General features: G+C 41.9%; 1 protein-coding gene across 1 annotated transcript; it reads left to right on the top strand.

The window, feature by feature from the left end:
• Positions 1-105,967: 105,967 nt before the first annotated feature.
• On the top strand, positions 105,968-218,083 carry LOC125461541 (zinc finger protein 335). The gene is made up of 43 exons (XM_059652649.1): positions 105,968-106,097; positions 106,795-106,981; positions 108,993-109,222; positions 109,430-109,578; positions 110,233-110,373; positions 110,658-110,831; positions 111,882-112,055; positions 113,040-113,213; positions 114,014-114,169; positions 114,286-114,469; positions 115,399-115,535; positions 116,085-116,241; positions 116,745-116,842; positions 118,624-118,704; positions 122,356-122,543; positions 145,716-145,811; positions 152,917-153,138; positions 154,422-154,695; positions 155,143-155,220; positions 155,637-155,888; positions 158,083-158,229; positions 161,449-161,601; positions 164,428-164,692; positions 165,739-165,919; positions 168,796-168,908; positions 171,473-171,491; positions 180,279-180,395; positions 180,957-181,033; positions 184,533-184,698; positions 185,962-186,186; positions 194,287-194,368; positions 195,326-195,420; positions 196,503-196,780; positions 198,478-198,601; positions 201,343-201,540; positions 202,070-202,212; positions 204,724-204,839; positions 208,003-208,100; positions 208,403-208,477; positions 210,747-210,830; positions 214,017-214,091; positions 215,738-215,840; positions 217,692-218,083. The coding sequence occupies exons 2-43, from the start codon at positions 106,856-106,858 to the stop codon at positions 217,829-217,831; spliced, it is 6,165 nt and encodes a 2,054-aa protein (XP_059508632.1). The 5' UTR covers positions 105,968-106,097; positions 106,795-106,855; the 3' UTR covers positions 217,832-218,083.
• Positions 218,084-288,358: the final 70,275 nt, after the last annotated feature.

Raw genomic sequence — 288,358 nt, 5'->3', positions numbered from 1 at the left:
ATTGGAGAGGGTGCAGCAGTGGTTTACCAGGATGGTGCCTGGATTAGATGGTATGAGCTATAAAGAAGATGAGAAAAACTTGGGTTGTTTTCTTTGGAGCAGTGAAGGCAGAGGGGAGATTTGATGGAAGCTTATGAAATTGTGAGATGCAAAGATAGGGTTGGCAGTCAGAATCTTTTTCCTAGAGATGAAAGGTCTAACACTCGGGGGCATGCATTTAAGGTGAGGGGGGAAAAGTTCCAAGGAGATGTGAGGAGCAAGTTTTAATTCACAAAGTGTGGTAGGAGCCTGGAACATGCTGCCAGGGCTGTTTGTGGAGGCAGATACAATAGAGGTGTTAAAGAGACTTCTAGATAAGCACATGAACATGCAAAGAATGAAGAGATATGGACCAATGGCAGGCAGAAGAACGTAAGAACATATGAACTAGGAGCAGGAATAGGCCATCTGGCCCCTCAAGTCTTCCCCGCCATTTAATAAGATCATGGCTCAGCTCCACTTACCCACCCACTCACCAAAACCCTTCATTCCTTTACTGTTTAAAAATGTATCTAGCCTCGCCTTAAAAACATTCAGTGAGGTAGCTTCAACCGCTTCATTGGGCAGGAAATTCCACAGATTCACGACCCTTTGGGTGAAGAAGTTCCTCCTGACCTCAGTCCTACATCTGCTTCCCTTTATTTTGAGGCAATGCCCTCTAGTCCTAGTTTCACCTGCTAGTGGAAACAACTTCCCTGCCTCCATCTTATCTATTCCCTTCATAATCTTATATGTTTCTGTCAGATCTCCCCTCATTCTTCTGAATTCCAATGAGCATAATCCCAATCTATTCAGTCTCTCCTCATAATCCAACACTCTCAACTCTGGAATCAACTGAGCAAATCTCCTCTGCACCTCCTCCAGTACAAGTATATCTTCTCAAGTAAGGAGACCAAAACTGCACACGGTACTCCAGGTGTGGCCTCACCAGGACCCTATACAGCTGCAGCATAGCCTCCCTGTTTCTAAACTCCATCCCTCTAGCAATGGCAGACTAAATTCCATTTGCCTTTTTAATTACCTGCTGCACCTGCAATCCTGCTTTCAGCAATTCATGCACAAGGACACCCAAGTCCCTCTGTATAACAATTTTTACCATTTAAAACATAGTCCACTTTGCAGTTATTCCTGCCAAAGTGAATGAACTCACACTTATCAACATTGTACTCCATCTGCCAGACCTTTGCCCACTCACTTAGACTATCTATATCCTCCTGCAGACTTTCATTGTCTTCTGTACACTTTGCTCTCCCACTCACCTTAGTGTCATCTGCAAATTTTGACACACGACACACAACTCCAAATCACTTATGTAAATTGCAAACAACTGTGGTCCCAACACTGATCCCTGAGGCACACCACTGACTGCCAATCAGAAAAACACCCATTGACCCCTACTCTTTGCTTTCTACCGGTCAACCAATCCGCTATCCATGCCAATACATTACCTGTAATACCATGCAAATTTATCTTATGTAGCAGCCTTTCGTGTGACACCTTGTCGAATGTCTTCTGGAAATCCAGATACACCACATCCACAGGTTCCCCACTGTCCACCACATAAGTAATGTCCTCAAAGAATTCTACCAAATTAGTTAAACATGACCTACCCTTCATGAACCCATGCTGGTTGTTCCCAATGGGACAATTTATATCCAGATGTCTTTGCTATTTCTTCCTTATTGATAGATTCAAGCATTTTCCCCACTACCAAAGTTAAGCTAACAGGCCTATAATAACCTGCTTTTTGTCTACTTCCTTTCTTTAACAATGGTGCCACAATGGTGGTTTTCCAATCTGCAGGAAACAATCCCTGTGAGAAGGGATTAGTTTAATTGACATCATGTTCGGCACAACATCATGGGCTGAAGATCCCATTCCTGTGTTATATAATTCTATGTACTATGTCTATAAAAGTAAGAGGGTAGCTGGAGAAACGGTAGATCCACTCAAAGACAAAGGAAGAAATTTATGCATGGAGCCAGAGGAAATGGATGAGGTCCTTAACAGATGCTTTGCATCGGTATTCAAAAAGGAGAAGGACATGGCAGATGGTGAATCTAGGGAGGGGTATGTTGATAGTGTCAAGCATATCAATATAAAAAAGGAGGAGGTGTTGAGTATTTTGAAAATTTTCAAGGTCCATAAATCCTCAGGACCTGATGGGATCTATCCCCAAATACTGAGTCAGGCAAGGGAGGAAATTGCTGGGCCTTGTATGAAATATTTGTATCTTCTTTAGTCACAGGAGAAGTCCCACATGACTGGAGAATGGCAAATGTTGTTCCTTTATTTAAGAAGGGCAACAGTGATAGTCCGGGAAATTATAGGCTGATGAACCCTACATCAAAGGTAGGGAAATTATTAGATAAGGTTCTCAGGGACCGGATTTATTCACATTTCAAAAATATGGACTTTTTAACAATAAGCAGCAAAGCTTTGTGTGGGGTAAGTTGTGGCTCACAAACTTGATTGAGTGTTTTCAGGAAGTGGCAAAGTTGATTGATGAGTGCAGGGCAGTGGATGTGGCCTGAACTTTAGCAAGGCCTTTGACCAGGTCCTCATGGCAAGCTGATACAGAAGATAAAATCTCATGGCACCCATGGTGAACTGGTAAAATGGATATGTAGAAGATAAAGAGTAGCAGTGGAAGGGTGTTTTTCTGACTGGAGATCTGTGACCAGTGGTCAGGGATCAATGTGGAGACACCTGTTGTTTGTAATATATATATATTTATATATATAAATGATCTGAGGAGAATGGAGGTGGTCTAATTAGTAAGTTTGTAGATGACTCAAGGATTGGGGGAGCTGCGGACAGTGAGGAGGATTGCCAGAGGATATAGACAGGCTGAAGACTTGGTCAGAGAAATGCCAGTTGGAATTTAACCTGGATGAATGTGAGGTGATGCATTTTAGAATGTTCAAAGCAAGAACGAAGAATAGACTAAATGGCTGAACCCTTCGAAGTATTAACATGGAGAGGGATGTAGGTGTACAGGTCCACAGTTCCCTGAAAGTGGCAACACATGGAGTAAGGTGGTCAAGAAGGTATATGGCATGCATGCATAACAGTAATCAAAATTGGGCAAGTCATGTTGCCAATGTACAGAACTTTAGATAGGCCACATTGCATAAAGTTCACATTGCCAAACAACCAGAAAAATGTAGAAGTTTTAGAGAGAGGACAGAAAAGCTTTACCAGGATGTTGACTGACTTGTAAGGTATTAGCTTTGAGGAGCGATTGAAAAACTTGGCTTGTTTTCACTTGAATGTCAGAGGAAAAGGGTGACCTGACAGAGGTTTACAAAATTATGAGAGGCATGGATAGAATGGATAGTTTCCCAGGGTAGAAATGTTGATTATTGGGAACATAAGTTTAAGGTGAAAATGGTTTAAGGAGATGTGCGAAGCATGTTTTTTACAAAGAGGTGAGTAAGTGTTTGGAATGCACTGCCAGTGGTGGGAGTGCAGGCAGATACAATAGCAACATTTAAGAGACATCTTAACAGATACATGAATAGGCAGAGAATAGAGGGATATGAACCACAAAGAAGTATGAGCTTTTTAGTTTAGGAAGGCATCATGCCAAAGGACCTATGCCTGTGCTAAGATAGCAAGGTGTAGAGCTGGATGAATACAGCTGGCCAAGCAGCATCAGAGGAGCCGGAAAGCTGACGTTTCAGATTTGGACCCTTCTGGTGCTGTAGTTTCTTTATTCTTTGAGCTGACACCACCCTAAGCAAAACTTCAGGCTCCATTTGTAGCTGACGTACATCCCAACTTACATTCAAAAACTGGATATATCACAGCAGAGTGCACGCTCATATATATTGTGTATGATTATACTTATAATTGAGACTTTTTCCATAAATCGTACATTGTTCCTACATACTCCATTATCCCTGCAATTTTTCAAAATTGTCTTTGTTCTCCCATTTAGTGAGCCAATCCCAAACATGAGGAGAGAACACAAACATTTAACCAGCAGTTTGGCTTGACAAGGTACTGAAAGGCTTGAATATGCTCTCATGTGTTCGAATCTATTGCGCCATTTAACATTGTTCAGTCAGCGATAAATCACAGCCTTCAAAATATAATCAGACAAGCATAGGCACTGACTCATGCAGAGACTCATTGAATCCTACATGTTGTTTTGTGCTCATTTGATAGAAGGCATTGTCCTAATCCCTCTGGGAGATTGTGCCAATGCTGCTTTAGGGTCTGAAAGCAAGTCTCAAGTAGAATTCCATTATTATTTATAGACACACCTGTGCTTCTTAATCTCAGTTCAACCTGTGATAAATGGCAGGAGTGTGAGTATGCGTTTGTGAGGGGAAACAGAAACAGCTGATGGGAGGAGGCAGAATGACTCACTACACATTTCTCCCTCTCCTTTTTGGCAATTCTTATTAGTGGAATTATAGTGGCAAATTGGAAAAAAACATATAATGTTGTGTATTTCCAGTATTTATGCTCTACATTTCAGATTCCTAGCGCTGGATTGTTATTTCCGACTGAGGTTGGGTGCAGATGCAGGTTGAGCAATGAAAATACCGACACTTGCAGATCTGCCAAGTTTCCTATCGCTGTTCCCAGCATCAGCGAGTTAAACTGGGGGTGGGGGTCAGGTGTAGGGGTGCAAGGGAGAGCCATGTACAGATTTTGACAGGAGCAGGGCTGCATGCCAGTTCTGGGGAAGATCAGGTACATGCCCCCCCGCCCTTAAAAGGGAGAAAGTGTCAGAATCAACCCATGAGGTGTTCAGCTGCTAATAGGTCAGAGGCAGTTACAGGGAGAGAGAGCTTGAGCAGCATAGGAGGGGTTTACGAGTTGGCATTATAGTGGCATCATCAAGATTTAGGAGGAAGGACAAAGGTTTCTCAATAAAATTAGGAACTACTTGAGAAAAAGGAAGATGACAGTTGGCAGTGGGGTTCGAGCTTATAATTCTCAAGTTCCAGTGGCTTTGAGTAGTGGCACCCTCTTCAGGAAGGACGGTGTCCCAGACATCATAAGAGCAGTAGAGTGGGCAAGCGATGGGAAAGACGTGGAAGACATACTCACAGCATAGGACAAAGACGACGCCACCTGGAGGTCACTGAGTAGCTTGTTATCGTGATTGGAACCAGGTCGATCTCATTGACTATGCGATCCTTGAATAGGGATGTTAACCTGGGCCAATCAGGAAAGCCTGGCTGAGCAGTGTAAACAAGGGATTGAGAATCTTCAGGTCAGGAATTGACTCCAAGCTAGCTGGCCACAGCCAATGTACTGTACACATGTGAATAAACACAGACTTGGTGATGAGATACCAGCTTCAGTGCAATTATTTCTCCTGTGTTCGGGTCACTACACTCCTGCAGGCAGAGAGTCACAGATCGAGAGTTATAGAGTTTTTACAGCATGGAAAGAGGCCATTGAACCTTTTATGTCTGCACTGATCATCAAACACCCATCCAATCAAATTCCATTTACCAGCTTTTGATCTGTAGCCTTGTATGCTATGGAAATTCTCATCCAAATAGTTTTTAAATGTCTTGAAGGTTCCTGCCTCTTTCACCTTTAAGGCAGAGAGTACACACACCTTCTGGGGGAAACGTCTTTTCCTCACATCCTCTCTAACCCTCCGGTCCCTTCCCTTAAAATTATGCCTTGTGGTATTGACCTCTCTGGAAAGGGAAAAATTTTCTCTTTCTCTACCCTATCTAAGCCCCTCAGAACTTTGTAAACCTCAGTCAAATCACCATTTAGCCTTCTCTGCTCTAAAGAAAATTACCCCAGCCTATCTAATCTTTCTACTCAGCCTATCTTGGGGCGGCATGGTGGCTCAGTGGTTAGCACTGCAGCCTCACAGCACCAGGGACCCGGATTCACTTCCAGCCTCAGGGAGCTGTCTGTGCAAGGTTGCACATTCTCCCCATGTCTGTGTGGGTTTCCTCCCACATTCCAAAGATGTGCAGGCTAGGTGGATTGGCCGTACTAAATTGCCCGTAGTGTTCAGGGGTGTGTGGGTCTGGGTGGGATGCTGCAAGGGGCGGTGTGGACTTGTTGGGCCAAAGGGCCTGTTTCCAAACTGTAGAGAATCTAATTTAATCTTTCTTCATTGCTAGAACACTTCAGACCAGGCAACATCCTGGTGAATGTGCTCTAGTGCAATCACATCCTTCCTAAGGTGTTGTGACCAGAACTGCACACATACTGCAGCTATGGTCTGATCAATGACAAATACAGCTCCATCATTACCTCCCTGTTCTTGAATTCAAAAGCAAGTATCCTTTATGCCTTCTTAACCACCTTATATACCTGTGCTACTGCCTTTCAGGATGTTTGGACAAGCACACCAAGGTCCCACTCCATGACCTTTTCACAGAAAACCCCACACCTTGCAGTATTGGCCATCATGCCCTGTAAACAGCTGCGATCACTGCTTCTCACATAGCACTGATGCCTCATTCACAAGAGCTGGATCTTATACAGTAGATCTCAAGGGCTCTTACCTTCTTAGCCAGCGTCCATGCAGCACCTTATCAGAAGCCTTACTAAGGTCTAAGTAGAGTACATCAACTGCATTACCCTCATCCACACATCTAGTCTCAATGAATAATACTTAATTATTAATAATGAAATAATAATTATTATTCTTCTGGGTTTTTGCACAATATAACCCTACTTCCCCACAAGTAAAGTTAGCCATTTAAGGGCTTCATTGAGTAGTAAAATAATGATCATGGTAACAAGTACCAGTTTATAATAAAAATATAAATAACATCACTATTGCAGTAAGACTGTAATTTACCAAGATCTTTATCTCCTCACCAACCAAAACAGCATGAATGGAATATATGGCAAGTTCTGACCCAGTAGAAAACCTTCAGCAAGCCCTCTTCAGTACATTTAAACTAGTTCTATTGCCATGTGTAGGAGCGCCATTTCTGAAAGGTGTTAGACGAAGAAGATTAATTAATCTGTTGATTTTGGCAACTGCTCTTAATACATATCATAATTTTATTAAATTATGCCATTGCAACACTGTAGTTTTTCAATACATTATCTATAATGATATGCACTCTGTGGGTTGCTTTCAAAGGTATCATTTTATTTAGACAATAGATTTATATGTCTTTACAAGCAGTGAGAATAGCCAGTATTCATTATTCACATTACTGAGCTATTCACACATTTAATGTAAGAGAGATTGTACCACTAGTTGGGAGGTACAGAAGAAGTTTCATCATCTGTGCATGATCAATATGATCTCCTGGACTGTTTTCGGTCACCTAAGGGAGTAAAAGAGGAACTTTACAGATGATTCTTTATTTACGTGGTGAAGAGGAAGTAGGTGGGTGGATATGAAAAGTGCTAAGTCATGCACCACAAAGATCAAGTCTGAGGCACATTTGAGAGTTCAACTGGTCTTTTCAGATATATGTGTGTTTGGATTTGGACAGGATCTTTGAAGATTTACAAGTATTTGAAAATTTCCCAGAGATAAATGTGAATGCACTGCACAAATATATATAAAGAGATTGACAAGAGTTCCTCAGAAAAAAGCACAGATATCCTGAGTTCCTCAGAGAAAAGCACAGATATCATATCTCTGCTGGCTCTTTGAAGAACCATTCAATGAGTTCCACTCCCAGCCTCATCTCCTTCACTCTGTCTCCCCCTAGTCACACACTTTTCTGCCTGGGTTAAAATCTCTGCTTAGTTATTCTTTCAATTTTTTTCATGATTTGCAACCCTGTTAATTGTTCTCTGAATCTTCACTGCTCTAGGAATAATAACATCACCTTCTTTGGTTTTTCTTCAGGTTTGACGTTCCTTAAATCTAGTGCCATTGCAGTAAATTGTCAGAAGCATGTCCAAGGCCTTGCCATTCTTCAGAAAGCACGTTCCCTACAACTAGCCACAATTCTCCAGCTGAAGCTAGCCAGACTTTTATTAACCTCCTTGATTTTGCACTCTGTTTGTCTAGTTATGAAACCAAGAATTGCATACATCCTTCTCCACTTACCCTGCAATCTTCAGGGAATTATGTATATACAACCCAAAGGTCTCTGTCCCTGCATCCCCTTTAAAATTGTTAAAGGTTTTATGGTCACTTAGAATACCTACTCTTTTCTTCAATTTTAGAAATAACAACATAATACAGTAAAGAACAGCACTCTCTCCAAATCCAACTGACCATGTTTGCAATTAATGTGAAAAGTAGCTCACAACAAAGTTCTTTGTGTTGTCATTGTCATCGCTGTTTCATTTGACAAGTGTTTCCCACTAGAGTTTGCCTTTTGTCAATGCTGGAGGATTGAAAGGACTACAGTCTTATTATGAGTGTTATAAAACTGTCATAGAAACTTCACACCAATGTTTCGGGAGGGATTCCTCACAAGATCTCACTAGATATGTGCACCTGTATCTTTTTTTCCCATGATTATTTGAGTGTATATGTAATTAATTCATCTACTGGCTTTAATGCCTAAAGTAGGGAATTTTACAGGTTATTACTCTAATAGGTGTGGTTTGGCCAATACAGCAAGGTCAGATCCAGACAAAGAATCAGCCAGAAATGTAGACCTGACGTTGCCAAAATAATAACAGGCATTTTCCACGAAAATTTTGTTGTTAAAACAATCATTGCATCTGAACAACGTTTCCAGGCTGTGACCCAAAGTGCTACATTTCTTGCTTTGTACTGCTAAGTGTTTTATAATGAAAATCAAAATGCTTTCACACTGCTTGTGAAATCAGATGCAAAGGAAGGGCAAAAACATATAACCATAATAATAAACATTTAAAACGTGCCCAGAAAATTTTAGAATCAGTCCAATTGTACTTTACAGGAGCATTGTCAGAGAAACCCAGGGTGAGATATTGGGCTGGATTTTGTGGGGTACTGCAGTCTAAGGACTCTCACTAAAAATCAGTCAGTGAGGGGAGGGTAGGTTTGCCCTCCCATGATTGTACTGACTACCTGACATCAAAGTCAACACCAGGAGCAAATATAACTGTTTTCAGATGCGTCTTTGGCGAGATTTCAGGAACAGGTCATTCCTTTGAAAGCTGCGAGCCAATCGTGACTGGCTGGCCTTTAGTGGCAGTAGCACCAGCCAGAAGTGGTGTCCACTGGTCGGACTACACACAGTCTCATTATGCTGAGGAGCCAGATGGACAATGAGGATATTTCACTGGGACTGGTGGTGGAGTTTGATGAGGGTAAGATGGATGTGGCTTTTGGGGTAAGCCTTCATGTGGCCACAGGAAAGGCTAAAGGAAGAATAGCCTTGAGGAAGGGATATTTCCAATGGGCCCCAGGGAACTACAAAGGATGTTCCTCCTGAAATTCCTTGTCCAAATCAAGCTGACACATGTAAGCATGGCATTGCTGCGCCTCCCTCCAGATAAGATCCACTACTTAAGAACTTCATCATTCAGGCTGCAAGGTGCCTTGCCTCCCCTTAAACTTTCAGATAGGTCTTCAGTGAAATGGCAGGTGCTAGGAAGGTCACCCTCTGAATTATACATGCTGGGAGGAAAGCCAGGAAGCATGATGCAAACTTCTGGACCAAGAATGATAAATCATCAAATGTACTGCTTATATTCATTGCATTAGTTCCAAACTGTGACAGCGCCAACAGTCAATAAACCATCCTCCAATCTATAGATTTAAAATGCAAGCAGATCAATTAATCATCGTTTCATATATCTCCTTTCCTGCTCTTTATACTCTCACTGGTTTCCTGGATGACAGCTTCAATTGGCTTTTTTCAACTCATCATTAAATGGACCATAATCAATCACAGCATTCCAAATTCCCAATCTTACCACCTTGTCAGAAGTGTCTAGCTTTAAACAGCAGCTTGTGGGGTAAAATCTGGATTCTATCCGCTATGGTAACACAGGCCAGCTCATAACATCAAAATAACGGTAAATGACACGGGCTGCCACATAACAAAATTAAACATCTGAAGGAAAATAGTTTAATATTTGGAGTTGCTGCACAATTTCATAGAGTCACTACATTGTGGAAACAGGCCCTTCAGCCCAACAAGTCCACACTGGCCCTCTTAGCATCCCACCTAGACCCCATCCCCCTACGACCCACCTAATCCCTGAACACTACAGGTGACTTAGCATGGCCAATCCACCCAGCCTGCGGGATGAAATCAGAGCACCTGGACAAAACCTGTGCAGACACGGGGAGAATATGCAAACTCCACGCAGACAGTCACCTGAGGGTGGAATTGAACCTGGGTCCCTGGTGCTGTGAGGCAGCAGTGCTAACCACTGAGCCACCGTGCTGCCCTCAATTTGCCCCCTCATCCTTCCTGTCAAATGCCTCATTGCCCACAAAAACAGAACAAGTATAAATCTAGCTCAGCGATGAAATGGAGATTAGGTCAATGCTTGTTTTCGATTTGATGAACAGTGAACCATATAACTGTGAGTGAAGGAGATACTGTGCATGTTAAGCTGCACAGTCTGACTCAGTCAGTGGAAGAATGCAATTGAAATCTTTTTATACAAGACAATGAAATAAGGCCACTGATAGAGGCCTGACTCACTCAGCACATAACAGTCAAGCCAGTAATCAGACCAAGTATAGCAGAGCAGGGATGGCTGCCCCCTGACTACACCAGAGCTCAGGGCTGTAGTATAAGAGTAAACAGTGGTAGTGTCCTTACCTCTAAGCCAGGGGGCCTGGGTTCATGTCCCACCTGCTCTTGAGGTGTGTGTTAACATCTCTGAACAGGTTGATCAGAAGCTATTGAAGGTCAACTCTTAACATATTATAAACTAGGCCATTTGGCTGAAATGAATGGGAATGCATAAGAACGACAGCAGCCCCACATTGGAAGGGGCGTAAGGTAAGAACCCATCCCACCAATTCCTGGAGCTCAAAAGCAGTCCTGGTACTATTTGAAGAAGACCTTTAATGCAATATACTGTCCCGCAACAATATATAGAATAAATGTTCATTCCTCAACCAGATGTACACTTGAGGCTTAATACCATGTCATGCACTGTTTTCCAAATTCAACTTTAATTTCCCTTCATACTGAAAAGACCTGGAACCTAGAGAATAATGATCACTGATCATAAAGTTTGGGCTATCCTTACGTTTAAATCTCCCATTACATTTCCAACATGTCACTATATGTTTCTGTTGGAAAATTTGTATTTTTTCCCCTGTTCCTTTCCTTTTTATTTGCCCTTCTATTATAATGACAAACTGGATGATCGTACTAAGTGTCCTGGTGTCATTCATATCAATGCCACTATGGTTAATGGAAACATGAGCTATGGCACCAGATTGACCAACTGATCTGGGCATTAATCCTTAGGGATGGATTTGATATGTTGACAACTCTGAAGTTTAAGGCCAGCTCACTCTAAAGCTTAGAATGGCTGAGGAACTCCATTTTGCATTTAATGTAGTAAATCTTTAAACCAAAACCCATCATGCATCCTGACAAAGGCAGTTTGAGCCTCTAAAATAACCAAAGGAAGAGGAGGGTAGACCAATCTAAGGGAGTTAAGCTTTAGCCTGGCTGGTGTAGACATGAATTCTGGTCTCAGAGTGGTGACTCTATTGGTACATGATGTTTCATAACAAGTCTTTTTTCCTCCTTGCTCTAAAACAAATGCAGATTCTTCATCTGATTTGACCAGTATGCCTTCAGCAAAACACAAGTGTGAGGTGGTATGTAATGGAAGAGACAGAGGTCTCACCCATCAGCTGCAGATTCAGTAAAAGACTCATCTCACCTCTGCTCAGGAAGGCTGATCACATTAATAGTTACCGAGGCTCAGTGGACCGCGAAGGGCCTTGCCAGAGATCCAAGACCCCAGAGGCAGAGATCTTGGCTACTGAGAACTACTGGCCAGTCAGAAGCTGCTAGCTCTATTGAATGGGGAAAAGTGGTGGTTGCTGCTAGAATAACAGCTACCCAAAGCCTGGGATTATACTTGGATTTCAAGCCAGAGGTGAGTGATGGCAAGAAGGGATTGTGATGGATATAGGGAGAGGGGTTTGGTTGCAGGACCCTTAAGGATCCAGGATCTAGTGGTGTAGTGGAAATGAACAATAATCCTGGGCTCCATGCTAACATTCAGGAGACATGATTTTTAGGGCATAGCCTCAAAATAAGAAGGAGCAAATTTAGGACTCAATTGAGGATGAACTTCTTCACCCAAAGGATTGTGAATCTGTGGAATTTCCTGCCCAGTGATGTAATTGAGGCTACTTTGTTGAATGCTTTTAAGGCAAAAGTAGGCAGATTTTTGAACAGTAAGGGAATTAAGCGTTATGGTAAGCAGGTGGGTAAGTGAAGCTGAGTCCACAAGAAGACCAGCCATGATCTTATTGAATGGCAGAGCAGACTCAATGGGCCAGATGGGCTACTCCTGCTCCTAGTTCTTATGTTCTCAAAATCCCACATAGCAGCTAGTAAAATTTAATTTATTTCTTTAAAATCTGGAATTCAACAGCTTGCCTAATGGTGACTAGGAAACCATTGTCATAAAACCCATCTAGTCACTCATGTGTTTTCGGGAAAGAAATCTGCAATCCTTAGCTGATCTGGTCTGCATGTGATCCAGACCTACAGCAATGTGATTGACTCTGAGCTGTCCTTTGGGTAATTAGGGGATGGGCAATCAATACTGGCCTAGCCAGTGTCACCTACATCCCAATATTTTTCTTGAAAAATGTGCCCCCGTTCCTGAGTTGTGGGTGTCTTGATCAGTTTCTCCTGAGTTCTCCACAAAGAATATTCCATCACATCCCTAATGGGGGACTTGACAGGCAATTCCACACAGGCTTATTGATAGCATGTACTATTATTGGCCAGCCTAGCACTTACTGCCCATCCTAGTTGTACTTGAGAAGGTGGTGGTGAGATGCCTTCTTGAACCACTGCAGTCCGTTTGGTGGAAGTACACTGATAATGTCATTAGGAAGAGAATTCCAAGATTTTAACTCAATGGCATAAAAGAAATGACAAGCAGCTTGGCGGGAAGCTTAGACATGTTCCCACATGTTTTCTGCATTTGTCCCTTTAGGTGGATTTGGTTGGAGGTTTGGCAGGTGCTGTCTCAGGAGCCGTGGTCAATTTCTGCAGAGCATTTTGTAGATGGTATTGCTGCTAAGCGTCGTTAGTGGATGGAGGGAATTTTTGGGTATGTGGTGCCTATCAAGTGGGTTTTTTCTCCTGGATGACATTGAGCTTCTTATGTATTGAAATTACACTCAATCAGGCACAAGATGAGCACCTCACTTCTGCCTTGTACTTTGTGGACTAAACATGGGGAGCTTCAGGACTTCTAGTATCTGACCTGGTCTTCTTATAGAGTCAAAGATTCACACAGTGCAGTAAAGGCACTTCAGTACAGCTGAACTTCACTGGAAATTCCGACAAATAACTGTGATCCTGGAATGCTGGAAATTGGAAAATCTCAAGAGGCATGTTATTCCATTATAAATATTGGATTAAACTATGGTTGGATTAATTTGTTGGATTTGTAAAAACCCAAAACTATGGACACGCTACGTAGACGACACCTTTGTCATCATTAAACGGACCAAATTAGAACAGACACACAAGCTCATTAACAACACCCTCACCGGCATAAAATTCACCAGAGAGAAGAACAAACAGCTCCCATTCCCGGACATCATGATAGAGCACAAGACAAATGGCGAACTGCAAACAAAAGTACACAGAAAAGCCAAGCACATAGACCAGGTATTGAACTTCAACAGTAACCATCCTAACACACACAAATGAAGCTGTGTACGAACACTATTTAAAAGGGCAACAACACACTACAGCAACATGGAACTACGCCACAAAGAAGAAGAATACCGCTTCCAGGTTTTTAAGGAAAATGGACATCAAAGAATTGGGTCAGAAGATGCCTACACAAACAGCATCAGAAAGAGAGTACACGCCCCAATACACTCATCACACTACCATATATCAGGAACATGTCGGAACTCACCACAAGACTCCTACAACCGCAGGGCATCAGAGTGGCACAGAAGCCCACGTCAACCCTACGACAACTGCTCACCCGAACTGAGGACCCACTCTCTGCCATGGACAGGACCAATGTCATCGACAAGATCCCTTGCAGAGACTGCGAGAAACACCACAGTGGACAAAGAGGAAGAAAACTAACAACAAGAGTACATGAACACCAACTGGCTACAAAAAGACACGACCAAGATTCACTCATCTCAATCCACATGGACAAGGAGAACCACCAGTTCAACTGGGACAACACCAAGATCCTAGGACAGGCTAGACAGAGACAGACACGGGAATTCCTAGAAGCATGGCACTCCACGAAGCATGCTATTAATAAACACACTGAACTTGACCATATACATTCCAGTGCAAAGGAAAACCGGAAGTGAGGCAATTCACTTCAATGGACCCCAGAGTTTAAAAACCAGGCCGGAAATCACACCGATGCTTCATTGGAGGCTGCACTGAGGATGTTACCCAGCATGGTAAGGAAACGTCTGCGAAACAAGAAACCAGCTCAGCGAGGCAACCAACCTCAATAACCTCAACAGAATGAAGGTAATGGGTGCCAGATGCAATCCATAATTTGCCTCCCATCATGTCCTGGCCCATAATTATACCATTGCCTGCATCAGTTATAGATTTCCTGGTCACTTCCGCGTTACTTGAACATGTGTGAGCTTGCTTTGTGTGGCTGCTGAATTTCTTACACTAAAACAATGGCTGCAATTTAGAAGTACTGGGTTGGCTGTAAAATGTTTTTGGACATCCTGAATTTGTGAAAAGTGCTTTATAAATCATTGTTCTTTCTTTTTGCTGGGACCCAGGAGTGTTACTGAGTCACAGAATTGTAATGATGCTGGAAAAGATCATTCAGCCCTGTCAGATCAGCAGCAGCTTTCTGAATGAGCGTTATGATTCACTGCCATCCTTCGAGGATGCCACAACATCGAGGGCCGAAGGGCCTGTACTGTGCTGTAATGTTCTATGTTCTACCTTTACCCTGTAACTCTGAGTATTGTCTCCCGACAAGAGTCATGATTGTCTAATTTCGGCAGAACTGGCCAAATCCATCCTCTTCACTAATAATTTGATTTGGTCATAATAAAAATTGCACCTTCAAAAAATTTAAGGCTGTTTAAGCCACAGCTTGGTGAATGCCGCTTCTTCAGTTGATCCCCTTGATATGTTATTTCACTGCAACTATCACGTGGGACAGCAGTTTAAACATATACACATAATGTGACTATAATATAACTGTCCCAGGAGCCCATCAATCCTTGACCTGAAGCATAAAATATCTGGGATACCAAAGCCAACTTGACAAGGAAAAAGTATTGTGCATGCACTGGAAACAAAACCAGTTGCTAAAACATCCTTATCTTTCTGAGCTTGTGGGAGATTATTGTATTAACCACTAATTAAGGGATGGGCAATAAATGCTGACCTAGTTAGAGATGCTCATATCCCATAAATAAATTGTTCTAAACAAAAAGCACAACGTAGTAGCAATGTGTTCTTCAGTGGTAAAATAGTAGGACAATATCTGCAGAGATAGTAGGAATTGCAGATGCTGGAGAATCTGAGATAATAAGGTGTAGAGCTGGATGAACACAGAAGGCCAAGCAGCATCAGAGGAGCAGGAAGGCTGACGTTTCGGGCCTAGACCCTTCTTCAGAAATCGGGGAGGGGAAGGAGATTCTGAAATAAAAAGGGATAGGGGGAGGAGGATAAAAGATGGATAGAGGAGAAGATAGGTGGAGAGGAGACAGACGGGTCAAACAGGAGGGGATGGAGCCCAGTAAAGGTGAGTGTTACAGGGGAGGTAGGGAGGATATAGGTCAGTCCAAGGAGGACAGACAGGTCAAGGGGACAGGATGAAGTTAGTAGGTAGGAGAAGGGGGTGGAGCTTGAGGTGGGATGAGGGGATAGTTGGGAGGAAGGACAGGTTAGGGAGGCGGGGACGAGCTGGGCTGGTTTTGGGATGCAGTAGGGGAGGGGAGACTTTGAAGCTTGTGAAGTCCACATTGATACCATTGGGGTGCAGTGTTCCCAAGCAGAATATGAGTTGCTATTCCTGCAACCTTCGGGTGGCGTCGTCATGACATTGCAGGAAGCCCTGGATGGACATGTCATCTGAGGAATGGGAGGCGATGTTGAAATGGTTCGCGACTGGGAGGTGCAGTTGTTTAATGCAACCGCGCGTAGGTGTTCTGCAAAGCAATCCCCAAGCATCCGGTTGGTTTACCCAATGTAGAGAAGGCTTTGCAGAACACCTACGCTCGATTTGCAGTAAACAACTGCACCTCCCAGTCATGAACCATTTCAACAGTCCCTCCCATTCCTCAGATGACATGTCCAAGCTGAGCCTCCTGCAGTGCCATGATGATGCCACCCGAAGGTTGCAGGAACAGTACCTCATATTCTGCTTGGGAACACTGCAGCCCAATGGTATCAATGTGGACTTTTTTTCTCACAAGCTTCAAAATCGACCCTCCCCCTACTGCATCCCAAAACCAGCCCAGCTCGTCCCCGCCTCCCTAACCTGGCCTTCCTTCCACCTATCCCCTCATCCCGCCTCAAGCCCCAACCCCATCTCCTACCTACTAACCTCATCCCGCCCCCTTGATCTGTCCATCCTCCCTGGACTGACCTATCTCCTCTCTAACTCCCCACCTACACTCCCCTTTACTGGGTCCATCCCCACTTCTTTGACCTGTCAGTCTCCTGTCCACCTATCTTCTCCTCTATCCATCTTTTATCCACCTCCCCATCTCTCCCTATTTATTTCAGAATCCCCTTCCCTTCCCCCATTTCTTAAGAAGGCTCTAGGCCCAAAACGTCAGCATTCCTGCTCATCTGATGCTGCTTGGCCTGCTCTAGTCTTCCAGCTCTACACCTTGTTATCTCGGACAATATCTCCAACTGTCCATGGGTGGCTGCAAATGAATGGTAAACCAAAGCAGCCCTATAATTTCCAAACTACGTGTCCCGATGACCATTGCTCACCATGGTAGGACCTGACCAGGTAAATAGTTTTTATTGCAGTTGACATCCTTTGAACAATTGTTGAAGAAAATATCTTGTTCATCCTTGGATGCTTCTTCCCTATCTAGTCTGCAATTGCTCGGTTATTTCTGAAGTGTTGTCTGCCTACCAGACAATTAAAGTATAATATTCTTTCAATGTTCCTTGAGGTATTTTTAAGCAACAACCTTCAAGTGATGGTTACTAATAATGCAGCAATAAAAGAAAATATGATGAAGATGCCAGGAATTCAAACAGTGGGTGACATTTTGAGAGGTCACATTCGAACATCACAATATTCGTAAACCACAAATCTATTCGGGGAGCTAGCTCATGAAATTACTAACTGACATTGGCTAAGTATTTTCATTTACTTTAAGGTGGACAAACACAGCATCAGAGGAGCAAGGAAAGTCAACATTTTCAGCTGAAACCCTTTGACAGGACTGGGGAGGGGGAGTGCAGCCCTGATGGGAGGCATAGATACTATGGATAGTCAGAGATTTTATCCCAGGGCGAAAATGACTATTATGAGGGGGCATAATTTTAAGGTGATTGGAGGAAGGTATGGGGAGTTGTCAGAGGTAGGTTCTTTACACAGAGAGAGGTGGACGTGTGGAATGTGCTGCCGGCTGTGATAGTGGAGTCAGATACTTTAGAGACTTCTAAGCGACTCTTGGATAGGCACGTGGAGGATAGTAAAATGTAGGCTATGTGGGGTACTTTGATCTTAATCGGAAAATAGGTCAGCACAACATCTTGGGCTGAAGGGCCTGTACCGTGCTGTTACTTTTCTAAATTCTATGTTCAATGTTCTAGAAATAAATAGAGGGAAGGGGGCAAGGCTGAGGAAAGGTGGGTGGGATGGTGATAGGTGGATGCAGATAAGGGGTTATAGTGATTGGTTAGTGGGAAGGGTGGAACAGGTAGATGAGTAGGAAGATGGACCGGTTAGGACAGGCCAGGGAGGCCGCCTTATTTATTTCTGGGCTTCCCCCCCCCCACCATCCCCTGACCTCCCCAGCCCTGACAAAAGGTTTTGGCCTGAAACGTTGACTTTCCTGCTCATCTAACACGGTCTGACCTGCTGTGTTTGTCCAGTTCCGTGTTTATTGACTCTGGTTTCCAGCATCTGCAGTCCTTCCTGTGTCCTAGTTTATGAATTTGCTTGTTAAGGGGCGAAATATTCCCATTCCTAGATTGGCTGGCTATAGGTAGATAATTGGCAAAATACAGTGGGAATTAAAAATCTTATTATTTGCCCACCTCACATTTGCCCACTTCAAATGTATGCTGTTTTCACTTCTCCTTCCCCAAGAAACTCGATATTGCAAATTCCCAGCATGGAAGTAAGAACAGGTATCTGGAGGCTGCAGCTTGCCACTTGCTTGTCCTGGATAATGTCTAATTCTGTCTTCACCACAGTGTAACTGCATACTCCATGGCCATCATTTTTCTCCACGCTTTGCCCACACAAGTATGTGCAAACCGCCAGCTTCAGCACATCATCATGTCTGTTTTCAGTACACTCACCACTCCAGCATTTCAACACTTGACCTTGGAGCTCAGGGAACTCATGCTCCTTCCAGATTGTTTTGCTTGCAGGGATGCACATGCATCTTACACATCCCACAGGAAACATATAATGGCTCTTAGATTCATTGGTGAGCACTTTGTGCTCACTTCCAGTCTGCCAGCCTTTGTGGCTTTCATAGCTTTTTGATGCAGAGTGAAAGGCAGGCACTTTGAAGGTGGTGAAACTTACCGTTTCAGAGGCCAGAAGATAACTTTCTTCCTGCACCACTGGGCATTCCTTTCAACTCAAGACACAGCACCAACTGAGGCTGCTATTTGAGTCCAGACTGACCATGTCTGGCAGCCTGGTCTTCTTTTGATAGTCAATGGGTAAAAGGACTGACTATCCCATCCACCACTATCTCCCTAGATGCATGTCCATGAAGCATGGTGTAAGCTTTGCTTTCAGGGCCATGTATTCAGTGATAATGTCCCAGTATCACACTGTGAAGGGTAATTCTTGGCTTGCAGTGTCAAAAATAGTGTGCAGTTAGACCTAAATGTGGCACCGACATAGTGAACATTGGAAGGTGTTATGAGCACTTCCTTCTCTCTTACTGCAAGAGTCCATTGCTGAGGAGCTTAATTATTGAAGTGAGGTGCAGAAGATTGTGACAAAAAGTCAGTCCAAGCCAAGGTGGACCAGGCACCTTGAATCCCATTTGACAAATCAAAAACATCCAATTCTTGGTTAAGCTATAGATCAATTAAACGGAGCTTTTGTCGAGCCTATCTGTATTTTACAAGTATCTGTATATTAAGTGGGTTCAATATAGGTTCTTAACATGTTGATGCATGTTCATTAATTTTCGTCAAACTTTTGAGCTTTCCTTTGCTATTGCTAAGGTACACTTATCATAAATGACCAAAATCAACAGAAACAAGGGCCATATATCACCACAAACCATAAGTCCCATTGTTATTAGGGTTGATTGCAGTCACATTGAACTGAATGACAAGTTAGCATGAGAATTGACACCTATAACCAAAATCAATCACACTGACTGTGGGTAGGATAATGTGCAGGAGAATGGAGAAAAACTGGGTGATTTGCAAGGAAGGAATGAAGGTGATACTGAAATGGATGAGCTGTTTTCCCTTGGCTGAGGGAGTAAGTACAATTTTAAATTGGGCTGAAGGGGGAGAATAGTGTCACTTTACTTGGGGTAGATATTTGGGAATTAGGAAAATGGTCGCCGTGAATAGAAAATCTGAGTGAAAGTTATCATGCGCTACTGGGTTGTGAAAAGGTAGTGCTCCTGTAGCCAGGTTGAGGAAGGTGTAAATAACTGTGACTCAAGAAAGTTTGGAATGTTATATCAACTTTTTTGCAATCTCAGTCAAGGAAATCTATCAATTATAAAGTGTAAACAAAGTATTAACTGGAATATATTATAGTATGTAGTAATAACATTTCACAATGTTCAAGACGAAATGTGCAAATTCCAAACAGCAACTTCAAAATAACTACCTATAATAGGTTAATGTTTTGACTTCAACCATTCATGTGGTTGTTTTGTTAGAGACAAAAACATAAGTTATTTAATACGCAGTGAATATCATCACATTTCCTTCATTTTTACGTCTTACATTATTTATAGAAGTTCACAAAGAACAGTAAACACACAGCTGTATGTTTATCTTTACGTCCAAATTTTGTCTATAAAATCACTATGCTTTACTGCTTCTTGAGCTGTTCGAACTTCTTGGACTAATAGCAGACTTATTACTCACTAAACCTTAAAGTATTGTCTATTTTCAAGTAGTTGGGGTATATGATGGTTTCTATATTTTTTGTTGTGAAAGCACAATGAAAGCATGTTGTAGCTTGGTGATATCCAGTTGTTAATTGGGTTGGCATGACTGTGGTCATTGTGGATTGCATACATGGGTTGGTATTAAACTTTCCCATACACCACTACCCCGTTGATATCCAACAAAAATGCTGACAGTGAACCATCATAGATTCATGATAACAAAGTGCGGAGCTGGATGAACACAGCAGGCCCAGCAGCATCTTAGGAGCACAAAAGCTGATGTTTCGGGCCTAGACTCTTCATCAGATGAAGGGTCTAGGCCCGAAACATCAGCTTTTGTGCTCCTAAGATGCTGCTGGGCCTGCCGTGTTCATCCAGCTTCACACTTTGTTATCTTGGATTCTCCAGCATCTGCAGTTCCCATTATCTCTGATCATGGATTCATATTGTATTTCTAGCCCATATTTCAGATTCTGCCTGGAGACACAGCTGAACGAGAACAGGAACAGAATCCACACCTGACTGCTTTATCAGTCTCCATTATACCAAATGGGAAAATTATATAACATGCACTTTTAAAAAATAAGTTTTTCTGATAGGATGCAAGTATTGCCAGTATTTGTTACTCATCTTTAATTGCCCTCGAGAACACAGTGGTGAACTGCCTTCTTGAACCACTTCAGTCCATTTGGTTTAGATGCACCCACAGTGTTGTTTGGAAGGGAATCAAGAAACATAGAATTTACAATTCCATTTTTAAGGGGCTGTGTTGAGGCATAATTCAGATTCTTGACTTTTTTCAAAATGTATTGTAGAGGCTTATTTGGTCATTGCCAGAATATTAGTCGGGCTGGTGATAGTAGGTTGGAGGCCTGATAAGCAACATTAATTTTCATCAGAAAGGTGAAGTACTGAAACTGTGTACAATACTGAAATACCCTCAACAGGTAGACACACAAGAAGTGAACACAATATTTTTGAACATATCCTTGTAATGTTGTATCAGCTGAAGTTGTGCTCCACTTACTGTGCAACAGAAATTAAGGGGAGAGATTAGCATGGATGGTGATGAATTTGTATTGATTATGTAACCTAAAATTTCAGAATGAGCCTCCAATTTATTTTGAAGTGGGTCAGTAACAAGCTACATGTTGAAACCTTGGATTTTGTACATCATATTTTGTACATTGTATTCCAGTGTTGGTTAAACATTTAAAAAAACAGGGATGTGCAAGACAAGATGCTTGCTGCAATCTCTGGTGCAACTACATAGGAAGCAAAGAACAGATGGTAATCAGTCGATACAGAAAAATGGAGAAGGAAGCTGATAAATTGTCTACCCTGGTATAAGTGCCAGATAAAACTGCTTTGATATCAGATATCTGAAACAGCAACTTTGCAGTAACAGTGACTTTAATCTAAGTTTGCAATCTCACTCCGTTTATCTTTCATGGGGTTAAAAAAACTATAATGCAATGAATGTTGGTCCTTAGGTTTAAAAATATTGTCTCTCTGATATCCTATTCGGGTAAACCACAGAATGTGCTGGAGTATTAGAATGGTGAGCTAACTGCACACAGTTGATTTTCTTCAATCCTCCATACATGTATAACTCTAAAGCACGCTAACCCAACCTGGACTTGTATGTTTAGATCATCTCCAGGCTAAATGATGACATAAGAAAGGCTTTTTGATACAGCACCTTTCATGACCTCAATGTCCTTTAGAGCCAAGGAGGTTCTACCAAAGTGTGGACACTTTCAGCAGTATCGAAACAGGAGTATGCCTTTCAGCACCTTTACCCTTTTGCACCATTCAGTGATTGAACTATATGTATCTGCCTTAACTCCATGTCCTTTGATGCCATTGCAAATTAAATCAGTCCTGAACTGTGATACAGAAAGGAGCCTAACTCATGATGCGGCATCCACTCAGCGGGAGAAGAAAAGGTCTGCTGGAGCAGTCTGAAGGAACAATTATAGCTGGTCTTCAGGTCCTTCTTGTTGATTAAAAACAGAGCTACAAAAACTCCAGTGGGCCCGGAAAAAAATATTCTTCTGTTTCAAAATTCCGCCAGTTTGTAACTTACCCCTTTGGCTCTTTCATACGCCACATTAAACCAAACATTCTCAGGTAGATTTAAAAGATTCCATGGCACTATTTCAAAGATGTAAAGGGGAAGCATCCTTAATGTCTTTGCCTGTATTTATCTTTTATCAACATTGTTAAAGCAAACAATCTGGTCATTAAACAATTGATTTTTGTGGAAGCTTTCTGCAAGTAAATTTGTTAACATCTTTCCTGGATTACAATAATAATGCCATTTTGGCTATAAAATGCTTTGAGATGTCTTGGGGTTGTGAAAATCAATATATAAATGCAGGGATGGTCAAATAAATTTTCTCGTGACACTGGGCATGTACTGCTAAGGAAAGTAAATTACAAGCACCATAAGATTTGCCATTTGCTCACCTGGGAAGATGAAGTATGAGGCAGGGTGAAGGTGCATGCTATTTTAACATTCTTACCTATGTTTTAACTTGGCAAACTGAAGCAAAATGAGACGTTCTATGGAATGATCCCTCTGTACATATCACTCATTCCAGGGTAAGGAAGTGAGAGCTCAATATGTGGCCACAAACATTCAAGTTAGCCAGATAAATATTCCGATTTCCAATACCATTATTGTGTGATTACTACGGAGGCCATGGCTTAGTGGTATTATCATGAGACATTAATTCGGAGAACCAGGTAACGTTCTGGGAACCCAGGCTTGAATCTTGCCATAGCAGATGGTGGAACATAAATTCAATAAAAATCTGGAATCAAGAATCTAATAGTGTCCATGAAACCATTGTTGATATTAGAAAAACCTTTTCTGGTTCATTAACATCCTTTAGGGAAGGAAACTGCCAACCTTACCTCATCTGGCCTACATGTGACTCTAGGCAGTGATGCCTTCACCCTGTAAATGACTGAAAAAAGAATGTATGCAGAGTTGAAACTTGCAATGGTTAATTATATTTACTTGCCAAACTGTTCAGCTACTGCTGCGGTTTTCAGTTTTGTAAACACTGCCATCTGCTCTTCATTTTCCTCTTCAGATCCATTGCAATTAACCATCATGTAGTCATTTAGGGGAACACAATCATTTGAAGCTTTCCAGTCTTGATGTTGACTTCACATTTCCAAACTCACCAGGACAAAGGATATAACATTTCCAGAAATTTGGTGATACGTCGCTTAAATAGTCAGAAGTCTCCAGTCTCAAGCAAAATGTGGCTTGCATTGAAGAAAAGTATTTAGTCAGCAAAAGTGGCAGTATACTCATTGTCTATGCTTTGCATTACATGACTCCATTTACTGCACAAACTTCAAAAGCCACTTAGGGACATATTTATTCAATTGAAAGAAAAGTGACTGGTCCCTGAAAATAATCAATAGATTCAATCAGATAGATTTTTCAGAAATTTTGCATTACAATGGTATGAGTTCCTGGAGATAGCACAACAGAGATTCATGTTTCAGTTTTTAATATGAATTTAATATGTGCATGCATCGATAGCAGATATGTGGTTATCTCAAATGCTTTAACTTAGTTTTGTGGTCATGCTCGGGGATCGGGGTGCACAATTGTGAAGATGATTGGCCAGACCAGGGAGGGCGCTATGCTAGTTGGCCAGATGGGCAGCTGTTGTAAGATAACAAAGTGTGAAGCTGGATGAACACAGCAGGCCAAGCAGCATCTCAGGAGTGCTCCTGTGTTCATCCAGCTTCACACTTTGTTATCTTGGATTCTCCATTATCTCTGAGCAGCCATTGTGACTGATTTTTGGCTTGTAATTGGCCAGGAAGTTTAATGCAAATATTCCAAATCTTCATTATGTATCTACAATTTTTTTCCATTTCTTTTCATTTTAGTCCTTTGCTGTGCAGTGAGTTAAGAAGGAAATTCTGAATGATGACTTATTCAGCTGATGACATCCTTGGAAATCATTGATTTTTATTTGTTCCTGGCATGTGGGCATTGCTGGCTGGGCCAGTATTTATTGCCCAACCCTAGGAGGCCTTGAAAAGGTGGTGAGACCCCTTCTTGAAGTGCTGCATTCCATTTGGTAAATGTGTTTGCCATACGTCAATCATTTTGCCAGGGAGGGAGTTGAGATATCTTGATTCAGTAACATGGAAGGAATAGTGATATGCTTCCAAGTCAGGATTGTGAGTGTAATTTGCAAGTGTTGGTGTTCCCATGTATCTACTGCCCTTGTCATTGTAGATGGTCATGGCTGTAGATTTGGAAGGTGCTATTTCAGGGCTCTTTGTGAATGTTTATGGGTGCACGGCCAATCAAGCAAGCTGCGTTGTCCTGGATGATTTCAATCTTCTGTGTGTTGTTGGAGGTGCCCTCATCCAGGAAAGTTAGGGACATAGTGGAGAGAAGGCAGAGTTACTCACTGCAAGATTCCTAATCTCTGACCTATTCTGTACCCATAGTACTTATAAGAATGGTCCAGTTCAATTTCTGGTCAATGGTAATTCCCAGGATGTGGATAGTGTGAGATTCCATTATTGTGATACCACTGAATGCCAAAGGGCTATGGTTAGATTCTCTTTTGTTGGAGACAGTCATTGACTAACACTTGTGTAGAATGAATGTTATTTGCCACTTGTCAGCCCAAACCTCAGCATTGAATAGGTTAGTGGAATGTGCATAGATAATCCAGGTTCTTTCAATGCAGTACTAAAATTGTACAAGTTGCGAGAGCTGCTGTTGTTTGCATGAGATTTGAAAGCTAGGTCACGTCAACTGAGGTGAGGTAGAGATTAAAAGGCGCAACAAGCAGACAGTCAGAGTGAAACACTGAAAGGATGTGATCGTTTGGATGATCAGTGACCTCTCACTGCAAATTCCTGTAGAGGAAGAAGAACTCAAAGGGGCCCACAAACTGCAACATGACACAAAGTGTTTATTTCATTACATTGGGCAGAATACAGGTCTGAGTGACACGGACTATGGTGAGATACATGGCACAATCAGTTGAGATGTTCAGCAAGGGCCTTCTCAACATCAAGATCATCTCAAGTGGCATGCTGAGACTCACGTTAGCAGTGGTGAATTCTCAACTGATACTCTACATCACTTGTTAACTGCTTTGTTACCAACCCACCTCATCCTGAGTAGCTGTCTTACCAGCTCTCCATGCAAACTAGCCATCGAGAAAAACCGACATGGAAACAGAGTGGGTTCTTGGTTGGTTCAACTTGCTGCTTGCTCCAAAAGACTCACTGTGGGTAGGGGCACCAACTCACTCTTCATGGGCACCACGAGGCACTCTTCATGGGCACGACAAACACGCACCGCATATCTGCAGATATTGGTACCTGAAATACGCAATACTCTAACAACGGTCAGGCACATCACTAATCTATTAACAGATGGACTAAGTGAACCTACTTCTGTCCTAACTTTCGGTGGTCTTGCAAAAGTGTAGCAGATGGTACCCTGCAGCTCTCCACACCAGCTAGGTCCATGATAAGTAGCGTTGGGGGTGGCCTTCTCGCCCAGCCATTTGTGGCCCTGACATGGGAATTTAGCAGGCGCCGATTGGGAGACTCGGTATCAGAAAGCGTGGGCAAAGGCACATTTAGGGCCAGTTCCCACACTTCCTGCCAACTCCATTCACTTCAGCCGCCACCCTGTGTGATCCTCTCCTGTCATCATACACCTGAGTTCTGGGATTCAGTGACAACACATAACCTTGGGTGGGGGTTGAGGGGTTGCAGAAATTACCACCTCTGCAATTACAATGCCATTCAGAAGTAATATTAGCATCAGGCTGGTTAGTCACTCTTGGCAGAAACGGCCTGCTCCCCAGGGCTGAGTGTCACGGTCTCTGTACAAGGCAGGACTAAAGTCCAGGACTGTTCATCTGTAAATAAAGGTGACATGGGGTATCACCCTCTATGGAGTTATTTTATTGGCATAGGTTCCTACTCCCATCTCCACCACGATTAGCTACACTAAATTCAGCTTCACTCCTTCAGCATTTCAAAATATATTTGCTGTGTTTTGACTTCATTCAAGCAAGAGATTCAGAAGGGAAGAATAAAATATTTTTCTTCCTTTACCACCAAGTACATGTCTCCTTAGGCAGCACGGTGGCACAGTGGTTAGCACTGCTCCCTCACAGTGTCAGGGACCCAGGTTTAATTCCACACTTGGGTGACTGTGTGGAGTTCGCTCATTCTCCCTGTGTCTGTGTGGGTTTCCTCCAGCTGCTCTGGTTTCCTCCCACAGTCCAAAGATGCGCAGGTTAGATGGATTGGCTGTGCTAAATTGCTCATACTATCCAGGTATGTGCAGGCTAGGTGGATTAGTGATGGGAAATGCAGGCTGACAGGGATAGGGTTGGTGGGTAGGTCTCATTGGGATGCTCTTCAGAGGGTTGATATGGACTTGATGGGCCGAATGGTCTGCTTCCACACTGTAGGGATTCTACGATTCTATGAAAAATCTGGTAAAGCTCTCCGGCACTTCTTCCAGCAGCATAACCATACCCTGCTTCAGAGGAATATGGGCCAAATGGTGTCAAATGGGAACAGAATAATTTAGGACATCTGATCAGCATGGACAACTTGGATCGAAGGGTCTGTTTCCATGCTGCACATCCTATGATTCTATTGTGAATGATACCTTTCCCATATTAGTGAGCCACTACATCTCAGTACCCTGGGAGTTTCCATGAGATTTTGACCAGTTTATTTTATCAATTTATTTCCAAAAGTAGCTGTCAAGAGTATGTCAACATCAACATTCTGTTTGGTCTAAATCCTGTTATTTCAGTCCAGGCTTAAAGCTCAGTATTTGACTCAACTGCATAGATCACCATTCTAAATTATGTGTAATGAACCAACAAAAACTTGCATTTATATGGTGACTGTAACATTGTAAACATATCAATATCATCTTGAATAATTCAACTGCCTACATATAACCTCACCAGTAATTTTTAAAGAGTAAAAAGGGAATTTGCCAAACATTGAGCTAAATTACCTAAAAATGGAACTATTGACTTGATTGTAACAAACAATGCCAACAAATCACTGAACCCAGGATAAGAGATAATGGGAACTGCAGATGCTGGAGAATTCCAAGATAATAAAATGTGAGGCTGGATGAACACAGCAGGCCGAGCAGCATCTCAGGAGCACAAAAGCTGACGTTTCGGGCCTAGACCCTTCATCAGAGAGGGGGATGGGGAGAGGCAACTGGAATAAATAGGGAGAGAGGGGGAGGCGGACCGAAGATGGAGAGTAAAGAAGATAGGTGGAGATAGTATAGGTGGGGAGGTAGGGAGGGGATAGGTCAGTCCAGGGAAGACGGACAGGTCAAGGAGGTGGGATGAGGTTAGTAGGTAGATGGGGGTGCGGCTTGGGGTGGGAGGAAGGGATGGGTGAGAGGAAGAACCGGTTCGGGAGGCAGAGACAGGTTGGACTGGTTTTGGGATGCAGTAGGGGAAGGGGAGATTTTGAAACTGGTGAAGTCCACATTGATACCATATGGCTGCAGGGTTCCCAGGTGGAATATGAGTTGCTGTTCCTGCAACCTTCGGGTGGCATCATTGTGGCAGTGCAGGAGCCACTGCACCACACAAAAGACATGTCCATCATGGGCCTCCTGCACTGCCACAATGATGCCACCCGAAGGTTGCAGGAACAGCAACTCATATTCCATCTGGGAACCCTGCAGCCATATGGTATCAATGTGGACTTCACCAGTTTCAAAATCTCCCCTTCCCCTACTGCATCCCTAAACCAGCCCAGTTCGTCCCCTCCCCCCACTGCACCACACAACCAGCCCAGCTCTTCCCCCCCACCCACTGCATCCCAAAACCAGTCCAACCTGTCTCTGCCTCCCTAACCGGTTCTTCCTCTCACCCATCCCTTCCTCACACCCCAAGCCGCACCCCCATCTACCTACTAACCTCATCCCACCTCCTTGACCTGTCCGTCTTCCCTGGACTGACCTATCCCCTCCCTACCTCCCCACCTATACTCTCTCCACCTATCTTCTTTACTCTCCATCTTCGGTCCGCCTCCCCCTCTCTCCCTATTTATTCCAGTTCCCTCTCCCTATCCCCCTCTCTGATGAAGGGTCTAGGCCCGAAACGTCAGCTTTTGTGCTCCTGAGATGCTGCTTGGCCTGCTGTGTTCATCCAGCCTCACATTTTATTATCTTGGAACCCAGGATAAGAATTTTTCTGGTCATTATCTGTGGTTATGTACTAAACAAGCTTAAGTATCTCCATTTATTCTGTCCGGTGAAATTCTAAGCCTATTCTAAAGCAACATGTTTACAATTTTACAAGAAATAGAGAAATCTTCGTGAAGGAATAAACCACGTTGCTATAAGGAGCAATTTAAAAAATTCTAACCCCACCGCATTCAACAGTTTGCCTGCAGCCAAGATGACAAATCCGGAAAGTTCCCAGACTACACTTAAAGCACAACAGGGATGAACAAGACCTATTGAATTTGAGCTTAAAATCTGTGCATCAAACCACCATTGAGTCCAAATTAACAATCATTCCGTTCGCGAATCCAATAGTTTTACTCCACTACATTACAGAGGACAACTTGATGCTACCAAAATCAAAAAGGGTGTCATAGGCCTGCATTTTAAACAGGTCCAGAATTGTAGTATTTGCCATGTACTGTAAATCATAATACTTTGAGCCTGATGCCACTCAGGTCTTAGGGGTGGCACAGCGGCTCAGTGGTTAGCACTGGTGCCTCACAGTACCAGGGACCTGGGTTCAATTCCAGCCTCAGGCAACTGTCTATGTGGAGTTTGCACATTCTCCCCGCGTGTGTGGGTTTCCTCCCACAGTCCAAGGATGTGCATGCTAAGTGGATTGGCCATGCTAAATTGCCCACAGTATTCAGGGAGGTGTCGATTAGGGGGATGGGTCTCAGTGGGTGGTCTGAGGTTTGGGTGTGGCCTTGTTGGGCCAAAGGGCCTGTTTCCACAGTGTAGGGATTCTATGATTCTTGTTTGCAAATCAGAACACAGTACAGGACAATGTAAAGCAGCTGTCCTGTAAATACAGGATATGTTTGAATGTCAGCTCTTTATAACTACAGCCCTGTATGGGATCACATTCGTAAGGTCAACTTTCATAAATTGGGAACTGTCTGTGTGACCATGATTATCAAACATTGGTCAAAACTCTGGCTTCCAGTTGAACTCATTTACCCCTTAACAACCCCATTCAGAGAAATCAGGTTCATCTAAGGTTGTATTTTGGACAGTGTTTGTTTATTTTGAACTTACTCTTGTCAGGATTCTATTACATTCAGAATTGTCTTCAGTATTTCCTGAGAAAGGATGTGCCATCTGCCTGGGAGACAATGAATTTGGGTGTGACAGTCTGCCATTCCTTTGTGTATTTAACAGTCCCTCATCATCAACTTCAGACAGTTCAGCCTGACCACTCAGGCTTGTGGCATTTTAATAAACTCATCAAAAAAGGTCAGGCTATTACTTATCTTAATGACCAAACAATCAAAAAACTGTTTTTTCAGAAACCAGTCACTGCGACTGCATCAGTAATTCTTGCTAACAGCAAATCTGTGTACACATATTGAGATCAAACTGTGTGTGTGTGTGTGTGTGTGTGTGTGTGTGTGTGTGCGCTCGCGTGTGTTTTGGAGGGACTTCCAGCTAGTGCTATTACCAAGCATCTGGTGCCTTTATTCTTTTAGGCAGCAGATTTTGCATTATTGGAACATGCTATCAAAGAAGGCTTGGTGAGTTTCTACAAAGCATCTTGTACATTATTCACATTACTGGATCAATTCCCATAGTCTGGGAGCTACCTGTCAGTGAGGGCAGATGTCAATCGTGAAATGTAACCCTGCTCCCAGTGTACAAACACAGTCTTTGGCTATCTGAGGAATAGAATGATTGATGGCAAAGACATGAAGCCCAACACCAAACTCATGATCTACAGGCCAACAGGGCTACCTGCCCTGTCCGCTTGGCAACATGGGTTAGACCTAGGGTTAAGCAAATATTTCAAATCCCGACAGTAACATAACTAGAGATACTTCTGCAAATTCCCGCAAATGCAGTGGCAGGATAAGTGCTTCAATATCAGTGCCCAGTCCCAGGCCAAAATTCTTAGCCCTCATTGTTTTCACTCTGCAGTCTTGTGGGACTGGAGTGGTCACATGGTCTACTTTTTTAGCACAGGGTTTCTGAAACAAGCTGTCAACTTCCAACTCCGTCACATCAATCAATCACCACGTGGGAAGAGAAAACATATCAAGGCTGTCCTTAGAGCTTGGCTGAAAAACTGCAACATTCCTAACAACTCCAAGAGATCCCTTGATTAAGACAGACCAAACTGCAGAAGAAGGATTCACAGAGATGCCAACCATCTCAAGATGTTTTTTCTCAATCTTCAACAGGTCAGGTCAAGGCCAATAGCAAAAATAGCAGAAAGAATGTATGGCAACCAGTGCATCTCACTGAACCTTCTCTTCAAACAACATCTACCCCAACTGTGATAATGGGAACTGCAGATGCTGGAGAATCCAAGATAATAAAATGTGAGGCTGGATGAACACAGCAGGCCCAGCAGCATCTCAGGAGCACAAAAGCTGATGTTTCGGGCCTAGACCCTTCATCAGAGCTCTCTGATGAAGGGTCTAGGCCCGAAACGTCAGCTTTTGTGCTGCTGAGATGCTGCTGGGCCTGCTGCGTTCATCCAGCCTCACATTTTATTATCTACCCGAACTGTGGTAGGATTTGCAGATCTGGGATATTGGACTGTTCAATGTCAAGACGGGGTGTGGAGCTGGAAGAACACAGCAGATCAGGCAGCATCAGAGGAAAAGTTAACATTTCAGGTCAGGACCCTTCGTCAGAACTGAGAAGAGTTAAGGGAGCTAGGAAATAAAGAGAGGGAGGAGGGGTGAAGCTGGGGTAAGGTAGGTGGGACGGTGATAGGTGGATACAGGTAGGGGGTGGTGGGGATTGGTTAGTGGGAAGGGTGGGGTAGATAGGTGGGGAAGAAGATGAACAGGTTGTGTCAGGTCAAGGAGGTGGGGATAAGAGTGAGGATTGGATGTGGGATGAGGCCAGGGGTGGGGAGATTTTAAAACTGGTGAATTCTATGTTCAGGCCATTGGGCTTTAGGTTCCCGAGTCAAAATATGAGGTGTTGCTCCTCCAGTTTGCAGCTGGTGTCATTGTGGCTCTGGAGGAGACCCAGGATGGACATATCATCAAGGGAGTGGGTGGGGGAGTTAAAATGGTGAGCGACCAGAAGGTGTGGTTGATGATCGCGTGCAGTGCGCAGATATTCCATGAAACTTTCCCCAAGTTTGCGCTTGGTCTCACCAATGTAAAGAAGGCCATATCGGGAGCAACTTATTTCAGCAGACCTGATCGGAAGATGTACAGGTGAACCCCTGTCGGATATGAGAAGTTTGCTTTAGGATTTGAATGGAGGTAAGGGAGGGAGGTATCGGGGCAGGCGTTTCCTGCGGTTTTGCAGGGAAAGGACTGTTCAGTCATCTCAGAATCTACAATTCTAAAGTGAAAGAAGCTCAGCCCTATTCTCAGGGGACTGCCTGAGGAACAAAAAGACAATTGGTAATGAATGATTCAGTAACATTTAATCACAAATGCATTTGGCTTTAATTTCGCAATCGTACATTATGATACATCCAGCTTCGAAAGAAAGTGCAAGCAGTAAAGTTATGCGTTCCTCTACTAAATGTAAAAAGTCAAAATAGGGAAAGTAAACTCACTGTTTGTCAACTGAGAAAATGACCCATTCTCATATCATAAGGAAGACTAAGTGACTCCTTTAGTCCATTTGACTATTCAGTTAGATCCTTTTGGCCCAATTTGCTTCAATTCCCTTCAACAGCATCAAAAACCTACCAGTGTCAGTTTTGGCATTTTCAACTGACTTAGTCTCAGTGGTTCCTTGGGGCTAACGTTTCTAGGTTTTTAAGGTGATGTTGATCCTCTGCAGTAAAGTTCCTATTAATTTGCTTTCCTAGATATGGACACTTTGAGCAATTTGAAGCTGATTTCTCATCATTTGCAGTGAGACCATTGATCCGCAAGCTGGATTGATCACATGGACTAGCGTCGAAAAAAATGAGTCATTCTGAAATCTCTCCTCATTTTGACTTTGGGCAAGAGCCCCACCCTCTGAAAATGTATTACCTAACAGTTTCACAATAAGCAGTGTGGGAGTACCTACACCACATGGACTGCAGTGGCTCTTCTCGAACTTCTCAAGGTGATTAAAGATCAACACCACCAATTTCACATACACCCCCGATACACACTCCTGCATTTTATTTTGTGGTTCAAGTCACAACTTTAACAACAATGTTAATGTAACACAGACAATGTAATTAAATTTTCCAAGGCACTTCATGTGCATTTTAAAACAAAGTATGGTATTGTACTGGAGCATGGAATATTTGGGTGAATGATCAAAGACTTGATCAATGTGATTCTAAAGAGCACCTTAAAAAAGAACAGAGCACAAGAGATGGAGAAGTCTGGGGGTGGGTTTTCCAGAACTTTGGGCCCAGACCATTGAAGGCATGCTAACTAATAAAACAGCAATGAGAAATGAAAAATGCTTAAGAGGTCAAAATTCAAAGAATTCCAATATCTCAGAGGGACTGGAGAAGATTCTAGAAGTAGGTAGGTTGGAGGGACACTAACAAAGAGATTTGAAATCAAAAATGGAGTATTCAACAATTAAGATATCACTTAATTAGGAGCCGGTGTATATCAGCAAATGAAATGAAGTGAATCCCACTCCACTGGACAAGATTGATAGGCCTTGGAACAGATTGGTGTGATCAATGAAATGAAAAGCTGTGGCCAGGAGGAAAGAAATGAGGAGACCTTGATACAGTCACATAAGATGTCATTTGTGATTTTGATAGGAGCCATCTCCATGGAGGGATTCAAAAACAAAGGTTTTGGGAAAAATTAAATGAATTTGGGAGGCAGCCACACAATCACAGACTTTGGAGATGGAATTGGAGTTGGAAATGGGTTGGAAATCAGTTAGATAATGTCAAAGAGTTCACTGTAACAGAATGCAAAAAGATTGTTCATCTAAACCACCCAGCTCTGCATTCCAGGATAACAAAGTGTGGGGCTGGGTGAACACAGCAGGCCAAGCAGCATCTCAGGAGCACAAAAGCTGACGTTTCGGGCTTAGACCCTTCATCAGAAAAGGGGAATGGTGAGAGGATTCTGAAATAAATAGGGAGAGGGGGGAGGCGGACTGAAGATGGATAGAGGAGAAGATAGGTGGAGAGGAGAGTAAGGGTGGGGAGGTAGGGAGGGGATAGGTCTGTCCGGGGAGGTCCTCGCTCTTCAAGGGCCGCAACATCCCCCCCCACAGTAGTCAAGAATGCCCTCGACCGTGTCTCCTGCATTTCCCACACCTCATCCCTCACACCCTGCCCTCACAATAACCATCAAAAGAGAATCCCCCTAGTCCTCACATACTACCCCACCAACCTCCAGATACGACACATCATCCTCCGACACTTTCGCCATCTATAATCTGACCCCACCACTAAAGACATTTTTCCAACCCCACCCTTGTCTGCCTTCTGGAGAGACCACTCTTTCCACGACTCCCTTGTCCGCTCTACATTCCCCTCCAACGCCACCACACCCGTAACTTTCCCCTGCAACTGCAGGAAGTGCTACACTTGCCCCCACACCTCCTCCCTCACCCCGATTCCAGCAACTCATATTCCGCTTGGGAACCCTGCAGCCCAATGGTATCAATGTGGATTTCACCAGCTTCAAAATCTCCCCTCCCCCCACCGCATCCCAAAACCAGCCCAGCTCGTCCCCGCCTCCCTAACCTGTTCTTCCTCTCACCTCTCCCCTCCTCCCACTTCAAGCCGCACCTCCATTTCCTATTTACTAACCTTATCCCACCCCCTTGACCTGTCCGTCCTCCCTGGACTGATCTATCCCCTCCCTACCTCCCCACTCATATTCTCCTCTCCACCCATCTGCTCCTCGATCCATCTTCAGTCTGCCTCCCCCTTTCTCCCTATTTATTTCAGAACCGTCTCCCCATCCCCCTTTTCTGATGAAGGGTCTCGACCCAAAACGTCAGCTTTTGTGCTCCTAAGATGCTGCTTGGCCTGCTGTGTTCATCCAGCCCCACACTTTGTTATCTTGGATTCTCCAGCATCTGCCGTTCCCATTATCTCAAAGCTCTGCATTCCAGACTGACTTCAGGTGGTTCCAAGTGGGTTTGAATTGTTCACCATGCCGGTAACTGCCAGCTTCCTGCTTTTTGTGTTGTAAGCTACAAAAGGAGTCAGACCTTCTTCTGGTTCTGTTTCAATCAACCTTAAGTGGAGGATGTGGTTCACAATAGAAGACATGGAGGCATTTTCATTCCAGCAGAAGCATAGATTAGGCATTGGCTCCCTACCAGAAAGGCTGGGTCAGAAGGGCAAAGAACAGAATCAAATTACAGCAAAAATGCACAAAAACCAAGTGAAACATATGGGTATATGAAGCAATAGGGCCACAAAAGCAAACATATACAATGGTGGTAACATGATAATGTATAATTAATGCAGTATAAAATAATGGTTATTAAGCGTTAATGTAGGAGCTAAGCTGAAGCTCATCCCACTTTCAGTGAAGCACTGGACAGTTCAAACAATGTTGGAGGCACTCTTCTACATTTTTCTACAACCAAGACAGGAAGCTGTAGATTTTGGTTTGGTTCTCTTGACTTCCTTACCCTGCAGTGTCCTTGGTCTTTTTGTTGCATCAGGGCACAATCCTACTGCACTCTTCATTTTCTATCCAATAAGGTTTAAAGATGGCCTGTTTTATTTTCCCAGCACAAAATTAGTCATGGACAAATTAGTCATTCTTTTCAGACAGCTGGTTCCAACCTGCGGTTGTCATTGGATATGAGGGGAATTTAAATGAGGCATGGCAAGATTGGAAACACTGGTCAGAATTTCAAAAGACGAATTGATATTCAGTAACACATATCATAAAAGGTTTGTTTTTCTGGGAAAAGGCAGGACATTAAGTTTTGTTTACTGGAGATGGCACAGTTTGGCTTTCTTGTTAATTCCACTGTGACAATGATGTTCATTATCCTTAACAAGTAATTCCTGCCAAAAGTAGCTAAGCTTATTAGTTGCTAAGTATGCAAGGATGCATTGTGACACGAGGACGAGGACGAGGACGAGGACGAGGACGAGGACGAGGACGAGGACGAGGACGAGGACGAGGACGAGGACGAGGACGAGGACGAGGACCAACCAGAAAAGAAAAACACATCAGGCTACCCCACCCTGCCACCTTCGCCAGCCCCAGCAGCACCTCTGGGCCAAAAATGTGTGGAGGGATGTCCATCAATGAAAAAAAAGAGGCAGAGCAGCCGGGGGGAGAAACAGTGGAGCAACCCCCAACTCAGCAATACCAGACCCCACTGTGGAGCCCAGTGAAGCCCAATCCCTACAGGTGAGTGCCAGGGCATTGCAACACTCTGACAGTGCCACTTCACCTGATGAAGGAGCAGCACTCCAAATGTTTTCAATTTCAAATAAACCTGTTGGACTATAACCTGGTGTTGTGTGACTTCTGACATTGTCCACCCCAGTCCAACACCGGCACCTCCACATTGTACTTTACACAGTGATTAATTAATTGCATGCCAGCTTCACTTCAAACGATGGAACAAAATCTTGTACATGATTCAAAGCAATCAATATTGATAGTATCAGGTGGTAACAAGAATTTGAAATGAAAGGTTATGGTAAAAGCGCAATTGCATACAATAGCTCCAATGTATTTTCTTCATATCTTCAAGAGTCTTCAGTTACCAACATCATCTCGACATCAGTTTCTTTCAGGTCCAGCTCTACACCATCCCTTAGCCTTGACTTCATACAGCTGGATGCTCTTGTTTAGCCAGTCACTTGTACACATGGCACATGTGACGACCTGGCCAAGGACCCATGACCATGTATCACCATGTGAGAAAGTTTTGGCTGGGATTCCTTTTGTGTTCCAAGATGATTGATACTCATGGTGTACAGAACATTGGCCAGTATTTTCTTTTAACTTTAAATCATTGATATGGTTGTGGGCATCTCTGGCTAGATCAGCATTTATTGCCAATCTGTAATTGCCCAGAGAGCAGTTAAGAGTCAACCATATTGCTGTGGGTCTGGAGTCATATGTAAGCCAGACCAGATAAGGATGGTTGTTTCCTTCCCGCAAAGGACATTAGTGAACCAGATGGGATTTTCCTGATAATGAACAGTGGCCTCATCGTCATCATTCGACTCTGAATTTCAGCTTTTGTCAATGAGGTTAAACTCCACCTTCTGGCATGGCAAGATTCAAAACCAGGATCCCCAGAAAATTAATAAAATGTTAGGCTGGATGAACACAGCAGGCCAAGCAGCATCTCAAGAGCACAAAAGCTGACGTTTCAGGCCTAGACCCTTCATCAGAGAGGGGGATGGGGTGAGGGTTCTGGAATAAATAGGGAGAGAGGGGGAGGCGGACCGAAGATGGAGAGAAAAGAAGATAGGTGGAGAGAGTATAGGTAGGGAGGGGATAGGTCAGTCCAGGGAAGACGGACAGGTCAAGGAGGTGGGATGAGGTTAGTAGGTGGGAGATGGAGGTGCGGCTTGGGGTGGGAGGAAGGGAAGAACAGGCTAGGGAGGCAGAGACAGGTTGGACTGGTTTTGGGATGCAGTGGGTGGAGGGGAAGAGCTGGGCTGGTTGTGTGGTGCAGTGGGGGGAGGGGACGAACTGGGCTGGTTTAGGGATGCGGTGGGGGAAGGGGAGATTTTGAAACTGGTGAAGTCCACATTGATACCATTAGGCTGCAGGGTTCCCAGGCCGAATATGAGTTACTGTTCCTGCAACCTTCGGGTGGCATCATTGTGGCAGTGCAGGAGGCCCATGATGGACATGTCATCTAGGGAATGGGAGGGGGAATGGAAATGGTTTGCGACTGGGGGGTGCAGTTGTTTGTTGCGAACTGAGTGGAGGTGTTCTGCAAAGCGGTCCCCAAGCCTCCGCTTGGTTTCCCCAATGTAGAGGAAGCCGCACCGGGTACAGTGGATGCAGTATACCACATTGGCAGATGTGCAGGTGAACCTCTGCTTAATGTGGAATGTCATCTTGGGTCCTGGGATGGGGGTGAGGGAGGAGGTGTGGGGGCAAGTGTAGCATTTCCTGCAGTTGCAGGGGAAGGTGCCGGGTGTGGTGGGGTTGGAGGGCAGTGTGGAGCAAACAAGGGAGTCACGGAGAGAGTGGTCTCTCCGGAAAGCAGACAGGGGAGGGGATGGAAAAATGTCTTGGGTGGTGGGGTCGGATTGTAGATGGCGGAAGTGCTACTCTTGCAAATGCTACACTTGCCCCCACACCTCCTCCCTCACCCCTATCCCAGGCCCCAAGATGACATTCCACATTAAGCAGAGGTTCACCTGCACATCTGCCAATGTGGTATACTGCATCCACTGTACCCGGTGTGGCTTCCTCTACATTGGGGAAACCAAGCGGAGGCTTGGGGACCGCTTTGCAGAACACCTCCGCTCAGTTCGCAACAAACAACTGCACCTCCCAGTCGCAAACCATTTCCACTCCCCCTCCCATTCTCTAGATGACATGTCCATCATGGGCCTCCTGCAGTGCCACAATGATGCCACCCGAAGGTTGCAGGAACAGCAACTCATATTCCGCCTGGGAACCCTGCAGCCTAATGGTATCAATGTGGACTTCACCAGTTTCAAAATCTCCCCTTCCCCCACCGCATCTCTAAACCAGCCCAGTTCGTCCCCTCCCCCCACTGCACCACACAGCCAGCCCGGCTCTTCCCCTCCACCCACTGCATCCCAAAACCAGCCCAGCCTGTCTCTGCCTCCCTAACCTGTTCTTCCTCTCACCCATCCCTTCCTCCCACCCCAAGCCGCACCTCCATCTCCTACCTACTAACCTCATCCCATCTCCTTGACCTGTCTGTCTTCCCTGGACTGACCTATCCCCTCCCTACCTCCCCACCTATACTCTCTCCACCTATCTTCTTTTCTCTCCATCTTCGGTCCGCCTCCCCCTCTCTCCCTATTTATTCCAGAACCCTCACCCTATCACCCTCTCTGATGAAGGGTCTAGGCCCGAAGCGTCAGCTTTTGTGCTCCTGAGATGCTGCTTGGCCTGCTGTGTTCATCCAGCCTCACACTTTATTATCTTGGATTCTCCAGCATCTGCAGTTCCCATTATCCCCAGAAAATTACCTGGGTCTCTGGATGAACAGTCCAGTGATATTATTGCTTAGGTAATTCCCACATGTAAGTACTCCATAACCAGCATAGAATAGTGATGATGTCTTTTCAATCGCAAGAGGAATGAAAGCTCCTTTGTGTTAGTACCATGGAATCCTATAGAGCTCTGAACATGGGCTTTAGTGAAATATGTGGCAGAATTGGGTGACAAGTGCATTCAGGAGTAACATGTGCCATCTTTCATGTTTTTCACGTGTGGTGTGGCAGGATTCTCATTAAGTGGCCATGTGAATGTGATTATTGTTTCTTAAACACCTTGTGATCAGCCTCATTAACATTCAGCATCCCATCTTGCCAAACTCACCAAACAAGTTTAATGTTGGGAAATCTCTTGAAGGAAACTGGAGCACATAGAGATTCTGCTTGCTCTGAATGACCTTGATTTTGGAAACCAGACACCAATATCTCAGGACATGGGTCCATGAGCACCGGCCACATTCACAGACATTGCAACTGAAATTAGCATCTCTGATTCACTTTGGGGACGCTTCTGCACTTCAATGCTACACCTTGGGCTGCACCAGCAATTATTACTGAAATAAGGCAGCAGCTCAGGGACACACACCCAGCTGATGCACTGAACGAGGGCTGCTTCTCCAGGATCTACACTTGCTCTCATAACATGTACTCACTCTGAGTCTATGTGGATGCTGACAGTGTTGCTGCCTTGCCTTGCCTTTTTGTACATATCCCCCTCAGGCAGAGATACCAAGGACATATTGCTGCAGTCGTCAGTCAAGGGGAATAGTCCTGCTCAGGGTTCCAGCACAGTGGGTCAAGGCATCCTCCAATACCAGTCTAGATCCAGCTCGGGGTGGTCAGAGTCAGGATACCCTCCACAAAAGGAGTGAGGAACAACATAACAGGAAGTTGCCATACCACCCAGCTTGACTCTTTCTGCCACGGAATGAGAGGCATACAGCTATTAAGGGAGATATAAGAGAACGGCACTAGCTGTTAGTTGTTGTGCAGTTGGGGAGGTGTTCTGAGTTCATGAACAGGCAGCATAGAGGGTATGGAGGGTTTGTGGTACCAGAGTTGGGGGTGGGATGAAAGCAAATGAGGAGGTGTTGCGGACGATATTGAGAGTCTTGGAGCGAGAAGACATCTACTTTCTTGTTACACACAGGGCATTCCACTATTGTACAAGATGGCTTTTGCCCAGATGACAACCTCAGACCATGCTGGCATGGTCTGGTGCCATGGCGTACATTGTTGGTCCTGGGAAAAGAGGAATTCCTGTGTTGGCAGCACCCTGTCCAACAGGAATTCCAGGACCCTACCCTCAAAGTGAGGTGTCAATTTCCCATAAATGCCACATTCAGGGCAAATGTAGGAACCGTGTAGAGCAGTTGCAGACTGACAGAGCATGTCACAGGGTGTACAAGGTACTTTTAAAGATGATGCAGGTGCAAGGACTTCTAGGATCTTCACTGCCATTCCAATTATTCTGGGAACAGTGCGCAGTTAGACACAGTGGAAATCAGACTGGAGAGACACCACAAGGACATGGTAGGTGATTAATGAAATGGTACAGACTCAATGACAGAACTCAATGGGCCTTGCAGTGAAAAGCCCTCCAAAAACTTGTATGCAGCCAAAAAAATATAAGATTCACTGCATTTCTGAAGAAGGGTCCAGACCCAAAACATCAGCTTTCCTGCTCCTCTGATGCTGCCTGTGTTCATCCAGCTCTACACTTTGTTATCACAGACTCCAGCATCGGCAGTTCCTACTATCTCTAAGATTCAGTCCATTGTAATTGTCATTTTGTTATTTGGTCAGCAGATGCTGTTTTCAATGTGGCAGAAAAAAAAATCAACATAAGAAACATTAATTCCAACAATATTTTGTAGAATTTAGCTGCAAAATCTATACATGTAGATATCTTGACAGGGAAAGACCAGCTGGTCCAATACCATGCTGGAGCATTTACACCTAATCCCAATCTCAATTTGCCTCTCCCTTAGGCAAATGCTGTCCTGGGAAAAATCCAAGGGCCACTCAGAGCAAAATACTTCTCTCCAAATCCCTCAGGCAAACAAAGCTAGTTCAGGAGATGATCGCTGGCTATAGTTTGGGTTGGCATCTATACACTCATAGAGATTGACAATTAGCACATCAAATCTTTGCCTTGATGCATCATCATCACTGAATGTGCAATGGAAAATTATACTGTTTTACCTAAAAAGAAACCTATAATCTGCAATGCTAATCTGCATTCCTCACTAATGAAGGATGTTGGCCAGGGAGGGGAGGGATGGCTGAAGTTGTAATTATGAAATTTTCATCTGTTTGCAGTTATAAACCAAGTGTTTCATTGATTTATGTATATGGCAGACAGCCAGTGTGAATAAGCAGGAAATTTTCTCTAGATTACAGCCATATGCTCATCGTTAACTCTTCTGATCTCTATCTTTAGTGGATGCACTGGTGAAGATTTCCTTGCAGTTTTATTTATCGGAATTTTACACACATTCCAAAAAAGAATGCAATCACAGCAAACACAGGAAATTTTCACTGACGTATTTACAGTGTGTATGATTACGGTGATTTTTGCTGTGTGACTCTGTTGCATTAAGCGCCACGGGGTAAATAAATTAACCTGCAGTAAGGAAGTCATCAATGTTCTGAGATGAAACCCCATCAGCATTTACCATGTTGTATGGATTTCCTGGTAGAAGCGCCGTCACCATCATTTTTTCTAGTGGTGATCTATAGGGCCTGCTTAGTCTAAGGTGGTAGAGGAAATCTCTTCGTAAGCTAGTGATAAGAGAACCTCACCTTAACTACGATAGTATATGATAGCAAGTATGTCCAGGTGACCTTGATGTGATAGGCTCTGAGATAGAGACTAGGAAGAAGACCTATATAATAGGTCTTGCTGCGTTAGGATCTGAAGACTTCTCTCTCACACCCTCAAATCCATATGGCATCATCATAGTGGGTGGTGCTCAAGGTGCTCATCAAAATTAGCCCTATCAAACCTTACACCGTTATGAAACCATCAACAGATATCTCAATAACTTTCATCATTGACAGAGCTCTAAGGCAACAGAAAGACATTCTCTTCTTCCATTTTTAAGTGACTCCCACAGTTTACTGGGGAGGGTGGATTTCTAAGGGATTTTTTTAGCACAAGTGAAAGTATTCAGATGATAAGCGACAATCTCACTGTAGCCCAGTATCCCAGGAGTGGTGAAGGCTGAGTGGTGACCTTATCGAGATTCATAAAATCATGAGGGACATGGATAGGGTGAACATTCAGTGTAGGGAGTTCAAAACCAGAGGGCATAGGTTTAAGGTGAGAGGGGAAATATATAAAAGAGGCCTAAGGGGCAATGTTTTCAGAGGGGATTCTACGTGCATGGAATGAGTTGTCAGAGGAAGTGGTGGAGGCTGGTATAATTACAACATTTTTAAAGACATCTGGATGAGTATATGAATAGGAATTAGAGGGATATGAGCCAAATGCTGACAAATGATATCAGATTAATTTAGGGTATCTGGTCAGCATGAACAAGTTGAACTGAAGAGTTTGTTTCTATGCTATACAATTCTTTGACTCTGTGACTGTAACTGTGCCACTTTGCTTTAGCAATGCAGACCACATTGGAGACTGTTAAGTCAAAGTCTAGATTTAACTAAGAATCTGACAATAGATGCTAACTTGCTGCAACAGACTAAGGAGTCTGTTTACTGAATGTTGGAGCGGTGAGGCAGTGGCAGAGTTAACCTGACCCTGAACTTGGAGGTGAGGATTGGGACAGCCATGCCAGCTTGCTGCCTGGCACATTTCCCCTCTCCCACCAAAGTTCCTCAGAGAGGCACAGAGATGCAGTTAGGATTCCAGGAAACAGCCAAGCCACCCATTTCCAGCCCCACCTGACTTGGAGAGACCACAACCGTTATTACACTGGCCCACCAGCAGCAGGTTTGGAGTGGGCAGTGGGAAGGTCATTGGAGCTGAGGTCCACCAGCAGCAAAAATTCAGAAGGCTTTATTCACCCATTACTCAGAAGGCCCTGTTGGGTCACTCATTTAGCCCTTGAACCTGCTTCACCATTTAATAATGATCATGGCTGATCAAACACTTCAATGCCTTTTACCCACAATGTCTGCACCACATTGAAAAAAAGAATTATGAACCTCCATTGTAAATATGCTGAAAGATTTTGTTTCTACAGCCCTTAATTCATTAGGTCTCTTAAATTTCTATCCCTCAAAAACTTGCCTTAAAAGAATGCTCTCAAAGCCTAAAGTAATCATCAATGCCATCTGGCATGCAATGTAATGTTGAAATGAATCAGGAGGAACGTAGTGCTAAAGTTGAATCTACTTATTAATGATATGAAGATTATGTTTAGTTCTATATTTGCCAATTGCTAATCTCAGCATTAATATAACAAAGATTCAGTTTTATCGCATCATCTCTTGAAAATTTCAGTACTTGGAAAGAGAAGAGTTAGGAAGGAATTGGATAGTTTATTTTAAAGAGCTAGTGAAGGCTCTAATGGACCAAATGGTCTTATGCTGTGCTGTCTATTCTCATTACTTTTTGAATCGAAACGCTGCCCAAGTGTGAGAATAGCAGGGTAGTCTCTATCCTTTGCCTCGAATGGATAGGTTGTTTTCTTACTCCCTTAACCAATAGAACAATATTTGCACTGCCAAGAGAATTCACACATTACATGGGTGGAAAACCCCGTGGAGGCATGTTATTTTCAACCGGCTCAAATTGAGCATGCTGAAAGAAATTCTTGACCAAGTTCAAAATGAAATGTACAATAATGGAAAATTGCTTTCAGTCAGTAATATAAACATCAGGTTCCACGAATGGCTCAGCTGGTAGTAACTTTAAATATTTTGACTCACATTTGTGATCCCATGTTTGAACATAAACCATTTGTAAGCTTCTTGATGTCTTTTTTAATGTTGGTGTAGATATAGTTCAGAAGGAATACAGTTTATGCCTTGAAATTAGTCTTAATCATTATCGGCATCACCATGAAGATAAAATCCATTTATTAATATATTCTCCATTTGCTAAACTCAGCACTAACATAGCAGAACTTCAGTATATATCATATTGATTTTAAAATTTCAGTGCTAAGAAACAATGGCTCTTAACAACAAGAATATTGTACACCCCTAAATACTTCACTGTAACTTATTCTATGTGTCACTGGTCGAGGACACTATCTCCTCATTATTTAAAGCCACAAAAACACCAGTGCTAAGTGGCAGCATAATGTTCAAATTCCCTATCCAGATAGCCAATGTTCCACACTAGATGAAAAGAAGCACGACCATCTAAGTTTTACAAGGTCATCCAATTTTCCTTCTGCATCATGCCTGTTATGTCTCTTTGCCATATACGAAGAATATTTGTTTCTCCCAGACATCTGTAAGTCATTGCAATCAGCCATAAAGTAGAACCACTTCATCTGTAATACTCCCACAGACTATTTTGTTTGGCATCATTCAAATACACTGCACCTCTTGTACAGGTTACTGCTCCATTTGATTCATCCTACTTTTCAAATGGTCATAAACTTTCACCACATCAACTTTCATCCCATGTGTGATGAATAGCACGTAATTTCTAAAAGAAAACTGAGAATACTAGACAGCACTCAGCAGGTCAGTCAACACAGTGAGAGGCTGAGTCGGGCAGTTATATTGCAGTGATAGTAGGAACTGCCGATGCTGGAGAATCTTAGTTTTCTGAAGAAGGGTCTAGACCCAAAACGTCAGCTTTCCTCTCCTCTGATGCTGCTTGGCCTGCTGTGTTCATCCAGCTCTACACCTTGTTATATCAATGATAATACAGTGATTTTTTTTCCCATTGCTCAGAGGCCTGGAGGTAACACGATACAAAGAGATGTGGAAAAACCCATTGAGGGCAGTGCTCAATATGGTCCTGCCTTCAGTCATAGGTTCCTCAGTGTGAGAGGCCAGTGCAATGAAAAACCCCTCTCTGTATGTGGGCAGACATTCAAGATGATTAAGATTTCAATTAATGGCCATTTACAGAGAGGGTGGCAAGTTTGCTAGCATGGGTGCCCATCACCCCGGTGGGTTGAGCCTGGCATGCTTTGTAGGTGACTGCACTAGGTAAACTTGGAACAAAACCATAGGCTGAAGCCCATATCGATGATCACAAAGCATGGAAGCAGCACATCCAAAGCCAAAGCATTGTTGTAGAATAAAAACAAAATCAGAAAACACTGGAGGAAAAGATGGTAAATGTTTCAGATTATGATCAATCATCACAGCAACATTCTTTTGGAGGCTTAAACCACTAGCGGCTCCAACGGTTCTTGCCTTTCTTTCTGAAAATGCAACCTGCATCCTTTCATTAGCACCTCCATTTTTTAGTGGCCCTTGAGTCTCCCTTTACCCAAATAATGGTCCAGTTGGGCTGCAGGTTGTTAGGATTATTCACATCCATGTCCTGTCACTTCCCTGTTCTTAATCGCTTGGCAAATGCAGAGGTGGGCAATGAGCTGACAGCCTCCTGTAAACTTGCAACAACAGATGCACAGCCAAGAAGTGCAAACATAGGAACCACTAATAGTCTAGCTGCCCAAAAGCTTTACATCCAGTTTATATCTAACTAATATTTCATGTTAGTGACTCTGTCATCAGAACTGGAAGGTGATAAACAGCTGAAGTGCAAATACAAAGCCAGAGAAAAAGGGGAATAGAGATTAAATCATAAACAGAGTCTTTGGTAAGTTTTAGGGCAGTAGTGATTAAACAAAATAAGGGTCAGTGTAAGGCCATATGATCGGTGACCGTTAGTTTACACAAATCCATTAGTCTTCGCTAACATCACAATTGTGATCTTGTGAAATTGTTGTGGTATTCTTATGTATCATTTAAAAGTATTCAAACACATCAACCAATTCCTCAGCCATTGCCTATTTTCTCTTGCCTGGTGCCATAAAGTTGCTGCCATATTGCTTCTGTTCTAACTATCTGAATGAAACTATGACAGCTCCTGCATGGCCTTGCGTTGTCAAACTCACACCATCATCTCCAGTCTCCTCTTCTTCAACTGCATATGTTTCTCAGTAACCTTTATCACAGGTCAAGTCAGTTTTCATATGTATGTTCATAATATCCACCCTACTGCTTCAATGCTTCTCTTTACCCCACAAACCTGTAGAATCCGAGAAATATATAGCACAGAGGGAGGCCACTTGGCCCAATGGCTTAGAAAGAGATTCCCAGCCCCATAAAGAAAGTGACTAATTTAATGAAACAAAAGGAGCTAAATAAGTTGATATGAATTCATGCAAAATAAATGGTATTGAATGGGCCAAGAAACTAGAGAGAAAAACTGTAGAAAAGTCCAGGACTTTTAGGCACCTTGGAAGGTAGCCAAACAAATGTGGCAGAGACCAGATGGGAGGATGTGTTGAATAATCAGAATTCACTCTGGAAAATGTATAAGCGAAGAAACAAGACTTTGTTTTATGTGGACATCCAATGAATGAAGAAAGCTGGTCTCTCTTTGCCACAGGGACAAAATGTAAGTTCGAAAAGGCAATGCATGTATTCACAAACAGACAGACAGCAACCATTTTAAGGTACAAAGGGGTTGAATTTACCATTAAATCCCCTTTAAAACATTGAGACAAAGCAGACATTGTACTGAATTATAAAGTATATCTCTACTTACACAGTGAAGGACTCACATTTGCAAAAACCAAGAATTGCAATTCAATAGCCATGCAGTGTTGATATGCTCATTTGGCATTGCTGGCTTATTCATTAATGTATCACTCAAAAAAGCCACAATTAGCTGAACTGTAGTGTTATACCATTGTTACCACCACCATTGTGTGATGTTGTCAAATGACCACAGTGCCAAAATTGGACATTCTAAATTGACTCAAAGCTGGAGAAATTGGGCCTGACAGAAAATTTGCCAAACTAAGTTAAACAGCAGCTACCAGCTACCAGCTACAGAGAAAATAGTGGACAAGGTCAAAGAGATCACATATGTTCAAGGGGAACCAGTTACAGCCAGTCTGAGGGTTGTGTATTAGAGAAGTATCAATCAAACTTTCTGGCATCTTGACTTCCAGCCAGTGCCTGACACCATGTACTTTTCACTACCCTGAAAGCAACAGAATATTCATGAAAGTTCAGGGTGAAGGGGGAATATAAACATATACCTGGAAGCCAACACCTCAGTCCATCCTCCCTGGACTGACCTATCTCCTCCCTACGTCCCCACCTACACTCACCTTTACTGGCTCCATCCCTGCCTCTTTGACCGGTCTGTCTCCTCTCCACCTATCTTCTCCTCTGTCCATCTTCTATCTGCCTCCCCCTCTGTCCCTATTTATTTGAGAACCCCCTTCCCCTCCTCCATTTCTGAAGAAGGGTCTAGGCCCGAAACATCAGCTTTCCTGCTCCTATTATGCTGCTTGGCCTGTTGTGTTCATCCAGCTCTACACCTTGGTGTAGTACCTCAGTGAAGTGTCAGAGCAAGGATCGTGGTGAAAGATCATGGGGAAACCCAAGAAAAGCCATCAGAAGATTTACCTTCATGTGCAAGACTACTTTTGTGAAAGCCCGACATCAGAGAGAAAAGAGATTCCAATAGCCCAGCCAAACTCATTGATCATTGCGAGTAATCTCATTTCACAGATGTACAGAGCTAGGCAGATTGTAAACATTGTGGGAATTTGTGAAACGCTTATGTGGAGCTTTTAATAAGGGATATTTTGATAACAAAACCAAATTGAATTACAAACCAAGATAATAAAATGTGAGGCTGGATGAACACAGCAGGCCAAGCAGTATCACAGGAGCATTACAAACCAAATTCTGTTTTCCTTTGGCTGCCTCACCAACAAGAGTTCTTGCGTGAAGTGTTTTTAATACATAAACCAGTCAAAGTGTCCAAAGCACAAACAACAATGAATTTATGTTCATTGAATTTATGAACTCAACTCGACCAGTTCAGTAACAAATTACCAGGTTTGGCCAAATAAATTGGCTTGCCCGGAGATCCAGGATGGCTTATCTCTCCCAAACATCTTTGTTGGATTCCATGAGAAATGGATCTTCAACAGAAAGACAGCAACTTCTTACCCCTTGCAGCCAATATGTTGATGATACAAATGATACATTTGCTATATTTGAATTAGCTTGGCATGGTGGCTCAGTGGTTAGTACTGCAGCCTCACAGCTTTCGAGGCCTGGGTTCAATTCCAGCCTCAGGCAACTCTCTGCGTGAAGTTTGCATAGGTTTCCTCCAGGTGCTCTGGTTTTCTCCCACAATCCAAAGATATGCTGGTTAGTTGGACTGGCCATAGGTTCCAGGGATGTGCAGGCTAGGTAGATTAGCCATAGGAAATGCTGGGTGGAGTCCCCTTTGGATGGCTAGTGGAGACTCAATGTGCCAAATGGCCTGCTTCCACACCATAGGAATGTTACAAATCTGTAGCTGCATATAAGAAATTCATCTGTCTTAATGGGCTCCACCCTGAGATCAACCTCATATTTGAAATGGCAAAGTCAAATGAAGCCCCTTTCCTTGATGTTCTAGTTGGGGGTTCCCTTCAACTATTTGATGCAAATGTACTTTTACTTCTCAGTATACACAAGGGATTCTTATAGATCTACACAGTACAATATTGGTCTGATTAGCAAACTTGCAAAACAGGCATTGTTCATACAAGTTTGATCCTGAGATATGAAGCATTTGCTGAAATAGGATGTATAAAAATGATCCTGTTAGCTCATGGCATATTATGATATCCAGAAATTTATCATCAGCTGTGGTCCAAATGGTACTTAAAGAGAAAATTCTGAGAGCACCCAACAAGACTGGCAGTTTTGCTGACAGAAATAGAGTTAATGAGCTAGATTTTAGTGGGCTAGAGGGGGCAGTGCCACCCTCCCATATTCAGATACCCAAGGAGTGAACTGTGCCCCTGTGATCATTTGATAATTGTCTGGAGGTAGAGTGTCCGCCCAGCAGGAACAATAAGACTTGCCTCAGAGAACCATCAGTTAATCAGCCCACAGCCCTCGATGTGATGGTAACACAGCTGGGAGAGCGGTGTCCACGACAGGTTTCACACGCAGGCATCAAAGCAGCAAGTTGCATTGGATAAGACATTGGTCAATGTTTTGGGAGTTGTCAGGGGATGTTACTGAGAGGGGTGAGGATTTGAGAGGCTGTGGGGGAGGACAACCTGCGAGGGGTTACAGCCTGTAGCCTCCAATGGGCTAGTGCCAGTTAAGGAGGAACCCTTGCGCATTGTGTTCAGCAACATCAGACATGAACTCTTTCTTCCGTTTTCTTTCCCATGACTCCCACTACATTAGCAGTAACAGTCCATGCACCAACCCAGTATCTTGTTGGATAACAAATTGTGGAGCTGGATGAACACAGCAGGCCAAGCAGCATCTCAGGAGCACAAAAGCTGACTTTTCGGGCCTAGGCCCTTCATCAGAAAAGGGGGATGGGGAGAGGGAACTGGAATAAATAGGACAAGAGGGGGAGGCGGACCGAAGATGGAGAGAAAAGAAGACAGGTGGAGAGGAGAGTATAGGTGGGGAGGTAGGGAGGGGATAGGTCAGTCCAGGGAAGACGGACAGGTCAAGGAGGTGGGGTGAGGTTAGTAGGTAGGAAATGGAGGTGCGGCTTGAGGTGGGAGGAAGGGATGGGTGAGAGGAAGAACAGGTTAGGGAGGCAGAGACAGGCTGGGCTGGTTTTGGGATGCAGTGGGGGGAGGGGAAGAGCTGGGCTGGTTGTGTGGTGCAGTGGGGGGAGGGGACGAACTGGGCTGGTTTTGGGATGCGGTGGGGGAAGGGGAGATTTTGAAGTTGGTGAGGTCCACATTGATACCATTGGGCTGCAGGGTTCCCAAGCGGAATATGAGTTGCTGTTCCAGCAACCTTCGGGTGGCATCATTGTGGCACTGCAGGAGGCCCATGATGGACATGTCGCCTAAAGAATGGAAGGGGGAGTTGAAATGGTTCGCAACTGTGAGGTGCAGTTGTTTATTGCGAACCGAGCGGAGGTGTTCTGCAAAGCGGTCCCCAAGCCTCCGCTTGGTTTCCCCAATGTGGAGGTAGCCACACCGGGTGCAATGGATACAATATACAACATTGAAAGATGTGCAGGTGAACATCTGTTTGATATGGAAGGTCATCCTGGGGCCTGGGATGACCTTCCATATCAAACAGATGTTCACCTGCACATCTTCCAATGTGGTATATTGTATCCATTGCACCCGGTGTGGCTTCCTCTACATTGGGGTAACCAAGCGGAGGCTTGGGGACCACTTTGCAGAACACCTCCTCTTGGTTCGCAACAAACAACTGCACCTCCCAGTCGCGAACCATTTCAACTCCCCCTCCCAATCCTCAGACGACATGTCCATCATGGGCCTCCTGCAGTGCCACAATGATGCCACCCGAAGGTTGCAGGAACAGCAACTCATATCCTGCTTGAGAACCCTGTAGCCCAATGGTATCAAAGTGGACTTCACAAGCTTCAAAATCTCCCCTTCTCCTACTGCATCCCAAAGCCAGCCCAGTTCGTCCCCTCCCCCCACTGCATCCAAAACCAGCCCAGCCTGTCTCTGCTTCCCTAACCTGTTCTTCCTCTCACCCATCCCTTCCTCCCACCTCAAGCCGCACCTCCATTTCCTACCTACCACCTCATCCCACCTCCTTGACCTGTCCATCTTCCCTGGACTGACCTATCCCCTCCCTACCTCCTCACCTATACTCTCCTCTCTACCTATCTTGTTTTCTCTCCATCTTCGGTCCGCCTCCCCCTCTCTATTTATTCCAGTTCCCTCTCCCCATCCCCTTCTCTGATGAAGGGTCTAGATAGTTTGCCTTATCCCTGTCGTGTATTTATTAAACTTATGGTCAAATATTCAGCCTCAACAGATAGCGTACGTTTTCAAATCTCTGTTCGACCCTGTTCATCGTAGGGTTCTTTAAATTTTAGCATTTATAAAACATCTTTCTTTGCAAGTTCTCTTTTCAGAGGCAAAATCAAAAAGGATATTGGGAAGACATTTCCTAGCCTCCTCCAAGTTTTCTGCACTTTTGAATCCTTGTTATGTAAGTCTCCCTTCATTTCCTTTTTTTACCCTCCAGGTTCTTTGATATACAAAGGTCCCACCCTTTGACTTTGTGAGGTCATAATTCTCCTGACATCTCCATATCTCCTCTTCAAATACTACCCAGTACAATAACATGAGTGATTCTGCAGTATAAAAACAGAAAATGCTGTAGAAACTCAGCAGGTCTGACAACATCTGTGCGGAGAATAACATTTTCAAGTCAGTATAACTCTGCTTGAAGAGATAACAAGGTGTAAAGCTGGATAAACCCAAAAGGCCAAGCAGCATCAGAGGAGCAGGAAGGCTGATGTTTTAGGCCTAAACCCGAAACGTCAGCCTTCCTGCTGTTCTGATGTTGCTTGTCCGGCTGTGTTCATCCAGCTCTACACCTTGTTATCTCAGATTCTCCAGCATCTGCAGTTCCTACTATCTCTCTCCACAACTCTGCTTCAGTTCTGTTTCAAATTGATGGATGTAGCAATTTGGAATTTCTAAATTCTGGAATGATTCCAGCAGATTGGAATTTCACAAATGTAAGTCCATGATTCAAGAAAGGAGGGATGAGAGAAGAAACAAAGAATTAAAGGCCAACGAACCAGAAGCAGTTGTTTGAAAAATGCTGCAGTGCATTAGTCAGGAGGTACAAACAATGTACTTAGCAACGCACAGGATGATCAGAGAATTAACACAATTTTTACAAAAGGGAAATCATGTTTGACGGATTTACTGGAGATGACAACTAAATAAAGGCTAATCAGTAAATCTTGTTTCCTTGGATTTCCAAAAGGCATTCAATATGATGCCACACTGAAGATTAATTCACAAGACTACTCACATCACAGAAAGATAATTTTAGAAAAACCTAAAAGATTTATTCATAGTACTTAACCAGGACGTACAAAGTAGTGGTCAAGCATGAACTAATGCCATATACAAATTTACCCTTGTTCATCTGGAAATAATGACATTACTTAATGAAATTACTTTCTTAAACCACATACAGGTTTGCAATGAATTCAAAAAGAAATTTACAAATTAAATTTATCACTTTTACTGGGAGTTCTGTTTTCGCTATCAAACAGTGACAAATTGTAGAGCTTGACGATTGTTTAACTTTTGTCACATATTTGAATTTTTGTGCAGAAGACCGGATTTATTTTACCCCTTCCTCCTGTCCTGTTAACAAAACCTATATCTTTTGCCTTCATTGGATAAGATGCGCTATCCAAAACACAAAGAACAAAAGGAAGTTATTTATTTTCCTGAAAAAGAATATGATCACTCAATTGTAAAGTATGTGCTTCTAAAATATACAAACTCAAGTTGAAAACCCATTTCAAAGCAGACCTGAAAGCATTTGTCATAGCCTTCAAACTCATTACAAATGTGGTTGTACGAAGATCATGTAATAAATTACTTCATAACAACAAATATTCTGGAGAGTAGTGCCTTGGGCAGGTGTTACAGGAACGACTTGTACAGGACAGTATTAAATCCTCACTCTGCAAGTGTACATTTATATAACCACAATCTTTACAAAGTGAACCTGACCACACCATCATGATATAAAGATTCAAACAAAGGAAAGTTGAAGTTTTTCCTTTTTCTGATTAACGGATTTCTTTTTCCAAGTTCACCCTGCTCCACAGCTCGGCTGCATGTCCACCTGAATCTTCTTCCTCCTCAGCACCCTGTTCCTCTTCACTGTGCTCCTCTTTACCTTCAGCCTCAGCATCTTCCTTTAACTCATCGACTTCCTCTGTCTTCTCATCTGTATGCTCATTCCATTCTCTTCCTCTGTTCCATATTGTGGTGCATCTCCACTGCCATTATCTTTCTACTCAGTCTCCTACACAGCCTTTTCTTTTGGGTTCTTGGGATTTATCTCTTCACAGGCGTCCACTCTAGTATCAGCCATTCGACGTAAGTTTAGAGTCTATAAATAGTTATATATTTTAAAAATAGATTTAAGGTAGGTGATGGCTGATTAATCACATAGGGAACGATAGATTATTCCCTCTGAATATCTTGTTTTTACTCTCACAATTTACTAGTTGAACTCCAACTATTGCAAAGGAGACAATTATAGGTACCGAACATAGAAAAGTACAGCACAGTACACGTCCTTCGGCCCACGGTGTTGTGCCGTGGAATAATCCTAATCCAAAATTAAAATAACCTAACCTACATTCCCCTCAATTCACTGCTGTCCATGTGCATGTCCAGCAGTCGCTTAAATGTCACTAATGACTCCGCTTCCACGACTACCACTGGCAAAGTATTCCATGCACTCACAACTCTCTGGGTGAAGAACCTCCCTCTGACGTCTCCTCTATACCTTCTTCCTAACACCTTAAAATTATGACCCCTCGTGGCAGTCAATCCTACCCTGGGGAAAAGTCTCTGGCTATCCTAAGATTTTGAGTAATTTTTAAACATCAGTCAACAAAATAGTAAGATAAGTGAGACAATTTAATAATGAGTGTTTCAATTAATGTTTGAGACATATTTTGCCTGAGGGGGTTTTGAATCTTTGGAATTTACCTATCCCAGGGGTCTGTGGAAGCTCACTCTTTAAATAACTTTAAAATCGGGACTGATGGATTTCTGATTGTCAATGGCATACATTATTTTGGGGTTGGGGTGGGTAAAAAACATTAAGGTAGACAAACAAAAGACTAGAAGGACATAGCAGGCCAGGCAGCATCTGGAGCAAACGAACAATCAATGTTTCAGGTTTTACCCTTCCTATGGATGTAATACATGGATGTGGGGGTCGGGGGAGCTACAGATAAAGGGTGAAGGAAGGGTGAAGGTAGAATGGCGGCGGTAGTTGGACACAGGTGATAGGTAAGACCTGGTTGGTTGATGGAAGGGATGAATCCAGTTGGTGGCAGGAAGGGAAGGTCAGAAGGTGGAAATAGAAGGGAGGAGGTTGGGCTGGGAGGGAAGATGGGGGATGGGTGGGAACGTTATTTGAAATTGGAGAACACAACATTGAGTCCTCCAGGCTGTAGGGTGTCCAAGCAGAAGATAAGGTTTTGTTCTACAAATTTGCATTCCGATTCTCTGCAACACTGGAGGAGGCTGAGGACAGACATGTTGGAGGTAATTGGGTGGGGTGTTGAAATGGGTGGTGACCAGGAGGTTAGATTGGCCATTACAGACCAGGTGCAGATGCTTGGTGAAATGGTCACCTCGTCTATGTTTGGTCTCACCAACACAGTGAAGTCCACATCAGGAGCACCAGGTACGATAGACTAGGTTGGAGGAGATGCAGGTGAAGCTCTGTCTCAACTGAAAGGGCTGGTGAGGGCTCTGGTTGGAGGTGAGGAAGGTGGTATGTGAGCAGGTGTTGCATCTTTTACAGTTACGGGGGAAGGTACCGGGCAAGTTGAAGTGGTTGGTGGGGAGTATGGTACAAACTAAGGAATGGTGAAGGGAATGGTCCTTGTAGGAGGCAGAGAGGGGCGGAGAGTGGAAGGTGTTCAGGGTGGTAGGGTCTAATCAGAGTTGGCGGAAGTGTTTCAGAGTGATAAGTTGGATGAAGAGGCTGGTGAGGTTGGAAGTGAGAACAAGGGGGGACCTTGTCTTTATTATGTTTGGAGGGGCGGGGTGGTTAAGAGCTGTGGAGCAGGGAATGGAGGATGTGCGTGGAGGGCTGTCTGGTTGACAGAGAGGGGAAAAGAGCTTTGTTTGAAAAAGGTGAACATTCAGGATTCTTGGGATTGGAATGTCTCCTTGTCAGACCAGATGCGATGAAGACGGAGGAATTGGGAAAACAGGATGGAGTTTTTACTGAGTGCAGGGTGGGAGGAGGTGTAGCCTAGGTAGTTATGGGAGTCTGTCAGCCTGTAAAGTGTCACCAGAAATGGAAAAGGAGAGGTCAACAAAGGGGAGGGAGGTACCTGAGATAGACCATATGAATTTGAGGATGAGGTAGAAGCTGTTAGCGAATTCACTGAACTGCTCCAGTTCAGCATGGGTGCAGGATACAGCAATGATGCAGTCATCGATGTAACATCGAGTTGGGGAACAGTACCGGTGTACCTAAGTGAGCCTGTTCAACATAACTAACAAACAGGCAGACATAATGAGTGACCATGGCAACCCACTAGATTTGGAGAAAGTGAGAAGAATTGAAGGAAAAGTTATTGAGGGTGAGGACTACTTTGGTGAGGCGGAGGAGGGTATTGATGGGGGGAGGGAACTGGGTGGGTCTGTTGGAGACAAGAAAACAGACGGCCTGTAGGCCATCATTGTGGAGAACGGATGTGTATAGGGATTCAATGTCCATAGTAAAGATGAAGCGCTGGGGGATAGGGAAATTGAAGTTGCCAAAGAGATAGAGGACGTGGTTTGCGTCCCGGATATAGGTGGGGTATGCCTGGACCAAGGGGGAGAGAATGGAGTTGAGATAGGACGAGATGAGTTGGGTGAGGCAGGAGCATGTGGAGACGATTGGTCAGCTGGGGTAGTTGGGCTGTGGATCTTGGGGAGCAGGTAAAATTGGGCAGTGCGGGGCCAGAGGGCTATAAGGCTGGAGGTAGTGGAGGGGAGGTCATCGGAAATGATGAGGTCACGCAAGTGTCAGAGAAAATGGCTTGATGGGCCATGGTGGGTCATGGTCAAGGGGGAGGAAGGACGCGGTGTCAGAGTGTTGGCATTCGACCACTGTGATATCGAGGTCCATCCTCCAGACTACCACTGCCTCTTCTTTGTCGGCGCATTTAATAGTGAAACAGGGATTGACGTGGAGAGATTGAGTGCTGCACGTTCGGAGGGGGGGGAGGTTGGAGTGGGTGGGGTGGGGGTTTGGAGAAATCGAGGCAGTCAATGTCAATCACAATGATGAGGTCCAGGGTGGGTAAGAGGCCAGCAGGGGTTGTCCAAGAGGAGGAGGAAGGTTGGAGGCAGAAGAAGGGGTCTCCAGCAGATGGTTGGGGGTCTTTATTGCAGGCAAGTGTGAGGTGATGCACTTTGGTAGGAGTAACCGGAAGGCAAAGTACTGGGCTAATGGTAAGATTCTTGGTAGTGTAGATGAGCAGAGAGATCTCAGTGTCCATGTACACAGATCCTTGAAAGTTGCCACCCAGGTTGACAGGGCTGTTAAGAAGGCATACAGTGTTTTAGCTTTTATTAATAGAGGGATCGAGTTCCGGAACCAAGAGGTTATGGTGAAGCTGTACAAAACTCTGGTGCGGCCGCACTTGGAGTATTGCGTACAGTTCTGGTGACCGCATAATAAGAAGGATGTGGAAGCTTTGGAAAGGGTGCAGAGGTGATTTACGAGGATGTTGCCTGGTATGGAAGGAAGGTCTTACAAGGAAAGGCTGAGGGACTTGAGGCTGTTTTCATTAGAGAGAATAAGGTTGAGAGGTGACTTAATTGAGACATATAAAATAATCAGAGGGTTAGATAGGGTGGATAGGGAGAGCCTTTTTGCCAGGATGATGACGGCGAGCTCAAGGGGGCATAGCTTTAAATTGAGGGGTGAAAGATATAGGACAGATGTCAGAGGTGGTTTCTTTACTCAGAGAGTAGTAAGGGAATGGAATGCTTTGCCTGCAACGGTAGTAGATTCGCCAACTTTAGGTACATTTAAGTCGTCATTGGATAAGCATATGGATGTACATGGAATAGTGTAGGTTAGATGGGCTTCAGATTGGTATGACAGGTCGGCACAACATCGAGGGCTGAAGGGCCTGTACTGTGCTGTTATGTTCTATGTTCTATGTTCTAAGAAGGCATGAAGGCAAAGCGGCGGTAGAATAGCTCCACGTTATGGCAAGCAAGGAACTCATTGAGGTAGAGGCGTAGGGGCATGAACATGAGCCCTTTACTGAGGACAGATCATTCAGCCTCAGAGAGTTTGATGTCTGGGGAATGGTGAATATGCAGCAAGGTTCATGGGTGGGGTATTGGGGCTGTATCAGGAAGGCTGAAGGAGGGATGGGGGAAAGGGTGAAAGCAGGTGATGGGTGAGGGTTGGACGCGGTGTGATGAGGGGAGTAATTGTGGGAGGAGAAAGAGTTTGGAAGGATATTGGGCTGTGGAGTAGGATGGAAGATTGGATGGGTGAGGGGTGTGGGAGAGATGAGGTAGGGAGGATAGAGGAGAAGTCGAGGGGTAGAGTGCCTTGTGAGGGTGGACAAATGAGGAGAGAGAGGTGTGCTGGCAAGCTGCAGGTGGGAAGTGGGGTCCAGGAGTGACCCTGGGGAGTCCATGTGTGAGTGGGTGAAGTCCGGAGCAGAGGTGGAATTGCAGGGAAATCAAGGCAGTTCCCAGCCCTTCCAGTGGTGGAATCCAGGGCAGTGTGCCTGGAGTCATCCGGAGCAGCTGGATAACCCACTCAGCTTTCACAATCCACGCCCTGTTTCCAGCCCCCTCCAGGCCCCCCATGCTGCTCCTGCCATTACACACATTCAGACCTCATCCTGCACTGGGCCTCTCTAGTCTGACATCACTCCTAGTTCAGGCACCACTTCTGATTCTGGTCCGGCATCTGAGCATCTGCAAGCATTGACCAGGACTCACAGGAACTTACCTTCAACCTCTGTCTCTGCTCCTATATTTGCCATTTTGCCACAAATGGATTTTTAGTTATGTGTTTCTTTTACAAGCATATACAAATTCCAAATATAACAGGTCATGATGTTGGCTATGTTCCTGACCATTTAATCATTTTGTAATTAATACATTTAATTTTTCACCAACTATCTACTTTTTCAGTTCAGACGATGGAAAGTTCAATGATTCAAGGATCTCACTTAAATTTACAAGATACAACAACATCTACTCCCTGTACCAAGTTACATCTGAAGAGAAGGACAAATTTTATTGCACTTTGCTCTACTTTGCTTGTAGTGAATAGTTGCTGCTTTACATAGGTATTATCTACTTACTGTTGTCTAAATTGAGATCAAATGAGAGAAATTCAAGAGTACTAATAACCATTTATAAAGCATTAAAGTGATTGGATTTGGTCAGTCAAACCTTACCTGTTCATACATTATTAACTGCCCAGTGCTCTTCACATTGCATATTGCCAAATGGGTTCACATGCAGGCTTCTAAGCTATGAAACAAAAGGAATTGTGGAATTTCCCTAGCCCCTGAACAATATTGGCAATGGTGAAACCCAACAGAAATAGCTGGAGAAACTCAGCAAGGTCTGTCCATAGTCAGGGAGTCCTACCACAGTCAATCAAGGACAGTGTTCAATCTCAGTCGAGAGTCTTGGGCACAGTCAGTTAGCTGCTTGGGCAGGTTAGGGTGAGAGGTTGTGTGTCATTACAGTCTGGGGCATGGGCTACAGTCAATCCTGCAGATCAAGTTCACCCAGTCCAGGGATTAGCGGTAAACCGCACAGGCTTAAGTCAAGGGTCTAGTCATTCATCAGTTATGGCTATCCTTACAAATCATTTAGTGGGGTGGGCGGTAATGGGATGTGGGGTCCTGTTCGCTGAAAGTTAAGGTGTGCTATAAGGGGCCGTCACTATGGCACAGACTTTAGGGAGGTCAGTTGTGAGGATTGGATGCAACATGTTGGGACACTGAAGGGACAATAATTGTGATACAAGGCAACTCAACGTATAAGGATGGGAGACGATAGTGCACTGGAGGACATGGAATACGCAGCAGGTTGTCACAAACAGTCACCACACTGGCAGCATAATGGCTGGCATGGCCAGGCTGTACGTCCAGGGCTCAAGGAATACTGCTGGGAGGTGAACAGGGTGGGTGGGAATATTGAATGCTCAGAACTGACAGGGTCAACAGGAGGTGCAAGTTTTTGTGGGTTCACTTAGATTAACAGGCTGAGCCTGTGGTTCACTCTGCAAAGACAGACATGTGTTGCCTTCTGTTCTTAGCCAAATCACAGATGTGCAATGGAAATTGAAAATGTCTGTTATCGTGCTCAGAGTGGAGTAGTATTTTTTATGCTGGCGCTGCTTGTGAGTGATACGAGACCCTTCAAGAGCAAATTGCACTGAACAAACTTGACCATGTCATTTATCATTACCAATTGATGGTAGTCCTCTCTTTGAAGTAGAAATAATCAGAGGTAACTTTGAAATTCACAAAGACAACCCAAGGCCTAGTGGGGCTGCACAAGGGTGCAGGGCTGATTTCATCTGACGTGGGCAATTCTGCCTTTAGTGGGTGATTTGGAAGTGAGGTGAGGGGTAATGGGAGGGAGGACGAGGTTTCAGTAATCTGCCAAACTTGTAATCTCTGACTGAATTTGGGTGACATGGTGTGTGCTGCACACGTCAGGATAAGATCCATTGTATCAAAGAGGTATCCTGTGGCCATCCTTGTCAGAGTCTTCCGTGTCCAACCATATTGAGGATAATATTAACATGTCATTTGTGTGTGATATGAATGCTGACTGCTCATATTCCCCCCAGAGTAAAGTGTTGCATTGTGGCCACAAACTGAGAACATCCAGATACAGGACCTACGATGGGGTATGTGGCTACCCTATCCCAGTGGTACTACATTTTTCTGTAACTGGCAGCTGTCAAGAATAATCTGGGGACCTGTGTGAGATCTCATCATCCTCAACCGACGAATGTATCAAAGTTATCACCAATGCAATTTTATACCGCTCACATTGTTTCGTCTCATTTCCCTACGACAAGATCAGTACTGTAGCCTGGATAGTAGTCTTCACCAACAGCACCCAGGGTGTGTGCTGTATGATAGACACACACATGTCATCTTGACTTTGCGAGATGGTAACATGGCTGACTACAGTTCCACTCCATCAATGTACAAGTAACACGTAATCAATGGTATCACATTTTTGAAGACTGCATCAGGAATCTTGCGACCTGCCAAAGCTTACAGTACAGTCCAGACAGTGCAAGATAGCACAAGCACTGTCACAGAGGAGTGGTGCATATATATTCAGGTGAGCAGCAGAGAATTGCTGAGATAACTCACTACAGCTCACAGAGAGAAACTCATCCAATTTCCAGAAAACAAATCAGCTCAGAAACTTAATCAGTTGCCCCCTTTTGTACCTGATGAATACAAATTCCAAAAGAATGATCTTGAACATAGAAGGCTATGTCAAGGATTTTCCTTGATAAATGGTTCATCGTGTGGATTTGACTTTCTAACCTGGACTAAATGGTGCAAAAGATGCTCTATTTGACTCTGATATCATTCATAGCAAGGGAATTACAATCAGCGTTGCAAACAGGTTTCTGAACATGAAGGTAAACACACTAAGAGGATCAATTGCTCTTTTAGTATTCTAAAGATGGCCAGAAATGAAAAATAATGAAATATGGAATATAAGTATGAGGCATCGTGACATGTTTTGGCTTGTTATTGATTGTCTAAGCACTCCTGACTAGCACAGAATATAGTTGGATTATTATTACAGCTTTATCTGTTATGATTCATTCCCATTGTATCATATAACACAGGGAAACCCTCATTTTAAACTAAAGACAGCAGCAAACATACCGTCTTTAGGCTACAACTTAATAAGCTCTGACGCATTGGATCTACAAATTGTCACTTGCTTTCCCTCTTCGCTGACTGCCCTGACTAACTGGATTCAGTCTGATTTCCAATCTCAGCTCCACCCTGTAGACCTGTAAAGAACTGAAGGGAAAATTTCTGCTAGAGATAAACTTCCTTACTCACAGCTCTGACAACGAAAATGTATTGCATATTACGAAGGTATGGAAAATGACTCAAATTTTTAATGTTTCATCTATGTGAAGCCTCTGGGGTTCATCATCACTAAACATTCGAACAGTGTCCACCGTTTATTAGCCAGATCTACATAAAGTGCAGAATCTTATAGGGACTTGAACATGGCCTGTGGTGATATGCATGGTGGAATCGGGTGATAATTTCATTGAGACCCATCTCAATGTCAAGATCATTTCACTCCACCTTTGATGATATCACAAACAAGATTCTTGCTAGGTAGCGGCAAGTTGCCAGTTGAAGGTGATTATTACCCTGTTAATGGCCCAACTCACCTCACGAATATTCAACCCACTATTTTACCAAACTCACCAAACAAATGGGATATCAATCCAGAGCAAGCACAGGCGCATTCAGCTCACTGCTTGCTCCGAGTGACCTCCACCTTGGAAGCTGGGCACTAACACACACACCATTGTCCACACACAAACCCCACGTCCACACACCTTTGAATTTAACATGAGCCAACATCCACCATCCTCATGGCACATCTCCAATCCAGTTCCAGGATGCTTCTGCAATTTAATACTGTACTTTGAGCTATGTCAGAAGCTATCATTATAATAAGGCTGCAGCAAGGAGACTGTGCGTGCTGGGGCTTACACTTAGCCCATACAGTGAACAAGGCTGCATCTCTGGAATCCACTTGGTCTCATAGTACTCACTCACTCTGTGTCTGTCTGGATGCTGACGCATCTCTGCTTTGCCTTTCTGCACTTCTCCCCCGCCTCAGCCCAAGGTACCAGGTCACCGTGCTGCAATTACACTGTGCTATTTGGTGCAGGCACAAAGCCTGGAAGCTTGTAACAGTTGTCAGTAGACTCAGTCAAGAGGGATAGGCTTCGTTTGGAAGTCCCAGGCACAGTAAGTTAAGGATAGCCTCTGAAACCAATCCTGGCCTGCAATGGGGCAGAGTCAGAGGTTAGGGGGCAGAATAACATGCAGCACCCCACCTGTCTTTACCCTTTCTGCCGGATTGTGGGCTGTTTTCATTGTGGAATGAGAGAGAGGCAGGTACTAAAGGAGATGAAAGTGAGTGACAAAGCTATTACTGGTGGTGCAGGTGGGGAGTTGTCCTTAGCGAGTGAATAGACAGCACAGGGAGCATGCAGAGTTAGCACTGGCTGAGGTTGGAGTGAGTGAGAGTTAGCAGGGAAGATGTAATAAAACGGTGACAGTGTAGAGGACGAGCGTTGGTAAGAGATAGATAGTCGGAGAGATCGACTGAGTGTGAGTTATCTAGGAGAACAACAGCTCTTCACTCTCAGTGCTTGCCCGAAAACACAACTGACTTTTAAAGATGGCAAAGTGTGGAGCTGGTGAACACAGCAGGCCAAGCAGCATCTCAGGAGCACAAAAGCTGATGTTTTGGGCTGAGACCCTTCATCAGAGGACTTTTAAAGATGACTTGGGCGCAAAGGATATTGCTGATTTTTGGGATATCCACTGAGTTCTGAGTCGTTCCAAGAACGCCACCTGGTAAGATGGAGCAGAAATCAGATATGATCGGCGTATCGCAGGTAATTGATGAAGAGAGTTTGGTAAGATCCAGTGAAGAAGTCACTAGGCTTAATGGGGATAAATGCTCCAAATAACTGTAACTCATCTCAGGCAAAGAACAGATTCAACCCAATGCAATTTTCAGTCAAAAGATGGAATAATTTTCCATTGCTTGAAAGTTTCAAAAATTAGTTTACTTAGGCTGCAACAGAGTAGCTCCAATTTAAAAATCAAATGTAGATACCATTTTTTAAACATTCAGACTGTTTTAAAAAGCGTATGAAATATTTTGTGTGCACAAGTTGAATCCAATGATTTTGTACTGTATTTCATTCGTACTGCAATAGGAGCGCATGGAGGTGTTACATAACAGCAGGGGCATTTGACTATCAATTACAAAGAGCCCAAGTCTGATCCCAAATTTTAAACATGTCGTGATTAATGTCTGAACTCCAAAATTGGATGAATACAAATCCATAGCAATCAGCCGGAAGACCTACAACTTCAAAGCTTTAAGCTCATTTCTACACCAAATATCAATCATACAATGAGTTGGCTTTCATCACTGAATTAATATATATTATTATTAGTTCATAACTAATATGAATAATCATTAATACAATGATTATCACAATGAACAGTCATTAACTTTTTTGTCATCATTAAAACTTGATGTGATCAGGAAACAAAGCATCACTCACATCATGAATCAAAATGAAATAAGTCAAGCACATTTGCTGTCAGGAATCTATAAGCCGATCTAGAAATGTCAAACGCAGAGCTTTCAACATAGTAACTTATGTGCAACTATTATCAATATTCTTCTAATAATTCTAAAACTTCCCAAAGCTTTGCAAAGCATTCAACAATGTTAATGTTAGCCTCGAAGGGAACCAAAAATTCTTTAAACTCAGTGAGCCAGTGCCAATCTTATGCTCGTCACCTGCACGAGCTTGCTAAAGCAAAGAGAGTAAATAACCTTCCCCTGGAGAATTCTCTGAGAATGATCAGAAACAATACTTGCTGGTGGTTTTTTTTGTGATCTTTATTCCAGGCATTTCCTGAAGGAAAGATTGATCCAATTAATTTAACTTTTAAATCTAATTATCAACAACTAATTTTAACAGGAGTTTAAGATGACTTTGGGTTGATTACATTCCAGTAATAAATGGTGGTGTCCAACATACATAATGCCCAGTTTAGATACAATAAACTGAACAGCAAGAATTGAAATGTTTATTCACACAGCATCTTGAAAATAATTAACAGTCACATTTAAGTTATAAACCACATTTACAAACTTTTGAGGTAACGAAGTGTGGAGCTGGATGAACACAGCAGGCCAAGCAACATCTTAGAAGCAGAAAAGCTGACGTTTCGGGCCTAGAACCTTCATCAGTTTACAAACTTTTGGTTTGAACGACAAACAAAGATAATTGTCCCAATTTTAGTCTAAGCCATTTAATAGTAAAATTAGTGTACAGTAAAATTTGTCAGAGTATAATGTTGGTATCAGATATGTACCTGCCTAGTTCTATCAGACAGCTTACGGTGAAACATGAACAAAGTATATTTCATAAAGAAATCCCAGTGTAATATGACTATAGGTCATTGAAAGTCGTATACAATCTTGTAAGACATAAAAGAGATTTTACTCGTAAATAATACTTCTCTGCTAATGTGTAAAGTTTTTACCTTCTCCACTGTAACATCTTCTATAACAGTCACAGATAAGGAAGTACATCCAGAGAGAGATCTTAACGCCTGCATAAAGCTCCAACACAAAAGGATTTGGGAGTCAGCATATATAAATCACAAAAAGCTAGAATCCAATTTCAAAAGGAAATAGGGAAGGCAGTTGGAACATTTCATTTCAAAGGGAGTGGAGTTCAAAAATAGAGAATTTGCGTTAAACCTATACAAGGCATCAATCATGGAGTCAATTAGTATGGAAACAGAACCTTTGGACCAACTTGTCCATGCTGATTGGGCATCCCAATCTGACCTAGTCCCATTTGCTCGCACTTGGCCTATATCCCTTTAAACCATTCCTATTCATTTACCCATCCAAGTGTCTCTTAAATGTTGCAATGGTACCAGCCTTCACCATTTCAACTGGCAGCTCGTCCCATACACACACCACCTTCTGCGTAAGGTCAGGTCTTTTTTTAATTTTTCCCCTCTCACCTTAAACATAAGCCCTCTGGTTTTGGATTCCTGCATTCTCGGAAAAAGAATTCAGCGATTCAGCCTATCCAGGCCCCTCATGATTTTATAAACGTCTATAAGATCACACCTCAGCCTCCAATGCTCCAGGGGAAAAAAGTTCCAGTCTGTTCAGCCTCTCCCTATAACTCAAATCCTCTAATCCCAGCCACATTCTTGTAAATCTTTTCAGCACCTTCTCAAGTTTACAACATCCTCCCTATTGAAGGGCAAACAGAATTGTACACAGTATTCTAAAAGTGGCCTCACCAATGTCCTGTACCGCCGCAACATGATTCCCATACTCAATGTTCTGACCAATAAAGGCAATCATGCCCAACACCTTCTTCATCATCCTGTCTATCTGCCACTCCACTTTCAAGGAACTATGCACCTGCATCCGTGGGTCTCAGACTACAGCTGAAATATAGTGAATGGTTTTGGTTCCCTTATCTCAGGAAACATATGATGGCATTAGGGGTAGTCTAGAAAAGGTTCCTCGTTTGATCCAAGACATGGAGGAACTATCATGTGGAGAGTTGAGCTTGTACTCACTGGAGTTTAAAAGAGTTGGCGGTAACCATAATCGAAGCATATAAGATTCTCTGGGGACTTGACAGAGTAGGTACAGAGAGATTGTTGGCTGGCACTGGAGAGCAAATTCTCAGAGTGGTGGGGTGCCAAGTTAAGATAGAGAGAAGGAGGGATTTCTCCTGTCAGAGGTTCATAGATTTTTGGAATTCTTTACTGCAAAGGGCTATAGAGGTTGGTTCATTCAAGTATATTCAAGGCTGACATAGATTTTTAGTATTGAGGAAATCAAAAGTTGTGGGGAAAAAGCAGGAAGTATATCTTAGTATTGACTGATCAACTTTGGTAGAGCACATTGAATGGATTGAACGGCCTACTTCCATTCCCAGCTTATCAACTTACTTTTCCTGGCTCGCGCCTTAAAATAATACATCCACATGACTGTACAAGACTGTTAGTAGCAGTCTTTACTTCACTTTAAAAATACGAATTAATTTGATTGTTTATTGAGAACAGACTGTCTGAAAGCCAATTCTGCCAGCTTTCCCGCAGGGGACTCATTAAGTCAACTAAATTAGGTCTTTTGAGTTCTTGATACCAATTCCTTTAAAAACTACAATGGTGAATATTTGGAACAGACTTACAATGAAAGATCTTTGCAAATAATGTATACCTTTTAAAGAAAAGGATTGAGTAAACACCTGTTGTAGGACAGGACTGGAGAGCACGAAGAGATGTGCAGGTAAACAGTGTGATAAAGAATAACATAGTCCCTGAATTATTAGGCTGATAGCAATATTATACCCAGAAAACAAAACAAATGTGTGTCCCAGGATTAGACAGTCACTGCCTAGTTTAATTACCTTGGAAACAACCAGAGAAAACCTCTGCAAACTTTCTTTCAGGTTACATCAGGCACATGATTAGGCAAGTTGCATATTGTCTGTAGCCTGGGAACTTGGTCTCACACCATACTCTTACCTACATATACATGTTGAGAAGTTTGTGAAAATTGTCACTGGTGTTAGTTATTATCAGTAAAGCAGAAAGGAAATGATCAGTGTTCTGCACTGCAAACCCATACAATAAGTCTTTTAGCAATCAACAATTCAGAATAAAAAGAAAGACCCACATGGCCAATTTGCTGTCCTTTCTTTTGCATTCCTGAATATGTCTGGTTGATTTTTGTTGCACTGTATGACATAAACCACAGAAAGTTGGAATGTCATGATCTCTCAGTAGATAATCAAATTGTCCTCCATCATCTGTAATTATCTTGTGGTGTTGTGATATCAAGTCATGAAATTTGAAAAGAAATACAGATGGATGACAAACCACTGAATTTAAGTTGTTTATCAGTTTCTCCACTGCATAATTTCTGCAAAGACAGGAATTCAATGAAAGTTTTATGGAAAAAAAGCCCATATTTGTTACAGCTGTTTTCTGGGTGTGGTCATGTCAGTACAGAATGTTCCACTGCCCACACATTAAACGATTTCCATTGCAGGTTTCCAAGCTGTCATGATAGATGTTGATAATAAAATGTGAGGCTGGATGAACACAGCAGGCCAAGCAGCATCTCAGGAGCACAAAAGCTGATGTTTCGGGCCTAGACCCTTCATCAGAGAGGCAGATGGGGAGAGGGAACTGGAATAAATAGGGAGAGAGGGGGAGGCAGACCGAAGATGGAGAGTAAAGAAGATAGGTGGAGAGAGTATAGGTGGGGAGGTAGGGAGGGGATAGGTCAGTCCAGGGAAGACGGACAGGTCAAGGAGGTGGGATGAGGTTAGTAGGTAGCTGGGGGTGCGGCTTGGGGTGGGAGGAAGGGATGGGTGAGAGGAAGAACCGGTTAGGGAGGCAGAGACAGGTTGGACTGGTTTTGGGATGCAGTGGGTGGAGGGGAAGAGCTGGGCTGGTTGTGTGGTGCAGTGGGGGGAGGGGACGAACTAGGCTGGTTGAGAGATGCAGTAGGGGAAGGGGAGATTTTGAAACTGGTGAAGTCCACATTGATACCATATGGCTGCAGGGTTCCCAGGTGGAATATGAGTTGCTGTTCCTGCAACCTTCGGTTGGCATCATTGTGGCAGTGCAGGAGGCCCATGATGGACATGTCATCTAGAGAATGGGAGGGGGAATGGAAATGGTTTGCGACTGGGAGGTGCAGTTGTTTGTTGCGAACTGAGCGGAGGTGTTCTGCAAAGCGGTCCCCAAGCCTCCGCTTTGCAGAACACCTCCACTCAGTTTGCAACAAACAACTGCACCTCCCAGTCGCAAACCATTTCCACTCCCCCTCCCATTCTCTAGATGACATGTCCATCATGGGCCTCCTGCACTGCCACAATGATGCCACCCGAAGGTTGCAGGAACAGCAACTCATATTCCGCCTGGGAACCCTGCAGCCATATGGTATCAATGTGGACTTCACCAGTTTCAAAATCTCCCCTTCCCCCACTGCATCCCTAAACCAGCCTAGTTCGTCCCCTCCCCCCACTGCACCACACAACCAGCCCAGCTCTTCCCCCCCACGCACTGCATCCCAAAACCAGTCCAACCTGTCTCTGCCTCCCTAACCAGCTCTTCCTCTCACCCATCCCTTCCTCCCACCCCAAGCCGCACCCCCAGCTACCTACTAACCTCATCCCACCTCCTTGACCTGCCCGTCTTCCCTGGACTGACCTATCCCCTCCCTACCTCCCCACCTATACTCTCTCCACCTATCTTCTTTACTCTCCATCTTCGGTCCGCCTCCCCCTCTCTCCCTATTTATTCCAGTTCCCTCTCCCCATCCCCCTCTCTGATGAAGGGTCTAGGCCCGAAACGTCAGCTTTTGTGCTCCTGAGATACTGCTTGGCCTGCTGTGTTCATCCAGCCTCACATTTTATTATCTTGGAATTCTCCAGCATCTGCAGTTCCCATCATCTATGATAGATGTTGACATGACATTTTGGAATATATAGCTTGAGTCACAGCAATAAAGTTTTTTTTCTAAAAACCAACACTGAATCTATGATGTCACAAGGTAATTAATTACAAACGAGGAAGACCATGGTGTGAGAAACATGGTCACGTCTCCAGGCAATTCAGACAGCCTTGTCTAGTCAGTTGCACCTCTTTGAGATTGGTGATTTGTTTTGAGTCTTATGAATATCTGCCAAGACAAAGCCAACACTCTTGATTCTTACAATTGCCTCGGTGGCATCAGACCAATTTTACTCCACCTCCTTCTTTTAGAAACGTAGGTTCATAATTTCATCCATAAATTATTTTTAGCAAATTGACCAAATACGTTACAACTACAAGGTTCATTAAAACTAACACATGGAGATTTTGTCATAGAACCATAAATTTCTTACAACACAAGAAGGCGGCCATCCAGCCCATTTTGCCTACCTAATCAGGTTTCATTCCTTCACTCAATCTGGGGAGCTATGGAAGTCAATTTCTCAGAAGTTGCTATTCTATTTCAATATTCAGTTTTAGAACATAGAACATAGAACATAGAACATAGAACATTACAGCACAGTACAGGCCATTTGGCCCTCGATGTTGTGCCGACCTGTCATACTGATCTCAAGCCCATCTAACCTACACCATTCCATGTCCATATGCTTATCCAATGACGACTTAAATGTACTTAAAGTTGGCGAATCTACTACCGTTGCAGGCAAACGTTCCATTCCCTGACTTCTCTCTGAGTAAAGAAACTACCTCTGACATCTGTCCTATATCTTTCACCCCTCAATTTAAAGCTATGCCCCCTCGTGCTCGCCGTCACCATCCTAGGAAAAAGGCTTTCCCTATCCACCCTATCTAACCCCCTAATTATTTTATATGTCTCTATTAAGTCACCTCTCAACCTTCTTCTCTCTAACGAAAACAGCCTCAAGTCCCTCAGCTCTTCCTCGTAAGACCTTCCCTCCATACCAGGCAACATCCTAGTAAATCTCCTCTGCACCCTTTCCAAAGCTTCCACATCCTTCTTATAATGCGGTGACCAGAACTGTACGCAATACTCCAAGTGCGGCCAAATGGCCGTACCAGAGTTTTGTACAGCTGCAGCATAACCTCTTGTTTCTGGAACTCGATCCCTCTATTAATAAAAGCTAAAACACTGTATGCCTTCTTAACAGCCCTGTCAAAAGTTTTGATACATATTTTACTGCTTTATTGCCGATTAACATGCTGCTGAATATATAAATAGTATGCATCATCAGGTTAATGCCTGGTATGTTATTTGGAGCAGTGCTGATCAGCAGATAATATGTGGTATAAAATTATTCTTCTGGAATCCTGTTATTATTCAACTAAGAACCCTGCATTTAGTTTATCAATGGCCATTACAGTATTGGTTTGTTTATTTAAGGAACCAATACACAATTATCTCAGCTTGTGCAATCCTCAGGTGAAATGAATTCTAACTGAAATATCTCCAAGTTCCAGTTTCTTTATTTTTCTCTAATTATTGTTTCTAAAAACCTATCCACTTCTGGTATTTAACTGACTGCCACAGCTTTTTGGAAATAAGGTTGTCATATTTGCCAGTCTCCAGGGCTTTGGCACCTCCTTTGTATCTTGGGAAAGATTATTACTAGAACTTCTATTAGCTCCATGTTCATTTCCTTGAACAAGCTGGGATACACACCATTTGGACTCGGTAATTTAACCACTCTAAAACAAAACAGAAATTGTTGGCAAAACTCAACAGGTCTGGTGGCATTTGTGGGGACAAAGCAGAGTTAATGTTTCAGAACAGTTTTGATAAAATGTTACCAAGTTTTGCCAGCAATTTATGTTATTGTTTGAAATCTCCAGCATCCACAGTTCTTTGTTTTGTTTTACTATCCACTCTAAACATAGCCAAACTTTTCAGTATATCCTATGATCAATTTTCACCAGTTTCATTGCCTCTACCATGTCCATTCTGGCAGCATTTTGTTGGTGTGCTTTTCTTCAGTAAATTGCAATATAAAGTACTCTTCAAGCATTCCAGACTGCTCACTTTTTATGTGTAAATGATTTTCAGGTTCCTTTTTATGTTAATTCCATTCAATTATCATATTCCCTCTTTGCCTATCTTATCATCCTTTTTACTTTCCCTCTCAATTACTATATTAGGCCAGACTTTTGTTTAAAGAATTCACCTGAATGCATTATACACTCTCTTTTATCATATGCCATATCTCCCTTTACATCCAAGAAGCCCTGCCTATTTTTTTACCATCTTTGTTGAAATATAGCTAACCTGCATCTGAAACTGATCCTAGCTAAAGACCACCCACTATTCTGTTGCAGGTTGGTTAATTAGTCTTTGATCCCATTTTATCTTGGTGTGAACTTTCTCATCTCAGTGATGTTTGTCTCCTTTCAATTTTGAGGTTCTGCTGTAGACGGCCCCTTGATCACCTCTGTTAATTATCTCAACCGAATGATAAAATGATCACTCTTCAGGCAATTATTCTCCCTAAAGACACTTGGGAAAACAGAATCTATTCATATTGGTCTCCTTTACAAAGTCCGTTTCCTAACTAGTGTTTTAGGAATTAATCCTCAGATGGCTGTGCTGATCCAAATGGTCACTAAATAAATTTTGCTGGTAATTTCGAGAAATAACATCTTAAACCACAGCATATTGTCCTGCATCAGACACGCAATCTGCCCACCACATCCTAGTTTATCAAGATAATAGATGCTGAATCAATAGCCATGCACAGTATTCTTTGCTTCTAGTTCTAAATCTTGTTCATTCAGACCTCAAAAATTCCTGGAATCCTGCAGATAACAGCATCATGCACAAAGACTTCAGTGGGGCTTTTATCTCTACCTACAATTTCAAATGTCAGGAATAGTACATAACATTTAAGCAATGCATTCCAAGCAAACGATTAAGTTGTTTATTGCTATTCTCTTACCCCAGTGGCATCCAACCATTCTTTCTGTGGGTCTAATTTGATATTACTTAACTGGAAATGAAACAAAAGCAAATTAAATTTCCAGTGAAAGGAACATTTATTTAGGTGTCACCAAAGCAGTAGGAAATTTCCCTCCCTCATTAAAATGAAAAATCAAAGTTGCTTGTAATACTGGCTGCTGATAGAATGACTTTATAAGGCTATGTGTATGCTAAAGCTTCCACCCCACAGAGTTGCTAATGTTGCAGTACTAAATCAGTCAGAACATACCTTGATTCCAGAAAACAACTGGATGAGGTGCTAAAGTGAGTTTTTCCTGAAACCACATTTGGAATTCACACCAGATGGGATGTGATTTAAAATGTGTGTCTAACTGAGTTTGAAAGGTGCTGAAAGGCTCCAACCTGTGCTCTCTGCAAATCAGACAAATCTTTCAAGCACAGTTTTCAAAATGAGGCAAACTTCATTTCAAAGCTCAGCATGAGCACATTCAGCCACAAGGAGGTACTGAAAGTAATGCAGATAGTGCAGCCTGTGTGACAACTACAGAGATTGTTCTCTGTCCTGGATCATCCTTGCATCAGTTGTACCTCAGAATCTGCAGTAAATCCAGGAAGAATAAACATCAAATATGTCTGAGACTGCGTGTTAGGTTGCCAACATAATAAAAGAAAGAAGTTGCTTTTAACATGATCACAACTTCCCAAACCACTTTACAACCAAATGGATGTCCTTTGAAGGACAGACACTGATGTGACATAGACAAGTACAACAACAATAAATAATAGTGAGGTAAATTATGAGTTACTGTGTCTTTAGACTTTAAGATCATAAGATATAAAGGAGCAGAATTAAGCCATTGTGGCCATCAAGTTTGCCCAACCATTGAATAATGACTGATATGTTTCTCAACCTCATTCTCCTGCCTTCTCCCCATAACTCTTTGATGATGTTAATGAAGTGAACATTGACCAGAATGCTTCCCTGTTCTTCCGCATTTCTTTGTCAACAAATCTTTGACATCCACTGGACTGAACAGGTAAGGCTGTGGTTTCGACATAATGGCCACGAAATTGGTCTTCTTATCACTATGAGTTTCAGTGCAACAGATACCACCCAGTCAGTGAAGGAGAGGTAGAAGGCTGGGTGCCTTAAGCACCCAAAATCTTGGCTAAAAACTTCTCTCACCACACATGCCAACCTCCGTGGGCCCCCCATTCCGCAGCCCCACCACCACTCCCAAACCAGGAGCAGCTTTGTGTGTCAGCTCAGTTTGTGAAGAAGGTAGTCACAGAGATTCCCCACACTTTGAAAACTTATCTGGAGCTTTCGGGCACTGCAAACCAGTCTTGACGTGAACTGTGGAGATGAGCATGGCCAGGAATTTCTTTACCTGGGATCTTTCTAGACTCATATATGGCCAGGAATTTCTTTACCTGGGATCTTTCCAGGCTCATATATGTGATATATTTAACCCTTTATGTAATTACCTCTTACATAGTACTGATTCCTGCACAAAGAGGAGGCACAGGCCCCTTACAGAAGGAGAGAGGAGTTCATTGACCAGAGAGAAACAGGCTGAATGCACTTTTTATCAGAAGACTGGACATCCTCGTTGTGCAAGGTATTCACAATTACATGGCTTTGAGGTTGTTACAGCTAAATGTTCAGATGTGTTGCAGTTGTAAAGGTTATTGCTCTCTGAATATGCAAGTGGATGGCTACCACATTCAGTGCATCATGCTGGTAACTGCTCGCTAGCCTGACAGCAGTCATGGTGCTTTCATTCTGTGTCAGTACATTACTCCAGCAATTCTTCAGCCAACCCATCATCTGCAAATTAACAATAATTCCCTCAGTTCCTTAATCCAGATCATTATGTAATATGAATAGTTGTGGTCCCAACTCTGACCCCTGTGAAACTCCACTAGTCACTGGCTGCCATCCTGAAAAAGAAACCTGTAGTCTTACTCTCTACCTTCTGCCAGTCAACCAATGACCCATCTATGCCAGCATCTTACCTTTAACATCATGGGCTCCTAGCTAATTTAGCAGCCTCCTGTGCGGCACCTTGTCAATGCTTTCTGAAAATCCAAATCCATTGGCTCTTCTTTGTCCAACTTGCTTGTTACCTTGTTAAAGAATTCTAACAGATTTGTCAGGCATGACCTCCCTTTGACGAAGCTATACTGATTCAGCCCTATTTTACCATGCACTTCCAAGTATTCTGCAATCTCATCCTGAATAATGGACTCTAAAATCTTACCAATGACCAAGGTCAGACTAACCATTCTATAATATCCCATTTTCCTCTCCCTCCCTTTTTTAATAGGGGTGTTACATTCTGAAGAAGGGTCCCGAACTGAAAAGTCAACTTTCCTGCTTCTCTGATGCTGCCTGGCCTGCAGTGTTCCTCCAGCTCCACACTGTGTTATCTCTGACTCCAGCATCTGCGGTCCTTACTATCTCGGGGTGTTACATTAGTCATTTTCCAGTCCTCTAGGACCTTTTTGACTCCAGTGATCCCTGAGAGATCATGACCAATGCCTTTACAATCTCCTCAGCTATCTCCTTCAGAAACCTGGGTGCAGCCCATTCAGTGATAATGGGAACTGCAGATGCTGGAGAATCCAAGATAATGAAATGTGAGGCTGGATGAACACAGCAGGTCCAGCAGCATCTCAGGAGCACAAAAGCTGACTTTTCGGGCCTAGACCCTTCATCAGAGAGGGGGATGGGGTGAGGGTTCTGGAATAAATAGGGAGAGAGGGGGAGGCGGACCGAAGATGGAGAGAAAAGAAGATAGGTGGAGAGGAGAGTATAGTGGGGAGGTAGGGAGGGGATAGGTCAGTCCAGGGAAGACGGACAGGTCAAGGAGGTGGGATGAGTTTAGTAGGTAGGAGATGGAGGTGCGGCTTGGGGTGGGAGGAAGGGATGGGTGAGAGGAAGAACAGGTTAGGGAGGCAGAGACAGGTTGGAATGGTTTTGGGATGCAGTGGGTGGAGGGGAAGAGCTGGGCTGGTTGTGTGGTGCAGTGGGGGGAGGGGGCGAACTGGAGGGGGTTTTGGGATGCGGTGGGGGAAGGGGAGATTTTGAAGCTGGTGAAATCCACATTAATACCATTGGGCTGCAGGGTTCCCAGGCGGAATATGAGTTGCTGTTCCTGCAACCTTCGGATGACATCATTGTGGCACTGCAGGAGGCTCATGATGGACATGTCATCTAAAGAATGGGAGGGGGAGTGGAAATGGTTTGCGACTGGGAGGTGCAGTTGTTTATTGCGAACCGAGCGGAGGTGTTCTGCAAAGCGGTCCCCAAGCCTCCACTTGGTTTCCCCAATGTAGAGGAAGCCACACCGGGTGCAGTGGATGCAGTATACCACATTGGCAGTTGTGCAGGTGAACCTCTGCTTAATGTGGAAAGTCATCTTGGGGCCTGGGATAGAGGTGAGGGAGGAGGTGTGGGGGCAAGTGTAGCATTTCCTGCGGTTGCAGGGGAAGGTGCGGGTGTGGTGGGGTTGGAGGGCAGTGTGGAGCGAACAAGGGAGTCACGGAGAGAGTGGTCTCTCCGGAAAGCAGACAAGGGTGGGGCACCCGCCCACGCCACAACCGCCCAAAGAGGACCCCCTCGTTCTTAGACACCACCCCACCAACCTCCGGATACAACGCATCATCCTCCGACACTTCCGCCATCTACAATCCGACCCCACCACCCAAGACATTTTTCCATCCCCACCCTTGTCTGAAGGGTCTAGGCCCGAAAAGTCAGCTTTTGTGCTCCTGAGATGATGCTGGGCCTGCTGTGTTCGTCCAGCCTCACATTTCATTATCTTGCAGTCCATTCAGTCCAGGTAATTTATCCAACTTCAGACCTTTCAGCTTCCACAGCACCTTCTCTTTAATGATGGCCACTATACTCACCTCTGTCCCCTTTCTCTCTGGATGTTCTGGTACGCTGCTGGAATCTTCCACTGTGAAAACCAATGCAAAGCTCCTAGTCAGTTCCTTTGCCATTTCCTTGTTCCCAATTATGACTTTTTCAGCCTCAGTTTCCAGTGATCCAATGTCCACTCTTGCCTCTCCTGTACCTTGCATTTAGGTAAAATAGTTTTACAATTTTCTTTTATATTACATACTAGTTTATTGTCATATTTTATTTTCTTCCTGCTCATTGTATTTTTAATTACCCATATACCCATCCAGATGCCTTTTAAATGCTGTAATTGTACCCACCTCTGTTGGGCTATGCAGCACCGTAGGCAGCTACTGAAACTAAAAACCAAGGTGATGACAAAAAAACTTGGCTGACCAAAAATGGGATAACCACAAACATGTAGGAAAGTTAACTCAATCAGTACAGCATTACAAGTTTTAATCAGAGGTCATGGTACCAATCAAAGCTTTAAAGAACATTTTAAGTTTTCCTCCATCAGTGGAACTAGCTACTTCTCTTATTGTCATGAAGAAAGAATAGATGGACAAACAATTAAAATCTGGATGGGTATATGAGTAATAAGGATTCAGAGGGAAATGGGTCAAATGCTGCTAAATGGGACTAGTCAGATGTCTGGTTGGTGTGGACAAAATAGATTGAAGAGTCTGTTTCCATGCTGTTTGGCTCTATGATTCTAACAGAAAATGCTATCCGATCTTCTTCACTTCTTGTCTGTTCTTACTTATAGATGTGCTGAATAGTTGCTTACAAACCCATGCTTCCAAATGTCCCTGAATGCTGTACAAATAAGCTCAACATTCTTGTATTCATCAGGGATCAAATCGTTGTAAGGTTCCAGATGCACTGCCTCACTATTTACTATGCACAACTGCATGTTGAAAGTGCAGAATTCCTGTGTCACCAGCCTTTCTTTTCCTTTTGTCCATCTTTTCTAACCAGTTAGAGGAGGTTTATAGCAAATCCATAATTGATCCAGTTTGCCACCAGTGTTATTTACTAATTTCTGCTTAACAACTATTGCTGATAAAAGAGGGCATTAATGCAATAGTGAGGAAGGATATTAGCTCCAGTGAAACAGAATCTGAAGGGTAGATCTTAGAAACACTAAAAGGCAGAAAATGACAGTCAGTGTTATATATCGACCCCAAAACTCCAGAGGTAATATTGGGGAAGGCATTAAAAAGAAAATTAGAGCTACAATCAATAAAAGTACAGCTGTAATTATGGATGATTATAATATACATATTGATTGGATAAATCAAATCTGTAATAATATCACACAAGAGGAATTCCTGGAGTGTAACGAGTTGGTTTTCTGGATTAATATAATGAGGAACCAATTACAAGGACCAGGCCATCCTTGACTGGGTATTGTGTAATGAGAAAGGAAGAATTGGCAATCTAGTTGAGCATGATGCCTTGAGAAAGAGTGCCCATAATGTAATAGAATTCTTCATTAGGGAGGAAAATTACATAATTGATTCTGAGACTGGGATCATGTATCTACATAGAGGAAACTAAGATGTTTTGAGGTGCAAGCTAATGATGATGAATTGGGCAACATTACTTAAAGAGATGGTCGTGGATAAACAACAACAAATATTTAAAGAGTCACATGAAGAAACAACAACAATTGTTCATCCCTATCTGACACAAAACTAAAACAGGCAAGGTGGCCCAATGACAGCTAAAAATGGAAATTTTATTATAGTATTAGATCTAAGGAAAGGTCATACAAATCGGCCAAAAAGAACAGCACACCTGAAGATTGAGAGTGTTTACATTTTGCACAAACCAGGGCAAATGGATTGCTTAAAGGGGAAATATAGAGTACAAGAGTAAGCTTGTGGGGAACATGAAAACTAATTGTAAAAGTTTATTTAAGTATGTGCAGAGAAAAAAATTAGTGAAGACAAATGTAGTTTTCTTACGGTCAGAAACAGGGGAAATTATATTGGAGAACAAAGAGGTTGATGATCAATTGAATGCATATTTTGGTTCTGTCTTCAACAAGGAAGACATAACAAGTCCCAAGCTGTCTACTGTGAACACATTGTCTAGTGAGAGAGAGGAACCAAAAGAAATCAGTATTGGAAGGAAAACATACTGGGGTTAAAGGCTGATAAATCCCTGGCCCGATAATCAACATTCCAGAACACTTAAGGAAGTGGCCTAGAAAAATGGTGGAGGCTATTTTTCAAAGAATTCTATGGACTCTGGAAGTGCTTATGGTTTGGAGCTAATGTAATCCACTATTTATTTTGCCTTTCATTGCTAAAGGGATTGAGATTAAAAGCAGCGAGGTTATGTTGCAGCTATGCACGGTGCTGGTGAGGCCACACCTGGAGTGCTGTGTGCAGTTTTGGTCTCTTTACTTGAGGAAGGATGTACTGGCACTGAAGGGGGTGCAGAGGAGGTTTACTAGGTTGATTCTGGAATTGAGGAGGTTGGCTTATGAGGACAGATTGAGTAGATCGGGATTATATTCATTGGAATTCAGAAGATTGAGGGGGGATCTTATAGAAACATATAAAATTATGAAGGGAATAGATAAGATAGAAGTAGAGAGGATGTTGCCACTGGCAGGTGAAGCTAGGACAAGAGGGCATAGCCTCAAGATTAGAAGGAACAGATCTGGGACTGAATTGAGAAGGAACTTCTTCACTCAGAGAGTTGTTAATCTATGAATTCCTTGCCCAGTGAAGTAGTTGACGCTACTTCAGTCAACATTTTTAAAGCTAAGGTAGATGTGTTTTTGAACAATAAAGGAATTAAGGGATACGGTGAGAATGCGGGTAAGTGGATCTGAGTCCACAAAAAGATTAGCCATAATCTTACTGAATGGTGGAACAGGCTCGAAGGGTCGAAGGGCCTACTCCTGCTCTTAGTTCTTATGTTCTTAACAAAGGAACTAAATGGAAAACACAGAATTGTAGACGAATTAGGCCAACAGCAGTAGTAGGGACAATACTAGAGTCTGTTATTAAAACTTAGTAGCAGAGCACTTGGAAAACAGTGACAAAATTGAACAAGATTTATGAAAAGGAAATCTTGCTTCCTATTGCAATTTTTTGAAGAATTAACTAGTAGAATTGACAAGGAGGAACCAACGCATGTTGTTTACTTAGACTTTCAGAAGGCTTTCAATAAGGTCCCACATTAAAGCACATGGGTTTTGGGGTAGTGTACTGACATGGATAAAGAATTGGATGGCAGACCGGAAACAGTCAAATAAATGGGTGATTTTCTGAATGGCAGCCGGTGACCACTGAGGGAGTACAGGGATAAGTGCTTGGACCCCAATTATTCAAAACATTTATTATTGATTTAGATGAGGAAACTAGATGTAACATCTCCAAGCTTGCAGATGACACAAAGCTAGGTGGGAGGGCAAACGGTGAGGAGGATGCAGAGCTGTTTCACTGTGATTTGGATAGGTTGAGTGATCGAGCAAATGCATGGCAGATGAAGTTCAATGTGGCTAAGAATGAGGTTATACACTTTGGTAGCAAAAACAGGAAAGCACATTATTTTCTGAATAGTGATTGATTGGGAAAGTAGGAAATGCAATGAGTATTTTTGTAAATTCACCACAAGTAAATATATAAGTGCATTTGCCTTTTCCACTACCTGCTGCACCTACATATTTACTTGTGACTATTGCATTTGTTCAGGGCCCGATTGAGGCCACTTCTGGAGTATTCTGTGCAGTTTTGGTCTCTTTATCTGAAGAAGGATGTTCTGGCTATGGATGGAGGGCAGCAAAGGTTTTCCAGATAGGTTCTTGGGATGGCAGTACTATGTTTAAAGAGGGACTGGATCAGTTACAACTATATTCATTGCAGAAGAATGAGGGTGGTATCTCATTGAAAATTTTAAAATCTTAAGAGGTCTGGACAGGCTAAATACAGGAAGGATGTTCCTGATAATGGAAAATCCAGAAACAGTGAGTCACATTCTAAAGATATCGGGATGGCTGTTTGGCACTGACATGAGGAGAAATTTCTTTGCCAGGATGAGCCTACAGAATTCTCTGCCACAGAAAGCAGCTGAAGCTAAAACAATGAATGTTTTCAAGAAGGAGGTTGATATATTTCATAGGGCTAAAGGGATCAAGGAACTTGGAGTAAAAGCTGGAAGAGGTATCAATTTAGATGATCGAGTGTAATGACATTGAATGACAGAGCAACCTGAATCTCTGAATGACCTACTTCTGTTCCTACATTTCTTTGTTTCTAGACTGACGAATTCTGGAATGTGGTCCAGGAGAATGACAAATGTCATGCTGCAGCCACTATCCTTACAATTGCAAATAATCTATTGAAGGAACAGGAGTGAGTTACAAAATCAGGGCAAGACGACATTTTACTTTGGTTAAATTGCCATCTCATTACCAAAGCTGAATACTGGGAGCCAGTCAAAGTGCAAACATTCAGTTCTCTCAACAAAACTCAGTCCATGTGGCAGCTTGGGTCCTGCGTGGAACAACTGTCACTTCTATCCTATGCAGTGAACAATGTGCTATACTGCCGTAACAGTAGACTTACACAGAAACTGCTCCCTCACTGCACGCAGCTAAGCAAAATATGATATCACCAGCTACACAGAATGAGCATCACAGCCAGAGATGCACTGCTCACCAACAAGGACATTGGATAAGCAACAACTTTTACCATGGCAACTGCACTCATCACATGAACAACAACCATGAGAGGTGAAATATCACCCCAGGAATGGTCAGACATCAGATAGGCGGCTAATGGCAATGCACAATGGAAGACCTGCATGAAGTAATGCTTATATAGGCTATGCATGAGCAGAGACTGATGAAAGTGAAACTGACCAGAATCTAATCTAAACGTCAGCTTTCAAGCTCCTGAGATGCTGCTTGGCCTGCTGTGTTCATCCAGCCTCACATTTTATTATCTTGGAATTCTCCAGCATCTGCAGTTCCCATTATCTCTGACCAGAATCTACCAAGTTGTATTCATGAATGGTAATTTGTCTTGTTACCTACAAACATTGGGTAATTTAGGTATGTTATAGCTGCAAAAGTAGTGCATGCATTTTTTAAGGATACATAGAACAAATTGAATAGTTGTTTTAAAGATTTGACACAATGTGCCAAATGTCTTCCTTGTAAATTACAAAGTGTCCATGAACAATAGGATACTGTCAGTATACAGGGAATGTCTCTATAGATGTCTAAGTATCAGGTACGCTATACCTATGCTAACAAATATTGAGTCCCTTGTTTCTAATAAATAGCTGGCTAATCAATTGGGAAGCAATAAATGATTATAGATAATAGAACATAGAAGATTACAGTGCAGTACAGGCCCTTCAGCCCTCGATGTTGTGCCAAACTGTGAAACCAAACTAAAGCCCATGTAACCTGTACTATTCCATTATTGTCCATATGTTTATCAAACGACCATTTAAATGCCCTTAAAGTTATCGAGTCTACTACCGTTGCAGGCAGGGCAATCTATGCCCTTACTACTCTCTGAGTAAAGAATCTACCTCTGACATCTGTCTTATATCTATCACCCCTCAATTTAAACCTATGTCCCCTCGTGCCATCATCACCATCCAAGGAAAAAAGGCTCCACCCTACCTAATCCTCTGATCATCTTGTATGTCTCTAATAAGTCACCTCTTAACCTTCTTCTCTCTAACAAAAACAACGTCAAGTCCCTCAGCCTTTCCTCATAAGACCTTCCCTCCATACTCTCAACCTCCTGTACACTGGAGCTACAATTCAGGTTCCCATCCCCCTGCTGAATTAGTTTGGTAAATCTCCTCTGCACCCTTTCTAAAGCTTCCACATCCTTCCTATAATGCGGCAACCAAAACTGTACGCAATACTCCAAGTGCGGCCGCACCAGAGTTTTGTACAGCTGCAACATGTCCTCATGGGTCCAAAATGCAATCCCTCCTCCAATAAAACCTAACACACCGTACGCCTTCTTAAACAACCCTATCAACTTGGGTGGCAACTTTCAGGGATCTATGCACGTGGACACCAAGATCCCTCTGCTCATCCACGCCACCAAGAATCTTACCATTAGCCCAGTACTCTGTATTCCTGTTACTCCTTCCAAAGTGAATCACCTCACACTTTTCCACATTAAACTCCATTTGCCATCTCTCAGCCCAGCTCTGCAGCTTATCTATGTCCCTCTGTAACCTGCAACATTCTTCCGCACTATCTACAACTCCACCGACTTTAATGTCATCCATAAATTTACTAATCCATCCTTCTATGCCCTCATCCAGGTCATTTATAAAAATGACTAACAGCAGTGGCCCCAAAACAGATCCTTGCAGTATACCACTAGTAACTGAACTCCAGGATGAACATTTCCCATCAACCACCATTCTCTGTCTTCTTCCAACTAGCCAACTTCTGATCCAAACCGCTAAACCACCCTCAATCTCATGTCTCCGAATTTTCTGCAATCACCTACCATGGGGAGCCTTATCAAATGCTTTACTGAAATCCATATACACCACATCAACCGCTTTACCCTCATCCACCTGTTTAGTCACCTTCTCAAAGAACTCAATAAGGCTTGTGAGGCACGACCTACCCTTCACAAAACCTTGTTGACTATCTCTAATCAAATTATTCTTTTCGAGATCATTATAAATCCCATCTCTTATAATCCTTTCCAACACTCTACCCACAGCTGAAGTAAGGCTCACTGGTCTATAATTACTAGGGTTGTCTCTACTCCCCTTCTTGAACAAGGAGACAACGTTCACTATCCTCCAGTCTTCTGGCACTATTCTTGTAGACAATGACGACATAAAGATCAAAGCCAAAGGCTCTGCAATCTCCTCCCTAGCTTCCCAGAGAATCCTAGGATAAATCCTGTTTGGCCCAGGGGACTTATCTATTTTCACATTTTCCAAAATTGCTAACACCTCCTCCTTGTGAACCTCAATCCCATCCAGTGTAATAGCCTGTATCTCAGTATTGTCCTCGACTGCACTGTCTTTTTCCTTTGTGAATACTGACGAAAAATATTCATTTAGCACTTCTCCTATCTCTTCGGACTCCACACACAATTTCCCACTACTGTCTTTGACTGCCCCTAATCTTACTCTAGTCATTCTTTTATTCCTGACATATCTATAGAAAGCTTTAGGGTTTTCCGTGATCCTACCTGCCAAAGACTTCTCATGCCCCCTCCTGGCCTCTTCTCAGCTCTCTCTTTAGGTCCTTCCTGATTAACTTGTAACTCTCAAGCACCCTAACTGAGCCTTCATGCCTCATCTTTACATCAGCCTCCTTCTTCCTCTTGACAAGAGGTTCAACTTCTCTAGTAAACCATGGTTCCCTCACTTGACCACTTCCTCCCTGCCTGACAGGTACATACTTATCAAGGACACGCAGTAGCTGTTCCTTGAAGAACCTCCACATTTCAATTGTGCCCAGCCCCTGCAGTTTCCTTCCCCATCCTATACATCCTAAGTCTTGCCTAATCGCCTCATAATTGTCTTTCCCCCAGCTATAACTCTTGCCCTGTGCTATATACCTATCCCTTTCCATCGCTAAAGTAAACGTAACCAAATTTTGGTCACTATCACCAAAGTGCTCACCTACCTCCAAATCTTAACACCTGGGCTGGTTCATTACCCAGTTCCAAATCCAATGAGGTCTCGCCTCTTTTTGGCCTATGCACATACTGTGTCAGGAAACCCTCCTGCATACATTGGACAAAAACTGACCCATCTAAAGTACTCAAACTATAGCGTTTTCAGTCAATATTTGGAAAATTAAAGTCCCCCATAACAACTACCCTGTTACTTTTGCTCCTATCCAGAATCCTCTTTGCTCTACATCTCTGGGACTTTTTGGAGGCCTATAGAAAACTCCCAACAGGTGACCTCTCCTTTCCTGTTTCTAACCTCAACCCATACAACCTCAGTAAACGAGTTCTCTTCAAACATCCTTTCTACCACCGTAATACTGTCCTTGACTAACAATGCCACACCTTCCCCCTCTTTTACCACCTTCCCTGATCTTACTGAAACATCTAAACCCCGGAACCTGCAACAACCATTCCTGTCTTTGCTCTATCCATGTCTCCGAAATGGCCACAGCATCGAAGTCCCGGGTATCAACCCATCCTACAAGTTCACCCACCTTATTCCGGAAGCTGCTGGCGTTGAAGTAGACAGACTTCAAACCACCTTCCTGCCTGCCGGTATACTCCTGTGACCTTGAAACCTTATTCATGACCTCACTACTCTCAACCTCCTGTACACTGGAGCTACAATTCAGTTTCCCATCCCCCTGCTGAATTAGTTTAAACCCTCCCGAAGAACTTTAGCAAACTTTCCCCCCAGGATATTGGTACCACCTTGGTTTAGGTGTAGAGCATCCTGTTTGTAGAGGTCCCACCTACCCCAGAATGAGCCCCAATTATCCAGATATCTGAATCCCTCCCTCCTGTGCCATCCCTGTAGCCACGTGTTCAACTGCTCTCTCTCGCTATTCCTCGCCTCGCTAGCATGTGGCATGGGTAACAAACCAGAGATAACAACTCTGTTTGTTCTAGCTCTCGGCTTCCAATCTAGCTCCTTGAATTTCTGCCTTACATCACCATCCTTTTTCCTACCTATGTCGTTGGTGCCTGTGTGGACCATGACTTGGGGCTGCTCCACCTCCCCCTCAAGGATCCCAAAAACACGATCCAAGACATCATGGACCCTAGCAGCTGGGAGGCGGCACACCAACTGTGAGTCTCTTTCATTCCCACAGAATCTCCTATCTGTCCCCCTAACTATGGAGTCCCCAATGACTAATGCTCTCCTCCTCCCCCCGCTTCCCTTCTGAGCAACAGGGACAGACTCTGTGCCAGAGACCTGTAACTCATGGCTTACCCCGGGTAAGTTGCCCCCTCAACAGTATCCAAAACGGTATACTTGTTATTGAGGGGAACGACCACAGGGGATCCCTGCACTGTCTGCCTGTTCCCTTTCTGTCTCCTGACTGAAACCCATCTACCTTTATCCTGTACTTGACGTGTGACTACCTTCCTGTAACTCCTCTCAATCGCCCCCTCAGCCTCCCAAATGATCCAAAGTTCATCCAGCTCCAGCTCCAGTATTGCAGGTATACTGCCATTGCAATTTCCCTCCATATTGCATTGTTTTTCTGAAATTACATTTCATATTACAAAGTATTGTATTTCTAATGTTGTACAACTTACTCATGAATTCTGAAGTAAAACAGATATAATTTCCACTATTTTGCTACAAAAACACCAACGCTCAAAATCGGAATGCCCTGGGTTAATATGTGCAGGGTAGGTATGTTAATCAAATGGTTGCACTAGTGATTTGTTTTATACTTGTGTTTGCAGTATTTACTTTTGTGGAAGTATTGGAAGCAGTGCAAAGAGCTTGCACATACTTGCATGTGTATTCATGCAGGTGTGTGCCCGCAAGCAATGGATTATATTTGTTTATGTGGCTAGGAGTGGGCACTGGGCAGGAAGTGAATGAGCGTGGGCTGCTTAGTGTTTAAGCTGAGTCCTTTAGATGTACAAGAACTAATTTGGGAAGAAAAATACCCAAAACCCAGCAAGACCATAACTCTTGATATGTTTGTTGTGTCAGCTGCCTATGTCCTGTTTGCTTAACTGGGAGTCATTGAAAGATATTGTAAATCTCTGGCAGATTTATACAAGATAACCTACAAGACATTCCAATTCAACTTTGCACAGTAGCAATTAAGATAATGAGGCACAAGTTAAATGAATGTTTCTCAGTTTAAAAATCAATATTACTGCTGTGGGCTTGGAGTCACATGGAGACCAGACCAGATTTCCAAACAGATGTCCTTTCCTGAAGGAGATTAATGATTTTCTTTTCAAACAACAGTCAATGATAGTTTCATGGTCTTCATTACTGAATCCAGCTCTCAGTTGCAAACTTTATGAATTGAATTTAAATTCTGTGGCAGGATTGATGCCAGTGGCCAAGAGAATTCGCCTATACTATTAGATTTTGCCCTCGCTGGTTCCTCAAAATCAAGCATTTGTTTGTCATTTTTATAAATGACCTGGATGAGGGCATAGAAGGATGGGTTAGTAAATTTGCAGACAACACTAAGGTCGGTGGAGTTGTGGATAGTGACGAAGGATGCTGTAGGTTGCACAGAGACATTCATAAGCTGCAGAGCTGGGCTGAGAGGTGGCAAATGGAGTTTAATGCAGACAAGTGTGAGGTGATGCACTTTGGTAGGAGTAACCGGACGGCAAAGTACAGGGCTAATGGTAAAATTCTTCGCAGTGTAGATAGAACATAGAACATAGAACAGTACAGCACAGAACAGGCCCTTCAGCCCACGATGTTGTGCCGACCATTGATCCTCATGTATGCACCCTCAAATTTCTGTGACCATATGCATGTCCAGCAGTCTCTTAAATGACCCCAATGACCTAGCTTCCACAACTGCTGCTGGCAACGCATTCCATGCTCTCACAACTCTGTGTAAAGAACCCGCCTCTGACATCCCCTCTATACTTTCCTCCAACCAGCTTAAAACTGTGACCCCTCATGCTAGCCATTTCTGCCCCTATCTTGTGCAGCTGCAAGAAAACATCCCAACTCCCATACTCAGTTGAAAGCAAGCATGTCACAAGCCTTGTTCAAAACCCTGTTTTCCTGTGACTCCACTTACAAAAGGAGCAGTGAACCCATACCCATCGATCTCTGTTCTATAACACTTCCCAGGGCCCTACCATTGACCATGTAAGGTGCTGCTCAGGTTTGATCTCACGCTGTTCCCAGATAACCTTCTTCACTGTCAGCTATACCAGTAATCTTGGCATCATCCATAAACTTATTACCCATAACTCCTAAATTCTCATCCAAACCGTTTATATAAGTGACGAATACCAATAGACCCAGCACTGACCCCTGGGGCACACTGCTGGTCACAGGCCTCCAGTTTGAAAAATTACCCTCTACCACCATCCTGTCTTCTACCTTCAAGCTAATTTCATAGCCAATTGGAAAGCTCTCCCTGGAACCTGCGGGATTGAACCTTATTCAACTACGCACCCTGTGGTACTTTGTTAAAAGGCAAGATTTTTTTTCAAAACATACATTTCTAATCAACCTATTCAGAGATAATACTACATACCTCTGGAGCGGGTAAGGACACAAACCAGGGCCTCCTGGCTCAGAGGTAGGGACTCTACCACTCCACTACAAGTGCCCTTACATGCCATAAATGAACAGAAAAGACACACCCTTTGAGCAGAAATCTCTGATTGGTAAATTAAGAGCTGGGATTTCTCTTCTCCCAAGTGACTAACCACCGGAATCCTAAAATAACTCCATTACAAGATCAAGCACTCCAGGGTATCCCTGATTTAAGAAAGTCCGATTAAAGAACACTCGTACTTACGATTGCGATCCCACTTGGTTATAATTTTGAAGATATGACATATGAATATTTCCCGTACTTTCAAACCGCTGTTTTTCATCCTCCTGTATCATTCTGACTTGCAGAACGGACTTCTTACATCCCAGGAACTGCCTCTATTGAATCACAGATAACAAAGTGTGTAGCTGGATGAACACAGCAGACCCATCCAGCTACATACTTTGTTATCTTGGATTCTCCAGCATCTGCAGTTCCCATTATCTCTATTGAATCACAGGTTTCTTACTCCATCATACCGACAGAGACACAGTTTCCATGTGGAGTAACTCAATTTTTAAAAAAAAACTTAATAATGAATATATATCAGTAAAATAAATAGAAGTATACACAAAAGTGAATTATAATTTCATTGGCTATGTGCAATCCGTGTAATGATGTTCACAGTTGAAATGATCATGGCTAATTGTCACTCGATATAAGCCCTGTGTTTGTGTGTGTATGTGTGTGTATATATATATATATATATATATCTTACATACATAAACCACATGCATGGTAACTTTTGCTGAATTATCAACTGATTGATCAGACAATGTTCTAAACATTTTCAGAATTATCTAAAATCCTAGTTATTTTCACTCTATTTTGTATCCACACTATTCTGAAAGTGTGCTTGCTGCCAGAGTAATTGTTACAAATCGGGGGTTAACCCCCCTTGGACAGCTGTGGTGTAATCTGCCTTTCAGCAACTTCTAGTGGTTAAATACAATAAATCCCTGACACTCATAGAACATAGAACATAGAACAGTACAGCCACAGAACAGGCCCTTCAGCCCACAATGTTGTGCCGACCATTGATCCTCATGTATGCACCCTCAAATTTCTGTGACCATATGCATGTCCAGCAGTCTCTTAAATGACCCCAATGACCTTGCTTCCACAACTGCTGCTGGCAACGCATTCCATGAGCAGAGAGATCTCGGTGTCCATGTACACAGATCCTTGAAAGCTGCCACCCAGGTTGACAGGGCTGTTAAGAAGGCATACAGTGTTTTAGCTTTTATTAATAGAGGGATCGAGTTCCAGAACCAAGAGGTTATGGTGAAGCTGTACAAAACTCTGGTGCGGCCGCACTTGGAGTATTGCGTACAGTTCTGGTGACCGCATAATAAGAAGGATGTGGAAGCTTTGGAAAGGGTGCAGAGGAGATTTACTAGGATGTTGCCTGGTATGGAGGGAAGGTCTTACGAGGATAGGCTGAGGGACTTGAGGCTGTTTTCATTAGTGAGAAGAAGGTTGAGAGGTGACTTAATTGAAACATATAAAATAGTCAGAGGGTTAGATAGGGTGGATAGGGAGAGCCTTTCTCCTAGGATGGTGACAGCGAGCACAAGGGGGCATAGCTTTAAATTGAGGGGTGAAAGATATAGGACAGATGTCAGAGGTGGTTTCTTTACTCAGAGAGTAGTAAGGGAATGGAATGCTTTGCCTGCAACGGTAGTAGATTCGCCAACTTTAGGTACATTTAAGTCGTCATTGGGAAAGCATATGGACGTACATGGAATAGTGTAGGTTAGATGGGCTTGAGATCGGTATGACAGGTCAGCACAACATCGAGGGCCGAAGGGCCTGTACTGTGCTGTAATGTTCGATGTTCTATGTTTATTTTTGTCAAGATGCTGCCACGAGTTGAAGGGAATAATAAATTGCAAGCAATGTAAAACAGGGCATTGATTCATTATAGCCCATTTTGTGCTACTGTACAACATCAAAATTATTCAATTTCACGTAACATTCCAACTATTTAACATGAAAAGGTGTGAATGATTTCAATCCTCACCAACTAATGGAGACCAGGCACTGGGAGAGGACAGTTTCTGATTTTAACCTGCTTGATTTGAGAAGATAGAACTCTTGGCCAAAGATGTCAGAATCCTTATGCATATACGCACATCAGATACTAGTGATATTGTCAGCGAATAACTGTAATTTTACCTCAATGACTTGCACAAGAATCAAGAATAAGTTTCCTGCCAGGCCCCAGAAGAGGCCCAGATTTCAGCAAGAATCCTTAAAGGAGAAAATAGAGTAACTTGACCTGTGCAGTCTGCAAAAAATCCACTGCGGTCAGAATCATCCACTAGTGCATCCAAGCCAAAACAAATCAATTTCGGTCCAGTTGAATATGATAGATCCCACAGTCAGTCTAAAGGGAGACCCAGTCTTCAAAAACCACACTGAATGGAGGGAGATTAAAGCAGTTAGCCTCAGAAACATCAAGTAGAGCTAATTTAAACTCACAAAATATGCTTAATGTTTTCCCCACATATTCCCCCAACTCCTTGTCTGCCAAATGTTTGAGAAGAGTCTTGTTGCAATGCTGTTAGACACTTCCTGGTTCTGCTCCAAATCTAACATTCCGAGCAGCAATTCATGGTGAGACCGCAAACTAGATTCTCTCAGACTTGTTGCCTGCCCGTCAGACTTGTTCCAAAAGCTCCAGTGAGATGCACTAACCATCCAACTCTCACCACTAATCACAAACAGTTGCATTCTCTTCCATTGAAAAACTCCATCCGAAATCTTTTCTGAAATATAAGCAAGGATCAGAGCTAAATGAACTGAAGGCTAAATGGAACATGTACTGGACCAGTTAGAGAGGAATTTCAATACAATAAAACCTTCCCTTGGGCCAATGACAAATACATTTCTGAAGAGAGAATGCACAAAGAGAAGACAGAGGAGCACCACAATATGCATAGTGTAGCCCAACCATATCCACAGAACAAATTTCCTAATCCCCTAACACTTGTGGCTGACAACATCCCAAAGTTCTCTGTAAAACCAATCGCATTTTAAAGAACGTAAAACTACCTCAGAGGCGTGTTAGCATTGATTGATTCACTGCAAACAATTTTCCAAATTGTAAGTACCAATTCATGGCAGTCTGTAATACACATCAAACAAAAATAGGAGGGCAATCTTTAATATCAGACTTTCTCCATGTTTTGATGTACATTTAAGGGGCCAGATAAAAAAAAGAAACATTTTACAGAATGTATTACTGTCCAATTTTCACTTTATGTGGCTACAGTGCTTTAAAGCTAGCAGCATGACGAACAGCTCTGCTCATACTTTGAGAGAGTACAAATTTGAAAAATAATCATATATTTTCCCACCAAAGTTTTAAAAAATATTTTCCCGTGGAAACACACAAAAGTTCACCAGGGTAACACACCCTGCACAGACGTAATACGGATAGAGAATTAATTGTAGTAATGAACCCTTACAAATAGTTGTGCAGGAATCATAAATATCACATCAGTGTCAATTGTATCTCTTTAATTTATCAATGGGATTGAATCTTATCTAACCTTGAATGAAATCCAAGCATTTCGGTTACACTTGACTGGGGAGATCCAGAAGCAAGAGTATGGTCAAAATAAGGAGGAGACCATGTTAGATGAGGAGGAATTTCTTCACTCCGACAGTGGTGAATCTTAGGAATTCTATAATCCAGAGAGCTGTAGAGACTCAGTCATTGAAAGTGTATAAGTTAGGGATTGATTGATTTCTAATTATTAAATATGTCAAGGGGTATGAAGAAAATGGCATTGAGGTAGAAGATCAGCCATAACATGTTTGAAAGGAAGAGCATATTCGATAGACTGAATGGCCTACTCTTGTTCCCATTTCTTATATTCCTATTATGTTCCTGTGCCATTATGTGAATCTTCTCACTGTTCCTTGTGCCAGCTTTACATGTTGTTATAAAAAGACCAGGAACATTAATACAAAGAAGGTGGCTGCTGAAACGTTGTCTGCTAATTCTTAATGGAATAGCTGACCTATCTTCAGCTAATTCACCAATGTCCTTCCCTCCATCATTAGTCAGAAATGGATGCTTGCTAATAATTCCACAATGTTCAGCACTTTTGGTCCTTTATTCCTTTATTCATTCGCAGGATGAGGGTGTCACTGGCTATGCAGCATTTATTGCCCACACCTAATTGCCCAGACAGCAGTTTGGAGGCAACTATATAGCTGTGGGTCTGGAGTCACATGCAGACCAGACCAGGTGAGAATGGCAGTTTCCTTCCCTGAAGGACATGAGTGAACCAGATGGGCTTTTCCCAACAATCAACAATGGTATCACAGTCTTCATTAGATCCCTAATTCCAGATATCTATTGAATTCAAATTCCACCATCTGCCATGGCAGAATTCAACTTGGGTCCCCAGAACATTATCTGGATCTCTGGAATAACAGTTTGGCAGTAATACCACTAGGCCATCACTTCCCCATGACTCTTCAAATAATGAAACAGTCTGTGCCTGCATGCAACAAGACCTGAACAATAATCAGATTTGAGCTAATAAGTGGCAAGAGCAGTTGCACCACATCAATGTCAGACAACAACCATCTTCAACTAGACAGAAACTAACTAGCTTCCCTTGGCATTCAATGGTATAGTCATTGAATCAACCATTTTCAATATCCGGGGATCAGTAAGTGAATTGATCCTACAATGTAAATGCTGCAGCTGCTGGAGAATGTGAGAAACTGGGTGTTCCTAGGTAAACGTGTCATCCACTGACTCCCTAAAGACTCTCCACATTCCTGGATATTAAATGCAAAAAACATTTTAAAAGCTCAATATCACCCAAGACAATGGACCATGCTTGACAAACAACCTTTTCACCAGCTTAAACATACACACACTCCACCACTGATGCATTGTGTTGTCAAGGCTTCTTCAGGAGCATTTTGAAAACCCAGGATGTCTACTATTTAAAAGGACAATAGTAAAAGGCATATGGCCATCCTTCCATGCCCACTTCAAAGTGACGCAATGTCCTGTGTTGGGCATATATTCCATTCCTTCATTGTTGCTGCAACAAAATCTCGAAGCTCATGACCTAAGAACACAATGTAGCACCTTTCCTGTAATGGTTCAAAATAAAGGTTAATTACCACTTTCTCTAACCAATTCGAGATGGGTAATAGGAGCTGCGGTGGTGAATGGTGCCTATTTCCTGTAAAATATTCTAGAAAATGAATTCTGTTACATTTTCCTGGACAGCAAATTAAAGCAAGACAAACCGTGGGTAATTAGCATTAATCAAAATGTGCAAAATTGTAGTCGTGAGTGGAAAGTATACAATGAAAGTGATCTAGTGAATACATTGCAGCCTGTATCCAGGACAAATTCACCCAAAGTTAGGAATGTGCAAAGGCTCGCTTCCATTTTGCTCTTTATAATTATAAATGTCTACATCACTATCAGACCTCAATGATATTTAAATGAATTATCCCTGATTCCAGCAGTTGTTCAAAAAGCATCAATACTTCTCTATAATCCTTGCACAGCTGTGCTAATGTTGACTCTTAACTAGCCCTACCTTATTGGATTGCCACATTGACTTACAGTAACTTACAGGGGTCTGCCAATGACTGCTATATTGCAATTTAGTTTTTGGCTATAACCGAAACTACAAATTCTGCAATCTGACAATGCAGTCGTTATCACTCTCAAATAAGCTGTGGCTTCTCAACATTAAATAATGTCAAACACAGATGGAAGAGGATTAGTCGCTTCAATGCAACAATATTCTCTTCACATGGACATGAATATTTGCCAAGATTGGAATATTTCTAGTAGTGTCATGGAGGTTTAGTAAGGGGGTGAAATGGGGACTAGGTGTGGGGAAGGAACTCTGCTGTCCTTGCTGGTGGAAACGTGGAGATGTTCACTAATAATTGCACATTGTTCAGCATCATTGATGATTCCCCAGACGATGAAACAGACTGTGCCTGCATGCTACATAATCAGGTTTGAAACTGATAAATGGCAACAGCACTTGCATCACCTCAGTGTCAGGCAATGACCAACTTCAACACAAGAGAGAGAGTACTGAGTTTCCCATGAGGTTCAATGACACTTTTATCATTGAATCCTCCATCCTCAATATAGGCTAGCCACTCCATATTTCCTCTCAGTTTCGGAGGGGAGTTGGCTGAATTTGGATTCTCCATTTCACTAGTCTACTCCATAGAAAAAGAAGGCATTGCCAATGCAGCCATATGGCTGCATATTAATTCTGACCCTTTGACCCTTAGATGGATAATGTCAGAGTCTTGACAAGCCTAGGTGGGAACTGAACTTAGGTCAAGAGAAAAGATAAAAATAAGAGTATTGAACATATCAAGGACAATAACCTAGGGACAGCCATAACAGAAGAAGGATCCTGAGCCTGGAATTCAGACAAGGACAGACCCAGCTGAGTGACTGAAGCCTGGCCTGCTTTTCCCCTCATGAGTGCAGATAATACCTCAGTTTCGACAGTGAGTCTGAGGCAGCTTTGTGTCGCAACCTGCTGAATTTTTATGCTGACTAAGTGACAAATAAAGAAGTAGATTGCAGTAACAAAGTGGGCTGCAATAATTGTATTCATTGGTACTGGCCCAGAGAGGGCAATGGACAACACCATTCTGACAGGCAATTATCTCAGCCACAGTTTGAGAAACATAGTCACAAGCTCACAAACCTCATCATTCTATAAAATGTCTGAACATTCAAATCCAGAAGGCTCAGAATTTGCCCCTTGACAATAGATTTGTGTAGAGTGTTATGATCCCAGCCGATGTTACTCTTGGACAAGTCAGACCCTGGTGTGAAATCAAGTTTGATAAATCTTTTTTTGGTATTTAGCATGGTGATCATTCATTGAAACATTGGCACATAAGGCTGTGGATTTTCCTTAACAAAATAGAAGGTATTAGACAAAAGGAAACAAAAAGCCAAGATATTAAAATAAAGAATACAATTTGAAAGATCTTAAAACACACAACTAAACAAAATCTCATCTTTTTCTGAATACCATCACTTTACAGTGAGTCAAATTCACAGAAATCATCCTTTTACATCAAATCTTTAGCTTCAGCATAATAGCTTCTCAACTGTTTTATCCTGTGAACAATGAATCATTCATGCATGAATTCTCATGAAATTGAAATTCTGACTTTCTCAGTCTTTTAATAATCAGCAGGTGTTTAACCTAAACAGTCCTAGTTTATAAGTTTCACAAGTTAAATATTTATCCCAAGGTAACTGTGCTTTCCCTATACTCTTCTCTTCAAGATAAATTATATTTGCTCCTGACCCCAATCAGATGTTGTGCAAAATTGCCCTGAAAGCTTTCAATTACTGTGATTTAAAGGTAAAATCAGTCCTTGATTATTCCCAATCAAATTTAAGCTAATACCTTTCATGTCTACTCCCACTGTTATAAACCCCACAGTATCAATAATCATCCATTAATTATTCTAAGGGGGTTACAGTCACCTTCTCCTGACCTCAATATGTGAGTGAATTTCTAAATCGTTTGCAAAGCAACCAACATCCATATGTGATTCATTTGAAATCTAAAGTGTCAAAATGATAGTTCGTCCTCTATATATAAAGCAAACACATTTCATCGCATCAGCTTTGATACAATGATAATATGTATTGCTGTATGTGATGACACAAAATAATATCCTTCATACTCAACAGAATAAATTTTCAAAATTGGCTTGCCTTTTGATGTGCTCATTGAATAGTTTGTTATGAGCAAACATCTGATTTTACATGGTCAGCTGGATTTTCTGGTGAAGTTGAAATCTATAAGAGACTCCAAGTTTCACCATAGGGAGGTAGGAAATTGCACAAAGGAGGCTTCTGTATGTAAGCAATTATTAGAAAACTGCTTACTAATTACGATGATAAATTGATCAGCTTGCAGCCACACAAAAGCAATTGTCTGGTAAACTGAGTGCAAATATCAATAGCTTTTACGAAGTCAGCAAAACTTTTTCTGCCTTTGGTTATCGACACCTCAGTCTGCACCAACCACATCCCTTACTGTTATAACCAACATAGTGTAGTGGTAGGGCCCTTCTCTCTTCACCAGCAGGCCTGGGTTCAAGTTCTACCTGCTCCAGAGATGTAAATCACGGCCTTGAACAGGGTGATTAAAAAATAAAAAAAACTGTGGTTTCAATTCCCACACCTGCTGTGATTACTGTGAAGGATTCTACTTCTCAAACTCTCCCTTCACCTGAGGCATGGTGACCCTCAGGTTAAATCACCACCAGTCAACTCTCCCTAATGAGACAGCAGCCCAAAGGTGTGGTAGGACAATGGCAACTTTACCTTTACCTTTAGCCTCAGCTTTAATTCAAAGAAAGTAAATCAACACGTGAGTGAATTTACTCCAGGAGAAGTTTCTCTGTTTCAGAATTTATTGATTAATAACGAAGAAGTAAAATATTAATTAAAGCCATGTGTACAACACAGCAAGTTTAAGAAATGTTAACATACATTGATAATACCAAACGTGTTGGCATAAAAATGAATGAGTTGTTAGCATTAATGTACAAAATTACACCACTGTGCTAATAAACAGAAGAAAAATCCAACTGTTGCAGCACAACAAAAAAAACTGACACTTATGTATCAATAATACCAAGATGGGCTTTTCACAGCAATTTATATCATCTGTGAAGCTGGTCTTTCAAGACATTACTTACTGAAACAGTGCAATAAAGGAAGTGGAATAGATGGTTAAGTTACTTAAGTTAGTGGGCAGACCACTGTATGGGGAATAACACTGATTGTTTTTCCAATTCTTGTATGGCACTTGGGTGTCACTGACGAGGCCAGCAGTTATGGCCCTTGAAATGAGTGGCTTCCTAAGCCATTTCAGAGATCAGTTTAGAGTCAAACACTTCACTTTAAGTTTGGAGTCACATTTTGGCCAGACTAGGTAAGCGCAGTGGATATTGTGCCTTCAAGACAGATACATCCCAAACTTCAGTGTGTCATAATTAGCCACAGACTGCTAACCAATGATGGCGTTTTGTTTGGCATGATTTCATTTAGAAGCTCTTTTGCAAATGCATTTCCTACGAACTACATTGGTGCTGGAATGTGAAGAACCCAAATGTTGTAATAATGTAAAATAGAGTGATGAACACAAATTTACAAAACAGAAATTCCACAAATACTTGAAGAGGAAAACAATTACAAGACAAGTATAAAAAGTGGTGGAGGGGCAGTGGTGGAATCAATGGGACATCTTTCAAAAAGAATAACATTGCTAATGGGTCAAATGGCTACCTTCTGTGTTACATGATTCTGATTAAGGTTTACATTTGAAGAATTTGATATAAGAACATTCAACATATGTGCACTACTCAGTGTGTTTCAGGCTCAGGCATGTTAAATGACTTCCTGCAACAAAAAGGCATTTGGATTTGTTTTAAGCTGTCTGAAACATTGTTGTTGAACTCAATCCATGTTTGCATGATTGAGGGTAAAGAAAAATTATAAGCAGAGACACGACACCATTGGTGTTGATACTGTGGTTGCTTAAACTGGTAATTGTGAGATATTCAGAAGGAAATTACAGCTTTCTATGGTCATTTACTGGAATTAGTTGCTGTTTCTTGTATGATAAATGGAAATGACAGATTCATTACCACTGAAATGGTAAATACTAACTACAAGCGAGAATAATTTCTGCAATGATTTGCACTTAAATCACTGAATATCAAATCACAACTGGTAAAGAGTAGAGCTTCATTTACTTTCTGTACCTATTCTTAAGCCTGAAACCAGCTCCAAAGAATGCTTCCAATGTGAATGTTTCCTTTGTCATTTAATTCATGGTAATTCTCAGTGAAACTAACCTATTTCACATCTCAGATGTCTTCGTTTTTCAATGACTGCAATTTCCCCACCTCAGTGGTCGAGAGCACCGTTGACCATGTCTCCCGCATTTCCTGCAGCTCATCCCTCTACTCCCTCCCCATAATAACAACCAAAACAGAATCCCCCTCATCCTCACGTACCACCCCACCAACGTCCGGATCCGATGCATCATCCTCCGACACTTCCGCCATCTGCAATCTGATCCCACCAAAGACATTTTCTCTCCCGACCTTCATCTGCTTTCCAGAGGGACTACTCTCTCTGTGACTCCCTTGTATATTCCACACTCCCCTCCAGTCCCACCACACCCAGCACTTTTCCCTGCAAACGTAGGAAGTGCTACACCTGCCCCTACGCCTCCCCCCTCACCCCCATCCCAGGCCCCAAGAAGACTTTCCACATCACGCAGATATTCACTGTGGTATACTGCATCCGCTGTTCCCGTTGTGGCTTCCTCTACATTGGGGAAACTGAGCAGAGGTTTGGGGACTGCTTAGCAGAACACCTACGTTCGGTTCGCACTAAACAACTGCACCTCCCAGTCGCGAACCATCTGCACAAGCTTCAAAATCTCCCCTCCCTCCACTGCATCCCAAAACCAGCCCAAATCATCCCTGCCTCCCCAACCTGTCCTTTCTCCCACCTATCCCCTTCTCCCACCTCATGCTCAACCCCCATCTCCTACCTACTAACCTCATCCCACCCCCTTGACCTGTCTGTCCTCCCTGGACTGACCTATCTCCTCTCTACCTCCACACTTACACTCACCATTACTGGCTCAATCCCCCCATCTTTGACCTGTCTCATTTCCTCTCCGCCTATCTTCTTCTCTATCCATCTTCTATCTGCCTCTCTCCCTATTTATTTCAGAAATCCCTCCCCCTCCCCCATTTCTGAAGAAGTGTCTAGGCCCAAAATGTCAGCCTTCCTGCTCATCTGATGCTGCTTGGCCTGCTGTGTTCATCCAGCTCTACACCTTGTTATCTCAGATTCTCCAGCATCTGCAGTTCCTGCTGTCTCTGAAACTGTTTCTGAATCAACCTTTTCAGAGATGTCGTTGCACACCTCTGGAACAGGTGGTACTTGAATTTCGGCCACCTGGCTCAAAACTAGGGTTACTACCATTACACCACAAAAGCCCTCTTAATGAAACTTCATTTTATTTAACCTATTTTTCTAATCAACCTACAAAAACAGAAGTTGCTGGAAAAGCTCAGCAGATCTGACAGCATCTGTGAAGAGAAATCACAGTTAACTTTTTGAGTCCAGTGACCTTCCTTAGAACTGATGTTAGTGAGGAAAATGTGGGATTTTATGCTGAAGATAATGTGGTTTCGAGCGGTAAGGAGCTGATGATGGGTGGGAATAGAGCCCAAAGAGAGTGAACAGTTCGACAGACAAAGGCATGGATAACAATCTGGCTAGGAGGGTGAATAGCTGCTAATGGAGACTGTTAGTGGCTAACAATAGGTAGTGTGTAGTTGCAGGCTATGTGGTAACAAAGCCTAGTGTGTGGGGTAGGGGCTGGAACATGAGAGAGTTCAGGCCCTAAAATTATTGAACTTTATTGACTCTGCACGGCTGCACAGTCCCCAAGTGGAAAATGAGGTGTTGTTCTTCCAGCTTGATTTGAGCTTCGCTGGAGCACTGCAACAAGCCTGGGACAGAGATGTTGGCCAGGGATGAGAGTGGCATGTTAATGTGGCAGGCAACAGGAAATCAGGGTCTTTTCTGCCAGCAGACCATAGATGCTCTGCACCTCACTTCCCCATTGTAGAGGAGACCACATTGTGAGCAACAAATGCAGTCGACTAGATTGTGGGGAGTGCAGGTAAAGTGCTGCTTCATTTGGAAGATACGTTTGGGCCCTTGGATACTGGGGAGGGAGGAAGCAAATGGGCAGGTGTTACATCTTCGGTGGTTGTAGGGGAAGGTGCTGTGGAGCTATGGGCGGGTGGCATTGGGAGTGAAGGAAGAGAGAACCAGGGTGTCCTAGGGGGAATGGTCCCTGTGGAAGGCATATAAGGGAAGGGAAGTGAATATGTGTCTGGTGGTGGTATTTAATGGAGGTGGTGGAAAAGATGGCTGATGATCTTCTGGATGTGGATGCTGGTGGGATGGTAGGTAAGGAAAGGGGAACCCTATCGCTGTTGCAGAAGGGAAGAGATAGGGTGAGGGTGAATATGTGGGAGATGAGTCAAACCTCATTGAGGACCTTGTGAACAACAGTGCTGGGGAATCCTCGGTTGAGAAAGAAGATGGATATTTCTGAGGCTCCCTGGTCGAAGTTGGTCCCATTGGAACATATGGAATGGAGATGGAGGAACTGAGAGAATGTAGTGGAGTCTCTACAGGAAGCAGGGTGCAGCAATGTATAGTCCAGGTAGCTATGGGAGTTGGTGGGTTTATAGCAGATGTTAGTGGCCAGTTTATCCCTGGAAGTGGAAACCAAGATGTCGAGGAAGGGAAGGTTGGAGTCAGCGATAGATTAGCTCCTGCAGTTTTTTTCTGATCAATCTATTCAGAAATGCTATTACACACCTCTGGAGCAGGTGGGACTTGAACACAGGCCTCCTAGTTCAGGGTTAGGAGTCAACTTCTGTACCAGAAGAGGTCCCTTCAATGAAACTAATAATTGAGTACTAAATTTGACGCAGCTTTGCCTTGTTAGTTGTGTTCAGCCATTTAATTATAAGAACATAATTAATTGACCGCTATGATAACTGCAACATTACAGAAAAACTGACAGACTAACTTTCGCAATGATGCCACTGAATTTTTTTGTTATTTATTCATAGGATGTGGGTATCTCTGACTGGACAAGCATGTATTGCCCTTCCCTATTTGCCCAGAGGGCAGTTAAGAGTTAACCACTGAACTATGAGTCATATTTAGGCCGGACCAGGTAAGGATGGCAGCTTCCTTCCCTAAAGGATATTGGTGAACCAGATGGGTTTTTCCTGAAAATCAACAATGGATTCATGGCCATCATTAGACTCTTAGTTCCAGATCTTTATGGAATTCAAATTCCACCATCTGCAGTAGCAGAATGCAAACCTTGGTTCCCATAACATTACCTGGGTCTCCAGATTAATAGCCCCGTGATAATATGGCTGGGCCACTGCCTCCCCTAATGTGTAAAGCATTTGTAGAGAACATAGAACATAGAACAGTATGGCACTGTACAGGCCCTTTGGTCCACAATGTTGTGCCAAACTTTTACCTGAAACCTAAGGTCTATCTAACCTCCACCCCTACCTTATACTATCATCCATATGCCTATCTAATGGCCGCTTAAGTGCCACTAATGAGGCCAACTCCACTACCCTCTCTGGCAGTGTGTCTGTGATGTTACTGAAAGTTTAGAAGTTCAAATCATTCTTGAATCACTTGATGGTTCCTGTGACTCAGTCATAGTGTCCCCACCTCTAGATTAGAAGGTCTGGTTTCAAGACCTAGTTGCTCTGGCAATGTGTTACACATGTCTGAACAGGATGATTTTAAGTTAAGTTGGTGATTGTAGTAGATATGGGTGAAGTCTTATTGGGCATGAATGCTGAGGGTTAGAGTGTGAAATGTAGCAGAATCACACAAGAGGTCCAGCAAGGCCTATCTCAATGTCAGAAGAAATTTACTGAATCTTTTAACCAAGATCTATATGTTGGTTTGAGGGAGCATTGAGTCCCCTATGAAGGGGAATTATTTCTTGTTAACAACTTCATTAACACCAAATCTCACCTCACTGGTGTGCAAATTCATATCCTACCACCAGCCGTGAGCAAACCTGACGTGAGAATTTTCAACATGGAAGTCAGAGCGAGTATGTGGCAACTTCAGCTCACTTTATGCTCCAAAAGACCATCTTGTTGGATGCCAGACACCAACATCTTAGGAGATGCTCCATAGTTGCACCCTATGTCTACCGACATTAGCATTCACCACGTGCCAGCCTCTGAGAACCCCCATCTCATACTTCCAATCCACTTACAGTACGCTTTTGCATGTCAATGCTTCACTTCAAGGCACACCAGTAACTATCACTGTAATTCTGCAATGAGGACACTGTGTGATCAGGGACACTGACCCAGCTCATGGGTTTGATCAGGCTGTATCTCCAGGGTTTTGCTTACTGTCATATTGCTGTCTCACTCTGAGCCTAACTGGGTGCTTACAGCATCCCCACTTGGCTTTGCCTTTTTGTGCCTTGTTGCTCAGCTAGAAATACTAGGCTCATAGTTCTGCTGTATCCCATTGCCATTTAGCACAGGCACAAGGCCAAGAAGCTTATTATAGCTGTGAGAGGTCACGCCATGGGAGATGGCTTTCAGTCAGGAGGTCCCTGAACAGTTACTCAAAGGCAGCCTCTAATACCAGTAAAGTAAACGCGTAGGCTGTACAGAGAATGTAGAGGGATAGTGATGTCAGAGATTGGGCAGCAGCAAGTTGTTCCAGGAACAGCATATGGTCTAGAATTGATTGCGATGGACATTATAGGGGCTGGATAGGTAATTAATGAGGGGCTTTGGTAAGTCATGGTGTGAGAGCTCACTAGATGCCATGGTCAGAAACCCACTAAGAAATTCAATAGAACTGACACTTAACCAAAGAATTGCAAGCTTCAGTCCTACTTTTGTAGTTGTGTTGGTTAAGTTATACTTAAATTTCTGGAATAATTAATTTACATGGCCAACAATTGGCTCATAGAACAAAATAGCACACAACTGTTTCTTTCATTTCCACTCGAAATATTCCTTGGCAAATATATTTGTGATGATGTGCAATTCTGTCTATCCATCTAAAACTCTGTTTATCACCAAAAGCAAGCAATTTTAGCAAGTGTCCACTCCTTCAACTTCAGCGTAATTCAATTTAGAATCACTAAAAATTGCCAAATACAACAATACTGAAGAACTCACTGAATCAGTGGAGTTCATATAAATCTGATTTTTTAGTAAATTAAGCACTTATTTGAAAGAAATATTTGAAAATATGCCTACTCATGCCTGCTTACTAAAAATGAACGCAGTCCTGAAGTAGTGCAATTAGTAGATTCCTGTCAATTTTATTCTAAGTTGAGTGTATGTCCAGTTTTAATGGCAAGGACTTATCCAGATAAATTGAATATTGACCAGTGGCAAAAGTATGGGGAAAACCTTTTGGGTGTAACTCACCTACAGTTTTAATTCTCCAATATTGCATGTTGATTTGACTAATTCTGCCTGGTTTATGCTGATTTACTTAATGAAAAAAAGCAGAAGCCTGACCCCAGCATCTTAATCCATTATCAAGGAAGGAAAAATCCAACTAACTTCCCCATGACTTTTAAAAAAGGATTGAAGGTTCATCTAGCATTCAAGATGGCCAATCATCATCCATGTAGAATCATGGAATCATAGAGCTCTACAGCACAGAAACAGACCTTTTGGACCGTGCTGGCCAGATATCCTTAATTAATCTAATCCCATTCACCAGCATTTGGCCCACATCCCTCCAAACCCTTCCTATTCAAGTGCCCATCCATATGCCTTTTAAATGTTGTGATTGTACCAGCCTTCGCTACTCCATCGGGCAAGTCACATACACACATCACCATCTGTGTGAAAAAGTTAGGTCCCCTTAGGTCCCTCTTAACTTTTTCCCTTCTAACCTTAAATCTACGCCCTCTATTTTTGGACTCCCCCATCCCAAAAAAAGACCTTGTCTATTCACCCTATCTGTGCACCTCATGATTTTATAAACATCTATAAGGTCTCCCCACAGCCTCCAATACTCTGGGGAAAATAGCCTCAGCCTGTTCAGCCTCTCTCTATTGGTCAAACACTCCAACCCTGGCAACATTCTTGTAAATCTTTTCGGAACCCTTTCAAGTTTCACAACATCCTTCCTGGAGCTGGAAGACCAGAATTGCAAGCAGTATTCCAAAAGTGGCCTAACCAATGTCCTGTACCGTTGCAACATGACCTCCCAACTCCTATATTCAATGCGCTGACCAATAAAGGTAAGCATACCAAATGCCTTCTTCATTGTCCTATATACGTGCGAATCCACTTTCAAGGAACTATGAAGCTGCACTCCAACGTCTCTTTGTTCAGCAACAATCCCCAGGGCCTTACCATTAAGTATACAAGTCCTGCCTTGTTTTGCCTCTCCAAAATGCAGCAACTCTACATTATCTACATTAAACTCAACCTGTCTCTCCTCGGCCCATTGGCCCATCTGATCAAAATCCTGTTATACACTGAGGTAACCTTCTTCGGTGTCCACTACACATCCAATTTTGGTGTCATCTGCAAACTTACTAACCATATCTCCTATGATCAAATTCAAGTCGTTTATATAAATGATGAAAAGCAATGTTTCCAGCACTGATCTTTGTGGTGCACCACTGGTCACAGGCTTCCAGTCTGCAAAGACCTCCAGGCCTCCACCACCACCCTCTGTCTTCTACCTTCAAGGCAGTTCTGTATCCAAATAGTTAGTTATCCCTGCATATGATCTAACTTTGTTAACCAGTCTACCATGAGGAACCTTGTCGAATGCCTTACTGAAGGCCATACAGATCATAGCCACTCCTCTGCCCTTGTCAATCCTCTTCACTAATTCTTCAAAAAAATACTCAAACAAGTTAGTGGGACATGATTTCCCACACACAAAGCCATGTGGACTACCCCTAATCAGTTCTTGCCTTTCCAAATACATGTAAATTCTATCCATCAGGATTCTCTCCAACAACTTGCCCGCCACCAAGGTTAGACTCACCCGTCTATTGCTCTCTGGCTTTTCCTTACTATGTTTGTTAAATAGTGGCATCACATTAGCCAACCTCTAGTCTTCTGTCACCCCATCTGTGGGTATAGATGATACAGATATCTCAGCAAGGGACCCAGCAATCACTTCCCTAACTACCCCCAGAGTTCTAGGGTGCACCTAATCAGGTCCCTGGATTTATCCACCTTTATGTGTCTTAAGACACTGTAAACAAACTAGAATCTGGCTATTTGGCCCATCCAGTCCACATTGATCCTCCAAAGAGCAGCCCACCAACCTAGCCTATCCCTGTATTTCCTATGTCTAATCCAGCTGGCCTGCACATGGACACTTTGGGCCATTTAGCATGGCCAATCCAACTAACGTGCACATTTTTAGCCTGCGGAAAGAAAAGGAGCACCAGAAGGCAATCCAAATAGACAGTAGGAGCATGTGCAAACTCCACACAGTCAACCAAAGGTGGAAGTGAACCTGGGTCTCTGGCTGAAATAAATATACAGATGAATCTTCAGAACAATGCAATTAAGGACAGATCAGAAAAACTACCAATAGCCCAAAGATTACCTCTAGTGGCCTTCCAAAATCAACTGCCCTTCCAAATACTGCCCTCATCTGGGCCTGGCGTGCAATTTCAGAATCAGTCAAATGTGCAAATGTCCTTTTGCAGTCTGAAATGGAGATAAAGTAAACAGCAGAGGACGTTCATGTCTCCCACTAAGTGAATTTAAACTCTCCATTTAAGAAAATGAGTCCCCAGATTCACGCAGAAGCGTTTGACTTGTTTTGTTTGGTAGCACATTTGTCTAGTCTATAAGACAGCCGAACAGAATTATCGGAGATAACAAGGTGTAGAGCTGGATGAACATAGCAGGCCAGGCAGCAGGAAAGCTGACGTTTCGGGTCTAAACCTTCAGAAATTTCTGAAGAAGGGTCTAGACCCGAGACGTCAGCTTTCGTGTTCCCCTGATGCTTCTTAGCCAGCTTCGTTCACCCAGCTCTACACTTTATCTCAGATTCTCCAGCCTCTGCAGCTCCTACTATCTCTCCAACAGAATTGTCTCTACCTTAATGATTGCTATATCTCCGATGCGTTGGATGCCACAGTGACACGCATCTACAAACAATTCTAAAGAATAGTGAAACTTCCACAGACCTTAGCACTGTGACAATTTGATAAAGACATCACGTCTCAGCGAGAAATGAAGCGTTTATAATCAGGAGATTGTTTTGAAGTGCCCTCACTGTTGTCAAGTATATATACATTAAGGTGTTGTAGACAACAAATGAATGCTCGCCCAGTTCAATTTTTTTATATAGTGTCGTGGGAGGGAGGAATGTTGTCCGAAACAGGATACTGAAATCTTGCCTTTGTTTCTCCAGGTCGTGATATGGAATCTACTAGGACCAGTTGAACAAGCAGACGTGGCCATTCGTGCTTTAAGATATGTTGTTGCTGCTGTTTTATTAGCCTTCCTTCAGAGCTAGATTGAACTGTCCGAAGACGGGTTCAAATCCTGAACTTCCGACTCAAAGATAAAATGTTACCTACAGAACCGAGTACCTGTGAAATCTTTGATTCGATTTGCGCCACTTCCAGCCAGCCGCTTAATGCGGGCACGGTCACAACGAGATGGGAGTTTTAGATAATGTCGCCCTAAATTAGCCTTAATTTTAACAGCAACCCCATCTCAATCGCTCTCAGTTGTGCGCTGCAATCGGTTATATTTCGGCATGAAAGGCATCATACCAATGCAATGCCTGCTTTATATTTTGAACACAAAGCAATGCTAGAAGTTAAAAACTTTAAATGGCTTTCTGTGCTGAAGGCGCTATATGAATGAAGAAGGGTCACCGGACCCGAAACGTTAAATCTGATGTTTTTTCTTCACAGACGCTGCCAGACCTGCTGAGCTTTTCCAGCAACTTCTGTTTCTGTTCCTGATTTACAGCATCTGCAGTTCTTTCGGTTCTAATGTGAATGCACTTGATTGGAACTAGTTCAACAATGCAGTTTGGTTTTGTAAATTTCTTCGAGGAGTTATACAGTTTTGCTGTATTATTGGTAACAGTTTTAGTTTTCTGTTGACCAACACACATGTCCACTGGATTGTCATAGGAGTTTTCTTTCTACTGTATCTGCTTCAGTGTGCCAGCCTTACCAACATCCGTATTCCGCTAACATCTATGAAGCGGTTAGCTCCAGCTGATGCAGGCGGGACCGACTGATCTGATAGTTGCAAAGCACACATGATCTAGGGATGAGTCTGTGAAGATCTCGAGATTTCTTATCTAACCCCGCGTTATTAAAATTGACTGTAACTATAGCTTCACACAGTAGAATAGAAATCCAACGCGAGATCTTCAATTGAGCAACTCATGAGCACTACTTTTAAACATTAACTCATTGTGGGAGCACAGTAAGACACTTAAAATATTATTCAGGGATCTCAGCCATATCAAAGATACAGGAAGCCACTTGACTCCTTTCTCACTCGACTCGCCATACCTTCATGCACTTGCATCGACAGGGCAGTGTAAAGGAGTCAGAAAATAGTTTGCGATGAACTTTCACTGGCGCTGTATCCAGATAGAGCTCTCATCTGGGTTTAAATGAATTGCCGGAATCAACAACAGTGGTGTGTTGAGCGGAATTGATTATTGGATGCAGCTACAACGAGCAAAAGCCTCAGACAAGAGCACAGCCTTGCGGTTATTGGAAATCTGAAACAAAAACTGTGCTGGAGAAACTCAGCAGGTCTGACAACCTCTGTGGAGAAAGAAAAAAGAGTCAACGTTCTGAGGAAGGGTCACTCGACCCGATATGTTAACTCTGATCTCTCTGCATGGATGCTGCCAGACCTCTCTGCATGGATGCTGCCAGACCTGCAGAGCTTTTCCAGCAATTTTTGTTTTCGTAAACGTTTCGAGGTCGGTTTGAGTCTACTTCAGAACTGAAGAACAGCGACAGTTCAAGAATAGTTCAGAAGGGTCACTGGACTCAAAGCTGTGTTTCTCTGTCCCCGGGTGCTGCCAGACCCCCTCAGTTTCAACTATTCCCCGGTGTGGCAATAATCCAAGTAAAACTCTAAAGATCAAATCAAAAGATGTTGAGCAAATGTGTCGTTGTAATTGTAATTAACAGCATATCAGACTCTTGAAAATAAATTGGCAAATGTTTCTTGTTTTCGATAGAACATTAAGATGATAGATTTTAAAATTATTTTATCACATTGTGTTCATAAACAAGCACGATCTCGGGAAGACTGAGCTGCAGATCTCATCTATTCCCCTCTATTCAAAGCAATGTTCCCTTCTGTTTCAATCACCGAGCAGCTCCAGTGGGCGTGCGGACGTATTGTTTGGGAGTGTAGTCAGCGCTGGCAGGTAGGTAGATGAAACACTATCTGAATAAACAGACTGTGCTTTTGGGGGTCAGAACATCTGGTGAGGCATCCTGGCCTCTTACAGTACCGTCCTCAATTCAGAATCGAAAACAGAAACTCAGCGCGTCCGGCAGCATTTGTGGAGAGAAAAACAGGAGTTAATGTTTGCGGTGCAGATTCCCATCCTGGCTGCGGCTATGCGATACAACAGGACCTCATTAAAAATAAAATTCAAACACCTAACTAGGACATGAATTTTCACTTACTAGGATTATTGATTACTAAGTCCATGTTGTTAAATCTAAACTCATTTGGAAAAACGTGTGTATTTTTCATACGGTCTTCTCTGGAATGGTATTAAAGAAGTTGTCTTTGTATTACCCATGAAATGAATGAAACACTTAAGTTGCTGTAGCCGAACATTTTACAACCTCTGCTAATGCAAATGGAAAATGTCACCTTTAGATGCGGCAAGAGATGGTTCATTTCAATCGTGAAGGAGGAGGGGGTGGGGTGGGATAACGAATTAATTCAAATGTTGCAAGAACGGTGCTAACTAAAAAAAATGTTTTGAACATTCATTCGTTTGGCCCAGAGCCCGCTTTCCTTATGAATCATTCTGTTTTGATTTGAACTGAGTCATGGCTGTGATGTCAAGAAGCGGTGTGTTTGTGTATAAATAATCCGTTCTCCTACAGCGAACAACAGAAGCAACCCCAGGAGCCAGAAGCCTCCGATAGCGCCCGCTGTGCTCCCAACATGATGCTGATCAGCGTTGTGTTCAGTGTTGCTTTGCTGGCACACAGCTCCTTCAGTGCGCCGATGGCTCCTCCATTGGTGACATTCCCAGGGGAGCAGAACATGACCGAAACCGAAATGGCAATGGTAAGATTCTGGCTTGATGCAAACTTTAGTTAACACACTTCGGAGTTGTGGGTTTGTCGGAGTGAAAAAAAAGTCCAGGACTTCTATATGTAAAAGGTAGGAGAAGCTGGATGTCTGCAGGAGAGTAGGCAAGAAAAGATGCCCTGTGGCAACTTCACCAGAGAAGTGAGTTCACCCTCTGCCAAACTGACCCAAATAACCGAAGAGGGACAAGTAACGGTTCACAGAGGCATGCTACAGGGATTGGTTACCCATGAGAGGTTACTAAAATGTTAGGAAGGTTATACAAAATCCATGGTCCCAAACACATCAAAAAACCAGGATAATTAAAAGAGACTCAAATAATGCTCCAAAATGGAAGGGGAACCGAAGCAATTTGAAGCAAGTGTGTTCGTGTCTGGATTTTTTTTGGCATTTCTGCATCACCAAAATAGCTGTACTCCTGATTTCAATGGAACTTGAAACAATTTAGTTCTCTGGCAATCAGAAACTTTTAAAGTAAATTTTGTAGAATTAGACTGATTGCAAAGTACAGCATATGTCCATTCCATAGTTGGGTCTATGAGTGTTTATATTCCCCATGAGCCTGTTCATGTGATCCTGTCAATAATGCTCTCTCAAGGATTATCTGAATGATAATGAGTACGCACTTTGTGAAGACAGCTCTGCAGTCAAGTTATGAGAACATAGAGTTGTTATGGCAGTCTTGAGCCATTCAAGCAAATTAAAATTCGGATTTGGCCCTGATCGTTACTAAATTGGTTCGTCTCATCTGAGTAGCAGTTGAGTGTACAATTGGCCTCAGCAGCCTTAACCAAGACTATCTAGATTGCCGCTTGCTTGTTGTAAAAGCCATGTACAGGGGTTCTGATTTGGATGTGATTTGAGTTATTGATGTGTCTCCCCTCCTACAGACCTAAATATCAATAAGAGCACTGTGTTTATTTAAAATTGCAGCTAAAATAGCACCTTGAGAGGAACAGCAAAACAAGTGTTCTGGACCCTGATGGGTGGGTTATACTCAGCTGTCTGTTTGTATCAATTTGTTAAAGCTGAAAATTCCAGCAGTTATCTAATGTAGAAAAGCAGAGGATTGCACAAAATGCTTCGGAGGTCCAGGAATTATGCTATGTGACAGACTGTAACATAGCTACTCATTCCAGCTGTTCAGCAATTTCAACATTGTTACATAATTTGTTAATTGAATGTTTAGTTCCAAACAGGAATTTTCTTCCCCAGCTAAATGAATAATTTGATCAGTAATTCTGAGAATCAATTGCCTTTTTTTAAAAACTTACTTTGCAAATAGTTTTTAGATTTATTTGGACCATAATAAAATGGCAAAAGCTGTGCATTTCAGGAGTCTTGTTCAGAATTTCAACTTAGATGTCCTGTGAGGAAGATATAAAATTGTTTATTTTACATTATAAGACTTGTCTGGGCACAATTAGGTTCTTCCACATGAGTCCTGCACTGTCGACTATAACCTGAAGTGTAACCTGCTTAGCTTTGTGTAGCCCAGTCACCAGAAAGACATTATGCCTGGACCCAATGGCACTGGTACAGATTTTCAATGGGATAAAAACAATGTAATTTCTATCACACTTCCCCTGTAGTTTGAGCTGATATGTGGACTGTCAGGTGTTGTGCTGACATATGCTGATTGAGAAAGTTTAAGTCAGATGAGCAGGAGGAAGAGCTATAGTTGGACTCAATAACCTTAAACTCAAGAAGGGAGACAATCAACAAATATTCCCATTCTTGGTTATTATGTTGCAAATTTTGCTGGAAAGTATACATACGTGTGCATGCCTAAGAACATTTGTGTGTCGCTCTATATGCTGTTCCTTCAAGAAAAGAGACGATCAAGAATACTAGTGATTAAAAAAAAAGAATGTGACTCCAGTATTTGATGCTCAATAGAGTTAGTAGCGTTCCATATTAATCCTTACTCCAACAGCATTGCCAGTATCTAAATCACTTTAACCTTTTTGGCCTGATTGGTTCACAGGACTACTTGAAGAGGTTTGGGTACCTGAATTTGGAAAACACAGGCAATGCATTGATCAGTCTCCAATCAGCCATCTTAAAAATGCAGAAAACCTTGGGCTTGCCTGAAACAGGAAAACTGGATAAGAGTACAATCACTGCCATGAAGCAGCCTCGATGTGGTGTTCCTGATGTTCTGAACTACAAAACATTTGATGATGAGAAATGGGACCACACTGATTTAACTTACAGGTAAGCACAGAATAAAGAGTTGCTTGAATTGAAGAAGCTGGACTGAAACATGTTAACTAAGAGCAGGAATGGGCCATTTGGTCTGAAAAGCTTGCTCCACCATTCAATATGAACATGACTGACCTTCTATCTTAATGCAATATTCCCACTTTGCCCCCATGCCCTTTTGATGCCTTATGTTGCTTTGTTGCTATTTTCCCCAAACAGAGTTACAGGCTACACCCCTGACTTGGACCCAGCTGTTGTTGATGATGCATTTGCTCGTGCCTTTAAATTGTGGAGTGACATTACTCCACTGACATTCACTCAAATCTACAGCGGCGAAGCAGACATCATGATTCGATTTGGCAGAGAATGTAAGTAGGCAAACACAAGAGCATCTCAAGTGTTAACATTTCAATATTCCACCAGTTCTGCTCAGTCTGATTTTATGCTTTCATTCATGGAATGTGCACAGCACTGAAAAGGTCAGAATTCAATACCCATCTCTCAATCTAACCTTCCTAGGCCATTTAAGAGGCAGTCATCAGTCAGCCACTTTGCTGTGGATCTTGGAGTTATACTTGGCCCTGGTAAAGGCAACAGATTTTCTTCTCCTCCCCAAAAAATTAATTAACCAGATGGATGCATAAAATAATCTGGAATTGTCATCCTTGTTAATAACTTTTAATTGCATTTGGATTCCTTTGCTGTCCTAGACAGATTTGAACTCATGTTCATGTCTCCAGCTCATTAAGCCAGCTGTGAGAATTTTTGTCTGGTAGCACAACCATTATGCCATGATGCCCCTATCATATGATGTTGATGTAGGCAAGTTAGCTAAAATACTTGTTTTCTTCCTCAGTCCAAGCGAAGTGAGCTAAATAATTTTTAAATTGGTTGTATATTTGAATGCCAACTGAAATATCACTAGGCTGTTTTCCAGCTGTCTCACTCAATGCTTGTTGTCGGCACTTATGGATTTCTAGATCTCTACTCACAATTAGATTGTTTATGTGTTTCAATTGAAGGGCATGGAGATTCATATCCATTTGATGGGTACAACGGTCTCTTGGCACATGCCTACCCACCTGGCAAAAATGTCTACGGCAACCTGCATGGTGATGCGCATTTTGATGATGATGAGTTCTGGACCTTGGGAAAAGGAGCAGGTAACAAATATTAATGACATCAAGGGGCATGGGGATAGCATAGAAAAATGGTGTTGAGGTAGATGATTATCCATGATCTAGAATGGCAGAGCAGACTCAAAGGGCTGAATGGCCTTCTTTCATTCTGACAAAAGCAATGACTCCGCAAATAACGTTTCACTTATTTTTCCTCCTATCCTGTGTGCTCACACTGTAGCGATCAGGAATGTTCACTTACTGAGGGGGCGTTGGGTACTCTTCCTCCTCTATTTCTGATCCTAATGTTTTAAACTTTCTCCTGGTAGCTGTTAAAACCCATTTCGGCAATGCTGATGGAGCTTTCTGCCACTTTCCATTTACATACAACGGGAAGACATACAAAGCCTGTACTTCAGATGGGAGAGACGATGGGTATTTTTGGTGTGCAACAACTGCAGACTATGACAAAGACCAGAAATACGGCTTCTGCCCACATGGACGTGAGTACTTTTGACCTTGTAGGCTCCTTGCTAATGTATGGTCTCAGTTTTCAATTCAACCTTCTGTTCCAATTGCTATCAAGCTGATCTGTTGTAAGGCAGTTTCACCTGGAATGAGGTCAAACTTATGGCTGCTGAAATATTAAGAACATTTCAACAGTGTTGAAAATCTGAAGTCATTTTCAGCTCCAGGATTTTAAATTCACCGTGAGTAGTTTTATATGGGCTGTCATGCAACTACAAGACCTTTTGGTTTTGTGCAGTAAAGGATAATCACTATTGGCCTAACTTGAAGAAGCTCTTGTACTGAACAAGAAGAAGTTTATTGCATACAAGCATTTAATTATACGCTAAATTAGACAGTGCTACAGAGGCTACATGGTGGACTTGGATGTTTTGCTTTACTTGTCCAAGATCCTAAGGTATATGACATCATTTTGGTAAGTGGTGTTTAAGGTGCCCCTCTGTATTAACACCTTCCGACCCGTACATCCTTACACAACAAGCAGAAATAAATCACTGACTATTGTAAGATGTGGTTGAATATTTTAACCAGCCAAATAAAATCAATTGAGCTGTTGTAGAGAATGTAAATGCCCAGGGCTTTCAGGTATCCGTAAATCTCCGATATCCCAGGGCCTCAAGTTCATTGCTGAAAATCTGATCATACCCAAGGGACAGCAGAGAAACTACACAATAATTTGAGTCAAGGGAGGAATAACAATAACTGAAGAACCATTTCTGATCACTGCACTGAGCCATTGCAATGGAGTCCATGCATGTGGTTGAACACACAGAGATCATTGATACCAGTAGAAGTGCCTTCAAAAGAAAACCTGGATGGAGAAGTGAATTTTGAACTCCCAGACCAATACAAAATTTGTGTCATTATTTGACCAAAATGACTACTGCCGCCATTACAAATGGGATAATTCCAGAACTACTATTCTTATTCATTGCAGAGCTCCATAAAGGTTTAATAGTATCAGAGTTACAGTTTGTTCACTGGCATATTATTTAAATTTCTATTTTCTCTTCACTTTTGTACAGGGCTATACACCTTTGGTGGTAACAGCGACAATTCACCTTGCGTGTTCCCCTTTATATTTGACGGGAAGAGTTATGACCAGTGTACAACTGAGGGACGTACTGATCGCTACAAATGGTGTGCCACCACCAGCAACTTTGACGTGGATAAAAAATATGGCTACTGCCCCAGTCCAGGTACTTATTCATAGTTAGAAAACTTTGTCAATAATCAATAGTCTGTTTTGCCAGATAGAATGGTATATGCAGCTTGGGGCTTTTATTAGACTGAAAGAAACAAAGTAGCAGATTTTCTTTGGAAATGAGCTTTTCCAAGAGACTGGGTGAGTTAGTAGTTTGTGATGCTGCAATGGTCAAATAACCAGTGACATTCATTGTCCAGTATTATACATAAGAAATATGACTTGACTTAGGCACTAGAAAGTGCTGATTCCTTTGGAATGTCTCTTCAGTGCGTTTCAGCACCGACCAAGAGATGGAGAGAAAACTGGAAAGAACTTTAACAAATGGAATGTGATAAAACTATTGATTGGTTTTAGCACAGAAGGAAACCACTCGGCTGGTTATGTCTGTGCCAGCTCTCCACAAGCACAACTCAGCTGATGCCACTCCTCCACCCTTTCCTGGGAGCCTGCAATTATGCTTTTCCCTTCAGTTGCCTATCCAATTCCCTTTTGGAAACCATGAATGAAATTGCTTCCATCACAAACTCAGTCAGTGCAAACCAGATCCCAACCACTCACTAGCTAAAAGAGTCATTTTGCATTTCCCCTTAAACTGGTGCACTCTGGTTCTGAAATGATTCCAGATATTGGTTTTATTTCTCTTGCAATGAAATCACCGAGGAGCAAGAGCATTAGAAATAAAGGTTGGGGCTAGGAAGTTGTTATCCAGCTCATTAATGCTGCCCCTCCACTGTTCCATCTTGCCCAACTGAATCTTTTTTCTCCAAACATTTTGGCTCCATTATCTGTCTGGCAGAATATTCTAAATATGCATTTGCCCCAAGCAAAAAAATGTGTTTGCTGCAATCTGATTGAAATCACTTTTCACTCATTTACGTTTTTGTCCTACTGGCCTCGTGGATTTTGTGGTTTCATTATGGATTGGTACTGACTTTTCTCTGATTTTATCTCATGGTGCGAAATGTTTTTCTTGTAGCTGATGCTGCGATTGCTGGAAATTCTGATGGAGACTTGTGTTCATTCCCTTTCACATTCCTTGGCAAAACATACGATGCTTGCACCACTGATGGCAGATCAGATGGGCAGCTCTGGTGTGCAACCACCAGTGACTTCGACAAAGACAAAAAATGGGGTTTCTGTCCAAATGCTGGTAACTATGTCAACTTTTCCATCTTTTGTCAATTCTATTCCATCACTGATCTGTGGTACTCAAAGCAAAAATGTTATTTCCGTAGTCAAGTAGTTGGACTGTTGATTCCCAGCTGTACTTGTATTAAACAGAAATTGCTGGTAAACTCAGCGGGTCTGGCAGCATTTGTGGGAAGAAAGCAGAGTTAAGGTTTTGAATCTGGTAACTCTTCATCTTTGAGTTAAGCTGAGTTCAAAGGGTTCAGCCTCCAGTAATATTCCAGTACTTTTTGCTGAAATATGGCTGTATTAGGATTTTAGTTGAGAAGATTCTATACAATTAAACATTTAAAAGGCATCTGAATGAGTATATGAATAGGAAAAGTTTAGAGGGTTATGAGCCAAGTGTTGGTAAATGAGACTTGATAAATTTGGGATATCTGATTGCATGGATGAGTTGGACTGAAAGGTCTGTTTCTGTGCTGTACATCTGTATGGCTCTATGATTCGAAGTGAATTGGTTTTAGTTGTGTTTGTCTTACCCACATTTGAAAGGTCTTAAAGCAATCACTGGTAAGGGTCACCTACTGCAAAGTGTCTACTCAGATAAAGTGATCAAGCAATTGCATCATCCTTGGAACTATAAAGCCAACATGAGTTAGACTGGAACTAGTCAGGCCGATTGCAGTGGTCAGTTTTGCCCATGAATTTCTTCATGTTTATATTTTCATGTTTTTGCGAGTTGAATTTTTTTTCAGGATGAGAGTCACATGACAAAGTAACATTTAAATGAATAACCAATTTATGCATGTTCTTATGCAGGGTACAGCATCTTTTTGGTGGCAGCTCATGAATTTGGGCATTCCCTGGGGTTAGATCATTCCACTCTCAAAGATGCTCTGATGTACCCGATGTACAGCTATAAAGAAAACTTCCACCTATCAAGGGATGATATTGAGGGAATCCAGCATCTCTACGGTATGACTGGTTTATTGCTTCATGCTCAAAGACAGTTGCTCTAGACCTTTAAGTGAAATACAAAGATATTGCTAGTACGAAATAGACATGCTCATATGACCTTGTTCTGAACACAGGACGGAAATCTGGCCCAACATCATCCATCCCTACATCAATGGCACCAATTTCAACATCTGTGCCTACTACTACCATTGCCACAACCACTACCACCACAATCGAGCCAGATGCAGACATCTGCAAAGTGGATATTTATGATGCAATTGCAAGCATAAAGAAAACGCTTCATTTTTTCAAAAATGGGTAAGTAATGACAACTTCAATCCACAACATTCAAATCTGCAGAAGCAGAAAGAATGCGCATTTTTAAGTGGCATTGATCTCAGAGAGAAGCCATTGGATCATATGAACAAAAGTAGGCCTTTCAGTTTCTTCTTCCCTTCAATGAGAATATGGCCATGTCATCGGTCATGTAACTTCATTGACCCACCTGGACTCCACATACCTTAGTGTTTTGCATACAAAAATCTGTCATTGCCGATATCATGAACTGAGCACGTGTTTGCTTTCTATCGGTGAGTTTCAAACTTCACGAAGAGGTGCTTTGTAAATTTGCTCCTAAATGAGCAGGCTTTAACTTTTACATTATAATTCCAGGACTCTCTACCAGCTGTCTCCTACTTTCCTGTTAACTTTTTTCAAAATTCTAAAAGTCTCAATTAGTCTTCTCGATTCAAGGGAATATTTTATAATCTCCATATACCAACCCTTGGAACTCTGGCAACATTTTAGTGAAGTGGCAATGCATTCCTCCCAAGGCCAATATATCATCCCCCAAGGTACAGTGTCGGAATACCTGAGTACACGCAATTATTAGATTAGATTCCCTACAGTGTGGAAACAGGCCCTTCAGCCCAACAAGTCCACACTGCCCCTTGAAGCATCCCACCCAGACCCATCCCCCTGTAACCCACACACCCCTGAACACTATGGGCAGTTTAGCATGGCCAATCCACCTAGCCTGCACATCTTTGGGCTGTGGGAGGAAACCGGAGCACCCGGAGGAAACCCACGCAGACACAGGGAGAATGTGCAAACTCCACACAGACAGTCACCTGCGGCTGGAATCGAACCCGGGTCGCTGGTGCTGTGAGGCTGCAGTGCAACCACTAAACCACCATGTCGCGCATGTTGGGTATTATTCCATCTGAACTTATTTTCACATTTTCTAGAAATGTCTGGAAGTTTGCATCAGCAAAGAAAGTCATCAAGGGACCAATTCCAATTGCAAAGATGTGGCCAAAAGCTCCTTCCAAAATTGATGCTGCCTTTGAAGATATAAGTACAAATAGAGTCTACATTTTCTCAGGTTTGTCTGAATTAATAACAAAGGATAATTCTCGGTCCAATATTTTGGCTACACAATTAACAAATTCTGAGGCAAGCTTTATATAAAGGATCAAGCGTGCCGATAAACCATTCTTTTCTATAGTTTAAGAAAATTGCTGCAAGATAAGAGCTCAGATTTCCATAAATAATTGTGAATAGATTTTACATTGTATTTGACAGAAAAACAGAACCTTTGGTAACCATTGGTCAGCGAATAACCCAAAACAAATTTGCTTGCAAGAGAACTCATTTTTTCAGTTTTCATCATATTTGTTCAGTTTTTTCATATTTGTCTAAAATGTTCTGTTTGCAATGTTAATGCCTCTGTTTACACTTCTAATTTAGACATTAATTTGTTTATTTTAAATAGTTTGATACCACACTTAACAAGCAGATAGATGAATGTTATGCAGATGTTGTTTTCGTTCATTCATTGCTGATGGTTATTTCTAAGCTAAATAACTTTAAACTCTTCCTAACCAATGTAATCAACAGAAACTAAACTGTTCTTTTTTATTTCTCGCCATAGGGAGATCATACTGGGTATTTTCTGGCACTAGTCTTGAGCCAGGCTATCCCAAGGACATCGGCAAACTGGGCATTGATACCAATGTTGAAAAGATAGTTGGTGCAGTTATGAAAGGTCCAAACAAAGTGCAACTATTTGGTGGACAGAAGATTTGGAGGTGAGCAAAATGTGATTAGAATTAAGAATTTAGGCCACGCTCAATCAAGTATGATTATTTTTCTTTATTAAAGGTACTTTATAATTGCAAGACTTTTTAATAATAATATTGTACAATTATAAACTTTATATCAACCTCTTTACTACTTCCTTACTCTTTACCTTTTATTATTCACTCATGGGACATGGTCCTTACCCCTTTGTTCAATGCAAGAAAAGGCAAACATTGTAAACAATGGAATGTTTATAATTAACATAGATGTAAAGATATTTGCAACTTGGAACTAACATAAGAAATTTGCAAGAGCAGCAGAGAAGCTTCACCATTATAGTGGACAATTGTGAATTCATGGTGTCAAAGTGGAGGACGCTAATCTAATGTATTATTTCTGAACATTTTTGTTTAGAGTAAATTGCAAATTGTACTTAATGTTTATGGCACTTCTAAATGGACCAGTTACACTTGCAATGAACCTAATGGAGTGTTTTTAATTTGCCATTCAGGCTCGATATGGCAACAAAGAAAGTCGATAGGATCAGTCCAATTTATGATAGGTACCACCACGTTCCTGTTGATGCTAATATTGTCTTCATGCACAAAAGTAAGTTCATCAGATATGTTACCGTTTTGAATGCCAAATAGAGTTGCACAGTCCAAACCTTTTGTTTGGCTGAATTTGTCAATCACAAAAGAGGCCACATGTAATAGATACACGATGTACAATTTAACGTGTCATATTGTACTCCATCATTGTTAGACTTCGGTAACAGGATTGTACCCACTGCACGTGTTCTCCCAAGATATGTTACAGCATCTGTCATAGGAGTTTTTGAAATTTCTATAGATCTTCTTGATCTTAGTTCCGGGTGTCTTCTGTTTTAACAGTAAATAAATAACTATCATACATCGTGAATATCCAGAGCAGTTTCCTACTTTAAAAAAATTAATCCTGTTGTGCCCAAGTTAATCTGTGAACCATATAGACACTTGCAATTCAGCCCATGAATCTTAAGATAACTCAGTTTCAGTTACATTGATAATTCATATTGGCCTGTATTGCCTGGGTGCAAGTGATCTGGTGGATTAGTAAAGACTACCTTATTGCTCATCCCTCATTGATGGATAAATCCCAGCTCCAAACACCTAGATCAGCAGTTTGGTGTTTCTGTAAATATGGGAAAATTCATTTTAACTGTCTATGCTGCCCAGCTGACTACATGGTAGAAAGGCAAAAAGCTCCTATGCTCCTTCAGCAAATGTTTGCTCGAATGTACAATTTAAGTGAGAAGAAAAGCTCTGACTTAATGAAAAGTAATCATATTTGCTTTTGATTGACAGTATTTTCAAATCTTTCAGTGCATAAGGAGATAATTTTGTCCATTATGCGTGTGTTATCTCTTTAAATGATATATCCAATTAGACCCATTCCCAAAATCTTTTGCACAACTCTGTACTTTCTACCTTGTCTGTTGAGGCATATATCCTATTCCTTTTCAAACTTACTATAAAATCTGTTCCAAATGGCCTTTCCAGCAGTGCATTTCAAATCAAAAATTGCTACATAATAAATTGTGTCCTAATCTCCCATACCCCTTTGCAGTTATCTTAATTCTGTATTGTCTCGTTACTGATCATTCCCCAAGGACACTAGGTTCTCCTTATTTACTTTATTGAAAGCCTGCCCAAATTTAAGCACTTCAGGAAGTGAAGTCTCTCAGTGCTATGTACTTCTGGTAAACCTTCTCTCCATATCTAAACCTTTGCTGTCCTTTCTCAAGCAATTCTAAGGCTACTCGCTTCTAATTGTGTGAACCACATAACACTACACACGAATGTACCTCTGTCCATTGTTGCTGTACAGCACAGGCTATTACCTATATAGAAATAAAACTTATAATATTATGAATAATTGTGCATTGACATAGTACATCATGAAAGATATGCATATGTGAACTACTATTTGAACACAAGAGATGACAAAACAAAGATCAATAAACACTGCACACTGAAACTACTGGGCTTATGCTTAACAACATCCTTTATATTCAATGGCAAGACGTACAGCTCACAGATGCAGAAAAAATTGTGTATATAGTAGGGCTCTATTGTCCCTAGGCTTGAGTCTAGTCAAAGTAGACAGCTTGTCAAGGAATTACCACTAGAGGCCCTGCCAAATTTCTGAACATGGAATCCGTTCCATGAAAAATGTTTTTGCAACTGATCGCCTGATAATGACGCCATGTTGGATGCAATACGTCATTGTATACCAAGGACGTGAGACTGTGGAGACAGTAAACAGCAAACAGCAAATCATAGACACACACAATGTAATCTTTGCTTTTGTGATATGATTTATCAACTTTCCAATTCATTCTCTTTCAGTGAACACCTACTTCCTGCGAGATAAGTACTTTTGGAAAATGGATATGTATAATCGAGTCACTTTTGTCGGATTCATCAAGAGTAATATTCTGAATTGTAAAGAATAAAACTTTCAACCTCAGGAGCAGCATTATCGCGAGGACGAACTGTTGTTTAATTTATTATGTTTACATTATTCTGCCACATTTTGGGATCGCAGTGTAATCCTTCAGTTTACATTTGCTTTCCAAGTTACTGGGTTTGTTCTTGAAGGATAAGAAATCAGTGCAAAATATTTTGTAAAGGAGAAAGGGTGAAATTACAAAACCCAGTTACCTTGAATCTGCAAGTGAATTAAGGGATTAGACTGCAACCAACGGTATTTTTTTAAAAATTCATCAAGTATAGGAGATAAATATATTAACACTTTTGATTGCGTGAATTTTTACTCAGGCTGGGTCAAAATGCCTGCTGGACAATCTAAATCTAGAACTTCATTTGTTATGTTCATTTTACTTGTAACTAATGTTAAGACGCAACATTGTGACATTCTGTTCAAGGCATAAATGTGAAGCAGATGCAAATCCATATGAGACAAAAAGAAGGATGTGCTTCAGTTGTCACTGGAACATATTTGCTTATTTCACTATCAGCTGTAATAGGATTGACCACAACAGAATGAACAAGACTCAAATGTGTCTTTTTTTAAAGATAGTGGGAAAGAGAGTATCCTAATGACGACTGTTATTTGGATTGTTTACGCAAGTACAGATAATGTTTATATCTTATACAAGATTAACTATTTATTCTAATTTCAATGTTTATTTTTTCTACTTGGGAACAATTTTTGGATAGATTTTCCGAGGATGTTTGGCAATGTAGAGTCCAGCCGTTGATCGGTATCATGGACAGTTGCATTGTAATGTCGATCATGCTGTTTGCATATCTTACTGGTGTTGCTCTGCATTGGTGTGTTTACAGCTGTTGTCAGTCCTGCCAATAATGCCACCAAAAAGCAGGCAAACATATTATCATAACAGCTATCAAAATAGCTTGATGATCAGTGTTTTGCCATGTTTGCAATGAACTTGAGAAGAGGCCTTTGTACAACTTGCATTGACTGTTAGATTGGAAAATGTGAACACTTCGATATCGGTCTCTCATCACTGATCATCATCTCATCACACAATGGTCAGGACAGTACAAAACAAGACTTTTGATTTATTGTTTCTGGAGTTACTAATGTAGCTTTGCTTTACCACAATAGTGTTATTAAAATGGACATAAGTCCATCGTGATGATTTAATTGTTATATTAAAATATCTTATGTATGGTTGTTTTGGGGTTTCTCTTGCTATACTGAGTATAACATCACTTGGTATGGAAAAGAATTTCCACGTAACATTTCTAATGCAATTTAAAATGAATTAATTTAAAGTTTAAACATTGTAATTGAAATAAATTATTGTAAGTTTGAATGCTTCTAATAAATTGCTTGTTGCATTTCATAATGTGGTTTTCTTGATCATTGTGTGCATGTGAATTGTGATGCATATTGGTCACATCTGTGCTATCCTGCAAAGCTGGCCCTCCATTCAGTGTGTGGTGATGAAATGGAACTTGTTGTCTATAGGGATGGTGCAAGCAGGGTTAATCAATAATTTCAAAAAGAAATTAGGTGGAAACATGGGGAAATAAAGTTACGGAAATAGAACAGGGAAATGGGAGTGATCCAGTTCCTAGGTTGGAAGCTCATTTGATCTTCTTCCTATTAACTTCCAATTTTTCCGATTACATCATATTGTATACGTACTATCAATTTTTTAATGCATCAACATTTTCTGTAAGCAGGCCTGTTTAACTTGAGTTTTATGAAGTGAATACAAGCGTACATTTTGACTGCTGCTCCAAACCCAAACCCATCATTTGATTTTCACTTTTGCTCTTTTTCTCCTCTTTACCTCTCTGATCTCACCTCTTCCATCGTCAATCCTCCTTTCACTTCATTAATACCAGGTACCCTGCCCTCCCAGTTTATAACCTAACCTTCTATGACTTCGCAACTGTCCCTGTTGTTCTTCCATTTTCCAGGCTACAACTTCCTTCTGTGCCTGCCTTGGTATTATCCAAAAGCCTCATGAAAGCTTTGCTTGATTATGATCAGCAATTCCAAATGCCTCTTCCAACGTACATGTCAAATTTCTCTTCGTGTGAACACTGTGGGGATTAATCTCACCATTCATCTTGTCATCCAACTCCTTCATCTCACTGCTGAACCGAAAGACTGATTTCTCACCGTCCCTCAGACAGAATATTTGTTCAATTGTGAACTTTGTTATATCATTAGGCTAAAATTCCAGGTGTGCTTTAGGGATAGCAGGTCACATGTTGTAATGGTGGATTTTAAATTGAATTATTATAATCTGGAAATTAAACAGCCAATCGCAAAATTGATGATCATGAAACTAACATTGATTGATACTTAAAAATCCATATGGTTCATTAATCCCATTTAGAGAAGGAAATCTGCCATCCTAGCCCTCTGGCCAATATTTCCAGATCCACAACAATATGTTTGAATCTTAACTGCCCTCTGGAATGTCAAGCAAATAATTCAGTAAAAAAGACAATTTGTGATGGTCAACAAATGCTGTCCTTGCCATGGGCATCTATATCTCACAAATGAACAACTTCTTGCTTTAACAAATGAAGTTATTGCGGTTGATTGTATTCTCATTATGCTCTCAACTAAAGTCTGACCGGGGAGTAATGACAGGTTTGACCTTATTCAAACTTGTCTTCCTGGTTATAACTTCCAGGATCTGTATCATCAAAACTGTAGTATGACATTGTGCCATAGATTCTGTATGCTGTTGATCAACACAGAGGGTCCTTGCAACAACAGCAAGCTAAAGTCATGTTCACAGAATCTTACAGCATGGAGACAGTCGCTTTGGTCCAACTAGTCCTTGCCAACCAAAGTAAACTAGTCCCACCTGCCTGCACTTGGCCCATACCCCTCCAAACCTTTTCTATTCACGAACTTATCCAAATGTTTTTTAAATGTTGTATCTGTACCTGCATCCACCACCTCCTCTGGCAGTTCATTCCACACATGAACCATTCTGTGCAAAAAAAGTTGCCCCTCATGTCCTTTTTAAGTCCTCCTCTCACCATAAAAATATGCCCCCTAGTTTTGAACTCCCCCACCCGAGGGAAAGGCCCTTATCATTCACCTTACCTATACCCATCATGATTTTATAAACCTCAGTAAGGTCACCACTCAAACTCCTACTAACCAGTCAAAAAAAATTCCCATTTGTGATGGTCAACATGCTGCTCCATTTTTATAACTCAAACTCTCCATTCCTGTCAACATTCTGGTAAATCTATTCTGAACCCTCTCCAGGTTAACCACATCCCTCCTAAAACAGGGTGACAAAACTACACACAGTGGTCCAGAAGTCAGCAGCTGATCACTCTGAATTCCATGTCAGGAATTCTCAGTGTCAAACTTGTTCAGTGTGTTTGAAAGACAGGATGGTGAATATTAATTAATAATTATGTTTAACAAGTTATAATTCCCCTTAATTGGAAACTTGCCATTGCATAGTGAGAAACTCTCCAAGCCTCCTGAGATTGACATAGATGTTGTTGGCCTGCATGATAAATTCTGCCACACTCTCGCCATAATCCATATCAGTCAGGTCCCTCTAAGCTTCCACCCAAATTTTTTTGTTCTTCTTCAAATAGTGTTGCAGAATCTCTACTCTGGAAATATAGCATACCGCAGGATGGACTGTGTAGTGGGATGGTGGTGGACTGCTAATATCACTGGTCCGGTAATCCAGAAGTTCAGGTCTATATCCTGGGGTATGAGTTCAAATGCCATCAGAGGAATGAGTGTGATCGAAATTCAATTAATAAATCTGGAATTGAAGGTAATGGTGACTTGAAATTGTCACTGAAGTAAGGGAAAAACTCCTCTGCTTTACTAATACTGTTCAAGGGAATTAATTCTATAGGCTGGCCTACACATGGCTCCAGGTCCACGGCCCTCAGAACTAGCTAAGCAAGCCACTCAGTTCAAGAGCAATTTGGAACAGGCAACAAATGTTGACCTTACCGGCAATTTTTTAAAAATTATATACGCTCAGATCACTGCAGAGGAAGTTGAAATCTTATTCTTTTGATCCTATCTCGTGATGATGGATCAGAACTCCAAAGTATTTGTAGGCATTTGTTACTTCTTATTCCAAAATACATTATTTTTCCAAAAGGAAACTGCTACAGGGAATAAAAAACTTCAGTTGTATGTTCAATGACTGTCTGGCAAAGTCCTGTGTGAAGATCCTACCTGCAAAGTACTTCAAACAGGGACAGACTCAACAAGTAGAGCTTCAACTATCTCCCTCTCTCAGCAGAAAGCCACCTCTCACAGATAATACCTGCTTTATCCTTCACGAAAGTACAAGAGAAATGGATTAGAAAGTTACTGCAACTAACCGGCGTGTGTTATTGGTTGGACATCCTAGTACATGTGGTAGGGTGTTATGAGGGCTTCGAAAACAACCAGCGAGACAACAAGCTTTGCCTTCTCACTGACTGCTGGAATTTAGTCACTGGTAAAAGGAATCAGAATAACAGAATTTCCACCGAAACCAGATGATGATAATAAACATTTATTCAGAAATTTTGGTAAAGCAGTCAGTTCTCAGTCAGAATGGGACACAGACGGTAGCACAGTAAATCACTCCATTCGGATCTCCATCAGCTTATCAGATCCCTCTCCTTTTCCTTTCCTTTGTTGTCTTCTTCTCGTTTCTCTCTGCAGTATTTCCACCTCCACCAACCCCACCCTACTAACTTCCTCCCTAAGGAGTCGGGAAGGAGTCTGGTCATGACAGGGCGCCGCGTGGCAAGAGCTGAACATATGGGCAATGTCCTGTACCAACGGTGGATCGAGCATGGGCTGGAGAAACAGCGGCAGATCAAGAGTGGGCCGGTGGGAAAGTGACATCAGGCCAATGAAGGGGCAGTGAGAGTGGGCTGGTAAGGCTGAAGCAGTCAGCAGCAACAGCATGCTGGTGAGATGCCAAAGGTGGTAAAAGTGGGGCCGGTGAGGGGCGGTGGACGGTGAGGGTGGAGCCAGTGAGGTGCTAATGGTGGTGAGAGTGGGACCGGTGAGGGGGCAGTGGCAGTGAGAGTGGGCCCGGTGAGGGGGCAGTGGCAGTGAGAGCGGGGTCGGTGAGGGGGCAGTGGGCAGTGAGAGTGGGGCCGGTGAGGGGGCAGTGGCAGTGAGAGCGGGGTCGGTGAGGGGGCAGTGGGCAGTGAGAGTGGGGCCAGTGAGGGGGCAGTGGGCGGTGAGGGCGGAGCCGGTGAGGTGCTAATGGTGGTGAGAGTGGGACCGGTGAGGGGGCAGTGGCGGTGAGAATAGTCCGGTGAGGGGGCAGTGGGCGGTGAGAATGGCCCGGTGAGGGGGCAGTGGGCGGTGAGAATGGCCCGGTGAGAGTGTAGAGGGCGGTGAGAGTGGGGCTGGTGAGGGGGCAGTGGCAGTGAGAGTGGGGCTGGTGAGGGGGCAGTGGGCGGTGAGAATGGCCCGGTGAGGGTGTAGAGGGCGGTGAGAGTGGGGCCAGTGAGGGGGCAGTGGCAGTGAGAGCAGGGCCAGTGAGGGGGCAGTGGGCGGTGAGAGTGGGACCGGTGAGGGGGCAGTGGGCGGTGAGAGTGGGACCGGTGAGGGGGCAGTGGGCAGTGAGAGTGGGACCGGTGAGGGGGCAGTGGTGGTGAGAATGGCCCGGTGAGGGGGCAGTGGGCGGTGAGAATGGCCCAGTGAGGGTGTAGAGGGCGGTGAGAGTGGGGTCGGTGAGAGGGCAGTGGACGGTGAGAGTGAGGCTGGTGAGGAGGCTGTGGCAGTGAGAGCAGGGCCGGTGAGAGTGGGGCCGGTGAGTGGGCAGTGGGCAGTGAGAGTGGGGCCGGTGAGGTGCTAATGTTGGTGAGAGTGGGACCGGTGAGGGGGCAGTGGCGGTGAGAATAGCCCGGTGAGGGTGTAGAGGGCAGTGAAAGTGGGGCTGGTAAGAGGGCAGTGGACGGTGAGACTGGGGCCAGTGAGGGGGCAGTGGACGGTGAGAGTGGGGCCAGTGAGGGGGCAGTGGCAGTGAGAGTGGGGCCGGTGAGGTACTAATGGTGGTGAGAGTGGGACTGGTGAGGGGGCAGTGGCGGTGAGAATGGCCCGGTGACAGGGCAGTGGGCGGTGAGAATGGCCCAGTGAGGGTGTAGATGGCGATGAGAGTGGGGCCGGTGAGGGGGCAGTGGGCGGTGAGAGTGGGGCCGGTGAGGGGGCAGTGGGCAGTGAGAGTGGGGCTGATGAAGGGGCAGTGGACGGAGAGTGGACCCAGTGAGGGGGCAGTGGACTGTGAGAGTGGGGCCAGTGAGGGGGCAGTAGCAGTGAGAGCGGGGTCGGTGAGGGGGCAGTGGGTGGTGAGAGTGGGGTCGGTGAGGGGGCAGTAGCAGTGAGAGCGGGGTCGGTGAGGGGGCAGTGGGTGGTGAGAGTGGGGTCGGTGAGGGGGCAGTGGTGGTGAGAATGGCCTGGTGAGGGGGCAGTGGTGGTGACAGCGGGTCACTGGGGGGGCAGTGGCGGTGATAGTGGGTTGGTGAGGGCACAATGGCCTCCTGCATGTCCTAGCAATTGGAATGGCACCTGCAACGTTGGGGATGGGCCTTGAGACTCTGAGATTTGGGTGTCTTCTCTTGCTTACCTTTTGGCTGAGTTAAATATTTTAATTCGGATTCTTGTAGCCAAGTCGGCACCATTGAATGGCGACTTTGTGCTCTTTTTGTTGTACTTATGTATTCCTATACTTAGTACATGTGACAAAAAAAATCTAAATCTAAATCTAAACAAGAAGACACAGAATGAAGAGATCCTACTGAGCAAAACAAAAACATGGCCAGAATCCACGAACCAACAGAGAAGTGGGGTTAGTCATTTACCATAACAAAATGTGACACTGTATGAACACAGCAGGCCAAGCAGCATCTCAGGAGCACAAAAGCTGACGTTGCGGGTCTAGACCCTTTGTGCACCTGAGATGCTGCTTGGCCTGCTGTGTTCATCCAGCTTCACACTTTGTTATCTTGGATTCTCCAGCATCTGCAGTTCCCATTATCTCTTTAGTCATTTATTAATTGACTTGAAGAACAAACCCTCAAATATTCACTGCAGGGGTGGAACTGCCCCTCAACTGGATCAAAGCTGAAATCGCGCAATTACAAGGAGTAAACCCTTACACGGTTGTCACCAAAAACCTTCAAAACTGTTTTCAGTTAACCCCAAAGAAATTCAGCCCTGCAGTTGTTCTTTTAAGGTAATGGTACTGAAGGACTTAATGTTAACATTATATTGAGTCTCATGTAATTGGATGATATCAAACAGTTCTCTGGATGGAGATAACTGAATTCTACATGATTAACTGAAGACAGCAAATGTATTCTGACCATCAACTGAAAGCTCTTAGTAATTCAGCCTGACTAGTAAATGAAAATGGAGCTATTGCTATTGTATAATAAACTGCCTTCTCATTTAAGACAAGTGCACCTTTCCTTTAGACTTGCGAGTGGTCTATCCTCTTCCACTGTTGTTTGGACAAGGCCTACACTCAGCATGGAGATACAAGGATTGATGCTTGTAAACTACCCAAACCAGAATACTACAAGTTGGCAGTGTCAGTATCTGAAAATATAACATGATGAACAGCAGTGAATAAACAGAACCCATTTGACTGAGAGGAAAAAAGAAATATCTTTTGAGGGGGAGAAATGTAGATGTGCTACTTTAAGAGCATATTGCTTAAGAAGCAGAGTCAGTCAACTGCTCGAACATGAAAGCAGTCACGGGAGCAGCAATAGGTCAAGTTCAGGGCTCTAAGGAGAAACTTTTAGCAAGAAGTTGGTAAGTCACACTAGGAGAACAATATGGGCTCGGGAATGAGAAAAGTCCACCTATACTGAGAAAAAGGCAAAGGACGCTCCACAGGAAGGCTTCAGAAATAAAGGTGGATATCTCTAAGAGAGAGAAGGAAGAACTTTACAAAAACTGTGCAAAGACCACAAAAAAAGGCAAGGAAAATAAAAAAGAAAATACTCACTTCTTAAAATGAGCATTATTGCCTTTGATAGCAGCCTCCAGGAGACACAAAGCAAGAGCTGGTGAAAGGCTAGCATTGGGAAGACCTCAGAATTTAAGATGCAAAAGAGTCTAGAAGGAGATGAATAGTTAGTAGAAATTTCAATGAACTAAATATGAGTAATTAAATTATTATTTTAGTGGATAAATTAACAAAAGTCACGGTAGAGAAACTTATTTTAAAAATTGTGTGTAAGAAGGCACATTTTGTTTTGAGCTGTGAAGAAATAGGAAAACTCTGACTTGGTTGTAGAAAGTGGAAATGCTCTTTTAAGAAAAGATGGGCAGCCACCGTGTTATTTAGTAAAAAAGGGAGGAAACTAAACAGAGTTTTTCAGCAATACTGTAAGAGAATTTAGAAACTTGAAAGCAGTAACTCACTACAGAATTGCATTTAACAGAATTTTAAAAGCTTTATTTAAGAATTTAGACTTGATTACTGTAACAGTTTAAAAAGACCAGCAGACAAAGAAATTACTGAAGGATTCTGCCATTGTGTCTAGCTAATTTCACAGCACAGGAATTGAAATAGCATTGATGAATACAAGAGAAAGAACTAAAACAATGGCTGATTACAAGGAAAATTAAAATGTTATGGATTTAAATCAACTTTATATTAAGAAATGATAAACAAATTGAGAAGAAATGGAAGGAGAAATAATACTTCCACAAAGATTCGAGGTCAGAGATGGACCTTGTAGAACATGATTTTGGACATCTTGAAGAAAGCAGTTCTTAAGATACAGAATTACTACAAAATTCAACACTATATCTGAAGGGGACCAAGTCAATACGCTATTGTATTCAGGAGATAAAATGGCAGATGTTGAGATACAGTATCAATGCTATGGAATATCAAAGCCTCAAAGGCACAGTCACAGACAATTCCCAGCCATAATAAAAGAGTGCTATACATGTATTATATCTGTTAGACTGTATATTACATCCAGAAGATGTGCAGAATTAGGACACTTATAGTGTTACAAATATGCCATGCAAAGAGCTCAATATGATAGAGCAATCACTCATTAGAACAGATAACTAAGACAATTCATTGTAAAATTAGTGACTTCAGTGATTTCAGATTTGTATGACTTGTTTATATCAATGGACATTTTTCAACTTTCGAATTGGGGGTATATGAAAATTGTTGCCTAAAAAGGTGGTAAAGGCAGCAACCCTCAGCCCATTTAAGAATAATTTAGATGGGCTCTTGAAACATCATAGTATAAAAGACTACAGGCCATGTGCTGGTAAATGGGATTAGACCTGCACGACATCAAGCATGCATCTATTCTAGCCCCATTTCCCAGCATACTCTTCACTTTTGTGCGTGTATTGGCCACAACTAATTAGGAAGACTTGAAGGAATTTGAGTACCTTTGAAGGAAACTCTAGTCCAGGAACAGTAATTCAAACACTGATCCAGAACAAACTACCTTCAACAAACCAGTCAACCTGTAGAAGATTCTTTGGGCTTCCGTGATGGAACCCCAGAAGGAGGAAATGGTTGAGATGACTTGACATGTTACAAAAGAAATGTTCCAGAGGGCCAAGTAAAAAAGCTGTGGCCACCAAGTCAAGACAGGCTCAAACAAATTTGATAAGAACCAAAGAGAGACCATGAATGAACTAATATTACGTTGAAGGGTGGCTGTAGTGATTGTAAAGAGGTTAGTCAGATAGACATCATAGACAATGGGTTCCCTCATTGAAGCTGTCAATCTGGTCCAATCAGAGAGCCCTGGCTGACATAAATGGGTAAATTTCAGGAGTATTGATTTGCTGAATGTCTGACTCAGTGATGCTGATGCAATGCCAGCCTCTGAAGAGTTATTTCAGTGGCCAAATGAAAAGTCCAACTGGTTGAGTAAAGACATATACTTCAAGTACCAACAGCACTTCACAATCATGGATGGCAGTGTATGATGAAGGCTAGTTACTCCAGCTTCCTTTATGACGATGTATTACAAAGTAAACATCAGTGCACCGACGCATGATCAGGTGAAAAACCAAAGCTCAATTTGTGGTGTGGTGACTAAAGTTCTCGAAAGAGATTGAAGATGTCATTAACCCTTATGAAATCATGTCAGATTGTCTGGTCTGGAAAAAAAATCCTGTCATCAATGAACACTGATTGGGGATAAAACTCATCAAAGTTTATCAGAAGAAGTAAGCGCTGAGAACAAGAGAAGTGGTGAAGAGGAGATAAGGAATTTACAGATGGTTGAGTCAATGGACAAAAAGATGGCAATGAAGTATAATATGGGAAAAAGTAAAGACGTTCATTTTGGCAAGAAGAATGGCAAAGCAGGGTATTATTTAAATAAGGAATGACTGAGGAATTTGAGGTGCTGAGTGATCAAGGTGTTCTGTGCTTGAGTCACAAAAGATTAGGAAGTAGGAGAAAGAAGTGGTGGACAGGAGAGAATTGTGGCTATTAAGAGCTGCTCTTCTTTGAGGTTCCTTCAGTGCTGGAGCTGATTTCATCAATTTATTGGAGCAGTAAGTACTGTGTTAAGTTTTTGCTTTGTTTTTGGAGCTTTCTTAAAAAAAGTCTCAAGAAATCTAATACTTTAAATGGGAGGAAAGAGAGAGGTTGGTACATGAATAGGAAGGGTTTAGAGGGGTCTAGACCAAATGCTGGCAAATGGAACTAGATTCATATTGAATATCTGGTTGGCAAGGATGTGTATGGCCGAAGACTCTGTTCCTGCGCTTGTACAACTCTATGACTTTAAGTACAACACATAATCAAGAAGGCTAATGGGATCCTTCATTATGGGATAATTTGAACACTAAATATAGGGATGCTATGCTTCAATTATGCAGGTCTGTAGTGAGACCACATCTCAAACTGTGTGCAGTTTGACTTCCTTACTTAAGGAAGGATGTGAACGCATTGAGGCAGTTCAGACAAGATACTAGACTGATACCTGAAATGAATGGATTTTCTTATGAAAACAGGCGGGGCTTGTTTCCAGTGTAGCTTAGAAACATGGAAGTGGCTTGATTGAAGTGTATAAAATTCCGAATAGTCTTGACAAGGTGGATGTGGAGAGGGTGATTCTTCTGAGATAATAAAATGTGAGGCTGGATGAACACAGCAGGCCAAGCTGCATCTCAGGAGCACAAAAGCTGACGTTTCAGGCCTAGACCCTTCATCAGAGGGTGATTCTTCTTGAAGTGAGGTTAGAACTAGGAGCACACTTTTAGGACTGCGATGAAGAGTTTTTTGTTTGTCTCTCCAGAGGACTTTAGAACTCTCTCCCTCAGAAGCCATGGAAGTGGGGTCACTGACTTGTTATTAAAGGCAGAAGAAAATATATTCTGGTAAGACAGGGAATCAGAGATTATCAAGGGAAAGATAGGAATGTGGAATTCAGAACATAAACAGATCAGCGATGATCCTAATGAATGGCAGACAAGATTTGAGAGGTCCTAATATTTACTTACGCTTCGATTTTGTATGTTCATATATAATACCTTGTTCATGGGATGAACATCCAAAATCATTTCACTGGATCGATACAAGATGAATTATGATAAGGAGATAACAGGTCAGGTGACCAAAGTAATTGATTTAAAGAAGGAATGCGGAGCAGGGTGATGGAGAGATGTAGGGAAGGGATTCCACAGCTTGTCACCCAGGCGAATGAAGGTGTGGCCACCAACTACAGAAATTATTACTGGGAATGCACAAGAAGTCAGGATAAAGAGATCATATCAGAACGTTGTTGGGTTACAAGAGATGACAGAGATAAGGAAGAGGAAGACTCTGGAGGTTTTCAAACAAGTGCAATGATTTTAAAATGAAGATGTTTCTTGACCATCAGCAAACAAAGGTCATTAAACACAGGGGTGATGGTGGGGCAGGACTTGTCATGGATTATGATATGGGAAGTACAGTATTAGATGATCTTAAATTTACAGTATAGAATGTGGAAGACCAGCCAGTAATTCCGCAGAGCAGTTGAGACTAGATGTGACAATTAGGGATGAGGGTTTCTATAACAGTTGAGTTGAGAAGTTGTGTGATGTCACAGAGGTGGGAGTGTCTTAGCCATGGTCCGAATATGATTTTGAAAGCTCATCTTGGGATCAAGTATGACACTAAGCTTGTGAACAGATTGGCTTAATCTCAGACTATTGATGAAAGTTTAAGTTGCTATTGCATAGTATTCTGAAAGGTTGGAGAGAAGTAATACAAACACAGATGGCAACTGAAGACATCCAGCCTAATCAATAAGTTGAAGAGCTATTATGCTTCAATGTGAATATATCAGTAAATTTAAAGTAAAGATTTGTGTGAACAAAGTGAAAATGAGTTGCATATGACTCCATGGGAGACAGAACAATGTGCACAGATTAAGGACAGAGTCAAGAAGAAAATATTACTTGGTTTAAGAATCCAGAATACTTCAAGGAAGAGAGTACCTGTTCCAATCAGAAAAATATTGTCAGGTCCGGAAATATAGAAATGTAAAAAAAAAGCATTTATTTCAATAGATCTGAGGTCTTACAGATGTACACTCGTGAGGCAAAAGGTCCAATAAATGAAGTAATGGGGCAACTGTGCGAGCTAGCAAGAAGATAAGTTCTACAAAAAGAATTCTGGAGATTAAAGGTCCTCTTGATAAGTTAGTGAACCAATGACTAAGTACAAAGAATAATTTCCTCAATGGATGATTTTGAAGCAGTAAAAGACCCAGCAGTGGAGACATGAACCACAGATCAGAATCAAGCTCAACAGTCTTCCAGCTTCCAACAGCCTACCATTCCTCTGTGTCCAAAGATATTGCATTCTAGAAAAAACATGTAGAACAACCACATATCTGTGAAGTCAAACACTCGGGGAGAGATGAAGCAGAAGTAAATGTAGTGTATTTTATGTATTATTATAATGGTTAACAATGGAGGTAAAAGCTAAGGAAAGATATATCAAGAAATGGTTCTGAATGAGTTAATGTTTGTGTTACATTAAGTTCACTCAATCTGATAACCTCTCACACTCTTTATGCAGTCATTTGAGAGCTGCATGATTACCCAAAGGAAGCAGATATATACTGTACTGCTCCCAAAAGTCCTTAGCAATTATTTCTCATTCGTAAACTGTACCGGTTGCTAACATACAATAACCTACCATGTCTAGCTAAATGCCTCTTTTACATGTTTCTATTGTATCTGCTTCAACCACCTCCCCAGAAGTACATTTCAGGCAACTACCAGCCTCTGTGTGGAAAAACTTGCCTCACTCATCTCCCTTAAAGATTAGATTAGATTCCCTACAGTGTGGAAACAGGCCCTTCAGCCCAACAAGTCCACACTGCCTCTTGCAGCATCCCACCCAGACTCATTCCCCTATAACCCACACACCCCTGAACACTATGGGCACTTTGGCACGGCCAATCCACCTCACCTGCACATCTCTGGCCTGTGGGAGGAAACCGGAGCACCCGGAGGAACCCCACGCAGACACAGGGAGAATGTGCAGACTCCACACGGACAGTCACCCAAGGCTGGAATCGAACCCAGGTCCCTGGTGCTGTGAGGGTGCAGTGCTAACCACTGAGCTGCCGTGCCACCCACATGACCCACTTTCAACCACAGATACACCACAAACACGTCTGGTAGTGGTGGGATTCGAACCCACGACTCAATAGTGACTGGAGCTTATATCCAGCGCCTTAGGCCACTCGGACACACTACCACATTAAATTTTGCCTGTCTCACCTCAAACCTATACCCTCCTGTATTTGACCTTTCCACTCTGGGAAAAAAACATCTCCGGCTATCAACTCTATCCATGACTCTCGGAATTTTATATACTTATGTCAGGTTGTCCCTCAGCCTCCACTGCTCAAGTGAAAACCATCCATGTTTGTCTAACCTCTCCTTGTAGCTAACACACTCCAACATCCAGGTAAAATTCTTTTGTACCCTCTCCAAAGCCTTCACATCTTTCCTACAGTGTGGTGGCTAGAACTGCACACAATACTCCAAATGTGGCCTGACTAAACATTTATGTAGCTGCAACATGGCTCGCCAACTTTTGTGTTCAATTCCCAAACCGATGAATGTATGCATGCTGTATGACTCTTATACCATCTTATCCACATGCGTTGCCATTTTCAGGGAGCTACGGATTTACGCCCCTAGTGGCTCTATTCATCAGTGTTCTTGAAGAGTCCTGCTATTTAATTCTACATTTGCATCATGTATCAAAGAGCATTATTGTTGAAACATACAATATTTCTGAGAAAGCTTAACAACATAATTAATCATTTAAAGAGAACTACAAAGAACTGTGATATCTGAAAACAGACTTGTGTTAGTATTTGTTTCTATAGCTTCAATGGCTGTTTTCTGAAACAAGTTACAGTCTCAGGAAGAATGTGCAACCATTTATGTAAGACAGGTTTAGACACACCAGTGGTCTATTCTCCACCACTGATAATTAGGCTTGTCCTAGACTCAGCAAAGAGAAAAGAGGATTGGTAGGAGTCAACCATCCAGACCAGAACACCACATGCTGGCAACAGCGATAGCTAAAAGATAGGGCAGTTTCCAGCTTGCTAAATATACCTCTTTTGCAATAATTTTCCTTCTTTTGTTTGTGCATCTTGCACAAGCATGTGAGTGGGTGGTTTTTTAAACACATTCTGGGTTTTGAAAATTAACTATTTATTCATTTTGTTGAAAAAAACCTTATGAAAAACCTTGTATTGTGTCTGTTTTTGAGCTTCACAGCACTCAGCAGTACTTCTTGGAACTCATCATGTTGCAATAGTAGAAAGTTAGAGAAATGGACAAGAGTCCTCGGATCTTCACTGTCTGCCACATCGCACATCAGCCTGACTGTTGTTCGCTGCATGCATGTTTGGAATGCTTCAGTATTTGAGGAGATCTGAATGGTACTGAAATCTGACTTAAAACTGATCAGTTCTATCAGTTTTAACCAATCAGGCCAAGCTATCACTTACGATGTGCACAATGAAGAGTGGAGGCACCATATTATTGACACCAGATTAAAAGACCAGAAGATAGAGTTGTAGAGTTAAGCCATTCAGCACATCAATTCTGGACCACCATTTGTCAATGACTGATATGTTTCTCAACATCATTCTCCCGCCTTCTCCCTGTATCTTTTGCTCCTTTACTAATTAAGAATATATCTGTCACTCACTTAGCACCTTCTGTTTAGTGATGATTATTACACTCACCTCCGCAACCTGACTCTCCTGGAAGTTCTAGTATGCTACTGGGGCCTTCCATTATGAAGACTGATGGAAAGCATTCATTCAGTTCCTCTGCCACTTCTTTGTTTCCCATTTCTACTTCCCCAACCTCATTTCCAGCACTCCAGTATCTACTTGTTTTTTTCTTACCTTTTATATATCTAAAAATACTTTTGCAATCTTCATTTATATTACTAGCTAGTTTTCATCTTCTTTCCCCTTTTTAAGCTTTTTTTAGTTATCTTTTGCTGGTTTTAAAGGCTTCCCAATCCTTTGGCTTTTCGCTGATCTTTATCACATTGTATGCTTTTTCTTTTGCTTTAATGATGTCCCTGACTTCCCTTGTCGGCCATGGTTGCTTCATCCTTCCCTCAGTGCGTTTCTTCTTCCTTGGGATGAATTTCTGCTGTGTCTCAAAAATTGCACCAGAAACTCCTGCCAGCTTCCCTGCTAGGCTCCCCTTCCAATCAACGCTGACCAACTTCTCCCTCACACCTTTGGAGTTACCTTTCCTCAACTGCAATACTGTTACATCTGACTCCAGCTTCTTCCTCTCAAACTGCAAGGTGAATTCTATCATATTATTGTCACTGCCATCTAGGGGTTCCTTCACCTTTAGCTCCCAAATCATGTCTGCCTCATACACATCACCAAATCCAGAGCTGCCGAGTTCCTATTTGGGCTCTACCAATAGCTGCTCCAAAAAATCCCATCTCATTAACATTTCACAAATTCCTTTTCTTAGGATTTGATACAACCTGATTTTCCTTGTACACCTGCATTTGAAGTTCCTCATGGCTATTGTATCAGTAGCTTTCTTACATGCCTTTTTTAGCTTCTGATTTATTTTCTTCCACTCATCCTGACTGCTGCTAGGACGCCTGTATGTAACTACCATCAGGGTCTTTTTGTCTTCTGGTTCCTCAACACAACACATGTAGATTCTTTATGTCTTCTGACTCTCATTCATTGGCAGTCCGTCACAAATGAGGATGGCTCTCTTGCACACTCAGGATGAGTTCATAGGTGGCTGTGCAGACCGAAGCAGCTACTGCAGGCTCCCTTACACTTGGGGCAGAAAATTGTGTTGGTAATGTGGCAGTGCATTCCTTTCTCTCTTTTTACCTCGCTTCCACTTTTTCCTATCAGCAAGTCTCGAGGTGCTCAATGCCTTCTGAGATGCTCCTCCTCCACTTTGGGCAGTCTTGGGCCAGTGACTCCCAGATGTCTGTGGGAATGCTGCACTTCACCAGTGGCCTTGAGGGTATTCCTGAAGCAGTTTCTCTGTTCACCTTGGGCTCACTGGCTGTTTCGAAGCTGAGAGATGGCGTTGTATCACGTCTTGCTTTTGATTTAGTTTTGTTCCTTACTGAAAAGGCAGCCTTTCCCCCTTTGCTGATTTGTCTGTCCTTCCAAAAGGGCGTGTATCCTTGAATATTTAGATTCCAGCCCTGATCTTCTAATAGTTACGTGTCTGTGATGCCTACAACATTATACCCACTAATTTCAATCTGCTCATCCAAGCTTATTTACCTTGTTTTGTAGACTGTGTGCATGTAGGCACAATACCCTTAGTCCTGCATTGTCCTTTTACCTTCTTATCTTCCAGTCAAGATGGCAACAGAATAGGACACTCCAACAGAGCTCCTCCGCTGCTTTTTTTGGTTTCCTGTTCCTTCCTTTTTTAACCATTTTTGATGCTTTCCCCTCGTGTAGAGAAGGCTGGAGGCTAGAGACATGGAGCAGAGAGGGCTGGAGGCCCAAGCGAAGTGGGTCAACCAGCAGGCTGGAGATGTGGACTGGAACGTGATGGTTTTTGGACTGGGGACCAGTTTGGACGGTGAGCGACTTGTGAGCCCACTCTGGCCACGTGTGGATGCCCCCTGCGCTGACCTACGGCAAGCCCCCAAAAAAAGTCAGCAATGCTTATCTTTTTAGCTTTACTTTTTCATTTTTCTACCTTATACTGTGAATAACTGTTAAGTATTGTAAGTTTATTCCTTTTTTTCCCTTTATTTCTCCATTTTGTATCTAAGATCTGTAGCTAGGTACTTTGTGGCTAAGATAACGCCACATGAGGCAGCACTGTAAACTTTTCAGTGCACTCCTGTACTTGAGTGCACGTGACAATAAAGGATATTCTATTCTGTTCTAATGTCCACCTGAAGTTAGATTTCTGAGTCTTTCCATACCCTCTGTCCTATTACTTGTTCCAGAAAGTTTAATAACCAGTGCTGATCCCTTCCTCCCCCACACCCCCCTTTAATTCTTTCCACGCAACTGAGCCCATTCCTCTACCAACTATTTAGTTTAAAGTCCCATCCACAGCCCCAATCATGCAATTCGCCAGGACCCACGTCACAGCGTGAATCAAGTGGAAACCATCTCATTGGAAAAGCTAGTATCAGAGATAATGGGAACTGCAGATGCTGGAGAATTCCAAGATAATAAAATGTGAGGCTGGATGAACACAGCAGGCCAAGCAGCATCTCAGGAGCACAAAAGCTATCAGAGATAATGGGAACTGCAGATGCTGGAGAATTCCAGGATAATAAAATGTGAGGCTGGATGAACACAGCAGGCCAAGCAGCATCTCAGGAACACAAAAGCTTCAGAGATAATGGGAACTGCAGATGCTGGAGAATTCCAAGATAATAAAATGGAGGCTGGATGAACACAGCAGGCCAAGCAGCATCTCAGGAGCACAAAAGCTTCAGAGATAATGGGAACTGTAGATGCTGGAGAATTCCAAGATAATAAAATGTGAGGCTGGATGAACACAGCAGGCCAAGCAGCATCTCAGGAGCACAAAAGCTACTGAGATGCTGCTTGGCCTGCTGTGTTCATCCAGCCTCACATTTTATTATCATTGGAAAAGCTCCCTCCTTCCCCAGCACTGATGCCAATGTCATATGAACTCAAACCCATTTCTCCCACACCAATCTTTCAGCCCGCAAGTTGCCCTTTAATCTTGTTGGCCTTGTGCCAATTAACTTGTGACTCAGGCAGTAATTCAGAGATCATTCACTTTTTTGTTTCTGCCTTATAATATAGCCCTTAGCTGCTCATATTCCCTCAGCAGAACCTCTTTCCTGTTTCTGCCTAAATCATTGTTACCTACATGGACCATGACAACTGAATCTTTCCACTCCCCCTCCAAGTTTTTTCTGCAGGACAGAGAAAATTTCCTGAACCTGGGCACCAGACAGGCAACACAGCCTCTGGGATTCTCAATCCTGGCCACAAAGTAGTGTCTACAACTCCCTGTACCGTGGTGTGATGGTCAGTTAGCTCACCCTCCCCTGTAGCTCTCACTCTCATCCACACAGGGAGCAAGAATTTCAAATCTATTAGACAAGCTCACAGGCTGAGGTTCCTTCAGCACTACCTCCTACATCCCTCTATCTGCCTCATTTGTAGTCACACTCTCCTGTCCTTGATCATTGACAAAATTCAAGGTAGTTGACCTAAGGGCTGTAACTGCCTCCTGAAGCAGAGTGTCCAGGTTACTCTCCCCTCCCTGATGTGTTGCAATGTTCATAACTTAGTGTCACTTTGAGCTGGAGTTCTTCAAGCAACCAAAGCTTGCTGCATATGTGGTCTCTATGAACCATAATAGCGTTCAACAGCTCCCACAACATGCAGTTATAACAATCGCTTTGTCCAGCATCATTTTTGTTTAGTCCTTAATTTGACTTTGAAGGGATTTCTACTGGTCTTCTAGCTTGTAACCTGTAAGTATTCCCCACTTTACCTTCAATCTGAAAGTGACCTGTAATAGATGATCAAATTAGAAGCTATTACCAACTAATGACTACAGCTTTCCTGTGATGTCACTCGTTCCTCTGTGCTGGGTCCTTGTACCCGGATTTCAATTTATTCACTAAAACAACCTTACAAGCAATGAACCGAGAAAGCAAAAACCACCTCTTCCCCCTGCACTGAATTCCTACACTGTCTCCAAACTCCCCAAACTACGTCCTCACTTGGACCATGTTTCACTCCAGATGTGATCTCTTTCATGACCATGCACAGATTATTACCGATCCCATACCATGTGATCAATTTAAGGATCTGTCGTCATGCCACATCCAATCCTGAATTCTGGTGAACAATGAAACAACAAATCACAGGAAAATTCTGCACAAAAATGTTACTCTTCAAGTAGCAGGTGGCAGTTAAGAGTTGCCCATTTTGATGTGCGGCTAAGGTCATGTGAAAGCCTGGGAAGGAGGACGGAGAAGATGTTAGTGAACGAGATGGGATTTTAACCACATTCTGGTCTTCTCATAATCAACATCACTGAAACAAACGTTTTTCCAGATTAATTATATGATAAAGTTTACCAGTTGTTGCAGTAGCTGAATTGCTGTTCCAGCTGCTGAGTAACTCACACCTTTGCAACATTAATCTAGATGGCGGTATTAATGCTCCACAATCACCATTAGTCAGATGGGTAGATCAGTGGCAGATGAAATTGAACATCATTTAGACTCATTGGGGATAGTCAGCATAGATTTATTGGCGGGGGGGGGGTGGTGTCTTGTCTCACAAATTTGATTGAGTTTTCTGAAGAAGTGACGAAAATGATTGATGAGGGTAGACAAGTGGCTATTGACGACATGGACCTTACTAAAGCAGTTGACATGGCAGGCTGGTCTAAGTGTGGGGTCCATGGTGAGTAGGTAAATTGGATACAAAATTGGTTAGGTCATAGTACACAGAAGGTAGTTGTGGAGGGGTATTTCTCTGACTAGAGATCCCTGACCTCTGGTATTCCACAAGGATAAGCGCTGCGACATCTGTTGTATCAGATTATGAGGGGCATGAACAAGGCGGATAGAAAACAGCTAAGATAATAAAACGTGAGGCTGGATGAACACAGCAGGCCAAGCAGCATCTCAGGAGCACAAAAGCTGACGTTTCGGGCCTAGGCCCTTCATCAGAGAGGGGGATGGGGTGAGGGTTCTGGAATAAATAGGGAGAGAGGGGGAGGCGGACCGAAGATGGAGAGAAAAGAAGATAGGTGGAGAGAGTATAGCTGGGGAGGTAGGGAGGGGATAGGTCAGTCCAGGGGAGACGGACAGGTCAAGGAGGTGGGATGAGGTTAGTAGGTAGATGGGGGTGCGGCTTGGGGTGGGAGGAAGGGATGGGTGAGAGGAAGAACAGGTTAGGGAGGCAGAGACAGGTTGGACTGGTTGTGGGATGCAGTGGGTGGAGGGGAAGAGCTGGGCTGGTTATGTGGTGCAGTGGGGGGAGGGGACGAACTGGGCTGGTTTAGGGATGAGGTGGGGGAAGGGGAGATTTTGAAACTGGTGAAGTCCACATTGATACCATGAGGCTGCAGGGTTCCCAGGCGGAATATGAGTTGCTGTTCCTGCAACCTTCGGGTGGCATCATTGTGGCAGTGCAGGAGGCCCATGATGGACATGTCATCTAAAGAATGGGAGGGGGAGTGGAAATGGTTTGCGACTGGGAGGTGCAGTTGTTTATTGCGAACTGAGCGGAGGTGTTCTGCAAAGCGGTCCCCAAGCCTCCGCTTGGTTTCCCCAATGTAGAGGGAGCCATACCGGGTACAGTGGATGCAGTATACCATATTGGCAGATGTGCAGGTGAACCTCTACTTAATGTGGAATGTCATCTTGGGGCCTGGGATAGGGGTGAGGGAGGAGGTGTGGGGGCAAGTGTAGCATTTCCTGCGGTTGCAGGGGAAGGTGCCGGGTGTGGTGGGGTTGGACGGCAGTGTGGAGCGAACAAGGGAGTCACGGAGAGAGTGGTCTCTCCGGAAAGCAGACAGGGGTGGGGATGGAAAAATGTCTTGGGTGGTGGGGTCAGATTGTAGATGGCGGTAGTGTCGGAGGATGATGCGTTGTATCCGGAGGTTGGTGGGGTGGTGTGTGAGAACGAGGGGGATCCTCTTTGGGCGGTTGTGGCGGGGGCGGGGTGTGAGGGATGTGTTGCGGGAAATACGGGAGACGTGGTCAAGGGCGTTCTCGATCACTGTGGGAGGAAAGTTGCGGTCCTTGAAGAACTTGGACATCTGGGATGTGCGGGAGTGGAATGTCTTATCGTGGGAGCAGATGCGGCGGAGGCGGAGGAATTGGGAATAGGGGATGGAATTTTTGCAGGAGGGTGGGTGGGAGGAGGTGTATTCTAGGTAGCTGTGGGAGTCGGTGGGCTTGAAATGGACATCAGTTACAAGCTGGTTGCCTGAGATGGAGACTGAGAGGTCCAGGAAGGTGAGGGATGTGCTGGAGATGGCCCAGGTGAACTGAAGTTTGGGGTGGAAGGTGTTGGTGAAGTGGATGAACTGTTCAAGCTCCTCTGGGGAGCAAGAGGCGGCGCCGATACAGTCATCAATGTACCGGAGGAAGAGGTGGGGTTTGGGGCCTATGTAGGTACGGAAGAGGGACTGTTCCACGTAACCTACAAAGAGGCAGGCATAGCTGGGGCCCATGCGGGTGCCCATGGCTACCCCCTTAGTCTGTAGGAAGTGGGAGGAGTCAATCTATAGGAAGTGGGAGGAGTCCTCCCACTTCCTACAGACTAAGGGGGTGGCCATGGGCCCCAGCTATGCCTGCCTCTTTGTAGGTTATGTGGAACAGTACCTCTTCCGCACCTACACAGGCCCCAAACCCCGCCTCTTCCTCCGGTACATTGATGACTCTATCGGCGCCGCCTCTTGCTCCCCAGAGGAGCTCGAACAGTACATCCACTTCACCAACACCTTCCACCCCAAACTTCAGTTCACCTGGTCCATCTCCAGCACATCCCTCACCTTCCTGGACCTCTCAGTTTCCATCTCAGGCAACCAGCTTGTAACTGATGTCCATTTCAAGCCCACCGACTCCCACAGCTACCTAGAATACACCTCCTCCCACCCACCCTCCTGCAAAATTCCATCTCCTATTCCCAATTCCTCCGCCTCCGCCGCATCTGCTCCCACAATAAGACATTCCACTCCCGCACATCTCAGATGTCCAAGTTCTTCAAGGACCGCAACTTTCCTCCCACAGTGATCGAGAACGCCCTTGACTGCGTCTCCCGTATTTCCCGCAACACATCCCTCACACCCCGCCCCCGCCACAACCACCCAAAGAGGATCCCCCTCGTTCTCACACACCACCCCACCAAACTCCGGATACAACGCATCATCCTCCGACACTTCCGCCATCTACAATCTGACCCCACCACCCAAGACATTTTTCCATCCCCACCCCTGTCTGCTTTCCGGACAGACCACTCTCTCCGTGACTCCCTTGTTCGCTCCACACTGCCCTCCAACCCCACCACACCCGGCACCTTCCCCTGCAACAGCAGGAAATGCTGCACTTGCCCCCACACCTCCTCCCTCACCCCTATCCCAGGCCCCAAGATGACATTCCACATTAAGCAGAGGTTCACCTGCACATCTGCCAATATGGTATACTGCATCCACTGTACCCGGTGTGGCTTCCTCTACATTGGGGAAACCAAGCGGAGGCTTGGGGACCGCTTTGCAGAACACCTCCGCTCGGTTCGCAACAAACAACTGCACGTCCCAGTCACAGACCATTTCCACTCCGCCTCCCATTCTTTAGATGACATGTCCATCATGGGCCTCCTGCAGTGCCTCAATGATGCCACCCGAAGGTTGCAGGAACAGCAACTCATATTCCACCTGGGAACCCTGCAGCCTCATGGTATCACTGTGGACTTCACCAGTTTCAAAATCTCCCCTTCCCCCACCTCATCCCTAAACCAGCCCAGTTCGTCCCCTCCCCCCACTGCACCACATAACCAGCCCAGCTGTTCCCCTCCACCCACTGCATCCCAAAACCAGTCCAACCTGTCTCTGCCTCCCTAACCTGTTCTTCCTCTCACCCATCCCTTCCTCCCACCCCAAGCCGCACCCCCATCTACCTACTAACCTCATCCCACCTACTTGACCTGTCCGTCTTCCCTGTACTGACCTATCCCCTCCCTACCTCCCCACCTATACTCTCTCCACCTATCTTCTTTTCTCTCCATCTTCGGTCCGCCTCCCCCTCTCTCCCTATTTATTCCAGAACCCTCACCCCATCCCCCTCTCTGATGAAGGGTCTAGGCCCGAAACGTCAGCATTTGTGCTCCTGAGATGCTGCTGGGCCTGCTGTGTTCATCCAGCCTCACATTTTATTATCTTGGATTCTCCAGCATCTGCAGTTCCCATTATCTCGGATAGAAAACAGCTGTTCACTTTAGGTGAAAGGCCAGTATTAAGTGGACATAATTTTAAAGTGAAAGGCACAACATTCAGAGGGGATTTGAGGAAATACATTGTCACCAGAGGGTGGTCAGTATCTGGAACGCTCTGCCTGGGGAGGTAGTTGAGGTTGGCAATCTCAGCACCTTTTAAAAGTGCTTGGATGAACACTTGAAGCGTCATTATATTTAAGTGCTGGAAAGTAGGACTCGTGTAAATTTAATGTATTTTTCGTGGTACAGACTCAGGGTTGAACAGCCTATTCCTAGCAGTACGATTCTATGATTCTATAAGTCTAGCACCCCAACTAAATTCATCTTATTTCCTACTTTGTTATTGCTTCACTGAATTATTCATACAACTAATTAGTTAGGTAATGAAACCATTGTTCCTGGCATTCACTGAGCTACTAAATGCCCATGACATTACCATTATTATAATTAGGTGGCACTTCTAACAATTTGCTTTTACCAAGGTTTATTGAAGGATCAGGGAGAAAAAAAGTTAGAAAATGGTTATGGATTGTGACTTATCATGGCACATATCTCAAAACCTTCAGACACCTGTACCACATCATGTTTAGTTTATGAGTCCCATACCCCTCTCTATATATTCAGTCTGTCAGAAACCAGACAGGCAAACAGTCGACTGTGTACATAAAGTAACTGTAATCTAATTAAGCAGAAGCCCCTGACTGTAATTCTAAGTTTGAGATGTCATATTAGTGTACAAAGCTGATTGCATCAGAGTTTATTAACAATGTAATCTTGACACTTTGTGGGTATATATCAAAGTCTGGAGCTGGATGAACACAGCAGGCCAAGCAGCATCTTAGGAGTCTGAGTTTGCTGAATTTGCAATTAACAACCAAAACTGAAGTCTACTCCAAAGAGGAAGAAACAGTTTGTGAGTATATTCTCTCTCTTTCAAAGAAGCCATAGCTGACCTGATAATTTTTTTTAAAAATATAGGAGTTTTTGAAAAGTTCTGAGACAATTCTAACCTAAAAATTGTTCCTAGATTGAAACATAGTAAAACACAGGTACAATACACTGAAAAATAAAACAATAATAACAAAAAAGGCCTTGCATAGTCCAGATGTCAGTTGATTCCACCACCTCATCTCTCTGAAATGGTGCAAATTTACAGCATGTAACATCACGACTCACTCTTTTGGGGCAAGATCCATCTCAAGTACAGGGCTGCCACCTTTGAAGGTGCATGTAGAGACAGTAACAGAAGAGAGAAAGCACAGATTTCTAGGGCAGCAGCGAGGATAGAAAGAAAAAAGAGAAGCCAACACAAAATAAAAGAAGCATTATCCTTCAAAGATTTTTTTCTGACTTTTTTTAAAGACCATAAGCAAGCTTGACATTGGTTCAAGTGCACAGATCATCATTTTTCCATACTAGGTGATATATATTTGGAAAATAGTCACACATGGTTATATATATAACTATTTGGCAAGAATTTTATTTTTCACACTCAATACTAATCATTAGAAAAGCAGCGTGGAAAACCTATCAAACATGCACCACCATAATTACAACATCAGCTTGTGAAAATCTAAGCGTACAATTTTGAGAAATATTACAAATGTATCTCTGCTCCTAACAGACGTCTAAATCCTGCTAAGAACAAATATAGCCCCCTAAACTTACAAGTGGATATTATCCAATTTGAGTTTGATGACGGTCAGTACATCGATCTTATTCATTTTGGTGTATAGCCAAGCAGGCTAAACTTGCAAGCTTTTATGACCAGGAGCAACAGCTCAAAAGGATCATCATTAGCAGATGGTTTGAGCACAATCAACTGGTCACTGACCAAACACCTTCTTTCTGAACACACAGAGATAAACTAAGGCTTTCTACAGCTGTAATTTTCAGTCGCAAAGAAGTGATTATTCTACATTGGGGTTCAAATTTAAACAAGGTTTTCTGTAAATCACATGTCTGATGACACCTGCTTGCTTTGTTGTAGACCTGCTGGGATTGTTTACTTCTCTGATTTTGATCATTTCTTGCTGCATTCAGGGTGAAACATACTTGTGCTTTTGAAAGATTGATTAAAAGAACATCTGAAGAAAAATCAAAAGAACTGTGGGTGCTGTAAATCAGAAACAAAAACAGAAATTGCTCGGAAAATTCAGCAGGTCTGGCAGCATCTGTGAAGAGATACCACAGTTAATGTTTCTGGTCAAGTGACCCTTCCTGAGGACGTTGAAAGATCATTTCCTGAGCAAGCTACAATGGCAAAACATCAGGAACAACCTTGATTTGTGACTTGACGACACATGCCAGAACGTCAGAGGAACAGACCCTGAAATACTTCACTAACCTTCCTGTACAGTGGGTGTTTCTGTGTTTTGTAGCTACTTAGAGAGAGAAGCATTTACACTTCTACAATATTGGCTGTGTATATTAATCAATTAACACATCTTTATCAAGCAAACTTTGTTTGATAACAAACTGCCACTGCTGTTGATTTAGAAATGCGGTTGCTCGATCTTCTTCAAATCCTGGCACTGATAAATATTTAATTGGTCATCTTGATTACCAAGGGAAAAAAAATAGTTGTGACCTGTGAAGTGTCTTAAGGCATTCTCTGTGAGTCTCAGTTACAATATGCTATAATGGCTAAGTCACTACATAAGGGCGTGTTTGCTGTAATAAGTGTATGCCTACCTCTGAGCCAGGAGCATGGGTTCAAGTCCTACCTGCTCCAGAAGTGTGTAATAGCATCTCTGAACAGGCTGATGTGGAAAACATCTAAACCGAGTCTGTTAGTCCTGCAGGGGTGATGCAATTGTACTGTCCCTACCTCAAGGCCAGGAGATGTAAGCTCAAATCCAATTTGTTAGGAATGCGTAATTTAACATGTGTTAGAGGGTCTTGTGGTGATGTAATGGTGTTCCTCCTCTAAACCAGATGGCCTGGCTACAATTTTCAACTGTCCCAGGCATGCATCTTAACATCTGAACTTATTATTTATAAATAATCATTAACTAACTGCATACTTAACTCTTATAAGTTATATTATTATACATGGGTAGTTGTTGATAAACTTGCAGATATTGGACCTAAAATGAACCTGACATTTTGTAGCACGTATTACCTAGGTTGACGTACAGAAAACTACAAACACATCAGGACCTTATCATCACAAAGGTGAGTATTTGAAGACATTAAGACCCTCCCATCAGAGCAGTGTCAACTTCTAAATCAGAGAACCTTGGGCAATCCCTATGACGTCAAGCGTGCATGACGCGCATGACGCCACACGCACCGAACGTCGGTGTTTTTTCACTCCGCGACCACTTCACTAACAAAATCCGTCCACATCCGCACACGACGAGAATGAGTGCGCCCAATTCACTTTCGGATTCCACTGTTTACCATTCAAATTCCGCGCACGAACCGAACTGGTCGGGCGCATCATTGACTTTAAGATTTTTTTGCGTTACTAGCCCTCGTCTTCGACCTTCCCCCGGCTCCAGCGGCCAGCGCAGGTCCTTGCGCTCATGAATACAAAAGAAGGCCCAAGGGGTGTAGCGGCCGGGGAGGTGAGATGGCGTCTTTCTAGATTGCCGTCTTTATTTGTGTAGATTTGTGAGTGGCTGGTGGCCATCGGCGTTGCGCCGGCACTCTGTAATTATACGCTGTCTGCAGCGCCGGAGTGAAGGTAAGGAACGGGCGGCCGCTCGGAAGGCAGGTTTTGGGCGAGGCATGGGAGGCGAGGCCAAGGCGGCCTGACCGAGCGGGGCCTGAGGGCCCGGGATCACCTCCCCCCTCCCCCCACCATTCCCCTCAATAGGAGCTCGGCTCAGTGCCTGATGGAAATGAAAAGGAGAGGGAGCTGGCAGTGAGGGGGGCAGCACAAGGACTGGGGCGAGGACCCGGGCTGGGGAGATAGATGGGGAGTGTGTAGCCCTTGGGCGTTGGGGGTGAATTAGTGGTAGTGGTGGTCGATGCGGAAAGGAAGGATCTAGGTAGGGCATATGGGGGGTGGGGGAGAGTGCAAGTGTGGGATCTGGAGGGGAGTCTGGGGTTTGGAGCTGTCCAAGGCAGTAGGGGTTGTATGGTGTCAAGGGGATGCTGAGGAGGATATGGAGGCAGTGGTTGGGGGGGGCAGGGGCAGGAGCAGGAGGAGGAGGGGTGGTAGGGGAACTTGACTGACTGGGGGTGATCCTGGATGAGGCGTTTGGTGGGTTAATAGTACTTTTGATGGGAGAGTGAAGGGAGGTGACTGAGAGGGTATAACTGATGCACAGTTAGGAGTTATGCTGCTGGGGATGGGGGACTGACAGTGCAGTGCAATGTGATGGCCCTGACCCAAGTCATTTGAATGCTGCTGTTCTGATCAGTTTTCAGCACTAACAGCCATCGCTCTATTGCTGTTTACTGACATGTGCTTTGTGGCATTGGCAAGCAGTTGTCAATAAATAGTTTCTGTGGGTAGTTGTTGAAAGCAGCAGACAGGCCATTGACTTTTCAGTAAATGTTCTTTAGTGACTGAATATGCCCTTGTTATCAGGTGGGTAGTACTTAACAGAATGTATTTGGGGGCTGGTGGATGGAAGATTTCTTGAATATGATTTATTAGAAATCCACTAGTTTTTGCCAAATACCACCTACAGTTGGATTGAGTTTGTGCAGTCTGATCTGATTGTTCATGTTCTGTGAGAACAGCTAGAAAGTTAACTTATTCCAACTAGGTGTGTTGTGATGGTACGATTGCATTTTCTGAAAATTAACAGAAATGGACAGTGCTCCTGATCAGGTCTGTAGTGCTGTGCCAAGGCCAAAATGAAAATCAAAAGTTCCTGCCTATTCCATTGCTTTTACCACAATATTGCAGAACAGCTGCTATGAATGTCACCATTTGGGTAAAACTTCCAGAAGCTCCTTTTGTGGCAGCTGATCACTGAGAGAGCTTTGTATGTTAAGTGGAACTTATTACCTCCTGCAATTGCACTGTCTTGCCAAGGTGGTGTAGGTACAGTATGTGAGGTCTAGCATCATTTCAGTTGTATTTTTCTTAAATTTAATGACTGGGTTACATTGTAGAAACCTTTGGAAACCTGTTCAAACATGAATGGGAACTACTCCCCATAGTCATGTTAATTACTATTTACTAAGTTTACAGTTTGGATTATGGTGGCTGTTTAGAAGTTAAAGCTTAGGTTTGTTGTTGAATGGGAATGATAGCAAAAGCAATAACTTTGAGTGCAATAGTGTATATTCCTCTGTTACAAACAATATTAATGCTACTAGCACAAAAGGGTTGAGAATGTTTTGTGTTTTTACGAAAAGAGCAATAGCAACAAAAGTGAGGCTAATTGCCTATTAGCTTTTACTAAAATCCAAAAGAACTGCGGATGCTGTAAATCAGGAACAAAAACAAAGTTGCTGGAAAAGCCTAGCAGGTCTGGCAGCATCAGTGAAGGAAAAAAGAGTTAATGTTTTGGGTCCGGTGACCCTTCCTCAGAACTTAACTTTTACTACTTGTTTTCAGTTGACTTGTATGTGTCAGATCTGAATTTATGTTAGTGATTAAATATTTAGATGTCACTTATGATCACTTCATTTATGGCCAAATCAGTAAATTCTTTCAAAAGAGAATTGGTTAAATCCAGAAAGACTAAATATGAAAAGCTGGAAACAAGATCAGGGGAATGGGACTGATTGAAACTGGCGCAAATATAACAGGGCTGATTGGGCTTCCAGAGACAAATAAAAGTTATTTTGTATCATTGTGTTTTTTTGGTCTGCTTTCTGAGTGCTTGCTCATGAACAACAAATCTACTTTGGAGACAAAATGCTCCAAGATGTGCAAAGCTTTAATTCCTGTTATTTTTATCAACTTAGCAGAATTGTGTAATCACCCCTACAGCAACTGTAGAAAGAAGCACGTTTGATACCATAAGCAGCAGAATATATTGAGCCGCAAAGTACTTAAACACAAATACATGTAAGTTTACTTTGCATACTATCGTATTGATAATTAAATCTGAAGATTTCACATTTACTCAACAACTGAGTTTGTGTGGGATGGGATGTGAATGCTTTAGTTAGATGTCGGTGGTCATTTGGTTCATGCTGTACAAACTTGTGCATGCAAAAACTGCTGTATGGTTTACTGAGATTTAAGTTTCCAAAATAAGAAACCAGTCACTCCTCAAATATTTGTTTTCCTTTTAAGCATTTAGACTTTTCAATGGGGATATGTTTCCTTCCCTCCCACCTCCCCCTGTCCAGTTTAGCATTTGCACCTGTAGAGTTGTAGGCAGAACCTGGATTTGGTGTGCCAGTGCCTCCTATCACTGACCAGCAGGTAATAACATTACTTTCCCTTCTCTGCTCTGCAGATATTTACATTAAATTAGATGATCTTGATACTCGTTTTGATAATTCAGCTGCTTGTAATTATGTGGTGCCAATAGGTGTAAAAGATGTACAATGCCAGCTGTCAAAGGCATGGGAGTTCAATGAGTAACAAGCCAGGGGAGGAGGAAATCAGGAAGTGTGAAATGAAAGTGTCAATCACAACATTGGATTTGGGTTGACCTTGAAAGTAGCGGTGGTGGAGGGTGGGGGGGGGGGGGGGGGGCGGTGGTGATGATTTGTCAGCAGTAAATTCCATCCTGAAGACCCAATGGTCAAATTGTGAATCAACTGATATTTAATGAAGGATGCCATTAAGTAAAAAAAATCAAACTTGCATGTGGCTTTCAAACAACCCTTAACTCTTTACAGTTCATATGTGGATTGTTTTCTTTGCCGCTTGGCATTATTATAAAATTTTAACAGCTGAAGCTGGGAAAAGTAGTCATCACGTCGGTATTTGCTTGGAAACTTATCTTGGGGATTCCTGTTATTTGTTTGCTGAAAGCATTGCCATGTTTTCACTGCCTACACAACAGAAAACTGCGGGTTCAGTCACTGCTCTGTGTTGAATCAGCTACAGCAGGGAAGAAGAACTTTTCACAATCCAGAGACTAAAGGAAAAGATTATCCAGGGTTCCGACTCCTGGTTGTTACTTGGGTATCAATCCTCCAGTTCTGCCTGTATTCTTAATTATGTGAGCTCTACATGCTGCCTAAGGCCCAATATCTATTTCCAAAGGAGTTTCGATTCCAGAGTTTGGGGAGAGCAAAGTTCTGACATGACTGCAGCTTATGAAGAACTGGCTGCAAATGTTACATTTTATCATTATCCCAGCAGAAATATGATGTCTACACTCTCTTGGGAGAGTCCAGCAATAGGCTTAATTGAACAAAATTATTTGTAAGGCATGCAAAGAGAGGAGAGTCTCTGGAATCATTTCAAAGTGACCTGATGTAAATATGATAAGGTGTGAAGCTGGATGAACACAGCAGGCCAAGCAGCATCTCAGGAGCACAAAAGCTGATGTTTCAGGCCTAGACCCTTCATCAGAGTGAAGGATCTCGGCCCGAAACATCAGCTTTTGTGCTCCTAAGATGCTGTTTGGCCTGCTGTGTTCATCCTGCTTCACACTTTTTGTAATCTTGGATTCTCCAGCATCTGCAGTTCCCATTATCACTGATGTAAATATGATACAGCTTTTTTGCACATGCCCAGCAACTATTACTGGAGTAAAGGTATAATTAATCCTTTGTGAGACCAACTGATTCTTTTACAGTAATTAATCAACATCTAAGCATAAACTACTGCAACATCTTCATTCTGCTTCTCCTCTTTCTTCTCTTCTCCCCCCTGCCCCTCCCAACCCAAAAAAAGGCTTTGCAATAGTCTCAACAGCATTTTCCCCTCTTGGATCTTTACAATATCTACACAAGTGTCACAGTGGGGTGGCAGTTTGTTATCAGTTAAATCCATTTCCAAAACTTAATATGAGGTGCACCATTGAGGGAATAGACTTGTGAGTTGGGATCATAGAATCCCTACAGTGTGGAAACGGGCCATTCAGCCCAACAAGTTCACACCCACTGAAGAGCAACCCACCCTGACCCGATCCCTTAACCCAACATTTTCCCATATTTAACACACCTCACCTAAAGATCCCTGGACACTACGGCTAATTTAGCATGGCCAATCCACCTAGCCTGCACACCTTTTAGACTATGGGACGAAACCAGAACACCCGGAGGAAACCCACACAGACGTGGGGAGAATGTGCAAACTCCACACAGACAAAGTTGGAGTTAAACTCTGATCCCTGGCACTGAGAGACAGCAGTGCTAGTGACCGTTCCACAGGATGTAGAAGAGATTCTGATGTTGCAATTATTTGCCAGCTGTGTAGCAAATTGGACTCCTTCACTATGTATTTCTAAGCCTTTTAGATCATCTCTGGAGGAAACACTTAATAATTTGGCAATTTCTATTAAGGGCTAGACTTTTTCTTTACAGGACTGAATATATAATGGCCCTGTAACCTCGATTCGGGTCAGCATGGGACACTCTAGTCAACTGTGTAGTGGGCAGCCCCTTATACTGAGATATACCGTTTGTTCCTAGAAGTTCTCTCAAGAGAAACAAACGATCCCAATCTAGCCTGTTGAGGCCCCTAAGAATCTATGTTTCAATAAGGTCACTTCTATATTCCAAGGAGGACAGGCCAATTGACTCAACATCTCCTCATAAGACAGTCCCTCCATTCACGGTTTGAGCCTGATGAAGCTTCTCTGGACTGTCTCCAATGCTAGTACATCATTCCTTAAGTAAGGGGCCTAAAACCCCTCAATATTCCAGCCATTGTCTGACTGGTGCCTTGTATGATTTTTAGCAAATCTCACTATTTTTGCACTCCATCCTTTTTTGAAATAAAGGCCAACTTTCCTTTGCCCTCCCTATTAAATGCTGAGCTTGAATACTAGCTTTTCATGATTCACTGACAAGGATTATGAAAGCCCCCTTCCATTTTCTGCAGAGATAGTAACAACTGCTGATGCTGGAGTCAGAGATGCCACAATGTGGAGCTGGAGGAACGCAGGCCAGGCAGCATCAGAGGAGCAGGAAAGCTGGCGTTTCGGGTAAGGACCCAAACAGCTTTCCTGCATCTCTGCTGCTTGGCCTGCTGTGTTCCTCCAGCTCCACATTGTGTTATCCATTTCTGCAGTCTTACCATTTTAAATAATATTCAGCTTGTCCGCTTGCCAATGAGCATAACCTCACTTTTCCCATTTATATTCTGTCTTTTGAGTTTTTTTTGTCCTTTCACTTAACCTGTTTATATTCCTCTTAGTGTCTTTGTGTCATCTTACTACTTGCCTTCTCACCTATTTTTGTGTCACTCGCAAACTTGGCTATAGTGCATTCAATTTTCTCATCCAAGTAATTAATGTATGTTGTAAAACTTGTGGTCCCAGCTTTGATCACCGTGGCACACCGCAAGTTAAAAGTTGCCATCCTGAAAATAGTATCAGAGATAATGGGAACTGCAGATGCTGGAGAATTCCAAGATAATAAAATGTGAGGCTGGATGAACACAGCAGGCCAAGCAGCATCTCAGGAGCATAAAAGCTGACGTTTCGGGCCTAGACCCTTCATCCTGAAAATACCCTCCTTGTCCCAACTCTCTTCTGTTAGCTGGTTAATCAACCACCCATGCTAATAGCCTCCCTTTATACTATAACTCAAAAAGACGACATCCCTGCCATGCCAAATGTATTTTTTTTGAGATGCTACCAAAATGTGCTATGCTTCCAGAATATTCTACTATTGCTTTAGTTCCAGCACACTCTCCTCTTTTTTTGGGTTCTTATTGTACAAATGGTAGATCTGTTTTCCCTGACTCCCCCATAATCTGGACTGTCCTTCCCAGTACCAGGAGAGTGCTGCAATGTCAGAGGTGGCATCTTTCAAACAAACAGAGACCTTTATATGTTCTTGAGGAACAATATAAAAGGTGCAATTGCAGTACTTTTAAAGAAGAGGAGAATTCACTTTTGGCCTCAAGTATTTAATCCTGGACCAACATTGCTAACAGATTTGCAAGTGACTGCTTTTTTTTTTTCAGGGCCTGGCTGTATACTACTTTTTTTAAAACCTTTTCCAACTTATAACAGTGCAGGTCAAAAATGAAATTTATTTAATTGTCTCTTTTATCCCTTGCGATGGCCTGAGGTCATGAAAATGTTTGAGCATTTGTTTGGCTGAAGAAGAAAATAGTCTGTCAAGCTTGTGCATGGCTTATAATTTGAAAGTTGCTTCCATCAGTCATTTTGGAGCAATAGGGAAAGCTTTAAACGTTATGCTTTGAAAAGTTTTATATTTGGAATGACATAAAATGTTGAGAAAGAGAGGGGGTATAACAGTACAAATCAGAATAAAATTTTTGATACTTCTGACTAAAATGTATTCAAAAGGCCCAGCTTTGTTCGTCCAGGTTTAATATTTAAATCATTTACATATTCTTTATGTAATTTGTTCTGTTGTGATTTTAGCCTTATGCCACTGAGTTGAAAACATCCAAATCCAGGGGGACTGGAAGTTTTCTCAAACCTGCCAGCAGTTTAAGATTTGAGCATAAAGAAATATTATGCCTTTTGGTGTAATTTTATTTGTATTGAAAATTCTCAATTCTGTGGACACTACCAGTGTCACATTTCCTAATAAACAGCCCTCTGACTGTCCCTGTCATTACTGCTCTTTTATTGCAGATTTTTTTTTCTTTTTATACAGACTGCTGACATGATGGAGCTGGAGGAGAATGCAGTACAGAGCAGCAGTGATGCTGCTCCCTCGGGGCAGGAAGAACCCTCTGAGAGTGGCATAGCAGCAGAGACATCTGAGGCGGTATCTGCAGACAGCAGTGACACAGTAACCACTCTTGGCGTAGCAGTTGAGGCTGACAATGGCTCAGGGGTTGATTCTGGTGTAGGTCAGAGCTCTGAAGAATCAATGGTATGGCACCCTAAGTGGAACTTGATCTTTGAGACAATATGATAGATATTCAAGACATGATTTTGTATGTCATTAGACTAACTTGAAATCATCTCATAAGCCTGGCATAAATGCATGAGTTGGGCATCCATCAAAGGCAACTGTAAATTCCAAGTGTGGAGCTCAGCATGTTTGTTTAGTGTTAGTTCTTGCCGTTCAACATGACTGGTTTACTGTTGTCTAATGGGTCCATGATAAGGTTATTCACAACTCCATGGTAATTCATTTGGACTGTTTTAATTTTTAGCCCCTTATTTTAAAATGGAAATTTGAAGACCAAACCACTTGCTGAACTTGCAGGAATATCCAGTGCTAATTTGTTTTAATCACGTGAACATGGTATGGGTGGCATAGATACATTGAGTAATCCAGAATTCAGTTAGTGATGTTGGCGCATGAGTTTAAATCCTACACCAGATGGTGAAATTTCAGTTTAATGTAACTGCTGTTGGTTGTTCTAAAAATGCATCTAGTTCATCAAATTTCTTTACCTATCAAAAGAGATTTATTGTTCATACCTGGACTGACCTACATCTGCTTCCAGATTCTCACCCAGAGCAAAGTTGTTAATTTTCTTGAGGCAGTCAGGGGAGGACAGTAAATGCTGGCTAGTGACACCAACATCAGTGAATTTTTTTTAAAAGCCTGTTATTTCAGTGAATCTCACAACAATATGATAACAAGTAAAAATTTGGGTTAAACCATGATTTTTCACTTTAATAACAATGACTGCATTCACTGGAGTTAAGACGAATGAGAACGGATCTCATTGACAGGTATGAAATTGTGACTGAGCTATACAGGCTGGAAGAGCCTGGAAGAGGAGGTAGGTCATGGTCTAAGGAATAGGGACTGAGATGAAATATAAAATCTACACTCGGGTTGGTGACCCTGTAGAATTTTCTACCACTAAAGATGATAGAGGCCAAGTCATTGAATATTTTTCTGAAATAGATAGATATTTTTTTGCCACTAAAGGTGTAGAGAAATATGAAGAGAGAGCAAGGGTGTATTGTGTTAAGATAGTGGATCAGCATGGTAGTATAGAATATTGGAGCAGGCTCAGTGGACCAGATATCCTATGCTTATTCTAGTTTCTTTGTTTCATTGTGTAGATAACCAGGGGAAATATTGCTCAATCAATGATCCCATGTGCTTTTTTGAATTATCTTAGGCTACAATGAACTGGAAATGTGCTCAAAACCCTATTAACAAGTATTTTTACTTTTGTTTTGGTATTCCAGGAAGTAGCTCCAGAAACTAGTTCCAGCACAGATGTCAGAACCATCCCACACCTTCCAGATTCCTCTTCGGTTGCTCAGTCCACCATTGTGTCCAGTGTCTCTACAGTTACACAGTCTATCATGGTGTCTGAATCTGCCCAAGTACTGGTCCATTCCAGTGTGGCACCAGATGGTACCATGATAGTGTCCGACTCAACTGCTTCTACATCCTCAGATCTTGGATCAGCTATAGATAAAATTATAGAATCTACGATTGGACCAGACATTATGCAGAGTGAGTGCCTTTGCAGCGCTCCCAATGGAGGTCATTCCTGGTGATTATTTATCTCACAAATATAGATAGCACTTATTAGGCATTTCCGTGTAAATTGATTATTGACCCATAAAAGGGGCCTTGATACAGTTGAAGCCTGTTAAGTAGGAATGCTTGGTTAAAGATGAGTGAATGTGTTGATTGGTTCATTCTCACTTTATTTCCTCATTAAAAGAAAATAAAATGTTTTATTAAAACCAGGAAAAGACACCATAATGTTCTGGTTATTGGATAATGTCTTGGTTGTCATCAAATTTGCAAGATTATACTGAAAGTGCTAATTTATTTAAGGTATTTAAACATCTTTAAGATGTTTTCTGCATTTTCTCATGTTTCTTTATTGAATATCTCACATTTTAAATGTATAAGCTGCATTGTGTTATTAACTGTGATTTGTACTTTGCCCAGGTTGTATCGCAGTAACAAGTGCAGGAGATGAAGGTGCTGAAGTCACACAGTACCTTGTGTTGCCATACCCTGATGACGGTGAGAATTTTACTCTGCTGGAATATACTTTTATTAAATTTAAAAGCGTGCATCAGTTTTCCACAAATCTAATTGGTATTTTTCATTTGTGTTAGATAGTAATTTCAAATTTTCATCAGATCATTGTACACTTGGCTTCACTGTTTTTATAATATGTGTTAATTGGACTAATGTTCAAATTTCTCTAGGTTTGCAAATCGTTAAGTGACAGTTCAATTTGTTACCATCTGCTAGAGCTTTTTTGTCATAGTCTACAGCATTGTATTGAATATTGATGTTCCTTCTCAGTTCATTGTTTGCTATATCTCTGGGTCTAGAAATAAAATATAGTTAGATCACTTGTTGCTGTGATTTTATTTCTACAGTTTTTTTAGTACGAGCTACCCCGACTCTGACCGTCTAATACATATTTTTAGGTGGTCCTATTGATTCCCAAATGTCCAACTCTCAGATGTCCAGCTCTAGGCTTTCTAATCTGTCAGGTGATGGGTTGGGAGAAGGCCCAACATCTACCTGTACTGACCACCTTGAGCAGCACGACTTGTCTAATCTGGAGGATATGATGGAGGTGGTGGTAGTGCAACAGTTCAAATGCAAGATGTGTCCGTATAAAAGCATCTCAAAGGACAATCTGATCAATCATATGAAGGATCGACATCTCAACATTGGTAATTATCAATCCAATATCATTATCTTCATTTGTTGTTCAGTATTAACTTACTCTGTAAATTTAAGAAATGTTGGTATTTCCACCAGTTTTTTACCTATAAAAACAGTATTTTAAAACTTCTTTTCCCTTCCCATCCTGTGGTGTTCGCTAACATCTGTTTATGCCAGATATCGTACTATTTAATCATAGAACAGTCAATGAGCATCTGTGTTAGATATTAAAGATGAAACAGCTGTCAGGTCACACAACCCTATGTCAGCAAACTAGTATGAAAAATGCTGGAGAAGCTCTGCAGGGCTGGCTGCCTCTGGAGAGAGAAACTGAGTCTGAAGATGAGTCCTACTGGACTTGATGTTAACTCTGCTTCGCTGTATCCAGAGATACTGCTAGACTGGCTGAGTTTCTCCAGCATTCTGTGTTTGTTTCAGATTTTTAGTGTTTTGCAATCATGTTAACATCAGTTTGCTGAAGGCAAATTTATATCCTTGCTGCTTCTGGGTGTCAAGCCAAGCTTTCAAACAGCAGTCTGTTTCTAATCGATTGTTCAAATCTATAAATCTGCTGTGAAGTCTTTGTTTACCTGGCTACCCTTAACTTTGGCCCCTGCATGATCCTGCTATGCCAAGTGTGTACCAGATTGTGGAAAGTCACTGAAGTTGGGAATCCATGTTGCTCTACGTTAGTGAGTGATGGGACAATCCCATAATCTCCTGAAGAGCAACTTTAATTTTATATAGTGCCTTTAGTATAGTAAGAACATCAAGGAAGCATTATCAGCATTCATCTTGCTGTATGAAAAGGACTATTGAGGTAAACAAAAGATATTTGGCAATGAAGAGTCTTAGAAATATTACCATGAAAAGCTATTCTAGAGAGGTGTGTTTTTTTTTTAAGTAATGATGTAAGACCATCAGAAAAATCAAGGGAGGGAACAATGAAAATTAGGATGCACAATAAAAAGTTGAAGGAGTACTGAGATATTGGATTGAATGAGGGAAGTTTGTGGAGCGATTTGCAAAGATGAGAATTGTAAAATGCCAGACTTGCAGACAACGTAGGTCATGGGTGCTCGGTGAATGGGATTTGGTGCGAATCTGGATATGGGCAGGAAGAGGTTTGAGAAGCTAATTTTTTGTGGGAGAGCAGTGGCTGTAATGATGGTAGAGAAGAGGGTTTCAGCATCAGATGAATTGAAGCAAAGGTAGAGATTGGTGATATTACGGAAGCGAAAGGAAGTGGTTTTGGTAATGTAGAATATGATGGTAAATCTCCCCTTTTTGGAGTAATCTGAAAGCAAGCTCAGCTTTGGGCAGGAGATGTGCTAGTGTCAGTGACTAGGGAGTGAAGTTTGATTACTTTTGGTCCTTCTAATTAAAGAAAATTCCTGCTCATCCAAACTGAATATCTGTTCAACAGAGCGGCAAAAAGAGGCTCCCTCCAGACTATGATGTAGAGGTGCTGGTGTTGGATTGGAATGGATGATGTCAGAAGTCACATGACATCAGGTCATCGTCCAACAGGTTTATTTGAAATTACAAGCTTTCACACCGCTGTTCCTTCATCAGCTGGCACTCAAGTTGAGGAACGAGCAGCACTTTGAAAGCTTGTGATTTCCAATGAACATGTTGGACTTTTGCATGTGCTGTGTGACTTCTGCCCTTGTCACTCAAATCTGTTTACCAAAGCTATATGTAGTTGTTTTTCTCCTGCATCCCCTTTCTATATTGCATTCCCTATCCTCCAATCAGTAGTTTCTGAATATAATGCATCTGGAATTGAGTGCTCAACTTGTAAGTGTGGACCTGGATAGCACTGTTGTATGGGTTTTGTTGGAGCATTATGGATAAATAGCTTGACTTTTTAAAAAGAGCCTAGAACTCTTCAGTAAGCAAACCCTGTGTCATCCAGTGTTGTTTCAACAAGTAAATCAAAGACTTAAGAGAAATACAAATACATTTTTAAATTAAAATGTGTATTCCTTTTGTTTTGGATTTTGTTTACCTCAACAGTCCTTTTCATACAGCTACAAGATAGGCAAATCTGATTTTATCTAGACGAATGCAAAAGTCCATTTTAAAATCTCTTGTAGAGAAAATATATTTCTGTAATTTGTTACAGATATAGTTGAATAGAGCTTGTTGCATGGGGAGTTAAAACTAAAATTCTATTTGCACTTCCATGCCATCTCTTAGGTGGCTTTCTGTCTAAAAAGAGAGGCAGGGGCCGGCCAAGGAAGCAGAGTACGTCACCAAGACCGGAGGAAAATAAGACTCGGGAGCAAGAGCAAGATGAAGAAGATGATGACATTGTGGATGCTGGAGCGATTGATGACAGAGAAGGTAATGAATCCTGAAGTTTGGGAGCAGACACTTGCTTAAGTGTAATGCTTCAGGAAGGAGATGGTGCAACAGTCAGCAATTGAAAGAAGGAAGCCATAGCACAGCAAAAGGAGTTGACATCTGGTTATATCTCAATTTGCTGGAATCCTCCCTGTTTGAAGCCCAAAAAAAAAAGCTAATCTCCCTGCAGGTTTGAATGTAGTGTAACTCCTTTGCTATATTACAGGCTTGTGATTTTAGTCCCTCTAGATAAAGAATCCATTTGAATTCCTTTAATTTTTGCAATAAGTTCTTTAGTCTATTGAGTTTTGGGTCCGGTTCCATGCTCACTGGATAATTTGAAAGTAATGTGTCCTCTCTTGGTACTGTTTCACTTTTCGTTTTTGCACTTATTTGCACAGTAATAATCCATTGTGTTGAGGTTAAAACGCAATTTCCTTTTGCTTTTGCCAATTGTCTTAGTTCAAAAGGGTTACTGTTTAAAAAGTTAGCAGACTGGAGGAATAATATCTCCTCTTCATACTTGGCACTTTACAATCTTCTGGACCTAATATTAAACTCAATTTTTCAGTTTGTGAACTCACTCATTTCTTCCCTTTCTTTTAGCTTTACTTGTTGCATCCTCTGTCACCATGTCCTCTTTTCTCTCTCCTCACTCCAGTGGGACCATCTGTTCTTTCCAGTTTGGCAGTTGGACATACCATTGTTCTGTTATAACAAAGTGTAGAGCTGGATGCAACATCAGAGGAGTAGGAAAGCTGACGTTTCGGGCCTAGTCCCTAGACCCTTTAGAAATGATTACACCTTGTTATCTCATTCTCCAGCATCTGCAGTTCCTACTGTCTCTGAAACAACATGATTCTGTCAGTCGCTTAATCTGCCACTGTCACCACCTTCTCCCCTACACCTCCTGCCCCCACACGTTGCACAAATATTGTCCCCTCCACACTTCACAGCTGTTCTGATTAAGCATCATCTAGACTGGAAACGTTAGCTTGCTTTCTCTCCATGGTTGTTGCATGACTTGCTGTGATTTCCAGCACTTTTTCTCTCAAGTACAGATTCCAGCATCTGCAGTAATTTGCTTCTTGTTTTTTTTTAAAAAAATCACATCTGTCACTCCATCATACTGAGACAAGCAGTAGTAAATGAGGCCCATAACAATCAGTGTAGGTGAACTATTCAGGATTGTAAAATTGTTGCAGTTATGTTCAATGTTGCAATTAGAGAAGTTCCACACTGATGTTTTGGATCTTGTGAACTCCTTAGAAACAACTGACAAGCAGTGTGTGGTTAGGAGTCGGCATGGTACTATAGTGGGAGGGAGTGATTTTGCAAATTGCTGGTTTGTTCAAATTGGTTCCTCTCTGAAGTTAGTACATGCATTGATCTGAATTTGTGTGCTGAGATATTTGGGTTCCACATGACAGACTAGGTGGACAAGTTTTGAAAGTTGATTAAATTTTTTTGCAGGTTACACTTCCCCAATGTGACATTGATGAAGCATGGAGTCTTGTAGTATGTACAAAAGTAAAATACTGCAGATACTGGAAATCTGAAATAAAAACGTGTTGTAAATTTCAGGTCTGTCAACATCTGTGAATAGAGAAATAGAATAACATTCTAGATCCTTTAATTCTAACTTTTTCCTGTTTTGATAAAAGGTCATAGTCTTGAAATGTTAACTGTCTTTCTCTCTAATGATGTTGCTGGACCTGTTGAGCATTTTCTCTCCTGCAAAATAAATTTTCAGTGCATAGCAAAAACTTTATTTTTGTGATCCACTGATTGAAAGCAAAAGCATCACTTAATCAGTTTTAAGAACGTTTTGCTGCTTTGCACCTTCAATCTGATAAGTTGACTGGTCTGTTCTAGAAAATAATTTCTTTGAACAGAGTACTGAGAGTTTGGCGGATGTGTTCTTAATCCCTTCCTAAAAAAAGTTTAATTTTGTTTATACTTAGTATTTAATGTTCAATTGTAACTTACTGATTAAAGTCTAAATTTTATCAATGTTTAAGCAGGGATAGACAGTGTCTCTCTGCTTGAAAGCAGGTGAAGTTGTTTTAAATAATCCAGCTTAAACTATCTTTCTATACCTGGGACTGAGTACATTTCTGTTTCTGAACATATGAATAGAGGAACCAGAGTGTGACTTTGCACTCTGTTTGAAGTTGCAGACAGTACTGAGAGTTGGTTGAGGAGAGGAAGGAAATGCTCTTTTTACTTTGCACTTCCTATATTTTCACCCTCTTGGAATTAGTTTTTTCTCTACTACAGGAAAAGTTAACTAGTTATCATATACTCACCCAATAGCTAAGATTCAAAATAGGACAGGAGCTGATGTTAAAGTTAACAAAATATGTAGAAAAGGAGAAGAAACAATTGACAGAATAAAGTAATTAGAACTCCTTAAGGAAGACAGAATAGTGATATACCATAGCTGCAAGTGTGATCCAGAGCAGATACATTCGATTAGCTTCCGTTCAGAGTTTGAGTTGAAGACTTAATTGCAGGCACTGACAGGAGAAGATGAATGTCGCCCGGAGACTTTATTCCAGAATGTGGTCACATACCTGAGGATAATGTCTTCTGACTACAAAACTACAGGCCAGTTAGCTTAACATTTTATCGTAGTTATTTCCTATCATTAAAGACGTTCTTAGCAATGAATGTGGGGGAGAAATTCACAGCCATTGAGCACAGTCAGTATGGTTATAAGAAAGGGAAATCATATTTAAAACCTTTTTTGAAGAAGTAATATTGTAGATAAAAGAAAACCAATGAATACTTTGTGCTCAGATTTCTAGAAGACACTTGGTAAGGAGCCATATCAAAGTCACTGAAAGCTCATGTAAGGTGTAACATGTTGGCACAAATAAAAAATGGACCAGCTAAAAGTGATCACAGGACCTCATTAGATTGGCAGGCTGTAACAAGTGTGCCATTGGGATCAGTGTCAGGGCCTCAACATTTTACAGCATATACAAATTACATGGATGAATGAACTAATCGTATGGTTGTTAAAATTTGCTGATGACACAAAGGTAAGAAAGTCAAATCATGAACACTATAAGGAAGCTGCAAAGGATATGGAAAGGTTCACTTAGTTGGCAAAGGTATGGCAATTGTATTTCAATGTGAGGAATATGAAATTCTCAATTTTGTCAGGAAGAACCATGAAAGGATGTCAGTTAAATGTTCATGTGTTCCTTTTAGCTGATAGTGATTATAACCCAGCAGAAGATGAGACTCGAGGAAGGCAGCCAAACTACAATCGCAACGTCACTACTTCGACCAGTGATCGGCCTCGGAGAAGACCTGGGAGACCTCGCAAAGTTTTACGGACAGAGGCAGTGCCTGGGATTGATGGTAAAATTTGTTTTTTTTTTGAACTAATTCATGGGATGTTGACATCACTCGCCAGTCTAGCACTTATTTCTCACGTTCAATTGCTTAGAGGGCAGTTAGGAGTCAACTACGTTGTGGGTCTGGAGTTGTGTAGGCCAGACCAGGTAAGGATAACTGAAGGTTGGGGCCTGTGTCCGTGTTCTGAAGATATAAGTGGCAGAATGAGTTCAAATTAATGGAGGGTGCAAAATGGAAAGTGAATTATGACTGTGTGAAAGCGAACTGGTTGAGGGAGTAGCAGGGATAAGTGGTTATTACAAAGTACAGAGTCTTTATTGCTGGATGCTCAGATCAGGATCAGATGTGTTACTCAGGTTATCGTCAGCTCTCTGATTTTGTTATGGACCAGACCAAAGCCCCTCAAAATGTGTTAATGGCAGGTCAAACCCTAACATGTTCTTATTTTTAATGGTAGATGTGAAGTGCATGTTCCAGATGTGATATGACTGATTCAACGACTCGATGTTAAGCAAAACACTATCTATATTTAAATACCAGTGTTAAAATAGAAACAAAAAGCAATTGAGAATAGCTTAACTATTGGAAAACTTAACTAAATAATAGATACAGTACCTGTTACTAATTAATTGTTCCAATTTAGTAATACCCCATAAACACACCACTTGACAAATAGACAAATTCAAACAGATTCTTACTCCAGGAAGAAACAATATCCGGAGAGATTTCAGAGAAAGCAGCAGGTGGGATTAATTTTCTGAAGCTTCCGACTCTTCTGAGAACCCAAACAACAGAGCTTCTGACTGTGACAGCTTTTCTTTTTTTAAAAAAAAGAGAGAACCTGATCTGAGAGCTGGCCACTCCCAGTCAAGCTACTTCCATTGTTCAACTCTTTGTTTGAGAAAACTTTAAGGCATTTTAACTTGTTTGCGTAAGCTGTCTTCAGTAGCCAGTTTGGTAGCTCTGCTTTTATAACCTCTCTTCAAAAAAACTTTTAAAATAACCTTTTTAAAATGATAGCATTGTCACATATTACTGATTGGCAGTGTAGACGATTATGGCGTTGAGAGAAATGATGTTGGAGTAGAATTTTGGGTCTTCAGCAATCAAATGGAACTGTGAGATTTTTAAAGGGCAGTACATAAATGAGAAATAAATGTGTGGTTAAGGACAGACCTCAGATGTAGTAGATTTTGGAAATTGGAAGGGAAGATTCTCTCTAAGTGGACTGGGTAAGTATGAAGGAGGTGAACAGAATCCCAATTATGGACAATGGAGCAGAGGAGTTGGGGGTGATGGCCCACGATGTCAGAAGCTGTGATCAGTTGATTGAAGAGTGATTGTTCACTGTTAACAACTTCAAGGAAGATTACAAGGTAATTGTAATTTTCCATTAGGGCCATTTCAAAGGTCTGTCAGGATTGAACCTGTTGGAGACCTTCAAGCATGAAGTTAGAAAAGAGTAACGTGAGCTTAAGAAGTGGTAACATCAATTACTTTGAAGAGGATTAAGGCTAAACTGGAGTGCTACGGTTGTAAAGGCACCAAATCATGCGCAATCCAAACATTTCACCAACTTACAGCATCAACTGCAGAATCATCCTGATCAGTTTCTGCTGTTTAAAGGCTTCACATTTTAGTCTTGTACACCACACCTTATACCATTCCCCATTGCACTTTCTCATTGGTAACCCAGTGATGTGCAGCCTTAGTTTTGTGTTTGATTCTTGCTGTGATTCAAGCTCTACACCTAATCCATTTATAGATACTATCTATATTTGACCCAGTGTTGCCTTTGAAACATACTAGAGCCAAACAAAGCCATAAATGTAAAACTAGATTAGATTAAATGTGCATTTATCTAAGCATCTTTATGACATCTCAAGTGCTTCACAGACAATGAAATGTTGCTGATCAGTTGCACTGTTAATAGCATGTTGATTTTAATGCAAAATATTGGCCAGGACTCAGTAGAACTTGTGTGCTATCTCTTTGCACAGTTCTAGTACATTCATTAAAGGGAAGAATCAATTTCGCGATCACTGATTAATGAGATCTGTACTGCATAGTATACAATCCTGCCTGCAGTATTCTCCACATAAGTTTGAATTACAAAGAGTGTCAGCTTAAGTCTTTGAAGTGAGGTTTGAACCCATCGTCTTCCCTCTGACAGGTGCTAGTATTGAACCTTGGCTAGCACATCCATTCAGTGCTCTTCATGTAGTCTTCTGATTTCCCTCTACAATTCTCACTCTGTTGCTGTGTCAAGTTTTATACTTGCTTGTTCTCCCCCCAGTTGTGTTTTACAAAGCTTGAATGGCTGGTAGTACGATGATTATAAAATGCTTGTCCCTTTTTTAATCACCCTTGTATAAACCCATGTAGTATTATTTCCCAGGCTGTCTAACTCTGGTTCATGCATCAGTTTTCTTTACTCAGCTGCTTTGTTGATAATACAGCCTTCAGCTATTGTACCTTATGTCTTGCCAATCTCTTCTGAAGCTTTCCTTTCTTGTGACATCTGTTCCTACCTTTAAAGGGCCTCCTCAAAATAACCAAAAGTAAATTATTGCTGGTGCTGGAAACGAGGTGCTGAAATATAAACAAAATATTGGAAATACTCTTGGGGAGAATGCAAGTGTTTCAAATGTCAGGTCTAAACTTTGAAAGGCCACAGATTTGAAGCATTAACGTTTTGGTCTTCTGTTTTTCTCTCTATAGATGCTAAATATTTTAAGTTTTCCTGCCCAAAATCTACCACTTTAATTTTTTTTTAGTTTTAAGCACAGATTTATTAATATCTCAACCCGTTGTCTCGTCATGAAACAGGAGCAGAGGTCGAAGCATTTGTCACGTCCCAGTCGAACCCAATGGACCTCCAGAGCTCTGAAGCAGCTAGTTCAACTGCACAAGAGAATGGGGATGTCTCAGCAGGCAATGAGATAGTAGCTGAGTCAGGGATTAGCCAATCAGACTCTGAGAACAAAGACCCATCATCAAATACCAATGAGATATCTTACAAGCATTCGAGGCGACGTGGTCGCCCACCCAAGAGGTTTGGCAGGAGGAAGTACAGAGGCTATTTGGGGCGCAGGTAACCTAGTTGATTGCTCAAGTTGTTAAGCTGATGTTTAAACTTGTTTTTTTTAAAATATGCCTCCATAACAGCATCTTACCCAGACAAATGGAATTTGTTGATGCTACTTGGTATCAATACCTGCACTTTTATATCAGTATCTGTCATGCTATGAATTTGAATGAGGCTCAGTAATACCAGATAAGTGATCATCTTTCCGCAAGTACTGTATGCGGCATGTCTGAGTTCGATGACAATAGACCCTGGCAAGCCACCCTCCCTTAAAAAAACATTCTAGTGTTTTTAAAACCTGCTAAATCAACAAAGGCAACAGTTGAAATGTAATGCATCGGAGAGGTGTAACATGTCTGTTTCATACTGGGGAGGGAAGTTCTGCTACCAAACAATTGTCCCAACGACAATGACAACAACACAGTTAACATTTCAGGTCCGGTTATGACCCTTCCTCCGAAACATTACCTCTCTTTCTTTTTCCCCCTTCATAGATGCTGCCAAACCTGCTGAGCTCTTCCAGCAACTTTTTGTTCCTGATTTACAGCATCTGCAGTTCTTTCGCTTTTAATTGTCCCAGCAATGTCCCTTTCCTTCAGACTGGCGAAGAACTTTGTAAAAGCCATGACAGGAGATTCCTTCCATCTCGGTACTCCTTTATGACATTTTATGGCGGCTTCCCCCTTGTTCACGTTTAACGTGAGCACACTTCTACAAACTAGTATGGGTGAAGCTACTCTTCTCTCCATTACCCAAAGATTCCTCAACACTGTTAATTTAATGATCTTATTGGTAAAGGCTGGCATTTTTGACTGACAGATTTCCTTAATTTGCTTCCCTTCTCCACTACATTCTAGTCTCACTATTTAATTTCCAGTTTTGGAGTTTTCAGTGTTGCAGTTTCTATAGTCATGTTGAAATGTGCAAAATGCAGCATTGAATGTAAAATTTTCTTATCTATTTTTGCAGATTGGTGCCAAATGAATAATTATGCTTAATAAATAAGTTTAGAAAATTCTTTAAAATCTGACTCAACTGGTATGTGTCCAAAGGTACAATTACTATAGATCCAGCAAGCCCCTGATGAGGCCTCACCACTGTCGAATCTGTGGCTCCCGTTTCTTGACGCAAGAAGATTTAAGATTTCATATTGACTCGCATGAGGGGAATGATCCGGAACGTTTCAAGTGCATGCAGTGCAGCTATCGGTGCAAGCGCTGGTCATCTCTGAAGGTCAGTGATACCTCTTTCTTAAACTGTGGTATCTTCACTTCTGTTAGGGTTAAGAAAATAAGTCAAGAGTCAAGCAAACCAAAATTTGACTATTACTTGTCTTTTCTCCCCAAATTTTTTTCCAGTTAAATCCTTTGGTTCATTTGTTCTTCAATACATCTTTCTGTGACATGTTTTTAACTCTTCTATCAATTTGGTAGCCAAGACTATAAAACAAAATATTAAAACATTGTCTAACATGTCATGTGCTGGCTCTGTAACCTTGCTGTACTTCTCCGGTTTAACCTTTAAAGAATAACTGGACAATATAGTGAGTGGATCAGCAAGCATGGTGAAAAATGTTTATATTGCTCACACATTCTTCTTATTCTCAGTTTTACTTTGTGTTAATATCAGTAGATTACACATGTTTTGACATTTTTGGTCTGTTAATGTTCAAAACATGGATATATCTATGATTCTACAAAGACAGTGAAGAACTTGCATTGAAAATAAATTTGCGGTGTGCCCAGTAACACCCTTGGAAGTGGCAGTAGAATGGTGTGGTTGTAACTGCTGTTTTAAAGTTGGCAGTAACTTCTTCACTGAGTTATGTCCAACTTGCAAGGACAAATGATGTTGTGGTCATCACTATTGATAAGTATTTGGGGTCCAAAAACTTAGTATACTGCTTGCAGTTTACATCTGCAATGATAGGATTGCAAGTAGAATGTAGCAGTATTCTACAAATAAATGATGCGTTTGATTTTGATGGCCTTCCCTCCAGCAGAGATGAAGCTTTGTTCTTTTGCATGTCAAACCGACACTGACTCTGCCCATCCAGGATGCTGTCTTGGGCATTTCATATTGCCATTTGCTAGAAGCAACAGCAAGTCATGGCAGGGAATGCAGCTTGCAGTGGACACGTTCGGCACCGAATGCTGCCTGGTCATCAGCCACCCATCCCCAGAACATCCATATACACCTTTACCTTGGTCTGCCTAGATAGCTTCTTCCAGCAATTTTGTCCCCATGTAGGAAGGATGTGGAAGCTTTGGAAAGTGTGCAGAGGAGATTTACCAGGATGTTGTCTGGTATGGAGGGAAGGTCTTATGAGGAAAGGCTGAGGGACTTGAGGCTGTTTTCATTAGAGAGAAGAAGGTTAAGAGGTGACTTAAGAGAGACATACAAGATGATTAGATAGGCTGGACAGTGAGAGCCTTTTTCCTCTGATGGAGATGGCTAGCACGAGGGGATATAGCTTTAAATTGAGGGGTGATAGATATAGGACCGATGTCAGAGGTAGGTTCTTTACTATGAGTAGTAAGGACGTGGCATGCCCTCCCTGCAACAGTAGTAAACTCGCCAACTTTAAAGGCATTCAAATGGCCATTGAATAAACATATAGATGATAATGTAAGAGTGTAGGTTAGATGGGCTTCAGACTGGTTTCACAGGTCGGCGCAACATCGAGAGCTGAAGGACCTGTACTGCGCTGTAATGTTCTATGTAGGCACCTACCGTGAATTCTGCCCCATACGTCACTCCTTACCACCTGAATGCCCAATGTAGCCCTGTATGTTCTTCCTGTGAAGGCCAAGGTGGTTGTCTCTGAGAATGCCAGCCATCCCACAGCCTTCCATGCCCTTCTTGATTTCTGTACTGCTTTACGCCCTAAACCTTGACCTTCTACACCCAGTACTACCTCCCCACCTCTATCGCCTAACTTAGTCACAACTCAAATTGTTCTCTGGCTTCACTGCATTCTCTCCACCACCACCACCACAGCGCCCCACACCCCACAAAACTCCTACCACACTAATGTATCCACTGTTCTCCACCCCATCCTCCCATTAAACCACCTCACAAATGTATAGACCTCCAAGATTGACTGCTGTCTTGCCCTCTGATTAATTATGACTGACCAGACCCCTGACCACTGTCCTTGCAGCTGCCTGGATGATGCTAAACAATTCCTCTGACTGCAGTTGTCCTGTAGGATTGACCCTGGTCCGCTCCCAGATTGCAGTCTGATGTATCCATGAACAGTAATGCCCTCATGGATGACTAACCGTGGCCGAGCTCATGGAATGTGTCCTTGATGGGCCACCACGTCACAGTTACTGACATGGCCATTTGTAGCGCAGGAACCTTTCCTCTCAAAGATGAGCCCTTGACCAAGACTCGAGGGTTCCTTGCTACAACTGAGGACTTAATCTTAGCTTCTGAAGGTCAGATGGCAGGATAAAAGCTGAGATATCGAGACGGTAAACTGAACTGACGTTCCCAGCACCCTAACTGTTGACAATTGCAACCGAGTTGAACTAGTCAGGTAGCCAGAATGACTGACACTTGCTTATCATAGTACTACTTGCAGTAGGAAACTTGAGTCTAGGATGTGCTGTCATGGCTGACAGAGAGAGAATACCATCTCTAGGATAGTATTAGACTTGGACACTTTGCTATCCACCCTGAATCCTGGGAGGCATTTTGCCCAAGATCACTTGAGCTGATGCAACAAAATACTAGAGGGTGCACCTTCCTTTAAAAATAAATGCATCTCAAAGATAATAATGCAAGGAGAGCAAATCTGATCCAGCAGCTCCATTGTCAGCTGCATCTTGCTGTTTGTAGCAGACCTGGGATGCAGCTCAGCTACATATCCACTAGAACATGATTGCACACCCTAGGCAATAGATGTGGGTATCTTCAACTTAAAGGATCAACATTCATTTTTTTTTTCCTGATCCTTTTGGGATAAAGGACACAATTTAAAAACGTGAATTCACAGTTAGACTGCATGTTAGTGAGTCAATTGGGAGGGAATATAAGATGCAATTATTTTTTCCTCATGTGCATTTATTTAATTGTGATAACCTCACCCTTTTGTGCAACAGGAGCACATGTTTAATCACGTGGGAACAAAACCATACAAATGTGAGGAATGTGATTATACAAGTGTGTACAAGAAAGATGTTCTCAGGCATTCCTCTATTCACACTAAGGAAAGGTAAGCAAAACCAGAAATCAGTGCCTCACTTAGTCCTAGTAGCAGAGTGTTTTGAGCGTTTCTTTTCCAACTGTGATCTTCAAATTTAAAATTGTAGGAAAAGGAATGAGTGAAGGATATTTATTAGGAGGTGCTACCATGAAATACAAATTGAATCTATTTTAATTCTGACTGTTCGCCAGCTCAGTTTGAATAGAGTACAGTTTGTAGGGAAAAGAAATCATGCCACTTGCAGGTCACAACACTGAATAAAACAAATTTACCACTGAAACAAATCATTGTAATAAAATAAACGATATGCAAAAGGATGGTGCCAAAAGGGATTTGAAAGTCAAACAAATTGCTTTTTTTTTAAAAAAACTTATTATTTGTATCTCATCTTCTCTACTGATGTTTCTTTCAAAGCAGAATTTTCTGTTGACTGAAGCAGGAGGAGACTTAGACAGGATGGGCAGCATACCCAAACCCTTCCCCTTCTCACCACCTCCAGAGTTAACTTCAGAAGGGGTAGGCCATGATTGATCTCATGTATTTCCACCAATTAGTCCCTCAGTCAGAGGTAATCAGTACATGATCAAGGGACTGAACTTCAGGTGAAGGGATGTCCACGGGGAGCCAGTTGCCTGCTTTCCTGTCCCTGAGACTTCCCCCTTCCTGAGGCATCAGAATGGGGGCTGGTGGTGTCAGTACCTGCAACAGCCACTGTGAGTTCAGGAGTTGCAGGCCTCTGTTTGCCTGGCAACTGTTGCTTAGTGAGAGTTCCACCCACAGGATCTTAATTCTTTTGGAGGAGGCTCTTTCATGGCCTTACTCGTCCCTTGCTTGATTCCTGAGGTCACTTCATTCATACGAAGTGGGCATTTCTGTCTGGGCCAGCATCTGTACCTCAATCCCTAATACCAAGAGAATGCTGTACTGTTAGAAAGGGAATTCCAAGATTTCAACATCATGACTCTTAAGAAAAGGCAGTATCGTTACAATTGGATGGTGTGGGGCTTGCAGGGAAACTTGCAGGTTGTAGTTTCCCAAGCATTTGTTGCCCTCCTCCTTCCACGTGGTTAAAGTCACATACTAGCGAAGGAATCTTGGCGAGTTATTGCAGTGCATCTTGTAGATGGAACATTTGGCTACCATTGCGTATCAGCAGTAGAGGAAGTGAGTTTTGAAGGCACTGGATTGAGTGCCAGTCAAGCAAGTCGTTTTGTTCTGGGTAGCGTTAAGCTCCTTGTTGTTAGAACTGTACTGTTCCAGGCAAGTGGGGAGTGTTCCATCATTGTCTTGAATTGTGTCATTGTGCCTTGTGTACGATGGGCAGGATTTAGGGAAGTGAGGTGAATCGCTCATACAGAATTTGTAGTCGCAGTCCTCCCCTTGTTGCCATGGTAGTTAGTTTAGTTTCTGGTCTGTTTACACCCCCCACCCCCCCCATATGATTGTGAGGATTCAGCAGTGATAATGTCATTGGATGTCAACAGGTGATGGATAGATTCTGTCTTGCCCTTGTGTTTGCATGAATGTCACGTGCCACTTGTCAGCCCAAGCCTGTATGTTGTCCACATCTTGTTACAGATGAACATGGACTGCTCCATTATTTGAGGAGTTCTGAATAATGCTGCTCGTTATGCAATCAGCAAGCAATTTTTCTGGTGAATAGAAAGTCATTGAAGCAGTTGGTAACATGACTGGGTCTAGGACTTTGAGGAATTCCTGCTAAGATGATTGACTTTTGTTTGAAGTTCATTTAAGGAACTATTCCTTTGATGAATAAGCTTTTTGTTTTTTTTGGGGGGGCCTCCTCACCCAACATCTTGACAGTCAGAGAAACATGAAGGAAAAAGAATTTTTCTCACTCTTCTAATAAAGTTCATCACGTTTTTCAATAAACCTGTCATTAAACGTCTGCTACTGACTGCTTTTAAGATAATGGACTGCTTGTATTTGAGTGCAGGGATGATAGTCATATGTCAACCTTACAAAGTGTGGTACAGAGGAAACAAACCTATGTAATCTATGATAGAGATAACAAGGTTTAGAGCTGGATAAACACAGCAGGCCGAGCAGGAAAGCTGACGTTTCAGGCCTAGACCCGAAGAAGGGTCCAGACCTGAAAAGTCAGCTTTTCTGCTCCACTGATGCTGTTTGGCATGCTGTGTTCATCCAGCTCTACACCTTGTTATCTCAGATTCCCCAGCACATGCAGTTCCTCCCACCTATGTAATCTATTCCAGTTTGTCTGCTGGTATGCTCTGTATCAAGTGTTTTGAAGCTAACCTCTAATAAAACAACATGAATATTTAAAAAAATGTTTAACAACAACAAAATCAAAGTTGCTGGCAAAGCTCAGCAGGTCTGGCAGCATCTGTGGACGAGAAGACAGAGTTAACGTTTTGGGTCTGGTGACCCTTCCTCAGAACTCCTCACCTACAGAGCTTTTCCAGCAACTTTGTTTTTGTTCCTGATTTACAGCATCCGCAGTTCTTTTGGTTTTTTTTAATGTTTAAACCTGCCCTTTTTGGAATATTTTAATTCAATGGGTCTTTTCTTCTATTTTTCCACCCCTCCAGAAAGAAGAAAGCGGACCTGGTGAGTTTTCATGAAGTACTAACCAGACTTGCATTGAACTATTAATAGTTCAGTAATTAGATGCTTGGAAAGAAACACGTGAATGAATATATTAATTTGGGGTTTTTGCCTCTTCTATTATTACCAGTTATTGCGGTGTTGCTACTTATCAAATCCGAATGGGCAAAGCAGAGCATTTGATTGTGGCTTTAGTCTTTGTTTGCTTTGCTGGTCTTGCATTGAATTGTAAATGCAGCCATTGAAATCTAAACAATTTAAATAAATAGATCTCTGGTTTGCATTTCCAAAACCTAGAATGCACAGCAGAATTACAGGCCATTCAGCTCTAAAGGATTCACGCCAGTGTTCTATGCTACAAACAAACCTCCTCTCACTCCAGTTTATCTAACACTGTCGGCATATTCTTCTGTTCTTTTCTAGCATTTGTATTGGCCTAGTTATCCCTGAGATGTGTCCGTGCTGTTTTATTTTAATTACTGAGGCCTTGTGATGGCAGCTTCCATATTCTCTGAATAAAGTGGTTTCTCCTGATATACCCTGACTTCCCTGACAAACTCCTGTCACAGATAATAAAATGTGAGGCTGGATGAACACAGCAGGCCAAGCAGCATCTCAGGAGCACAAAAGCTGACGTTTCGGGCCTAGACCCTTCATCAGAGAGGGGGATGGGGGGAGGGAACTGGAATAAATAGGGAGAGAGGGGGAGGCGGACCGAAGATGGAGAGTAAAGAAGATAGGTGTAGGTGGGGAGGTAGGGAGGGGATAGGTCAGTCCAGGGAAGACGGACAGGTCAAGGAGGTGGAATGAAGTTAGTAGGTAGCTGGGGGTGCGGCTTGGGGTGGGAGGAAGGGATGGGTGAGAGGAAGAACCGGTTAGGGAGGCAGAGACAGGTTGGACTGGTTTTGGGATGCTTTGGGTGGGGGGGGGAAGAGCTGGGCTGGTTGTGTGGTGCAGTGGGGGGAGGAGATGAACTGGGCTGATTGAGGGATGCAGTAGGGGAAGGGGAGATTTTGAAACTGGTGAAGTCCACATTGATCCCCAGAGGAGCTCGAACAGTTCATCCACTTCACCAACACCTTCCACCCCAACCTTCACCTGGGCCATCTCCAGCACATCCCTCACCTTCCTGGACCTCTCAGTCTCCATCTCAGGCAACCAGCTTGTAACTGATGTCCATTTCAAGCCCACCGACTCCCACAGCTACCTAGAATACACCTCCTCCCACCCACCCTCCTGCAAAAATTCCATCCCCTATTCCCAATTCCTCCACCTCCGCCGCATCTGCTCCCACGATAAGACATTCCACTCCCGCACATCCCAGATGTCCAAGTTCTTTAAGGACCGCAACTTTCCCCCCACGGTGATCGAGAACGCCCTTGACCGCGTCTCCCGCATTTCCCGCGACACATCCCTCACACCCCGCCCCCGCCACAACCGCCCCAAGAGGATCCCCTTCGTTCTCACACACCACCCTACCAACCTCCGGATACAACACATTATCCTCCGACACTTCCGCCATTTACAATCCGACCCCACCACCCAAGACATTTTTCCATCCCCACCCCTGTCTGCTTTCCGGAGAGACCACTCTCTCCGTGACTCCCTTGTTCGCTCCACACTGCGCTCCAACCCCACCACACCCGGCACCTTCCCCTGCAACCGCAGGAAATGCTACACTTGTCCCCACACCTCCTCCCTCACCCCCATCCCAGGCCCCAAGATGACATTCCACATTAAGCAGAGGTTCACCTGCACATCTGCCAATGTGGTATACTGCATCCACTGTACCCGGTGCGGCTTTCTCTACATTGGGGAAACCAAGCGGAGGCTTGGGGACCGTTTTGCAGAACACCTCCGCTCAGTTTGCAACAAACAACTGCACCTCCCAGTCGCAAACCATTCCCACTCCCCCTCCCATTCTCTTGATGACATGTCCATCATGGGCCTCCTGCACTGCCACAATGATGCCACCCGAAGGTTGCAGGAACAGCAACTCATATTCCGCCTGGGAACCCTGCAGCCATATGGTATCAATGTGGACTTCACCAGTTTCAAAATCTCCCCTTCCCCTACTGCATCCCTAAATCAGCCCAGTTCATCCCCTCCCCCCACTGCACCACACAACCAGCCCAGCTCTCCCCCCCCCCCCCCCCCCCCCCCCACCCACTGCATCCCAAAACCAGTCCAACCTGTCTCTGCCTCCCTAACCGGTTCTTCCTCTCACCCATCCCTTCCTCCCACCCCAAGCCGCACCCCCAGCTACCTACTAACCTCATCCCACCTCCTTGACCTGTCCGTCTTCCCTGGACTGACCTATCCCCTCCCTACCTCCCCACCTACACTCTCTCCACCGTCTTCTTTACTCTCCATCTTCGGTCCGCCTCCCCCTCTCTCCCTATTTATTCCAGTTCCCTCCCCCCATCCCCCTCTCTGATGAAGGGTCTAGGCCCGAAACGTCAGCTTTTGTGCTCCTGAGATGCTGCTTGGCCTGCTGTGTTCATCCAGCCTCACATTTTATTATCTTTAAATCTGCAGTTCCCATTATCTCTGATACCATTTTAAACTCCTGTCACACTTCAGTCAACAGTTCCCCTAATAATTGGCTGGTCTTGCTCAAAATTAGAATGACATCTCCAGGCAAATGTATTAAGAATGTGAAACTTATGGATTGTTGATTTTGTGTTGGCGTAATACAGTGTGGTTCTATTACCTGACTAGTAACCCAAAGGCTTGAATGGAGGCTGCTTGTTAAGATCCTGAAATGGGAGACTAAAATTTGAAACAGAATTCAAATTCTTAAAATATTTAAATTGGAAATTAAAAGCTGGTGCCAATAAAATGTAGCACGAAAGTCTTCAGATGAAATAAAATTGCCATTTTCCCTCCCCAGTCTAATCTGTATGTGACTCCAGTCCTACACGTACACCAACACAGTTAATTCTTAACTGTACCCTGGTGTTGCTTTGCCAGCCCCCTAATCTTATCAAATCATTATAAAGAATGATAAACAGATTGCAGTAGCTCAAGATGATGATCAAGCTGCCAAACTTAAACCCTGCAAAGATGAACAATCAAACTGGAAATTTTTTTTGTCCTAAACATGATATAACTTGAGGAAATTTGATTGTATAACACTAGGGTGAAATCATACAGTTTTGCCCAATGTGTGGGTGTTTGTATGCAGAGCAGTTTCAGACGATGAGTTAAAAGTATTGTACAGGTGTGTACCTTGATATCTTGGCTTCTTTTCTTATCTAATATGGGAGTAAGTGTAATATTTCGGGTGTACTTCTGAAAGCTAAGGAAGATAAAGAAGAAACTTTATTCTGACTGATACCAATCAAGATTTGACAAAATGTGGTTTAGTTGTGAATTCTGAGCTGCATTCTAATCATCAGTGGTTTACAATTTTGAATATCACATTTTGATTTTTCAGATTTCATTTTAACTATTGTCGTAAACAAAATGTGACATGCGACTGATTTCCTGGACTTTTCTGTACTTAAATAGGACAGCTGCAAACTAGATGTAAAACAAAAAAGACACTACTTAATTTTTTTTAAACAGTTGTTGCATTTTAAAAAGTTAATAACATTTTACTTCCTAAATTTGAGCTGTAGGATCCCTGCTAGACGCAAAACAATTGCCCTGCTATCTGGATAATTGTAGATTACTATAGAACGACATAGCTCACATAGAAGCCATGTCTCCTATCATGCCTGTTGAAAGGCTGTCATCTTGATAGTCAAATGACTGCATAGTAATTAGGCTTTGGGAGTAAATAATCCAGTGCACAACTAAAACAGTGTGTTCTTTGTATATCAAGATAAAAGAATATTTATTTCCTGAAAGAACTTAACCAAAATGTCATTAATTGGCATCTTTATTTGCTTATCCTTAGAATCCAACTATCCAAATACTTTCTGCACTCATTGAACAACCTTTGGCTTTGACTTTCAGACTTTATTTAAATCTGTCTCCACACTTATTTATAAAGAATTACCACCTTTTGCCAAAGCTGCTCAAAAGATTGGTTTAGTACATAGAACCAAAGAAATGGGAGCAACAGTATACCATTAGAATGCTCCTCCATTAAATAATAATCTCTCTGAATGTCACTGCCTACAGTCTTCCCACTTGCTTTCATTAGAAGAATCTTTTAACAAATAAAGATCTTACTAATCTTATCTTTGAACATATTAAAGAATTGAGCATTAGCATTTTTCTGGGCTGGAAAATTTCAAGGATTCACAGGTGTCTGAAGGTTCCCCATTGCCTTATCCTAAAAAGCTAACATCAAACTGATTTTGTGGTGCGAGCTCCAGACTCTTCAGCTGGGAGAAACATCCTTTCAGTAATTATATGTTAAGCCTGTGGAATGTTCTGTATTTTAACGTGAGAGCCCTTGCTTTCTCTAAACTCAGTAGTAAACAGGCCCATTCCGAATCTCAGGAATCAACCTAGTCTGCCTCAACCTCTTCCAAAGTACAGTGTATCCACCACCTTCAAGTTAACTCACCAAGTCTGTTTGCAGGTCTGGTCTTATCAAAGCTCTGCATGTTACCTGTATAACATCTTATCCTTGCTTTTGCAATCCCTTTTGTAATAAAGGCTAATCTACCGTTTGCCTTTCTAATTACTCATTCTACCCTGTATGCTAACATCATATCTCTCGTTCAAGGGTACCCAAATCTGTCTGAACGTTGTTTTACTAGGTCTGTCATCTTTTTTGAAAGTCAGAAGTCGCATGACACCAGATTAGAGCCCATCAGGTTTATTTGAAATTGCCAGTTTTCAGAGCATTGCTCTTTCTTCAGGTATTTGGAGCACCTGCCAAAGGAACAGCGTTCTGAAAGCTCACGATTTCAAATAAATCTCTTGGACTATAACCTGGTGTCGTATGACTTCTAACTTTGTCCACCCCAGTCCAACACCAGCACCTCCAACTTTTTACGAAAAAATTCTTACTCTTCTATTGTTCCAACCAAGCTAGATAATTTTACACATGCTCCAACTGCTAACTTGTTGCTCATTCATTTTCCCAATCCATGTGCTGCTTCATTTTCCTCACAGCTCTATCCCTCATAGCTTTGGATCATCAACAAAATTGAAAGTGTCTAAAATTTGAGTTATTGATTGTAAATAGTACACTTTCTGCATATGTAACCAGCCTAATCAAAGGTTGACTACATCTGTGGCTGAAGTTCTCATTAGTGAAAATAGCAGCTATATCAAAGAGCTTGCAGCTTCATCCATTCTTTTACCTGTTTGCTTCCTTGATTTGAAAAAAAAATGCTTGGTGATCCCAGGAAATCTGATTCTGTAATGGGAAATACTTTGCCTCAACGTTAAATACAAGGGAAAATAGCGTCAGGTATGCATCGACTGGCAGTAGCAACCTTGAGAGTTGAGCAAATTGTGACCAGTTGCCCCAAAGAAATGACAGTAGTGATTCCTGTGTACTATGCTGTCCAATTGCCCATTTAGTCACATGTTCTAATCTGTCCTCGTGGATCAGTGCCAAATTCCTGAGAGATGATTTGGAGGATCTCAGAAATGTAAGATATGATGTATGCCTAGCCACTGTTGTTTTGTTTGTAGTTTGAAGATTTTTTTTAACACATCGCAAGCTTACTGCTAAAACGGTTAATTGTTGAAAGTGCTTATGTATTTTTGAGAACTCTGGACTTGTGCTGTGATTCAGCACATGGGTGTATCCACTTTCTGAACCTTGCGGTTTTGAGAAATGCACTTTGCACTGCTGCTTCTTGATTTTTACCACCCAGTCACCCTGCTCTGAAAGAATACATGAGGAAACCATTTTTTCTTTCCCCTCTAGCTTTTTTAAAAAAAGGAGTACTTCAGTGTAGAAACAGGCCATTCAAACCATCAAATCTGCATTTTCTTTCTCCAAGTACATCATCACCTTTATCTGATTCTCCTGTCTTGCTTACTGTACTATTTAATATTTCTTATTTAGTATACTTTTTGGGGAGAGTTAACATTTAAAGAATGTAGAATTACCTTGTATTCTTCTTATAAACATCTTTTAAACTGTGTCCTTGTTAGCATGTTACCAGTCAGTGACGACAGTCTTTCAGAATTCATGTTATCTCAAGCTTAAATGCCTTTGAGAAGCTCGAGGTGAGACTCGGTTACAGCTGAGGGTGGGAAATAACTTCTAGCTTTTTCCGTAAGTGTAACCACTCTTTCTTCCCCCCCCCCCCCCCCCCCCCCGCCCCCACAAAGCCATAACAACCTATTGAATTTGTATTGTTCTATATCCTTCCTAAAACAGGAAGGTTACAAAAGCTACACATATATGTTTCCAATTGTGATCTAATGCTTCCAGATTCAAAAATTGCATTCAACATCTCCTCTCTCTTTTTTTGTTGTCTGACCTACAGTGGATTAGACTTTTACTATTTAAGATGTGCTATCCTTCCAAAATGTATGATGTCATACTTTTGCTTCAATTTCTATTTCCTGCCCATTTTTTTGCTTCTTTTAAAAAAAAATGATTTCTTTGTCCTTGTCACAATTTACCATGCTCTCAATTTAGTACTAAGACTAAATTCGTATATTGGGTCATACTTGTACCTTCTGCGAGTTAATTCACAGAGACATTGGTAAAGGCTGAAATATCTGTTGTTCACATGATCTAAGAGTAAAGATACACTGGGTTCAGTGTCATTGAGGATTTAAATGCCTTCAGCTCTGGCTGCAGATCAAATCTAATTGGGCTGCTAATTTAGGTGGTCTTGATCTCCTCGAGTGAATGCAAGTCCACAACACAATCTACCTCATGTCTGCACAAATGAACACTCTGATTCTAATCATAGCCAGATTGGGAAATGGGTGTTAATTATATGGTGCGGTGTGTTTTAATGAACCAGCATTGGCTGAGAATAGAACAAACTTACAAATTCCCAGAAATAAGCATGCCTTATTTCAATAAAGAATTTCATCTCAAATAAACTTAAACCCTTATCTTGTTATAGGAATTACCAAAGTGAAAATGCCGCTAATTCTGAAACTGTTCGCACATGCACTGTGTGACGGAGCGAAGCCCTCGGGTTATTGGCTGCAACCTTGTTATAGGCCGTAATACAGCAAGATAGTCCTCAGAGTTGCTCTGATTTCTGTTTGTTATATTAGCAAGAGTTAAATGGAATATTTTTGACCATTCTTATCAGTAATCTTATTGGAAAGTTAAGAAAGAATGTTTGTTTTCCAATGGAAAAAAAGCAATAGACTTGAAACAAATTGTAGCGGCTGGTTCAACATTGTGCTACCAGAACACTGGCTGATTAGTCCACTGCATTCATTCTTTTCTCCTCCTTTAGTTAAGCTGGGGGATGATGATGTTGTGGTGAAATCATTGGACTAGAAATCTAGAGGCCCGGACTAATACCTTGATGACATAGATCAGATCCCACCATGGTAGTTGCGAGAATTTAAACTCCAATAAAACGGGCCTTGTGTTGCAGTGGTAGTGCAAACGAGCAGGTCTGGGTTTGAGTTCCACCTGCCGAAGGGGTATTTCGTAACCTGTCTGAGCTGGTTGATTTAAAATAACAGCAATAAATTTCTGAAGGGATGATTGCACAAGATAGCACGCAAGGAAATAGTTCTTGAATTGGACAAAAGGAAAAAGTTCAAATTTAAATAAACAAGTGAGTTTTTTACACAATAATTAAAACATGGAATGGGTTACTGAATAAAGTGTAAATCCTGAGAGCACTGTTTTTAACTGTAGGATTCAGTAGGTGTTATTACAGTGGAGGCAATCAGATCTCTCTTTTTGGGCAGCTAAACTAAAAATAGACTGGAAAGGCTGGGACTTCTTTCACTAGAGCATAGGTTGAGGATTGACCTGAAAGAGGTTTATAAAATCATGAGGCACAGATGAGGTGAATGACAAAGGCCTTTTCCCTAAGGGGGAGTTCAATAGTAGGGGACATATTTTTATTTTAATAAGGACATGAGGGGCAACATTTGATACACAGTGGTTTGTGTGTGGGATGAACTGACAGTGGTGGATGCAGATACAGTTAGAACATTTAAAAAGATGTTTGGATAAGTTCACAAACAGGAAAGGTTTAGAATTAGGGCCAAGTGCAGGCAGGTGGGATTAGTTTAGTTTAGGAGCAGGGTCAGTGTGGACTAGTTGGACCGAAGGGTTCCATACTGTATGACTGACTAAAATGGCTGAGTGCCTTTCTCGTGCATATAACAGCTATTTATTTTGCATTTTTGCTTTTATTTCATAAAGCGCTTTTGTTCCTGCTGTCTACAGATCAAATCTGGAGACTGCAATATGATCCATCTAGAAAATGCTGTTAGATTCTGTTATTTTCATAGGTTTTACTGAGTAATTAACTAACATTTTGGGTTTTTAAGCCCTAAATTCCTATAGAATAATAATCAATCACCAATATTGTACGTGTATATCCATTTGTGGTAACACAAGCAGCTTTACCTGCCTTTTTAAGAAATTAACAAAATCAGAGCATTGCTGGCAGTAAGGACCGGCTCCATTAGCATTTCTAAAGAAAGAAGATTTGTTCATCTTTGTCTGTACAAGTTGTGCCTTAAAACAAGCTAACCTCTTTAATAAATTTACAGATACTGACTGATTCAACGCATTCGTCCAGCACTTCCATGATGGATTTGCAGGCATTTTAATTTTTTTTATGATAGGGATAGTAAAATCAATTGTTAACAAACTCTCATGGTCTTTCTCATTATATTAGCTTGAATGCCTGTCTTGATTATTCCCCGCAGGTGCCCAAGGTGAACTCCTACCCCTGTCCTGTGTGCTATCGAGTCTATCCCATGCAGAAAAGGCTAACTCAGCACTTAAAGACACACAGTGCTGAAAAGCCTCACATGTGTGATAAGGTTAGAATATTTCTTACTCTTATGGGTTACTGCACGTGCAGAACTTTAACTTCTCAAAAGATAAAATTTTTGATATATTCTTAAACTTTCTTCCACGTACAATATCTAGAATCGTTATACCACCTAATGTACAAAGGGCAGTACTGATATATCTTGTACCTTTGACATGGTAACCTGATTTTTGGTTGACAATTCATTTAAAGCTTTGCATTTTATTATTGGGAAGGAGTAGGCTATTCAATCTATTTACCTATTCCACCATTCAGTGACAATGCAATTGATCTATATCTTGTTTTCCATCTAGTTCTCTAACTCTGGTTTCTGTTGATTAAAAATATTCAATCTGTTTTAATTACCTGTCTATTGAGATGCGGAGAGCATTCCTTCTCTTTGAATTATGGCTTTCTAACGTCACTTGTGTTCAGGCCATATTGAGAGTAGCACATCCTTGTTCTGCATCCCCATCCACCAGGGGAAATGCAACTTTTCTGTATCAAGGGAATGTAAATATATTTCATGCAACCAGTTTTCACAATTTACCCTCTCTCTTTCTTTTTCTAGTGTGGGAAGTCATTTAAGAAGAGGTACACATTCAAAATGCATCTACTAACCCACATTCAGGCTCTTGGAAACAGCAGGTAGGCCTGATTTCTACAGTTGCATTGTAACAGGTACTTCATGGTGCATTTGAGGAAATGGCTTATGTTCAGGAGCAGATTCTGACATGGCTTGAGCTGTTGTGTTGTGATGTAATGTTTTAATCTCCAACCATATTTTGTGTAGTTCTCAATTATATTTGCATGTCTAGGTTGAGAGTTTTCATGTGATACAAAGCCACTGGTGTGTAGTACAGCAGAGAATCATCCAGGACTTGCCTGATATACAAAAATGAGATTTACATGTTTGTTGGATTAGAGATGGGAGCTATGCATGTTTGTTTTTTTTCTGCCCTGCCCTAGGGTGGTAAAACTAGTTGGAGCATAGTCTCCATGCTGTATCAGTGGTCCTAGTCTGATCCTTTTCTGCTCTGTGAGTGGCCTTTGAATTTGGTCAGTTCCTCCTGCAGCCCACAAGCAACCAATGCTGCCTTGAAGTTTCCTCTCCACTTGAAGAAATTGAGAGGCAAGCACTGGTTGTGCAAAAAAAAAACACAAGAATATATGAGGGAAAGCAAACTAAATGAGCAAAGGGAGATGGTAAAAGTAGAGAAGAGCATAAGGAATTATAGCAGTACGTAGCATGGAAGTTTAGAGAGTTGTTGGAATGTTGACTTTGCCACTAAAGTCTAGAAGCTTGAGAAAGTGAGTGCAAATGTGAAAAGCATTGGGTGCTAAACATTAAAGCCAGAATTGTAAAGAAATTCCTGAGTTAAAAAATAAATAGGATATATCATTAGTGAGCAGGAGGTGGCAGAAGAAATGAGGTTAAAGAAATTTTGAACGTCTTGAGAAGATAATGCCAGTGTGAGTTAGTTAGTATTTCTGCCAGTAGATGGAGTTACTGCACTGCCTAAATTTTGTTCACCAGGCTCCTGTGTCATTGTTTTTGCTCCTTGAATATATACTTCATATGTTGGAAATCACTGTGGTTTACTGTTTACAAAGTTATTGTTTAAGCAAATGTGTAGTCTTTGCTTAAACTTCGTTTGGATGCTCAACTCGCTGAGCTGAAATCTTATCCCTCCTTTGTTCATTTTTTTTCTTGTTGAGCAAGAGGTGTTGTGAGGTGGGAATGAACTGTAGAACCTAGCAGGGCCTGGGTTTGGAAATCCTCCAAAACATCACAGCAGGATCATGCTTTTGTTTTATTTCGTGTTTTCTGGCCTGCTGGTCAAATTAGCTGCCTGGCCAATGAGAAGGAAAAGATACCATGGAATGAGTTGGAGAAATGTTACATTTACAGGTGGAGGCTCTTCAGCCCGTCGTACTTGCAGTTGGAAGTCACACCTGAGTGCACTTGGGAATGGCCCCGGCAGTTGTGAAGCGGATGCGGAAGGTAGAAATAGCCATAGAACAGGGAAAGAGAAGATGATGAGATTCCAGGGAAAGCAATCTCGTAGGGGTGAGGGAGATTTGAAGCCTTCTTGCGTGGCCAGTGGGGAGCAGCCCTGTTTGTGATCTGCAAAAAGTGATGGAAAAAATGCTTCCCTTATGATTTGACCAGCTTTCTCCTTTCTTTCACTTCCTGTACTAGTGCAGAAACAGTAAAGGTGGTGACTAGACCTGAGTGAAAATTGGGAAAGACGTAGGGTAGTGCTCCTGCCGCTGCCCTAATAGTGTATCTCACTCCAACCACCAAAGAGATCCACTAGACCTTCCTCCTGCATCAGAGAGGCATTATTTTCTTTTTGCCTCACTGGTGCCCATGTAGTGCTGAATTGGAGACAGTTTTTTGCTCTGTGAACTCACCCGCTAAAAGTTCGATTGAGGCTTCCCCCTGTTGGTTCCTTACAGATTGAAGCGTTGATGCTGTTTCTTGGCACCATTGTCTGAGACTGTTGTTGAAATTCGTCTGTTGGAAAGCACGGCAATGTTTAATTTAAGTACTCAATAACCTCCAGCACTTTGTTATTTTGCAGAAGAATTAAGTTTATGGGAGTCAGAAACTGCACATTGAAATAGTGGAAATTTATAGCATGTGTGGAGGGCCTTCAGTGCATTGTGTCCTTTCCAACTTTAAAAAAAACTATTGAACCTGTTCCCACTCTTGGCTCTCTGTCTATTGCTCTATAGGTTAGAACACTTCCAAGTGTATGATTAAATATGTTTTAAATGCAGTGATAGTTTCTACCCCTGCCACGCCTTTTCAGATAGACTGAAGAGCTGTAGACTCTTAGAACTTAACTGATTATTTCTCCCCATCTCTTTCTCCCCCCCCCCCCCTTCTATAAATGTGTTCTTCCACTTCCCTCTAATCCTGCAATCATTTGTTTTAAACCTGTGACTCTTGATTTTACACCTTTCTGCATGGGAAATAGGCCCTTCCTAGGTATTTCTCTTTTTGTTTTATTTTGTAATTTTATACATCAATTAAATCTTCCCTCAATAAACAATCCTATGATATTAAATATTACATTGCAATTGAGATCTTCAATTTATGGAAATCTCGTGCTTCCTTTAAATATGCTGACCAAAACTGTACGAGTTACTCTATTGCAGTCTTGTACTTGATTACAGTTTTCGAATAACTACTCTAGTATTCAATGCATCAGGTAATGAAGCACAGTATCCTTTATGCTGCCTGAAGCACATTTTTCACTGAGCTGATTTTTCTGGATTTGCCAGCAGCCCAGTCCTTCATTTTGTTTGTACCATTTATTGCACATTTTCTTGCCTAGTTTGAGCTTCTCAAGTCCATTATCTTGTACTTCTCCAGTTTGGATTCCAGTTACCATTTTCCTGGCTACCTGACTAGTCCACGAATGTCATCTTGCATTCCAGACTAGAGCTTTCTCCCTCCTTATCAACCACATAAACATTTACTCTATCTTTTACACACTTCCAAATCATGCCCCCTGCATTTCAAGTCTGAATCATTGAAACATATTCAACAGAGTTTGCCTTTCAGAAGTTTTTCTTTTCCCCCAACTACCTGGAACGATGCAGCTCGTGTAATACTTAAGATACTTGATATCATCCAGGACAAAGCAGCCTAATTGATTGATACCTGGCGTTCCATTGCATTGCCTTCATCATCTAAGAACATTGACAGTGGTGTATACCATCCTAATTAACTGAATTCACTTGCCAAAATCCCTTGACAGCACCATCCAAGTTCAGACCTGTACCACCTAGAATGACAAAGGCAGCAGATGCATGGGAACATCAAAATATGCAAGTTTGCATGCCAGGGAAACTATTTGCCATTCCTTCACTATCACTGGGTCTGAATTATGGAGCTTCTTTCCAAAGAACATTGTGGGCATCCTTACACTTCAGTACACTTTGCAGTTCAATATGTCAACTCACCACTGCCTTCTCCAGGTAATTCATGACAGGCAATAAATGTTGACCCTGCTAGCAGTTCCTGCGCTTTGAAAGTAATCTTTAAAAAAAAATTCAGCCCAGTAGGTGTACTCTGGTTAGACAATGACCAGTGCTTTCCTGGATCTAACCTTTGCTTTGCTTTGCTTTTCAGATTTAAATGTGAATTCTGTGACTATGTCTGTGAAAACAAGAAGCTTCTCCTTAACCACCAGCTGTCGCATACCACAGATAAACCATTTAAATGTGATTTTTGCAAGTACTCCACTATCAAAGAAGACTTTCTCGTTTCTCACGTTGCTATTAAACACACAGGTGAGGTGAGAGAGGATTTCTTGGTTGGCTTTTAAATATTTGTTGCATTCAATCACAGAATCCCATTGAAGGGCTTTAAATGTTTGGTGTAATTATAAATATTGCCATAGGTTGATTAAATACCATCTCCCTTTTATCATGCAGGGATAGTACATTGCTCTACAAGAGTTGTGTATATTTAATTTCGTCATCCTCAGGCTTCTGCAGAATAAAATATAACATCTCTCATTGCAACACACCAGAAAATGTAAACCATTCTGTGCTTTGAAGGGAACTATTTCTGCACAGACTAAGTACTTTATGTGAAAATGTATATATCTGATAAGACAAGTCTCTATGTATTTTATATAATTCATACAGGAAAGAGCTAATTGCCTGAACAATATCCTATTTGGTGGTATCTGAATGATGATATTGTAATACTGTGCCCCACTGCTTAGTTTGTTTTTGCTTTGGTAAATTTATCAAATTTTATGTTCTTTGCCCAAACTATTAATAAGACAAATTGCCACTGAATTGAAAAAAGCTTTCATAGTTTAAGTCTGTGGTTTAATAAGGTATTTTCCACTTAGGGATGACTGAGTCTACAAGGTTATTGCAACTGAGAGCTGTATGTATTTGCTAACTTTTTTAAAGTGGTTAATCTTGAATAGTGTACAATCTAACTTGAAAATTTAAATATATAGAGTTGTTGCACCTTAACTGCTTGTGAATGGCTGTTTTTGGGAAAATTTGAGTGTTTGCTGTGGTTATGAAAAATAGTTTTACATTATTTAATTGTAAAAGATTTACCTGGATATTTTTGACTGTAATGAGAAATGGTTAAAAATCACCCTAGTTACTGAGTAAATATTTAAAAAAAAAAATTGAAAGGAGCATTTTGATGTGGTACAGCAGTAATGGAGGCCAGATTGAATTGGAGAAGGTGATGTGAAGTTGTCTGATTTGTATATGGATTAGTCAAAAAGGGTGGTTGGTAAAGGATTAACAGTAAATTATGCACTCAAATGTAAGTCTTTTTAAATTGAAAAGACTATTCTGTAATAATCCTTTTATGTTCTGTGCAGTTACTGCTGTGTGTACATTAATGGGATTTGCAGTTTATTATTATTATTAATGAAATTATAGTCTTATCAACAAATCACATTCCTGAACATTATTTTTGATTGGTATATTTTCCACCATTTTGAATAGAGTTGGTCTAACAGTCTGAATAATTTTCTTTTTTGGGAAGGAATTAGTATTAAATGTATGTTCTTATAGGTGAGAAGCCATTCTCATGTGACCTCTGCCACTTTAACACCAAACACAAGAAGAACTTGCGGCTGCATGTTCAGTGTCGCCATCAGGAGTATTATGAAGACTGGGCAAAGATCCATCCTGAAGAGCCGCCACGCAGACGTCGTCCGTTCTTCACTCTGCAGCAAATTGAAGAGTTGAAACAACAGCATGAGCAGATGCAGTCTACACAGGAAAGCATACGAGATACCATTGTGAGTGCATTGGTGTGGGATTGTTTCCAATAATCTCTTTGTGGAACTTTCCAGATCTCTTTCTGTTCTTTGCCAACATTTCTCTACTGTAATTTTGAACGATGTAAATATAACTGGCTCCAGACATCTAACTTAAAACCTTATGACCAAATAAATTTTGCCTGAAGCCCCATTCTACTTGAAAACTTGTGTTGATTCATATTGTCAATTCTTGCTGAAAAATAACATTATTCACATAAAGATGAAAAACCATGTCTCCTCCCATCCCAATTCAAAATTATGTATCATCATGGCTGTAACAATTATTCCTTTTCAATGGATACTGCTGAAGATACTAAATGTTTGTTTGGTTATGTTCATCCTCCCCGGCCCCATAGGCAACAAATTAGACAAAATATCTTCTTCAGTGTTTCTGTGAATGCAGTTTACAAGAGAGCGTGCAGCTTTTTTTAAAGAGAATAATATTGCAAAGACACCTATGTTTTCCTCTTGAATTTGGGGGTAGTATTTGCTATTTGCTTCCAAATGTTTCTTTTCACTGTCTGTACATTTCACCAGTGTCTGAAGTAATCAAATTTAAAGTTCCTATTTACTGTAATACATTGTGTCTGTAGCCCCAGTTAGAATACTGTGCATAGTTTACTGAGTGATAATGGGAACTGCAGATGCTGGAGAATCCAAGATAATAAAATGTGAGGCTGGATGAACACAGCAGGCCAAGCAGCATCTCGGGAGCACAAAAGCTGACGTTTCGGGCCTAGACCCTTCATCAGAGAGGGGGATGGGGTGAGGGTTCTGGAATAAAAGGGAGAGGGGTGGAGGCGGACCGAAGATGGAGAGAAAAGAAGATAGGTAGGGAGGGGATAGGTCAGTCCAGGGAAGACGGACAGGTCAAGGAGGTGGGATGAGGTTAGTAGGTAGGAGATGGGGGTGCGGCTTGGGGTGGGAGGAAGGGATGGGTGGGAGGAAGAACAGGTTAGGGAGGCAGAGACAGGTTGAACTGGTTTTGGGATGCAGTGGGTGGAGGGGAAGAGCTGGGCTGGTTGTGTGGTGCAGTAGGGGGAGGGGACGAACTGGGCTGGTTGTGGCCTCCTGCAGTGCGACAACGATGCCACCCGAAGGTTGCAGGAACAGCAACTCATATTCCGCCTGGGAACCCTGCAGCCTAATGGTATCAATGTGGACTTCTTGAGCTTCAAAATCTCCCCTTCCCCACTGCATCACAAAACCAGCCCAGTTCGTCCCCTCCCCCCCACTGCACCACACAACCAGCCCAGCTCTTCCCCTCCACCCACTGCATCCCAAAACCAGTCCAACCTGTCTCTGCCTCCCTAACCTGTTCTTCCTCCCACCCCAAGCCGCACCCCCATCTCCTACCTACTAACCTCATCCCACCTCCTTGACCTGTCCGTCTTCCCTGTACTGACCTATCCCCTCCCTACCTCCCCACCTATACTCTCTCCACCTATCTTCTTTTCTCTCCATCTTCGGTCCGCCTCCCCCTCTCTCCCTATTTATTCCAGAACCGTCACCCCATCCCCCTCTCTGATGAAGGGTCTAGGCCCGAAACGTCAGCTTTTGTGCTCCTGAGATGCTGCTTGGCCTGCTGTGTTCATCCAGCCTCACATTTTATTATCATAGTTTACTGAGTTTGGTTTATATCAAATTTAGAATTTTGTTCAATAAGATATTCCTTCTTTTCTCAATTGTTTTTAAAACTACATCATTCTGGAGTTCACATAACCAATTACCAATTGCCATTCTTCATAACCCTTTCAAATGTAAAGTAGTTACAGATTGGGTATGCAAAAACTTTGACAATCTACAATCCACTTGTATATAAGAGAAGGAATTGCAAGAACCCTTCCAGAAAGATTTGCATTATTTGTAGCTATGTGTGAAGTGCCTGATGACTAGAGGGTGGCTAATGTTGTACCTTCATTTAAGAAAGGTTATAAGGAGAAACCGAGGAGCTGTAGACCTGGGAGTCCTACTTCGGTTGTGGGTAAATTTATTGGAGGTGATTACAAAAGATAGTATTTATGGACGTTCAGAGTGGCAAAAATTGATTAGCATGGTTTTGTGCGAGGGGGGGGAAAAAGTGTTTCTCCCAAACTTGATTAGGACTTTTGAGGAAGTTATCAAAAATATTAAGAGCAGAGCAGTAGACTTAGTTTATTTGGACTTCAGCGAAGTCTTTGACAAGATTCTGCATGGTAGACTAATTCTCAAAGTTAGGTCACGTGGGATTTGCCATTGCATACATATTTGGCATAACAGCAGGACACAGACTGGTGGTGGAGAGTGCTTTCCAGCCTGAAGGCCTGTCATCAGCAGTGTTACATAGGGAATAGTTCCAGGTCTTAAATTGTTTGTCTTTTATATAAATGATTTGGATGTGGATGTGAATATGGAAAGCATGGTTAGTAAGTTTGCAAGCAACACCAAAGTTGTGGCCTATTCGACAGTGCAGAAGGTTTTCTAAGATGACAGAAGGATCTTGATCAAATGGGTCAATGGGCTGAAAAATGGCAGATGGAATTCAATCTGGATAAATGTAAGATATTGCATTTTGGTACAACAAACGAGGGTAAGGTTTTCTACAGTTAAGGGTAGGGCCTTGGGTAGTGTTGTAGAACAGATGGACCAAGAGGTTCAAATGCATAATTCTTTTCAAATTTACATTACGTTTGGATAGGGTGATTAAAAGGGTATTTGACATGTTTGCCTTCATTGCTCAGTTCTTTTGAGTATAGAAGTTGTGACATCTTGCTGAGGATGAACAGGACACTGGTGAAATCTTTTCCAGAATATTGTGTCCAGTTCTGGTCGCCCAGTTATAGGAAGGATATTATTAATCTGGAGGGGGCTTAGAAAATATTTACCAGGATTCTGCTGGGTATGGTAGGTCTGAGTGATAAAGAAAAGCTAGATAGGCTGGGACTTTTTTTCACTAGAGTATGGAGGTTGAGTGGTCCCCTTGGAAGTTTATAAAATGAGAGGTATAGATAGAGTTAATAGCCCCTAAGATGGGGATTTCAAAATTAGGGGACACATTTTTAAGGTGAGTGGTGGGAGATTTTAAAAGGATGTGAGAGGCTTTTTTTTAATGCAGTGGGTGGTTTGCATGTGTAATGAACTTCGTGAGGAAGTTGCAATTGGCGCATTTTGGGACTAGTTCAGTTTGGGATAATGTTTGGCATGGACTGTTAGACTGAACAGTCTGCTTCCATGCCCCATGATTCTATGTTGAATCAGAATACCTACAGTGCAGATAGAGGCCATTTGACCCATCAAGTTTGCACTGACCCTCCAAAGAGCATCCCACCCAGACTCAGCCCCCTAACCTGTTCCTGTACCCTGCATTTCCTATGGATAATCCACCTAGCCTGTGCATCCTTGGACGCTATGGACAATTTAGCACGGCCAGTCCACCTAACCTGCACATCTTTGGACTGAGGGAGGAAACCAGAGCACCCGGAGTGAAACCCACACAGATACTGGGAGAATGAGTAAACTCGACATAGGCCAATTCCAGCTTTGATTGTCTGGTGCTGTGGGGTAGAAGTGCTGATCACTAAACCACTGTGTTTAATGTTGTCCCATTGCTTAACATTGCGCGTTAAAAGATTTGCTAACTTTATTTACTGCTGTTGTACAGTGCAACTATCCACTAGTACCTGAAATCCCTTTTTTTTTTGGCTTTTACCCCTTGAGACATTGCCTCCTATTTAACCACATTAAATTACGTCAGTTCTGCCCATTTTCCCATTTCACCTATGCATTTTTTTTGCCTATGATGATCAATCTGATTTTTATGAACTCTAAAATCACCCTCTGACCAGAATGATCATTTTACAGTATTTACATTTTATAAATTTACATTCACCATTTTCTCATTTTGACAAACCACTGCTGTTCATTAAGATACAAAAATATATACTAAATTTTCTTACCCTTGTCCTTCCATTTAAGCGATACCTCCATTTTTGTTTCAGCAGGCTGAGACTTCCAGGTGGGACACTGCAAGGCTTGAGTGGGTGATACAGCAGTATATAGTACAATATATATCAATGATTTAGAGTTGGGGACCAAATGTAATATTTCTGGTCATTTTTGACATGGAGCTAGATGGCACTATCTGTTTTGATGATCATGATTTGGATAGCCTCCATGTTTAAGCAGGAACATGACAGATTGAATATAAGTAAGACAGTCAGATGTGTGGAGTATTTCTTGAATGGTAAGAGATTAGAAACGTACAAGGGGACCTGGGTCTTCAATCAATCAGCCATGCAGGATTGACTTGTAGGTACAGCAGGCAACTAGGAAGATTAATGATATGCTGGTCTTTGTTTAAGAGAATTTGAGTACAGGAACAGTGAAGTCTTCTATTGTATGGAACCTTGGTCAGACAGCACCTTGAGTACTTGCAGTTTTGCTGCCCCTTTTATCTTTGAAAGGATACTGTTGACATAGAGGGACAAAAGTTCACCAGACGTGTTCCTACAATCCCAGCAAGGCCCTGTAAAGAAATATTGGGCAAACTGGACTTGTATTCTTTTGAGTTTTGAATAAAGGGATACGATTGTTGAAACCTACAAAACGCATAAAGTAACAGTTAACGATATATACACGTAAGATATTTTCTATGGCTAAGAAGTCTGGAAGAAGGAGACACATTTCAAAACCGCAGGCAGGCCACTTGGGTCCAAAATGTACATTAATTCCATGTTGTGAATCATTGGAATTCCCTACTTCTGCGTACTCTGGAAACTCAGTCTTTAAGTATGTTCAGAGTCGAAATTGACAGCTGTCTACACAACAACGACTTAAGGGATGTGGGGTAGAACACATTTGAGGTTTTTGACTAGCCATAGTTGTGTTTTGGTTGAAAGAGTAGGCCCAATGGGCTGAATGGCCTCCGTCTGTTTGTATTCCTTAGCTTTTCTGGAGTTTTCACTTGTTATTAATGCTTTAAGTTTCTCATTTGTTTTAAATTCCCCTCCATTTCATTTACTTTTATCTATCTTGGCTCATAACTAGCTTGTTGTTTCCTTTAACCTATAAAGCTCTGAGCTATCCATAGATTTATATGTGAATGATGTTACAAATTCTTCATCTCTTCAACAAACTTGTTACTCATATCTGTTTTTTATTTGAAGTCCTTTTTTTGCCAGAGAGCAGTGGTAACATTACATTCTTGATTAATTCTTAAATTTTCCACTTAAATCCTAATTCCCCTTTTAATTTTTTTTAAAAAACTGGCTCCACTTCATGATTTTAATCCTGTGAACCTCATCCATCTGTCAATGACAAGAAAAGCTGTCATATTCTAATGCTGTAATTCAGTAGATTGCAGTTTATGAAAGTTAACAAGAGGATGATAATGAATTTAATGCAGGAATTCATTGAGTGTTAATTGTTTAGAATCTAACCTTCATTTTTGACTTGCTGTATTGTGTGCACAATACAGCAATTGTGTGAAAAGCAACATGATCCAGCAGGTGACTTGGGGGGTGGGGTGCGGGGAAGAAGTGATGTGGCGCACACAGCATTATTCTTGAGATTCAGTGTTATCTCTTGTCAACAGACTGTCAGAGAGAAATGTATAATCCTCAGCATATATTTACATTGTAATGTCAAACTTTCCCTAGCAATCTCTCGGAAAAAAGCCTTTCTTTACTCTCCATCTTCGGTCCGCCTCCCCCTCTCTCCCTATTTATTCCGGTTCCCTCCCCCCATCCCCCTCTCTGATGAAGGGTCTAGGCCCGAAACGTCAGCTTTTGTGCTCCTGAGATGCTGCTTGGCCTGCTGTGTTCATCCAGCCTCACATTTTATTATCTTGGAATCTCCAGCATCTGCAGTCCCCATTATCTCTGATACTATTTTAACCTCACTGCGAAGCCTCTTCCAGGGATGCCTAACCTGAAGAAGTTACCCTCCTCCCTCCGGACCAACCTCAGGGAATCTCTCTCCCATTGCAACTCCACCTATCTTCTTTACTCTCCATCTTCGGTCCGCCTCCCCCTCTCTCCCTATTTATTCCAGTTCCCTCCCCCCATCCCCCTCTCTGATGAAGGGTCTAGGCCCGAAACGTCAGCTTTTGTGCTCCTGAGATGCTGCTTGGCCTGCTGTGTTCATCCAGCCTCACATTTTATTATTTACTTTCTAATTCAGTTGGTCGTTTTTGAGGATTGACCTTGCAAGCTTGCATCTACTTTCTAAAGTCAATGTGTTCTGAAATGGTATTTCTCCAATTTTATTTCTTGTTGCTTTAATATCGGGAATAGCGTTGGATAACGAAACTAATTATTGTTCGTGATAGTAGGAACTGCAGATTCTGGAGAATCAGATAACAAGGTGTAGAGCTGGACGAACACAGCTTCATAGGAAGGCTGACATTTTGGACCTAGACCCTTCATCAGATGCCCCTTCTGATTAAAGGGTTTAGGCCCAAAATATCAGCCTTCCCGCACCTATGATGCTGCTTAGCCTGCTGTGTTCGTCCAGCTCTACACCTTGTTAACACTAATTATTCTTAGTCTTCATTTATAAAACTCATTTATTATACAAAATTTCCTTTCCCCTTTTCATCTCCTGTCTTTTCCATCCCATCTTCAAACAGCATTATCTTGTCATGTTTTTATTGATATGCAGCGATGTTTCCTAATCGTGTTCACTGCTTATTGCCAAGTTCACTTCTTTCTTTTCAGTTACCATTTGTGGTATCTTGCTGTGTACTAATTTGGTTTGTTTATCCATAAACATAACAATGCATGGAAATAAATCTATTGATCTCTGAAACATACACAATAGGAGCAGAAATAGACCATTTAGCCCCTCTAGCCTGTTCAACTATTCAATAGGTCATATTTTATGCTTTGAATTGTAAGTTACTGTTTACCACTGATAATCGTAGATTCCTTTGCCAAGCAAGAATCTATCTACCTCTAATCATATTAAATGCCCTTCGCCCACTGCCTTCTGTAAAATGGGAATTTGGGAACTTCCCAAGTACCTGTTATACACGTTAAATTTTTCCTACTCTTCCTGTATGTGTCAGTGGTAGCATCTATTCTAAAATAAGTGGTTTTATATAAAAGTTGGTCTGTTTTCTCCATCAACATCCGTACAGTATCCCCAAATAGTGAAGTTTTAATCTGGCAATTTACTGAGAGCTTTAGGGTCACAATAAATCAATGTTACAGTCAAGTCATATGCAAAATAGCAAGTGTTTGAATATCATATGTGAGCCAACTCCATCTTCTAAATCTCCAGACTCTCTCTCTCTCTCATCCCAAGAAACCTAAACCATTTGTGACTAGAGATAATAGGAACTGCAGATGCTGGAGAATCCGAGATAACAACGTGTCGAGCTGGATGAACACAGCAGACCAAGCAGCATCGTAGGAGCAGGAAAGCTGACGTTTCTGGCCTAGATCCTTCAACAGAAATGGGGGCGCAGAAGAGGGTTCTGAAATAAATAGGGAGAGACGGGGAGGCGGATCGAAGATGGGTGGAGAGGAGACTGACAATTTAAAGAGGCGGGGATGGAGCCAGTAAAGGTGAGCGTAGGGAGGGGATAGGTCAGTCAGGGAGGACGGGCAGGTCAAGGAGGTGGGATGAGGTTAGTGGGTAGGAAGTTGAGGTGTGGCTTGAGGTGGGAGGAGGGCTTAGGCCACATCCCATTCCCTGCCTACACTAATGCCATCCCGCCCCCTCGACCTGTCTGTCCTCCCTGGACTGACCTATCCCCTGTTAACCTCCCCATCTACACTCACCTCCTCTTTTATTGGCTCCATCCCTGATTCTCTTTTAACCTGTCTGTCTCCTCTCCACCTATCCTCTCCTCTATCCATCTTCAATCCGCCTCCCCCCTCTCCCTATTTATTTCAGAACCCTTTTTCCCCCCTCCTCCATTTCTGATGAAGGGTCTAGGCCCCGAAACATCAGCTTTCCTGCTCCTAAGATGCAGCTTGGCCTGCTGTGTTCATCCAGCTGTACGCCGTTCGGGACTAGATTCAGTTCCCTTGCTGTAATTATTTTCCTCAAGGTTATAGAAAATTCATATCTCAAATTTTGTTTTTATATTGTTAGATACCCTTGACCTACCAGACTATTCCAACATCGATGGTCAACCAGGATTCTTTAGGAACTGCCACAATCATTTATGAACAGGGTACGTGACTGCTTGTTGCATTTTTTAAACTGTAGTAACTAATCTATTTTTTATTTTCTTAGTCTGCGATCCTTCCAATATAAAGAACTGTCCCTAAAATTTACACAGAATTTAGATTGGTGTAGTCTCTTCCAATGCAAAATTGGCAAGAAGCTTCTCTGTCAGATTGAGATAAAAACTGTCACCGAGCCTAAGAAGATGATGGCTTTTAAGGAGCGCCTGAAAAGAGAAGAGACTGAGATAGGGAGTGAATTTCTGAACTTCTGGGCCATGATGACTGATTTTTGCATACCTGTGAATAGCAGAATGAAGGAAGATGCTGATGAGGAGGTTTGGGTTAGTTTATTTTTTGTGGGATGGGGCACAGAAGACCAAAGCTGGAGGAATTCAGAGCTCTTTGAAAGTTAGAGATGAGAAGGGGTGAGGTCATTGATGCAATCTGATCCAAAGATGAGGATTTTAATCCGCAGAAGTCAGCAGGTATGATGGCAAGGTTGAATCACTGAAACAGGACTGAGGATGTTCAGTGCCAGATTGAAAAAAAGTATCATGTATTTTGCATGAGATCAAGATTATGGAGCCTACAAATGGTAGGCTGACCGGGAGAGCATTTTCTTGAAAACAAATTTCCCAAACAGACAGCGATTTTGATGCACAAGTACACTTGTTGAGCCTTCTCTTTTGAAGATTGTGTACTTCTGCTCTGATGTTGGGAATATCAAGCACATTCAAAATTGAATTAACAACACTTAGCAGTTGTATTTCTTGATCCTTCTGAATTTGCATGGAAATCTATTGTCATATTGTGTGGCAGATAAGTCTCAGCCTCTAATTCAATGTCTGATAAATGTCTAATCTCAGTCTTTGCATTTGGGGGAGAAAAAGATGTATTGAGAATGTTCTCATTTCATTCTGTTTTCAGTATGATGAATAAATATGCAATCTTCTGCTCGTCAGGTACAAGCGAGTCCTCTGAGATCACAGCACAAAGTGCTCTAGACCTCCTGCTGAATATGAGTACGCCGAGGGAGCTGGTTACAAACTCATTACAGGTGCCAAACTTTGAAATAACTTGCAAACTTTAAACAATTCACGTGTTGTAGAAAAGTGCATATTTTCCTCAGTTGAGTTTTTGGGAGATTATGCAGTCATTCAAGCTATGAATGCTCGTGTGGGCTGTGCAAAGGACACCCAAGGAATTTTATTGGCACTCTTACCAGCTGAAAATCTGCCCATCAAGAACTGTAACTTCCTGCCAGAGTTTTGCTATATCTGGTTATATGCTGAGATGTGACACAAAGGATGTTGTTTCTTGGCACTTTCCAGCTGCTTCTACTTCGGCCAATACAATGCTTTCTTTTGAGTTTTTTTGGGGTATCTTGTTTTTGTTCTTGGATATTCTTTTACAATTTGAACTGATCTACACCTTCAGTTGCATGGCCTCTAAATAATACAATTCTATTCTGACAGTTTAGAGTTAATCATCTTATCAAAGAAGTTGTAACTTTATGTAAAAATGTTAAGGCCCTGGGGATGGCCATGAGGCAGCAGCAGGACAGAAGCAGTATGTGTCCATGGCTTCAAGGAATCAGCTTTGGTGGAAATTGAAGGCCTATTGCAACTACTTGCGGATGGGTTCTTTTGGCTGCACTGTCTCTAATTTACAGTGCAATCCCTTAATTTTGTGTTTAAACTTTATCTACTTCACTGCCAACCTGTTGCTCAGGCAGTGTATAATTCTGTAGTACTGATACTTCCCATGTTTTGTTGGTAATAAGTGATGATGGAAATTGTCATTAGCAGGTAACCAAACACCGGGTGTCCCCACGGTGGTCAGATTTGAGCCCTCTTTGTAAAAATGTCTGTTCCTGGCGTAAATATTTTCCTCCAAAATGAGATCTGTGCTGTTCTTCAAACTAATTACACCAGAGTATGGGGAGTATCTATAATACATGTCCTGAGAGCACCCATATGTTACTGTATTGATTTCTGCTTGCATTTAATTAAAGATTAATATTGGACCCAAAATATTGTATCACTGGTGAAATATAGGATAAAAGATGTGAGGCAACACTTGAGTACAATTGGTTGTCGTAATTTTTGGTTGTCACACGTTTGTTATCCTCCTACTCAGGTAGCTGTACTGAAATCAGACAGTACAGTCCAAGAACAGACCTCTCAGGAACCTCAAAACCGTGAAGAAGAGCAATTGACCATGTCACCCCAACACAAAATTGTCACATTGCACGTGGGAGAACATGGTGAGACTGTGGTCCAGGAAATGTACGAAACAACAACCATAGAGAGCTCTGGAATTCCACAGGTCACCATCAACCCTTACACCAATGGGACAGAATACAATGTTGTCACACCAGGAAGTGAGGAAATGCAACATGCCGCCACAGTTTACAGGTAACATGAAAGTAAACAGTGCTAATAAGAAATCATCTGTTTTTTGTTTTCACAAGAAGAATTGTTTTTTAGAGCTGAAATTTCAAGTGCTCCGGATACTTTTTTAGTCACCTTTCTGAACTTGCCCTGTCATCTTTACCATTCTGTGTGGATATCTTTACAAGTCTCTCTCTATACTTGCACCTTCTGTAGAATTTCCTTTAAGTTTGTTTTGCCTCCCCACTTTCTTTCAACCAAACATATATCACATCACATCTGTGTTCTATAATAAATGTCATCCAACACAAATCTGTTAGTTACACCAATCTGTTTCTGCCCTCCTGCAATCTGTCATGATTCTCCTCAAAGTTCCTATTGCTTCCCAGTTTTGTCATCTGATTTTGAAATGATGCTGTGCACACCCAAGTCCAAGTCCTTTAATATATACCAAGTAAAGCAATGGTCCTAGTAGAGACTCCTTAGGTCCCCTGCTATAAAACATCCTCCAGTCTGAAATACAGTTGTTCACTGTGTTCCTTAACACTCCCACCCAACTTTGTATCCGTGCTGCCACTGCCTCTGTAATTTCTGTAGGCTTTAACTTTGCTTCAAGCCCATTCAGTGGCACTTTACCAAATGCCTTTTGGAAGTACATAGTACCACATCCACTGTAATAGCCTACTTTATTCTGTTAACTCATCAAAAAGTTGAACCGATTTTAGTTCAAGATTGTTCAGTACAGAAGAAGGATCTCGACCCGAAAAGTCAGCCTTCCTGCTCCTCTGATGCTGCTTGGCCTGCTGTGTTCATCCAGCTGTACACCTTGTTATCTTACATTCTCCAGCATCTGCAGTTCCTACTATCTCTATTCAGCATGTATCTTCCCTTTTTAACAGTTCATTTTAGAATTATTTGTATCCAGTCTTTAATGATTCATGGCTTGCTCATTTAGGTCAAGGAAGAGGAGGATTTCTGTTGAGGGTAGTGAATTTGTGGAATTCTTTACTGCAGTAGGCTGCTGAGGCTGGATTGTTAAGTATATTCAATGTGGAGATAAACAATTTTTAATCAAAGGGAAGGTAGGGAAAGGTATGTAAGTTGAGGATGGTCGGATCAGCCATGATCTCATGGAATGGCACATCTGTCTCAATGGACTGAGTTGACCTACTTCTGCTCCTATTTTTTTTTCTTTATGGTCAAAACCTGCAATACCAGAATGTGTTGTTTTCTCTTCAACTCTATTCAGAGCTTTCTTTTGTTTTGAACGTTGCCATTTCGTTATAATTGCTGGGGATTTCATTGAGAAACAATATCATTTATTGATGATTTTGGATTTTGAATTGCTAACTAAATAACTGAGTTTCCAAATCCAACCAGGAAACATGGCTTGAATGATAAGCATATGTTTTATTTTTTCACACTTGCACTATATGCATGGATTGGAATGTATGTGTGGAGATCCTATGGCAAATTTAGACCTTTTTTATATATTTTTTAAAAAGTTACACATCAAATAATAAACAATTGTTGAATCTGCTGATTTGTTTTCTTGTTTCAGTATTGTGCTTCTCATCACATTAAAAATTGGATAGTGTGATATACTAGTCTCAACCATTGCCCTGAATATTATCATGATGGCAAGACTGTGATGCATTTCCTGGAGTTATCAGTGTAAATTTGTGACACTGCTTATGTGTACTTTTGTTTTCCCTTCTCAGTGGCTCAGATGGCAGTGGTGAAGTTGCTCACACTGTGGTAGTCAGTGGTGATGAGTTAAAACAGCATCATGGTCACTTCATAATGACGACCAACATGCAGGGGAATCAGTTTCAACAGATTGAGGTATGTGATCCAGCATTCTCCATTCCATGTGGTTTTCTCCTCATTGTCTTAAAGTGTGCATCACCAATTAATGGCAGCAGAATAATGTTACTCGACTACAAATCCAGAAAACATTTTGACAATATGAATTTAGTTTTATTAAAAATAAGCTAGAAACCAGTTGATAACAGTAAAAATTACCTCAAGCCGTTTAATTTCATTTAAAAGTCAACTATTTCACTAATGTCCTTTTAGAGAAAGATAAGCTGCTGTCTTTCTCACTTGGACCATGAGCGTGCTTGATCTTTTGAAGTGTTGTAACAAGCATCCAGCTATGTTAAATCTCCACAAAGAGCAGCATCTGAATTGCAGTGGTTCAACAAAAATTCCCACCATTTCACCAGTGCCTCATTCCGAGAATAAAACTTTGAAAATCCCACAAATAGCTTGATACACTGATTAGTATCCAACTTCCCTTTCAACTTTAGCTGAAGTGGCTCCTATAGATGATGGTAATGAATAGCAAAGGATCATAATCAGAGTGCTGCAATATTGAAATGCAGATTATATTTGTCTCTAATTTACCCTGTCAGTGAGTGCACATTGAGTCCACAGTTGTTAAATTTAGATTTTGGTTTAGGTGCAGAATACTGAAGTATTCAGCCATTAAGCCAGAATCTATCTTTCTCTATGTGACTTGTATTTGATAGAATGAACAAAAATCATGTCTCCACATATATTTCTTGTATTCCAATCTTGCACTTGGAAGTATTGTACAAAAATCTTAACTTACTCACATCCAATAACCCAAAATAGTACTGTTAATGGAAGTCACAAAATACAACAGCAGTTTCTCCGAGAGGAACTAACATTTACAAGCATCTGCCAGTCTAAGGAAACTTCTTTCAGCAACGGAAAATATCTACTCAGTGACCTCAAAGTCACTGGAAGGTTCCTTGGCCCCAGTGGCACTGCACTGTGCATACCTGAAAGACAAAGCAGGATGAAACTGGTTCCATGGTCTCAACAGACAGCTTTCCTTGAAGACATTGCTTTCAAAATTAGAAAGGGGCTCAGAAGCTCTCCTCCATTTTCAGCTCATGTTACAACATGTTGCCAGTACAATACAACATATCATTTGACTTAGCATGAGCAGCTCCATCAGAGAGATCCATTACTCTTACTATACAAAACACTGTGTCACCCAAGGACAAATTATTCCATCATTATAAAGTGTTGATTTGACGGATTGAATTCATCCTTCAAACGATAATACATTCCATGCCTGACGCAATTTAGATGTATTGTCATCGATGGACTCTGGACTCTGGCACAATCCATTTTTGCTTCCAGTTTGCTATGTAATGCTGAAAGCGTTTAGTTTGAAGTTTGAAAGAATTCTCTACAACTTTGCTGCAAATCTAGATCAGGTTAAACCATTCTTGATCCCTATTGCCCTACGCATACCAGCAAACATAAGACGTAAAAAAGGCCAGTGAAGGGTCTAGGCCCGAAACGTCAGCTTTTGTGCTCCTGAGATGCTGCTGGGCCTGCTGTGTTCATCCAGCCTCACATTTTATTATCCAGCGAATTATCTGTTGGGATATTGACTTGTAGTTCAAGTCTCATATTATCATGAAACTAAGGTTACTTGGCTCATGAGTAGGTTTGGTGGTGATGGCCCTGGGCAAATAACCAACTGCAACCTATTATTTGGGGATATGTGAAGATAACATAGAACATGTTATAGGCCATAGGCCATTTGGCCCTCTGTGCTGACCTGTCATACCGATCTGAAGCCCATCTAACCTACACTATTCCATGTACGTCCATATGCTTGTCCAGTGACGACTAAAATGTACTAAAAGTTGGCGAATCTACTACTGTTGCAGGCAAAGCGTTCCATACCCTTACTACTGAGTAAAGAAACTACCTCTGACATCTGTCCTATATCTTTCACCCCTCAATTTAAAGCTATGCACCCTCGTGCTCGCCGTCACCATCCTAGGAAAAAGGCTCTCCCTATCCACCCTATCTAACCCTTTGATTATCTTATATGTCTCAACTAAATCACCTCTCAACTTTCATCTCTCTAATGAAAACAGCCTCAAGTCCCTCAGCCTTTCCTTGTAAGACCTTCCCTCCGTACCAGGCAACATCCTAGTAAATCTCCTCTGCACCCTTTCCAAAGCTACCACATCCTCCTTATAATGCGGTGACCAGAACTGTACGCAATGCTCCAAGTGCGGCCGCACCAGAGTTTTGTACAGCTGCAGCATACCCTCTTGGTTCCAGAACTCGATCCCTCTGTTAATAAAAGCTAAAACACTGTATGCCTTCTTAACAACCCTGTCAACCTGGGTGGCAACCTTCAAGGATCTGTGTACATGGACACCGAGATCTCTCTGCTCATCTACACTACCAAGAATCTTACCATTAGCCCAGTACTTTGCATTCTTGTTAACCTATTGAATACGAACAAACTTGAAGGGTGTGTTTTATTTCTATCTTATTTAGAAAAATAATTCTGGATGTTTTTATCAAAACGTCAGTTTTATTTTGTGACAGCAGAGATCTGCAGCATTGGGATATTTTATTCTCGTGCTTCACCCTTGCAGACATGCTGTTTGTATTTTGGGGGTGACTTCATTGTGTCAGCACTTTGGACCACCATAGGAAGTAGTCTAGAACCACCCAACTTGGGTTCTGTCCCCTTTTAGAGGGAAAGTTAAAGATTTGCATTTCCTTTTTCAATTTCCCAGTTTACTGGTGACATCACATCTCCACAAGTTGATTCAAACCTGCAGTCGTCTTCAATGAAGAAGTTTTCCTGTAAAATATGTACTGCCTCATTCCATGGTCGAGCAGAGATGGAGAGTCATAAGAGAGCACATGCAGGAGAGCAGGGGTTCAAGTGTCTTGATTGTAATTTTGCAGCCAGTACCTGGCCGGAAGTCAGAGTAAGTATTGTTTTCCAATTCCCTTATCTAGACCTTTTTTATTTTTCAGTAACCAAGCATCAAGAATGAGTTCATTTAACAGTCAGCTGAAAATTGATCAGGACTTGGCTATTTTTACTTTTCACTTAATTTGCGAGTTCCTCAGATTTTCACTAATTCAAATTTGGATCCCTTTCAATGTGATATGAGCTCAGAATTGTGCCTCAGCATGTTTGGCATACCCCTAGCTGTAAACATCTTTTTCTTTTCAATCATAGATGCTTCATATGAGGCTTAATGGTAATGCTGTGCACTGGTGCACAAATGCGCATAAGATGTAAGACAGACCCTATGTTTTTCACACTTATCTTTTGCTCCCTCCAATTAAAACCACCCTGCACATTTTGTGATCTTGGAATGTTCTGATCAAGGCTTAATAGAAGTACAATGCGTGTTCTTGAGTAACTTTGGGGTGTGCTTCTATAATAGCATTAACTGATTTTGTTGTGATCAAGTTCTTTGCTAATGTGGGAATCTGTCTTGCCTTCAGAACCATATGCTTCAACATTCTAACCTGAGACCTCACAAATGTAACCAGTGTAGTTTTGCATCCAAGAATAAGAAAGATCTTCGTCGGCATCTGCTAACGCACACAAATGAGAAGCCTTTTTCTTGTGATATTTGTGGACAGAGGTAAATCGTTCATCCACTGGGGCTTCGCAGAATTGTCATATATTTTAATCTGCTTATGCTGAGACCCTACCTCCTTTCCTTCCCTCTCCTGTTTTCCGAATGTATAGTGACCAGCGATCAAATATGTGCTTCTCTCAAACTTGTGTCTTAATTTGTAATTTCTTAGTTAAGCAGTTTTTTATTTTAACCCTCATTTTGCGTAGTTTTTATTTGAAAAATGGCAGGCTTTCTTGAAAAGTTGTTGTATCCCTGTCATTTGCTGTCCAAAATTCAAAAGGTCTAAACCTCGAGGGTTGTGCCACATGAGGTGGCTAGTTTGGGTTGAGAACTGAAGTTGACTTAGTGGCTTACCAGACTAAGACATATTCTACATTGTACCACGTATTCAAGCAAGACAAAACTACATGGACATTACTGTTTGGAACTTGGTTATACTTGTGATCATTCTCCACAGCTGTAGTTATTCCTACACCAGTTCTATTTCCATAACCCTTTATTTCCCTTTCCTTTTAATTATTAATCCCTGTTGACTCATTCATTCTAGCTTCAGTCGGCATCTGTTGCAGTCTATTGTACAGTTGTACTTGTTTTTAAAGACATTTTTCATGCTCTTTAAGAGAATAAACACCTTATCAGCCCAACTGGTCCATTTGGCATGTTTCTATTTTGTAAACTTTTTTTTTGTAATCTCATCTCTTTTTCTCCCTGAATTCCTAGGTGTTCCATCACTTAAGTCTGACTTTTATATCTTCTGTCCCCTCTTCATAATTTTAAGCTATTAACGTACAAATTTATTATTTAATTTCCAAGTTTTCTAATTAAGGTTTTTATTTCCTTTATTGGCATTTCTTTGAACAGGGCAACATTCTCATGAATATGTGATGTATCCTTGTAATTGTCTTGACACCTTCCTACAATGTGGATCCCAAGCTGCACAGTACTCAAATTGTGATGTCGCTTGTGTTTTATACAAATTTCATGCAACTTTTACCTCATCGAGTCTTCTATCATGATACAAACTACTTTATTATTTACACTGTGGCTTGTTTTTCCGTTGCATCAACTTTATATATCCTGCTGTCCCTCTGCTCCAGTTCACATCTTTTGTCGTGACATCTTTTTACCCTTTTACTTCAAATCCTCCCTGAGTTCTCCACTTGTACTGTACTCAGTGGAGTTTAGAAGGATAAGGGAGGATCTCATTGAAATTTACAGAAAAAAATAAGAGGCCTGGATACAGTGCACATGGAGAAGATGTTTCCACTGGCAGGAGACACTGGAACTTGGGGGCACAGCCTCAGTAGAAGGGATGACATTTTAGACCTCAGAGGAGGAATTTCTTCTGCCAGAGGGGTGCTGAATCTGTGGAATTCATTGTTGCGGCAGGCTGTGGATGCCAGGACATTGTCTTAAATACACTCGGAGAGGTTTTGAATAGTTAGGGGATCAAAGGCTTTTAGGAGAAGGCAGATGAATGTGGATAACAAACATATATCAGCTCTGATCGAATGGTTGTGCAGACTTGATAGGCTAAATGGCCTAATTCTGCTCCTTTATTCTGTGGTGTTGTCTTCTGAAAGTATGTCACAATGAGACAACTCAAGGTTATCCTTCTTTCAAAGTGTCATTGATATTCATAAAAACCTTTCTTGTTCAATAATTTCTATCTTGGGGAAAGAAAACTCCTATTTGTACCTTATGTGGCCTACACATGGTTCCATACCCACAGCAATGTGGTTGACTATAAAATGCCCTCTGAAATGGTCCAAGAAGCCATGCTGAAGTGCAGTTAGGAAAGGGTAACAAATGCTTATTTTTTTCCAGCAGCAGCCACGTCATTTCAGAGTAAGGCGGGGAGGAAGCTGGGGTTGGGTGGGCAAGTAGATTCGTTTCCACATACCAACTGTTCAGTTCGCAATCAGCCTTCCCGATTGTCCTCTCCTGTGTATGACTTTGGAAGCAATCTGGTGATTACCAGCCTTGTGTTCTTTCATTAAATATGTGATCCAATGTTTTAAACTCATTCTGCAAGACCTCAAAGTGATATCTCTGTGAACTTGACTCTTAGCAGTTCTTCCTGTGCTTCTTGGAGTTTTCCCACTTTTGTCTCACGATGTCCTTCATCATGATACTAAATTTGAAATCCATCTGGTCATCTAGATCACTCAGCATTTTCCCCCATTCAACCTAAACCACCAGCCGTTACTGGTTGGTAATGTCACTTGTGATACTGTACCAAAATAAAAAATTATTTGATCCATATCTCGTAAACCTAAGCAGTAGGAGTTGATTATTAAACCACAACATTTTTTTTTTGAAAAAGCTTTGACTTGCCAATCTTAAATTGAAACCTGTCCTTTTACACAGCAATGCTGAGTAAAGTAATCAAATCTAGCTTGTACAATGGGAAAACTTTGTTAAATTGATGTTGTATAACTCAATGTGTCTTCAGTTTAACAGTATTCAGTGAAACAATTTTTCAAAAATTTCCATTCTTTTTAAACAATAAAGGTTTAATCGAAATGGCCATCTGAAGTTTCACATTGAACGATTGCACAGCTCTGACTCTCAGCAGAAGCAGCCTCGACAGCAACATGTCATTCTGAACAGTGATGACGAAGCGATTGGTAAGTTCGGTTTGGTCCAGACTTTCTCCTCTCCAGGGACTAGTTTATGCAACTGTTGGTTTTTTCTGGTTTTTTTTTGCTTATATATTTAAATGTTGATAAATCGACTCAGAGCTCAAAGATGAGGCTGAAACACTGACACAAAAGAAACAGGATCTCATCATTGTCAAGTTATTTGTGGAACCTTAATTTGCGCAAATTCATTGCTGTGTTTCTTTAATTACAAAAGCAGTTGCATTTCAAAAGTATTTGTTTTGCTGTAAAGTGCTTTGGGATGCCCTGAAATTGCTGAGGCTGCTATTTAAATGCAAGCCATCTTGAACTTTAGACTAACTATTAGACTCAACAGTGAGTCTGCACCATCTTGTTGCCTGTGATGTGGCTGTCACACACTCAAATGTGTAAATTGGGAGCAAAATTAGTCCATTCAGCATTTCAAGCATGCTCTGCTGTTTGATAAGATAATGACTGATCTTGATTGTGGCTTCTACTTTTCTCTTTACTGTTATTATATTGTTGATTCCCTCAATTTAATTAAGCCTTAAAATATTCAGTAACCTTGCCTCACTGCTTTCTGGAGAAGAGAATTCTACAGAACCAGACCCTCTGCAGGATAAGCATTCATGTCATCAGTGTATTACATTTTCAAACTGTCTCCTGGCTTTTGCCTTTCTTATAAAAGGAAACATCCTTTTGGCATCCATTCTGTCAAAACACCTCAGGATCGTTATATGTTCTAGCAAGATCACCATAAGGAGACCAAAGCTATACACGATGCTCTAGATGTTGTCTCACCAGTGCCCTGTACAAATATGGTAAATCCTGCCTGCTTATATATGGCACACTCCTTGTAATAAATAATAACATTCTATTTGCTCCCAAATCACTTGCTGTACTTGTGTACTTTATATACCTGGCTACCTAGAAATCTCTACATTTCAGTTCTTCAAACACTCTCAATTTAAATAAAATGCTATTTTCCTGTTCCTGCCAAAGTGGACAAGTTCACATTTTCCTATGCTGTACTGTCTGATTGAAATGAGCAAACTGTCTGTTACTGGCTGCAAAACAAAATTTCTTTTGCTTTTAGCCAAAATTTGATTTTGGCGTCTTTTGTTCGTAACTTCTTTGGGCTCTTTTTCAAGTGTCACACACTTAGGTCCTCAATTAACTGGGTTCGTGACAAGCATACACTTTATTGCCTCATTCTGTCTGGTAACTTAAAATGACACCAGTGGATTTTGCAATACTTTCTTTTAATCCTTTCTCACTCATGATGAATATTAATTTGATTGGACAACCCTTTTATTTTTCAAAAGAAATACTTACCCATTGCAAGGTGAAAGATATACAGTAGTAATATATTTTGCAATTCTTTTGAAAAGTTGGAATGCATTCTTGGTTGATGGTGAATGACAATAGATCAATAAAAATAAATGCATAACTGAAAGTATGCGGGTGGCTGTTGCCTATTCTTTCATGGCTTGATGTCCACTTCAGCCATGGAACTCTGGCTGAACGTTCTCAATCCACGTACCTTCATGCAGGTGGAGCAAGATATCCCGTGAGTTAGCCAAATTGGGATATAGGATTTACTTTTGCTTACTTTCCCTGCTGCTGTGCCTCATCATGTAGGCATTTGAACTTGAAGCATGACGGGCAGGTCAATGTCAGTCTTCAGACTGACAATCTTCTCCAAGTCATTCATATCAATGCTGCTAGGAGAATTGCGTTTGGAATATAGAAGCACTAATACTTTCAAACAATTATTTGTGTGTGAAGCTATATTTTCAATTAGAGATTGCGCTTGAAAACAGAAATTGTATGTCCTTTTTTATGGCCTGTTCTCTCTCGTTAAATAAGTTCAGTGCAACAATGTTACATCCATTACAGTCCAGTATTGTAAAATAGTTCTCTGCATCTTCCGTAAACCTGAAACAGAATAGTTTGATGCTAGCGTTCTCTTGGTTTTCTACCAGAGAAAATCTAAAGGGGGTTAAGTTGAAAAATAACTGTCTGGTTTCAGACAGGATACTACAGTGTCACAATGGCAGATACCAAGGAATGTTTAGCCTGCTCTGAATAAAGCTGTGCTGTTAATATTTTCTCAAAAGAGTAAACTAACCAATTACCTGCCATAATCTGCTGCAATGAGGATAAAATGGCATGAAAAGTTCCATAAATCTGTTAGCATCTAAATCTAGCTCAATGATTGCTATTGATGGATTCTCAGCTGAAACAGTCATTTCTGTGTGTTTACTACTTTCATCATTTTGTTCCCATGAGCTGTTTGACTTTTCCTCTTTTTGATGAAATGGGCTTTGACTGGCATTAATGTGACTCCAGATCCACAGCGATGCGGTTGACTATTAAGTCTGTTCAAGCCAACTGCATCGCTGTGGATCGGGAGTCACAATAAGTCCAAACCAGGTAGTGATAAATTTCCTTCCATAAAGGGTATTGGTGAACCAGATGAGTTTTTACAACAGTTATGACAGCTTCATGGCCGCCATCACAGGCTAAATTTCAATTCCATACTTGCTGAGGTTCAAATTTCACTGTGACAACTGGAGGAATCTATGTCCCAGAGCATTGACCTGAACACTTGCTTTACTAGACAAGTGACATGACCAGTATGACACTGACACTCCCAAAAACACACACTCCTAAGAAAAGAAGTTGAATTGCCCCTCTCCATAGTCTGTTCAGTAAGATCGTGGCTGATCTTCCATCTCAATTCGTTTCCAGAATGAGATTGCTTGGGATTTGTTTCCATAGGTTTGTTTGTGTACAGTGATTATCCCTAAGTTTGACTGTGGTTGACGTCACAACAAAATATCATCCTGTATTGACAGAATCATTTTTCAAGAGACCCTGAAGTCTTTGTTTTTCAGTAAACTGGAGGTATTCCTAATGTAGGGATGTTGAGGCCATTTTTAGAACTGCTGGATGAGTTATGGCTGACATCAGCCACCTTTATGCACAAAATTGAATGTGGTATTTTGTTGCATTATTTGACACAGCTATTCACTGTGCAAACTTGCAGAATCCTGCATGTTCCTTCCTGGATGTTCCTCTCAAATTTCTTCTTTCAATTTTGGAAGGACTAAAGCTAATTGAGTCCTGTGCTGACTGGAGAAAACTTTTTGTACCCACTGTGCAGCTCTGCAAACAGATGACACGGTTGTTTCACCAGACAGATTCCAGACTTTGGCCCCAGACCACATCATTGTAGCCCAGGAGCAGTCTATTTCTGACCAGGTAAGTGGCGTGTTGAGCTCAGCATCCTGAGGCTTAAGTGACTTGGCTGAAGTAAATTTTTGTCTCTTTTCAAGCTGCTTTTCAATTTCTCTTTTTATTTTTTCTAACAAGTTTTTGATGTAATTTGCTTCTCCATTGTACCCATTCTGTACCCTCCTCCCTCCTCCCCCCTCCCCCCTCCCCCCTCCCCCCTCCCCCCTCCCCCCTCCCCCCTCCCCCCTCCCCCCTCCCCCCTCCCCCCTCCCCCCTCCTCCCTCCTCCCTCCTCCCTCCTCCTCCCCCCCCCCCCCCCCCAAAAACCAGGATGAGACAACGTACATTCAACATATAACATCTGACGGACAGACGGTTCAACACTTAGTGACAGCAGATAACCAGGTACGTTTTGGATAGCTCTCGTTCCCTTCTTTCTATTTCTTCGCTCCTTAGTGTAGTAGGTTATTCAGTTCTAGTCAATTAAATAAGTAGCCTATTTACTCTAAAGGGTTCCTTTTAATCTTTGGTATATAAAAAATACTGACCAGAAATCTCTGTCCCTTCTTCTTGTTTTTACTTCAGTGCAGACATCTGAGGTCTCTGCGCAGCAGTGACTTCCACAATCTGAAGTTAATGCTGGGAACGCCAGTCAGTATACGCAGACCCTCCCAGCCATGAAGCTTTGAGGGAACTTTGTCAGAATAATTTTTTGTTTGAGTACACTTGATAGGCTATAGCCTTTCAGGAAGGTGGCTCATCACCCACTTCTTATGTGGTGCAGTACATTCACAGTGCTAACATGAAGGGCGTTCTGGGATCTTGCCCCACTGATGAGGAGGAAATGGCAGTCCAGTTCCAATTTATCATAATGTCTGTCTTGGAGGAGTATCTTACAGCAGGTGGTATTCCCATTGCATCTGCCCTTGTCCTGGAGGTGGTGGGTTTGATAGCTGCTGTTGAAAGAACCCTTGATGGTGAGTTGCTGCAGTACTGCTCATAAATGGTGTGCACTGTTGCTCCTGTATCATAGAACAGAACATATTGGTGGAGGGTTTGCATGTTTAATATGGTGGCTGCAATGGTGTAGTTAGAGCTCTGGAATGACAGGATGAGAGACTGACGTCTGATCTATTTATTGTCATTGGAACTATTATATAGTTTATTCTTTAGGCTTGAGGGTACATATTCACTGCAGGCCTAACCCCCTTTTTTGAAAAAGAACAGTCCAACAGGTAAATGTGAATTCCTGGGCTTAGTTATGAGTGTTGTCTTCATCTGCTGTCAAAGAACTTGATATGAACCAGCAAAATAAAATGCTTCGGAAAGGTTAGGTGTTTATAGGCAGGTGTTTTGCTAACGTTTTAATGAAGTTTGTTCACTCATTCAAGGGCATTGTCATTGAGAACCAGTTTAGCAGTTGTACTTATCATAATGGATGCAATTATCTGTTATTTCAGCCAACTGCATGTTGTCATATCCTTTTAATTGCTTTGTGACCTTGGTTCATTCATTTTTGTGTGCCATCGTGTTTTGTGCTGATTATGCCCCATTGCATAGCTCATTTTACAATGGATTTGCCGTACTTTTGAGATTCTCCACGTGGATACGGGAATTGCTTCAGTTCAGCACCACCTAAGTTCATATCCATGTTTGGCACCTCTTAGTTCCAACTAATCACACAGCACCCTCCGGTATAAGGCATTTCGAATAAGCAGTAGTAAGATTCTAAAGTAGAACAACAAGTAATGCAACAAATTGGTACTAAGGCTGTAGTCACAAACTTCACAAGATCACCAGTTCCCAACTCTCCAGTTGATTTTGGGTGCTGTGCTCTGCTGTATTCTTGTGACCACAGAGTATGTTCTTTTTATTTCCTTCTGAGGAAGAGTCACCAGACCTGAAACATTAATGCAGGTTTTTCCTTTACAGATGTTGCCAGACCTGCTGAGCTTTTCCGGCAACTTTGTTTTTGTTCCTGACTTACAGCATCTGCAGCTCTTTTGGTTTTTATCTTTATTTGATCATTGTAGTGAGGGCCACAAGACTTGCATCTTTTTCGGAACTAGCTTTGTGACATATTATGTAATTTAGCCTTGGATTGGATAAAACTTCACCTTGGCCAATCTGATTCATTTACCATCATGTCATTATTGTCTAATGACTGCAAATGTTTCTCATGCATGATATTTTTGTTTATTAAACAGGCAGCTATTTAGCTAATGTAATTGATGCAACACCCATTTTTAATCTTTGCTGTTGCTTTATTATGCAGTTCAGTGGAAGAAAATGCTTATCCAATGTCCCAGTCAGCCAAAGGTCAGAAGGGCTTCTGACCCAAGCTTTTAAAACAGCTTAACAGTTCTTTCCACTGTACCCCATGCATTGGAATCATACCTGACTAAATTGCTTAAAAAATTTTGCTTGGCTGCCTGACATTCTCTGAATTCAAATTTTCTATTATACCTAGAACAATTTCAAGTAATCTCATACTGTGTGTTTTCCATAGTGCGTAGAAATTCATTTTAAAAATAGTTCATAGTAGGCTGTAATTAATATGAATCAAGAAGATGTTATAGTTCCCTGAAATAAATCACAGTTGTGTTCTCCAATCCAACTGACCAAAGACTGCTGTTCCAACATAAACCTAACAAGATTCCCGTCTTCTCCAAAGGTGCAGTACATCATTTCACAGGAAGGTGTACAACATCTTGTTCCACAGGAGTATGTAGTTGTCCCTGATGGTCACCACATTCAGGTAAGTGCCAGTTGTCTGTGATACACACCAGAATCTCATTAAGAACAGGTGGGCTAAAAGAAAGTGCTCAGTGTCCAGTATCACCGGGGCATGAAAACACTGAACTGGTGCTTCAGACTGGGAGGGTATCTCGCAGTGGTAATGTCACTGGACTATTAATACAATGCCCTGGGCTGCTGTCTTGGATACATGGGTTCGAATCCTACCGTGGCAGGTGGTGAAACTTAAATTCAGTAGGAATTAAAAGCTTCCTAGTGTGATTATGTAAGCATTGCTTGATGTAAAAACCCATTCGGGTGATTAATATGTTTTAGGGAAGGAAATCTTGTGTTTTTACCTGATCTGGATGAAATGTCACTCCAGACTCCAGCAATGTGGTTAACTGCCCCCCAAAAATGACCTAGCAAGCTACTTTGTTGTACCAAACCACAAGGAAATTAAACAAAGAAATGAAACTGTACAGACCTCACTATGTTGAGCTATATGCTGGAAACAGCAACAGCAAACACTGTTCAGTAACCCTGCAAAGTCTTCCTAATATCTAGGAATTTGTGCCAAAATTGGGAGAGCTATCCCACAAACTCAAACAGCATGCTGACATTGTAAGGTATGATTCTGTAAGTGAGACTGAGTCCTCAACACCACCATCATGGATATGTCTTGCTCCGCTGGCAGAAGCCAGTGATTGTATAATAGTCTTAGTTAGGAGGAAATTGACCTGGTTGTCCTCAACATTCACTTAGGGCTGCATGAAGCCACATGGCATCCGGGCAAACGTGGGCACTGACACTACTTGCCAGTCGTCATCTACCACCTGATTGCAGCTGACAAATCAGGTTCCTGATGTTAAACACCACTTGGAGAAAGTGATGAGTGTGGCATTGGCACAGTATATTTTCAGGGTACGGGAGCCTCCGTATCCATCACAAGTGTGTGTTTGGCAGCACCGCTACTAACTAAGCTTGTCGTGTTAATGGACACACCTGCTAGAATGGGTCTGCAGCAGGTAGTGAGGAAGAAACCTATTTGACATTGGCAAGACAATCAACCTGTTGTAGCTGCATCACCCATGACCGCATCAATAAGAGGAATTGTGTTCATGATGAGTTCCCTAACTTCACATTGAGGATGCCCTCCATCATATTGTAAAGCACTACTACTGTGCAAACAGGACATGTTTCAAACCGATCCAGCAGCTGGACATAAGGGTATTGTGGGCCACCAGCAGCAGAAACACATTTAACTATAACCTGTAACTTTCTGAATGGATTTCTATCAGTCACCATTCCTTCGTGCAAAAGGATTCTGAACTGGTGAAAGTTGTTTGTGGCAGCCATTTTGCTGTCTGCCTTTAAATCAGCAAAAGCTCCTTTTCACACAGTGAATTCAGTGGAAAGCCATCAAATTAGCTCTGAATAACTGAACTTCCAAACAGCAATTTCCTGAAGGTGGGTGACTCCAGTCAAGGGAATGTTCCAACTTCCAAATTCACCTGAGAACCAATATCCAGGAAATTCAACAAAATGAAATCTCGTGGCTTACTGAGAGAATTTTGCATTACAAGATTTTCACTTCAACTTTAACCATATCAGCACCATCTAAGGAAGTACTGCCAAGAAAAAGACAGTTTCAGGTGTATCAGGTGTAACCATTTTTGAAATTGCCCATCTTGTTTCCAAGATGCACGAATAAGACATTGTGTTTTAAAATCTGAGGTAAGTGTGTGATAATAAATGCCCTTCTTTAGTTTGAGAAGCTCAAAGTTTACTGTTCAAATTATTTAATTGGGACAGTGGCTGTGAAGGTAACAAAAAAAAACATCCTTTATACAATATGCTGATCATGGGTAGGCGAAGTAATATAGAAGAGTAATATAGAAGCTCAGTTCTAAGGAAGGGTCACCCAGGTCCGAAACTTTATCTCTGATATTTTTTTCTTCACAGAAGCTGCCAGACCTACTGAGGCTTTCTGGCAACTTCTGTTTTCATTAGCTGATTTACAGCATCTGCAGATCTTTCTGGTTTTATATAAATTCTCTATTGGGCACCAGCCTGATGTGAGAAGCTTCCCATTGCACTGCCACAGTTGTTCATTCAGCCATATACCCCTACATCAAATACTCCCTCCTTTGTAAATCTCCCTGCACTCCCCTTTCCTAAGCACTGCGTTTAAGACTTGGTGACACCTCTTCCATGTCCAAGACATGCTACAGGATTGCAGATTGTTGGTTTTGGGAGAAGGTATTGTCTTGTGTCTTGTATCTTGTATCTTCAGCCAGTCGTCTGGAAATGCAGGATTGTCCTGTGTATGATGTAGGCTTGTTTGGTTTTCCTATTTGCCACTTTCCATGTCAGATCTGCTTGTGATCCTCAAATGAAAACTCATTGGTAACTTGTCACATGGAGAATTGTGGGTGAGATGTTCTGCAATACTGGGTCATGACACTCCAATGCACTACCTGGAAATGTTTTCAGAGCAACTGTATTTGTATTTTGCTCATGTGAAGCTGGAGGATGCAGGCGCTAGTGAAAATGATTTTCAGTGTTGAGCCCTGAAGTATTAGAAAGGTCAGGAAAGGTGCAGTCAAGTGCGGAATAGCCCTGCTTTCATTTAGTCCTAACAATGAGCCTCCATCCCATCTCCACAGGGGTGTCGCTACTTTGTGAACAGGGCACTCTTCTCCTTTAGCTGCCTGAATGATACTGTAAATTGCAACAGGTTTATAGTGTGCGCCTACATCTGCTAAGAATTAACTTGAGGCCTGTCCTAACTCATTTCATACATGAACCATTACAACTTGAAAGCAAAGGAGACTTTCCACCCATCAGTGCAAGCACAAATAACTCTACCTTTTTAAAATGCAACTTCTTCAAAATCTTAACATTGCTTGTAATTGAATGAAAGTCCTGTTTTGTATTTTTGAACTCAGCCAGAATCTAATCTTCTGACCTATTCCTCACTGAGATTGAGCATTTAAATTCTGGCTTTATACACATCACTGATTTTAATTGTTACCACCATTGACAGCTATGCCTACCCTCATCTAAGTTCCGAAACACTCTTCTTAAACTTTTCTGCTTGTCTATACCTCTGTCTCCTTTCTTGATGTTATGGAGTTAAAGGTGCTATATTAAAAATGTTTCCAACTGGTCTTGTACTTTATTAGTTTGCTGATGCTCTCCACAGGTACAGGATGGTCAAATCCACCATATACAGTATGAATCAGATCCACAAATCCACCAGGTCTTAGAAGGACAACAGGTATAGATTTTTTTTCCCTAGTGAAATGTATTTTGCATTTAAAAATTGAGTTTCTAAAATTAAATAGATCATTACATGGAATTAACTCCTGAGATATGTTTAGACTTGTTAGCGGTTAACCATATCGGCAACAGGAAAATGCATTTTTTTGCTGTTATTACAGAACAGTATATATCCCTGGCTCTTGAAATAGTGCTCAAACAATTACTTCAGTTGCTGGTGTGATTCTTCCAATGCTGCATTCTTTTTTGTTTTTTTTATTTGTGGTGATATTATGGCTTTAATGTGTATTTTGCCCTTTTTTATTGAATCAAAACACACTTTTTATTCATCTGATTTAGGTGAAATAAGACAAGAAATAAATTGGAATAACAACCCTATTAGAAAACTTAATAGAAAGATGAATTATTTAACTACTAAACCATAACTGTTCCAACATGGTAACATTCCGTAAACACACCCTTAGCAAAGTCAAGTTCGGTAAAATAGATTGTCTCATATGCAGTTCTGTAGTCCAGGAGAGGAAATATCAAGAGGGTGAGAATGTAGTTTCCAAACCAGCTTCAAGACCCCAGTGAAAAACTAGATATCCTGGTTTTGTGGGAGTTTGAGCCTACCCATTTAGACTGCTTCTATTTTTTTGATCTTTAGAAAACAAAACCCCAAGGCGCCTCAAGCCTATTTACTTGATAGGCTTTGAAGCAGATTGCTCTTCACCTGTGTCTCCACCTCTCTTCATTAAAGAAAAAAGGACAAAATACACCTCTTAAGACTATAGCACCGTCACAACTTTGATACCAGAAAGTAACTGTGGGATTAAGTGATAACCCTGTTGACTAGTTATCAGGAATGAGAATCCTAACATTTCCCCCTTGCCTAACCAAGGTTATAACACATCAACAACTGCTATTCTAAACTTTGAATTAAGTTATGAACCTGAAGCTCACATCTTTGAGCTATCCAGATACATGAGGAATGATGATGATGGTGTGATGCCTGCAGTCTGTCACTGAAGACTTAAGAACTTAAGAACAAAATCTTGGCAGTTTAATTGATATTAGCTGATTGAGTTATATGCTGTCATTCAAGACAGTAAAGAAATTTGATTTTCAATGTATTATGTAAAGTTCCCCTTTTGTGTTGGAAGGTGGCCTGATTATTTGATTAATACTGTGCTTTGATTCATTTTTAAAATAATTCTTGTCCATTTCCACTTAACCAAGCCCAGAAACCTTGTATCAGAATCACAATTATATAGTTGTTTTCTCCTTTTGGTAGCAATACCCATAATTTTATTCATAACTAATTCCACCCCTTTAAAAAAAGCTGCTTTGCAGATTAAAATTTGGTGAAAAGGAGTTCACATTTTAACATCTAGGCTATATTTTATGGTAAAGTGTTTTGTTTTTTTTTTCAATTTGGAATTTCAGTTTTTCAAATCTACAAAATACATGCTGGAAAAGTTGTGGTTCCGTATCATGTGAAGTAAAATGCTTATGTAAAGTTGCCAATACTTCCATCCCCACTGAATTTCTGTTGTGTTCCAGTTGGGTGGTAATCATGCTTTTCAGATACATGACCTCTGCAGTATGCTGAGGCACATATCTATTGCTGTCAATCTACTGATGTCACTTTACTTTACTAAGATTGCAGTAAGCCATGATGGACAAATCCAATATGTGCCAATCACTGACCAGCAAATAGTCACACAAGCTGAGCTAGAGGCTGCTGCACACTCCGCTGTGACAGGTAGGCAATGACTATGATCGGTCCTGGTCAGACGCAGTGATATTAGGTGCAAATCAGAACTGTGAACTGGTCACCGTGTAGGTTCCCAGAACAGCTTCACTGAGCTAATGAAGGTCTTGCAGCTTCAGTAACTAGACCGGTGACCAAATACAATGCATGCTGTTGCATTATCAATATATTTCTGCTTTTCCACGATTGATGCCTGAGTATTATTGATAATCTATTTCTTAACAGCATCTTTAAAACTTGTGCCTTCACCTTTAATAGGTAGCTCCTCGATATATCTCAATTCCGTTTTCCTTCAAAGTCCTTGTAACATGCCTCAAACCACTTTCTATTTGCCTCAAACCACCTTCTATTTGCCTCAATGGCCTTATCTGCAAATTAGATTCATGGGATAATTTATTTAGTTCATAGGTCATTTATTTTTAAAAGCTGAAATGTCCTATTGTTACTAGTTCTTTTAATTGTTCTGTTATTTTAGCCTCCAAACATTCAGTCCAGGAGGGTGGTAACTGGTGGGGATCCCGCCACTTTGACCCTCCACCTACATTGAATAATTGGTGGGAAGACCCAGGGATGGCCTGCTCAATCTTCAGGTCCTTTATTTGGCAATTAATGCATAATTAACTGCCGTACCTTTTTGGTGCAGCGAGTGGACCTGGCACCATTTGAGTTGCTTGTTACTAAGTGGGCAAACCAGTTGGTCGAGATTCACAGGGGAGGAGGGGTTGCAGGCAGGTAGGTATTTCTGGTGCTGGCTGAAATGCCCCTCGTTCAAAGGCACTGTGTCTGGCATCGGTGAAGGGGCTGGTGTGAGTGCACGAGGAGCTGAAACCCCTCCTTGTCCTCTTCTACAACCGACCTCCAAACGCCCTTCTGTTATCACTGTTGCTTATCTTCAAGGATTGATTACCTGGGCTTCAGGTGGCTGTCTTTTCTTGCAGTAACCACTGCCATCCAGTGGCATTGCTCAGCAAATGATTTGGCAGCCTCTGACTAACAGCTCTTAGCAGATAGGTGTCTTATTCTGTAGAAAGCCTGGCAGTGATTTCTTGGAACTGCCTGATTTGCAAATAATACCAACGAACCTATTGGGGTGGAGGCAATACGGGTGCCTTGTGCATCCTCCAGCTAGTGACTGAGACAGTATGGAGTCTGACTGTTCAATAAAGTTGTACTGGTATGTATGTAAAATCAAAGTCTGGGACAGTCTATATTTTTCAATGCTGGGCTCAATACATTTAAGTACCTAATCTACCTAACTAGGCAGTGCCTCCATTGAATCCCTGTGGAGGTGCCACATTGTTCAAGATACTATATTTTGGATGAGTTGTTAAATAGGGGTTCCCCGTGCCCCCTCAGGTAAATGTAAAATTTGAATTATACCCAGTCTTCAGTTATTGAAATCCATCCATCAACATCAACACCTCCACCTCCACGCCCATAGGATGATTAAATAAGCAATTTCCAGAATTTCTGGAAATTAATATGTACTCCTTTTTCAAAACAAAAGTTCTATATAACTACTAATAGTGAAACTCTTTAAAATACATAACGTAATAGATTACCTATTTAAAAAGACAATGCCAGTTCAAACTGTATTTCTTAGCACTTTTTTCCCCCTTTATAATACAAAGGAGTTGGTCGTCTTAACTTTATTTGCTTTTAAAAATATAATAAAGGAAGGGCAGGCTTGCACTTAGTTGTTTAGTTGAAAGAGAAAAGACAACTTTATGTGTATGTTAAAGATCAGTTCTGAATTAGATCTTTGAAAAGTTAATCAATTTTACTGAAGGTTGCTTTTGTGTTCTGTTTTGAAAGGTGAACTGAACTTGTTTTTCTCCACAGCTGTAGCAGATGCTGCCATTGCTCAGGTCCAAGGGATCTATGCAACTGAGGCTACAGAAGAACAAATACAGCAGCTTCAGCAACAGGCAATCCAATATGAGATGGCTCAAGCTGAGGTTATTGCATACTCTGAAGACTAAAACAATACAAATGGCAGCAGGAGATGATGACTTAAGCACTTTTTTTAATTTTGAGAGAGAGGGGGGTCATTGAGGATAAGAGACAGACAAATGGCTGATCTCCTTTCCCTGCCTTGTAATACTTTTGGTTTGCTCCTTAGATTATCCTGAATACTTGCATGAAATGAGCTGAAAAAAAGCACATCTGTACTTTTTATTCTTTCTCTTTCACTTTCTATCTACCCACCCACCCCTTCTCTTTCCCCCCCCCCCTTCCCCCCCCCCCCAACTTGTGAACAGAACTGTTGACCAATTTGTAAATCACTTGGTAGTGAATCCTCAGAAACAGCCCCCATTTTCAAATGCCCTTTTTGATAGCTATTAAAAGGTTCAGCACAATGTTTAACAGCTGATGAACCTGTGCCATTTCAAAGAAGTTCTTGATTTTGACAAACGTTATGTACACAGATCTATACATGACTTATATTTATGTTTATGTATATAGAATATATACAAAAATATTATGTATAGATTATTGAATTCCTTCAGGTGAATTATAAGGCAGTGACCTCCACTGATGTAAGTTGAGGAACTTAGTTGTTAGATCATTGCCTCTTGTTTTGCATTTTAATATACAGCAGATATTGAATTTGGAAAAAAATTACCATTACAGTAATCTAGTCTGATGTAGAATTTTGTTTTCAAGGTAAAAGAACAAAATGTTCTTGCTATTTTGTCTTTCCTTTTGATTTTATATGTAGGGAATCTGAAATTGTATTGGATCACGTTATAGGATGTGTAAGAACTTTTTTGGGAACAAAATTCCCATTTGAAAAATTCGTGCTTGGTACATATTGAAATCAAGTTTAAAATGTTGGAAGGAATTCTCCCTCTCCCATCATACCTCCTAATAGCGAGGTGTGTGATTGTACTGACTAGTAGGAAGTTCAACTGTAAGAACCAGGAAATGTCCACCTTTAAACCCAACTCCCTATTGTGTTGGCTGATTTCAGTTCTGCATCAACTGGATCATTAACTCTGGTCCCTGTTATAGTGATTAACAGTAAGCCAATTTGGCACCAGTAATGAAACTTACTTGGAAGCTTTTAACAGGAAAACAATTTATAGGGAACTTTTTCACATATTATAGACATCTAGATATAGCCCTTTTGAGAATAGTGATAATAAAGCACAAGGAAGCTTGTCTGTGACAGGGTTACAGCCTCATAACAGGCCAGTATTTATTTTCACCTGGTCTGAATGTTGAAGAATGTCACTTGTTAAAACATCAGCCTAGCTTGTACCATATCAGGGAATCCATATTGATTTGAAGGTTGATATCTCCAGATTTATCTAATTAATATGTTCTGGGTTGCATAAAGAACCATTCGAGTTTAGTAATGCCCACCACATTTGATTTTGTTTGTTAGACCATCCATTTGGTTGCTTTCATAATGCTGGAATCAATAACCCATCACTACAACCTGACATTGACCAGTTTTTGCATTTTCCCAGGAACACATCCTGCTAATATTGCAAAATTAAACTGTACATACAGTATTGTACATAGAATAATTTATTGCATAGGATGAGATATTTTGCTTACCAAATGCTTAAAATGATTACAGTTGACTCTTACCTCAACTACAGTGGATTCTACTTTTGCTGTCTTCGTCAATTGTGGTTACTGTTTGTTTACTGAGACCTTATTCTCTTTAATACATTGCATTCATTTTGTAATCACGCATTCGCCCTTCTTTGTTTTTCTAAGTTGTCCACTTGTACATTTTCACTACCATCATACTGATACTTATGCAAAGTTGCAAAGCACTTTTAGAAGTATAGTTTTGAAAGTAGTAATGGCTGCAAATCTCATTGAATGCATGGTGAAATGAAGGGGTGTAATACCATTCCTGGCAAATAGTCTGAACCTCACATTGGCATCGCGCTTGGTGTAATATGTCTCTAGTCTAGTACAAAATCACACTTCTTTTTTAAAAAAAACACTTAGTTTTGTCAGATTTGCTGAGGACATCCCAATAACTTATTGTTACAACAGCGCCATTTCCCAAAGCTTGAGAATGCACTGATTGTACAGCAGAGTACTGCTGTTTTCTACTAGCAGTACCAGGGCTATGTTGCAGGGGAACTCGGTCAGAAATGGTCTAAATCCTGAGCTCAATCTAAAATCTGTGCGACTTGCTTCTTTTGTTGCTCTCACCCTTGAGTTTCTATTACCTGGTCTTTGAGAAGGAATAGGTAATGATTCAATCACTAGAAAAAATGGTGATAGCTAATTGAATTCATTCCACTTGGTTTATTGAGAAATTCACTGTCTGCATTTGCTATTATCTCTTAAAATAACTAAGTAAATTTTTGTGCTGACCAACTAAACAGCAATAAATGGAGTCTATTATTTGAGACCTGAGTTTTTAAAACAGTTAGAATTCGTATAATGATAAGTCCAAGTGGGCTCCACTGATGTAAGCAGGGCTAAGAAAAATAATTGAGCTGAGGTTGTATGAGCAGCTAGTGACTGAAATAAAATGCAGATTCATAAAAGCTGATTGTCTGGATTATCATCTGAGTCACAAACAAATTGACATAGGGTAAATTAGATCACAGCTGAAACTTACGGCTCAAGATTGGTAGTGAAGAAATAAGTTTTGGTTCATGGAGCAATGGCACAAGTACTAGGGAAAGCAGGAATGATAATCATTGTGAGATTCTTCTGAATTGTATTGGAAATGGTGTACTGGCAAATAGTATAACTGGGATTGTAGACAGGCTTTAAACCTAATAGTGGGAGTATTCATTTTAAGATAATATTTCAAAAGTCCTTTTTTTGTTGTTCGCCCTACGGACTTGTCCTTTTCGCTTTAAAATAATGTCGTACTGTGGGTGGGAATAACCTGATGTGACTGGAGGGGACAGAACGTGCAAACAGAGATATGGTGAGAGGGCCATATTCGTAGAACCGGGGTGGGGGGGGGGGGCGGGAAGGAGGAGGAATGGTGAAAACACAGAATTAAGGCCTCTAAACTGATTGCATCAATGTTTGTAATAAGATGAATAAATTGATAGCACAAATAAGAATGACAGTCATAACTGACTGAAAATGACTACAGAAGTCATGGCTAGATTCTGAATGTTCAAGGGTGTTTGACAATTTGGAAGAATGGGAAGAAAGGACCAAAAGTACTTGTTGGAAAAGTTTCAGTAATGGCTAGCTACATAGTGTTTCTACAATTAAGTTAAGTGAATGGGAAATGATTTGGCAACTGGCATATAATGTGGAAAAATAAGACATCCCTTTGACAGGAAGAATAGAAAACAATACATGAAGGTCTGGGTGTCCTTGAATCAGAATCTCAAAAATATAACAGCCTATATAAAAATATATACAGCACAGAATGGCTATAAGTATTGGTGTTTATTGAAAGGGGGAATCAAATATAAAAATAAGCAGTCTTGCTACACCTTTACAGGGTGAGACTGCTCCTGATATATTATGCCCATGTTTGGTCTCATTACTTGATGAATATGCTTGTTTTGCAAGCAGCACAGAAACCCTCCGATATGCTGATTATAGGATGAAGTTGCCTAATGAGGAGAGGTTGTGTCTGTGCTAATTTCAGTTTAGAAGAATTAAGGGTGATCCTACTGAAATGTCAGATTTTGAAGGGGCTTGATGGTGCTGAGAGAATGTTTTTCCCCCAGATGGGGTTTTAGAACAAGGCACACCATTTTAAATGGGAGGCCCTTATTTTTATGTTGGTAGTGTTGAATATCTTCTCCAGGTTATTCTTCGGAAATGTTTTCCACAGAGAGCAGTTGAAGACCATTCAAATATATGTAGTCTTCAATTAGATGCATTTTTGATTGATAAGGAATTCCAGGGTTATGGGAGTAGATAGTAAATTGGAGTTCTGGCCACAAACTAATTAGATACAGTCTTTTAATGGTGGAGCTGGCTAGATAGGGCTGAATGGCTTGCTCATTTTTTAGGATCACAACCTCCAATTCCTAATTGGCGCCATCTGTTTTTACTATCACAACCTACTTGGGTGTTGACTGAAGGCGAGGTGTTTAAATGAAATCAGCCAGAGGTTATTTTGCATTCTTAAATCTGATTTGAGCACTTTTGCAATGTTCACATTTTTATTGAATGGTATTTAATGACCAAACATAAGGCATAGCCTCTGCAAGCAAGAGTCATGGTTCATTAGAATCATATTCCAATTAAGTACTTGCCAAAGATGTTTAGCAACTGCATAGCCTTTTAAACTTCATTAACCAGTACATTTCTGTAGCAACTGATCTCTGAACCATAGTCGTGCTTCCACCTTCAATGGCTTTATGCCTATTATTCTCTCTCATCCTGCTCATCCTCCACATCCTCCCTTGTGTTAGCCTCCTCTTTAAGCCCAAGACTTGGACCTGAAAGTTGATGATCAACTCATTTCAGCATTCACTGCCAGATCTGTATGGACCACCTAAATTAATATCATGTTCTGCTCTTGACTGCCAAAACTCATCACTGTCCCAAATTCATCTGGAGTGCAAATAAATCCCCGAGTCCTCTGTTCCAAATTGATGTTTTAAACCTCGTTCCTTTCCGTCAACTCATGCAATCTGCTTATTGTGTCAGTATGATTGACCCTGTTAGCTGTGTCAGCTGCTTCACTCCTAGGCCAGCAAGCCATATTGTCTCTGAATTTCCTTGTAGCCTTAGCACCTAATTCTTTTTGATCTCTTATCTTCCTCATATCCTTTGGAGTTTATCTTTTCATAAGATCCACTTCCTAATCTCTCTCAAATTTATTCCCCCCTCAAACTGCTTACCAGTTGTCTTTCTCAAAATAGGACTGATGTTGTAGAGGCTGTTCTCCTTTTATTATTGCCTCTCACCTCAATAAGCCTGCCCGTGATCCCTCTGCCCTTCCAAACTGTCCTTCTCAAACATGGTGTCCAAAATAAAATCATAGATTATGGGTATATTGTTTGGGTTTTTTTTGCTTTGTCTATTTGTATCATTTGTGCTGGGCACATTGGAGGTGAGCAAGCTGATTAGATTTTGACAATCTGTTTGTGTTCTTGTGTTCCTGTGTTCAATTAGGGTGGCAGGCTGGATTGGAGTCTGCAACAGCCAAGAGTATTAACCAAGATGCCAAGTTCTAATTTTTTTCTTCAATTATGCCTGCTGGAAAATGCAGCTGTCCCAATGTTGGTTAAAGAGTGGAATAAGTTCATCCAACAATGTATGTGGTCAAATATTCCACTATTGCTATCTGGGCACGCCCATGAAAAATGTTTATGGAAAGGCAGTCACTGTTCATAAGCACTGAAAAGTAAGGAGCATTAAAAGGTAGAAAAATGAAGTAAGTCCAGAAGTATAGTCCTTTTTCTTCAAGCAGTTGGGGGTTTAAATGTTGAAATTAAATCTCAAGCATTCTTATTGGAGATTGAGTTACTGAATAATGATGAAAATCACACCAGGAATTTTGTATCCTGGAACTAGAAAATCTGGATCATGTCCTGCAGGCCACCTACCAATGCTACTCATCATACAAAATCAAATATGGTGATCCACTGAATTGTCTGTCATTACATCCGATAATGCTGAAAATGCATAGCATCTGTTTGTTCAGAATTCATTAAACAAAACATTTTACAGGTTCCTGAGGCAACTGTTTTGGCCTTTAATGGCCAATTAGGATTTGTTTATTAGCGGAAGATTTGATAATGCTTTGTTTACCTGAAAAATTTTCACTGCTTTTACTGCCCTTCAAATGGGATCCTGGTTGAATCCAGTAAATCATCATCTACCATTTAAGCCTGTTCGAACAGATGAACACTCTTTTGCAAGCAAGGGTTTTGCTTCCTTGCTGGAACCTGTTATGTTTTATCTGTACTTTGAGAGGGCAATCCTTAGGATTCACGCTGAGTTTTACACTAAAGAATACAAATGAAGCTGCCTGCATTTGAGCAGTGTAATTGTTGTCCCACTGTTTCATCTGCTGCCTTGCATACCAGAAACACTTTCCTTCATGTAGGTGCCCAGACTCTTAAACATCTGTATCCCAGCAATTTAAGTGATTAGAGTGCAGCCTTGTTGCCTCTTTTACAATCTTACTCCACGTTTTGTGTATTTATACAAAGTTACGTGCTTATTCGGGTCTTAAACAAGATCTAAGTCTTGGGATCGTCTGCAGAAGGATTGGAAATGCAATCAGCTGAGGTAAATTGTTTAATAAGCTTTTTGTGTCACGTATGCTTCATTTTCTTATGGCAGGACACTTAGTTTAAACTATTTGAAGAGGGTACTAGCTGCACGTGGCCCTATTTTAAATTCTATACTTGCTTGATAAATCGTAGGTCTCAGAAGTACAAAACCTCCATCTGTACCATTTTTCCTGATCTTCAAAATTTGAAGTCAGTGCACACAAACTGAAGATATAGATTGTAAGCTTAGTTCCTGAAATCTGTAGATTTGTTTTAGAGAATATCGTGTTTAAAAAAAATTGTATTTGTAATGGCTTTATTCTATGACCCTTCAGTTATATCTTCTGCTTATACAAGGCAGTTTATTCTGCTGTGATTTTCACCTTTTTTGTACTTTGTCTTCTTGACATGATAGCACTCAAAATTCTTTCCATTTTTCAACAGTGACTACATTTCTTGTGTTTCATTAACTATGAAGTGCCTTGTGATATACTGAGGTAATAGAAGGTGCTATCAAGGTAATTGAGAAGAGTTTGGTGATGGTATTAACATGCTGCTGATGTGCCATTCTTAACACCACTGGGTGGCACAATAGATCCTATTACAGTGCAATCTTCCAATTTCTGCATTATAAAAGACTGGAAACACCTACTGGGGCCTCTGAAATTCCAACACTCTGACTACATGTGATTGCATGGATGTTAAAACACACAATGGGCAATTACCTGGTGTCACTAACTCTGAATTTGAGTCTGAGACTTCACTTCAGGCTTAATTTAATAGTTAGTCAGGAAAGAGTCAGGATGTTAAAATCTATTCTATCTCCTGGCTAATTACTAACCTGACATGTCAACCACTCACTTTGACAAGCTCTCTGGACCAAATGGAAGCCAATATCCAAACCCCTGCTGACATTCAACTTATCACCCACTCTGACACCTAAACATATCCCCGACACCTGTCACCCTACCCTGTCTCTCCTTGCTTGCCTCCTGTTCCCATCATCCAGTCACACCCTCCCCCCTGCCCATTTGTCTTCTCTCTGTGGCTGAGGGGGGCTTTGGGACCCTGATAAAGTGTGTTCACTTACTGTGATATGGTGACTATTGCTGTAAAAGGAGAGAATGGTCTTCCCGACAATGCATTCCAATTCCTGAATGTCTTGCGATGGATCCTGCACAATCTGGAAAACATCTTGGGAAGGTAAGTGAGCAATGTTTTTTTTGTCTGACTTCTGTTGGAAATGAGGATTGTGGCTCAGACCTGAAAATTCAGGCCAGCTAAAATCTGAAAGAACTGTGGATGCTATAAATCAAAATCAAAAAGAAGTTGCTGGAAAGGCTCAGCAAGTTTGGCAGCATCCATGAAGAGAAATCAGTGTTATCGTTTCAGATCATTAGATTTCTGTTCACAAGTGCTACCAGACCTGCTGAGCTTTTCTAGCAACTTCTGTTTTTGGTTCAGGCCAACTGTTCATTCAAGTCCAAGGGTTGAATTTTTGCCGTGGCCCTCTGGACACAGGCTGGCGTGAGAATCCTGCTGAGCCAGCAGGATTCACTCATTTACTTCAGGACAAGCTGCCTCCTGATTTTGTTTGTTTTGTTTGTTTGTTTTGCTACTGAACTCAGTGCCCAATTAAACATGGCGAATAGGCTGCTGATGCTGCTGGCTGAGTCAGAGGTCAGGGATGCCACTGGCATGGGTGGGGTTGACCATGCAGATGGGAGAAATTGGGCACTTCCACATGAGTGAATTGAACATCCCAACCCCAGTGGTTCCAGGGCTGGAGGGGAAACCTCATCAGGGCCATCCTTGGGGCTACTGTCCTGTCTTTGCTGCCAATCTGTCATGGCTGTTTTTGGGCTATAGAGTCCCTGGTGCCAATTGTCCTCACCCCACCCCAAGAGCATGGCACTCATGACCTCTCTAAGCAAGTGGGGGTGAGGGGGAGCAGGCAGAGTCATCAGCTATTTGCAAAATGCCAACAAATCTGTAAAATTGCCTTTTAAAATGTATCAAGCCACATTGTTGGGTGGCTGTGCTATGATGCAGCCTGCAGCTGGGAAAATTCCCTGGGGAGGGGGCAGATTGCTTATCAGGAGTTCCTGGCTGTTGTATCAACAATGACCCCACTGCCCAAAAAAAGCCCTTCCAAGCATCTCAACACTGAAATGGTGAAATTCTCACTGAAATGTCTCCCACTATAAGAATCTCTTATTAGAGTACAGTGGGCTGACTTGACCCCTATAAGGCATAATTTAAACAGAACTTGTAAAAACATTTCATACTAAATTGGTTTAATTTCACTCTGAAATCTTAAGGTTGCTGTGGGCAACTGAAAGTGGATGAGTACACAATGTACTGAGACCCATTATTAAGGCCAAACAGTGTGAGTGTTTCACCAAATCTATATACGGTGCATAAGAGTGGATACCACAAATAGAAAACTTGAAGCAGTCATTTTACATGCTTTCTTTTAATAGATCAAATAGTTACAACAGGGATTAGATTTGTACAGGAAAGACTTAGGTTCATTTAATGGTCCCATCCCTGTTAGAGTCAACAACAAAATGCTACAATGCCCCTATATTAGGGAAGAGAATTAACTATGCTTCCTACTTCTAGCTAGTATCCAGAAGCACGCGACTGGAAATGTGAGATTGAATAGTCTTCCTAAACTCAGAGGCTAATTCTTACAGAATTGCACTGTGGAAAGTTCACACTCCTGTTCCAGCAGATGGTGAATTAAGAATTGGAAGAAGTAGGGGAAAAGAACAAAGTTGAAACTGTTGATGGATCCAATTGTCAGTGGTTACAAGAAATTGTATAGTTTTGAGGTGATGTCTAACAAATAGCCCCATTAACAAACGTCATTGTGGTCAGCCTATCTTTATATCTACTCAGGAAGCAGATGCTTATTCAGCTGTAGTAATGACAAATTAATTCCACCGCCATTTGTTTTTAATCAGACAATTAGGCAAAGTTAAAGCCTCGACTCCAAACCAAGTATTCATTGTTTCACCATTTATTTATTGGAAAATCAAAAGGACTGTTGTGGCACAGTGTTAGTGTCCCACCCTCTGAGCCAGAAGGCCCTGGTTCAGGTCTAGTCTGAGGTGTAAAAATAACATTGATTAGAAAATATCTATTGGAGATCAAGATGTTGAATGGAGGAAACAAACAATTCATGTCCCAGAGTCCTGTTTAATGTCAACTCCATGCACTGAACACCAGCCATTGCTTGCCAGCCAGTCTTAGCATCATGTGCAATAAAGAAAAAATTAAGCCTTTTTGGGAGTGCAATTTATGATGTGGCGATAAAGAATGCAATCTGTTATATCCTTGACTGTTTCTGTCATTGGAGATTATTCTTATTACCACACACTGGTTTTGCTTAAGCCATGCATTTAGGTTGTGGAACCATTAAGTAGGCTTAATGATGTATGTCTCAGTCACAGAGACTGATGTAAGCTTCTGTTTTTAGTACTCAACTAAAATTAAATCTATCCTCCATTGGAGAGCTTAGATGCTGTGTTTACGTATAATTGTAACAGATAATCACTGTATTACACCACATCCGCATGTGTGAACTCGGCGAGGAAGCTTTACTGATTCTGACAAAATCCATGTTTAGCCAGCCCACCCGATCAGCACATCTGCACAGAAGATGTTTTAATCAGTTTTAACATTGTAATCTGAATGGCATTTGCATTTCATGGATTATTTTCGGCATATTCAGATGCCGACCCCCCCCCCCCCCACCCATCTCTATGTCTACACCAGTTTTTGTTTAAAAAATATCTTCCCTTCAGTGTTTGTCACATGAAACAGCTTTAGAAGAGAAATAGATTGGATTTTTTTCCCAAACTTTTCTTTCTTTGTAATGACCACTAATTGTGACTCATTTGGCAGCACTTTAACCTCAGGCAGAGGGAGGCAGGGTCATTCCAGACTTGAGCATAAAATTCAAATGGTGTCCTCCATTCAGTACTGAGTAGAAGCGATGTTTAAGATGACATCTTAACCAGAGATCAGGTCTGCCTCTTCAGATGAATGCAGACAATCCCATAGCATAATCTGGAAGAAGAGCAGAGGAGTTATGCCCAGTGTCCTGGCCAACATTGAACCAATTGGTCTTCACAATAAAATAGATTACCTAGTCACATTATCATATTGCTATTTGTAGAGCTTGCTCTGCATGTATTGATTGCTGCATTTTCTAATTACAACAGTAACATTTTTTTTCAGAAATGAAACTGCTTCGGATGTAGAACACTATGTAACATTTCGTTATCGGGTGCTATACAAATGCAAGTTTTTTTTGTGATTGGGGTCACTGACTTCTGGCAAATAAATAAGCCATGGATGTTGAAACATGGAATTCCAGCATTCTTCAATCATCACCTTGGAGTCTGTATGATTTTACATGAGAACCGAAAATCAGTGGCCTTAATATTTTTTATTAACTAATATTGAAGGATTATTGTAGCCACTTATTGTATCCCATTGGGGGAGATTGGGCAGACTGAACAGTTAAATATCACTGTCATAATATGATGTTTATCAAACACATTGGGCCATTTCTGCTGTGAATTCTGATTTATATTTACTTGATCAATATCACATCTGATGGATCCCTGACTTTTCTAAGTTTCTAATATCGATATGAACAATGGCACCTGAGTAGTTGCAGGCAAATGCCATGCTGCAATCTATTCTATCTTTTCCATTTAAACCGTATATTGAATGAAAATCTACTCAATTGATCATGATGTTTGCTACATTGCAAATTCTATGTTTTCTGTATATTCATCCATGTGACATGCCACTGAATTAGTTTGGAAAAAATGCTTTATTTATAACATTATGGTATAGTTGTCATCTAAATAGATAGACTTGTATACGCAGACTGGGTGACTGGAGATGTCACTGAGTCTTAATGGCTGCCTGGCTGAACATACTTTAATGATTTCATTATACACAGTGACTGAAGTTGAGATGAGTATTGTTTTATACTGGGATGTCAAGTTGTGATGTAATGAGTTTAAAATATAGGCCAATGTGGTCTGTACCTTGGTCCTCCATAGTATTTTGTTTTCTGAATTGAAGGTCATTAGAAATCACCAGTGGATTTCCTGTAGTATTGCTCAAGGTCATTGGGCTGTATTGTCAAAGACCACACTGATGCACAGTGTACCGTGTGTGTTGGAGTTACCAATATTTTTAGATTCTATGTATCCACATTTTTATTACTTTAACGCTCATTTGTGTGATTTAGTTTTTCTCTAAAGGGGTTGGGGTACAAGAGTAAACGTATTATTGGTGGGGGGGTGGGTAGGAAGGAGCGATACTAAAGCTCTTGCACTCATCAGGGCAGATACAAGAAAATCAAATTTCAAATGGGGCAGCAACTTATGCTGTGCAGGGGGACTAGATGCTAGTTGATTGGCAAATGGACTCTGATAAGTCAAGGTGTTGAAGAGAGAGTTATAAGGGAATTAGTGTCTCCATGCTTTTCTTGATTGAAAATAAAGGCATAATGCTTGGCTGTGTGCTTTCTGCTTAAAGAATGGGACCCTACTGAAGACATCTCACTTGCAAATGTAAGTAAGCCACATTGTGAGCTCAACTGATCGTCTTAAATTGGCTATATAATTCTGAGATTATTTAGGAAGTTTTACTGTTACTGAAAAGGGTGTTGGTGAGAGCACACCTGGATTATTGTGTAGAGTTTTGGCCTCTACCTACAGCCAGAGATGGAGTGCAAGAAATGTTTATTACCCTGATTCCTGTGGTGAAAAATTTCTGTACTTAATCTCTCCTCTGAACATTCCCTAAAGTTTGGAAGAATGAATGGTGATGAAATCGAAACACAATTCTTAATTTGACAGAGTAGAAGCTGGGAAGATCTTTCCCTTTGGGGAATCCAGGACTAGGAATCACAGTCTCAGAATAAAGGTTTGTCAACTTGGGAGAAATGCCTTCACCCAACCAGCTGTGAAGGCTGAGAATTCAAGATTCCACAGACAGTCATGGATGCTCAGTCATAGACAGAAATTTAGTGGATGTTTGGGTGCTGAAGTTATTGAGGGATGTTGGGATAGTGGAGGAAGTTGTAGATGAGATAGAAAGCTATATCCTGAACAGTAGTCAAGTACAAGGGACTGAGTGATCGATTCCTGGGCCTACTTTTTTATGTTATAGAAGTTCAGGGATATGTAGATCAATAGATGTCAGTTAAATATCTACTTGTGGAACATTTGCAGAAGTTATTCATTAACTGAGTGAAGAGTAGATATTTTTAAATCCCCATGTCTAAGTAATTTATACTAACAATTAAGAATAACAAAAATGATTGATTTAAGAGTCTATTCAGACATAAGCTGCTGCAATAGACTCTCAAGGAACCCATTATCTTGCTATCACCGTGTTGTCAGGTTTTTTTAAGAATACTTTAGTCTGGCAGCTCATTTAATCAACATTGCTACTGATTAAATTAGTTCCTGTGCGTGTGTATGAGAACGAGGAAGTATCTCTGCCTTTTTCAATACTTGGCTATTTTCCTCAAATGAGAGCAATTTAAACAGTGAATCTTTTGGTACTTAGCTTGCTTGCTTCACCTCACTTCGAAGATATTTCAAAATGCTTGCACCAGTTTATAACACATCCTTAAAAATCCATCTAACAGTTTTCTCCTGTTTCCAGAAATTATAGTGCCATGTTTGCTGACTATGCTCAAATCTAGAGTCTTTGGTCTTGGTAGCCATTGTATTGAAGCCTTGATTGGAAAGTTTCTGTCTCCATTGATGAACCTTCCACCAATTTTTAAACAGTTCCAGCCAATCTTGAGTTGTTAAAAACTCCAACAAAGCTTCCTGCATGGTCAAGGTCCAACTCATAGATCAGCTACCCTGTCACCAAAACTGGAGATCCATACAGAAAAATGGATTTTATTGGAATAGTTTATCCCCTCTCCAAGTGTTTTATAAACAATAACAATTCTCTTGAAGTTTAGAGACTGACAGTCTCTACTATTATGATTCTAGCTGATGGTGCTACTAGACAAGTCGGATCCCAGGACAGTTTTTTTTTTATTTTGTTCGGTTTAATTCATAATGGTGGTTTGTCACTAAAGCATATTCACAAAAACGCAGCATGATGTGAATGTAGATTTTCTTGAACAAAAGTTTATTACTCAAGAAAAGTACACAAACTAAGCTACCTAAATATAGAATATGTAATTATCTTAAAAACACAGCAGGACAAAGGTTCAACCTGTGTTCTGACACTGTCTATTAAAGACTTAAGTGCAGAGAAGTTGCAGTCTCAGTCGCAACTTTCTATTTAGCTGACGACTTTGCCATGCTTTGTGAATACAATTTAATAAATCACTTCCAAGTCTGCTGACACAAGATTTCCACAGATCTGCAAGCCTAAACTTTCAGTTCTAATGACTCGCAGATATCTAACTATCCTGTCCTAGTTTAGAAGCTTCTCAAACTAAACTGTTGTACGGAGGTGACTGGTACCTTTTGTGTCCTAAACGTACTTCAGAACACAACCACGGAATTCTAGAAGACTGAATTATAAAATGGTTCAATCCTAGATTCTTCTGAACTGAAATCAAAGTTGCCAACCTTAAATGCTTATTCCACCTATTGTAAACTCAAAAATATAACCACACCCAATAATGTAAGAGAGATATGTAGTCACCTGCTCCTGGATAAATATTGACTTTAAGTCAAAACCAAAAAAGTGTGGATGCTGTAAATCACGAACAAAAACAAAGTTGCTGGAAAAGCTCAGCAGGTCTGGCAGCACCTATGAATGAGAAAACACAGTTAAAGTTTCAAGTCTGGTTCTGAGGAAAGGTTACCGGACCTGGAATGTTAACATTAAATTTAGGTAATTGTTCTGGAAAATCTCTGACTTTTTCTTAAGAGAATCCTTCAGAAAGTACCAACATCCATCTGCTTCTATTTTGAACTACAAATTACAAAAGAAATTTATAGATTATACAGCTTTCACTATAGTCAATATACTTTTGATTCCTTTTATATCTTCTGGTGAATACAAGCACATCACAGAAAATGACACGTGACTAGGATGCAGAACTGTTATACTACAACTTCTAGTGCCTTGCTTAATTAGTTTTGCCTGTATGCATGGTATTTCATTTTAAATTGTTTTCTAGTTGGTGCTGGTTTCAGTAGCAGTGTATGTAGAGCAGTAACTCCACAAAGAACCTTGCAGCCTATCCTGCCCAGCATTCTGTTATCTAAAAACTGAAAAAGCTGCAGATGCTGTACATCAGGAACAAAACAGAAGTTGCTGGAAAAGCACAGCAGGTCTGGCAGCATCTGTGAAGAAAAAAGAGTTAGTGTTTCATGTCTAGTGACCCTTCCTCAGAACTGATGGTAGCTGGGAAAATGTCAGTTATATGCAGAAGAAAGGAGAGGGATGGTGTAGGGAGTATAAACCGTAGGATAGAGCCAAGGGAGAGAGAGGAGCAGTAGGACAGATAGAGTTGATAATGATGAGGCTGGGAGAGTTAATTGTGGCTAATAGGAGCTATTAGTGACTACTGGTGCTGACAAACCTTTCCTATTTTGTTTCCAGTGTCAACTTCACGTACTCACAGACTATCTATAGTTTCACCTCCCCACCACAATAAAAGAATGGGTTGAAAACAAAGTTACATCTTCACATTACCACCTTGGCAACTGGGATAAATGGAGAATGGATCCAGCAGCTTAAACCTGGGCATTATCTGGTACTGTTAGCACCAGCATTGTATTTCACCACAATCTACAGCTGATATACTCCTTAGCCTACCTTCTTAATCCTATAAGGAGTGTCGAAAAGCATGCCAAGAGCAACACTACATAGTTAAAAATGTAGCGCCAACCTAGCAAAGCTGAAACATGTGACTCCATGCACACTAATAGCAGAAGCTCTACAGTCCTGCTCCATCCATGATGGTGGACATCAATGCAAAGAGAAGGATGAAGCATTTGTGGCTATATCAAGTCATGTGCCAAGTGGATGGCATAAGTGCTGATGAAATGATACATTGGTAGAGCTGCCACCCCTCCCCTGAGGCATAAGAGCCACCAGCTTATTCAGGTGCTGTTAAATATGCCATGCCTGTATTCCAGAAGGAGCTGGTTTGCAATACGCCAAGTGAGGCTGAGCCGATATACTTCTCTACTGTGCTCCAATAATAAAGCATAGGATGCTGTATGTTTTATTTAACCATTATCTCCTGGTCAGTGATTTATATGCAAATACACTAGGTTCTTCTGGTACAGCACAGACTTTAGAATTGTATCCTTTATTTTATATTGCCCCTCTGGATTCTTCTTGCCAAAATGTATCACTTTGCACTTATCTGCCAATCAAACCTATCAATCTGTTGATTAGAGGCCACGAAAAAAGGACTGTGGGTTAGCTTTCTCCAGCTTTGACAAAAAAAGGTGCAAAAGCCACAGACCTGGACCCTAGGAATGGTGCATGGTCAAAACCATGTTTACTTTTCTTTTCCGACAAGTACACCATCCTCTTCATGATTCTCAATGTTTTCAAGTTCAAATTTGAAATTGACTTATACAGCAAGGGTTATGTCATGAATATATATCACAGTAAATCTTTTGTTTTATGTTTTGAGAAGGTATCTGTGCTTCATTCAGCAAGATGCATTGTGGTGTGTTCCATCTAGTGGCCAGAAGTCAGTTTGCACTTTCAATTTCATTTGGAGTCTCCACTGTTTAGACTATCACTGTTGAGCTTGCACTGTTTGTTTTACGTAAGGAAAAGGATGTGAACAATTAACCATTAAGGGGTCTGCACAGAGATGCTGTGGAAGGATTGACAGCCAGAAGGATTGGACTAAAGCTGAATAGAAAAATGAACAAATGTAACATGAGGAAAGTTGACTTTATGCAGCTCGTGGTTAGGATCTGGAATGTGAGAGAGATAATGGGAACTGCAGGTGCTGGAGAATCCGAGATAATAAAGTGCGGAGCTGGATGGACACAGCAGGCCAGCAGCATCTTAGGAGCACAAAAGCTGACGTTTCGGGCCTAGACCCTTCATCAGAAAAGGGGGATGGGGAGAGAGTTCTGAAATAAATAGGGAGAAGCAGATCGAAGATGGATAGAAGAGAAGATAGGTGGAGGAGACAGACATGTCAAAGAGGCGGGGATAGAGCCAGTAGAAGTGAATGTACTACCTACTAACCGCATCCTGCCCCCTTGACCTGTCCGCCCTGCCTGGATGGCCATATCCCCTCCCTACCTCCCTAGCTACGCTCACCTCTACGGCTCCATCCCCACATCTTTAACTTGTCTGTCTCCTCTCCATCTATCTTCTCCTCTGTCCATCTTCAATCCATCTCCCCCTCTCTGCCTAATTATTTCAGAATCCTCTTTTCCCCCCCAACCCCCTTTTCTGATGAAGGATCTGGAATGTGCTGCCTGAGACTGTGAGCTGACTCAATCGTGGATGTCAAGAAAAGAAATTGAACAGTTATCCAAAGGAAAAAGAATGCTAAGCTATGGCAAGAGGTGAGCAGTGGGGTGGTGTGAGCTTTTTTGTGTAGAGACAAGCACTGTGGGCTGATTGGTTACAGCACAGAAAGGGGCCATTCTGTAATTCTATCATAAGAAAAGTAAGAGTCCCAACAACAGCCCTTTGGAAAGCTCCATGGAAAACCTTCCTCCCGTCCAAAAGAGCATCCACTAACTCTCTGCTTTCTATCACTCAACCAAATGTCTTTTCTTGTTGCCACATGCGAGGTTGTTGTCAAACTTTGTCAAATGGTTTCTGGATGTCCATGTGCACTGCATCAACAGCATTCCCTCATCAAGCTTCTCCATTACCTCATCAAAAAATCTCCAGCAAATTAACTAAATGTGAACTGCCCTTAACAAATCTGTGCTAGCTTTCCTTAGTTAACCTGCATTTAACAATAATTAATTCTGTCTGAATTGTCCATGCTAGAAACATCCCATCATAGAGTTTAAACTGATGGCATGTCGTCACCAGGGTTATCTCTGCCTTTCTTTTGGACAAGGGCATAGCATTTCCTATTCTCTAGAGCTCTGCCACTGTATTTTGCTTTATTCATTCATGGGATGTAGGAATTACTACCTTGGCCAGCTTTTATTGCCCACTCTTTGTTGCCCTTGTTAAGGTGATGATTGACTGCCTTCTGAAACTACTGCAATCCTGTAGATGTACCACAAGTCAGTTAGAGAGGGAATTCAAAGGCTTTGACCCAGCAATCTGAATTAAGAAAGACGGTACAATTATGGGCAGTGTTAGTTCCCACTCTCTCTTGACTCAGTATCCTGTCCATTCCATTATTGATTTAAACCAGTGATTGCATTTCAGAAAGTAATTGGTTATCATAGAGATCTATACTGAAAAAGGCCCGTGCTAGTCAAAAACAACAACCCAAGTTGTGAAGCATTGAACATCCCAAAAACTGTTATAACTGCATAATTTTAATGACTGGCACTGATGATTTAAGAATATTGGATTGACTCCACGGTAGAATAACCTGTCAATGTTCACATTCTTGATGAATGAATGATTATTCAGGTGAATAATGAGGTGAATCAACATTTATGAAACTGTTCTCCCCAACAGCCTGATTCATGCTGGGGTAGAAAAATCACTGGGTTGGAGTTGGGGCAAGTGGTGGGGGTGGAGTCGGGCAAAGGTTAGCTTGGGAGAGTTTAACTTTGGAGCATTTAGCAATGAAAATGTACCAAACAGTCTATTTTCAGACTTGCTGTTTACAAAGCTGAAAGGAGTAGTTATAGGATATAAAAATGGTGTAGACTCATTAAGCAGCAAGCATTATTGTGGTATACAGCCATTACAAACTGTCAGTCTCCAGTAATCACTCGTGCTAGCTGTGACTGTCACACAATCTGTGCACAATGTATTAGCATGTTCTGGTGAGAAAAAAAAACATGACAGACAAGGGCATTACTAATGTGCAGATGGGCTGACTAGCGTTCCCATGCAAAGACTTTCAAAAATCAGCTTAAACTTGCTGCTTTCATTTTTAATCCTCCCCATGCCAGAAACCAAAGTCTAAACAACATTTACTCTGCAATAAATAACCTTTACACAGATTTATCAACCAAAAAAGAGTCTTTATGTCTCCTTTTTGGCATTTCCTCAGTGTTTTTATGAACTTTGACCTTGTCCATGGAAACTGTAGCAGAAATGTCAACACTGATGGGCAGGATAAAGAGAGGCTGTGTTTCAATGTGCATATGAGACAGGGGTTGGAAACAAAGCTGTTGCGTAGTATTGAATTCATAAGATATCACTCCAATAAAAGAGCATACAGGCTTTTTATTAAAGTGATTAGAGGCCAGGAAAAAAGGACTGTGGTTTAGCTTTCTCTAGCTTCGACCAAAAAAAGGCGCAAAATCCACAGACCTGGACCCTGGGAATGGCGCATGGTCAAAGCCATGTTTTCTCTTCTTTTCTGAAGTTGTTTGCATATATCAGCTGTGGGATTTCATTAATCCATTCAAATACCCCATTTTCACAGGTCAATGAATTTTTATAAGACATTTGGGGTTTGACGAATTGAAGTAGATATCTCATTTATGCTGTGTTAGCAACACACTGACCTGCAAAGTGCCATTACTTTATTAACCCCTGGATGGTCGGTCCTGGCACTGTACTTAACACATGCAGGTGACACATTATCAGCTTTGCATTTCTTTTATTGTCAGGTAAATCCTAGGAATTAAGAAATCCCATTTTTAATTTTCAATCTTCTGTGGTATTCAAAATAATTGGTAGTACATATGTCTTCAACTCCACCTCAAGCTGCATTCTTCCCTGTACCCCATAACAATAAGCTTCCACTCGGGCGAACTGGTAAGCAAGGCCCAGAGCCCCAGTCCTCATTTTGTATTGTCATTTTTCTTTCAAGCTAATTGTAGCTTGTTCCTGAATTGCTCTGTAAACATTTGAGGTGTTATAAAATTAAAACAGACAAGGAAGACACAGTGAGGAACAGAACGGTTGTGGATTAGAATACTTTGGATAGTAAAAATGCAATGTGAAAACCATTATTCTCTAATCTAATGTACTCTATACTCAATTTTCAGATATAACTGTAGTAATTAACATCAGACTATTTTGTAAAGCTGACAGATGTGGGTATTGTTGCAATTATTCTTTTGGTTTCAAAAGTAGGAATTTTTTGGTTTTTCAATACACAGTATCTCCTACGGTGAGGGATACAGCTTCAAACTCTCAAACACTGAGTTGGCCAATTCACAAACAATGATGTGGAGAGGATCAAAGGCCTGTTTCCCCTGTGGAACATTAATGTTTATTCTCTAGCTTGCCCATACACTCTCTGGCCTCATTAGTGTGTGTATGTACATCTCAGGAAATCTTTTTGCAATAAAGTGTGCGTTCGAGGCACCCCTTGCAGCCAGCATTCATGGAGTTAAACCCAACATATGTTGATGCCTTGACAAAAACTTGGAAAGGAAACAAATAAATCCCCTGAGAATGAGTGTTTAGTCCCCTTAATCCTAAAGATTCAAATGTGCAAACCTAGGGGGGAGCAGGCAACGCCTCGCAATTTATGTGGCAATATTGGGCTGGGATACAGCTGGGCCATTGCCATCCTTCCACTGCATATAACCGCCTCATCCGAGAAAATCCTGGGAAAGCATTCGCAGAATACAAAAGGGCGCCTTGTAGAAAACTGAAGCAGCCCTCATAGCCCCTACTAAAGGGGGTCATTTCAAAAGTTTAAGGGATAAAAGGTACCAGGGAAGTCTTTGATGGACTCTCAATCAAATTTCCCATGTTGAATTCCCAGTCTGACCTGAGGCTGTAAGTTGGGTTTGTTGGTGTGAAATACTGATGCTGATCATAAGAAAGCCTGGGATGCAAGAATTTCAACATTAGTAGCTTCAGCTATTGTCTCACCACCTTTTTAACAGTATCTTTGTACAATATCAAAAAAAATCACGAGACCGGGGTCATAGTCCAATGACTTTATTTGAAGTCACAAACTTTCAGAAGAAGAGTCTTGACCCAAAATGTCAGTTTTTCTGCTCCTCTCATGCTGTTTGGCCTGCTGTGTTCATCCAGGCCCACACAGCGTTATCTCTTTCGGAATCTCATTTCTTCAGGTGACACCTGAAGAAGGAGCGAGATTCAAAGCTTGTGTCTTCAAATAAACCTCTTGGACTATAACCTGGTGTCGTGTGATTTTTGACCTTGTCCACTTCAACACACAACACCCAACACTCCATCTCCACATCACTTGTCCTGTATAAGGTAGGACTTCAGCTGCAACAAGGCCAACATAAACACAATGCTGGGAGTGGCATAACCAGTTACTTCCTAAGTTTCACGCTGACTTGATGTTATAGCAAGTGACACCTAAACAATTTATAGGACCTGGAGCCAATTGTGTCAGAAACTGACTGATCACAATTGTGGTTCATACGCTGCTGAGAATGGAATGATGCTTTGATTCTCAATTTCAATTTTAATTCTCAACCTGATTGGTGTAAGAATTGCTATTGAGTCAGTTTAAGCAAATGTTGCAGTGCCCAAGAGTTAGAGATCATTTCTGCAGGAGATATGCTTCAAGTAACTATTCAAGGTGTTTCACGGGTAAAACTAGACTATTTGCACTTAAATATTGAAAAGAATCTGCTCTGCAGTGAATTTATTCCATAAATGTATATACGATTCTATTGCAGAGAAGAGAGCCATATTTCCTCAACAGGCCTGAATTTAAACAGGGTTCAATATGTTGTTTCTGGACTTTTTAGTTCTTCGTACAACAACCAATTCAAGGTTAATAACTCTTTTTAAGTTTGACTCTTGAAGGATTGAAAACAGTTGCATGTAAAATAAAAAGAGTAATTTTTAAAAGTCAATTAAGTTAAATGTCTCAGACAGCTGTCTTTACAATGTGAACACACTACAAGATAGCTTGCAAAATATGCAGCTCTTGCAACTGAGCTCCATACATCCATCATTGCAATTTAGTCAGAAAGATGGCAACACGTCATAAAACTGTGTTTATCAGTAACTATCTGTTGATCTCTTGTGGTTTTGCTCACAAAAGTGAAAACACCTCATAGGACGTTTGTCTACGTTGTTTGGGCTAAAAATACAAGTCAAGTTTACTACAAAAAAAGAAACTGGTACAGAATAAATAGCAATTGAAAAATTGCTTAACTTTTATGCTGTGTTCAAATTTCCTGAAGTAAAACAACATGGTGAACAATGGCAAAATCACTCATTCAACTAGTAACAACTGGACTCACTAAAAATTAAAAATCAACACTTCTAATACAGGATTTATTTAAGATGTGATGCAACATTGCATCACATTTAAAATAGAGAGCTGAATTCTAAGTCCCCAACATCACCGTAGCAACAAAACAGTTTAACAAAACATGCATCAGCAAACTGTTCAATTGCCTTACAATTTGGGATTTAGATCTGAACATTCCAAAATTTGAGTATTCAAGAAGTTGATCTTCCAGTCTGCAGTTTAAAGCTGAATACATTTCTGTTCATGATAATGGGTATGAATATAAGCTTCTGGCTAGACCTCCATAGACAGAGTGAAGCCTGGATTGCATGATTGAGCAGATGTGTTTGATGTGATTGCTTGCAGACCAATAGAGAGCATTTTTTTCCCATGTGGTTTTATACAGGGGTGTGTAAAAGGGTTGCTGATAAGTGAGTCAGGCATTATCCTTTTGCTCAAGATTACTCACTAGCCCCTCCAGGTACCAACCTTAGCTGTTTTTTTTAAAAAAAAACCCTCAAGTGGAGCTATCTCATTGCCACCACATTTGCCTCCTTTCCCTCCCCTGCTCCAACATCTATTCTTCCAAAACTCACCTGATGGTCACTCCTGGCGAGGCAGGTCAGCCAGAACTGATATTTTGGCATAATTGAGTTACGTGAGTGGGTGTGACTGATAATGTGAGTTTTCCCTGGATATGAAGATAAGATTTATTCTTTTTGTTTCTTTATTTTTCCATTGTATTGTGCTGTTGTCATGCACTATCATCTCTCCTATCCTCCAGCACCATAGATCAACCCTTTGTTCTTTTCCACCCTGTCAATTTCCCCAGCCTCTGTCCTTGTGTTAAACCTGTTGTATTTCTGACTTTTCTAGTTCAAATGAAACCTCAGCAACCTGAAACACTTGCTCTGTTTTTCATTTCACAGATGCAGACCAGCCTGCCATTTTCTTTTTATACAGCAACTTACATTGTTTTGAGCTGTAGGGAGAGGCTGAACTGGCTGGGGCTATTTTCTGTGAAGCTCTGGAGGCTGAGGAATGACATGGCAGATGTTCAATGTTCATAAAATCACGAGGAACATAGACAGATTGAAGAGCCAAGGTCTTTTCCCAGGGTGGGAGAGCCCAAAACTAAGGTTTAAGGTGAGAGGAGAAAGATTTCAAAGGGACATAAGGGACAATTTTTTCACGCAGACGGGTGTGTGTGTGTGTGTGTGTGTGTGCATATATAGAATGAGCTGCTGCAGGAGGTGGTGGAGGCTGGTACAATTACAACATTTGAAAGCCACGGGGATGGGTATGTGAATAGGAAGAATTTAGAGGGATATGGGCCACATGCTAGCAAATGGGACTTGATTAATTTAGTTTATCTGTTCGGCACGGTCAAGCTTGTCAAAAGGGTCTGTTTCTGTGCTGTACAACTCTGAATCTACACTGCCTTTTAATTAGACATCCTCCATGCAGATGCTTAACACATTGTGCCAGTGTCATATTCATGAGGCGAGGTGCTACACAGCAACATGTCTACTCCTCTTGACTAAGAACTGCTGGCAACCATAACAATCTGCCTGCTTTGGGTCAGCTGAAAAGTAAGACAGACAGATGTACTGTGAGTCTTCAAGTTCTGCCTGAGGAAGCAAAGCACAAGAGGATAAGGCAGGGATTCTGCAAGCATCGAAGTATGCACAAAGTGAGTCAGTGCTAAGAGAGCAAACTTTCCTGACGTGTTGGATGTTCCATAAGATGAGGGCCTGCCTCTGGACACAATGTCCCCTTGCAGTAGCATTGGAGTGCAGAACCGTACTGTAAATGGATTAGGAATGTGCCATGAGGGTGTCGTGAGGCTTGTATGCACTTTACACCAATGCCCATGAATGTGAGGTGTGCCATGAGATGTCAGTGCCAGGTGTTCAGGATGGAAGTTGGGAGGAGTAACAGGTAACTACAGTGGCTTTCATGTTGAGAGAATTAGAAACCGTGTGTTAATAAAGTGCGATTTAAGTAAATGATGAGCTATTAATGCATGCTCATAGATCCTCACTGCTAACTAGTGAGAATCTCATCTTGCAGTTCCTCACTTTTTGTAATTCTAGTGTCTTTTAAGGTTAACATTTCATATTGTGTTGGGGGGGTGGGGGCAGTGGATGTGTATATTGGTTGTTAGCAACTTCTATATGTCCAAATCCTATTGTTCCTCCAGCACCCCCCTCAATTGACTCCAATTACACAGATTCAAATAGAATGATATTGCAACTCTCACACTGAGCTGAGCCTGCCCAATTTCTGCCCATTCACTGAGCTTGAATTTTGATCCAGGATCAAAAATGCTTTAGCAAGCATGATGCAGATCCTCTAATTGAGCCAGGCGTGAGTTTCTCACCCAATTCGTGAGACCAGGCACTGTCAGGAGGCTGGATACTAGCTCCAATTTGCAATGCTCATAGACAGACAGTTGCCATTACTGGGCTTGCTATTGTGTCACAGAATTAAGCGGGTAGGAGGCTGCACACAAATGGTCAAAGAGTCCATGGAAAGGTAATAGATCCATCCAGTGTGAATGACCCTTTCTTTCCAACAATTTCCAACTTTAGTGGAAACATCATTTGCTGGCTCCCTTCATTGATCTTGTCAGTTGTGCACAATATAAGCACCACCCCCACGGGCAACTGAAACCCAAGGCCATTTATCTATTTATTTCCTTTTGTGGCTCCATTCATCCATCAAAACAATTTACCTTGAATTAATAAAAATTATGAAGAATTTGATCCGTATACTTAATTTCACTCAGTTTTGAAGGCATTAATTAATTGCTAGGGTGTAGTTGTAACACAGCTATTTTATTGATATCTGCTAATTCAATGAAGTAGCTGTTACATGCGATCTTAACATGAAGGATCAGCATGTTATGTCACAAGTGTTGGCATCAAAGGCAAGGCCCACTAAGTACACTACAACTACAAATCAATTGAGGCTCATTAAAAGCAAAGACCCTGGCAAATATTTCCCCACCTCTCCCAGGAACACGATCCCAAAGGTAGCTGTCTTAGACCCTCCTTGGCTGTGATTAGCAAGCTCCTTACAGAGCAAGGATCAATCCAGGGGACTTCCTGAGCTGTCAGAAAATTCTCGTGACAGACTTCTTTCTGTACATTATAATACCCTACTGAAAATGTTTATGCAATAATTTAACATCACTAAATTAGCTTAAAGACCTTAACCATGACTTATGCAATTAATCCCAATTTTGCTTAACCCAAAATAAAACCAAAATCAATGATAAAGTCGAAATGCAGACATTTTTAGAATTTGTACTGTGGTAACAAAACAGTCAAGTACAAATAACTCCAGACAAAATTTGTTTGATCAAAAATAACACTGGGGAAAATGACACATTAATAGCTGTAATTCATCATTGTCTAGACATGACATCACTGAAAAAAATATTTTAACCAAGTATCTGCTCCATCACTTTAAGGACTCTGAAGGAGGTTTTGCGCTTGTGTTGCTAGATTACTGAAATTAGTACTGCAATTATTAAAATCACTTAAAACACAAGTGCAATATTTTCCTTGTATTCTTATATATACAGACTGGTCATTTTAACTCTCCAAGTACCGGATTTGCAACAATGTTCTGTAAGATACTTTAAAGCCTTACATTCCCGCAATGACCTCTATCTACCTTTGGTTTACCAAGTTAAATATGACCTGACAGATGGCATAACATGTCCATTTTTTGCATTCACTTCATACCTCTTCAAATGAGATATTTATCATGTATGCTTTACCTCCCTCCACAACACGTGAACAGTTTCCTATGCACCAGCATGGCACCATGTCTTTCAGGTGTCTGTTCTGTCACCCTTGCGATTGACAATAGATATTGAATAATATTGATTGAATTTCTGCACATTGTCATGCAACATGAATTTATGAATAGTAACTGTGATCTTATGAAATGCAAACCTGAATTGGATACTTCTCTTTAACACAAAATGGAGTTCAGAGATGAGGGGCCCTTTCTTCTTGCCGACCAGATTCAATTGTAAGAGGTAGTTTCTTGGATGGATTGTTATGTTTTCTCTCTTCATTGATAAATGTATTACGTTTGAATTAATAAAGCAATAGTAGGTTTCCCCATGTGGAGATAAGACTACATACAAAGAACCTTAACTGGGAGGCTATTATACACACATCTTATTCTTACTCCTGCCGTTCACAAGTCAAAGAACTATTCCGTCTCATCTTGTGCAAGTCATGGTGATTGACAGCAGATACCCTCAAATGTATATGCACATCATCTTAAAACATGGACAAATCTTGGCAAAGTCATTAAAATGCAGACATCCTTTCCTGGGATAATGCCAGAATTTGTCTAACTAATTAAAAGAGTGGATCTACAATACTGTAGTAGGCTCTGTGACTGCAAACTTGGAGCCAGGACAATGGATGTGAAAAGCTGTATTTTATCAAGATGGTATGTGGTTGAGTGCTATTTGTAATCCATTGCCTAACTCCTGCCTAATCAACAGAAACTGTTTCTGAGAAAAAATGGGAAAAGATGCTCCAGCCACATGATAGACAAGATTTCTGATGATAATAAGGTATATTTGGGTCAATCGGTAAAGAAAAGAAATATCAATGTCAAGGAAGGAGAAAGATGCTGCCTGACAACATCTGCTCTTTAGCCACATGTAGACTAAGTCTCAAGTTGATCTGGACTTCTTGACGTGAGGAACCATACCATGGATTTGAACAAGAGAAATTTGCTACTGTGAACATAGATAAAGCAGCAAATTTGCCCTTCTAAACTACCAGAGCTTTTCTTTGGTGGGCAAAAGGATTGATGGCCTGCATCATTATTGCCGCAGGTAAAAGTAAGTGTAACAAGCACTCCTGAAATCATTAAACATAAAAACGTGCTGTTTAAATGATTCATAATTTGAGCGTGTAGATGTTGAATGTGAATATAGTTATAGGTGTCTGCATTTGAAGCATAAACATATAGGTTTCTGCTAAAACTTAGTGAAAATCTGCTACTTCCCTGTTCCTGTCAGTTCATGCAGTCAAGACTTAACCCTTTTACAAAAAAAACTCAAACTACTTCTGTGACCAGGTAGGTGGAAAAACAAAGGGAAATCAGGTCTAACATCTTTCCGTTACAACTTGTACATGTTATACAGTGACTGATGGAAACATTCCAAATTCAAACATTGAAATATTTCAGCATGCATAGTTTAATATAACAGCAAATTTAAACTAATATGTGGATCCCAAGGATATTTTTAAAATTTATTTGACTGAATCTTGAAAAAAATTCTTTCACAGGATGTGAGCAGCTCTAGCTAAGCCAGTGTTTATTACCCATCCCTAATTAAGAGTCGAATACATTGCTGAGTGTCTGGCATCGCACATAGCTCAAAAACAGAGAAGGATGGCAGCTTTCCTTTCCAAAAGACATCATTGAACCAAATGAGTTTTAATGACAATTGTTAGTGGTTAAATGGTCACCATTAGGCCAGCTTTTAGTTGAATTCAAATTTAATTATCTGCCTGGCGAGTTTTGAACCCATGTCCCATCTGCAATAGCGTGAGGTTCTAGACAACTAGCACAATGGCTTACTGCTACATAACCGCCTCCCCACTGTGTGTGTAACATAGCTGTAATCACCATATTGGCCATTCCTGTTTGCCCTGAAGGGATAATGTTAAGCCATCATCTTTAATCTCTTGTGTTGCAACAAAATACTTTACTACTAGGCCACTTCAAAGGATGTTGCACCAAGCACAGATCGGAGGATCTGAGTAATGGACTCCCCTTCCAGAGGGACATTAGTGAAACAATTCAACTTTCCTGGCAGCAAATTATTGACTTAGTGAGATTATAACTTAAATAGTCTGAGTGTCTGTCCCATGACCAGAATCTCTACACTTAAGTCACCTCAATAACTCACTGATAAAAGTGGTGCCATTTTCAGGTTCAAATCCATAGTTAAAAGTGGAAATGCAGGTTTGTTGCTTGAAGGTCAATTTTAACACACCACATCTAAGAAATGCACCCACCCTACCAGCCCTAGTGTAGGCTGAAGCCAACAGAAAAATTTAATAACGAGTCTTTCTCTTTGATTTCTATAGCTCCTTTTGCTTTTTTTGCTGGGTTGCAATGAAAGTGATGCTACAGTTCTCAAACTGCAGGCTGATTTGTTTTCTGACTGTACGGCAGGAAATGTGGATTTCCCATGTATCTGAGTGCCAAGAAGAAAGAAAGAAAAACCTTTCTTTCTTTCCTAACTGAGTTCTTTGAAGGATAGGAACCTGCTGGCCTTGCCTGTATGTGGCCCTTATCCTCTAACAATGTGAATTAATCCTCAGCTGTATGCCAAGCCACTCTGATGTGACATCACTTTCAAAGGGCAATGAGGAAGACACAAAGTAAGAGTGAACAATTTTCAGAAGTTTGAATAGAGATTCTCAAATACCTTTTGTTGAAGTACTCCTTTTTGAATGGATTAATGATTGAGATGTGAGCACTGCAGAAATTCACCAAAGATCCACAGACAGCAGCTTCCAAACCCACGACCCCTTCCATCTAGAAGAACAGGAAACCAGATACATTGATCACCACTATCCACAAGTTCCCCGCCAAACCACTCCTCATCCTGACTTAGAAATATATCACCGCTCCATCACTGTCAATGGTTAAAAATCCTGGAATTTCCCCCTAAGGACATGAGTATATCCACAGTAGGTAACTTGAGCAGTTGAAGAAGGCAGCTCATTCCCACATTCTCCAAGGTAACTAAGGACAGACAATAAATGTTGGCCAGTCAGCGATGCTGACGTCACACCAGTGAATTTAAAAAAAAAGGGCAGATCCTTTATTAAAATTATGTTAATGCATTCATTGGGTATGTAAATAATACTTTTCAGAAAACAAGTAATTACACTGGGTAGTGATTTGAGGACCATCTCATTGATGTAAAGAATAATTAGACAGACCTGACAAACTAGACATAAAGGATAAAGTTTTAAGTCCTTGTCTATGCTGCTAGGGTGCTAACCGATGTTTCCTGAATGTTAAAAATTTCCTGTCAGTATCATACATACCCCATCAGTTTGCAGATCACACCGGAACAAATAGCCATCAGTCAAATCAATACTAACAACAGGTTCATCATGTATAGATGTATAACAGGCTCAAAGCAGGCTGCTATTTCAATTTATAAATAATTTCCCATGAACAGTGTTATGGTCAGATAGGAAATTGTAAATCAACACTTCTCGTTTCAACCTCCTTGATTGATTGCAGCAAAGATTTCATTTTAGCATTTTATTTCTTTTTACCATCCAGGTATACCTCACTTCAATACAAATGCAACTCAGTTTAGCAGAAACAAACAAGGAGCCAAATTCAAGATTTTTGTTGAGTGAAGAGAAGAGCAATTTTACGACATGTTGTTCCTGAGAACAGTTATAAAGATGCAACATTAAACCACAGACACACAGGAAATAGTGCCCTGTGTAAAACGGGAGATAAATAACATACTGCTACATTGATCTTCAGGCATCCGATGTCAACCTAAGACCACAGTTGGTTTGGAATGTACAAAATCAATAACAGCCATGAATGTTGCAGGTATCTTTGATCAGATATTTCTCTCTAGTTTGCATTATGTCAAGGTAATTTGTCCTATGAAACAAAGCAGGAAAGAGAAAGTCTTTTCCAGTTTGAGTTCCAAATTTATCACAGCCTTCAGCTGAAATGTAGCTGTTTTGTTTACTCCAATGCTTGAATTCATTACATTCAAGCTGCTTAACTGCAGGTGATTTTTAAATCTCCACTGTGTGAACTTTCCATAAAGTGTATATCAAACAGGAGATACACATTTGGTTGGCCCATCCAATTTTGCCCCAATGGTTGGCCCCAATGTTAATTTTAGATCAGATTGGTTCTTGTTTATTGATGGGTTATTGAAGCTTGGCTCAAACTGACGTCCGGTGACCATTGTGACCCTTTTAAGAAAATTTTTAAGTCATGTTTTTACTTATCATTTCAGTCTATGAAAGTCCCTCGTATTAAAAGTAGATGGTAGAAGTTGAAAATTGATAGTTTATATTTCACCATTGTCTGACAACATGCAAGTTTCATTCTGATCGATTCTATTACAGAATACTCACACACGTGTGACATTCTCGGGATTATTTCATAGAACTGTGGAAACATTGTTCAGTTTTTCAGTATTATTTAACCTTTAAAGATATTTACATTGTTGTGTCAAAGTGGATGATATAAGTGGATCAAATTGACCACATTTCCACATTTACAAAAATTAAAACGACAAAAGATTATTTTACATAGTAAATGTCAGAAATACTCAACAGTTCAGGCATGCATTAAAATGGCTCTTACTGCATAAATCCTCATTGTGTACATCCTAGAATCAGAGCAGCGACTGATCTCCTACCTCTTATTTTCTTCCACTGTAAGTGCAAGACATGCCACTGTATATCATGGTAGGCAAGTCACCCAAAACAGTTGAAAAAGGCTAAAAATCTCATCAGTTACTTGTATGCAGTAATGGTCGCAAATTTTAGTTTATACAAATCACAAAGCTTGTCCCTTTTTATTCTTCCTTCTGGTTTTCCACTTGAATTTTTAGTCTCTTTCACTTTCTGTGGAGATTACCATGAAGACCCCTGGGAAGTCCCTACAAATCCTTTGGTAGTCATAGATACTAAACTTGAGACCACTGAGTTAGGAAATGCTGTCTGTGTGAATTTAGGAAGGGCAATGCTGATTTTCCTTTAAGTGGGTAGTTTGCTGATCCAGGCTACTGATAGCGGTGCTACGGTTATTTTCAATTGGGCTGGGGAATGGAGGTGGGAGATACGGGTCTGGTGGTGTTCCCATTCATAATCAGTAGTGTTCTATACAGAGAAGTGTATGTGCCAGGGATGGCAAAGTTGAGGGATTTGTGTGGTGCTATCACAGTTGAACAGCGTAATCGCAAGTACTATTGAGGTGTGCACAAAGAATAGGTACTACAGTAGACTACTGCAATAAAAGCTCATGCAATTGTTTGCCAGCATTAGTGAGTACCTTTTGCGAAAGAAGAAAGCAAATGGCCAATTTCTTAATTTTGAAAGCGAGGCACAGGAGGTACTATACAACACAAACAAGACTGCACAGTCACTCATGACTTCAGCAGTGAATGTTGTGAAGGTTTTCAACTGTGAAAAGCCCAGCAGGACTACATCTTTGACTGGCTCCACACATAGGAGGAGTGGCTAGTGACTGGCAGTGGAACCTATTGTTCTTCACCTTTCTTGACCCGAATAACTGAGGCCAAAGATAAAGCTTCACCACCACCACAACTCTTGCTTACATGGTTGCTGAGTCTCATGATACATTATACTGAGTTATCACTGAATACCAAGATGAACTGATCAGACATAGATAGCTGTAGAGAGCTAGGTCTGAATTGAGGCTGCTGATGGGTAAACGTGTCTCAATATTTTCATACAAATCTAATTATGTTTGTAGTTAGCACCCACCTGAAATCTACAATTTAAATTCTAAATTTTCCGGTTATAGAACATAGAACAATACAGTGTAGAACGGGGCCTTCGGCCCTCGATGTTGCGCCAACCTGTGAACTAATCTAAGCCCATCCCCCTACACTATCTGATCATATACACAGGATTTTATCAAGGTGACCATTGGGAGAGCAGTTGGTCTTTGTTAATTAAAGAAGCAGTCTGAAACAGTTCCTCTGTAACTCAGTCATGTAAACTAAGTGTTTTTCTTTTTCTGTACATTGCATGTGGACAGAAATGGGCAAAGGACAGTAAAAAGGAGTGCTGGATGTTTTAAAATCATCTTCCCGATGCTCATTGTAAGTGCAGGGTTAGCTGCAGATAAACTGGCACCAGGCTGTGTGTACGAAATGAGATTTAACACTCAAAGTAGCTCATTGGTAAGTGGAATATTAAAAGTTATTATTAAATAAGTTATAGTAGGACACTTAGATAAGTTTAATTAGGTAGAATCAAAACGATTTTGCAAAAGGGAAATCTAGTTCAAAATCTACTAGCATTTTTTGAGGAAGTAACATGTCCTCTATGTAAAGGGATGAATGTACTGTATTTAGATTTTAGAAAGTGTCACATCACAGGATGGAGGAGAATGTTTAGAAAAGCATATTGTCCTCAATAGAAGATTGGCTGGTTGACAGGAAGCAGATAGGCATAATTTTTTTTCAGAGATAATGGGAACTGCAGATGCTGGAGAATTCCAAGATAATAAAATGTGAGGCTGGATGAACACAGCAGGCCAAGCAGCATCTCAGGAGCACAAAAGCTGACGTTTCGGGCCTAGACCCTTCATCTGATGAAGGGTCTAGGCCCGAAACGTCAGCTTTTGTGCTCCTGAGATGCTGCTTGGCCTGCTGTGTTCATCCAGCCTCACATTTTATAATTTTTTTCCAGGTTGGCAAGATGTAATGAGTGGCATGCCATTGTGATCAGTGCTGGCCCTCAACTGGTACAGTCTACAGAAATGGCTTGAATGAAGCAACAGAAGATATTTTTGCCAAATCTACTGATAACACACAGACAGGTAGGAAGGTGCGATGTGAAGTGGACAAGAGGCTACAATTAAATATAAGTAGATTAACTGGACAAATGGAGTACATTGTGGAGTAACATAAAATTGTCCATTTTGGCAGGAAGAATAACATTATATTTTCTGAATAGTGAGAGATTGTAGAACTCAGAAATGCTGAGGATCTGGGTGTCTGAGTGCATAAATCACAAAAAAGCTAATATGCAGGTACAGTAAGTAGTTAGGAATGCTGCTAGACTGTTATCATTTATCGCAAACAGAATTAAATGCAAATGTGACAAAGTTATGCTTCACTTATTTTAGGCACGAATGAGACCACATCTGGAACACTGCTTGCAGTAATGGTTACATTATTTATTAAAAAATATAAATGTATTAGAATCGATTTGAAGAATTTGCTTTCCTAAAGGTTGGCTGGGCGAGGCCTATATCTGCTGGGGTGACTCAATTTGAAACATATTTATCCTGATGTTTCTCGGCAGGGTCCATATGGAAAGGATGTTTCCACTTATGGGAGATTCCAATACTAGGGGTCACTGTTGACAAATCAGGAATCTCCCGGAATGAGGCATAGATTTCTGTCAAGTGGGGATGAGACTTTGGAAATCTCCATCTGAAAAGGCAGTGACCACTGAGTCTTTGAATATTTTTACGGCAGAGTTGGGTAGAATCTTGGTAGGCAAAGGGATAAGAGGTTATTGAAAGTCAGTAGGGATATGCATTTGAAGATTCAGTTAGATCATTCATGTTCTTAATTAATGGCAGAGCAGGCTCAAGGTGTTTAATGGCCTATTCTGCTTTCTGTTCATATGTTCTATAGTTCATTGAGTTTGTTTATAAGGTGCAGTTTAGACACCATACATTAGAAAAAGCAAATACACAGACATAATATTTGGGGATGATCCATTGAGAGCAGAGGCCACACACACTGGTGCAGAACGTGTTGGGCTTGTTACGACATGAACACAGCAGGTCAAGCAACATCAGAGGAGCAGGAAAGCTGATGTTTCGGGCCTAGATCCTTTTTTAGAAATGGTGGGGGGGGTAAAGGGGATTCTGAAATAAATAGGGAGGGGGAAGGCAGATAGAAGATGGATAAGAGGAGAACATCGGTGTGAGAGGAGACAGACAGGTCAAAGAGGCGTGAATGGAGCCAATAAAGGTGAGTGTATGTGGGGAGTTAGTGAGGGGATAGGTCAGCCCAGGGAGGATGGACAGGTCAAGGAGGTGGGATGAGGCTAGTAGGTGGGAGTCCTCACACCTCCTTGCTCACCCCCATCCCAGGCCCCAAGAAGACCCTCCACATCAAGCAGATGTGCACCTGCACATCTGCTAATGTGGTATACTGTCTCCACTGTTTGCGTTGTGGCCTCCTCCACATCAGGGAAACCAAGCTGAGGCTTGGGGACCGCTTTGCAGAACACCTACGCTCGGTTCGCACTAAACAACTGCACCTCCCAGTCATGAACCATTTCAACTCCCTCTCCCATTCCTCAGACGACATGTCCATCCTGTGCCTCCTGCAGTGCCACAACAATGCCACCCGAGGGTTGCAGGAACAGCAACTTCTATTCTGCTTGGGAACCCTGCAGCCCAATGGTATCAATGTGGACTTCACAAGCTTCAAAATCTCCCCCTCCCCCACCGCATCCCAAAACCAGAACAGCTTGTCCCCGTTTCCCTAACCTGTCTTTCCTCCCACCTCAAGCCCCACCCCCATCTCCTACCTACTAACTTCATCCCGCCCCATGTCCATCCTCCCTGGACTGACCTATCCCCTCCCTAACTCCCCAACTACACTCACCTTTACTGGCTCCATCCCCACCTCTTTGATCCGTCTGTCTCCTCTCACACCGATCTTCTCCTTTTATCCATCTTCTATTGGCCTCCCCCTCTCTTCCTATTTATTTCAGAACCCCCAACCCCTCCCCCATTTTCTGAAGAAGGGTCTCGGCCTGAAACATCAGCTTTCCTGCTCCTCTGTTGCTTGACCTGCTGTGTTCATCGAGCTCTACACCTGATTAATTAGGCAGCCGTTTTAAAGAGCTGGTCACGACCATGATTTGAATGCACTGTTTTGTTCTCAGTGGTATTTGAGTGATCAGTGCACTTGTTGGCCACCAAGGGTCAGTCAGTCCAGTTTAAGGCTCAGGCCCCATTTACATCGTCATAGTCTGTGGGTGTGAAACAAGCACTCTGGGGTAAACCAAAGGCTCTGATCTGCTGGACCTGGAAATAGCTGTGGGTGGATCTGTAAAAGCCAGCCGAATGCTTCCCGAGAGAGCCAGCTAATAGTGTTTGCAGCATCCATGATGCACTTTTCATGCAGTTGAATAATAACATGACATTTGACACTTTGTGATATCGGAGGACCCTAACTTAAATCCCTAAATTGGTTAAGGCAGCTATTTATTATGAAAGTAACAACCAATATATTGATGGTGGGAATTAGGCAGTAAGTTCTTACCTGCAATTCCCACAGGGAGGGAGACTTTAAAATCTCGTTGTTCCCTGTTTTATTTGAAACAGAGCATTCCAGATGGCCAATTGTCAGTTTTTATATTGGATATAGAGTCATAGATATCACGAGTGAGACCGTTTGTCCCGTCAAGTTCAGCTGACTGTCTTTGGAGCAATGCAAATTTGTCACTGTCTGGTATTAGATGGCTTGACATCTGGTATTTTGACCTGTAGTCCATTCGGCTCAGTAAAAGCTCTGCAGGTGTTTGTGTTCAGTTCTTTTCCTGCTGAGTTTGTTTTGATTCTTTTTGACAACCCTACCATTGTCTCCATAAAAGGCAGAATTGGTGAGGCGTGATGCGTGCTGTGTTCCTGAAACATGTCGCCAGGGTGCCTGCTTTGGATGGTCTCTGGTGTTTCATCAAGTCAAATGTACTTGCAATTTAATCAATGTTTTTAAGAATCATTGGTTGAAATGCTCCAAGCAAATGAAAATACACCATTTTTAAGGCTTCTGCTTATTTTTGTCACATTGGGTTCTGGGTATCAACCTCTGGCAGCTTGTGGTTGGGGTATTTGTACTCTCCTTTCTGTGTTGAGCCGAAGAGGCTTTCTAATTATTTATGACAGAGAATGGAAAATTGGTGAATCTTAATAAGTAGAGGCACTTCACCTATGTCACAAGAGGTAGTTTATTGTACAATAGCAATAAGTACAGGTTACATTGAAAAGTTAGGAACATTACTTAACATTATCTCGAGTCAAGGATCTAATTTCTGACCCTATCAGGATCTCCATAGAATCCCTACAGTGTAGAAACAGGCCATTCAGTCCAATGAGTCTACACCAACCCTCTGAAGAGCATCCCACCAAGATCCATTCCCCCTCCCATCCCATCTCTGAAACCCAAAACACCTAACCCACACATTCCTGAATACTATGGGTAATTTAGCGCAGCCAATCCACCTAGCCTGCACACCTTTGGACTGTGGGAGGAAAACAGAGCTTCCAGAGGAAACTCACATAAGGAGAATGTGCAAATTCCACACTGACAGTCACCCAAGGGTGGAATTGAACCTGGTCCCTGATGCTGTGAGGCAGCAGTGCTAACTGGCGAACAACCATGCTGCCCCAAAGTCTTGTGCAAGACTGTTTGTTTGATTTCACACCCAGAGACTGAGAGACATCAAGAATTTGGAGTAAAGCTTAGTATATCTTCAACATTAATTATTTTAGAACCATTGCCTTTTACCCAGTGTTCTCTTGGATTGCTTGAAGCGGTGTCCAGGGTGTTCATATTTAATTCCTGGAAAAATCCAGCACAATTCTTGCTGCTGAGTTTCTAGTTCTAGATGCATTTTGAATCACTACTACGATTAATTAGATTGCCAAAGCAGAACAAGGGTGTTCTAAGCAAGAAATTCTTAATAACAGTGGTCCTTTAAAGTGTTTGATTGTATCGCAAAGCTTTTTGAATTTGAGCCAAGTTCCCAGCTTCAATCCTGAAAGCAAGACTTTGGCATTGTGCAATTCACAGTCTTTGGACGAAGTGCTGTTAGAAAACTTTAATAAACATTGGCGAGCGACTGCGCTAATGTTTTCCTGCAGCCTTCTGTTACAATACATCTAAGGTTACACTGACATGATGCTTCCTGTGCTGTTTGACACCACATGTCACACTGAAAACGTGTTTCCCAGTGCAGTATCTGCAGCAATTCCAGTGAAAGCATCAATGTACAGTTTGTAGAATCCCTACATTGGGGAAGGAAGCCATTTGGCCCATCAAGTACACATGAATCCTCCAAACGTCAGCCCACTCTGACCCACCCCGCCACCCTATCCCTGTAACCCTAAGTCTCCCACGGCTAATCCACATGGCCTGCACATTTTTGGACAAAATGGGCAATTTAGCATGGCCAATTCACCTAACCAGTACATGTTTGGACTGCGGGAGGGAACCGAAGTACCAGGAAATCTACACAGACAAGGGGAGAACATGCAAACCCCACACAGACAGTAGCCTACAGGTAGGATTGAATCTCGGTTCACGGAGCTGTGAGGCAGCAGTGCTAACCACTGAGCCACCGTGCTGACCATTCTGGATAAGCGTTGCTTTTTCTGATATCGGCTCCTTCACCTTTTTTGTTTGAAGCCAGATCCGTCAGACAGATGCAATGTTTATTCTATTTCCTATTGTTATCTTTAGCATTGTAGAGTTTCAGTCAATCTATATTCTTGCTCCTTTTCAATTCTGTTCTATTTCTTGTGAAGCTTTATATCAACTTGAGGATTGGCAACTGGTACACTTCTGTTTAAAGTTAATGTTTCTCGTAGATATGCAAAACAGGAAAAATATTCGGAATACTTCAGAATCGTCATAATTGGTGTGTTAGTGAAAACCAAAAACATTAAAACTGAACTTATTCTCAATTAAAATTTCAATTTACCAACAACTTGCATAACAACACTGCGCTGTTTTTACAACATGGAAATAGGTCAGTGAAGATTAACACATTTGTTGTTGGAGTTAATGGCCTGGATTTTCCATTAGCCAGACAGTTGTTACTCCAGTGTAGATGGGAGCTGCGCATGGGTTCCAGTGGATTCTCCATCGCAGCACACTCCGAAAGAATTGCCAGGAAATTGAATATTTTGCTGGGCCATCCCACTAGGCCTGGACTCTCTCCAAAAGTCTTGATTTACATCAGAGGCTTTGGATGGTTCTGATTAAAATTAATTACTCAGGAAATTTAGACTACTAAATATATAATCTAACTTTAACCCCTGAGTAATTATTAATGGACCCCGTGCTTAACTCTCTCACCTCCAACTACACGTCCCCCAGGCCTATTACACCACCAAACTATGACCAAACACCTCCCCCACCTCAGATTCAAACGCCTTTCCATTGTACCAGCCCCAATACAACACACAACCTGGAACACTGCCTTTGCAGCACCATAACATCACACTTATGTACTTACTTTCTACTCCAATGTGTTTGCCAGTACAGGACCTGCAGCAATTCCAGTGAAAGCATTGATGTACAGCAGCTCTCAAAGTGGCAGTCAGGACTCTTGAACTTCAGAATACAATAGCTGACTGCTGAGTAAAAGGGGTGAACTTTGCCTTCCTCTGACAATTCTGCTCCATGAAAGGACTGTCAGATTGGAAGCATGGACCCAGATTTCTGAGTGGAATCTCCTCTCAGAAATGCAAATCATGCTTTTATTTGTATGAATCGGCACAAAAATCCAGTTTAATGCTTCTTTCCACCCTTTCTTATCCAATTTTATCAACATATCCCTCTATTGCTTTCTCGCTCACATGTAAAGCTAGATTAACATGGAATTTCTCAATGTTAGTTGCCTCAATTACTTCATCGTGGTAGTGGGCTTCACATACTTAATGAGTTGCTGTGTAAAAATATTTCTTCCAAATTATCTGCTAAATTTAAGTGAAAATCTTACATTACTTGAACAAAGAACAAAGAAAATTACAGCACAAGAACAGGCCCTTCGGCCCTCCAAAACTGCACTGATAGAGATTCTCTGTCTAAACCTGTCATGTATTTTCTAAGGGTCTGTGTCCATTTGCTCCCTGCCCATCCATGTACCTGGCCAGATACATCTTAAAAGACACTATCGTGTCTGCGTCTACACCTCCGCTGGCAACACTTTCCAGGCACCCACCACCCTCTGCATAAAGAACTTTTCATCCATATCTCCCAGATACTTTCCTCCCCTCACTTTGAACTCATGGACCCTAGTAATTGAATCCCCCACTCTGGGCGGGGAAAAAGCTTCTTGCTATCCACCTTGTCTATACTCCTCAGGATTTAGTAGACTTGTTGCTAGTTTTGATCTCATCTGCATCTTTTCTGTGTCTATCAAACTCTTTTGTATCTTAAAAGCTTCTATTAGGCCATGTATTAGTGTTACCTTTTTCCAGAGAAAAGAGTTTCGGCCTCTTCGATTTGTGTGATTGTATACCTTGTATCAACCTAGTGATACATTTTTCCACTTTGCCTCCACACAGAACCTCTCACATATCGCTAGCATTTTACAATACAGTTGTGAACAACAAATATGGGGAATGGAGACAGAAAAGAAAGAACTTGTAGTTATATAGGGCCCTTCATTACTTTAAGATGTTCCAAATGCATTACAGACAATGTAAAATTTTTATACTGTAGAAATCAGAGCAACCAATAGGGCAGTTTTTTTGGCTCAGTGGTTACAGTGCCAGGAACCCAGCTTCGATTCCAGCCTCGGGTGACTGTCTGTGTGGTGTTTGCACATTTTCCCCATGTCTGTGTGGGTTTCCTCTGGGTGCTCTTGTTTCCTCCCACAGCCAGAGATGTGCAGGTTATGTGGATTGGCCATGCTAAATTGCCCATAGTTTCCAGGAACACAGGCTAAATGGATTGGTGATTGTAAATGCTGGGTTATAGATCAGGGAAAGAAAGTGAGAGTCAGGGAGGAATGCTCTTTTGATGGGCCAAATGGCAAACTTCCACTCTGTTGGGATTCTATGATTCTAAGTTATGCATTGCAAATTCCCACAGACAGCAATGTTATGATTCCAGCTGTTTCAGAGATAGTAGGGCTTTGCACTGGGGTTAAAATTTTCTGAAGAAGGGTCTAGGCCTGAAATTTCATCGTTCTTACTCCTCTGATGCTGCTTGGCCTGCTGTGTTCATCCAGCTCTATACCTTGTTATCTCTTACGATTCCAGCTGATAGGTTTTAACAACTAAGTAAAGAACTGTGGATGCTGAAGAATTGAAACAAAAACGGGGTCACTGGATCAAAACATTAACTCTACTTTCTCTCCACAGATGTTGCCAGACCGGCAGAGTTTCTCCAGCAGCTTCTAATTTTGTTTAATATGTTTTAGCAATGTTGTTTGAGGGATATATACATTGACCAGTCCCCTGGGAGAACTATTCCCTTTGATCTTCTTAGAATACAATCATGGTAAGTTTTACATCTGCTTTTGTTGGTAAAAGTCACGTCAGATTAACATCTCGCCCAAACACGGTACCTCCAACAATGCAGCCCTCCCTTAGCCTGCAGTAAACCCCTAGAAACAAGCGACATTAGAAGTTTTTACCACATGGAATGAAAAGATTGTCAAAAGGGAGGATTTTGAGCATTTTGATGGTGAAGTGGGATGGTGAATAAAAATGGGTGGTAGGGTGTAGTAGTTGAATGAATGGGTGGAGCAGAATAAAGTGGAGAGGTCCAATGTTAATGTAGTAATTTTTTTTATTCACTCATGGGACAATGCTATTAGGAAAGGAGTTCAAGGCTTTGGATCCAGCAATACCAAAGAAACTGTTACCTATTTCCAAGTCAGGATAGTGAATGGCTTGGAGGAGTTTTTGCAGGTGCCCCCATGTATCTGCTGCCCACATCCTTCTACGTAATAGTGGTCATGGGTATGAAACTTTCTGTCTAAGGAGCCATACTGAATTTTTGCAGTGCATCTTGTAGATAGTATAGATGGCTACTACTGAATGTTGGTGTGGATGTTTGTGGAGGTGGTGTCAATCAAACAGGTTGCTTTGTCCTGGATGTCAGAGATAATGGGAACTGCAGATGCTGGAGAATCCAAGATAACGAAGTGTGAAGCTGGATGAACACTGCAGGCCAAGCAGCATCTTAGGAGCACAAAAGCTGACGTTTCGGGCCTAGACCCTTCATCAGAAAAAGGAGGTGGGGAGAGGGTTCTGAAATAAATAGGGAGAGGGGGGAGGCGCACTGAAGATGGATAGAGGAGAAGATGGGTGGGGAGGTGGGGAGGGAGGGGACAGGTCTGTCGGGGGAGAACGGACAGGTCAAGAGGGCAGGATTAGGTTAGTAGATAGGAAATGGAGGTGTGCCTTGAGGTGGGCGGAGGCGATAGGTGAGAGGAAGAACAGGTTAGGCAGGCGGGGATGAGCTGGGCTGGTTTTGGGATGCGGTGGGGGGAGGGGAGATTTTGAAGCTGGTGAAATCCACATTGAGACTATTGGGCTGCAGGGTTCCCAAGCGGAATATGAGTTGCTGTTCCTGCAACCCCCTTGACCTGTCCGTCCTCCCCAGACTGACCTATCCCTCCCTAATTCCCTACCCATACTTTCCTCTCCACCTATCTTCTCCTCCATCCATCTTCAGTCCACCTCAACCTCTCCCCATTTATTTCGAATCCTCTCCCCATCCCCTTTTTCTGATGAAGGGTCTAGGCCTGAAACGTCAGCTTTTGTGCTCCCAAGATGCTGCTTGGCCTGCTGTGTTCATCCAGGCCCACACTTTATTATCTTGTCCTGGATGTTGTCAAGTTTCTTGAGTGTGGTAGGAGCAAGTGGGGAGAATTCCATCCTACTCATGGCCAAGCTGTGGGGAGTCAAGGAGTGATTTACTCATTGTGGTATTCCTCGTCTTTGACCTGCCCTTGTAGCAACCATATTTACGTGGCTAGTCCATTTGCTTTCTTGTCAATGATAACAGCAGGACATTTATAGTATGGGATTCACTGATGGCCACACATCGAATGTCAAGGGTAGAGGTTAGGTATCTCTTATTGAAGATTGTCATTTCCTGGCTTTTGTATGGTGCAAATGTTACTTGCCATTTGTCAACCCAAGGTTGGATTCTTCTTAAATTCTCTTGTGGAACTTGGGCATCACTGACTGGCCAGCATTTACTTCCTGTCCCTCTTGTCCAGGTATTACTACATTTGTACTTGTGCATATCACATACGATGGGAGAAAATGATCCATGGTTTCTGAGTTTACTTTCTCAAAGCGCTTAATTCTACTGGATTATGGTTCCACAGGCTCTAGGCAAGCCTCTGTTTATGTCACTCAAGTGCACCAGAAAATTTAGAAAGTTTAATCCCTAATCTTGTTTTGCAGATGAGGCATTAACCCAAGACCCCATCCGACCTCCCACATGGATATAAAAGATTCCTCAAGCAAGGTGGGATTTTTCAACCAATTTGTAACCAAAGTTAAGCTTTTGACAGCCAGGTGATGAAGAAACAAAGCAGAATCAATTTTTATTCAGTTTATATTTATTCACAAAGCGAAACATAGCATGCTGTGCAACTCCTCACTGAGCCAACCATCAATAAGTGTTGCAAAGAGCAAAGAAAATTACAGCACAGGAGTTGGCCCTCCAAGCCTGTGCCGACCCAGATCCTCTATCTAAATCTTTCGTCTATTTTCCAAGGATCTGTATCCCTCTGCTCCCGGCCCATTCATATATCTGTCAAGATACATTTTAAATGATGCTATCTTGCCTACCTTTACCACCTCAGCTGGCAATGCTTTCCAGGCACCCATCACCCTCTGCGTAAATAACTTTCCACGCATATTTCCCTCAAAGTTTTCCCCTCTCACCTTGAAATCGTGACACCTAGTAATTGAGTCCCCCACTCTGCGGGGGGTGGGGGGTGGTGGGGGTGCAAAAGCTTCTTGCTATCCGCCCTCAAACTTTGTCTTTCTAATGTAAATAATCCTAATCTACACAACCTCTCTTCATAGCTAGCGCCCTCCATCCCAGGCAACATCCTGGTGAACCTCCTCTGTACCCTCTCCAAAGCATCCACATCCTTTTGTTAATGTCACGACCAGAATTGTACACAGTATTCCAAATATGGTTGAACCGAAGTCCTACACAACTGTAACATGACCTGCCAACTCTTGTACTCAATACCCCATCTGATAAATGAAAGCATGCTGTATGCCGCCTTAACCACTCTATCCACTTGCATTGCCACCTTCAGGATAGAATGGACCTGACCACCCAGATCTGTCTCTGTGCATCAATTTTCCCTAGGGCTTTTCCATTTACCACATGGTTCACTCTTGATTTGGATCTTCCAAAATGCATCACCTTGCAAATGCCTGGATTGAACTCCATCTGCTATTTCTCTGCCCAACTCTCCAATCTATCTATCTATATTCTGCTACATTCTCCGACAGTCCCCTTCACTATCTGCTACTCCACCAATCTTAGCAATATGCAAACTTGCTAATCGGACCATCTATACCTTCCTTCTGATCATTTATGTATATCACAAACAAGATTGGTCCCAACACTGACCCTTGTGGAACACCACTGGTCACAGTTCTCCATTTTGAGAAACTCCCTTCCACTACAACTTTGCCTCCTCTTTCCCAGCCAGTTCTCTTTCCATCTAGCTAGTACACCCTGGACCCTGAACCAACTTCACTTTCTCCATCATCCTACCATGGGAACCTTATCAAATGCCTTACTGAAGTCTATGTATATGACATCTACAAACTTTCTCTCATCTATCAACTTTGTCACTTCCTCAAAGAATTCTATCAAGTTGGTAAGACATAACCTTCCCTGCACAAAACCATGCTGTCTATCACTAATGAGCTCATTTTCCTTCCAAATGTAAATCGATCTTATGTCTCAGTATCTTCTCCAGCAGCTTCCCCACCACTGATGTCAGGCTCACCGGTCTATAATTGCCTGGATTATCCTTGTTATCCTTCTTAAACAAGGGGACAACATTCACAATTCTTCAGTCCTCCGGGACCCCACCCACGCTCACATATGCTGCAAAGATATCTGTTAAGGCCCCAGCTATTTAATCTCTCACTTCCCTCAGTAACCTAGGATAGATCCCATCAAGATCTGGGGACTTGTCCACCCTAATGCCTTTTAGAATACCCAACACCGCTCCCCTTCTTATGCTGACTTGGCTTACAGTAATCAAACATCTATTCCTCACCTCAACATCCATCCCCCTCTCCTCAGTGAATACCGACACAAAGTACTCATTAAGAATCTCACTCATTTTCTCTGACACTTTGCATAACTTCCCTCCTTTGTCCTTGAGTGGGCCAACTGTTTCTCTAGTTACCCTCTTGCTCCTTATGTATGAATAAAAGGCTTTGGAATTTTCCTTAAACCTGTTTGCTAAAGATATTTCATGATCCCTTTTAGCCATCTTAATTACTCATTTCAGATTGGTCCTACTTTTCCGATATTCTTCCAAAGCTTTATCTGTTTTCAGTTACCTAGACCTTTTATGTAGGCTTCCTTTTTCCTCTTTGCTAGTCTCACAATTTCACCCATCATTCATGGTTCCCTAATCTTGCCCTTTCTATCCCTCATTTTCACAAAGACATGTCTGTCCTGCACTCTAATCAACCTCTCTTTAAAAGTCTCCCACATCAGATGTGGATTTACCCTCAAACAGCTGATCCCAATCCACATTCGCTAGCTCCTGCCAAATTTTGCTACAGTTGGCTTTCCCCCAATTCAGCACTCTTCTTTTAGGACCACTCTCATCTTTGTCCATCAGTATTCTAAAACTTACGCAATTGTGATCACTGTTCCCAAAGTGATCTACTCCTGAAACTTCAACCACCTGGCCAGGCTCATTCCCCAACACCAGGTCCAGTATGGCCCCTTCCCGAGTTGGACTATTACTGCGTTAGAAAACCCTCCTGGATGCTCCTTGCAAATTCTGATCCATCTAAACCCCAACCACAAGTGAATCCCACTCAATATTGGGAAAATTAAAATCTCCCATCACCACCACTCTGTTGCTCCCACACCTTTCCATTATCTGTTGACCTATTTGTGCCTCTATCTCACACTCACTGTTGGGAGGTCTGTCGTACAGCCCCAACATCATTATCGCACCCTTCCTATTTCTGAGCTCTGCCCATATTGCCTCACTGCTCGAGTCCTCCATAGTGGCCTTCTTCAGCACAGCTGTGATATTCTCTTTGACCAGAAATGCAACTCCTCTACCCCTTTAACCTCCCTCTCTATTGCACCTGAAGCATCTTTGTCCTGGGATATTTAATTGCCAATCTTGCCCTTCCCTCAATCAAGTCTCAGTAATAGCAATAACATCATACTCCTAGGTACTAATCCAAGCCCTAAGGTGCTTTGAAAAAATTAATTTTTATCAACCTATTTGGACATGTTATGACTGACTTCTGGAGCACGTCAGACCTTCTGCTAGGGACGTACTACTGCATCAAGTGTCACTTTATACATGTCCAAGTAATGGATGTCCCATTTATTTAGATCTAGTTAATACAGTTCACAACCATTCTACACATGGAGCATAATTCTTCCCTCTTGTTAAACTGTGATTAATGAACTATCTCTCAAGTTGCATTCATATTTCAGCATTACACCAGAGGCTGTGATATAAAAATAAGGAGAGGCCAGGAGCTGAATGGACCATTGTAAAAGCAGCCATCTGACAGCATTCCTGTAAGCAAGACCTCAAAGATAGCAATTCGAGAATATTCTCCTAGTGACACACAATAGTGAGTAGAGAATAGAGAAAATGAACATACGGCTAGAGTAATGTTGCAGACGTGAATGTTTTAGATTTCTGGGCATCGAGTCCAGTACTGGAGATGATGAGATTCCTTCTGAAAATTGACCTGTTACAGAGATGTTAATGACACACCACTGGACGGTAGGTTGGATTTGTACCTGGGTCTCCGAGTTCAGAGGTTGGGATACTACCACAAGACCCTTGTGCAGAAGATGAGGTACATTTCAATCAACCTGTTCAGAGAAATTATTATACATCTCTGGATTAGGCAGGACTCAAAGCCACGGTCTTCTGGCTCAGAGGTAGGGACAAACATCGAGGGCCAAAGGGCCTGTACTGTGCTGTAATGTTCTATGTCTATGTCTATTGCCACCACACCCCAAGAGCCCAATGTCCTAAGACAGGCTGAGTAGACAGCACCTGAACTAAATCAGAAACAATGGGCTTATGAGGTTGGCTGGTGCAATGGGGAAGAATCTAAACTGACTTGATAATTGTATGTGAATCAGATGGAAACATTGGAGAGAAAAACAAGGTGCACAGAGAAATAGAAAAGACAAAGAGCATTCGAGTGAAAAATAATGTTATTAAGTGGTGTCAAAGCAAGAGGGAATATAAGGATATCTAACGTAGGGTTAATATGCATATATGTGAATGCGTAAGAGTGTGGTAATGAAGTTGGTGGACTCGAGTAGTACTGGGTATTTTTAATATTTTTGCATACAACATGTTCTGGAAGGATACAAAAGGGAATAAAAAGGACGTGATTGCATGAAATAAAACAAACTGCTTGAGAAACTCAGTAAATCTAGCAGCATCTGTGGAAGGAAAAACAACTAACATTGAGTCCAGTTTGACTCTACTTTGAAATTGAAAGGAGCTGGAAGTGGGTAACACTATTGATTTAAGGGCAATATTAGAGCACGTGAGAGACGGGATGTCATCAAACAGTTAGGTTCCACAAGGATTGGTATTTGGATCATAATGAAAATTGAAACATAGCAAAAAGATGTTTCACACCAGTCAAACCATTCCCTGCAGATTATTGAAAATTTAAACAGCTGTCGGAAAACTCCAAAAACAAGTACAAAGCAGCAGTGGCCAGGAGGAACAGTCTGTCAACCAGCCTGTAAATAACCAATGATATCTTTGGATAATGCTGGTGTCAAGTCCTTGATGCTTCTTGTTAAGCTGAACAAGGTTAACAGATTGGCTGGAGCCTGGATTCAAATATGACAGTGTTATCTTCAAATCAGCATTCCACACCAATTGGCACCATAATATGACTACACTGTGTATTGTCGACAGTCATTATTTATGTATGCATGCAAAATCCTCTGGTAAATTTGCATCCACGCAGTTGCAATTGGAAGGACCCATATACACACATTTTAATACATTAATGGTTCCACGGAGCCTAATGTGTGTGTGTGTGTGTAAGAAGAAAAATGATTGAAAACTATTTAGAATATTTGAAATGTTCAGTGTGGTCCTATGTACTTCGTACAATGTTTCTCCAGTGGCATTTTCTTAAAAAAAAGACAAACTGTTTATTTCTGATGCAAAACAGTTATTTCCTGTGTATACTGAGTTTTGCTGTTACTGTGTTATAGGATCTCCCTACAATAACATTTCAATTGTAACTACCTTGGTTTGGATGCCAGGGAAGAATTTGCTCCGGGTATTTCAGGAACTATCTGTTTTTTATGTGGACAAAGGCAATGAATTTCTGTTTAGCCTGGCAGATTGTTTGACAAAGAATGGAAGTAAGGAGGCCACAGATTGTGTTGCGAATGAACACTCCAGCTGAGGGGTACTGGTTGGGCAGAAATAACTTGGAGTGGCAAAAATCAGCCAAGGTGAAAGGTCACACTTGCTGATTAAAATTGAAACAAATGATGGTTGTAGTTGACATGCATAGTCAAGAATATCATTGCTGAAGTTCTTCCCTCCCTTCCAGCATAACTTAATTTTCACTCCTCCTGTCCTGATGGAGCACATGAATTTATGATTCCGAGGATGCCAGCTGAACTCCAATTCTCTGAAGTCTTACCTGGAGTACTCAGTGTAATTTTTTTTTCTTTGCCTTTCTGAAGTTACGCAGGAATTCTCTATACACAAAGTCAGAGCAATCATTACACACTGTTGCCAGAATTTTGCCTGTATCTGTAAGTTGAAGAGATGGATCTGGAAGTTAGTAACAACAAGTGCCTCGCTCTAACTGTAGTGGATTACTGCCAATGAACCAGCTAATTATTGGTTGGCAGGCTGGGTTGCTGAAACCATTGCATGTGTGGGCAAGAACTGAGGTGGTGGCCCAGACATCAGCTGATGTGGAAGAATACAAGAAATGAGAGCAGGAATAAGTCATTTGTTCTCTTAGAAAGCTGACAACACTCATCCTCTGTTGGACACTGTCTTTAGTCCACCAGAGGCTACGCTTATTGACTTGAGAACAATCACTCCTGTGCCTGCAGCCACCAACACTAGCCAGTGATGACTCCCTGTGTGCTCCACCCTCTCTGTCGGCTGCTCAAGCATGGCAGGGGATTCTTTTAACCTGCAGTTGGAAGGAGGAGTCAACATCAATGAATGAAGCAAATCTGGATGAAGATCACAGGGGAGGTCACCAGCTATGGGGTCTGGAGAATCCAGTTGTAATGGTTTCTCCATTCTGCCAAGGTGAGTGGCAAATCTTGGAACCTTTTGAGAAATCAGCCAATGGTTACAACTGTAATGATGCAGACATAGCAGGGGAGTAACACATCCATCCTAGGAAAAGCCAAACAGAGACACGCAGGAGAATTCCTCGAAGGATGGCATTCCAACTGGAACTCCATCAACAAACACATTGGCTCCAAATCAATCTACCATCCTCTGAGAAAAAGAACAGGAAATGACATCACCAACCCAAGGAAACCTAAACAGATAAATAGAAAGCGGGACATAACACCAGCGCTTCACCAGAGGCTCACTGTTGATGTTACCTAGAATGGTGACGAAACATTTGGGAACAAACCTTCAAGCTCAGTGAACCAGCTTACATCTGGAACAAAATAAAGACCCACTCTCTTGTGGACTGAGAGGAGGAGAGCGCTGTGTTGGAGGTGAAAGGAAGACATCAGGTTGGCTGTGCACCCTTGCAACCGGTGGATCTTAATGCTGGCTTCAGCCGAACGCTGGTTCAGGGGAGCAGCCAACCTGCAACGATGGCTGCGGCAAGTGCTCATGCCCCAGGTCAGAGGGTCCGGAGCACTATCTGTGTTTCCGTGATGAAGGTGCACCTGTGGACGGCACCACCTTCGTGAAGAGGGTCCTGTTGGACTGTTGTGGGTTCGCTGCTGCAGACATTTACTGCCTGCAGGATTTCCCCGGAGGAGGTTTTTATGATGTGACCTTCAGGAGTGCCAAGCTTTGCGAGCGCTTCCTGGAGGTTTTCAAGGAGAAAGGAGGTGAGGGCCCCCTCTCTGCGTTGACCGCTGTCCCGCTGTTTGTGATGCCAGTGCAGAGGAGCCGTATGGTGACTGTACACATGTACAACCCGCATGTGCCAGCAGTTGATGTCCTGACCTTCCTTGGAAGGTACGTGAAGGTGGAAGGGGACCTAACTGACAACATGGACCCCTTTGGCATCTGGACCAGTGAGAGGCAGGTCAAGGTGACGCTGAGGATGGGTGCGACGGGAACGTCGTACACCCACCGTCCAGCTTCGCGATTGGTGGGAGCAAGGGCTACCTGACCTACGCAGGGCAACCTTAAAGTCTGCCGTGCCTGTGGTAGGTCAGGTCACGTGGTGGCTGACTGCAAAGCCACCATCTGCAGGAACTGCAGGGTGGAGGGACACCTTGCAAAGGATTGCCCACAAGAGAAAAGCTGCAACCTTTGTGGGGAAGCGGGCCACCTCTATAGGGCATGCCCGCAGTGGGGGACCACCTACGCCCAGGTCGCCGGCAGGGGCAATGCAGGGCCAGCCCCCCTGGAGGAGAGGAAGGCACCAGGGCCCTGCAAGGACCCCACTAATGAGCAGGAGGGCCAGGTCGTGCAGGAGGGCCCAGCCCCGCAGGATGGGCCCGAGGCCAGCTAAGTGCCCCTGCAGGCTCTGCTCCCCCCTGACAACCCGGAGTCGATGGAGGTGGCGACAGGTGACCCGGGGGGTGGACGACAGCGAGGAGGAAGGTGCGTCAGCTGGCCCAGGAAGCGCAACCATCAGGCGGGAAGAGGCAGCTACAAGGGGGCTATAAGAGCTCCTCTGATGAGGGGGATTCAGAGAGGGCCCGCCTGAAGCAGAAGTTAAAGATCTCAAGGGAGAAGGAAAGCAGCACCACGCTTCCAGGTGACGGGAGGCGTCCTGAGGCTCCCTCTGACACCCAGTCACATGCCGCTGGGGTACTGGAGGGCCCCCTGGAACTTCCAGGCGGGAAGGAGGAAACAGCGCGTCCCCGGCCTGACCCAGAGCCGGACTCTTCTGCCTCCGTATCCCCGATGGGGGGATGCCACCTGGGAGGCAGCACGGACGGTTTCCTGAGCCCGGAGAGCGTCCAGCAGTTAGCCCGAGCAATGGGCATGAAGGGACAGATAGAGGGGCTGGACCTTGGACTTGGGGAGGGTACTGCGGTCACTGCCCACAATGGGGGTACGAGTTGCGAGCATTAATGTGCGCAGCGTCAAGTCCACCGCAAGATGTGTGTCCACGTTGGCCTACCTGACCACTGTCAGGGCGGACCTCCTGTTCCTGCAGGAGTGTGGGATACCGCACCTCAGCAGGTACGGGAAATAGTCCGGCGCCTGGACTTGTGGGCCTTCGATCTGGTCGGGGGGTAACAACTGTCGCTCCTCGGGCCTGGCTATTCTGCTGCGGGGGCGCGACTTCACCATCTGTCAAGTTCAGGAAGTGGTGGGGGGCGCCTCCTAGTGGCTGACATCACCTACAGGAATGCTCCCCTGAGGCTGATCAACGTGTACGCCCCAGCGGTACGGAGTGAGCGGTTGGCTGTCCTGCAGCGGCTTCCACCCCTGCTGGCTACGTCCAGGCCGGTCATCCTAGGCGGAGACTTCAACTGCTTCATCGATGCAGATGGAAGATCCGGCGTGGGGACAGTGGGTGGGGGGAGTCAACTGGACGTCACATCGAGATTCCTGATGGGCACGGTGAAGGACGCCAAGCTGCTCGACGTCTTCAGTGCCCCTGCTGACGGAGTGCAGCGGGGATACACCTGGTCGCGGCCAGACGGGTCTACTCGCTCAAGGATAGACTTCCTGTTTGTGTCACAGGCGTTCTCGGTCAGGTCCACCGGCGTCGAGCCGGTGTTCTTCTCTGACCACTGCCTCCTGCTGGTCGTCCTGTAAGAGGACATGGAAGCTCAACACGACTCTGTTGACCCCAGAGAACATCGAGGAGCTTAAGAGGGAGTACGCCAGTCGGAGAACCGTGAAACCCCTCTTTGAGTCTCCGGGCGACTGGTGGGAGACGGTGAAGGAGAACATCAAGAGGTTCTTTGTCCTCAAGGGTGTTCGGAAGGCGAGAGAGAGGCGGGGAAAGCTGTCGCGACTCCAGAAAAGGGTGCAGAACCTGCTCCTTCTGCAGTTGATGGGGGTCTATGTCACGGAGGACCGTGAGGTGAGGGGCCAGCAAGCCTCGCTCCTCACCGCGGAGGCCTCCAGGATAATCTTCCGGTCCAGGGTCCGCTCCGTGGAGCAGGACAAGACGTGCTCGCGTTTCTTCTTTCAGAAGGTGCACAAAGAGAGCTCTGTGCTTAGCCGGCTGAAGGAGGACGATGGCTCGGTGACGTCGTCTCGGCCCGACATTTTGAGGATCAGCAGATCCTTCTATGCTGGACTGTACGACACGAAGCCCACGGACAGCATGGCCTCTGAGTCGTTCCTGTCGTCTGTCACGGAGGTCTTAGACGACGGCACGAGGGAGTGGCTAGACCGGCCGATATCCCTGGACGAGCTGACCAGACCCCTCAAGTCCTTGGAGAGGAATAGGACTCCCGGGAGTGACGACTTACCGGTCAAGCTGTATTCCGCTCTGTGGGACCTGGTCAGCCAGGACCTGCTGGAAGTGTATGATAGTGCACTTCGGGCAGGGGAAATGTGCAAGTCCATGAGGAAGGGCATCATCACCCTCATTTACAAAAGGAAGGGGGAGAGGGAAGAAATTAAGAATTGGCATCCCATTTCACTATTGAACGTGGACTACAAAATCCTGGCCAAGGTCATAGCCAGGTCTGTCCTGGAGTCGGTGAGTCACCCTGACCAAACCTGTGCTGTGCCGGGCAGGAAGATCGCTGAGAGCCTTGCACTCATCAGGGATACGATCGCCTATGTACAGGACCGGCGGGTGGACACCTGCCTCGTCAGCCTGGTCCAGGAGAAGGCCTTCGACAGGGTCCCCCATGCTTACATGAGGGACGTCCTCTCCAAATTGGGGTTCGGGGAGAGCATCCACAATTGGATCTGGCTGTTCTACACCAACAGCGTTAGCACAGTCTCGATCAACGGGTGGGAATTGGACAGTTTTCCTGTCAGATCTGGAGTCAGGCAGGGCTGCCTGCTCTCTCCTGCCTTGTTCGTGTGCTGTGTGGAGCCCTTCGCCACATCCATCAGGAAGGACATGAGCCTGAAGGGCGTGACTATCCCAGACAGCGGAGGCCTTCAGGTCAAGACCTCCCTGTACATGGATGATGTCGCCGTCTTCTGCACTGATCGTCGATCGGTGAGTAGACTGTTGGACATCTGCGGCCAGTTTGAACTGGCCTCGGGTGCCAAAGTCAATAGGGGTAAGAGCGAGGTCATGTTCTTTGGGAACTGGGACGACCGCTCCTTCATCCCCTTCACCGTCAGGACAGACTACCTGAAGGTGCTGGGTGTTTGGTTTGGTGGAGCTGGGGCGTGCACTGAGACTTGGGAGGAGCATATCACCAAATTGAAGCAGAAGCTGGGCAGGTGGACGCTCCGGACCCCTCCATCGCGGGTAAGAACCTGGTTGTCAGGTGCGAGGGGCTTTCAGTACTGTTGTACGTGGTGCAGGCCTGGCCTATTCCCTGGACCTGCGCCGCTGTGGTCACCCGGGCCATCTTCCACTTCATTCGGGAGTCGAGGATGGACCGGGTCCGCAGGGACACCATGTACAAAGACCTGGAAAATGGGGGAAAGGGCGTACCGAACGCCACCCTCGCCCTGACGGCTACCTTTGTGTGCGGCTGCATCAAGCTGTGCGTAGATCCTCAGTACGCAAACACCAAGTGTCACTACTTACTGAGGTTCTACCTGTCCCCGGTGTTGCGAAGGATGGGCCTGGCCTCATTGCCGTGGAACGCTCCAAGTAGTTGGACCGTTCCGTACCACCTGTCCTTCGTGGAGAAATTTTTGAAAGGAAACACCTTTGACCACAAGGCCGTCAGGCAGTGGTCAGCATGTAGTACCCTCAAGATCCTTCGGGAAAAGGAGACGGTGGATCCCGTCGTGTGGTTCCCCACGCAGACTGCCAAAGTCGTTTGGCAGAATGCCTCATCGCCAGAACTTTCAAACAAGCACAAGGACATTGCTTGGCTGGTGGTGAGAGGGGCTCTGCCAGTGAGATCCTTTATGCATGCCCGGAATCTCTGCGCCACCGCACGCTGCCCTCGAGGTGGCTGCGGGGTTGGGGGGGGACAAGACTGTTGATCACCACCTTCTGGAGTGTGCCTATGCGCAGGAGGTCTGGAGGGGGATGCAGTGGTATTTGTCGAGGTTCATCCCGAGCAGCTCTGTGACGCGGGACTCCGTGCTGTACGGGCTATTTCCCGGGACGCACACCGAGACCAACATCAACTGCGCCTGGAGGTCCATCAATGCGGTGAAAGACGCTCTTTGGTCTGCCCGCAACTTGCTGGTCTGCCAGCTGAAAGAACTGACCCCAACCAAATGTTGCAGACTGGCGCACTCCAAGGTCCAGGACTACATGCTGAGGGATGCGCTAAAGCTTGGAGCAGCTGCCGCCAAGGCGTGGTGTGGAAAGACCACGCTATGAAACCCCTCGACCAGAATAGAAAAAAGGGCCCTATCTGGTAACTGGGCCCAGCTGGCGCCTTCCCCAACTGGTCAGGGGGCCAACTGGGACTGTGCGGGGTGATGACTGCCGGGGTATTTTCTTTGCTTTGTTTTTTTTTCTTTTTTTTTCCTTTAGTTGGTGTACGTACCCCCTGGGTAACCCGGAGCGGCTTGCATGACTGAGTAGGTGTATAAATGTTTTATTTTTTGTACATCTTATGAATAAAGTATATTTTTTCAAATAGAAAAAAAGTGACGAAGCGTCTGAAAACTAACCTTCCAGCTCAGCGAGGAAACTCACATCTAGAAACTCAACCTGAGCTACAAATCTTCTCAAAACTCAATAGCAGGGGAGTGTGAACCCATCATATTTGATGGCAATGGGTTGAGTCCTCGGTGCCTTCTGGGAAAGGGATGGTGCAGCTTTGTCAGGGGCCACAATGTTCCTGTGTATTCCAATGCTTGTAGATGCAGACCGTGCAAAGCAGTTAGATGTGATGTTTATCTTTAGTGGGGCCACTACCATTATTCACTCTGTTTCTGCAGGAGAAGAACTGACTCTTGAGACTGGATATGTATCGGCGGTGGTGTTCCACTCATTGCTGATCCCAATGTAGGAGGAGACAATAGAACTTTCAAGATACTAAGGCAGCTGCTCCATTGTGGATGGTGGGGACAGAGATCAATCAGATGAGTGTGTGATGCCAACATCCGGTGAATATGAGGGATGGCTATTTGATCAAGGGATGTGCATTTTAGCTGCATTGTGTCGGCTCATGTCTGGAGGGTTAAATGATTCAGATAATTCTGTTTTTCGAACAGGTCAATCACAGAACAGAAGTGGACTGTCTTATGCAGAGGACGTTTCTTCACTTCTGCTGTGGGGCCTCAGAAAATGTCACCTCTTTGCTCCCATCCTCCACCAGCTGCAGGTGGCACACTAACTTTCAATACAGCCTAGCCTTTGGCGAAGCTTGACTCCATGCCAGATTCTACACCCACTCCCATTCTGCCACCTCCCCCTCACAAGAGTTCCCCTGCTGTTAGTCAGCAGGTAGCTGAAATCCATCACCATTTGCCTATTCCTCCCTTCCTCCTCATCAGAATCACAAAAGCTGACGTAAAAATTCAGCAAAAAAGAAAGAATTTGGGAAGGCAAATGGAATATTGGCCTTTATTTCAAAAGGGAATTGAGTATTAAATGGGGAGGTCCTGCTGGAACTATACAAGGCACTAGTCAGACCACAGCTGGAATACTGTGAAGACATTTGGGCCCCTTCTTTAAGGAAAGGTATGTGGGCATTGGAGGTAATCCAGAAAGTTCCTTTGGCTGATCCCTGATATGGAGGGACTGTTGCACGAGGAGAGGTTGAGTAGGTTCAGCCTGTACTCATTAGTGTTTAAAAGAATGAGGGTGACCTTATTGAAACATTCAAAATTCTTAAGGGACTTGACGGTAGATGCAAGAAGGTTATATTCCCCGATGGGACAGTCTCAGACCAGGGGATATTATTCTCAGAATAAAGGATTGCCCATTTATGACAGAAGAGGAAGAAATCTTTGAGGGTAGTGAATATATGGGATATTTTACTGCACAGGGCTGTCATGGCTGAGATAGGCAGATTTTTAATCAATAAAGGGAATAAGGGTTATGGAGTATAGGCAAGTAAATAGAGTTAAGGATCATCAGATTAACCATAATCCCACTGGTGCAGCAGATTTGATAGGCTGAATGACCTACTTTTCCTCTTATATTTATAGTCTTAACCTATTAACAACTATTATCTTTGACTGGAACCTCCTTTGGAATGCATGATTGCCATTCCCCCGGGCAATGCCACTTTAAGTCAGGATACCTTCTCAATGGTCACAGAAACATCATCCAATCCTCTCCTGCTCCAATCAGCTGCCTCCCAAGAAGACTAATTGTTAAAAACAAATAGTTGCCCTTTATTCCGTGACCGTGAGCAGAATCCCTACTTAATTTACCATCAGATCCTGCATGTTTGATGCGATAGCATCAGGAGTCAGACCTGACTTGACACCGTCTCCTGCAACTTGGTGCCACTGTCTCCATCTTTCATTGCACATACAAAATTCTGGGCTAGTAGTACAGCATTTGCACATGGAGAGCACAATCCTTGTATGCTTAGGAATGCAGTATTTGTGGCTAAAGCAGTTGAAATGGATATATCCTAACTCTGAGGTCTAGTTTTCGCCTTAGAGGACTAAATGGTTTAAAAACAATGTATTCTTTTCCCGAGATAATAAAATGTGAGGCTGGATGAACACAGCAGGCCAAGCAGCATCTCAGGAGCACAAAAGCTGGAATTTATTCCAGTTCCCTCTCCCCATCCCCCCTCTCTGATGAAGGGTCTAAGCCCGAAACGTCAGCTTTTGTGCTCCTGAGATGCTGCTTGGCCTGCTGTGTGCATCCAGCCTCACATTTTATTATCTTGGAATTCTCCAGCATCTGCAGTTCCCATTATCTCTGATACTATTCTTTTCCCGAGGCTGATGAAGTATTAAATAAGAGTGAGTTGTGGTCAATACAAGGAAGAATGTGTACATGTTAGTGCTGATGATGTGAGCTACCAAGGCCTTATGACATTTCCCTCTTTCTGTTTACTTGGTTTTGTTCTAGAATCAGACTAAAAACAAATACAATGTTTATAGAACATAGAACATTACAGCACAGTACAGGCCCTTTGGCCCTCGATGTTGTGCCGACCTGTCATACCGATCTGAAGCCCATCTAACCTACACTATTCCATGTACGTCCATATGCTTGTCCAATGATGACTTAAATGTACTTAAAGTCGGCGAATCTACCACCATTGCAGGCAAAGCATTCCATTCCTTTACTACTCTGAGTAAAGAACCTACCTCTGACATCTGTCCTATATCTTTCACCCCTCAATTTAAAGCTATGCCCCCTCATGCTCGGCATCACCATCCTAGGAAAAAGGCTCTCCCTATCCACCCTATCTAACCTTCTGATTATTTTATATGTCTCAATTAAGTCACATCTCAACCTTCTCTCTAACGAAAACAGCCTCAAGTCCCTTAGCCTTTCCCCGTATGTTTTGAGGTGAGATGTTTTTTGAACCCCTAAATATTCAACAACAATTTATCCAGCTAAAAATCTCTCCAAATTAGTTGAAGAAATTTATATATGCAGTTGGTCATAATATTTACCACAAAGGAGACATTTGACCCAATGTGTTGATACCCTATGTTAGCTAATTCTTCAAATTTCCTGCTCCTCTGATGCTACCTGGCCTGCTGTGTACCTCCAGCTCCACACTGTGTTATATCCTTATTCACTCGTCCTGTTTGTTTCTTTTTCCCCAGCATGCTTTAGCTGTCTCCTCTTCATAATGTTTCCCAGTTTCCTATTAAATGAAATCTTCAATGATTCAAGCAATCAATATTAAATAATTTCCCATGTGAAACAAAATTCAATTTGCTATGGGAATAAGTTTATACGTCCTAGTTTATAATTTTCTGTAAATTGGAAACAACCTTATTATATACCCAGGAAAAACCCTTCAAAAATTATGAAAACAAACAAGAACAATTTACATTTATATGGCATTTTTAACAAAGGAAAATGAAATAGGTAGTTTGTAGAGAATTAGAGGGGAAAGAACAGTAACTGGCTAGCCATAACAAGGAATATCGAAGACAGTACCTGAACAGTCTGATTCCACTCCTTACAATTGTTATTTTTCTGTCTTCTCCAGGCTATTCCATTCTTTAAGCCCCCTCTCATAACAAACTATACCTCACTGATTGCAACCAGTTTCTGATGGCCTTTCTTTATATCTTAAGACTCATCTGAATTCTTAATGAAAGCCCTTATACTTGTATGCAGTGCATTCAACAGCTCCGAAAAGGCAGAGCTAATTCTAGCCCCTTCCCAAACTGGAGTTTATTATTATTTGTGGAAACTTAGCATAACCACCAAAATCTGATATGAACTACATCCTCCCATCTGCAATTCTTAACATGTATAGCTACTCTAGTGCAGATGTTAATCTACAGTTCGGATGATCTGCCAAACTTTTAATAGACTCTAACATCCTCCCCGCTACTGATATCAGGCTCTCTGGTCTCCCATTTTGAATAGTGGGGTTGCGTTAGCTACCTTCCAATCCGTAGAAACTGTTTTGGATTGTAAATGCATCCACTATTGCTAAGGCCATTTCCTTATGTATTCTGGGATGTAGATTATCAGGCCTTAGGTCTTTATCAGTCTTCAATCCCATCAATTTCCTCTAACATAATTTCTCTATTAATACAGATTTGTTTTGGATCTGTCCTCCCACTAAATGGTGTTCCCCATCGTTCTTGGTATGCCATTTATATGTTCCTTTGTGAAGACAGAAGCAAAATTTGAATTTAGTTTGTCTTTGTTCCCTACTATAGATTCCTCTGTTTATGACCATTGGGGACCTACATTAGCTTTCAATCTTTCTCTTTACATATCTATAGAAACTTTTACAGTTAGTTCTCATGTTCCTTGCAAGCTGACTTTCATAATCTTACTTAATCAATCCCTTGGTCCTCTTTTGCTGATTTCTGAACTGTTCTATAGTTTTTCCTCATCATATTGTTTGCCTTTTTATTTTTTTCAATCTAGTGTTGAATTTAACTTGGCCGCTGTTCTCTTTGCAATATCTTTGAATGTTTGCCATTGCCTATCCACTGTCATTCCTTTCAGTAACTTTCCCAATCTGTCATAGCCAACACAAACCTCATACCATCACTGTTTCACTTATTAAGATTCAGGACCTAGTCTCAGAATCCAACTATCTCACTCTCCATCTTGATGAAGAATTCTATTATATTATGGTCGCTCATCCCCAAGAGGTTGCTCACAACTACATTACCAGTTATTCCTTTCTCATTGCGTAATGCGCAGTGTAAGATGGCCTGGTCTCAAATTGGTTTCTCAAGATATTGGTCCAGAAAAACCATCCCATGTACACGCTTGGAATTCCTCCTCCGACAGTATTGTGACAAATTTGATTCATGCAATCTATATGCAAATTAAAGTCACCCATAACTATAAATATTCCTTCAATGTTTAATGCCGTTCCCAACATCACTGCAGTTTCATTTTTATAACAAAAAAAGGATGATCTGTTGACCACTTAAAAGACATGGCCAGATTTTAACAAATTTTGAAAGGCTGAGGACAGTATTGTAGAAGAGTATATAATTGAATTCAGAAAGCAAGACTGCCAGAGTTTCATTTGGAAATTCCCCAATTTGTGCTGGCATTTAAGTTATTGGACTGTGCCAAGTATAAAGTAAAGTACCGGCAGATTTCTGATTTTTGTCAGAAATTACATTTGAATGTATGGTGGCAGAGTCTTACAATCGTGCAGTATTGGAAAGTGGATGCATATAAACCCCCATTTATGTCTTCTGCTCTTGGTATTTTTCAATTTCATCCACACAGATTCTACATTGTTTGAGCTAATATTTTTCCTCAGTATTGTTTATATCCTCTTTAACCAGAAATGCAACTCAACCATTTTTGGTCTGTTGTTCCCAAATACCAAAACCACCCGAACGTTCAGTTCCCATCCCTAGTCGCCAAGTGTCCATAATCCCAACTACATCATATCTATTTACATCTAACTGCACCAGTAGTTCATCCACTTTATTTTGAATGCTCTATGTATTCAGGCACAAAGTTTTAAGAGTTGTCTTTTTAATGTTCCTGGTCCCAATCCGACTATTTTTCACTGTGGCCTTATTTGATTCTGGCTTTTGATTCCTCTGTCTATCTCTTCTGTTATTCCCTATTCTGTCTTCTCTTGTCCTTGATTTCCCTTCCTCTGATGTCTTGTACAGGTTCCCATTTTCCTGTCAATTTAGTTTAAACCCCTGCCCCAGACATTGCAACATATAAGGCAGCAGACTCAGTCTTGCCCATCTTGCCCAGTTGCAATCCACCCAGTTTAGAAACTATAAACCACGAAAGACCTTAAAAACTATAAGCAACAAAAGTTGTCAATATTCACCTGACTTTACCTAGTACTCACCAATCAGCTCTCACCCTCACAGCCTCTCTTTCTGCAGGAGGGTCAGGCCACTCTGGTTTTCCTTTGGTGTCCTCTTTGCTTCTTCCAAACTAGCAGGACAACCTTCTTAAACTGCTTCACCGTGGAGCCGATTGCGAGGACACGCTTTCCCCTTATCAGCTGTGACAAAGTCAGTCCTTATTTCTCACAGATCTTATATTTATCACTTATCTCTTATGAACTTATCGTTACTCCTCCAGTCTAGTCCACACACCGTTTATGTGCATCCACTTTCTAATACTGCATGATTGAAAGGCTCTGCTACCATATATGTGAATTTAACTCCAGAAAAAAAAAACAGACAAAACCAGAAATCTGTCTATGCTTTATATTTTAGCACAGTCCAATGACTTCAATGCCAGCATAAATTTGGGGAATTTCCAAATGAAATTCCTGCTGGTTTGCCTTCTGAAATCCATTATATACTCTTCTACTATACTGTCCTCAGCCTTTCTAATTTGTTAAATTCTGACCACACCTTTTATAAGCAGTCAATAGACCACTTTTTAAAATATTTTTAGCTGATGAGATTAAACATTCATCCAAATGTCCATCTGTGATCAAATCATCAGGCCTCAATTCCAAAATCTCGCATCTGTGTGATCATGAAAATGCTAATGCCAGACCTTACTTCCTTCCTAACGAGGAGGCAACCCAGGTCTACATTGAGACTTCATGCTTCCACTAGACAGAGTGCTTACTTCGGGGAAAACAGAGATGGGAAATCATACCCTGAAATTTTACATTTTGACTCAATCATCTCTGTTACCGATGTTATGATCCAAAAGTCAACTGTATTTAAATGCAATTCAAAGTCCTTGAGCTTATTTCAGTTAGCTATACTCCATAATGTTCGTACACCTCTGATTACTAGCTCCTTATTTTTATACAACCAATTCAAACCCAGTTAAATCATTTATTAATGTATCCGTTACCGGTTTCCTCATTCCATTAGACCTTAGTCATTCTTTCAGCCCATATTATATGATAATAATGGCTAGGCAAGCATTTGTTGCCCACCTCTAACTGCCCTTGTGAACATTGTGACTTTTTTTTTAATCATTGCAGTCCATATGATTGACACGGTTATGTCTACAGTGCTGTTATTAAGGGAACTCAGGTAAATATTCTGAATACCAGTAAAAGAAGATCTGAAATGATTCTTTGAGCAACTGATATACATTTTGTAAGGTAAATCATTGGATGTGTTCCAACATTTATGTAGGATATTAAGGTATATGCAAATATTTGTGAGGGATCCCTCGGCATATATGGTGTTAACATGTTCAAAGGGTCACATATTAGTTCCAAATTGTTGCTATCATGTGTTGAGAAAATTTTAGAAACTCCTTTGTTTTGGGCTTTTCTTCTTGTGTCCAAGAGTGTGTGAGCTTCAGAATGTTGACAGATGCATGTCGTACTGAGTGGTTTGTTTGTAATCTGTGGCAGAGACTGTAAGTGTTATTATCGTATCCATGTCATTTTTATTCTCAAAAGAAACAATGTTTGTTGAGACTGTTAACAATATGCAAATTAGAAGAGTATGAAGGAATTCATCACTTTTCTTTATGTTTAATATGTTTACCATACAGACCACAATCTTGGCAGTTTCATCATTATATGGTACCTTAAGTGCAATGATACATAATATCCAGAATTTCCAACAACAATACTGCTTTGTCAAGCTGTTTGACACAGTTCAACATTAGGGACACCTTGTAGTAAGTGAGTTCTGAGCTGATACATTTATGAGAATTAAGTTTATTGTCACATGTACTCAAGTGCAGGGATACAGGAGTGTAGTAAAGTGTACAAAATTCACCATTCTCTTAGATACAAAGGTACCCAGAATGATAGAATCCCTAGTGTTAAAATAGACCATTCCATCCAACGAGTCCACACTGATCCTCTGAAAAGCATCACACATAGACCCATGCCCCCTTTCCTGTCACTACAAGCTTGCATTTCCCATGTCTCATGCACCTGACCAAACATGCCTGAACACTATGGGTAATACCTAGGCACAATGTTTAAAAATAAAGAAATCACATTTTTAAACATAACAAGAAAGATGTAATGAAGTAGAAAAAACAAAGACTAACAGTCCTCCTTTAGCCACAGGCCTGCAGATGCTCCATGCTGGTTTTCCCGATGAGTGCTCACACTCCCCACGAGAGCTTGATCTCCTCCATGCTGGGTTTGATCTCAAATATGAATTAACAGGCAAATGATGCCTCAAACAAAAAACTGAAATTCACTTTAAATACATTCCATGCAAAGAAAATGATTTCTCCTTAGTCTGTTCAGTGTTACATAGCCAGACAGTTCCATAATATGTTCTTTTCTCATGCAACCTAAGTTAGCATCCTACCCTTGGGTCACGAAACTACTAATGGTGTGACTTGCATGAGTTCCTTTTCAAACAGCTAACTAATAAAAGCCTTGTTCAAGGTTTGGCCATTTCTGTGAAAACATCGTTGGTGTCCCCAAACTATTCTACACAGCTTCCCATGTTTTCATATTTTCTTTATCCAGCCAGCTTAGTCATTGCCGCTCAGACCTGCTGTCTCATTTTGATCTGTTCTTCCAATAATCATCAATGTGCCCCTTCTTCCATCTGTTTGCTTTCTCTTTGTGTCTGCATCTGGGCCTTCAGCAAATAGCTCCTTTCTTTGTAGGGCTTCTTTATGTTTGGAGTACCTCTTTGTGTTTGGTCACACAGCATTCATTATTATCAGTCTGCTTCCAGATCAAGCATCACCCAGATTACATGGATCAATATTCTTATTATCTCCAATGCATCATACCTGCTGGTGGGCACCATCATGGCTCATAGTGACCACATCTTTAGCAAGTGACGGTTGCTCAAGGAACACTGGCTCAGAGTTGATAAGCTGGAGTCTGAGCTTTGAATACTGCAACATGAGGGAGAGGGGGTTACCTGTCTGCTGTTTCCTTAAAAATAAAGCACAGATCTACTGAAATGGGGAAAAATATAAAAATCAGAGAAGGGCCCCAAAATATCTTGTAAGATCTACTAAGGCATAATGAAAGGAAACTTGCCAAGGACATAAAAATCAACAAGGAAGAAATTTTACGGTTATCTAAAGGGAAAGTAGATTGTCAGGAGCAACGAGACAATAATGTGTTGAACTAGATGAACAGAACAGGCCAGGCAGTATCAGAGGAGCAGGTAAATTGACATTTTGAGTCTGGACCCTTCTTCAGAAGAGTCTAGATCTGAAACGTCAGCTTTCCTGCTCCTCTAATGCTGCCTGGCCTAGTGTGTTCATCTTATTGTCCCAGACTCCAGCATCAGCAGTTCTTACTATGTCTGGTCATGGGCAATGTTGGCCCACTAAAGACTGAAAGTGGGAGTATTGTCAAGGACAATGGGGAAATGGCAGATATGTTCAATAATTACGTCGCCTCAGTATTTTAAGTAGAGAAGGAGGACAATTTGTCAGAGGTCCTGAGGAAATTTAATAGTAAATCGGGAACAGAGTGTGAAGAAATTAATGGAGCTTATGAGTGCCAAATGCTCAGGATCTGACGGTGCACATCAAAGGAAATAACAGACCAAGATGTAGGTGCACTAACTATAATCTTTCAGAGTTCCCTTGATACAGCAGTTGTCCATCTGGATTGGAAAATCACATGTCACTCTGCTTTTTAAGAAGGGTGAAAGAGAAAAACCAAAGAATTACAGACCAGTTAGTCTAAGGTCTGTGGTGGAGAAATATAATCAAGGATGAGGTAATTGAATACTTAAATCTGAGCCAGCATGGATTCATGACACGTAAATCATGCCTGACAAATACCAGTGAAGTTCTTGATAAGATTATTAAGGTAGTGGACCTAGGAATGTCTATGGATGTTGTTTATGTTGGCTTCAGAAGGCAAATGATAAAGTTCAACGTAAGAGGCTGTTAAGGTAGAAGCCCATGGAATAGATGGCAAATTACTGACATGGCTAGGAAATTGTTTGAGTGGCAAGAGACAAGTAGAGCAAATGGGGAGGTATTTAAATTGCTATCCCATAAGGATCTGTGTGAGGGCCTCAGTTGTTCACATTATTTCTTATGTCATTATCCGAGTCATTAATAAGTCATTTATCCAAATTTGCTGAAGACAGTAAATTAGGTTGCATGGTAGACAATGTAGATGATAGCATAAGATTACAAAAGGATATTGACAGACAAAGTGATTTGGCAAATCTGTGGCAGATAGAGTTCAATGTAAGCAAGTATGAGCTTATCCGTTTTAGACTGTAAAAGGACAGATCCCGGTCCTTTCTAGATGGTATGAATTTAATACAGCAGCCATCAAAGGAGTTTTGGTGGTTCAGGTGCATAGATCGTTCAAATGTCAAACAGATATAGAAAACAGTCAAGTAAACTAATGGAATTCTGGCATTTCTAAGCAGAAAACTGGAGTACAAGGATGTACAAGTTACGCTGCTGTTATAGAAAACACTGGTTAGATCCCACTTTGAGTCCTGAGAGCACCTTTAAAAAGGATATACTGACCTTGGAAGGAATACAATATTAGTTTTCTAGGATGATACCTGGACTTCAGGGGTTAACAGGGAGAGGCTATATGCTAGAATTTATCAGGTTAAAGGGTGCTGTGGTTGAAGTCCTCAAAATATTAACTGAAAAATATGTATAAAGGAACTATTTCAACTGTTGGGGATTCTAGAACTAGGGCAATAATCTAAGAATAAGGGGCAGACCATTCAGGAGAGGTATTAGAAAGAATTTCTGCATACAAAGCGTAATAGATGATTGGAATTCTCTGCCCCAAACTGAAGCGGATGTTGAACCAGTTGCTAATCATAAATCAGAGAGTGATAAATTCTTGTTAAGCAAAAAGGTATTAAGCAGTATGGGCCAAAGCCAGGTATATGGCGTAAGGCTGCATATCAGTCATAATCTCACTGAATGGTGGAATAGGCTTGAAGGATTGAATGGCCAATTCTGTTGCTATAAAAGTGTAATTAATTACTTTAAAACTGATGCCAATTTTTAAATTCTTTTCAAATATTCTTTAAAACTGACAGATTCCATAGCTATTTTAAAGAAGTTATAATTTTTCCTTACCATGCTACATTCAGGTTAGATCTCATCACACAGTAATCCAGAAGCCCATGCTAATGCCCAAAGGATACTGATTCAAAGCCCAACATGGCAGCAGGTGAAATTTCAATTCACTTAATGAAAGGTGGAAGCTAGTTTCATGGCACCATTGTTAACAGTATCTGGTTCGCTCATTTCCTTTAGGGAAGGAAATCTTCTGTCCTACATAGACATGTCCTCACCAATTTACCTGTTACAGAAGCATCTGTCCATGACAGTATTGGTACGAGTGACTACCTAAAAGTTACTGCGAAGGCAGTGTTTGTTTTCACGCAACTCCATTGTGTTATGTGGTGCTAGATTTCAGATAGATCAAGCACTACAAAACTGGGCATCCATGAGGCAAGATAGGCCATCACAATTGTATTCAACATGTAACTTCATTCTGCATATCCCTCACTCTCCCTGTACGATCAAACCAAGGCATCAACCTTGGTTCAATGAGGAGCATTTAAGGGCATGCCAGAAGCAGTACTAGACATATTGGAAAACATAAATGAGATGGGCCACCTGTTGCAGCTGCCCAATAGGATTACTTGCACACCAAACAACTCAGCGCATGATTGATGCCATCACTGATGAATCAAAATAAACCTCCACAGTTCTGTGACATTCAATCATGGTGGGCAATTATACAATGCACAAGGCAATGAGAGGTCTCCACAAACATTCCAATCTTCACTGACGGGGAAGCACAGTGCCTTCATGCAAAAGGATGAAGCATTTGCAACCATCTTCAGCTAAAGTGCTGCCTGAATGGTCCATATCATCCTCATCCACATGTTTCCACCATCATTAGTTTGCTTCACGTGATATTGAGAAATGGTTGATGGCATTTTGAAGAATGCTGCAAAGGCTATAAGCCTTCATGAAATCTCAGCAAATGTACTGAAAATATGCTGCAGAATTATAGCTCTGCGCCTAGCCAAGCTGTTCCAGTACAACTGCAACTAGCTGGCAATGTACGAAATTATCTAATGAGGTCATATCCACCCTCTCCAATTACAGCCTGATCAGCCCTCTCTCAATCATTAGGTCATGTAACAGAAAGTGTTGTTGACAGTGCACTTACACAGTGATGCTCAGTTTGAATTCTGAAGGATACTCAGTCCCTGACCTTATAACATCTTTGATTCAAAAAAAGGCAGAATATCTGAAGTTGACAGTCAAGGCAAGAGTTACTGCTCTTGATATTGTGGCAGCATTTGCCTGAGTGTAGTATGAAGGAACTCTGGCAAAACTAAAGCCAATGGGTAGCATTGAGAAAAATCTCTACTCTGAGTCATACCCAGCACAAAGGAAGATGGTTGTGGTTGCTACAGACCAATCATCTTAATTCCAAGACATTGCAGTGGGAGTTGCTCTGGATAGGGTCCTAGGTCTAACCATCTTCAGCTGCTTCAACAATGACATTTCCACTTGCCCAAGCTCAGGCATGAGGGGGTTTGCTAAGGTTCAGTATTATTTACATTCCTTGAGATACTGAAGCAGTGAATATCTGAATGATCAACATTTGGGTTTGGCTGAAAGATGGCGAGTCACATTTGTGCTACACAAGATGCCAGACAATGCACAACTCCAACAATAAAAAAAACACTGCTGATGTATTCATAGCAGGAACAACTTTTTATCTCAAAACCTCTAACTTAACCGGAAGAAATTATTCTTCATGTGAGACAAGTGTTAGTCATTATTCAGAAAGTAACTTTGTGGAAACTGAATCTGTATTTTAGCTGGTTACTTGTTACAAGTTCTTCAAGACAGGCATTTTATCACAAAACTTAAAATTGCAAATTTTAGAAAGTGTCAGCTCATCTAAAAATACCTACATCTAAATTTTGCATGTAACTATCAGTGACAGAAAATAAAATGTGATGGTCTGACCCCTTCTAATAACTTCATTCCCACCATTCAAACAATATTATTCCAACACCAATAAATAAAACAAATTCTTGTAAAATGCTGAAAGGTTGACAAATGAAATGAATGACTAACTGGCAGCTTGTAATGTTGATCATTGGCACATGAATACATGGAAGTTTGTGTTTTCAACAAGTGATCATTGAGCTATGTCAGCCTGTTGCATGTAACTTCTCATGATTGACTTTAGGTTTTATCTTTTTTCATATGGAAGCAACATAAATGTGAGCTATCTTGACCCATAAATCAAGTGGGAAGATCCTGGGTGAGAATTGCAAGTGTGTTTTAGCTGAAATGGAGGCAATTGCCAAAATATTTAAAAGTACAAAATAATATTTACCATTGTGAAGTTCTCAGACATGTTAAGTTTTTGGTAATTCTGGTATTTAAATTGTCTTGACAAATTCAGCCTATTTTTCCTCACAATATATTTAACACAACTGAAACACACATTGGTACAATGATAAGCCAAAAGAGGTCAATTGCAAGTTTACTGATAAGACACCTCATCAAATCATGCATTTAAGGATAAGCAACTTCCTTTAAAAAAAGGATGCAGACATTTTCTAAATAATCCACCAACCAAAATAAAATTGAACATTTTATTAAAGTATCTGCGGCCACCCTGCCATATCAGAATCAGAAATAGGAACTTCTTGAAAGTAGGTAAGACTATAAGGAACAGGAACAGGAGAAGGCCATCAAGCCTGTTTCACCATTCAATACTCCTCACATCGGTGGCTCAGTGGTTAGCACTGCAGCCTCACAGCGCCAGGGACCCGGGTTCAATTCCAGCCTTGGGTGACTGTCTGTGTGGAGTTTGCAAATTCTCCCCGTGTCTGCGTGCGTTTCCTCCGGGTGCTCCGGTTTCCTCCCACAGTCCAAAGTTGTGCAGGTTAGGTGGATTGGCCATACTCAATTGGCCGTAGTGTTCAGGGGTGAGTGGGTTATAGGGTGATGGAAAGGGGTTTGGGTGGGATGCTTCAAAAGGGCGGTGTGGACTTGTTGGGCCCAAGAGCCTGTTTCCACACTGTAGGGAATCTAATCTAATCTAATCCACTTTCTTGCCTTTACCTCATACCTTTGATTTCCCCTGCTGATTAAGAATCTATCTTAACATTATGCATTCACAAGGACTGTAGCCCCACCCCACAGCTTTCTGTGGCAAGGAGGGAAGAAATTACTCCTCATCTCAACCTTAAATTGGTGCCTTTTAATTCTGAGATTATTTCCTCTGGATTTGGACACTCCCATGAGAGAAAACATCCTCTCAGCATTTACCCTGTCAAGCCCCTTAGGAATGCTATACGTCTCAATGAGATCAATTTTCATTCCTTGAAATTCCAAAGAGCAGAGTCCCAACCCGTTTATTCTTGCTCCTAAGTCAATCCCTGCATACCAGGGATCATCCTTGTGAACCTTCTCTGAACTGCCTCCAATGAAATAATATCTTTCCTTGAATAAGATGGGCAGAACTACTCACAGTACTGCACGTGTGGTCTCATCAGCAGCTCGTACAGTTGCAGCAAGACTTGTTCTGAGGAAGGGTCACCAGTCCCGAAACATTAACTCTTTTTTTCTCCTCCACAGATGCTGCAACACCTGATGAGCTTTTCTAGCAACTTTGTTTTTGTTGCAGCAAGACTTCCCTACTTTTATACTCCAAATCTTCTGAAATAAGGGTCAAAATAAGAATGTAAGATCATGAGAACTAGGAGCCTGTTCACCATTCGATACAATCATGGTTGACCTCGTCTCAGCTTCAACTTAGTTTTTCTGCCTGCTCTTCATAACCTTGCAACCCATTACCAATTAAAACAAACATCTATTTGTTTATCTCCTTAAATTTACTCAATGTCTCAACATCCACCACACTCTGGGATAGAGAAATCCACAGATTCACAACCCCTTTGGAGAAAAAGTAATTTCTTTTAAATTTGCTATCCCTTATCCTAACACTATGACCTCTCATTCTGGTTTGCCCCACATGAGGAAATATCCTTTCTATATGTACTTTGTTAATCCCCTTTCGCATCTTTTAGACTTCAATCAAATTTCTTTGCATTCTTCTAAACTCGAGTAGAGGCCTAAATTGCTCAAACTCTCTTCAAAAGACGAACGCCTCATCTCCAGAATCAATCTGAACTGCCTCCAGAAATACATCAAGTAAATTCCATTAGCCTTCCTGATTACCTTCTGCACCTGTTTCCTCGTTCTGTGTTCCATGCATAAGAAGCCCCAAGTCTCTGTGTTGCAGTTTTTTGCAATTTTCTCCATTTAAGTAATGCTTTTTTCTTTTGCTTTCCCTTCCAAAGTGAACAATTCATGTTTTCCAAAGTTATACCCCATTTGCCAACATTTTGCCCACTTACTTAGGCAAATCTTCTCTCAACTTGCTTTTCCACCTATTTTTGCATCATCTGCAAACGTTGCTACAGTACCTTAGTTTCCTTCCTCCAATTCATTAATATGTATTTTAAGCTGTTGCAGTCCCAGCACTGATCCTGTGAAATCCACTAATACAGGTCGCCAACCTGAAAGCTAATTTTTCATTCATGCCAACATATTACCTTCAATATCATGCACTCTTATTTTAAATCTTAGTCTTTTGTGAAGTACCTTGTCAAATGTCTGCTGGTAGTCCAAATACACCATATTTACTCGTTCTTTCCTATCCACTCGGGAGGAGACTTCCTTGAAAAACTAATAAGTTAGTCAGCTATTATTTCTGTTTTGAGAAGCCATGTTGGCTACCTGATTAGAGTATGATTTTCCAACGGTTCTGCTATTTTCTTAATTAATTCCATTATTTTTACAACAATAGATATTCAGATAGTCAGCCTATGGTTACCCACTTTTGACTCCTTCCCTTTTTGAATAGGAGTGTCGAGTTCTGTTTGGAATTCTAAAGCATACGTTCAAGTAGCATGTTCTGTGAAAACACTAAACATGCCGAATATGCTTGTATCTAACCCATCCACTGCCTCTGCAATAAAGACTTTTGTGATTTCATAATATACATCTTAGACATCTTATGCAGCAACAGCAGGTTACAACACCTGCTGTAGGCCATATCTGTAGGTGCAGATCACTTATTTGACCTGCTCCACAACACTGGTGCACATGAGAAATCAATTTACACCGGTGTGTGGTATCCGCTGGATCACTCAAAAAAAAGTCTTTCAATGCATCAGGAAATATACTGCAAAAAAGACCTGAACTGGTCAAGAATGGTGTAAGCCAGAAAGCACTTTAGTTTTCATCTGATAACTGAGCATTACACTGTTTAAAAGGAGGCCAATTGATTCATATCTGGCATCATATAATATAAACTGACACTTCCCTGACACCCCCCACCCCCACCAACCCATCTCCCCATGGAACGACTTCACATCTTTAAAACGTGTGAAGATCTATATCACCCAATATTGCGAGATTTAAGCACTGTTATAATAAAATTAGTATCAATGACTGTACAAAAATCTGTTAACATTGTTTCTCCCTCCATAGATTCTGCTAGACCTGCTGCATATCTCAAGCATTTTCTGTGTATGTTCCAGATTTTTAGCATTTTTGTGGTATAGTGTTTTGTTTTTATGTGGATATTTAACTCATTATCTCCCAAATAAGGGTAAACCATGACCTAGTGGTATAATTGCTAGACTCTTAACCCAGCCAATATTCTGGAGACCTGGGTTCAAATCCTGCCATGGCAGATGGTGGAATTTGAATTCGATAATAAGAGTCTAATGATTGTCAGGAATAAACCATCTAGTTCCCCAATTAGGGATGGAAATCTTCCTACATGTGACTCCAGACCAACAATGTAGTTGGCTCTTAACTGCCCTCCGAGCAATTGGCAATGGACAATAAATGCTGGCCTAATTACTGAATCCACATCCCATGAAAGAATGAGTGAAAAAAAATACCACAGTCATATGAAACATAGTAGCGCACTGTTTCCCCCTTTGAAACTATGGTGGTGCTGAACATGGAGCACACACCCTGCAGTACCCCTTTCCTACTCGGGGTATTTTTCCCATGCTCTTACGCGTTGAGTTGGCCCCCTTCACAACTGTTATCTTCTCAGCATCCCAGCACACTGCCTCTAGTCTCCACAATTCAGTTCTCAACTTCCCTATTGCAACACTGGCCTCTGCTAACATACTTTGACTTTCAGTGAACAGATCCAAGGACTGACCGTGGCCTATCCCACTGACCAACTTGGAGAGAAAGCTCCAGATGCTGAAGGAACAGACCGCTGACTGAGATCTGTTTAGCTTCCTGACTGAATTGTCACGAGATTCCAGACTGGTTGCACTGGACTTGCACATCTGACTGTGGTCCATTTGCCAGGTTGTAGAGGTATGGAGCCCCTGTTTCTGACTGAT

This window comes from Stegostoma tigrinum, chromosome 19 (assembly GCF_030684315.1).
Source record: "Stegostoma tigrinum isolate sSteTig4 chromosome 19, sSteTig4.hap1, whole genome shotgun sequence".
NCBI classification, from domain to species: domain Eukaryota; kingdom Metazoa; phylum Chordata; class Chondrichthyes; order Orectolobiformes; family Stegostomatidae; genus Stegostoma; species Stegostoma tigrinum.
This window is presented reverse-complemented; position numbering and strand designations above follow the sequence as displayed.

What these genes read in the sequence shown, in the direction of transcription:
- LOC125461541 (XM_059652649.1), top strand. Translation starts at nt 106,856, where the DNA reads ATGATGCTGATCAGCGTTGTGTTCAGTGTTGCTTTGCTGGCACACAGC. An exon ending in TGGCTACTGCCCCAGTCCAG is followed by an intron (nt 112,056 to 113,039) that starts GTACTTATTCAT and finishes TTTTTCTTGTAG; the next exon opens with CTGATGCTGCGATTGCTGGA. An exon ending in GGCAGTGCCTGGGATTGATG is followed by an intron (nt 161,602 to 164,427) that starts GTAAAATTTGTT and finishes GTCATGAAACAG; the next exon opens with GAGCAGAGGTCGAAGCATTT.